At 40.7% G+C, this 283910-nt stretch overlaps 5 protein-coding genes and 1 long non-coding RNA gene across 14 annotated transcripts; 5 read left to right on the forward strand and 1 right to left on the reverse strand.

Moving 5' to 3' along the window:
* Window positions 1–2921: 2921 nt before the first annotated feature.
* Window positions 2922–61737, reverse strand: LOC122231890. Of its 3 annotated transcripts, XR_006209173.1 has the most exons (4): window positions 61676–61737; window positions 60902–61178; window positions 6196–6393; window positions 2922–3004 (listed from the first exon to the last, which is right to left on the reverse strand). It is a non-coding gene; the product is annotated as an uncharacterized LOC122231890 (long non-coding RNA). The 3 variants fall into 3 exon arrangements; XR_006209174.1 differs by lacking the exons at window positions 2922–3004; window positions 6196–6393 and adding an exon at window positions 30689–31048; XR_006209175.1 differs by lacking the exons at window positions 2922–3004; window positions 6196–6393 and adding an exon at window positions 35909–36126.
* CCDC172 (coiled-coil domain containing 172) lies at window positions 15709–126599 on the forward strand. 5 transcript variants are annotated; one of them, XR_006209172.1, is made up of 11 exons: window positions 15709–15767; window positions 16175–16313; window positions 16492–16577; window positions 39791–39907; window positions 41074–41239; window positions 57599–57700; window positions 58059–58161; window positions 72230–72317; window positions 73152–73217; window positions 87624–87671; window positions 114939–115692. XR_006209172.1 is itself a non-coding variant. In XM_042960674.1 (10 exons), exons 1-9 carry the CDS (start codon window positions 15765–15767, stop codon window positions 73185–73187), a joined length of 840 nt encoding a protein of 279 aa, XP_042816608.1. In that variant the 5' UTR covers window positions 15709–15764; the 3' UTR covers window positions 73188–73217; window positions 126574–126599. The 5 variants fall into 5 exon arrangements, 3 of the variants coding, with proteins under 3 accessions (XP_042816608.1, XP_042816607.1, XP_007084907.2); XM_042960674.1 differs by lacking the exons at window positions 87624–87671; window positions 114939–115692 and adding an exon at window positions 126574–126599; XM_042960673.1 differs by lacking the exons at window positions 87624–87671; window positions 114939–115692 and adding an exon at window positions 85314–85397.
* Window positions 86035–151734, forward strand: PNLIPRP3 (pancreatic lipase related protein 3). 2 transcript variants are annotated; one of them, XM_042960672.1, is made up of 14 exons: window positions 86035–86124; window positions 87624–87671; window positions 126574–126728; window positions 131456–131575; window positions 132230–132361; window positions 134647–134755; window positions 138699–138818; window positions 138902–139024; window positions 142131–142249; window positions 145278–145410; window positions 147214–147325; window positions 149674–149841; window positions 150097–150226; window positions 151056–151734. In XM_042960672.1, exons 1-13 carry the CDS (start codon window positions 86085–86087, stop codon window positions 150176–150178), a joined length of 1461 nt encoding a protein of 486 aa, XP_042816606.1. In that variant the 5' UTR covers window positions 86035–86084; the 3' UTR covers window positions 150179–150226; window positions 151056–151734. The 2 variants fall into 2 exon arrangements, with proteins under 2 accessions (XP_042816606.1, XP_042816605.1); XM_042960671.1 differs by lacking the exon at window positions 151056–151734 and having other exon boundaries at window positions 150097–151044.
* Window positions 151735–200545: 48811 nt separating this feature from the next.
* Window positions 200546–219350, forward strand: LOC102958085 (pancreatic lipase). Of its 2 annotated transcripts, none has more exons than XM_015538763.2 (12): window positions 200546–200591; window positions 201754–201923; window positions 206861–206983; window positions 209518–209652; window positions 210400–210511; window positions 212091–212210; window positions 212327–212446; window positions 212942–213060; window positions 215915–216044; window positions 217313–217421; window positions 217896–218060; window positions 219263–219350. In XM_015538763.2, the coding sequence occupies exons 1-12, from the start codon at window positions 200546–200548 to the stop codon at window positions 219324–219326; spliced, it is 1413 nt and encodes a 470-aa protein (XP_015394249.1). In that variant the 3' UTR covers window positions 219327–219350. The 2 variants fall into 2 exon arrangements, with proteins under 2 accessions (XP_015394249.1, XP_007084908.1); XM_007084846.2 differs by having other exon boundaries at window positions 201754–201908.
* Window positions 219351–229805: 10455 nt separating this feature from the next.
* On the forward strand, window positions 229806–244022 carry PNLIPRP1 (pancreatic lipase related protein 1). The gene is made up of 12 exons (XM_007084847.1): window positions 229806–229854; window positions 230459–230613; window positions 231134–231259; window positions 232854–232988; window positions 234386–234494; window positions 236007–236126; window positions 236230–236349; window positions 237576–237694; window positions 238434–238563; window positions 240757–240865; window positions 241462–241629; window positions 243959–244022. Exons 1-12 carry the CDS (start codon window positions 229806–229808, stop codon window positions 244020–244022), a joined length of 1404 nt encoding a protein of 467 aa, XP_007084909.1.
* Window positions 244023–252605: 8583 nt separating this feature from the next.
* On the forward strand, window positions 252606–275406 carry LOC102969671 (pancreatic lipase-related protein 2). Its single transcript, XM_042960503.1, has 12 exons — window positions 252606–252654; window positions 255075–255229; window positions 257161–257286; window positions 259991–260125; window positions 260812–260923; window positions 262386–262505; window positions 263691–263810; window positions 266557–266675; window positions 268562–268691; window positions 271135–271246; window positions 272134–272301; window positions 275312–275406. Exons 1-12 carry the CDS (start codon window positions 252606–252608, stop codon window positions 275373–275375), a joined length of 1410 nt encoding a protein of 469 aa, XP_042816437.1. The 3' UTR covers window positions 275376–275406.
* The last annotated feature ends 8504 nt before the right edge of the window (window positions 275407–283910 follow it).

A 283910-nucleotide genomic window follows, 5' to 3' on the forward strand; every position in this document is an offset into this window, starting at 1 on the left:
TATATAGGTATGTTCCTACAGATTAAATGAGTTCACACCCAAAGTACTGAGAATCGTGTCTCTACATGTTGCAAGGGCCTAATACATGTTCATTATTTTTATCATCAGGAGGACCTGTGTTTTAAGCAAAATTATCAGTGGCGATTTACTTTGTTCAAAACACACATTCATGTCCTATCTCCCTGGTGACCAATACGTTAGCAGAATACTACTAGCATAGAGCAGGATAGTAACTTTTGGAATTCCTTGGAGAAAGAAAGCTGAGTGGCCTGTGGACAAGTCCTGGTAGCTACCTAAACAGAAATCCATACCAGGCTCTGAACTACCAACTGTATTTTGTAGAACATTATTGGCCCTAACATGGTGAGATATGCTTCATGAAAAAAGGGTTATGGCCAAATATGTTTGGGAAGCTGTGTTCAACTCTACAAATCAGGTCTCTTCATTGTGGGATGTCTCATAAACCTTAATAAACTAATGTGCATTCTGAGTCTCCAGGGGACTACTTATTTTCATACAGAATCATTGTTTTTGTCCCTTCTTTTTTTTTTTTTAAAGGAAAGCCTATAAAATCACGAGGAATATTAAAAATTCCTTAAAACACAGCTTGGAAAATATTTCTTTAAATAATTTTTCTCAAATTCAGATATTTTCGTCCAGTAAGAGTACTCAACAAAATACTCCATTGTTGGGGGTGGGTAGTGCTTTGTGGAATCTTCCACTGAAAGGTCTTGGGGTTGTCATTGTTGATAATGAGTTAATAATGGCTTGTCAGTGATTTAAAAAGAACATCTCCCAAACCTGAGAGCTTGCTGTGGAACGTAGAACCACATGCACCATGAACACCAGACTTAAGTGTGATCTTTTGGGAACCCATTTGTACAATTGAGAGATGATGAGAATTTCTTTTTTATGGATTAAAACAAAATTGTTAACTGTAGAGCAGAAGTCGGGTCAGACAGATATACTGCTCTCAAGAATGTGCTGATGATGATTTGTATTTTATGGTAGCTGAAGGGTATGAGCTGCTTGTTAATGAGATCAAGCACCATTACATATATTACCGGCATCCTCAGAAGCCGAGGATCTATTTTGAAATATCTTTATGCTACATTTGTTCAAAGCATTGTCTTTCTGTTAAAAGAATTCACCTGCACGTTAAATTTTCTCTATAGTGTACTACTGATAGCTTAAAGAAATATTTCTGTGTATCTCTTTGTCTGAATTTGGAAGCTATGTATTTTCTCTGAGTTCCATTTCTTCTGAAAACTAGTTGTTGACAAATACGACTGTCACAGTGATTGTAGGACTGAATTACCCTGTTGATTTCCTAATTCGTTGCTTGAATTGTAATGACTCAAAATAAAAGCAGTCTCTCTAAAATATTTTGTCATCTTACACCGTTTGCAAGATAAATGGTCTTAAACAAAATAGTTGCGGAAATTCTTTGCCAGAATGGAAGTTTTAGCATCAAGGTCTATATCCAAGAGAATGTAGGTGGCAGGGATTGCCCTTTTGGGGGGCAGGTTTTTCTAATCCAAGCAGCGGAATTCTGTAGAGTCAAGTCTAAAGTAAAGGAAAGAAGATGAAAGGGGTTTCCAATTCAAAAGGAGAGCCGGAATGTGTATTAAAAAGAGTACAGGGTTTAGGTGTAGACCTGAAATGAAGCCTTGGGTAAATCAGGCCGTAGTCCAGGTGTCAATTTCCATATTTATGAAATGAAAGGAAAGGGCATCAGTAATCCGGAAGATGGAACATGTTTCCTTAGAAAGTTGGTATGGAAGGAGAGGAAAACAAGGAAAAATATGGAGTGTAGCAACTAACTATAGGATTCTTTCCACGTGTTAAGCATGGGGGGCGGGGTGGGAAGTCATACTGTTAGGCCTCATGATTACATATTCCTTGGTTTCCATTTCACATGTAGATTAGTAATAGTTTTGCTTTGGGGGTTACAGCATTTCCAAACTTGACTCAATTTTCTGCCTAGAATGTTGTATGTTGCTGTTGTATGCCTCGAATGTTTTCCCCCCATTTCTCATTTCAAAGGCTTTCACTTACTATGCCTATAAGCTATGATATTAAGGTTCAATGCCAGTAAAGTTTCAGGGAAGAGAGTGAGAAAATTATTTAAAAGGACTACTTTTTGATAATGGCAGTGTTTTGACAGTTTTTGACAGGCAATTTGGAATAATGCAACCTCCTGGATTACAGCCAACCTCTGAAATGGGCTGTAATTTAGAATGATGGCAGCTTCTATGACCTCTATATTGGAGAGTCACTAAAATTAAAAAAAAAAAATCTCTAAACAGTTTAGGTTTATATTTGAAAATCTGGCTTAAATGTTCTGACACATAGCCATTTTATTTAATGAAAAGATTTTCCTGTCCAATGCATAGCTCCAAATACTTATCCCAAAGCTGGGGAAGATTTGCTGCCTTTTTGTGTGTGGTAAAACTCTTCTTCTCAGATTCCACTCTCAACCAGATCGTGAACATTCTAAAGGGCTGCTTGTGGGCCCTTCTCTCCACTGGATGAAATCAGACCCACTCAGGCGCGGGGAACTATATTATGCTGTCATCCTGTAGGGAAGGCAAGTCCTGGGCTATTACAGCCTCCAACTTTCGTCCTTAACAAAGATGTGTTGTCTCAGGTTCTAAGTCTGGTCCTCAAGGCCCCTTTGAAAAATAGATTCTGTTACTTCCTTCATTCTGAGAGTTAAATGCTTTATAAAGAGTTGTGTAAGTTAAATATGAGCTGGGTGTGCAGTGTTGGATTTGTAACTGAACTGCAATTCTCCAAACATACCAATATATTCCAAAATTGCCAGTTGCAGGCCATAAAATATTTACATTACAGAGTAAATAATGTATGTTTAGTAAGAAATGATGAAATATTTACCGTTTTTCTAAAGACACTGTATCGGTTTTTTCCTCTACCACAGCCGTTTTTCTTGAAGCAGGCAAAATAGGCAACTGTAAGAGCTCTGAGAACAACATGGAACCATCTATGAAGGAAGAGAATGTTCTGAGGCACTAAGTGCAAAAGTCTCCACAAGGAGAAGAAACAGCAGCTAATCCCAGATACCAAGATACATATTTCATATGGTTAAAGGTCTAGGGAGGCATTGGCAAACAATTTGGTATATTTACCATTAAACTGAAGACATTTTAGGCCCAGTTCACGTGACACAATCTTTCGCTGGAGCCATTCTGTGGGAGTATTCTGAACCTCAGAGGATAGTATGACCTTCCAAGCTTTCAAACAAATACATTTTTAAAAACTTTCCCATACACTCATTGACCCTGAACACGATCCAGAAAACCTAATCACAGTGTTATAATTCTTACTGCATGTGTCTGAGAAAGAGCCTGAAGAAGCCCTTAACAGAAGTCTTCCAGAGAATCACCTGAGAGAGTCTCACAAAGAGATTTTCAGGCCTTTGCCCAGAAATTCTAGTAGAATCACTCTAGTGCAGGGCCTGGAAATCTTTATTTTTGAAAAGTTTCCCAGGTAATTCTGATGATCACTTGGAAGCAGAAAGAATATTGCCCCCCCCCCACGCAAATATCCACATCCTCATCCCTGAAACCTGTGGGTGTTACCTTATGTAGCAAAAAGGAGATTACAGGTGTAATTAAATTAAGATTCTTGAGATGGGGTGGGGGGACTATCCTAGGTTATCTAATGGGCTGTAAATGTAATGAGAAGTTTCTTTTTAAGAGGGAGATAGAGGGAGATTTGGTTATGGATGAAGGCAAAGTGAGGATAGAAACAAGATGGTGGCCTGCTGGTTTTGAAGATGGAGGGAAGGGCCAGGAGCCAAGGAAGGTAGGTAGGTTTTGGAAGCGAGAAAAGAAGAAGCCTCTCCTAGAGCCTCCAGAAGGAGCCAGCCCTGCTGATGTCTTGTTAGCCCGGTGAAACAGATTTTGGACATTTGACCTTCAGAACTGTAAAATAATAAATATGTGTTGTTTTTTAAGCCATTATTTTCCAGCAGCATTAGGAAACTGTGCAAGAATGACTGCCCTCAGCCACCTTAGTTCTAGTAGTCCTCTGTTGCTAAACACAGCCTTTTAAGCCAGACCTTCAAGGCTCTAGGATTTAACCCATTTCCCAGCACAAATGCAGCCCTGCCTCCAGAAAACACTGCCACTCCCCTTCCCATCTGTGGTGGGCACTTTCTTCACAGTCATGTGCCCTTGAGGATGCCATAACTGCCCGAAAGAGAAAAGGCAGCGATGTGGGACTGTGGCCAATAACTGCATCCCTCAAATTTGGACATCAAGCCACAGGAATTCATCATTCCCCGCCTGTGTACTCAGCATTCTGTAGCTACTGTGGGGAATTCAGAGAACCAGGAGAAGTCACTCCCTATTCTCGTGCTGAATACACACATTTCAGAGTGATTATGAACACTTAGGTTGCATTTTCCAGGAACGTCAACATTGAGGCTCCCTGGCTACAAGGGATATCATCTCATTTGGGGATAAGACAAATGCATCATTTCAGTTTAGGGGAAGAAGATGATATCAAAGCATGGGCTTCCCAGTTATATATACTCCGATTAGAAGACCGGGAAATCAAGTCATTTTTCCATAGGTTTAGGCTCTCCATAAACTGAGGGACACATTCACGAATTGTCCAGGCAGTACTTGAAATGTAGCTCTATTTTCCAAGGGCGGGGGGGGGGTGGGTATCTCTATATTTTATCAGTATGGGCTCCTATCAGAACTGCTCACAGTGAAAGGGAAAAAAAAAAAAAAAAAGATGGCAGCTGCATAGAGCCGGGATAGCATCTTGTTTCTATGACAACAGTGTCTGCTCTGCTCCCCAGCTCCATCTGGTATTTTCAGGCCTAACAGCCAGGTAGCATCTAAATGCTTAGTGGGGGGGAAAAAAAGTATTGATAGAGATTCTCCAGATCAGACACAAATGAACATAGCAATACCACGTCCTTTCTGAGAAAAACTGATTGCTTCATCAGCTACAGGACGCATGAAAGACAAACCACTTAGCACGTGGAACATGTTCACCTTTATATCGTGAACTAAGCAAGCACAACATTCGTATAAAATGAGAGTGCTATTGGGGCAGACGGGGGCTTTTTCCTAAAGGCGGTCGAAGGAGGCTCGCGTGGGATGATTCTCTCCTCCCTCTCACGCTCTGTACCCTGTCCCGCTTTGTGGAGCTGCGTGTGCTTTAGGTAAGACGGATGCAGCAGCTCTTACCTGCCTCGCTGACCTTCCCTTCAGATTTTATCCTTGTTGATTACTGTTCCCTGGTAGCTCTGAAGAATTTACGAGAAGCTGAGTTTTAGTCCTCCTCCATGGGCCCTCGCTCACAGAAAAGCATGCTTTTATAGGGTAACATGACACAGCCAGTTTTCACTCTCCCCTACCCTCATATTCAACATAATCTAGGGCAGCATCTCCTGTTTCTTCCTGAACAGTGCCATCATTAAACACACAGCATTTTGACCAAGTCAGAATTTAGCCGAAAGATGATACGATATGATCTAGAGCTAGGTTGTCCTGCAATATTTGGGATGCACTTACACTAAAAAATTACTCATTGTTTACCTGACATTCAGATACTGGGCACCCAGTATTTTTATTTGCTGAATCTGGCAACTATGTGTAGGCAGGAATATAGGCCTTTTCAGTTCACCTGGTCACTTCAGCTTTGATGCAGCAGATCAAAGTGTTGTTCATTGGAGTATTGGTTTCCAGCATTTTCTGGTTATTAAAACAAACATTTAACGTTCGTTGTTCGTGCCAAAAACCTTACTGACACCAAAGCTTTGCATACGTTCATTTTTCCCTTATGTATTCAATGCAGAGTTCCTGGGCACCTGCTATTGGCCTGGCACTATTCTGGAAGCTTGGAATTGATGGTGCACAAAACAAATGGGTGCTTCCTCAGGAGGCCAACATTCTATTGTGGCTCCCGGATTTCATCTCAGGACTGTTACTTTCATTGCATACAGGGAACTGTTACACACAAGGACCCAAAGCAGATATGGTCCTGCCCCCAAAAGCAGATTTAACTCATGTTAAAATTTTCCCAAACCCCAAGTCGTTCTTCAGTTACAGAAGAAATTTAAATCGCCTTTTTTCACTCTCTTTGTCCCTCGGTACCCCAGATTAAGAGACAACTGACCCTAGAAGAGTGGGACATTGACTAGTCCCACCTTACCATCATTTTCTAAAGTCCTCCCTTGTCCTTGCTGGGATCCATCCGCTTAAGAGTCCTTTTCCTCTGCCGAGCCCTCACAGGAGATTCAGACAGACAAGTGACCTTTGCATTCTTTCTCCGTCTTCTTCAATCCTTCTCTCTGTACTCCCCAACTCTTTTCTCCTTTTAAGTATTTCATCTATTTGATGCTGATAACGACTAAACAAGAGAGGAAAATTAAAGGTCTGCAGTGTTCCAGAAAGTTCTTGAGATACAGACCTACTTACTTAAAATTTTTTTTCTATAGGCTCAGATTCTTGTATCTCATATTTTGACTGTGACACACTCAGTTTTATTTTATGAGAATTCTAGGTAGCGTATTATATACACTCAGGTATGTTACTTGAAATGTATAACCACCATGGTAGACAAAATGATGGCCCCCAAGGGTATTTTCATCCTAATCCCTGAAACCTGGGAGTATGTCACCTTACGTGGCAAAAAGGACTTTCAAGATGTGATCCAGTTAAGGATCTTGAAATGGTGAGAGCATCTTGACTTATCCAGGTAGGCCCAACAGAAATACAAGCATCCTTGAAAGAGAATGGCAGAGAAGGAAAGAGATTTTAGGGTGCTATGTTGCTGGCTCGAAGACGGAAGAAGGAGCAGGAGCCAAGGGATGCAGGCAACTTCTACAAGCTAGAAAAGGTAAGGAAACGAGTTAGCCTCGAGAGCTTCCAGAAGGACTGCGGATCCTTTGATTTTAGCCCAGTAAGATCCATTTTAGGTTTGTAACCTCCAGAACTGTAAGACAACAAATTCGCATTGTTTTAAACCACTAAAGTTGTGATCTGTTGTAGCATCCATCAATAAGACAGTACACAGGCCCAGGCACTGAGAAATCAGAACTGAACCTGAGCAGGCTCCTTGAGGCTCTTTGCTAAGCTGGATGTTACCTCTTAGTTGCCAGGTTATGGGAGATCTGCATGGTCATGGAGTTGGGACAGCCTGGTAGTGGTTATTTACCAACGACTGTGGCAGTATTTCAATATCTTTATAGTCAGAATGGGTGTACTGGTGGATTTCTGCTAGGCACACACTCATGCACAACTAAATCTGATGGATGTAGAGTGGATTCTGGCATGAGTCTTGAATTTTTCTTCCCTAAGGCCCCGATATGAACTCTTAATCAGAGTGGTCGAGGGGCGCCTGGGTGGCTCAGTCGGCTAAGCGTCTGACTTCAGCTCAGGTCACAATCTCGCAGTTCGTGGGTTCGAGCCCCACGTCGGGCTCTGAGCTGTCAGCACAGAGCCTGGAGCCTGTTTCAGATTCTGTGTCTCCCTCTCTCTCTGACCCTCCCCCATTCATGCTCTATCTCTCGCTGTCTCAAAAATAAATAAACCTTAAAAAAAATTTTTTTTAAGAAAATAAAAAAAAAATCAGAGTGGTCAAGGCAATGATTCTAATAGAATTCTATATTCATTTCTATGTGTCCTACACTGGGATTTTACAGGGTGTGGACTGGAATGACTCCTTTTTGCTCAGGAACTTGTAAAAAATGAAATTCTTGGGGCACCTGGGTGGTTCAATCGGTTAGGCATCCAACTTCAGCTCAGGTCATGGACTTCAGCTCAGGTCATGAACTCGCAGTTCATGAGTGTGAGCCCCACATCACACTCTGTGTAGACAGCTCAGAGCCTGGATCCTGCTTCGGGTTCTGTGTCTCCTTCTCTCTTGGTTCCTCCCCTGCTCACACAATGTCTCTCTTTCTCAAAAATAAAGATTAAAAAAAAATTAAACCCTTTTTTTTTCTTTTTCAAATTTTTATTTAAATTCTAGTTAATCAACATACAGTGCAATATTGGTTTCAGGAGGAGAATTCAGTGATTCGTAACTTGCAGACAACGCCCAGTGCTCACCACAAGTGCCCTCCTTAATACCCATCACCCAGCTAGCCCATCTCCCACCTCCCTCCCTCCATCAACCCTCAGTTTGTTCTGTATCTTTAAGAGTCTCTCATGCTTTGTTTCCCTCTCTCTAAAAATGAAATTCTTGTTCGTTTGTTTTTCCAACTTACTATCTGAACATTCCATCTCTAAGTATTGAGGATGTTCTCTCCTTTTCATCTTTCCTATTTCCTCCTTTCTTTAACCCTGCCTCTCCTCTTCTCATTTGCAAACAAGTGAAATAAGGGGAAAAGAGACTTGCTCAAAGTCCCCAACCTACTTGCCAGCCACACTGAGGGCAGGACCTGGGTCAACACCCCATTCAGGGATGTGAAATCACACCTCCACCAAGGGAATGATGCTTAGCGGTCATCTTCTCATTCTTAAATTGGGTTCAGTCTCCTACAGATCCATCTATGGCCTTCCGCTGCACTCTGAATAAAATCTGAACTGTTTCCACTGCTCTCGGGCACCTGCATGGTCCGGCCCTGACCGCTTCATCAACCCCATTTGTACCATGATCCCACTGGTCCCTCCCTTCTCAGACACCAGTTCTGTCCTGCCCTCGGGGCTTTGTGGGAGCATAAATGTGTTGTCTGCACTGGCCACAGCAGGTCCTTGCCTCACGCTGATAGATTTTACACTTTCACTTACTCTGTGCGTGTTGAATTAATGAATGGCTGTACTCTGTTTTTTGTTCCCCCAGAGGCTCCATGCATTCAGAGAGCTTATTCATCTTGTTCACTGTTGTGTGTGCGCAATAGTGCTTTAATGAACACTTTGTGAATGATGTTCATGGTCATTCCTCAAGGCCTCACCCTAAAGTCATCTTAGCACTCTCAAGGCACAGAATTCCTAGGCCATCTCGTCAGCCACCGACACAGGCTGCCAACCAGATGCGGGGGCTGAATAAAGGAAAGACAAGGTGCCTGGTCATTTGTGTAAAATATCATAGCTGTACTTAAAGGAAGTGGAAACTAGCTTTCTGACCTCTGCAGTAATCAGCTTACACCGTGAAGCAGGAGATTTGAATCCCCTTATCTACTTCCAGATGAGAATATTATGTCTCGTTTATAGTTACAGCCTTCTGGACTGAAATATCATATTTTATGAGTAATAGCATCTGTAAGTAAGATAAAAGACATCACAAAAGAAAATGAAAGCATTTAAAATACAACAATTACTGAAATAAAATCATCTTTAGGACATTCTTCTGACAAGTTCTCTTAGGTTTTATTAATTTCTTCTAAGAATATCACCATGAATCTTTTTTACGAGTGTTTGGATCCCGTGTGCACAATCTTTGCATTTATTCACTTGAGGCTAAGGCACAGTGGAGTGCAAGATCTCAGCTCTTTCCTGCTTTACTCTGTGTTAACATCTTGAAAAACGAAATGGTAAAGGTAGATCATCAAACAGTTTAAGAAAACTATTCATGTACGTGTTTTATAAGTGGAATAACGAGATATAGCAAGCACGGAATTACAAGGCCGTCAAATTCCAAATGATGATGTATATACAACTTCAGTAATTCTAATATTTGTAATATTTCCTTATTAGTTTTCAGATATTTAAATTCCTTTCACTCTGTATGCATCCCTTTCAATTCTATTCCAGAACTGCATACTATTACCTATAAAATAATCAGTTTATTCTCTGTTTAAAATGTTTCTTACTGAGCTCTTTTATTTAAATGCTAATTAATTGTTTCCTTTAACCATCTTACAGAGTTTCCATATTCTATTATCAACACACCTGCAATGTCAAATAAAAGATAAGGTTTATGAGCCATGTAAACTATGATGAAACATTTTGAACTGTCTATGGCATCGTGAAGGGAAAATAATGGCAATGTCTGGCTTTTATAATGCAATACTATTGTACTAAGGCCAGTAAGTCATTTTAAGCATTGGAAGCATAAAGTAATTCTATCCTGATAAATGAGCAATTTAGCAAATTGTTTTAAGAAGAAATAGGATTTATGGTTCACTCTGCCTATATGTATATATGGACATCACATTTTTTTCAAACTTTACAAAGAGCCACTGTGAATAATAGAAGTATTAAAATTTATCCCAAATTTCCAAATAGTCACTATGACCAATTTCCTGAAATTAATAGAAATCTGCATGGAGATTGTAATAAGAGTAGGACATGTTAATTGTTGGTTTAAATTTGAAAGTATTCAATAGCTAAAGTCATTTATTTACTAAGCAACCACGTCTTATAAGGTAGTCAGAGACTATGTTAATGATGAAAACAACCCGTGAGAAAAAAAAAAGGCTTAAATTTCTCTTTTAATTTTTTTCTGTGCAATCCCAAACCACTTAAATTTATTGTCATGGGAACTACAATTTGACACAACCAGATTTCAAGGCAACTCGTTCATTTGATTCACCTTTGTAATAGAAAATTCTTACCTGCCTTATATAGTGTCCACGCAATAAATATTTATCAACTAAACAAATTAATTATACAAGGTGGAAGAGAATGGCTTCCCAGGTCTGTTTTGTTTTTGTTCTGGGTGGGGGGCTGATGGGCTAATCTCGGGTAGGTGCACCTGGGGCAGCCTTCCTGGTTCCTGTGCTGGGCTCCTGACTCTGACAGCGTGAAGATCCAAGTTCAGCACCTTCACTATGGCTTCCTAATTCCAAAGTTTGCTATCCCCTGACTCTTTTTTTTTTTTTTAATCCCATGATTCTGAATGGGCTATTGGAATTTCTTCATGCAATGTATTTCACAACCAAAACAAGTCTGCTTTTCTCAATCAATAATTAAGAATTGACAGTTTACTTTCACTCTTATTGTGGAATTGCAAGACCAAAAATAAAATTGGCACCTTTAAGTATTTATATTTATATATATGACTTTACCATATATCTCAATATGCACCTATATTTTCTTTCTCTCTTTATCTATCTATCTAATCTCCTTAATGAAGAAGGGCTCCTACAGTAGGTGAATTGCCCCAGGCCAGCTCTGAACCCTAGCTGTATACCCTTTCTTCAAACTCTTACTAGAAAGTTCAATATAGAAAAAAGATAAAAGAGGAATTGTTTTAACTAAAGTAGTTGAGAGCCACTGGTGAACAAAAAAGATCTTTCATTGGAGCAGAAGGAATTAGGAAGGAGTTCTAGACTAGTTCTGACATTAATTGCCTGTGCAATGTGGGGGAAATCCATCAACCTCCGTGGGCTCAGTGCTAACACGTATAAAATAAAAGGATTGTGCAAGATGTTTTCTAAAGCCTAAAATAAACACTAAACACTACAATGCTTTAAACACTAAAAATGCTTTGGTTGTAATAGAAATAAATCAGTCACTTAGATTTTTTGTAACTATTTTTTTGCAGCTTGAGTTTTAATGTCTGTTTTATGCATTGAATTGTATCCCCAAAAAGATACTTTGAAGTCCTAAACCCTCAGTAGCTCAGAATGTGACCTTATTTGGAAATAAGGTTATTACAGATGTGATTATTTAAGATTAGGTCATACTGGTGTATGGTAAGCCTTTTATCCAAAATGAGCTGTATCCTTACAAGAAGAGGAAAGAGACAAAGAGGCAGAGACAGATTAAGAGAACTCCAGGGGACAATGGAGGTAGAGATTGGAGTGTTGCATCTATGAATCAAGGAATGCCAAAAATTCCTACTAAGGATCAGCACGTAGGAAGAGGCAAAGACCAGTTTCTCCCTTAGGGGGCCCAGAAGGATCCAACCCTGCTGACATCTTGATTTCAGACTTCTGGCTTCCATTGTGTGAGAGAATATATTTCTGTTGTTCTGAAGCACCGAGATGTGATACTTTTGTTTTAGCAGTTCTAGAAAACTAATATAAATATTAGGAAGTGAATACAATACTTTGTATACAATTTTCATTTTTAGTTTTTCATGTTAGATATATTGCTGGTTAAATAAACATTTACAAAGCATGATCCATTCTCAATTATTTTTCTTTAAATCACTTTTGATTTTAATTTGTTATACATGGATTGCATTACTAATCTAAATTCCATAAATCCAAAAAGCTTTTGAAAAGATATTAATTTGTTGGTGATGAGCTTTTTTTTTCTTTAAACGTATCTGCTTTGAAATGAAACACAGCTGCTGAAATAGTCTTATTTTCTCCAGCCTCTAGTTTTTGGAGGTGGCAAATGAAGTGGTTAAGGATCTGCCTTAAGATACTATCAGGGTTTAAATCCTGATTCTGCTACTGTATGTGATTTGAACAGGTTAGTTCTCTCTGCCTCAGTTCTCCAACTGTAATGTGGAACAAATAAACGCATTGATCTTATAAGGTTATTGGGTTGATAAGGAGAATTAAGGCATGTCAAGGTCTCAGATGGTGGTTGGCACGTACTAAGTTATTAATACATTTTTAGCTGTTGTTCTCTTCCTTTCTAGTACTTCTAACTCACTGCCACAGATTGATTACCTAGAGCACCTCAGACAGGCCCACTCACCTGCTAGAAAACATTACATGATTTCCCATTATATAGTTTATGAAAATGTTAAACACCATCTCAATGTTGACTTCATCTAACTTTCTGCTTTTTTTCTCCCTTACTCGCTATCTGTTGAAGTTGCACCCTCACTGAAATGTAGCTCAGAGTCTATCCCCAAGTGATAAGTCTCCCAGGTCACCCACATCACACTTATTCTTTCTCCCTCTGCCAGATTCTCGTAACACGGGGGTGAAGGTCTCATACACAGCCTGCTTAGGAGTTATTTGTGCATGCTATATCTCATTTGATAGCTGATGACCTCTAGGAGGGCAGGGCTTGTACCTTTCAATTTTGTATCCCCATGGTACCTGGCAGAGACTTTTTTATACTTAGTAGATACTCAATAAATGGTTGTTAAACTTGGTTGAACCTACGTTTTGTTTTTCTTTTTGGCAGATGCCCTAAGAAAAACATAAAATAAATGAATTACTTTTCTTCTTTTCATTGCAATATATACGCCCTGGGCTAGTGGGTATTTGCAAGCCTGGTTTAGAACCTAGGGAAGTCATCAATCTAAGAAAGGAGAGGAAATGCATTTTAAATCACAAGAGCAATCTAGCCTTATGTAAGGCCTTCTAGCAAAGCAATTATCAATGGCTCAATAACCCAGGTGCTAGAGTTTTTATGAACACAAGTCTGAGGTTGAGAGACAATGAGTGATCTTAACTTTTATATTTCATAGGTATGCAATTCAATGAAACATGTACAGATGGAAAGTTTAGATCTGAGAATCATATGTGGGTATCATAATGCAAATAATTGGCTTTCTTTCTACAGAACATCTGTTGAAACATCTGAGAGCAGTTGTTTATACTGATGCCAAAATGCTGAAAAATATAATAATTCTCCAATGAGGTTAGAAATATCCGGGGGAAGAAAAATAGTTTTTATGTAGTTCTGTTTTTATTAAATCCTGTTGTTGTTTCTCTAATATGGCACATAGGAGATGCTCAATAATATTTGTTGAGTGAATGTTGATTGAATAGCAGACTCATTAAACAGTTGTGGAATGAATCACTTTTTTTATACATATAAGATAACATTTTCAGAAAACGGTATGCCCTAGTTTTACCATGCCATATACCATTTTTATTTGGCATCAATTTAACTAATGCTACCCTTGCTCTGAATATTATAGAATGTAATTAGCATGTATATCTATAAGAATATATTACTGAATACAATATATGAATAAAGCTAGTATATGACAAATGAATAAAGCTAGTACACGATAACAATATTTTAATATCGTAACATGGTACTTTTACTCATTATTAAAAAACACTTAGAATTTGATTGTGGGCTTGTATAGTCATGTTTGTTTGAACAACTAAAAGAAAATGCCTAGAGGTACCTATAGTTTGGTACCTCTAAGAATTGACCTTGGGATTTAAGAGCACCAAAATACTCTGTTACATACTGCAGAAGACGAAGAAGACATTTCTTCCCCCTTACCCCATTCCAGAATTTCCAACAGTTCTCTCTTGGATACGCCTGCGTGAGTGAGGCGACCAGGCTCCCCAAAGGCTGCCCAAATTCCACTCTGCCAAGTTTCAGTACAGAAAGAACATGTTAAATAATAAATGTGAGTTTGAGTGTAACTAATAAAATTGGGATGTTAAAGAGCAGCGTGCTTTTGAAAAGCAGCCTCCTTGTGAGGCTGCTCCCTGTGCAAGTCCACGGGAAATAATTCTGAAGGGAGTGATATTAATTAGTGATATAATTTATCTTCTGGAAGCCCTTTCCTTTGACGGTGCTGTGGCACAGTTCGTAAGCCTCCAAACGAGCGCTCAAAGAAAATGGTTCAAACCACAATTTCAGTTTTGTTTTCCATCCTTGAACAGATAAAAGAGTCAAATTTATTTCAGTACATCTAAATTTTACACATGCATCACATGATGGGGGATTATGAAGATAGAAAAATGTACTTATGAAGAGTTTTCAACGAAATGGTAAACTGCTTACGATGTAATCAAAGGAAAACAGAGTCGAAGCCAAAATTAAATTCATGGTCTTTGATCTCAGATTTCTTGGTTTCAGCTCTAGGTCTGCCATATACTAGGTTTGCCACCTTGGCAAGATACTTAACTCTTCCGTGTCTCAGTTTTCTATACCAATACTGTGAAGGTAATAGTAAAAATCGTTGTGTTCAGAGTAGTACCCAGCAAACATTCAATAAATAGTATTAGTTGTAATTATTACTTATTCCTAATATTTTCAAGCTTGGGAAAGAACAATTCAAGGTGAGGAGGATTACTCGGAAGGCAGTAGCCAAAGTGTTATTAATATTTGCTTCTGAACGGTATGTTTATGGGCAATTCTTTTCTATATCATTCACTTTTCTGTATATATTCTTTTATAATAAAGTTTAAAAATTAACTTATAATCATACATGGCGTGATGGAAATTGAGGTGGAAATTTGGAATAGGTTAAAACTTATAACCAAATATGCTACAGCGTTAATGAAGTATTAATTAAGTCTCTTATACAGATGATGTGACCGATGATGTTGCCGTCTTTCAATTCTAATACAATCTAACTAAAAATTACTTTTTTAAGTTTAGCCAATGTCAATGCTACATTCAGAAATCAAGACAAATGTTTATTATAGTATTACAATTTTGACCTACTAAAACTAAAAAAATACTTTATGTTTTAATTTAAAAATCCCATGCAAAAGTCCCAAAGGTGCCTTTCATGTTTAAGCTTTAATTAGCAACCACTTTGGTCTCTGACACATATTGTGCAGATATCGAAGTGTTAACATTACTGAAGCTTGATTACAAAAGGCAATGATTAATTTTAAAGCAGACTAAAAAGATATGCCCTGATTACAAAGGAATGATTAAGGCGGAATGTCAGACATTGCACATTTATAGCAGTCTTTGCCACAGTCAAAGGATAAGCTGTTGCGGTTTATATTTAGAATCATGAGTACTTAGTTCTTTATGATACGGGGTGTCTGTGCCTTGGAGATAGATCCCCCAAAGCCCAAGCGAGGTCTTAAGACCTTTGGGGCCACATGGGCAAAGCAAAACATTTGAAGGCAGATGGACCCAACGAGACGCCGTAGTTTACGTCCACAGCAGGCGAGGCCAAGGCTAGGCGCTGGCGGCCGCCTGCGGGAAGGTCTCCAGGCCATGGTATTGTGAGCAAGTACACGTTTTGCTGAGGGAGGGAGCACTATGTGGCCCTTCTCCATAAAAGAGAGGAGGGGACGGAGAGGAAAAGGCCGGCCACAAAGGGCTGCTGCCCCGGCAGGCTCCAAAGCCTCGGCTCTCGGAGCCTCCATTTTTATCTGCCACCAGCACAGAAAAGAAACTCCGAGAAGGGCCGCGGCCTTGAAGGAAAGGGAGCTGCGTTCAGCCAGGGAAGGAGCGCAGAGTTGCTGTCCCGGGCAGAGCGTGGGGGAAAAACGGTTGTCAGTCCTTAGTGAACAGGGGAAACAAAGGCCTGGAGCCGGGCTCGCGTCCCGCTTCGGGCGGCCCGGGCTGAGGCCGATGCAGGAAGAACAGCCCTGAACGAGCCTTGTCCCTGTTGTGCTTTCCAGGACCCGCGGCTACCAAATACTGAAGGGCCCAGGAAGGATCCGTGGCAGCCCGGGCCTGAGATGAGTTTAGAGTCCTTGTTTCAGCACATCATCTTCTCGGAGCATCAGGCGGAGGAGAGTCGCCGCTTGATCCGAGAAGGTGGGTGTTTTCTGTCTCCTGCTGGGGTCTCTGGCTCCTCGAGGTGGGGGCTTGGAGCTCAAGGCAGCCCCGCAGGCGAAGTCAGAGCGGGTGGGGGGGGGGGGGTCTGCTGTCTACATCAAGAGACACGGGGGCTTGAGAAAGGTGGAGGTGTTTAAGGATTTGATTTGTGTTACAGTAAGGTCGGAAATTAACAGATGTCGTGAAGACATTAAGAAAGCAACTGAGATGCTGAATGAAGAGAAAATCAAGTTGGAATCCAAGGTAGATTGACCGGTGGAGCATGCTCATTGTCACTTGGGATACAAAAAATCTGTTTTAACTTGGGTTCTCGAGGATATTTTACCCTGTAACTAGTTGTCCTTCCAGTAGGAGGCACATTACTAGGCTGGTTAGTGGAGTTGCATGTTGCCGGGTAGTATTTCAAGCACTGAGTCCCGTGAGGCTCATTCTAATATGAACTTGCCCTAAAGAAACCAGTTTAAAAGTAATGAAGAATTGATTGCCCCTGTTGTAGGATGGTTAACTTCTCAAAGAGCCCGATGTCACTGGGAAAAAAAAAAGTTGTTCAATAAGTAGTTGGTGCAGTGTATAAATTTTGAATAGTAAATAATTTAGGAAATGGGCTGTGTTGATATAACAATTGAATGTAGCTTTCGAACCAGCCTCTGCCATTTGTTGTGCAGTTCCCTACCACATGTTGGACATTTCTTTCATCCAGAAGTGTAATTTTTTCACTAGCATCTCTCTGTTTTCTGCGTCATTTGAAAAGTTCTGTTGTTTTAAATAGAAGCAAGGAAATCTGACGGCTTCTTGAAGGAGGATTTTGAAGGGTGGGTAGGATTTTGGAAAGGCAGAAATAATAAGAGAAAAGCATTTGGGGCAGAGAGAGGATGTGAACAAAAGGGAATCATGCCCAAGGCATATTGGGAGAGAAATCTAGTCAAAGCAGAGAGCTGCTATCTGGGAATAGGAGGAAACCATTCCAGGCTTTCGAGCAGGGAGTGGTGTGATAAAAGTGGTTTTAGGGAGATTTCTCTGAGCTCTGGGAGGAAGGGAGCTACGAACATCATCCAAGTATGCCCTAACGAAGGCCTTGCTATGGGGGACGTGGGGGAGAGAGACATTCATTCAAAAATATTTGTTCAACACCTAGAGATAAACTAAACAAGCTGTGTGCAATGGCAAATCTGTTTGAGGAAGTCTGTTTGCTTAAAATATGTCTATTTTAACCAGTGCGAGGGATTTCCAGTTATCTTTCTCAACAAAGTAATCCTAGATCCGTTATTTACCTGGTGACCTGCGAAGCCTGCCCTTGGACAGCTTAGAACATTTCTTTATTATAGCATTCATTGTACCACGTTACAATTAAACAACGGTACATACTTGTATTTGTGTTTGTATCCCTCACTGTTTGGGGAACGACACATCTGGCATTTTTTTCTTACCCGTCTTTTGTTCCCACAACTTGTATCCAGTGCCCAACACATAGTTTGTTTTGGCGTTTGAATGAATTGATGAGAACTAATAGTAGGATAATAGAGTGCTGTCTTTTAAAGTGGAATTTCGAACTGTTATTCACTGAGACCCTAGGTCCTGCTTTGCTTGTGAGTAGCGGACGAAGTAGCTACTAACAACAATATTGTAAACTGATGCAGCGGGTAGAGCATTAAGACTGCCATAATGTAGCTTTCTTTTTCTTTAAAAAGAATTAAGATACTTTCAAGATTGGTAACTGGAAGCTAATAAAAGTAATAGGCAAAACATGCAATTAGGTAATGCTTAGCTAACACTTACTGAGCACTTACTGTGTGCTGGGCAGTGTTCTAAATGCTTTACCTACATTAACTCCTTTACCCCTCCCAGGAATCCTGTGATGAGGCACCGTAACGAATCCCCCTCTATGGGTGAGGAAACACAGAGGTTAAATGACTTGTTCATGATATAGAATTAAAGGCAATTAAGCTACCGCAATGAAAGTAACAATTGAGTAATGATAGCATCTTTTGTTAAAACAGATTTCTTGGGGCGCCTGGGTGGCTCAGTCGGTTAAGTGTGCGACTTCGGCTCAGGTCATGATCTCATGGTTGGTGAGTTTGAGCCCCGCGTCAGGCTGTCTACTGACAGCTCAGAGCCTGGAGCCTGCTTTGGATTCTGTGTCTCCCACTTGTGCGTGCACTCTCTCTCTGTCTCTCTGTCAAAAATAAATAAACATTAAAAAAAAATTTTGAAATACAAAAAAGAAAGAAACAGATTTCTTGAGCTCATCTTAAGTTTTATTCTTCATGAAATCCACATATAATAATGTATCTGAAGCTTTTTCATTTAGTTTAGGACAAATTTTTAAAAGGTCACTTATGTAAGTTTTTATACAAAATGTATTTTTCCTGGATTGGTGAAGATATTGACCTGACAGATAACAAATGTTAAAAAAAATTGCTCTTTGTATATCTTCTTTGAAAAAAAAAATAGGTTTGCTCTTTGTACTATTTTCTTTTTTAGCAGCCTATTTTGTTGAAATGGAAATGTAATTTGTGGCTAAATACACATTCTTAAAAAATGTTGGCTCAAATATTTATACTTGAGAAAAGACAGAGCAAATCCTTAACATTGTTTAGAAACATCTGCTGAAATTACTAATTAATATAGGCTCTTAAATGTGCATTGTTTCTTAATCCGCTCATATACGTGGGTAATAGTACAATTGTATCTTACTAATAAAATTAACATAGAGGTTCACAGTTCATACAATACTAATTTGTAATTGAAATAATTTGATTTATAATATAGTCAAAGTGGTGTGTGTGTATATGTGTATGGATAAAGATTTTAAAAGTGGAACCACAATTATAATGTAAATGACTAATGGGAACAACTGAAGAAGTAATCATAAATTGATTTCTTGTATCTTTTATTCTCAGAGTTAATTATATGTCTGCCAATAACAATGAAAATATATTTACTTGAATATTTGACTTGGCATTTATTGACCAATTTATCAAGTGGAAGCAGCATAGGGAGAAACTAGAACATAATTTGAATAGACCAGTGCTTGAGCTATTTGTACAGTGATACATTCAGAAAATATTTGGGGCATTTATTTTGGAAGTGGCTTGTGGTCAAAAATGTATTTAGGAAGTACAGTACTCATTTTTTTTTTTTTTTCTGTTCTGTAAAACCCAGGTAGCATGTAATTAGAACTTGAATGATAGCATTTGCCTTTCAGGGCTCGATGAGTCCTTTAAAATATATGGTTGCAAAAGTCTCAAGATTATATAGTATGAGTACTTTGTGAATTGGAGGGCTACAGTATGGCTGGTTAGGTTTGGTAATATGAAAACAGAAAGACAAGAACATGCCCTGGATTTGCATTAATGCTTACCAATATACCTAAAGCTTCTGATAGTCAAGGAAAGGTTTTATAGTATTGAGGACAGAGCAAATCAAAGACTGAGCAAATCAAAATAAAGGACTCACAGAACATTTGTAGTTTCTTCTAAGCATTTGAAAGGTATCTTGTTTGTTTGTTTGTTTCAAAAATGGTATATAGTTAAAATTTGGACATTTAATCTTTATACACATACTACATAAAACCTAACATAATGCCATACTGCCTCAAGATAAAATCACTGGAGGAAAGTCTGAGGCTATTTTGCTTAATTTTTCTTCTCCCAATTTTAACTTACTGTATAAGCATTATAACAATAATAAGATAATATTTAATGAATTTTTAAAAGAAAATTATATTTAAATAAACAAGTCACTTAAGGGGGCTTCTTTTACTTTTCTTCAAAATGTACATATTCTTTTTTTTTAAGTTGAGAAAAACCCTTCCCGCCAGGGACCCACCCAAAACAGTAGGTAAAAGTCATGTCTGTTAGTACTCTATTACCTAACTATGAAAAGAACAAAATCACAAATTGTTCTTTATGATATTGAAAGGGAGTTTTGTTACTAAGATTTTTTCATTTTGTAAAAGTTGAACAATGAAAAATTCATATCCTTCTTAATTTTATTGTTGATTAAAATTTACTTAAAAACATAAATAAAAGAAGGGCATTATTTCTTCCCTCTAATCAACAGTGTTTTAAAAAGCAGTACATGAGAATTGTTTAATCTCAATTTTAGGGAGTAACATGGAAATTCTGCTTATCACAATTTAATATATTCCTATAGTTTCATTAATTGTGACCAAGACACTTTTGGGGGTAGTTACACTTAGTTGCTTACAGTCTCTCTGACTTCTTTACATGCAAGTCCTTTAAGCAAAATCCCTCCTGTCCTGAACATGCACAGCTGATTTTCTAAAATTGTAGTATAAAACTTTAAGTACATTATGTCTTTTGCATTCACCTTGGTCGTGTGTATAATTCCATAGCCAGTCAATATATTTTTGAGTCTGGAATCTATTCTACAGAGTATTTTTCTTTCACACTGAAGATACCTCATAGAGGTTTGGCAGAAGTTTTCTTCACTCCCCCATGCTACTGCCAGAATATTTCTCCACCCTCTTTTGGTGGCTCATACTGTGTTCTACCATATTTTCCCCTCTTTCTTTTCTGTTACCCTACTCACTCACTTGTTCTTTAGAATTTGGTACCTGGTCCCAGGCTTCCACTCTGTCTCCACTCTCCCCATCATTATGAATGTCATTGTCCATATGGACTATTCAGCTACCACCCTGGCCTGTTAGTTCTTTGGTTGCCACATTTTCAGTGACCTTTTTCCTCACTCCACCTCAGCCACCTATTTCCATAATCATACTCTGGACTTTGCCATGACCTTAAAACCACTTCACTTTCAAAATCAATAAAATATTTCATTTTTTTCCATTATATTTTTCAATTTCATCTGAACCTTGAATCCATTTCTGTCTTTCTCCACTAGTACTTGTCTGTTCATTCATTTCCCTCTTTATTCTTAGATTTCATGGTTGGTCACTCCACTCTTCCTCCTGACTCCTCTCTCTCCTCTTCTTTCACACCCCGCCCCCTTGCAAGACTCCCGACTCTAAGTGAACCAATTAGCTGCTACTGTGTCAGCACTTGGACAATTCCAGGGGAGATTGGATCCAGTATTCGTGAATGTTAGCCTCAGCTTCAACTGAGACCTCCACGCTGCCTGGAAATACTACTACATGTCTTTCTCACCCTCTGTAGTGGCTACTTAAACCTTCACTATTTTTATACATTTTATTGTCTCTTCTGAACTGTTTAACACTTAGGCGATAGATAACTTTGCCTTTTGTTTCAGAGAAAATAGAAACCATCCAACGGGATTTTTTTATTTTCCCACCTACAGTTCTCCAAACCTGCCTATGTGAAGACCCGTTTTCTCCCCTTTTCTTCCTGTTATGAAGGAGTGCCCTTCCTTCTGACAAAGGACAATTCTTCTATCTTTAGATCCTATCATCTCCTGTTTCATCATTATCCTTACCGTCATCATTGTTATGCATATTCTTGGGAAGGGCGCTACAGAGAGAGATTAAAGATAAAGACTAGAGAGGGGCCCCTGGGTGGCTCAGTCAGTTAAACACCCTACTCTTGATTTTGGCTTGGATCACGATCTCATGGTTTGTGGGTTTGAGCTGGTGTAGCCTGCTTGGGATTCTCCCTGTCTCTCTGCCCTTCTCCCACTCAAGTTTTTTTTTTTTTTTTTTTTCTCTCTCTCTCTCTTTCTTTCTCTTTCTCAAAAATAAACTTAAAAAAAAAAAGACTAGAGAGTAAAGATAATCAATAGTTAAAAGTCTCTGAGGAAGTCAAAGGAGGATGGGACCCAGAGCATAAGGTAAGAATTAGCCTTAGACAAAAGGAGGGATACCTCCTCTGTTGTACAAACTAAAAATAAGAGGTAATATTGAGCAAACTGTTACTGTATATCACGCCTTATGGTAAGCATTTTACAAACACTATCTCAATTAATTCTCACAAGAACTCGGCGAGGTTGGTAGAATTATTCCACCCTTATTCATTTGAGACGGTTGAGACTCAGAAATGAAGTAACTAACACGAGGTCACGTAAGAGGTAATAGATAAAAGATTTGAATCTGTGTGGGGTTAACTAGAGAGGTCTTGCTCTTAACCACTGTAGTACAGTATAAAGAAAGGAATAAGGACAGGATGAGGATGTAGAAAAGTTTGGAGACATAAAGCAAACCAAAGGCATGATTCATTAAAAGCCTCCTTGCTTTGGTATTTCAGCAATTTTGATGAATATGTGTCCTATGTGTCTAATGAAATGATTAATAAGAATGTTTCATTTCTTTGTTCCTCTGCTTTTCCAGTTGGGTGGCCTTATGCAAGCAAGGTAATACTGTGAGTTTACAAAGGTTTCCCTGTAATCATATGGGCTACTCATTAGCAGAGATCCATTTCAGTCAGGCAGCAGGGTAGGATGAGTAATATACAGCCTTTGTCCTTGAGAGTTTAGAGTCAAGTCAGAGGTACTACTCCTTCCTTAGAGGGCTCCATCAGTTTAGGGTGCTCTTGGTGGCAAAAAACAGAATCCAACTCAAAAGAGCTTAAACAATTTTGAGAAACTACTTTCTTACGTATTTGAAAACCAAACATTGGATTCAGAAGTTATGCCGGTTGGAATCGCATCAGCTTCCCTATAGCAAAGATCTAACCATGGTGGCTTTACCAAATAAAGGTTTATTTTTTTTCCATGTAATGGGAAGTGTGGAGGTAGGAAATCCAAAGCCATTTATTAAGGTGCTCAAGGAAATCCTGGAAGATTTAAGGATTAAAACATTCTTTCTGTTGCACTATCCTTAGCATGTGGCTTTCATCCTTACAGTCAAAGTACTTTTCCATACCCAGGCATTATATCTGAATTCCAGCTGGAAGAAGAGGAGAACATGAAAATCAAAAGACTTCTCCTCATGTGGCTTTATCATTGCTTTGGTGGAAGGGAAGACCTCTCTAAGGACTTAGACCTGCATCTCAAGGATTAGATGGTCACATGGTCAAGCCTGGAAAAGGGAGCCTGGGAATGTAGATACTTTTAAGGGGATGCATTCCTCCTCTGAATAAAATTGTAATTTTGTTAATAAAGAAGAATGGTAGAATGCTGGTTGTCCTTGTGTTCCCGGAAAAGTAACTAACAATTCCTAGAGTCGCATGGTTTCTCGTTTTGAATCGGGGAGAGAGAAGGAAGTTTGCAGAAGCTTTCTCTGAAAAGCAAGTAAATTAGCCTCATCAGATGCCTCCTTTCCTGTCATTTCTACAAATTGTGACATGTGACTATCCCTAACTCAATAATTGTAGTCAAGAGTAGAAAATTCTCCCAAATTCAGTGGACAGTTTAGGAATGGTACAAGTTTCTGAGAAGTAATGCTTAACCGAGGAAAGAAAGAATGTATATTTGAGGCACCTGCAGTTTCTACAACAAATATTTCAGTGGTTGAAGCCAGAAGGCCCATGTAGAGAGTCCCTGTAGTTGGCTGAAATATGTAAGGCTAATTGATTGTTTTTCATTTAATCTTGGTATTATTTATCATATATGAAAGTATATAATGCCGGGTTTTCTTCTGTAAGTTATCCCTCTGTCCAGTAAGACTTGTTTTATGTTGGGGTCCTTATAAAGCCTTTATGTTATTAACATGGCCTTAAAATTCCTTTATTTTGGACAAGAACTCAATGATGGTTTGAGATGCTTGAAGAAATCACCTGATTGAATTGATTTAAAAAAAAATTAGGCAAAGACATAACAGATTTAGTTATTATTCCAGGGAGTATGACCTCAGAATTCTAAGTACTAAATGTCATTGTGAAAAAGCCACTTAATAATGACCCCCCCCCACCCAATTCAACAAAGCTCTAAAACATAATACTGTGATAAAAAAAAAAGCAACCTATAGAAGTACATAAGTATGATACCATTTAAAACCACACAAAACAATAATAGATCTTATGAGGGATTATAAATATATAGTGAAAGTATAATGACATGCGTGGAATGATAAGTAGCAACATCAAGATAGTGATTATCTCTGACGGGGGTAGAAGATAAATGTAATCAGGGAAGGGTATACAGGGCATTTTAGCTGTACACATAATGTTTACTTTCTTAAGCTGGGGGTGGGGACATAGCTGTTATGTTACTTTTAAAAATAAAGATACATTTTAAAAGTTACAAAACAGTGTTTTTAAGCCTATTCAGAAAGTTGTGCAACCGTGACTAATTGCAAACCATTTTCATCACCCCCCCCAAAGAAACCCTATACCTTTAGCATCCCCTCCATCCCCCCCATACCCCACCAACCCTAGGTCACCACTAATCTACTTTCTGTCTCCAGATATTGCATGTAAGTGGATTTATATGATAGGTGGCCTTTGCTGACTGGCTTCTTTCACTTAGCATGTGTTCAAGGTTCATCCATATGGTAGCATGTATCACCACTTTGTTCCTTTACCACATTTGTTTATCCATTCATCAGACCTGGGTAAAAGGTTGGGTTGTTTCCACTTTTAGCTGTTAAGAATAATACCGCTCTGAATGTTTGTCCACAAGTTTTTGTATGAACACACATTTTCAGTTCTCCTGAGTAGTCCATCCAGGAGTGGAATTTCTGGGTCATATGGTAAGTATAGGTTTAACTTTTTGAGGAAATGCCACACTATTTCCATAGCAACAGCACCATTTTACTTTACCACCAGCAGTATAGCAGGGTTCCAATTTCTCTATATCCTCACCAACACTTGATGTTTCCTGGGTTTTTAATTTGTTTTGTTTTTGTTTTATAGCCATCTCAGTGGGTGTGGGATGGTATCTGGTTTATACTTTGGTTTGTATTTCAAGTTTCTTAATGGCATTAATGCTGAACATCTTTTCAGGTGCTTATTGGCCATTTGGCACATCTATTCTTAAGATGAGCTGCTTGATTAATGGTCATTTGCACGGTTCCAATTCTTGTAAGGTGTGGAGAGCTGGTCTCTGAGAAGCAGTGATCTCTCTTCATATTGATAGAACTGGAATGATTGCATTTATAAATGAAATGAAAAATATTACATATAGCATTTATTGAACTCCTTTTTCTCAACTTTGTTTTCACGATCTTAAAATCCAAAGAATATTTCATGATAATAGCAGTGTAGAGCGAACTCTATAACAGTACGCCAGATAGCCTTTCTATTTGCAAGTGCTTATAAATCACAAAAGTTGCACACTTCCTGGCTTGGATTCACAAAGTGGAAAATCTACTGCACTGTTTCTAATTGTAAAATTTACCACGTGTGCCTCTATTTCTTTCTCTTCTTTTCTTTTTCTTTCTTTCTTTCTTTCAAGAGCTACTCTAAGTGAATTGTTTAGCTTGAAATGTGAGAAATGTTCTCAACAGGAAAAAAAAAAAAGTTTCCTTTCCAGGAACTGAGAGAATGATTCTGTAATTAAAGAATAGTAAGTTTGTGGCTCAGTATGCAAAAAGCGTGAGGTTAAATTTAGTTTGCTGACCTCCTTATACAGCACAAAAGAATCCTTTTTCAGTAGTTTATCTTTTGATTTGTGATTTCTTAGAAAATCAGTTAACTGTGTTCCTCATTTCTAAATATCTCCAGTCACACATTGGAGAATTATTCATTCAACAAACATTCATTAAGCAACTTCTAAATCACACTATGAATAATTGGAAATCAATTACAAAATGACTCTCTGCCTTAATTTGAGAGTTGACATCAAACAGCTTCAAGTATATAAACTTAACTGTAAACTTAAAATTAAAAAAATTACTTTTATTCATTTTTGAGACACACAGAGAGAGAGAGAGAGAGAGAGAGAGAGAGAGAGACAGGGCATGAGTGGGGGAGGGTCAGAGAGAGAAGGAAACACAGAATCCGAAGTAGGCTCCAGGCTTGAGCTGTCAGCACAGAGCCTCACACGGGGCTTGAACCCACAAACTGTGAGATCATGACCTGAGCTGAAGTCGGACGCTTAACCAACTGAGCCACCCAGGTGTCCTAAAACTTAAAATTCTTGATGTTTTCTAAAAAAAAAGTATGTAATTACTTTTAATTTTTTTCTGTGGAGTTCTATAAAGAAAAACTTTTCATATTTGTCATGAGTAATTATCTAAAACATGAAAATGCATGAGGACACTGGATGTCCTTTGAGTATTTGAGTACTGGGCATTTTCTAGTAGCCTACCTGCCTGAGGATAATCTAATTTTCTGCCGTTCTTTGACTTCAGGGCTTTTGCACTTGGTGTCTCCTCTTCCCGAAATGCATCTTCCCTCAGCTAGTGGTATTTTGTGTACACTCACTTCTTTAGGTCTCTTTCTGGAGGGTGGCCAACCATTCCACTGGAATGTGAGACTTTTCAAAAGGACAGTCCCATGAAAATCTTAGGGTGCAGTTGCCACTTTAGAGCTCTGATTTTCAAAATGTGATCTGTAGCCAAAGGCCTCCCCAAGACTCTTTCAGGAGGTCTTGTGATGTCAAACTATTTTCTTAATAACGCAAAGACATTATTTGCCATTTTCACCAGGCTTGCATGCACATTGATGGTGGGTAAAGGCAGTGAGTAAAAGTGTTGGTGCCTTAGCACAAATCAAGGCAGTGACACCAAACTGTGCTAGCAGTCATTGTATTTTTCACTGTCATAAACTCGCAGTAAAAAATAAAACCCACCAGTTTCACTATATGCCATGACTGTTTTGAAGTTGACCACTGTGTATATGAGTTTTCAATACTGTGTGTGATGAGTTGCGGTATGAAATAGCTCTCTTTTTTTTCTGGAACACCATTTTTACTTGAATAACTGACAGGCTGTAGTTATTTGAACTTGAGTACTTGGCAAATTTTTTTCAAAAATGAAGTAACCCTGACATTTCAAGGCAAACAACGAATAGTTAAGTAGTGGTAGTAGTAGTATTAGTAATATTTTGCCATTGATAATATTCAACCTTCCAAACAAAAATTAGAATTTTGGAAGACTCTTACCTGTCCCTATAAGTTTGACAGTTTCCCAATACTTAAAGATTTTTCTGAGGAGTTTGGTGATGATATTAACGAATGTTATTTCTTAGTATCATATTTTGAAATGTATCCACATCTGGAGGATTTGAATAGTTGAGCGAAACGGTATTTTCCAAATGACCAGCACATAATGTTAGGAAACCATGCATGGATAAAAGATCCTCTCAAAGCACAAGATAGACCAATAAATTTTATTGTAACAGAAGAGGAATTTTCTCTTATTGTAAGAGAAAAGGAAAACTATTCTTTGGAATAGTTTCAGATTCCACATTGCAACTAACCTTTACGGACTACCAGCAGTTTAGTTTGGGTGCAGTATAAAGCGTACCCGCAATCGTTTGAAAAGGGTATTAAAATATACTGTGTGAGGCCACATTTTCTTCATTTATTTCAACAACAACAACAAAAAACATATTGCAAAAGATTGAATAAACAGGTAGATGTGAGAATCCAGTTGTCTTCTTTAGGCCAGACATTAAAGAGATTTGCAAAAAATGTAAATGCAACTCTTCTTACTATTTTTTCGGAAATACTGTCTTTTCATAAATACATATTTTTAAACACGCAATGAGTTTACTATTGTTATTCTTAATAAATGTTTCTTAACATTCCTCAGTTTTAATATTTGATACAGAAAATATTTATAGGTCTAGCTTGCAAAAAAAAACAAACCAAAATGTTTATAATAATTTTTTAAGACTATAAGAAAAGTCATGCGACTAAAAAGTTTGGTAATGGTTGCTGTAGAGGACCCACCCTGACCTCCAGTATATAAAATGGCATCCCCCCATTCCCCCCCTCTCTATTCATTATCCTTTATTTTGTAACACTTACTGCCTCTTGACATATTTTATATAGATCTGTGTATTATTTGTTTTCCCACAATGGGATGTAAGCTCCACAAAGAATACAAATTCATCTAGTTTGTCTGTTACTGTTATTCCCAGTATAGAACAGTGCCTGAATTGTAGTGAGTGTTAAATAAATATTATTGAGTAAGTTAAAGTTTTTCTCATAAGGGTGCCTAGGTGGCTCAGTTGGTTGAGCATCCAACCCTTGATTTCACCTCAGTTTATGATCCCAGGGTCATGGGATGGAGCCCCACATTGAGTGTGGAGGCTGCTTAAGATCCTCTCTCTCTCTCTCTCTCCCTCTCTCTCTCTCTCTCTCTGTGTGTGTCTCTCTCTCTGCCCTTCTCCCCTGCTCTTGCACTCTCTCTCTCTAAAAAAAAATAAAAATAAAAAATAAACCTTTTCTCATAGAATTCCGTTCTCTTCTGTGAATTCTGTTTGTTTCATCTCACGACTTTCTTATGTAATATATTTTCTTACGAGCTTCAAAGTTTTCTATTGTGAACTTACCTTTAGCAGAGCCTATCATTCCTGGGAGTACCAAATATTCCCTTCATAAGGAAGGTCTCCCTATGAAGCAGTTTCATAGCCTTACATATTTCACCTGTTCAGGACCAGTTTTGATGTTAATTTCTGAACTTAGGGTTTCTGCACTACATGAATCTCATATTTATGAAGAGTTCACGCTTGGGGTTGGGCTTCTCAGGGATGACTCCTTCCACTCATGGCTCAATGGCGGCAGCTCATTTATCTGCTGTGTCTCTACGACGAAGGGGGCTTTGTTACTCCACCTGCATAGCTGGCAAAGGCACTTCTCAATTCCTGACTTTATCCAGTGATCCCAGTTCCAGCTCTCTGTGGTCCTGACGTTTGGTCTTATGTGGGCATTGGAAACATTAGTCCCTAATACCTGTAACCCAGTCTCAAAGATATCTATTGGGCTTAAATTCTACCACACCATTTTACCCTGAGTCTCCTCTTTGTTTCTGGCATGACGATTTCCCATTCTTGATTCCGGGTTGACTATGTAAACAATGTCTATTTTAAATGTAGTTCTATTTTATATAGCATTTCTCTGTATTTGAGGAGAAAGTGGGTCCTGCTCACATTTGCTTAGACTGCCATATTAACCAGAATTTTTCACTTTACAATATCTTAATGCCTCAACTTCCTCATTCTTGAATTCTTATTTCTTACCTATCTTTTGGTCAATCTGTATAACTGTTCAAGTAATTTTTCAGGAAAAATGGATTTTCTAAGCCCCTAAGGTCCTAAATTTCTTTCTGTTGTTTTCACACTTGAATGAGTATTAGTTTGCATACAAAATTCTTGGCTCACACCTATTTTTAGAAAATTATGTAGCTCTAGCACCACTGATTTTGTGAAGTTTTTATCTATATTCCAGTTAACATACAGTGTAATATTAGTTTCACGTGCACATTTTAGTGATTCAGTACTTACATACAACACCTTTGTTCACAGATGCATCTGTTTGTTTTGTCTAAACCATGGGTGAGCCTCCCATTTGAACCTCAACTATTACTTGTGATTTCTTTTTCAAGTACCCCTATTCCCGATGAGCTTAGATCTTTGTTCTCTGTTCTCTGAACCCATGATCTTCTGTTATTTGCTACTTCTCAGCAGCCTTGGAGAACTCTTTATACTTTATATTACTGATTCCATCTTTGGCAGTGTTGTTTCTGTTATTGAATACTCTGCAAATTTAAATCCTGTTATGTTCTTACTTTTTTATTTCTTTAACTATCTGTCTTCCTTTTAATCTCAGCTTGTATTTGTATATTACTCTCTTATGTACTTACTTGCTCTTGTTTTTTTTTAAGGGAACATACCTTTGTATCCTTTTGAGGACATCACAGACTTGATTAACAGAATGTATCTTTTTGTACCCTGTACTACTATATTACAGAGATTTACAGTACTTTTGCTCTGTAAGCTTTTGGGTAATTCTCTTATCTTCCATTACAGTATTTTTTGGGGGGTGGGATTCATGCTGTCATTATGTGAGAACTGTTCAGATTTACAGTTTGCCAACAGATCCAGTGTATGCATTGTTCTTAATCCCATTCTTGTTTTCTCGAATTCTTAAAGTATGAACTGTCTTCTTAAAGCTAAAGCTGATGGTTGACAAGTTGATGGGAATATCCCCAACCCACTTTCTTGTAGTATACTTGACTGAGGTATGATCTTTTCTTGCTCATGTGCCAAATTTTCTTATTATGAGGAGGAAAATGTATGTTTTAAAGCACCTGTGACATTTTATAGTTCTTCCATTAAAAGCAGTACATGAAAAATCACTGCCTTCAGCATTCCATTGTTTTATATCCTGACAGAATAGGAAGATGTAGCGATAGGTAAGATAAGGTACTGCCTCCTGAATTGTCAAATAGCATAGAAATCACCTTATTTCAGAGTATCTCCCCCATGAGCCTTTCAGATTAAGAAGTATCGTTACAAGGTGTTCTTGGCCTATCAGTATTTGTGCATTACTGCTCTTTCCCTAATCAGATTAATACCTAGCTGAATCAGCAGTTCTTTGGAAATGGGAGTTTTATTTGAGGAAAAGGGGAAGAATAATTTTGGAGTATGGGGGTTATTTTGAGAAGATTAGATTTAGGTTGGACTTTGTAATACCAGATGGGTTCAAAAAAAGGTGAATGGAAGAGGTCAAGAGCAAACTGGCTATTGCGGCTGTGCCTGTGATCTTGATATTTCTGGGGAGAATTTCTCATGTAGCCATTGGTACCCATGTGGCCTTAGGAGTGGTTATTGCCTGAATTAATATCTCAGGATGAGTTGAAAGGTTGCCTCCCTCAGCTTCTTTGATTCAGTCTAGTTCCATGGCTTTAACTGCAGCCCAGTTTGTCCTGGTTAAAATTCTGTTAATTCCTCCTAAGAGAAGACAGAAAAGAGGAAGGAATGGGAGATATGTGACTGCCACAGTAGGAAAATGGATTTGATTATTACTCTACAATGGTCTTTTTCTCTTTATTATGAGATCCTGTTCCTCTCCATCTTTATTAGGAGCCCTTGCTTATGTTGCCACTGGAAGAGTGGGTTATAGTCTCAGGAGGTAGGCTACCTCGTGCCATGATATTTGGTGAACATGCAGTAGACATTTTGTTTTTCCTGAATCAAACTGGCTTTAATTGTTTGAGTTCTTCATAAAAGTAACATGTGTTAATTGCAGTTTATTCCACAAATAGAGATAAGCCAAAAGCAGACTGAAAACTACCACATAGTTCCAATATATAGTTAATATTTTCATAGGTTTTCTTTCAGAATTATTTAAGTGCATATATTTTTTCTTAAACGATTTGGTTTTTTTTCAGTTTGATGTATCCTGCATATGTCAGTAAATATATATCTAGATAAGCAGTTTTTAGTAACTGCATAGTATTCCATTCAATGGCTATACCGTATCTTAGTTAACTACTTTCCTACTGACAAACATTTATTATTACTGTTAATAAATTACCATTATTAATATCACTGTGATGATAATTTTGGACATACATCTTTGTGCACTTTTTTTTTAGGATAAAATTCTAGAAACCAAATTGCTCTATCAGCGGGTATATACTTTTTAAATTTTTTTTAAGTTTATTTATTTTGAGAGAGAGAGAGAGAGCATGCACACAAGCGGGGGAGGGGCAGAGAGGAGAGGCAGAATCCCAAGCAGGCTCTGTGCCATCAGCATAGAGCCCGATGTGGGGCTCAAACTCATGAACCGTGAGATTATGACTTGAGCTGAGATCAAGAGTCAGACGCTTAACCGACTACACCAATTGGTTATATACTTTTAAGGCTTTTGATAATTTCCAAATTGTCCTCCAGAAAAGTTGTTCCAGTTTATTTTCCTGATAATTTCACTACTCATATAATTGAAATTATCTATTCTTTTGGCAAATATAAGACAAATGTCTTTTTATACTTTTAATTTGAATTTCCTGTTTAATTATATTTATTACTTTGTTCATAGATTGCTCATATTTACTATGTGTTTTACCTATTCATATCCTTTCCTTGTCTTTTTCTTACTGATATGTAGCTTTTTAAATGCTATAGATCTTTTATATTCCTCAGTAGAATTTTTTTTCATATAGCTTTCAGATATTTTTAAAGCTTATTTGTGTTTTCTTTATTTGGTTTTTGCTGTTATAAATGAGATTGTTTCCATGCTTTTTTTTCTGTTTATTGTTGGTAATTAGAAAAGATACTTAGTTTTGGTATTTATTTGTTACTAATCTCTTTCCTGAATTCTTGTTATTTCCAACAGTTTCTCAGTAGATTTTCTTGGACTTATTAGGTATATATTAATGGCATTTGCCTAAACAAATGAAAGAGAATTTTGTGCCGGCTTTTTGGATAATTATATCTCTTATTCCTTTTTCTTGCCACATTGCATAAGAACTTCCAGAAGAAACTTAAATTGCAGTGGTTTTCTCTGGCATCCTAATAACCTTCAGTGAAAAGATGAGAGATGAGCAAAGGCTTGATTGAGGTAAAGGAACGAACCAGGAGGAATCTGGGGAAAGAGATTTTCAGGCATAGAGAAGAGCCTGTACAAAGGCCGTAAGGAAGGAGTGTGCCTGGTATGTCAGAGGAATATCAAGGAGGCCAGTGTGGCTGGAGAGAGCGACTGAAGTGGAGAATGGTAGAAGATAAGGTTGGAAAGGGAATAAGGGAGCGTAGATCATGAAAAGCCTTATAAGCCATTGTAAGAACTAATATTTCCTAACATTGAAACTAGGATTACTGTGTCATGGAGAGTTTCTCTTTAAGTACTGCATCGTGGTTAAGAAATGCATTTATAAAAAATAGATTTTTTTATAAAACCTTAATATCTGCTGTTGATACAATATTCATTGATGTACTCTAACATTTAAAATGTCTTTGCCGTAATAGTCATAACACATTCTTTCCCCCAATTGCTATGATGTTACAAATGTGAAATGTACATTAACTATGTTTTCTTATGTAGAGTTGCCTATTACACTATTGGGCAGACCATTTAATCAGCAAAACGTCAGTTCCTAAAATCTGAGAATATTTTAAGCGATAGCAATCACAACAGAGTAGCTTTGTACTTGCTTACGTGGACCTAAACATTAATTTAGAATTCTTAGTCATTTTCAGTTTTCAAGTTCTTCTGGTAGAAAAATACCTTAACGCACCCAGGCAGCAAGAATAGTGAAGAGTCACAAATCACGGCTATGCTGAAAACTGACCTAGTTGACCAGATAAGTCAGCTCACTGGGAAAACTATAAGCTCTGTTGAAAAATCAAATATCCCAAGAGGAATAAAACAGGGAAAGAGAGAAAGACCTTTATTGCTGAGGGAAGCAGAATTAACCAGAGTGTTGGCAGTGCTATAAATTAAAAATTTCCAAAACAGCAATATTTTCTCACAAAGCTTGGCTATTTGATTCTAGAATGTAACTTTAAGGCGGCATGCAAATCTTTTCTCTTCGTTTGTAGTCAGAGGAAGAAGAGAGATGAGAAAGAGAAATTTGTATTACTGCTGCTAGGAACCTTCTACCCTTTTTATTGTTGTGGCCTCTTGATATTCTTGGGTAACTCAGGAGATAGAATCAGTAGCATCTTAAGTGTTTATCGTAAGATGTTCAAGCTACCGTGGATATAAGGTGGTGCTTCAATTCAAACCTGCCCCCATAAGACATGTTCAAAACTATTTTGGGAGGTGGCTCAAGATGGCCATATAGGAATATCTGAACTCACTTCCCACATACACACCAAATCCACAGCCACATACGGAAAAATTCTCTCTGAAAAAGACCTGAAAACTAGCTGAAAAATGCCTCCACAGCAAAGGATACTAGACAGGGCCACACCGGGAGGGTGGGAGAGGCAGAGACATAGTCTCACCAGAAACCCCACCCTGGCACAGCAACCCCTGATCAGGAGGAAGCTCACAAATACGAGCTTCTCCCTGAGGAGCACGTCAGCGTCAGACACACCAACCCTCGGGACCTGCACAGGAGAGATGAATCTGCAAAACGTCTGCCTTTGAAGACCAATGGTGCTTACATCCAAGAGATCCAAAGGGCTGTAGGGAACTGGGATTCTGTTCTTAAAGGGCTCATCCACACAATCATTTGCCCCGGAACCCAATGCAAAACAGCAGTTTGAAAAGAACCTAGACTATAGATATGCGAAGGAGAAATTTAGTTGCTAATTATAAAGCATCTGCCAGAGGGACAGGGGCCTGTTGGGACTCTCTCCAGAGATGGAGGCGGAGGTGGTGCCATTTTTGCACTCTTCCTCTACCTTGTGCCATTTTGCTGCCTTGCTAGCACCAGTGCTGGCGGGAGCCACTTTTGCACTCTCCCTCTACCTTGCTAGCACTGGTGGGTGCACAGAGTCACGGCAGTCTCCAACTGGCCTTCTAATGCCAGTGGGCATGCCCACCTCTGCAGTCTCCTGCTGCTTTGCTAAAGCTGGTAGACATGCACACACACACACACACACACACACACACACACAACAATCTGATTAAAAAATGGACAGAGGAGGGGCTCCTGGGTGGCTCAGTCAGTTAAGTGTCTGACTTCGGCCCAGGTCATGATCTCATGGTCCGTGAGTTCAAGCACTGTGTACGGCTCTGTGCTGACAGCTCAGAGCCTGGAGCCTGCTTTAGATTTTGTGTACCCCCCTCTCTCTGCCCCTCCCCCACTCTGCTCTGTCTCTGTCTCTCAAAAATAAATGTTAAAAAAAGTTTTTTTTAAATGGACAGAGGCTCTGAATAAATATTTTTCCAAAGAAGACATACAGATGGCCAACAGGCATATGAAAATATGCTCAACATTACTAATTATCAGGGAAATGCATATCAAATACCACAATGAGATATCAACTCATACCTGTTAGAATGGTTATAATAAAAAAGACAAGAAATAACAAGTGTTGACAAGGATGTGGTGAAAAGGGAACCCTCATGCACTGTTGGTAGGCATGTAAACTGGTGCAACTATATGGAAGACAGTATGGTGGTTCCTCAAAAAATTAAAAATAGAACTACCATATGATCCCACAATTCTACTTCTGGGCATTTACCCAAAGAAAATGGGAACACTAATTCCAAAAGATAGGGGCACCCCTGTGTTCCTTGCAGCACTATTTACAATAGCCAAGATAGGGAAACAACCTTAGTGTCCATCAGTGGATGAATGGATAAAGAAGATGTGGTGTGTATGTGTGTGTGTGTGTGTGTGTGTGTGTATGTGTGTATGTATATATGTGTGTGTGTGTATGCATATATACACGTGTGTATGTATATATATATGCATATATATACACATATGTGTGTATGTATATGCATATATATACATATATATGCATATATATATATGTGTGAATGTGTGTGTATATATATATGTATATATATATCTATGTATTTCATTCCAAAAACATAACTTGTAATCTAAAGCATTTGTATATCAAAGTGAATGTCCCCATAAGAATTAATGGAAATTCAGATGATTTGTTCCACAACCCAACAGTATTCATATAAGAATGATCACATTACTGTAATATAATACAAAATAATAAAGAAAATAAAAGACATACAGAAAAATAAACATAAATCTGCACTTACCTTTGAAAACCTTCGTGGCTGGTGTGAGGGAGACAAGAGAGAGGGGGGTTGTTGTATAGGATGACTTTCACTATCACTGATGAAATCCCTGCTATCTGTTGGCTCAATGGAATCTTTTTCTTTTTGTGCAACTTTAACGAGGAGCCTATCCAATGACACTTGCTTTTGACTCCTTTTGAGGATTTCGTAGAAATGTGACATTGCATTGTCCTGAAACGGATTCATTGCTCACACCGCTACAGCCTTATTCAGGTGGTGCTTTTCTACAAGATTTTGCACTTTCCCGCATTTTACACATATCCCTAATCTCATCTGAAGTGAGGATACTCCTCTGCCTTTTTCTCCTCCTCCTCTGCAGCAAGAGAGAGAGAGAAGAACCATTGGTTCCGTTGTGATCATGTGACGTTTGGCATCACGTATTACTTATACTGCAAGACATGGCTCGTTTATCAAGTTAAAATTTATTAGAAATGTTTGCTCATCTTGCAGAACACTTGCAGAACAAGTTACTCTCAGTCCAAGGTTTTACTCTGTGTGTGTGAGTGAATATATATCTATAATGGAATACTATTCAGCCATTAGAAAGAATGAAATGTTTCCATTTGCAACAACATGGATGGACCTTGAAGAGTATTATGCTAAGTGAAATAAATCAGACAAAGAAAGACAAATACCATATGCTTTCACTTATATGCTAAACACAAAACAAACTAACAAATAAAGCAAAAACAAACTAAGGGATACAGAGAATAGATTGGTAGTTACCAGCTGGGAGGAGTTTGCGGGGTGGGCAAAATGGGTAAAGAGGGTCAAGAGGTACAAACTTCCCGTTATAAAATAAATAGGTCATCGGGTCATAATGTACAGCGAGGTGACTATACTCAGTGATATTGTATTGCATATTTGACAGTTGCTAAGAGAATAAATCTTAAAAAGTTCTCCTCATAAGAAAAAAAAATAAGATTTTATAACTTTGGTGACAAATGGTAACTAGGCTTTCTCTGATGATCATTTGGCAATGTATATAAATATCAAATCATTTTGTTGTACATTCAAAACTAATATAATATGTCAGTTATACCTTAGTTAAAATTATTTTTAAGTCACAGTTTCACATTTCTTCCAGCATCTTTCAAGTTTTGATCTCCACCCATCACTTTTATAATGAAAGAGATGTTTCTGATGATGGTTTATTCTGTGAAATGACCTTGTCTTGTGATCATAGCAATATGTGTGGGGTTATATTTGGATTTATTTACCTAAATTTTACACCTCAGTAAGTCTGGCTTTCAAACACAAGAATGTGAAAAATAGTTTAAGAGATTGGTTGTGATAACAGAAAGAACAAAAGGAATAATGAGAAATGCATTCTGCAAATAGGTGGCCTTGAAAAGCTATTTCAGCTTTTAAGAGTAACAACATACTTGGCCAAGAGGAACTGGGAAGATCCAAAAGTCTTTGTCCTTTTGGTTTCGTTAAAGTATGAAGAACTCTATTATTAATAAACCTGTGTAGCTTCTGCAACCTTAACTTATGGCTGTCTTCACCATTTGAATCAGCATATTGTGGGCATCTCCTCTTTAACCTTACCGACTTGAGCTTTCTCAGACTCTTTGCCTCTTTTTCTATTAGGCTCTTTCCTCTACCTGCCAATTCCTTTTTGTATTAAATGTTTTAATCACAGACCCTAGTAAATTTAAAAATTAGTGTTACTGTAATTTTTCTGTAGTTATTGATTCTAGGACTTTTTAAGGTTAATTTAAGGAGGAAAATGTGGAAGTACAAGATAAAGACAGAGTGTAAGACAGAAAAGGGGAATGATGAGGAGAAGCAGGCCAATAATTTAAAAAAATATATATCAAAGAAGCTGAAAAGACCTCAAAATGATAATTCCCATGGGAGTTTAGGGGAAGAGGAAATGTATAGATACATCTTTCTTACAAAGCTTTTGAATAGCTGTTTACTTTTCATTTGGGGTACATAGGTTTCATTTTTCAGATTGTGGTAAAATATTACAATTAAATGCCAACTTATCTAATAGCCCACTTTAATATATTAATTTCTTAGTTCTCAACATAAGGCTTTTCTGAACTTGAATAATAAATTTGGTTATGTCATATTTAAAAAACTTTTTAACCTTGTAAGTAATATTTTCTTCATCTTTGGGTTTTACCATAAGTCTTTCACAACAGATCAGTGGCAGAAACAACCCGAATTCAGGAATTTTGATTCTGAAGGGCATAATACCTGACACACCTTATTGGCTTAAGCCAAAATTTATCCAGCCCAGTATTTGGTCCTAGCAGTTTTTCAGGCATTCATGGTTACTGTCCAAAATAGCAACTCTGGGAGGTAGGTGTAGACTGCAAGCCATCTTCTTTCATTAGGGTCTGATAATTTTTCTCTTTCTCAAACTTCCATACTTTGAACTTCTGCTATTGTCAGAGACTGAAGTCCCTTTTAGTTCCAGAAGTATCTCTATTACTTTGAAATAGTTCTAGTCATTAGTTAGAAGAAAGGAAGTAAAAAGATCTGGATTTTCAATCCTGAGTTTGCCCATAATATATATATTGCCTTTATTAAAGAATTTCACTTTTCTGGAACTCATTTTATTCTCATTTACTAATAAATAGTAAGTGGCTCTGAAGTATTTTCTTATTCTAAATAAATGTAATAGAATTCATGATCGTATTCTTGCTTGCTATTATGACCAATTTCTAGATGATTTTATGGATCTGGCCTTACGTTTTCTAATTTCTGTCTTTCTAGACAGTAAAATAACTAACTGCCCCATTCTTCCTGCCCCCAGTTTTAAAACAATTTTTTCTGAGTTTCTTTGGTCATGAAAATTACATCTCTTTCATCATTTTTGGTTGATGTCTTTCTTAAGATAGAGCTGACGAGAACGATACCAAGTACTGAAGGTGTGAGCAGACGTGCCGTGATATTATATATATGCGACATCATATTTTCTGTTTTATTCCTGTTACTTTTTTTCTGCTACTTTTTTAATGCCAATATTTCCAGGACATTTTAGCCGTATCATTTCAAAATATCTTTCAGGCCAACCCTTTGCCTCTGGACTAGACTATTCCTAAGCTCTTTACTATTCAATATCTTCTGGGACAGAGATTTCACACCCTGTCTCTCACCTTCAGGAAATTCTTATGGCTACCGTAAATCTTGCTTTCTGCAATTTAAATTGAATTTATTTCCTTTTTCTTTTCACTGTGGAGATGGGAACAGCCCCAAACTAAAAGTGACGCTTTCTTATGAAGGCCAGTACTGAATATAGAGGAAAGATTATTTCCAGTCTGGCATCATTTTTAGCTTTTATATATTAAAACTTCCTGACTTTCACTTCAATATTCATGGTCTCAGGAGATGCTATTCTTTATGGCTCAAATGAAATAATAGTTACATATCTAATATTAATGTTATTATGTCTTTTGCTAACTAGAACCAAATGAGGTACTAAAATAAAAAAAATGATTTCACAAAAGCATTTGAAGGCTTTAGCAGATTTGTGTTTTTTTAGTATAACTGTAGTCATGGGACTAGGTTTTTGCCTGTGGTTTGTAGATTTTATCTCATTTTATTAGTCATACTGTATACATGTTTAATTCATCCATATCTTCCTTATAAATGATGAGAATAGAAACTTGTTCTTTAACACAAGCTGTCTTGCAACAGATTTCAGTGTGTGTAGTCAAAAAACCTTGGTACCTAAGCTAAGAAATGTGCTAGGTATTGGAAAGAAAAAAGAAAACACGTTCTCTGCCCTTGAGGGGCCTATAGTCTAACTGGGGGGAAATATTATAAAACTTGTAATTATAGAACACTTATAAAAAATATGTGAGAGTACCTATAAAATACGATGTTTAATGTGAATTTTATTTTGTATTTAAGTTTAATACAGAAAATATCTTACGCTATACAGATCTGTTCTATTAACTAAGGCACCTAAAATGTCTGACTAATTGTTTCATTCTGATTTCTGTTTTTTCATTTTAAAGGTTCAGGAATTTTCTGAAAAAACTTTCCTCTTACAGCTTTGGAAGATTCATGAAAATGCCTTAGAAAGACAGTGTAGTGAAATTACAAACCAGAGGAATATGCTTCTCCAAACCTTTGTAAGCCTTCAGCCGCTTAGAAATGTCTATTTCACTAACTGTATTGAAAAGTATTTAAATATACTTAGGTGTACTTTTAGAAAATTATCTGTACGCATATTGGCAGATAGTCCTGTTCAGATATGGAAAGTATTAAGTGCTATTTAAAACCAGTTGGTAGAGTAATACAGTTTGAAAGAGTTCTATTGGCAGGGATGCAATATAGATATTATTTGCAATTATAATAAGCATTTAAAAAACAGTGAAACTGATTTGAATTGCTCAGGCTTTGAGACCTTGGTTTTAATGCTTCTGAAAGACAGAGAGGTTCACACTTTAGTCATATTATGGATGTTGGTGAAAAGATAGTTTTTATCTTTTTATCTTAAGTCAGAACCAATAGACTGAGTAGTTTTAAATGACAGGGCCAGTTTAGGAATGTGACTTATAGTTAATTGACATTTCAAAAGAAAATATATTTAGAAATACTAAAAATATTTATCTGATTTCAGAATCAACAGACTTGGTGGTTACATATGATATGGCCAGTTTCTCAATGCAGTTCACAATCAGTGGACATTTCTTTGAAAAAATAGAAAAATACAGTAATATTTAGGTTCTAGCATTGCCCAGAGTTCTTGGAAATTCTTACTTCTTCTTCATGTTATGTCTCATAGAATGTAAGCTATTTCATAGAACTGAATTGGAAATAAATATAGAATTTTACCTTCTTTACCTATATTTTAAAAGGGTTCTTTGGATTTCCTTGTTTGTTTATTTGTCTTTTTTCTTTAGCGGTTATTCCTTTGAGTATAGATTTTTATTTTCAAGTTTGGACATTTAGTTATTTTCCCCAGTTTCACATTGCAGTGACAGAATGGCACATACGGCTCTAAGCTTAATACACAAACACAGATACAGAGATAAATAGTAGAATTTCTACATCAGTAATACTCCCAAAACATTAAGGATAAAACTTCCACATGGGAATAGTTGGTTGTCATTATGTAATAGCTTCAGCTCTTTTATTAGTATTGCTAGAGGAGTAAAGCACTTTGTAATAATACCAGGATATACAATTATATATTTTTGTTGTTAATAATTCCAAATGACTGCACTGTAAATCACTAAAGAAAATATTGTTACAAATTAACATCTATATTTGGTCTTTTGTTTTCGTTTTTTAGGAGGCTACAAAGAAAAAAGTGATAGAAGAGGAGGAAAAATTTATTAAGGAAATTGCAGACTTCAATAATGAGTATGAAGTAACAAAGAAAAGAGAGCTGTTGATAAAAGAAAATGTCCAGATTGAAATATCTGACTTAGAAAACCAGGCAAACATTTTGAAAAGAGGTATGAGTACAAAGTACCACCTCATTTATCTATCTGCCACTAACGAAACTAACTTATTTTGAATCAATGGATTTTCTAGAAATTTAACTTTTTCACAAGCAATTTGGGTTATTTCATAGCTATTCCTTTACCTTTTTCTTAATTATCCTAATGAAAGTGTATCTTTTATTGCTCAGTCCCACGTTCTTTAGAAGTAAGTGTGACAAGAGCATTTAGTCATTCATTCAAGAAGCAAATATCTATTTACTCTCTGTTGCGTGATAGGCACTGTTCTAGGTCATCAGGATATAAAACTAAAAAGTGGAACAATCAAATATGGAAGCAGATATTTATAGTACAATGTGATAGACGCTATAATAGGGATAGGACTGGTGCAGTGATCCTCATTTACCATCAGTACAATTTAAACTAGGAAACAAGGTTACACAGTGGAGTGGGGAGAATTTCATTTCAGGAACATTATATGGTTATTGCAATCTGTGATAAGATTCTGAGCTAAAGTCATTGCCAAGGAGAAGAGAGTGTGAATTAAAGAGATGTGTAGGAATAATGACAGGACTTTATCACTGATAAATGTGAATAGAAATAGAGGAAGTCAGGGATGAATCATAGTTTTCAAACTTCAGAGATTGGGTAGCATATGGTACCAGGAGGAAGAGCAGAGGTAGAGAAAGAAGGCTTTTGGAATGATAGCCTTTTCTGGACAAAAAGATTGAGTTTTGTCTCAGGCATTTTTAGCTGGAGATATCGATGAAATATACAGGGGGAGATGCCCAAGTGGCAAGGGAAAATTTGGTTGTGAAGCTAGTAAAAGATCAGAGCTAGAGTATTAGGCTTGGGACTGAATCCAGAGGAGTTTGTGACGTCATTCAGAGAAAGTATGTAGAGAGAACATAGATGAGGAGTGAAGACCAAAGCCAGAAACTGGGAAAGCATAACATTTAGGAAAAGAAAGAAGAATGAGACAGAGTAGTCAAAGACGGCAAGAGGAGAACCAGCAGAGAGTAATATTTTGGAAACCAAAAGCAAAAAATGTTCTCCTCAAATTAGTGGAAATCAAAATAGGAGGTTAATCTGACGGTCAGATGTCAAGAGCAGTATCGTGGAGTAGAGCAGTAGAGGAAGACTGGTAGTAATAGGTTGGAGTCAATGGGAATTGAGGAAATAGAGAATGAAAATATAAATGATATTAAATGGAAAATTAGTTTTTAATGGAAGCCTTTCTAAAATGTACTCTTACTTTGGTGGCTTTAGTAGGTGGAGAATAATAAACACATTTAACTTTTTTATTGACTTGGAGCTATCAGTATGAATAATTTATTATTTTCTTTGCATTTGACAACTATTATTTTAATTACTATTTATTGGGCTTATACTATATAACAATCATCATCATCCTAAAGATTATAAATGCTAATGTCATGTTGATTTAATTTAAATCTTAATTTCACCATTTAATAATTGTGTGATTTGGGGCAACATATTTAACATTTCTTTGGCTCAGCCTCCCCATCTGTAAAGATGGGGGTTAGTAGTAATGACCTTAACAAAGATTGTTGTGAGAATTCAATGAAATAATACTGAAGCACATAGAATGCTGCCTCGCACATAGTTAAGCCCTCAGAAAATGGGGTGATTATACTTTTTAATCTCATTTTATAGATGAAGGAAATAAGGTTCTCAGAGATGAATTACTTTGGGTAGAGAATATAGGACAGAGGCACACATCTGGGAAGCTTTAAAAAATATTAAATGTTTGAATCTCATCCCAGACCTATTGAACCAGAATCTTTGTGGGAGAGGATAGGGAACGTAACTTTTTTATAAGTCCCTTAGGTGATATTGATGTGTACTATTCAATAACTACTAGTGTAGAATATAAAGTTAAATAGATACATACTCTAACTTTCTGTGAGAAGTAATGGATATCGCCAGTTCTATTCAACATAATATTGGAAATTTTAGCCGAATCAACTAGGCAAGAAAAGGAAATGAAAGGCATCCAAATTGGAAAGCAAGAAGTAAAATGTTGTCTGTGCCCAGATGATATGCTCTTATATATAGAACAACTAGGGATACCACAAAAAAAACCTGCTAGAGCTAATAAATAAATACAGCAAAGTTGAAGTATGCAAAATCAACACACAAAAGTAAGTTGCATTTCTATGTATGAGCAATAAATGATCCAAAAAGGAAAATTTTTTTAAATTCCATTTATAATAAATCCAAAAGAATAAATACTTAGGAGGTGAAATTTAACCAAAGAGGTGAAAGACTTGTGCGCTGAAAACCATATAAAACTTTGCTCAAAGGAATTAAAGAAGTCCTAAGTAAATGGAAAGACATCCCGTATCATGGATTGGAAAACTTAACATTGTTAAATGCCATTATTACCCAAACTGATCTATAGATTCAATGTAATCCCTAGCAAAATTCCAACAGCATTATTTTCATGAATAGAAAAACCCACTGTAAAATTCATATAGAATCCAAAAGAATCCCAAAAAGCCAAAACTATCTTGAAAAAGAAAAATGAAGAATAAAGGATTCATGCTTTCTGATTTCAAAACTTACTAAAGTGCTGCAGTAATCAAAACGGTGGTACTAGAATAAGGACAGACATATAGAAAAACAGGATAGAATAGAGAACTCAAATATAAACCCTCATGTATGTGGTGAACTTACTTTTAATAAGAGTGCCGAGACTATTCAATGGGAAAGGACAGTCTTTTCAAGAAATGGTACAGGGAAAACTAGATACCACATGCAAAAGATGAAGTTAGGCCCTTCCCTTACACAATATACAAAAATTAGCTAAAATGGACCAAAGTCTTAAGCTTATGAAGTAAAACAATAAACCTTTGAGAAGAAATCATATAGGAAACACTTCGTCATATTGGAATTGGAGATGATTTCTTGGATACCAAAAATACAGGCAACAAAAGAAAAAAATACATAGGTTGTATTTCATTAAAATAAAGATCTTTTGTATATCAGAAGACACTATCAAGAGAATAAAAACAAAACTCTCAGAAATAATGGGTCGTGTTTTCTTATGGAAGAAAATATTTGCAAATCCTATCTTTGATAAGGGATTAATATCCAGAGTATTTTTAAGTAGTCTCTGCACCCGATGTGGGGCTCAAACTCCTGACCCCGAGATCAAGAGTCACATGCTGTATCAACTGAGTCTGCCAGGTGCCCCTAGTGTCCAGAATATATGAAGAACTACAGCTCAACACTATGAAAATAACTCAATTAAAAAATGGGCAAAGGACTTGAATAAACATTTCTCCAAAGATATGGCCAATACGCACATGAAAACACGCTCAACATGACTAGTCGTTAGAGAAATGGAAATCAAAACCATAATGAGGTACCACTTCACGCCTATTAGGATGGCTATTATCAAAACAAATCAGAAGTCTCCACAATATGATATTCACAATGTTCAGGATGCAATCCAAAATCACTCAACCTCTGAAGAATCAGTGAAATGTGACCTAGTATCAGAAGAAAACCATGAGATGCCAAACTCACAGTGATCTAGATATTGGAATTATCAAATATTTTATAGCAGCTATTATTGAGCTATGCTCAATGAATAAAGGAAAATGCACTTGCAAGAGATGAAAAGACAGGTGATCTCAGTGGAGAAATAGAAAATGTAAAAAAAAGAACATTTTAGAATGCCACAATACATTATCTGAAATAAAAATGTCACTGATAAATGAGGAGTTAAGATGGTGGAGAAGTAGGGGGACCCTGGACTTTCCTAGTCCCTGAAATTCAGCTGTGTTGAGGTCAGATCACTTAGAACACCCAGGAAGTCGATCTGCAGACTGGCAGAAGGATTTCCAAGGTTGGAGGGAGACAGTGTGGTAGTTGCGAGGTACACAGAAGTGAATTGGGGGGAGAGGAAAACAGCAGTCCTGAACCCTTTTCATGGAGAGACAAAAGGGAGACTAAGAGGGGTTAAGAGAGTGCGGCATCAGTTTGCACAAGAGGAAAACCTCTGTGGACAACAGACTGGGGAGTGAGAAGTACTGAGTGTTGCAGGGCTCTTTTTGCAAACGGTCTTCAGAGCTCAAAATCTGAGGCTTTGGAAGTGCCTTTCTCCAGATTGGAGCTGTGGTGCAAGCTCCTGCAGGGAGGGAGCTGGCCCCAGACTGCAAAGCATGGTGTAGAGATCTCTGGGGTGCATTAAGAGAGAACTTTCCCTTCCTGGAGTACTTTTGGAAGAGGGTATATTGCCTCCCCGAGGACAAAAGACCCTGAAGGTGCCAGCAAAAGCCCTTTCAACAGTAGGGGACAGAGGTGCACCCAGAGGGAATACAACCTTTGCTGCTTTTAGCAGTGCTATACCATAGATTCCACAGATTGCACAGGTGTGGGCCTGATTTTCAGGGGCAAAGAACTTCACAGTGTGGAGAAACTCTATTCTAGAGAAGGGGGCTGGGTCTGAAGAGCCAGGGACTTTAAGACTTGAGTTTTGAATCCCAGCCTCACACCAAAGAAAAAATGCAGGAGAGTTGTGGTGCAGGGTGAGTCGACTGCCCTCACAATTCTGTGAGGGCTGCCTGAACAGTAGGGGGTATGACATCCCCAGCCAAGGGATGAGAGATTGAGGTGGTGCCATTTCCCCCCCCCCCCATTATCAACAAGATGGGACTTCAGAGTGCAACACAGTGGCCCCCAGTGGAGGTGGGACCCACTTACACCAAACCCTATCCCCCTATGCCTGGCAACCAGTTAGTCACTGAGGTAAGACTGATGCTGAGCCAATGCAGCAGGCTTCTCTTCCAGAAGACCAGAGCAGCCAGCACCCTGCGTGAACCAGGTATACTGAAAATCGAATGCTTCAAAACAGCATCTGCAGTTCTGGTGGAAACAGGATCAGACTTACTTTTATTCTTTCTTCTTTTTTTTCATTTGGAATCAGGTTCATTGTCTTGTTTGTTTTTTAAATTTCCTTTTCTTTTTTTAGGATCAAGCTTCTTTTTTTTCTTTCTTTTTTCTTTTCTTCTTTTCTTACCCCCCCCCCTTTTTCTTTGGAATCAGCCTTATAGTTTGTTGTTGTTGTTGTTGTTACGTTTTGTTTTTGTTGTTGTTGTTCCCTTTCCTTTTATCTTTTTTGGGGATCAGGGTTTTCTTTCTGTTTTTTTTCCAAATGAATTAAAGCACATTTTAATGACCAAATCAAAGCTCACCTAAAGGTCCAAACACCCCACACAGCAAGTAAGGAAGAACTCTGTGGAGTACTGGCCAGTGGGAAAAAGCAGGCAAAACACAACAGCAGAGTGCACACAGCTTACATCAGAAACACTTCCTGAAGTGCCAGGTTCTGAAGTGTATGAGCCCTTTTGAATATAGCATTACTCTCAGGTTCAGGAAATATAACAAGCATTTAAAACATGTAGAAGACAGAAACTTAGCCAAATGACAAGACAGAAGAAGTCTCCCCAAAAGAAAGGTCAAGAAGAAATTACAGCCAGAGACTTGCTCAGAACAGACATAAGCAATATCTGAACACGAATTTAGAACAATAGTCATAACTACTAGCTGGGCTTGAAAAAAAAAACATAGAAGACACCAGAGAAACCCTTGCTGCAGAGATCACAGACCTAAAAATTAGCTGAAATCAGAAATGCTATAACTGAGATGCAAAACCAACTGGATACAGTCACAATGAGGGTTGAAGAAACAGCAGAGAATAAGTGATACAGAAGATAAAATTGTGGAAAATAATGGAGCTAAAAAGAAAAGGGAAAGGAAACTATTACCATGAGGGGTGATTTAGAGAACTTAGTGATTCCATAAAATTAAACAATATCCATATCATAGGAATCCCAAAGAGGAATGGTGGTAAAAGGAGGCAGAAGGTTTATTTGAACAAATTATAGCTGAGAACTTTCCTAATCTGGGGGAGGAAACAGGTATTCAGGTCCAAGAGGCACAGAGAACTACCCCCAAAACCAACAAAAACAAGTCAACACCATGATATATCATAGTGAAACTTGCAAAATACAAAGATAAAGAGAGAAGTCTGAAAGCAGCTAAGGACAAAAGGTCCTTAACCTACAAGGGTAGACCCATAAGGTTAGCAGACCACTGAAACTTGTCAGGCCAGAAGGGAGTGGCAGGAAACATTAAATGTGCTAAATTAGGAAAATACGCAGCCAAGAATTCTTAATTCAGCAAGGCTGTCAGAATAGAAGGAGAGGTAAAGAGTTTCCCAAACAAACAAAAACTAAAGGAGTTCATGACCACTAAACCAGCCCTACAAGAAATTTTGGGGGGACTCTTTGAGTGGAGAAAAAAAAGAAGACCAAAGCAACAGATACTTCAAAGGACCAGAGAACATCACCAGAAACACCAACTCTACAGGTAACACAATGGCACTAAATTCTTATCTTTCATTATCACTCTGAATATAAATAGACTAAATGCTGCAGTGAAAAGACATAGGATATCAGAATGTAAAAAAACAAAAACAAACAAACAATAAATAAGATCCATCTATATGCTGCCTACAAGAGATTCATTTTAGACCTAAAGACATGTGCAGATAGAAAGTGAAGGGATGGAAAAACATCTACCAGTCAACTATATATTAAAACAAAGACTGTAACAAGAGATGAAGAGGGGCATTATATAATTAAGGCATCTATCCATCAAGAAGATCTCACAATTTTAAGTATTTATGCCTCCAACTTAGAGAACCCAAATACATAAATCAGTTAACAACAAACATAAGGGCATTGATAATAATACCATAATAGTAGGAGACTTTAATGTCCCATTTACAACAATGGACCGATCATCCAAACAAAACAATGACTTTGAATGACACACCAGACCAGATTGACTTAACAGGTATTCAAACCATTTCATCCTAAAGCAGCAGAATACACATTCTTCTTGAGTGCCCATGGAACATTCTCCAAAATAGATCACATACTGGATCACAAATCAGCCCTCAACAGATACAAAAAGATTGAGATCACACTATGCATATTTTCAGATCACAACACTATGAAACTTGAAATCAACCACAAGAAATAATTTAGAAAGCCCTCAAATACACAGAGGTTAAAGAACATCCTACTAAAGAATGAAGGTGTTAACCAGGAAATTAAAGAAATTAAAAAAAAATACCTGGAAGCAAAATGAAAAATGACAGTTTAAACACTTTGGGATGCAGCAAAGACAGTCCTCAGAGGAAAGTATATTGCAGTTCAGGCCTATCTCAAGAAGCAAGAAATGTCCCAAATACACAATCTAACCTTACACCTACAGGAGCTCAGAAAGGAACAGCAAATAAAGCCTAAAGACAGCAAAAAAAAAAAAAAAAAAAAAAAAAGGGGGGGGGGAATAATAAAGATTAGAGCAGAAATAAATGATAGAAACAAACAAACAAAAACAACTAGCAAAATAGGTCATGAAACTATGAGCTAGTTCTTTGAAAAATAAACAAAATTGATAAACCCCTAGCCAAACTTATCAAAAAGCAAGGACCTAAATAGATAAAATCATGACTGAAAGAGGAGAGATCACAACCAACACCACAGAAACACAATTTTAAGAGAATACTGTGAAAAATTATATGCAAACAAACTGGGCAATCTGGAAGAAATGGACACATTCCTAGAAACATACAAACTACTAAAACAAACAGGAAGAAATGGAAAATTTGAACAGACCCATACCCAACAAAGAAATTCAATCAAAATTCAAAAATCTGCCAACAAACAAGAGTCCTGGGCCAGATGGCTTCCCAGGGGAATTTTACCGGACATTTAAAGAAGAGTTAATACCTATTCTTCTCAAAGTGTTCCAAAAAAAAAAAAAAAAAAAAAAAAGAAAAGAAAAAATAAATGGAAAGAAAGTTTTCAAACTGATTCTATGAAGCCAGCTTTTCCTCGATTCCAAAACTAGATAAAGACTCCACTAAAAAGAGAATTACAGGCCAATATCCCTGATGAATCTGTATGAAAAAATTCTCAACAAGATACCAGCAAATCAAATTCCACAGTGCATTAAAAGAATTATTCACTGTGATCAAGTGGGATTCATTCCTGGGCTGCAGAGCTCATTCAATATTCACAAATCAATCAACATGATGTACTACGTTAATAAGAAAGGATAAGAACCATGGGAACCCCTCAATAGATGCAGAAAAAAACATTTGACAAAATACAGCATCCTTTCTTGATAAAAAACTTCAAGAAAGGATAGAAGAAACATGTATCCACATCATAAAGGCCATATATGAAAGACCCACAGCTAATATCATCCTCAGTGGAGAAGACTGAGAGCTTTCCCCCTAAGGTCAGGAACACAACAAGGATGTCCACTCTCACCAGTCTTTTTCAACATAGTACTGGCAGTCCTAGCCTCAGCAGTCAGACCACAAAAAGAAATAAAAGACATACAAATTGGCAAAGAAGAAGTCAAACTTTCACTTTTTGCAGATGACATGATACTCTACATGGGAAACCCAAAAGACTCCACCAAAAAACTGCTAGAACTGATACATGAATTCACCAAAGTCTCAGGATACAAAATTAATGGACAGAAATTGGTTGCATTTCTATACACCAATAATGAAGCAGCAGAAACAGAAATTAAGGAATCGATCCCATTTACAATTGCACTAAAACCATAAGATAACTAGGAATAAACCTAATCAAAGAGGTAAAAGATTTGTATGCTGAAAACTATAGAAAGCTTATGAAAGAAATTGAAGAAGACACAAAGAAGTAGAAAAACATTACATACTCCTGGATTGGAAGAACAAGTATTGTTAAAATGTCTATACTACCCAAAGTAATCTATACATTCAGTGCAATCCCTATCAAAATAACACCAGAATTCTTCACAGAACTAGAACAAACAATTCTAAAATTTGTATGGAACCAGAAAAGACCTGAATAGTCAGAGTATTGTTGAAAAAGAAAACCAAAGCTGGACGCATCACAATTCCAGACGTCAAGCTGTATTACAAAGCTGTTATCATCAAGATAGTATGGTACTGGCACAAGAACAGACAAATAAATCAATAGAACAGAAGATAGAACCCAGGAATAGACCCATAAAAAGACCCAACTAATCTTTGACAAAGCAGGAAAGATAGCCAATGGAAAAAAGATGGTCTCTTCAGCAAATTATGCTGGGAAAACTGGACAGTGACATGCAGAATAATGAAACTAGACAACTGTTTTACACCATACACAAAAATAAATTAAAAATGGATAAAAGACCTAACTGTAAGACAGGAAATCATCAAAATCATGCAGGAGAAAACAGGCAGCAACCTCTCTGACCTTGGCACAGTAACTTCTTACTAGTCATGTCTCAAGAAGCAAAACTGAGTTATTGGGACCTCCTCAAGATTAAAAGCTTATGCACAGTGAAGAAAACAATCAACAAAACTAACATGCAACTGACAGAATGGGAGGAGATATTTGCAAATGACATATTGGGTAAAGGTTAGTATCCAAAATCTATAAAGAACGTATCAAACTCAACACCCAAAGAACAAATAATCCAGTAAAGAAATAGACAGACGACATGAATAGACCCTTTCCCAAAGAAGACATCCAGATAGCTAACAGAGTCATGAAAAGGGGCTCAACATCACTCATCATCAGGGAAATACAAATCAAAATCACAATGAGATACCACCTCACACCTGTCAGAATGGCTCAAATCAGGAACTCAGGAAACAACAGACGTTGGCGAGGATGCAGAGAAAGGGGAACATTTTTGCACTGTTGGTGGGAATGCAAAGTGGTGCAGCCACTCTGGAAAACATTATGAATGTTCCTCAAAAAGTTAAAAATAGAAGTACCCTATGACACAGCAATTGCACTACGAGGTATACAGTGGATACAAAAGTGCTGATTCGAAAGGACACATGTACCCCAATATTTATAGCAGCAGTATCAACAATAGCCAAATTATGTGAAGAGCCCAAATATACATTGACTGATGAATCAATAAAGAAGACATGGTATATATGTACAATGGAATATTACTCATATCTAAAAAAAATGAAATCTTGCCATTTTCAACAGCATGGATGGAACTAGAACGAATTACGCTAAGTGAAATTAAGTCAGAGAAAGACAAACATCATATGATTGCACTCATATGTGGAATTTAAGAAACAAAACAGGTGAACATAGGAGAGAGAAAAGAAAAATAAGATAAAAATAGTGAGGAAGGGCGTGCCTGGGAGACTCAGTTGGTTAAGCATCTGACTCTTGATTTTGGCTCAGTTCATGATCTCAGGGTTTGTGATTCGAGCCCTGTGCTGGGCTCTGTGCTGGCAGTGCAAAGCCTGCCTAGGATTCTCTCTCTCTCCCTTTCTGTCTCTGCCTCTCCCCCCTCAGGATAAATAAATAAACTTGAAAAAAAAAAAAAGAAAAAGAAAGAGGGAGGCAAACCATACCAGAGTCTTAAATACACAGAACAAACTGAGGGTTGCTGGAGGGAGGTGGGTGGGTGGATGAGCTAAATGGGTGATGGGCATGAAGGAGGGCACTTGTTGGGATGAGCACTGGGTATTAAATGTAAATGATGAATCACAGGTTCTACCCCTGAAACCAATACTACATGGCATGTTAGCTAACTTGAATTTCAATAAATTAATTTAAAAAATAAAAATAGAAAATAAAAATGATAAAATGAGGATAATATTACCTAAAAAATTGTCTCTAAATGAGCTTAATAGCAGAATGGAGCTTATAGAAGAGCCAGTGAACATGAAGATAGATTGATAGAAATTGTCCCATCTGGAAAAGCAAAGAAAAATTAAAATGAAACAAAAAAAATAGAAACTTAGGGACTTGTGGGACAGTTTTAAAAGGTCTAACGTTCATGTAATTGGAGTCTCTGAAGGAGAAGAGAGAGAATTAGCAGAAAATATATTTGAAGAAATCATGGCAGAAAATTTCTTAAATTTTCTAACAGACAGTAATTTACATATTCGAGAAATTAGCAAACCCAAACTGGATAAATTCAAAGAAATCCAGGCCTAGTCACATAATAATAGTCAAAGAGTTGAAAAGCCAAAGATAAAGAGAAAATCTTGAAAACAGAGAACAATAAATCTAATGACTATGTACCTGTCAGTAGAAATGATGAAGTCAAGCAGACGGTGGAATAACATCTTGAAAATATTGAAAGAAAATTTTCTCTATCCAGTGAAAATATCCTTCAAAAGTGAAGTTACAATAAAGACATTTTCAGATAAATAAAAATTAAGGGAATCCAATGCCATCATGATTCAACAAGATATGCTAAAGGAAGTCCTCTAAGTAGAAGCAAAAATGACACTAGAGAGAAACTCAGATCATAATGAATTAAAATAATCAGAAATTGCAAATATAAAGATAAATATAAATACCTATTTTTTCTCTTGATTTTAAAAAATGCATATGATTGCTTAAAGCAAATAATATATCATCTTGTGGAATTTATAATGTATGTAGAGACGATTTGTATACATGTGTGTCACTTGCTATAACAAAGGACTGGAAAGGGGGACTGGTAAATGGATCATTACAGTCCTATATAACTCTAAGAAAACCAGGAATAGAAGGGAACTTTCTCAACCTAATAAAGAACCTGTATGAAAAGCCTACAGCTACTGTTATGCTTAATGATGAAATATTGAACACCAATATTATACATAATGGTGACGTATTAAATACTTTTCCACAAAGATTGAGAATAAAGTGAGGATGCCCATTCTTATCACTTCTATTCAATATGGCCCTGGATGTCCTAATAATTTTAACCATTTCAATGAGGCAAGAAGAAGGAAAGGTATAAAGATCAGAAAGTATAAAAATAAAATTGCCTCTATTTAAGGTTACATGATTATATAGAAAATTATAAGGAATTTACAAAATAATTACCAAAATTAGTAAGTTAATATAATAAGGTTATAGACTACAAGGTATATGTTTTAAAATCACTTGAATTTTTATATACTAACAGCGAACAATTGAAAAGTGGAATAAAAATACCATTTGAACAGAATCAAAAAAACAAAATAGAAACAAATTTAACAAAAGACATCAGGGATTTCTACACTGTAAACCACAGAGCACTGCTGATAGAAATTAAGGAAGACCTAAATAAATACATCTATCATGTTCATGGATTAGAAAACTCAATTTTGTTAATAGAACAGTTCTCTTCAAATTGATCATAGGTTCAAGAGAATCTCGGTAAAAATCCCATCAAATTTTATTATGCCTTGAATGCTGATTCTAATATTTATAGGGAAATGCAAATTACTTAGGATAGCCAAAACAATTTTTTAAAAGAACAAAATTTAGGGATCTATACCCCCTGATTTCAAATTTTGCTAAAAAGGTATAGTAATCAAGATAATGTGTCATTGGCTTAAAAATAGGCACATATGTACCACTGGAATGAAGGAGTCCAGAAATAGCCTTCTGCATGTAGGGTCAATTGATTTTCAACAAAGGTAGCATGGGAATTCCAGGGAGAAAGGACAGTCTTTTCAGTAAATGGTGCTGAGACTATTGGACATCCGTTGTGAAACAATTATTCTTAAATCTTCACGGCATATTAAATTAACTCAGAATGAGCATACACCTAAAGATGAAAGCTAAAATTATGAAACTTCTAGAAGAAAACATAATAGGAAGTCTTTGCCATCTTGGGATAGGCAATGAGATGAGACACAGAAACGTGAACCATAAAAGAAAAAACAATTACATTGGATTTAAATTTGAAAAAACACTATTAAGAAAATCAAAAGACAAACCACAGGCTTGGATAAAATATTTGCAATACGTATATCTGCCATTGTACTGTTATCTAGAATATAATGAACCCGTACAAGTTAATAAGGTAACACAACTGATTATGAAAGAGGGAAGAGATTTGAACTTCACAAAAGGGCATACACTGATGACCAATGACATATGGAAAGATATTCAATATCTTTAGTCTTCAGGAAAATACAAATTTAAACCACAATGCAGTATCACTGTACATTCATTTAATTAAAATTAAAAAGACCGGTCATATCAAGTGTTGGCAAGAATGTGGAGCATCTGGAATTCGTATAGTAGTGATGGGAATGTGAAATAAATGGTACACACTTTGAAAAATTATTTTGCAGTTTCTTAAAACATTAAGCATACATTTACTGTATGACCCAGTCATCCTACAACTAGATACACCAACGAATTGAAACATATGTCCACACTAAGTTTTTAGTAACTTTATTCACAATAGCCAAAAACTTAACATAACTTAAATGTCCATTAGGAGGTAAATGGATAAACAAAATTGGTATATCCATGCCATAGGAATACCCAGTGATGTAAAAAATAACAAATCTGCTCATAGACATCATGGATGCATCTCAAAATGATATTGTTAGTGAAAGAAGCTAGATACGGAAGAACACACACTACGTACAATGCAAACTGTGTGTGACAACAAGCAGGCATGTGACAAGTCAACCAGTGGTTGCCTGGGTGAGAATGAATAAATTGCAAAGCGGCAGAGGAAGCTTTAGGAATTGATAGGAAGTGTATATACAATTTCTCGATTGTGGCGGTGGTTTCATGAGTGTATTGTGACAGCCAAAACTCATAGAATTGTATGCTGTAAATGGATGTACTTTATGTAAATTATTCGTCTATAAAAATGATGAAGAAAAAAGTCCTTGATACCACAAATACTGTAGGAGCCCTGTATTTTGTATCCTTTCTTCCAGAAATATGAATTTATTTTAATAGATTTGCCTCCATGGTACCTGGTACTGTTGGTCTTTATACTTTCACAAAGCCTGTCTCTAAATATTTTTTAACATTTTTACATGAGACTTTAAACTCTGTAATGGCAGGACTTTGTTTTATTTAATGCTCTGTCTCCCAACACTATGAAAGAGATAATTATGAATTAATGACTGCTTCAAAAGGAGAAGTACAAAATGGTGTGAGAACATATAATAAGGGAACTTAATGTGAACTAGGAGTTGAGGAAAATCTCTCTGAGCAAGTGACGTCCAGACTGAAGTCTGAGGCCGATAGAGATTAGCCAAGTGACAGATCTAAGTGTAAATGTTGAAAAGTTGTGTCTATAAGTCAAAAGTGCTGAGAGAGGTTTGGCTGGAACTGTTAACTTTGAGCGTCACCCAGGAAAAATGTATTGAAAGAAAATAATAGAACCCAGGATTTTCAAAGCAAGGAAAAGGAAATGGCAAAGAACAATGTGAGAGGTAGGCAGGAAACATTACTGTGTGACAACGAATTCACCTACAGGAGGGAGTGTTTGAGGGAGTGATCAACCCACATTACTTGCTGCCAAACTGTCACCCATAAGGACTAAGAAGCAACAAGAGCAGGTCCCTGGTGAGCTTTAGAGAAAGCAACAGATGGAGGTAGTAAGAAAGGGCAGAAACCCTGTCGGGATGAGCACTGGGTGTTGTATGGAAACCAGTTTGACAATAAATTTCATAAAAAGAAAGAAAGAGAAAGGAAGGAAGGAAGGAGAAAGAAAAAGAAAGAAAAAGAAAGAGAAAGAAAGAAGGAAAGAAAGAAAGAAAGAAAGAAAGAAAGAAAGAAAGAAAGAAAGAAAGAAAGAGAAAGAAAGAAAAGAAGGAAAGAAGGAAAGAAAGAAAAAGAAAAAGAAAGAAAAAGGAATGAACGAACCAGGTCGTAAGATGGGTTGAGCAGTGGCAGCAGAGGAAATGGCGATCATGAGCGCACACAAGTCCTTGAAGCGAAGTTTCTCTGGAGAAGACAGAGAGTCCAGTAACCCAGAGGGGTATGAGGTCAATGGAGGGTTTTTACTGGGGAAGTGTTTTTTTGAGACAGGAGATACTTGAATATATTAAATGCTGATGGATCAAAGCCCATGGAGAAGTAGAGTTGAAAATTCAAGAGAGAAGCTATATCATCGTATGATCTAGACTCAGGAATTGGGTAGCATTACTTCTACCTCATTCTGTTTATTCAAAACAGATCACTGAGGTCGGCCCACACTCAAGTGAAGGGGATTAGACTCAACTTCTTTTTTTTTCAGGTTTGTTTGTTCATTTGTTCGTTTATTGATTGATTGAGAGAGAGAGACAGAGAGTGCAGGAGGGACAGAGAGAGAAGGAGAGAGACAGAATCCCAAGCAGTCTCCGCATCGTCAGTGCGCACTTCTCAGTTCCCAGAGAAGATAGGAAAGTGCACAGGTAGAAGGACTGGTGGTGATTTCAGAAGAAAACAAAACAAAATAAAAATAAAAATCAAGAAACAACCAACATGACCATCAATAAGGGCCTCTCACTATCTGAGTATATATCTCCCTATACTTCTGTGACTATATTTGTGTGGCAAAATCTACTGAAGAAACTGCTAGATCAGAAGAAAATATTAAGGGACTCAATGCCAAATTATACTCCTTAAAGCGCTGAATTAATTAATTTTCCTACCAAGTCTATAAGTGAGTGCCTGTTTTCCTATATTATTATCCTATACCATTACCAGTCTGGGCATTATCGCTGACCTTAATCTTTGCCAGTCTGACAGGTAAAAATATTATTTTATGTGTTGGTTTAATTAGCATTTCCTTGATTTTTGCATGATGTTGAATTTCTTTCTCTGAATTTATTGACTGCTTATATTTCTTTTTATTGTCCTGTGAACAGTCTGCTCATATTCTTTGTTCATCTTTCTGCAGTTTTGTTCTTACTGATTTATATGAGCTCTTAGTACATTAAGGAAGTTGGCTACTAATTTAGTGTCATGTGCTAGAAATTTTGTGTCCTGATTTATTGTTTACCTTTTGAAAAATTAGGTGAATCTTAAAGAATGAACTGGAATTTACTGTGGGAATAAAGAGAGGAAAGGCATTCTAGGTAGAAAAAATAGTATTCCCAATACTATGGAGGTTTGTAGCCATATAGTGAGTACTGGGGAATGCTATTTTAAATATGCTTTAGTTATGAAGGGTAGAGTTTTCTCACTACCCTATTTGGAATCTTGTTTTACTTAGTGATATTACATTCTTTGGAATTATCTCTTGGTGGTCCAACCACCAACGAATTCTTTTGTACCTGGTTGTTGCTTAATGAATCCTGGTCAGTTTACTAGAAACAGTTTCTAGATGGCCAGAGGAAGCCTTTTGGGGCCTAGAATTGACCATATGATGCTTAAATTATTATTACTACACACACACACACACACACACACACACACACACACACACACACACACGTGTGTGCGCGCACACACAATGTTAATACCTGCTGACGTATTTAAGGCAAAGCCTAAATAGTTAAAATGTGATATTTATTTGTCTATTTGTTTCTAGAAATGAAGACAATGGAACACGATAGTGGCCAGTTAAGTGAACTTCAAAAACAAAAGGATGAATTAATACAAGAATTATTTACTCTGCAGAGAAAACTTAAAGGTATTATCTTTATGAGCTAGTTTATTCTGCTGATTAATACAGTTATATACACATAACAGGGTCATAATATTCTTTCAGATTGTACTAATTTATTGGGATATAGTATTATTATTGGTATAAAAAAAGAATAGGTAAAATACTGAAATGATTAGTGTTAGATCTGGTATTTTTAATGTCATAAATTTTGTTAAGATCTTTTTTGTGCCTTTAGTTGCTATGTTAAAGTAGAAAAATAAAAATCATTACTACATACATTTTATATGAAGCACCAAAAATTAGAGTATTGTTCTTATGAATGAATGAAGGTAGCTCTTCTGTTTATTTTTTAAAGATTGTAAGCATTTTCTTAACTGTTTAGTTTCTGAAGATAAAAAGAATGAAGCCATTTGTACTACCAAATACCTAGAGGCAGAAAAAGTAAAAATCAATGAAAAGCCTCAAAATGATGCTGAATGCTTAAGGTAAGAATTGCCTATTATATTTTGGTATAAAATCTAGTAATTTTTCAAGTTTTCAAAGAGATTTGAGCATAAAACTGAATGTGTAATTTAAGTTCCAAATAAAGACATTAATTCCTTCTATGTATATTATGAAACATGCTAATGAGAAAACGCTTCACTAGCTAAAAAGAACTATATGTAAGTTTCACAGGGTATCAGGTTGATAATACTGAAACCAGTTTTATCTTTCTGCCTCATGGACTCAGTGCTATTCACATGCCAATAGATTAAGACAAAGTATTGGTTCCACAACCCCCCTTTTTGTTATTTGTAACTTTTTATTTTTATTTATTTTTTAATATTTTTTATGTTCATTTCTTTTTGAGAGAGAGAGAGAGAGGTGAGCAGGGGAGGGGCAGAGAGAGAGAGCGAGACACAGAATTTGAAGCAGGCTCCAGGCTCTGAGCTGTCAGCACAGAGCCAGATGCAGGGCTCAAACCCACAAACCAGGAGATCATGACCTGAGCCGAAGTTGGACACTTAACCAGCTGAGCCACCCAGGTGCCCCTATTCATAACTTTTTTAAAAAGTATTGAAATTATTTTTTCTCTTTTTAGATCTAAGGGGGGAAAATCACAAATTCCTATTTTTCTTGAAATTTATTACTACCGGTTTGGTGCTGAAAGAACGAAATGTATTTTTTGTATGGAACGTTTAGATGCTTTTTATGCATTTGGATAATGAAAGAAAGGCTGGCGTTTGAAATAACACAGTCATACACACAAGGAGAAAAACTTAGGTTTATTAATTTTACTATTATTTATTAATAATTCAATGTTATATTTTCTTGCTTAATTTCAAAGAAGTTCATATACTTTCTAGGCTAAATATAAGGAAAGAAACCTCATTACTGAATCTATGAGAAGCAAATGAAGTCTTCTTTTATATAAATCATATAGAAATATGTCCACTAGAGCTGAACAAATGCTTCATATTAGTAGTGTATTGCTTTAGGCCATACTTTTAGTAGATTGTGAGAAAATATTTGCAATTTAATTTTATGTTAAGTTTTATAAGCATGAAATATCAATCTCTTGGGTGATATGTGTGATGCAGAATGCGTTTCTGTAATGACAATCTGCTCATTGATTTTTTTACACTTTTAAAAATGATAATGCCCACTGGTATCATTATGGTTAGTAGTGTAAGGACTTCCGATGTGAACTCCAGTTTTGTGGGTTTATCACTGAGTCATAAAAATTTGCCCTGGGTTAAAATTAAACACACAAAGTCTGTTAGAGTGTTTTTTCCTTCACAGATGGTGACAGGAAATTTGAATAGAAAGAAACATCAGTCTGTATACACTGTCCATTTTCTGCATTTTAGCAGTTATTTACCAGTTCCCACTTTAAATTGTTTGATATGTGTAGCTTATTTTGCCAACTGGTATGTTCTATAAAAGTTATTTCAAGTATAAAGAACCAAGTCAAAGTACTGAGTGTAAAGATTTTAGGAAATAGGGCCATAAGTCTCATAATTAGTATAACAAGAGTCTTATGATGGCAAGAAGTGATATGACATTTATTCAATATCATGAAGGCCAAAATTAAGTTGGTTTTATCCCTAACTTTGGAATATTCTGTTCCATTTGAACATTCTGTTCAAACGTATACTGAATTCTGTTGCCTTTTTCCTAAATTTTCAGGTTTAACTTCTGTGGGTATAGATGCTATATTTATGGCAGGGTTTCTCAAACTTCACACTGTTGACATTTTGGACCAGGTTGTTCTTTGTTGTGAGAGGGCAGCCCTATGCAATTTAAGCGTTTGATAGCATCCCTGGCCTCTGCCCACTGGATGCCAGTAGCACCTTCCACCCCCAGCCTTGCCAATTAAAAATGTCTCCAGATATTGCCAGATGCCCCCTGGGCAGAGAGGGGTGGGTAAAATTGTCCCCAGTTGAGAACCAGTTTTATTTTAAGGTTATTATAATTGTACTCCTACTTTTATTAAACTTGAACCAGTAAGAAAGCAATTATAAAAAAAATTACTGTTAGTTTATTTGTATGAGCTTATTGTTTCTACTTTTAGTAATTGGAAATTTTTATACATATTTTATTCTGTCTACATTATTGGAATTCTTTTTTAATGATTTTTTAAGTTAATCTGCCATGTTCAGGTTATTTGTTGGACACTATTGTGATGTCATCCATTATTGTAGACTCGGTACTTACATTCACAGTGGTTTGATGGTCTCTGCTTTAGGTAATCTTTTCCTGTTTGTAAATACCAAGATGCTTATTTATTTAAAAGGTTCTATTTTGAAGAGTGTGGGATCATGTTAAGTCAGCTAACTTGTAGAATATCGCTGTGATTAACACTTAAATCAAAGGTTGGGCTCATCCATAAGAAGCTCCCAGAAGGTTGTACAATAATGACTGATATAGTTGTTGTGATTTTTGTTTCTTTTGTTTTGTTTTGTTTTTTCATATAGTTCAGGGAGGATAGAAATGATAAATCTCAGGTTCTTAAGAGACAGTAACCATAGAGATTAAGATTACAAACCCCTTGGAATCTCAGCTCTGCTGTTTACTAAGTGAGTAGTCTTGGACAAACAATTTAACTTGTCTGTACTTCAGTCTCTAGATCTATAAAATGAGGTTCATAATAGCACCTACCTCACAAGGGTATAGTAAAAATTAAGAACAGTGTTTGGAACATAGAAATGCTCTATAATTAGGTATAATTATATAATTACTTACGATTACATTTTGACTTCATATTATCCATGTGGATTTCGTGACTTTCAAGCTTCTTTCTCATTTTTCCTTCCACCTGTCCTTTAAATGCAGGGGATCCCTAAAGGTTAATCATTGATTGTCTTCCTCCTTTGTATTCTTTATGGGCTGGCTCATATGTTGTAATGGTTTTAATGATCACATATGATTTCCAAATACTTGTCCTGAATCTCTCTTTCCTAAGCTCCAGTCCTGAATACCCAACAGTTTGATATAATCATAGATCTGAAGTGATGCTGCCCTGATTAAATAAGCAAAAAAGCAAGCACAAAAGTTTTATCAGAAGTTCAAAGGTTTTGTCTATGACCATACTACTCCGAACATGCCTGTTCTAGTCTGGTCTCAGAAGCTAAGCAGTGTCGGGCCTGGTTAGTACTTGGATGTGGAGTTCAAAGGTCTTCGTAATCTGTGCCCTATACTACTATTGCATCAGAATACCATTTAAGGAATTCCAAATATGCCACAGGACTTCCTCACACCTCAGTATCTTTCTTTCTTCTCTATGAGCTAAAATCTAACTTAGTCCTTAAGGCCCAGCTCACGTGTCATTTTTTATGGGTTTTGTTCAAACCTAAAATGTAGCAGGCAGTTTTGACATATTTACAAACCTCATCATTCTCACCCTACCCTAATCCATAACCAAGTTTTATTGATTTTGTCTGCAAAATATTTCTTGAATCCTTCCAATTTTCTCTCCCCATTGCTAACATCCTAGTTCTAGCCACTACCCTCTCTCACCTGGATCACAGTAAGTCTCTCCTCTTCTCTACTTCTTCTCTCCCACTCATCCACTCTTGCACAGGCTGATCCATTGTAAATTGAATCATGTCATCCCCTTATTAAAATCATTCAATGACTTCATAATGAACATAATAAAACCTAAAGTCCTTAGTGTGGCCTTGTCACAATGTAGCCTCTGACCATCTCCTTGATGTTATTTTCAGCCATGGTCCCCTCTTCACTATACTGCCTCAAGCAATCCAAGCTTTTTTTTCCATTTGAGAACCTCTGTCTCTACCTTTCCTTCTCCCCAAATTGTCTGCCAGCCCTTTTGCCTGCCTGTCTCCCGCCTAGGTGGAACATACCCTGTCCTTTAGATCTCGGTTGAAATGTTTGCTCAGAGAAGCCCTCCCTCTGTTATTTTTTTAAAATAACAACCTGTATTTTTCCTTTAGAGCACAAATTCTATTTTGTAACTACATATTTATGTGATTTATCTTGTTAGTATCTCTCTCTGCCATGTGCTCAACAAGAGGAGGGATCTTGTCTACTCAGTTTACCATTGCATACTCAGAATCCAAGACATCGGTGCAGAGCTTGGCATATAGTAGGCATTAAATAAATAAATGAATAAATGATTCTAATAAATTATGAAAACTCTCCTCTACTTTTCCTTTCTCTGTGTTCATAGAGAATTTGTTTGTAACTCTGTTATATCATTAATCATATTCTATGATAGTTATGTGTGTCAACCTATCCCACTTGACTGAGGATTCCCTCTACTTCCTGTTCATTTTTCGACCAGTCTCACATCTAGCACAATCAAGGGCACATGGTGTTCAACAAATGTTCCAGCGATTGATATAATTTTATTTTCACTACAAAGAAGATAAAGTCCTTCACCTATTTTGAATGTTATTTACAAAAGCATGGTATATTCCCACCACTGGGATAGCCCCATGGAATTCTTTTCTTCACTCCTGACTTTTACGGGTTTAATCCCTCCAGCCTTTCCCCAACACCCTCCTTTCTTTTTCGAAGGTGAGGACGAGCAACTCAGTCTGACTGGTGAGTTTGGCAAGGTAAGCTGGAGCTAGCCCCTTTCTTTGGCCTGTCTCTTTGGAAGGTGGCCTACCTCACATAGTGTATGTTCCACTCTGCTCCTCTGTCCCATAAGCTTCACGGTGATAGGACTACATAAGAGAAAGCTTATGGCATCCAGTTGTGCCTTTAATGGTGTGTGTATTACCTTAGTCTAATTCTGGGGCTCAATATTAGTCAGTCCTTTGCTTGCAGATATAAGCCACATTCTCCAGTATCTGCCATATTCGTAGTAAATGCAATATCTTCTGCTTTGCTTATTTCTCAATAGGGCAGAATTCAGCGAGGAAAGAAGAATGTTATATATTGGGCCCTTTCAAACTCCCAACAGAAAATATTTTTTTTATTATTACCCAACACCAGGGTCAACAAAATACAGCTCTTGATCATGACTTTTTATTTGCTCCAAATAGTGACATGCCAGACAACTTGAAGCATTTCAGGCATTTTTCTTACCCACAAAACATCTTTCTAGAAGGTTTTACATTTTTTTATAACCGATATTTGTGCCTGTTTAATACAACAGGAAGTTTATTTCAGAAACAGAGCTGCAGAGTCAACAGCATGGGGCTGTCCTTCTGAACATTTGAAGATAGTGAGGCTTTGTGAAGAGATATTTGCAATGGAAACTGCACAAAAGTTAATATACACCTCCTACTGAGAGACTCTAAATGCATTTATATGAAGTAGTAAATCAGTGCTGTTGCCTTTTCAGTGAAAAAGCCATCGAGTTAAGGTGAATGTAGAGGTCACATTGATGGTCCTTCGATTTATAAGAAGGCATAAATACAGGATGGTATTCAGACACTCCCAGCCTCTCTAAAAGATACACAGATAAATGTGTATATTTACACACATTTATATTTTTTATTTTACCAAATGTGTAGAGGTGTTTTTAAATTTTGAGAGTAGGTTATGTTGACTGAATCCAAAATTCAAACACTACAAAACCGTAAAACATCAAAGTCTCCTCTCTTATCACCTTACTTCAGAACCTCCCCCCCCCCCCACGTAACCATTGTTGAAAGTTTGATATGCATCCTTTCAGGGTTTATGTATCTCTGTGTGTGTGTCTGTGTGCACACACACATGTCGTGTGTGTGTGTGTGTGTGTGTGTGTGTTTAGCACTTACTGGGCTGCAATTTGCTTTATTACTTAGCAAAATATTATGGACGTTTCCCATGTTGGTTTGTACTGATCAGTGTCATTCTTTTTTACTGCTAATGCATGGAGATGCCATATTTATGTAGCCTTTCTCCCTCTGATGGATGTACAAGAGTTTTTAAAGTTTCATAGTTGAAAACATTTTTATACATGTATCCCTAAATACTTATGGGGGTGTTTCTATAGCATTATTTAGGATAAGCATTATTGGGGCACCTGGATGGCTTAGTTGATGAAGTGACTGGCTCTTGATTTCAGCTCAGGTCATGATCTCACAGTTTATGAGTTCAAGCCCCCCTCATTGGGCTCTATGCTGACAAGCACAGAGCCTGCTTGGGATCTGTTCCTGTCTCTCTCTCTCTCTCTCTGCTGCTCCCTGCTCATTCTCTCTCTCTCTCAAAAATAAACATTAAAAAAAAACAGAATAAGCATTATTTAGTAGAGTAACAGGAATTGTTATTCAGGTGACACTGAGAAAATAATGCACATGTATTTTGCAGTACTCTGTGTTATCAATAAAAATGAGCTCTATGTGGGTAAGTATAACAAGATCTCAACAGTAAAGTTTCTGGAAAATACTAGTCAAATAATTATATATCTATAGCCAACCCATACCATCTCTCTCTCTCTCTCTCTCTCTCTTTAGCATTTATAAAAAAATGAAAATCTCCATTTAATTCCAGGATTATTCTTAGCTATGTTGAATATTTCTGTTGACTCTGCATCTTTTCTAGTAAAACTTCATCATTTATTCACTAACAGAAGTGTCTCTACAGCATTGATTATGTAGCCTTCAAGCTAATAGAAATCTCCTGTTTTGTGAACTCTTGGCACATTCTATGGTTATTAAAGCTTCTAAGTAAATACAAGGGAAACTTTGATGACAGAGTCAATTGATTATTTTAAACATTATATTCTGATATAAATGTGACTATTTGTAAATGTTCCTAAACTTTGAAATAATTTTGCCTATTTATTGTACAAGCCATGTATAATGTTACAATAATCATTTTCAAAAATCATTGGTGTCTTTGAAGGAAAACAGATTTTTTTTTTCCATTTTCACATGTTACTTTTACGAATAACCCCTTTTGGCATGGGGGTAAGGAAGGTGATAGAAAGTATGTGGTTAAAGAAGATGCCTAATTCAGCTCGCCCAGGATTTGCAATAATAGCCGCTGGCAGGACCCCACTCTCCTTTACCTCCTCCTCAACAGATCTCTCTGGTTCAGACTGACACACCTGTGAAGGTTCGTAACTGTCTGCCTGTGGCCTGGACTGAAGAAAGGATGATTAGGACACCAAAACCCTGATTTCACACATTCAACTTTGAAGCCTAGTTGCAGAAATAAATTGTACGTGAGAGAGGATGACCTACATGTCTTAAAAAATAGTATGTGTTTAAGTGGCACTAAGATAATTGTCATATGAGTTAATATACAGAAGGAAAACTAAGACAGTCAAGCCAAGGAAACACTAGCAAAAAGTAGACAGAACTACTGTCTGTGAACTCTGGTGTCTGTGAACAGCAGAACTCTGGTGTGATCAAGGAAACCAAAAAAGTGTAAGATTAATAGACTTAGCATGTAAGATTTAAAATTTCATGTGTCAAAAAAGTCAGCATCATGGGATGATAAACTGGGAGAAATTTATAGTCATTATGACAAACAACAGATAACAGCTTACCAAATAATCAGCTGATGAAAAATCAGTCAGAAAACACTAAAGTCGATAGTTTTATTCATGTATTTATCCAACAAACATGCATAGAATGCATACTTTGTATCATACACTATACAAGTTAGTAGGGATAACAGGGCAAATAAGTCAAATAGTAATGCAGTTATACTGCTTACCAATTAAATGCAAATTGAAACCAGTAAATACAATTTTCCTATCAAATTTTGAAAGCCATTCTTAAATGACCATACCAAAATTGACAAGAGTATGGTATGGAGATAATACATTGCTGTGGCAGTATTCATTGCATATGTTTGCAATGCAATTTTATGTACATAAAATCGATCATTGTAAGCACTTAAAAATATCTATGCCATTTAATCTAAGAGTCCACCTCTGAGCTCTGTCTTAAGGAAAACAATTCTAAGTACAGAAGAAACTTTATGTACAAAGGTGTGCATAGAAATGTTATTTATAGTAGAAAAACGTAGAAAACAACTTATAAATGAATGATTAAGTTAACTCTGATGTAGCCACTTGGATCGCTACATATTTTTCTTATATGGTATGAACTGGCATGTGTAATTAACTGGGGGAAATGTAAGTAATAACATTGAGCAAAAGAAAAAACTAGGAAGTAAGTGTACATAGTCCCTATTATAGGGAAACAAAAGACCGTGACGAATATACCTAAATTTTAGTGTCGTTTGAGTTTGTGTACTAGGACTTTGGGTGAAGTTTTTCCTTCTTTCCACTTAAATAGTACTTGTGTACAGTCCTATAGCTTAAAAGAGTGTTCTTCCAGTAAAGGCTTTTCTTTAGCACTCAGAAGTAACAAATAAATTGGAATGGCGCAGGAAATCATAAAAATACATGGAACATAAGTTTTGCAAAGCTAACTAGCAATATTGGCCCATCCTTGTCATTATTTGATGATTCAGAGAAAGCTGACAATAACCAAAGCAAACTGCCCTTAGTTATTGTGCAGCAGGTGAAGGAAGTCCTTCTTGACTCCTATAGGCAATCAGTCTATGCACTGAAGCATGAGATCTGCTTACCATTATATGGCTTTGGCTAGCTGCAAATGTATTAATATTCATACCATTATTATCTAGCCTCTTTTAAAGCTAGCAACAGCAATTTTTTCTTCAAGTACAGATCTAAATTCTACAGCTTGATTATATGCTGAATAGTGAAATACTTCTATAATTTGCTCTAACTGCCCTCCTTAATTTCAGTAGTCTCTCATTTTTATTGTTAGCTAACTGAAAGGGAAAGTGGTCACTGCCCAGTGCTGATGGGCATAAACAGTCTTAGGCAACCTGCGGTCCGTTTGAACTGAAAAGAGGGAGGAGCAGGTATGGATGGTATGATGGGAAGAAAGATCTCTACTATTTTAGTTGAAAAGATAAATATATTCAAATGAGGTCTGAAGTACATTTTAGAGCAGCCTCCACAGTACATTGTAACTCTCCATTCAGTTTTCCACTTTTTAAAAATATTCATTATAAGGCTTTTATGCTTGTGTAAACATCTAATGCTCAAAAATTAATAACTTGCTCTATCTTTCCTATGTAAGCATTCCTTCAGGATTCCTATTTACTATTAAATTCATAGAAGTTCACAGAACACATTGAACTTCACATATATAGGGTATTGTTTCCTTTCCCATCCCTACAATTATGTTTTTCTTCCCTAACTATGTGTAAGTTCTGAAGTGTAATAATATAATAGGCGCCTGTGAACTAAACTAGACCTTGCATTTAGCCATGGTTCCTCCTTTATTCCATACCCTTCCTTACTCCACATGTAATTGCTGTCCTACACTGTGTTTCATTTCCTTGTGTGTGTGTGTGTGTGTGTGTGTGTGTGTGTGTGTGTGCGTGTGATATGGCATTTAGTCCATTTTCTTATATATAATTTTCTTTGTTACCTTATGATTTATTTAAATGTATGCCATACATTTATATATATGTCTGCATATTGTTTATTTTTGTTTAATTTGAGTTATGTAAAAATGGTATGATACTGTTTTTATTCAACTTAGTTTCTAAAACTCACCTATGTTGTTGAGTGTAGATATGTGAGTATATCACAACTTTCTTTTCTCTTTTTTTTTGTTTTTTAATATTTTGTTTATTTTTGGTAGAGAGAGACAGAGCACAAGTGGGGGAGGGGCAGAGAGAGAAGGAGACACAGAATCCGAAGCAGGCTCCAGGCTCCGAGCTGTCAACACAGAGCCTGAGGCGGGGCTCAGACTCACAAACTCAAGACCATGACAGCCGAAGTCAGACGCTTAACCGACTGAGCCACCCAGGCGCCACTCTTTTCTCTTTTCAGTGCACATTTGGGTTGCTTCCAGTTTTTGTTTTCACTGGCAGTGCTCAGGTGATCATCCTGGTGTACACGCATAAGAGTTAAAGTTTTACTCCTGGCAGAACTGCTGCATATAAGGCACACGAATGGTGAACTTTACATGATAACAACAAACTATTTTTCCAAAGTGATTAAACTCGTTTATATTTCCATTAGCACATGATAAAATTTCCCACTGATCTCCAACTTCTTCAATATTTTCAGACTTACTAACTTTTGCCAATCTCAGGGGACGTAAGATGGTATTTTGTGGTCTTGATCTGCATTGCCCTACCATCTATGTGATTGAGCTTCTTTTCATGTTAATAGACCATGTGTTTTCTTTTCTGTAAAATGTTCCATACTTATTTTGCTACTGGGTTTTTGAGTATTTGTCTTTTACTGGTTTCTAGAAGTTTTTTATTTTTATATTTTTTAATAGTTTTGGATTTTGTCTATTACACATTGAAGATATCTTCTCCCAACTTATGAAGCTTTTTGTTTTTGCTTTGTGTTTTGGAGTTCTTTATATTGTTGTGCTTTACTGGAGTTCCTACTTTTGCTGTGGTTTAAATTATCAGTCATTTTTTGTTGCAGTTAGCATTTTTGTGTCTTGTTCTAGAACTCTTCCCCCATCTAAGATCGCAAGGATGTTGTCCTATATTTTTTCTAACAATTTGTAAGGTTTGCCTTTCACATTTAAGTGTTTAGTTTATATGAAATTGATTTTATGTGTATAACAAGATCCATTTTTATTTTTTTTGCACACAGATAACCACTTGTCCCAGCAACATTTATTGAATGGTTTCTTCTTCCTCTAGTGATCTACAGTGTCACATCTTTTATTAAAAATAATAAAATAACGTGGATATATTTCATATTATACTTTCTCTTCTGTTTCATTGGTCACTTTGTTGATTTCTGCGTAAGACTGTGTTAATTACTACTAAATGCATACTATTCCATTTTAACTATTTAATTACTTGATAAGGAGTCATGATACAAGGTATGACACCCCCTTTGTCTCTTTTGGTCTTCATCAGGAGCATGTTGGCTATACTTGGCTGTTTACTTTTTATGTACATTTCTTTTTTTTAATGTTTTTATTTTATTATTTATTTTGAGAGAGTGTGCATGTGTGAGCGGGAGAGGGGTAAAGAGAGAGAAAGACAAAGAATTCCAACCAGGCTCTGTGCTGAGAGTGTGGGGCCTGACATAGGGCTTCTCCCCAGGAACCTTGAGATCATGACCTGAGCTGAAATCAAGAGTAGGATGCAACGGGGCTCCTAGGTGGTTCATTCGATTAAGTGTCCCATTGGCTCGGGTCATGATGATCGCAGTTCCTGAGATCAAGCCTTGCCTTGTGTGGGATTTCCTCTCTCTCTCTCTCTCTCTCTCTCCCTCCCTCCCTCCCTCCCTCCCTCCCTCCTCCTCCCCTGCTTGCCCATTTTCTCTCAAAATAAATAAAAAACTTAAAAAAAAAAGAGTAGGACATTTAACAGACTGAGCCACCCAGCCCAGGTGTCCTTATATACAGTTCTCAATCAACTTATCATATCCATGAAAATCTGTGGTGATTTTGGCTACAGTTGTACTTACTATCATAGTTACTTTTGAGAGACTTTATGTCTTTATTAAACTGAGACTTCCTGTCTATGAACTTAGGATACCTCAATTTGTTTTTCTAATATATTTTAATAAAACTTTAGAATTTTCTGTTTGTCGATCTTGCACATCATTGGTAAGTTTTAATTTTAGGTACCTTGCAGTGTTGGACGCTGTTGAAAATGGTGGTTTTAATTTAAGTGACATGTTCTAATTGTTTATTGCTGGTGCACGGAAATATAACAGATTTTTGTATTTTGACTTTATGACTGCTATCTTTGCTAAGCTCTGTTTCTTAAGAGAATTATTTTAGAAGATTTAAAGCACCTACAAAGGTAAAAAAGAAAAATATAATGAATCTTATGCACTGATCACTCAACTTTAACAGTTATCAATTTATGGCCAGTCATGTTTCATCTATGTCTCCACTTGTTTTTCTTCTGTATTACTTGAAGCAAATCATATACATCATATCATTATTATATATTTATCTTAGTATGTCTCTTAAGAAATAACTTTTAAAAACCATGGAGTCCATTATTACACATAAAATAATTAATAGCAATTGAACAAATAATAATTAACTGATATCAAATATCTAGTCAGTATTCACACTTAACAATTTATAGGTGTCAGTTTTTTGTTTGTCTGTATTATGTTCCAGATAAGGTCTACATATGGCAGTGACCTGATGTCTTTTAAATCTCTTTTAATCTTGAAGCTCCCCTATTTTCTTTTATTTTTTAAACTTGTAATTTATTTGTTGAGGAAATTAAGATTTAAACACATTTTTCAACATTTATTTATTTTTGAGAGATAGAGACAGAGCATGGGTGGGGGAGGGTCAGAGAGAGAGGCAGACACAGAATCTGAAGCAGGCTCCAGGCTCTGAGATGTCAGAGCCTGATGTGGGGCTTGAACCCATGAGCTGTGAGATCATGACCTGAGCTGAAGTCAGATGCTTATCCGACTGAGCCACCCAGGCACCCTAAGGAAATTACATTTTTTATCCTGTAGAGTTTCCCACAATTTGGATGTAGTTGATTATGTTCCCATTGTATGGTTAAATATATTTGTTTGACCTAATATATTTTTTGGAAATTGGTAATTGGATCTAAAAGCTTGAGCAAATTTAGGTTGAAATTTTTTGGCAAAGCTATAGCATAGATGGAATGTTTTTCCATCAGAAGGCCTTGTGCCTCTTGTTTTTTGAGTGTTAGTGGCCATCAATGTTCAGTTTCTCCAGACTTTCTAATTCTGCCCCCCACCCCACCCCCAACGGCCTAGACTAAATTATGCTTCAGAAGCAAACAACCCTTAAATCTCAGTGATGTGCAGTGAGTGTTTATTTCTCAATCACACTACATGTTCATTGGGAGTTAGCCACACTTCTCCTCATCTTCATTCTGCAACCAAATATGAAGAAGCAGCCCCTATGGCATATGGTCATAATCTTTGTCAATACTTGTTGCTTGTTTTACATTTTAGCTATTCTGATGTGTGTCGAGCATTTCATTGTGTTTTTCTTTTCTGTTTCTTTGATAACTAACAAAGTTGAGCACATTTTGTGGATAATCTGGTAGAGGTGTGTGTATGGGTGTGTGTGTGTGTGTGCACGCGCGCGCTTGTATGCCCATTTTCCATTGTGTTGTCTTTTTCTTATTGACTTGTACTTCTTCATATATTATGGATATACTCTATTATTTATTGTGTCTTCTAACTTTTACTTGCCTTCTTGGACGCTGGGTGATCTCTGATTTTGAGCTCATGGTTTCCTCTTAATCTGTGGGAGGCCTATAGGTCTAAATATGTTCAACTTTCCTTCCAAGAGGATTTTCTTTTGCTTCTCCTAGCGTACAGGGAATGCCACTGGCCTAGGACCCCTTCAGACTTTCCTTAAGGGTTGGAGCTCAGCAGAGGTTCGAGTTGATCTATTCTCTGCACCTTGGGGCTGGCCCAACTGGCTTAGGTTTGTGAGATCAGGATTGCTCTTGGTATCCGCCCTTAGGTTGGCCTCACCTGCCCGGCTGCCCTTGCTCTCTACCTCTCCAACTGCCATTCATGGCTTTTGCTTATGTTTTTCTTTTTGGAAGTCTGTAATGCTAGAAATAGAAGACTTTTCACTATTTTTTACATGAAATACAGACATAAAATATTTTTTTAATTTCAGAATATTCTAAGGATTAAAGACTTAACTGGAAGAAAGAAGTATTGCTTTCTTACTCTAAAATTAAAATATATTCTAATTACATATGTGTACTATAAAGTTAATGTTTAATTTTAGTGCAAGAAGAAATCTCAGAGGTCAATTTTTTCTGTAATTAAAATTTTTCAGGTTAGGTTCGGAGAGGCGAAATGAGTTAGCCAAGTTATTCAGCTTGTTAGTGGCCAGGACTAATACAGAGCTCTTCAGACAGTACTATATTTTTCCCACTAAACTGTGATGCTCTTTTAACTAACTAAAATTGCCTATTATGCATTTAGTCTGCCTTTTTCTTTATGGAAGCTTTTTTTTTCTTCTGCAAATTTTATATAGTCTTTAGAGAATTAAAATTTCTTTCCAAACTCTTTAGTGTTAAACTCAAATATGCCACTATCCATATAACCAAAACTTGCTGTAAAAGTTTATTGCTGAACTCATAGAGTGAATTTTTCCTTTAAAACAGACTTAAGAAAGAATTAGAACTTTGTAAGGAAGACGACATGCAAAGTGCTTATGAAGCTCTCCAAACAGAAATAGAATTTCTGGAGTTGGTAAGCCACCAAGTGATTCTTTAACGTCTGTCCAGTATTATTGTACCCATTGGCGAGAATGGGCTTGCCGGGAGACATACCGTCAATCTAGTGGTTTGCCCTTCACATGGATTTTCACTAGATACAAAAATTAAAACTGCACCAACGAACCAGGCTAAAGTCAGGATCTAAGTCAGTGAAGTCTTTTGAGTTCCTGGAGAGTTAGGTGCTACATAAAGCAAGTTCTCTTCAAAGCGAATACATACAATTTCAAACTAAGTTTCAAAAAAATTCAAACCTGACCTCACAACATTCCCTTGACTGAAACAGTTGTTAGAGGATTAATGCACTGAAGGATTTTAACTATCATAATGCTTAAAAGCTTTTTGTTTTTGATAGGCACAAATTATACTTTTATTATATTTGATCTTAAAACTTTTTTATTACAGATTTTTATGATCTCAAGAACTTTGGATTCAATTATTGGAAACTTATTTTCGGATTGTGTGGGAGCACTTTAAATTGCTTTTAACCTCTTTGGTTGTTTATAAAATGAATGCAGTATTTGCCATGCTCTATTTTAATGGAAGACATATATAGCTAGCTTTAGAATATGTTAAAATGTCATTTTAATTTATTACATTACATTTTGTTTCATATTTATTTTCTGTAAACATTTCTTTTAAAAGTGTTCCAATAGCTTATGTTAAGATTTAAATTTTTTATGAAAATTTTCAAAAATAAAATTGAGAAAAGCCCATTTATTGTTGTGCTAAATTTACATGAACTTTATGGAATTCCTTCAATAAGAATTTCATTTTTCCTCATGAAAAATTATCATATTTTTCTTTTCAGACATTGGCACAGAAAGATCTTCGGGAAAACAAATAACTTGTGGAGAATTGACCAAAGCTATCCAAGGTTTGATCAAAGCACCTTAAAATCAAATCCTGTGACGGATACACAAACAGTGCCCATTATAACAGATTTTTGTGGAAAACGTGAGGTTCTGAATGTTCAAAGTTGTTGATATCTAGAATTGGCATATTAACGTTTTTAAAATGTAATGTCTTGTTACTTGCTGGAACTTTAAAGCTTCTTATGGGATTTGATTTTGTTTCTAAAGGAAGAAAAAGGGACAGGTGGATATTGTGCTCTCCGCTTCTTATCTCTCCTGACCCTTAAGCTGATCTGTACTTTGTGATGTTCATTCTTTATTGCAGTTTACCTCGGGCCTGGTCAAACACCGGTGGGGAGAAACGATCAGATTATTGATCCCATTTTGTCGGTGCCATTTCCCCTAACAAAGATGCTCACTTTCATTTTAATCCTTCTCTAATCTTTAAAATGTCTGTTGACAGAGTCTTCTGAGGCCTTTCATCTGCAAAAGCCAGTTTTCTCCCCTTTTCTCTAGATATTTTTGTAGAGTTAAGTCTGGGGCTCCCTCGGCCATTTCCCAGCGTTTTGTGCCTGCTGTCCTCTTCCCAGTGCCGGTGTTGGTTAGAATGAAGTAAGTCATCCACCTGGGGAGGTGCATGATCTCCTTATGGCCATCAGGATTCATTTCGCTGGTGGACTGAAACATCGCAACTAAAACTCACGTTTGGATCAAACGTGGTATTTCCACCAAATTTGCAGCAACACATAGCTTCCTACAGTTAGCAATCCTGCCTAGGAAGGTGTATTTTTCACTAGTTTCTAAAAAAAAGTGGATGGAAATTGCCCAACGATGCCCTAAACTGTGGTGAATCAGGGAGGGGAACAAAACCTATTTGGGGATATATTGCAAAGTTCGGAGTGCAAATGTTAGAATCATGTTTTCTTTTGCGGCTGTAGTTGAATTAGTTTAACATCAAATATGAGATGTTTACAGATGTCTTCTGTCTACCGACAGTGAGGTGGGCTAGTTTCAGGGCAAGTCCTATTTTGGTATAGTTTTCTGTGTATGTTGTTTTGTACTCTTATTTTTTTTAATTAGTAAAGTTAAAATTCTCCTTTGAGATGTGTAGCAGTTGCCATCTGTTTAAGTAATTTGCATTTTCAGAAGTGATTTCTTATTTTGATTCCTTAAATAGTTGATAGTAAATTATTTTTGCTTAAGAAGAAAAAAATTAATGGTACCAGGGAGTTGCTTCCTATTTTATATGCAAATATAAAGCGGAAAATGGTTATTGGGATTAGTCGTGACTTCAGTTTTGTCTTATTTTAGTCCATTTATCTATCTAAATTCTAAGTCTCATGAATATCTACTTATTAAATGTGTATTCTATTATTAATATGCAGATTGAGCTTACACATAAAGCCTCTTACACTTACCAATAATTTTTGTTCGTTATTGGTTTTGTAGCTAAATATTAATGTAAACTACAGATATGCCACTTATTTGCATAACTAACATGCAATGACATATACGCAGAATAAACTCTTACTGATACAACTATCTTTTCATATGTGTATCATCCAGAATGTCAAGATTAAATATTCACTAATGGAATCAGGATTCATATGAACTGAATCTGAGAAAAAATGGAAGATGCAGTATTTTCATTATTTCAGAATGCTTAAAATGTATATTTTAAGATTTAAGGTAATTTTCAAACAATCAAATGAATATTTTAGTGTTACATGTTAGAGTAATTCAAAGTACTACCCATGTGATTCCAGACAAAATAACTGGGACTTCTAGAATCAATGTAATCAAAGGAAGAGTTTTACCAAACAAAGGAAATACAACAATCAATAGAAATCACAGTGTACTAAACTGAACTGTACTGTCAAAGTAAAATATCAGTAGTAGATTTGGTCAGTTTTTAGTTTTTTTAAGAGTTAGTATTCATAAACCTCGTAAGTAGGATAAATAACTGAAATTTCTGGGTAAACATGTGTCTCAGACTGACTTTAATTATTCTGGAAGCAAGACTTTGGCTATACAGAAAGGCAGTTTTTAAATGAATGCTCATTCATTAAGTGAATTCACTAAATTTTCCTTGTACTGATGTATAACCAAAGCTCAAATTAACCCAGAGTAACAGTGATCCTGCTCCAAGGTTCTGGGCACGCCACCATAGTTCTTTACTGTGACAGAAGTTCTTCCAGAAGCAACTTTTTCATTCTCAGCTCTCTGTTGGGGATAATACGAGGATGTATAGATACTTTGCTGCATATTTTTCCTGCTGATTAATGGCACTATTTGGCTAGGGGAAAAACGGCAACAAAATTATAGTATGTGGAGCGTGACCACTAGACTAGAAATTCCTTTCTTCCTTCCCTGGCCTAATTATTGAAACGGAAGGAAAAAAATCAAAGAAAAGGAAAAGCTTTAAGGTATGGAGAGTCAAGAAGATTTCTATACTACTCATTGTTTTATCAATAGCAGTGTTTTCTCTTATAAGAGAAACAAAAATTGAGGAGTACTTTGTCTGCTTGTCTTTTTCTCCTTGAACCTTGAAAAACTATGATGAGATGGTTAAAAGTCCTAAATAAGGTTCAAGTCATAGAATTATGATGAACTGCAATCTAGAAATGTCTTAAAACAGAGGCAATTGGGATTGGTAATTTATTGTAGAGTGGATATTATACTGTGAGAAAATCTACTGAGTCTCTTACCAGAAGGGTAATTCAGCTGGCTGGTTGCAGATGGACGGATAGCGGGCACTGAACAGGCCCTGTTCTAAGCTTACACGGAGGACAAAGTCCCTTTCTATTTCATACCAATCAATCATACATAACTGTGTCACATTATTATGAATAAGTCATTTATTTGCAGCCCAGAAAACAGTAGCAGTGCGGTGACATGATTAGAAATAAATATGATATGATTTTTAATCCTGGGTGTACAAGGGTAAGGTGTTCTGTCATTCAAATATTTATTTCTAGCATAACATTTGAAATTTGGAGTTGTCCAACGTTCTAAAAAATATATTAATATTTGAAACAGATTTTGTTGAGGTCAACTTCTGTGTTTCTTCATGACTCTTCTCTCCTTTGTCATCCTGAAAAACTGAAATGAAGCAATGCATTTGCCTTTCGGAGTCTAGTTCAGAGCATTTTCTATCAAGGGAATTTTTTTCAGGATGTGAACTAAAAAAATGAAAAATTTTTTTTGTCATTAGCCTGAAGCAGGGATTAAGTCTTGGAGTTTTGTGGCCCTTTTATCTTAAGACAACAGATTTTTTTTTTTTTGATGGAAGAAAGGGGAAGATGAAGTTGTATTTGAAAATGTCAGAGGTAGGAGTGTATAGTTACTTGCATTTGTGCTTTCTAAACATTATATTTTCAAGTTAAGTAAATTTCTGCTTGGCCAACTAATGATCTAATTATCCTGCCGGCAAAGAAACTTTTTTTTTTAAGTTCATTTACTGACATTTGACCAAATAATATGGAGATGACACTGACTGATGTATGAAGGAAATAATGTAATAATTCTCCCTGTTCTATAAGGGAGTCTCGGGATTTCATTTGTTTATTTGTTGTTGTTCATTATACTGAGGGTCATGTTCATTCAACATGAGGAAACATTTTGCAGGGTAATGCTAGTTGTAAGGACATACTTACTTTGATTGGAGGAAGAAAAGGGAAGCATTACAAAGAAAGCCATGACTGACGGTAAAATGCTCTCTCCTTGCTGCTGCTGTGAAAAGTATCAAGAGCAAAGCTGTCAGAACTGAAAGCTTATTTAAATAACTGCTTTTGATACATAGCACATTTATCTTTAAAAGACCTTTATGAAATTGACAGCACCAGAATTCAAATGTCTAGGAAAATAAAGAGTAAGTAAAAATGTGAAATTAATAACAATGACTGGTATAAGTAGCTGTGCAAAACAAGGCCCACAGAGTGGGAGAGAAATGATTTTATTCCTCTCTTACAACCAGAAAAGCTATACTACTCTATTAATTCTAAGTTAATTATTTTCATACTTGTAATAAATTGTCATTTTAATTAGTTGGTAAATAAAATCTTGTTAAAATAAAATCCTCTTAATCTACATTTAATAGATGCAAATATAATTACTAATGAATATTTCTGGATATGGCTTTGTGATTGCTGAGAGAAAGTATTTGCAAATTCAAACCACCATTACATGGTGTGGTTGTTGACAGTTTTTGTGGACTTTACACAAGAAAGCTTCTGGTTGGGAATGGGTGACATGGGAGTAATCCTGAGGTCAGTGCAATGTCAGCTCTAGAATCTATTGCCAATTAAAATTTGTAAAATATCAATGTTATATTTATAGAGATAATTTTATCCAATAAAATCAAATCTCTTTATTGAGATTCTAGTTGGAAACTAAACATATATCCCAGTTTTTGCAGGAGGAACTGAGATTTTGATTGATAATCTGATTTGTGTGAGGTCACAGAGGGCAGTGGGCCTCTTTATTTACTTTTTAATTGCTTGGGCTTCAGTACCAACAGCCTTAAAAATACACTGCTTTTGAAAATTTGCTTATAATAAAATCTTACACAACAGGTAAATATTAGAATATAAGAGAAATTTGAGAATCCCTTAAAACACCTTTTTGGACCAGAAAACATCGATCAGAATCTGTGAATCTAAATCATTAGCTAAGAATATCTTTTACACTCCATGAATAGAAAAGGGCAAATCAGTATAAAACAGACTCAATTCAAGTATTACTGAAAATTTACCTCCCGGATATCGCTTGAAATTAATACCTATTCATCCCACTTTATTATACTTTCTACAGATGTATTTTTTTCAGTGCTACCCTGTGGTCATTGATAATTTAAGGTGATAACCTAAGGGATGGCATCTTCTTAAAATATCAAATAATAAGTGTTATATTCATGTTTCAGTACTTGCTAAGGCAGGATTGTGAACTGACAGAAAAACTTCCAAAAAGAGCAACATATTAAAGAATCTCTGATTAGCCTGAAATTAGCGCTCTTGTTCATTTCTTTCTGTTCCCCTTCTATTCTCCCATCCAGCCATCCCAACTCCTGGCAACCTCTCAGAACTCGTATCACGCCACTCTCCTCCTTGAACATTCCTCTCCAGACACACTGGGTTTTTTGCTTCCCAGATAGGCCAGGCTCACTCTGGCCTTGGGATCATTTCAGGAACTGTTTCTCTTGCCTGGGATGCTCCTCCTCCTGATCTCTTTATGGTTTTCTGCTCTGTCATTCTGGTGTCAACTAAAATGTCACCTCCTCAAAGAAGCCCTCCTTTAAACAGTCCATCTAAAGTAGTCACATGTTCACATTCGAGTTTAATGCTCTTCATACTACTTGTCATTTCTGATATCTTTCTTGTCTTTTTTTTTCTTTCCTGTTTCTAACCACTGAAACACAAGTTCCATGAGGGCAGGGGTATTACTTATACGTCATTTTTTCTTCTCAAAGCCTGGAACAGTGTTGGCATTTAGGAAGTGTTCAATAAATGTATGTGAAAATATGGCTCCTTAATTAACGTGTTCGTGTAACCCATATTTATTAATTGAGAATTTGAACATAAATTATTGATTCTCTAGTTAAAGAAATTAGATTCATTTATTGTTGATTCTTTCCTGGCTGATAGATTCTTACTCTATGCTCTCATTTTTTACTCTTTCTGAGCTTATGTTTACTTAGCTAAAAATTGGCAGTAATAATGTTTGCTAATTTCAGAACCTATCTTTGTAGAACAACCAATAAAAGCGTTGAAAAGAAACTCGAAGAAAATAATGATTCCATATCCCATCATGGAAAAAGTTTGTAGGTCTCTAAGTGTTTACTTACAGCTTTCTATTATCAAGCTGTTGATTGGCAAGTAATGGCTTTGAATGCCTACTTTCCACCAGCTACTAGAATAGGAAGTGAAAATTGTAAGTTGCTTGCAAGCTATGAATGTGCATTAGAATAGCTTAAAAGCATTATTTCTCCATGGTAATAGAAAATTTTGAAATGCACTTGCTTCTGACTGTGATTTACTCGCTCTTTCTGATCTGAAATACAATGTTTAAGCAATCTTGGTTTTATGCAGCACCATATTTAGAAAAATGTATGAGTGCCATCTGCTGGATTTCTTTGGTACTGCCTTGAACAAGATGAGCTAAAAATGGAGGAAATTTGGGAATGACAAATCCTTATAAACAAGTGATTCTTCCTTTCTCCTTTCTTTCCTTCCTTTATTCCCTCCTTCCCCCATTTATGTAGATATAGATTTTAAATCTCTATCTATAATTTTCATTTGTTCCATATATAATTTTCAAATACGTATTTGATACTAATTTTCAAACCAGTATGACATGTATCCTACAGAAAATATAAAGTTTAAGGGCTGTAATAGTGAAATTTTAGTAATACTACTATTTCTACTTTTGCTAACATTAAAAGAACCTAACTTATTTAATCAAGACATCTTCTTTATTTTTGAATTAAAAAATATAAAACTTGTGCTGTGACACCGCATGAAAAGTTAGTGTAAAATTAAATTGATTGTTTATATAACTTCTGAGTTTGTTAACGTTTGTTATTTAGTGTTGATCTTTAATCTTCAAAGATTCACTCATGAATTGGTGGACCACCAAATGAAGTGCAGTCATTCTGTTTAAGATCTTTGGCAATTGACCTGCCCATCACCTTTAACACCAGATATGTGTTTTCTTTCAAGCTTTACTTTAAAATTCCTGTCTTCTTGTCATTGAACATCTACAGAATTCATGTTGTTTCAGGAGTTAAGTGATTGAAATCGTTTGTAGCACAGTTCTGTTGACGAAAGGAAATTGGGGTGAATCTCTGTTGACTCCAAGAATGTCCTAGTTGTTGAATATTTGACAACATTTCATATGACCAGTCCACCAGCAGGCCTGTTGTTTCTGTCTTCAAAATATTTATAGAATCTGGGGAGCTCTTGCCATCACAACATGGCTACCACCCTGACGTAGTCTCCCCAATAACCTGCCATTCCTTTCTGCTTTTTCTCTTAGTGCTTATCCTATTATTCTTATTAGTTATAAATTCTGTCATATTCAGTCTTCCAGACTAGAATACATATGCTTCATTAAGTTAGAGATTTTTGTGTCTTTCACTGCTGTCTCCCCAGTGCCCAGAACAGTGCCTGACACATAGTATGTACTCAAATAGCTTATTTCTTAAATAAATGGATTTAGTGTGAGTGATTTTCCTCGTCTCACATTATAAATCATTTAGTAGAGATACATTCTTGGCGCTGCTGTTAGCTCAAAATTACAATGTCCAAGAAAGTATAATCTCTATCGTTTACATGCATGCAGACTATCACTACATTTTAAGGTGAAAAATTAGCACCTACTACACAAGAGATCATGATAATTGTAGTATGGGACCAAAGGTGACGAAGATGCGGTCTTTTTGCTTACAGAACTTACACTTCTTCCTGAGAATTGTTGTTGTCAAGTGACAAAACAACTCAGACTCAGAGCTGCTAGATTTACTCTTCAGTTAAATAGGAGATGGATTTAGTTGTGTTGCATTTTGCTGTATTTTCTGAGGGGCCTGGGTTAAACTTGGCAGAGATTCTTGAAGAGTTCGGTGAATTTCCTGATCCGTGAACACTTGACTTGTGTGTGGATTGGCGTTAGAATCCGAATTCAGAATTCCATTTTTGATCTCTCATGCTAGGTGGTTTATATAAACCATCTCTGCTCTTCACCACTATCTTGGAAGATGGTGATGTCGGTGATTGCTTTATAGCCAAGAAACCAGAGGTTGAAAGCCTGAGAAAATTACCAAGATAATGCAGTGACAGTTTCCAGGCACATTTGAACCCAGGACTACCTAAATTCAATGCTCTCTAATAAGTGCTATCTTTCCCAATTCATAAAACGTAGCCTGGGTTTAGAAATGCAACAAAGAGATGTTTTGTTTTGTTTTGTTTTGTTTTGTTTTGTTTTGTTTTGTTTTCGTAGATGCAGGGAGAAGTTAACCAGGTACCAGGGCTGTTTAAACTGCCTCTTCTCCAATGGTGGCCACTGCTTCCTCCTTCCCAGCAAGTGGAGGTAATTGGAATAAGAATATTCATTCCTTTCAGATATTGCCCAAGTGTTTCTTTCTCTGCCACGTGTCTCCTTATACCATCAGGCAAATCAAGCATGCCCTCTCTGCCCCACTGAACCTTTGCTAAATGCACATTATAGTACTATCTAGCAGTGGTATAATTATTAGTCTCCTCTGGATTGTGAACTATATGAGGGCAAGAATTTTCATTTATCTTTGCATTTCGAATTCATATCAAAGTGCCTTGCACATTGCAGGTACCCAGTAGGTGTGGAAGACTTCATGCATATGATTAATTTGCACTTCACATACTTAACGGGTTGATTAAGTTTTATAGATTGGCTTGAAACCTAATCATCTTCAGTACTCTTGGTGAAAGGAGGTGAATGCGAAGATTTGAACAACGCACTTCTCCTGAAACTAATGTTACACTGTATGTTGACTAACTGGAATTGAAATACAAACTTGAAACAAAATAAAAAACAACCTACTTAATATTAACTTTTGAATAGGTACCTACAATTCTTTCTTTCTCAAATTCTTGTTCTGGTGATTTCCCTCACCCCCAATTCAAATTTGCTCTCAGTACAACCAATTACCATTGGCCATTCCCATTCACAGCTTGATATTGTTAAAAGGGAAGTTGGGAATACTCACCAGTATGGGAACACTTTAGAAGGAATGGAGGAAGAATCTAGAAAAACATAGCTGATGACAGACGACTAGAATTAAAGAATTAAGAACTGCATATAAACCAGTGGAGGAAGTTCTTCTTAGGGAAGGGTGTTTGGTTACTCCATTCTGCAAGTGAAGAAAGAAGCAGATTTGGCTACGCTACAGCGATATTATGCAATGATGATGATGTACTAAACAGGCTACAAATACATGTTTAATTCAGTTCTGATTTCTGTTTTCATAAAACCTCATTAATTGAGTTTAACTGGGAATACATTTATTTGAAACTGAAAAATAGAGTCAATTTTTGTTGTAACAAAAAAGTGATCGTTTTATTTTTGCTGTGCAAAACTTGAGGGTCTACTGGCTTGCTTTAAAGAATAAGGGAAGACTCACAATGAGTTTACATGCATTGGCTGATCAGATGTATTAGTTTCCCACTGCTGCTGTGACAATTACCACAAATTTAGTGGCTTAAAACAACACACATTTGTTATCTTACAGTTCTGGAGGTCAGAAGTGTGACGTGGGCCTCACTGGACTGAAAGCGAGATGTCAACGCTGCGTTCCTTCGGAGGCTCTAGGGTAGGACGTATAGAACGCTTGCCTTTTCTAGCTTCTGGGGGCCACTTACATTCTGTGGCACATGACCCCTTCCTGCACCTTACTCCAGCCAGCCCAGTAAGCCACGTCCTTCTCACGTTGAGTCTCCCTGGTTTCCCTCTTCTGCCCTTCTCTTCAACTTACAAGGACCCTTGTGATTACGAGGCCCACTTGGACAGTCCGGGCTTGTCTCCCCATCTCGAGGTCAGCCAGTTTCTCTTTGCCACGTAACTCATCATATTCATAGATTTTGGAGGTCAGGATGTGCACGTCTTTGGAAGGGGGCATTACTCTGCCTAGCACATCGATGAAATGTTTGTGCTCTCTAAAACAGGCTAAGCTGCCTTCTTACCTGTGTGGCACATTTTGTGTTCAGTTTCTTAGCAAGTCCTTTTAAATTGAATGAAAAATTCAATATTAGTTAATGGCATTTTACTTTTTATGATTCTGTGGCCCATCTTCTGGCCTGCAATAAAGTGAAAACATAATGTAGTTGAGTGATTTCCCCCCCTCCCAGGCAAGTGGGTCCTGTAGTTCAATAACAAAGACATTTCATGGGCAGTTCTAAGTTAGAATTTTTTCCTTCATCTCCTTTTGTCCCAATTGTTAACATCTCTGTCTTTCTGAGTTTCTGCCAAATACATTTTAATAAATTTTTTTCTCTTATTTTTCACTTCCCTTGTTGCCCACTCTTATCTTGTTTATCTGTTTTACTGGATTACTTTCACAGATAATAAAAGAAGTTTGGTCCCCTTTTTAGATTGGAAAATGTGATCATTACCCCCAGTTTAATCTCTCTTCTCTGGTAAAAATCTTCATTTGGAGGACTCCCCAAAGAACATAAAACTTTGGAGTGACCTTTATATACTAAAGCAAAATTATCCACCCTCAGAGTACCCTTTGGAAAAACCACCTTGTTGGTTCAAATGTTTGGAATCTTTTTATTTAGAAAGACAGAAGATATTGCAAAGTAATGGTAAGTAAGTACTGGTAAATAATAAAAGTAATATTACTTTTATTACTTCTGTGTATTACTTCTCTGAGGGGTTATCTGTCCTTTTGATTTCCCTTGGCAGAAGTCTGTCTAGTGACTTGCCAGACATAACTATAATAATCTTGAATGAACCTGTTCTTGTGTATTATGCATAGAGCTATTAAATATATTATAACCGTCTTCAATTCAATTTAATGAGTATTTCTTGAAGTTTTGCTCCGATGGTGTATAGGTCACACCTACACAAAATAAGATGTGTTCCAAATCTGTAAAAAACTTAAATTCAAGTACACTGTGTTGCCTTACGAAATTCACTTGGGTTTTGTGTCCAAAGTAAATATTTGTATTTGCTTTTAACTCACTCAATTTCAAAATGGTCATGTGGTAGCTTTTGAATTAGACAGGCCTGCATTCCTCTTCTGGCTCTGCCCTGTCCTATGTGGCCTTGGGTTAGTTACGTAACCCTTTTGGAATTCAGTTACCTAACTGGTAATAAAAGAGTAAAATAATACCTATTGTGTGGGGTTGTTGTAAAGATTCTATGAGACAGAGCGTATAAAGGAGCTAGCATAATTCTGACCTTAGGAGCTAGCATAATTACGCTCAGTGAGTCATTTTAATTGTTCTTGGGCAGAAGACCATGTGGAACAGAGAGAGTACCTTAGCATGGTATTAATGTTTTTAGTGTTGTTCTTTGTATGCAAAGATGAACCTTCTAGTCCAATCACGTTGATGTCTTGCTTTGAGACACCAGGATTTCTATGTGTGGCTTGTATCCCAGACCCATGACACATTTGGCTGTGGGAGAGGTGCAGTCTGAAGCTGTGAAGCAGATTTTCCCATGCAAACATAGTTTATAGCTTTTGCCAAGTCGGCAACAACTGAACTGACCAGCCTGGCAGAACTTTAGGGGATGGTTCAATCTGCTTTTGTTACGTCTATGTTCTGAAATACAATTAGTCTGGGAATATCCTTTATTGGATACTAAAGAGTTATCTAACTTCCAGTTAAAGGCAGCAGATTAAACACAAACTTTAACCTAATGATTTTCTTTTAAAAGCATAAAAGGGCAAAGAGAAAATGATGGAGAAGAGCTGGTAGTGACACAATTTGGAAGCTGGAAGTAGATGGATGAGTGGGAAATGACTTAGCCAATGACTTAGCAAACTTGAGAAAGTAGATCCAGTTTCCAACACTGGCGAGAGAAAGGTGAAAACCGTCTTGATTTTCCCCTCAAGAATTCTCAAAACACTTGGAAATTGGCAATCTTATGTACCTTTATAAGGGGAGGGAGGTAAAGGTAGAACTGAAAAGAAAAGGGATTGGTTGGTTGAATGTGTATTTAAGAAACACTGAGACCCTTAGATCCTCTTCGCCATTCCAGCTAGGAACAGCCCCTCCCCAACTCTGGCAAAAGATCTTAGGCTTATTTTCTGGAAACTGTAAAACAGAAGGCCTCTGGACAGAGAGTACCAGGCGCTGTTGAGGATGGAGTATAATTACCGAAAACAGAGAGATTAAGAAAAGCTTACATGCTAAATGTTGTAAGTCCAACTCTTTAACTTAGGTCTTGTTTTGGACAATCAAATTTATATCCTTTAAAAGGGCCAGCCAATATTCTCCAAGGATGGTCCCAGGACTAGCAGCATCAGTATTATCTAGGAACGTGTTAGAAATGCAAATTTTAGGGCTCTCAGAAAAGCTATAGGTGGGGCCCAGCATTCTGTGTTTTAACAAGCCACCTATGTGATTCTGATATACATTCAGGTTTGAGAACCACACCACTCCAAGCAAAAGACTGGAATATCCTTCTCTGAGGAAGCTCAACAGAAAAGACTTACGGAAAGAAAGTTTTCAATGAAACAGTCCAGCCAGATCACTCTAGAGTGAAATTCACAGCTGACAAGTACCACCCATGTGTCCAGAAATTTTAAAACATTTTACAGCCTCATTCTTAAATGGAATCAATCAATATCCACAAGACGTGCCTTTAACAAGAAGAGGACGTATCCAAACAAATAGGGGGAAAAGCAACTTGGAAGACAGTATGCGGGGAAGTGAAAACTTCAAAAATCCTTGATATCCTGAGATATGAGAAGATATTTGCCATTATAAGATGCAAATAAATGAAATTTAAAATGTTAGCAGAAGATTTTTAAAATAAAAGAGCTAAAAGGTAAAGTTGAGGAGATGTCCCAGAAAGTAGAGCATAAAAACAAAAAAGAGGAAAACTAGGAGAGAAAGGTAAATTTTGAGAATCAGTTCATTTTGTTCAATATCTAAATAATAGGAGTTTGGAAAGAGAACAGAAAAAGCAGAGAAATTTTTCAAGAATTAAAGGACCTGAGTTTTTAGATTGAAAGAACCCATTAAGAGCCTAATGGAATCAATGCATAGACCTGCTGTCCAAATGGCATCATCACAAGATTTTAGAATATGAAAGACAAAAGTAAGATCCTGTGAACTTACAAAGTGAAAACTAGGTCACCTCTAAGGGATCAGGAGTCAGAATGCTTTGAACTTCTCAACAAGATTAGGATGACTGATCCAACAATTGGTTTACCAATTCACAAGAGAGGTAATGAGAATCTTATAGATAAGGAGACGATAACTCCCAGGATCAAAGCTGTGCATCAGGCTGGAGAGCAACCGACCTGAATGAGAATAGCCTCTAGAGAAGTGTTTCCAAAGTGGAATTTCTACGATACTTACATGTTGGAAATATTGAGAGGAACTTTAAACAACTGGAGTAGAGTTTTGGTCGGTGCTAAGTATATAGAAAACTCAGTAAATAAAATAAATCACAAGAATATTACTAACTCCAGAGAAAACAAAAAGGTGTGCAAGGAAGGATGAGTAATACCAATCATAATCCTACACAGCTTGTCTGTACATATTTTCATAATCATATCAGTGTAAACATTGACTATTGATCTAACTAAAGTATAACACAATGTTGAAAGGCTAGAGGTGGGAAGAAATGTGTTTGTGATGATGGTAGATGTTTTGTGGGAAAAAAGACTAAATTCGTACCCTCCATGTAGAAAATCAGCAGATAATGCCAAAACTGGAAAAAAAAAAAAGCATGTTATTTAGTGACATGAAAGCAAATTCAAAAATTAATAGCCACAGGGCCGCCTGGGTCACTTTGGCTCAGGTCACGATCTCAAGGTTCGTGGGTTCGAGCCCCACGTTGGGCTCTGTGCTGACAGCTCAGAGCCTGGAGCCTGTTTCAGATTCTGTGTCTCCCTCTCTCTCGCTGCTCCTCCTCTACTCATGCTCTCTCTCTCTGTGTCTCAAAAATAAATAAACATAAAAAAAATTAACAGCCAAAAAAGTTGAAGTTACTGCCTGGCAGCAGTAAAGGGGAGCAGGCAAGGAGAGATTGATAGTCTATGTTAATACAAATAATCTTTATAAAACTATTTTTTGGGAAGTTTGCTTGTTTATGGACCATAACTCTAAACATGACATGCAAAGTAGATCTTTATTTTAATATAAATCAAATACGGTGACGTGCTAGTAAACCAGCTCTCTGAGAAGATGGGGGTGGGAGGAGCCCTGATTTGTAATGTGTTGTAAAGGCTACCACCATGGCCAATTTCAAGATAACAATAGCTTCACAGCTGGCTCACAAAGTTCCTAAAATACAACAATGGGCTCATGCAAGGCAGTATAAATCAGCTTATAATGACTTCAGTAAAAGTACATGTTTTTGTTTTTGTTTTTAAAGGAAAAAAGTCCTTTCTGGCTTACGTGAAAAGCACACTGCTGCTGTGTGAAACAAGGCTCTCTCTATTTTTTTGCAGTTGTTTTTTCTTTAAATTTAAGTCACCGTTTGAGATGTAATTCATATACAATAAAATGCACAGATTTTGAGTGGAGTTTGATAAGTGTTTACCGATGGAAGCACCCATGTAATCTCTACACAAAGCAAGGGATAGAACAATTTCATTTATAGTTATTGACTGGATGTAATCAGTAATTTTAAGAATATTGGATATTGGGGATAGAGCTTTAATGGATAACTTACAGTCTATAGTAATCCACCACAGAATGTGCTTTATTTTTTTCCAGGTAAAAATGTAAAAACAGGCAAAAATTGGACTATTAAATGGAGAAGCGGTGAGATGATCAATCCTTTATTAATTAGGCTTTATATAATAAGTTTCTATCTTTGAAAGTTTTGTTTTAACATACGCTGGAACAAATTAAATATTTTAACTGGGAATCCATGAGGTCTCGTTTATCAAGCTAATTTGTAAATGCCAAAAACTTTCTTAGTTTTAATTTATTATTCACTATTATACATATATATATACATATATGTATATATATGTATATATATATATCTCACTATATAATATATAGATGTTAGAACATCTATTCCCAGTATGGGATATTTTAGGCCATAGGGTACTATGACTAGAGGAAGTTTAGGCAAGGCTACAGTTAAAGTAAGGCATATCTATTTTTCCTTTATATTACATTTAGTTTCCTTCTTAAGATTATAGAGATCATGATGTTTAAAGTTAGTGGGATCTCCAGGTATAATTTTCAGCACCAGTATTAAGCCTATGAACTTCTGTCTACTAGAGCATTTTAGCAAATGCTGAAGTTAATTTAGAACCTGAGTTGCAGAGATACAAAAGCCAACCGGGCCCTTTTAATATTTTTTGTTACATAAATTCTTTAGTATATAAATTTTGGATTTCCAATTAAGAAAAAGAAAGGTGTGCCAGGCATAAGACTGTCTAAAACAGAACCATGTTTGAACTATGTTAGGAAAGAGAAATGAGGTTTTGTGTATATAGAAAAGTTACGATATTAAAGTTACACAAGACAAGTTGAGAAGATCTACTTCAGTAGATGTGTAATTTGATCATATAGGAAAGGTAGTGAAACTACGTCATCATAAGCTGGCAATGCTCTAGTCATAATATATGCTGTTTGAATATAGTACAGATTATGTGAATCTTTTGGTTATAAATTAAGAATAGGAATTGTTTCCTGGTGCGTGTCAAGAGGAATGACATCATAATGGTTGGTTTAAGGATTGATTGTAATAGCTGAAAATAGAGATAATAAATGAGCTCTGTAACACTGCCTTCAATCTTTTTGTTCAGAACATGAACAAAATACATAGCCTTCTTTGAACAAAACTGGACAATTTCTTTATAATGTATCATTATTATGTATGACAATTTGACAGGGGAAAAGGAACCTTCAGATAGGTGCCTTAAGAGGCATGAAATACCCTGCATCTATGGGCTGCTGAGAACAGGAATATATATACGTTCCCCCATTTTTAAGAGAAGTTAAATTAAGCTGTTTAAAACTTAATTTCCTCCTTCACTTAATGCCATTTATTCCTTTGACCTGAAACCTTGTTTTGTGTTTTCTGCCTGTTACTTTTGTACACGTTCAAGTAGTTCATTACTGAATGTTGCGTAAGTCGGGACACTCTTACTTGTAAAAGATCAGATATCCAACCCAAACTAGCTTAAAAAAACAAAGAAGGAATGTGCTGTCTCATGCTTAAGTAGTTAAGTCCTGGAATACATACTAGCCTTCGGCACAGCTAGGTCCAAGGGCTTAAACAAAGGAATTAGACCACACTCTCTCTCCATCGCTAGATCCCCTTTTCCACTCTTGCAGCTTCATCTGCCGGTGAACTCTGCCAATATGGTGGCAAAGATGGCTACTAGCAGCTTCAGGGTTTTATCAGCAGTCTAGCTATCCCCATGGAAAGAGTGCTCCTTCTCTACTAGTCCTGGCAAGTCTCTGAACTGGTTCTCGTTGGCCCGCATGGACTAGGTGCCTGAACCTGAACCACTCTCTACGATTCTGATTGGCCAGGCCACTCTGGGGTGGCTGGTGGGGGGGGGGGGCGTTCCAAGGAATGAGATCAGCCCACTGAGGAAAGAGAAAGCTAGTTCTCCAAAAGAAAATGGCAGTGCTGTTACAACGAGGAGGTGGAATTAATGTTGGGCATTACCTGCAAAAGTACTCTTCTGTATCCCAAGCACTGTGAATGTCTACTTATTCTTCAAGGTTTGCTTCAGGTGTCACTTTCTCAATAAAGCCTTTCTGGGTCCTTCTCAATACAGGCAAAAATAATCAGCCCTTCACCTCTCGTTTAACTTTTACACATATCTATGTCATGACACATAATTTTGGCTCAATTATAATTAATCGTTTTGCCTCTCTGTTTCCTCCAACCTCTTTGAGGGCAGAGACTGTATTTTATTTTTGTTTGAATGCCATTTTTTTCATTCATTTAGTCAACAGATATTTATTGAGTGGCTACGATGTACTGGACATGACTGATGCTAACGCCAGCAAGATGGTGGATTTCAATAAACATACTGTCCCTGCGCTAACAAAGCTTATTTTAACGGGGAAGAAAAAAATTGCAGATTATGTGTTAACTTGTGTGACACAAGTTGTAAGAGCACTGTGGTAATAGGCACGGAGGGAATGAATGAGTTAGCACGATAAAGGGTGTTGTGGAGATGGGAGGTGACTGTTTCAGGAAGACGGAAGGACCTGGGTGAGAGCTCTGAGGTAAGAAATGATACCATGAGTTTTCAAGGAACTGAACCTCATATAGTACGGAAACAGCATAGGCCAGATCTTGGAATGCATTATTAAGCTGTTTCAGCTGTTTGCATTTACTTAGAGGTCAACGGACCAGGAGTTTCAAGAAGGAGAAGAATATGACCATATTTACATCGAATCATTCTTTCCTACTACAGTATGGGTAAGAAATTGAAGAGGCACGAGACTGAAGGCAGAGAGATTGGACCCTATTGTAGTAGGAGGAGGTCAACATTGAGAGCAATTTGGACCAAAATCATTGTAAAGAAGATTGGGGAAGAGGAGACAGATTTGGGGGAAATTTAAGCCCTAGAATTAAGAAGACTTCATGATTGGTTGCATAGAACGAAGTAGAAAGAAGTAAAGAAGACCGAGGACTCACACATGACTCCCAGTTTTCTAGCTTGAACACTAGGTTGCATGGGACTGCTGTTGTGGGGTAGAAGCATGTTGAAGCAAGGTGAAGAGGAAAGGATAAGCTCCAGCTTGATGCAGATGAATATGAGGTGCCTGTAAGATCAAAGGGGAGAAACCCAGAGACAATTCGATCTATGATCTGTCACTCAAGAGAGAGACAGATTGGAAATAAAGATTTGTTGTCCACATAGAAGCAGTAATTGAAGACTTGGAGGTGAATAAAATGACCGGGGGAGAGGGAGTAGACTTAGTAGAAGGCTTATGACAGACTCTGAAGGAACTCCCAAAAGTTAATGGGCAAGTAGAGGAGGAGTCGGGGAAGAACAGTGAGGAAGAACAGTGAGGATTTCCCCAAGAGGTAGGAGCAGAAACAGGTGAGTGTGACATAGAGTGTGCCTAGAAACAGAACTTTAAGGAAGAAAGGGATGGGCAACTGTTTCAAATGCTGTCAACAAAGGTAGGGATGAAAACATACCCATCCTGCCTAGCACAGCACCTGATTTCATTTATTGTTTTATTTGTCAAATAAATGATTATTAAACAACGATTATGCCAGGGCCAGTGCTAGGTACTAAAAATACAAGAGTGGAAAAAATATTTTAGTGAGTGGTTAAAAGACGTTTGTTGAATAAATGAGTCACTGAATGAACTGTTTTTGTTAAAAATTTAGATGAGGTCGGGCGCCTGGGTGGCTCAGTCGGTTGAGCGTCCGACTTCGGCTCAGGTCATGATCTCACAGTTCCTGGGTTCGAGCCCCGCATTGGGCTCTGTGCTGACCGCTTGCTCAGAGCCTGGAGCCTGCTTCAGATTCTGTGTCTCCTTCCCTCTCTGCCCCTTCCCCCTCTCATGCTTTGTCTGTGTTTCTCAAAAACAAATTCATGTAAGAAACTTTAATAAAAATGTAGATGAGGTTGCTTGAAGATGGGATAAAATATGTAAGGACACACATCATTGTGAAGCTAATATTCACCCAGCTTTCAACATTTCCTAGTAGCTGAACCATCTCAATGACAGAAAATTGGTTTGGGCTTAATCAATCTGGGCCAAAGGAAGGTATCAGTCTTAGGTAAAGGATTTACTGGTAGAGCATACAGGAGTAATTAGAGTCTCTCATTTGAAAAGTCTTGTTTCCAAGTGTAGTTAAGTGTCAGCTCTCGCACTCTCTTGATTCCTCATGGAAACCACCACTCTCTTCACCTGGGCTCACATGCGTCCTGTGATTCTTTTTTTTAAATGCCCATCTTATCTAATAACAGCTGCACAAACAGTTTATGTCATTGAGACCTGTCAGATCAAGCTGAGCAAGATAGTCCACTAAAATATTTTCCTGTGGCAGAAGGTACACGGGGAATACAGCAAATTACGTCAACATTTCTTCATTCCTTATCCAGAGTACGTTCTGATTTCTCATCTGGGGAGCATGAGACAGAGACTGCAGGGCTGACCGACACCTGTTACACCTGTGTTCCACTGTCTGAGGACATTTTGTTCTCAAGGATGAGTCATAAGAATTTAAATTGTTTTCTGATGCTTGTCATGAAAAATGGTATCAGTGTTTTAGTGTGAGTTGGGTTATATTAATTAAAACTCAGTTTCCTGTAGAAGATTTATAGTTAGCTGGTTAGCAGAATGTGGAAGTAAGAAAGCAGTCGTTCTCTGTGACTGGTGTGGGGGGAGGAGTCTGATATAAGTCAGAAGTGTGTAGAAAATGAAGCATTTAGCTTCCTAACAGACTTCAGTAGGACAAGCAACGGGGTAAGCTCCTGGCATCAACCTTTCACATGACGGGATTAGTAACAGTAGTTCTATCACTGGATGCCTGCGATTCACCATGCCAGGTGCTTTATAAGCATTCATCTATTTCTGATACTTGTAACAAAAAACATCCAACACACACACAAACACACAGACACATGAACACACAAAACCAGGACGATGAATTTGCAACAGGTAATAAGTGGGGGGTTAACATGAATAATGCAGAGAGAACCTAGAAAATTTAATAAAAAAAAGAAATGGGCCAGGAATATCAATAATTAATAGAAAAAGATACAAAGGCTGGTACTCATATAAAAAGATGCTTAAACTCATTTATAATTAAAGAAACGCAAATAAAAACAAGATAAATTCACTCAGGAAGTTGGCAAAATTTTTTTTAAAAAGGATTATAGCAGTATTGGTGAAATTAGGAAGAAAAAAGCATCCTCTTACGATATTTTCAGGGAACCTCAACATTTTAATTTGTGGTTCATAACCTAGCAGGTACTACCAGTTATAAGCATGGGTTGTGTGAACGTTTGTAAATGAGAATTCAGCAACATTTATAGTTTTGAAAAATTTGGAAATGACTTAAATTTGGAATCAAGGGCATATTATACAACTATTAAAAATTGAGGAATATTTATATTACCAGTTTGGAAAATGTCCATGATACATTTTTAAGCAAAAAAAAAAAAAAAGCAAATTAGAAAATACCATACAATAATATTTTACAAACCTGTAAAGTGATACTTTGAAAGACGAATAGAATTGATGCACTGCAGCAAATATAATCAAGAAAAAGAGGAAACACAAGTTACCAATGTTTGGAATGATGAGACACCACTACAGATTTTGTATACAGTATGAGAATAATGTGAATGTTACAGACTTCTTTATGCCAATCAATTTTGCGACAGAAAATAGACACATTTCTTTAAAACTAAATTACCAAAACATATACGTCTTGAACATCTAAATAGCCTGTATCTATTAAAGAAATTGAATTTGTAATCATAAACCTTCCTACCAAGAAAACAAGCACCCCAGATATCTTCATTTATGAGGTCTACCAAGCATTGGAGGAAGAAATAAAACCAATCTACACAAACTTTCATAAAGTATAATAGGGGAGAATATTTCATACTTTCTTTCATGAGGCTGGAATAACCCAGATACCTAACAGTAATATTACAAGAAAAGTAAAGTATAGATCAATAACTCTCACGAACATAACACAAAATTGTTAACAAGCTGGTAATATACACAAAGGATAATTTATCATGGTGAAGTGGGGTTTATTCCACAAATACAAGGTTGATTTAACACTTGAACACCAAGTGAATGGAGTACACCCCTTAATAGAATAAAGGGAAAAACTCATAACGCATGCAGAGAAACACTTGGCAAAGTTCAATACTCCATCATGATGAAACCTCTTGACACACTACGAATAGACAACAGCCTCCTCAGTTTGGTAAAAGGCATTACAAAAGAGCCTACAGGTCACATCATACTTAAAGGTGAAATGCTAACTCCTTTCTCCTGAGACTGGAAACAGGGTGTGGAAGTTTGCTTTCACCATTTGCATTCAACAGTCTACTAGAGGTTCTTGATAGTGCATTAAGGCAAGAAGAAGAAACAAAAGACATCTAATTTTTCTATATTTATTTATTTTGGGAGAGAGAGAGAGAGAGAGAGAGAGAGAGAGAGAGAGAGAGCACAAGTGTGTGAGCAGAGGAGGGGCAGAAAGACAGGGAGAGAGAGATTCCCAAGCAGGCTCCGTCCGCACTGCCAGCACAGAGCCCCAGGCGGGGCTTGAACACACAAACTGTGAGATCACGACCTGAGCCAAAATCAAGAGTTGGATGCTCAACCAACTGAGTCACCCACTCACCCCAAAAGACATCTAAATTTGAAAAAAGTTGTAAAATCCTCATTCAAAGACAACATCAGTGAGTATTTTAAAAATTCTATGGAATCATCCAAAAGTATAGTAGAACTAACCAGTGAATTTAGCATGAAGACAAGATTCACAGGCAGTATTCAAAAATTAATTGTATTCTGTATAAGAGCAGTGAGCAATTTAAAATTAAATTGTAGGGAAGGCTGGGTGGCTCAGTCAGTTAAGCGTCCAACTCTTGGTTTCTGCTCAGGTCATGATTTCGCAGTTCATGAGTTCGAGCTTCATATCGAGCTCCCTGCTGATGGTGCAGAGCCTGCTTCAGATTTTCTGTCTCTCCCTCTCTCTTTGCCCCTCCCCTGTTCATAGTCTCTCTCTTTCAAAATAAATAAGCTTTAAAAAATTAAATTTTAAACAATACTAAATACAATGGCATCAAAAAACATCAAATACTTTGGAAAATACAGATATATTACAAAAGATGTACACAACTTCTACATTGAAAAGTGTGCAATGTTATTTTGAGAAATTATAGAATGCCTAAAGAAGTGTAGAGATATATGGATACTGTACTGTGTGTTTCAAAGTTGGATTCCTCAATATCCATGGTGGAAAACAACCCTGGTAACTCCACAGTTCTCTACAAAACCCACTATTATAAAATGACTGAAAAGTAGGTACAACAGGTAGAACAGCCTTTAGGATTGTGTTGTGAATTCTCAAGAGTTTACTCAGAGACCGCTGAAGCCAGGTGAGGCACCATCCCCTTGTCTTCACTGGATAGACTCTGATTTTTAATTTAATTTAATTTTATTTTATTTTTTAGTGTTTATTTTTGACAGAAAGAGGGGGAGGGAGGAGCGGAGAAAGAGGGGGACAGAGGATCTGAAACAAGCACTGTTACTGACAAGAGTGTGCATGATGTGGGCAGGGCTCGAACTCACAAACCCTGAGATCATGACCTGAGCTGAAGTTGGATGCTTAACCTACTGAGCCACCCAGGCGGCCCTGGACAGACTCTGATTTTTAATGTGGGACACATGAGCCTGGAGTAATGCAAAACCCATGAGTCTTAACAGCAGTCTTCTTCATTGTGATAATCTTTGTTATCTACAGCATCCTTTCTGCCTGACCATTTGCTGGAGGTAACCATGAAGGCAGTTCAAATAACCCCTTAGTTCACAGCCTGTCTAATACCAACACAGACCAACTGATTCATTCACTCAGATTCTGAGTCAGAAACTGTCCTATCTAGTCATCTGTCAGTTGCAAGTCACTATAATTGAGGCATCAAGGTATGTTTTGTTGCCGGTGGCTCAGAGCCAAAGATCATTCTTTTTTCCACCTTTGGGTTGCCCTCCTCTGTAGGCTGTTGTGGAAATTGGGGAAGTATGGGTGACACTGATGTACCTCTGTCAGGTGGGTTCTTCCCCCCTTGTAAATCTCTAGTATTTGGTTCTGATGCAGCCTGCTGGTCTCCTTTCTATTTGGGAAAACACACACACACACACACAATCACTGGACACTGTCCTGGCCACTAAAGGACATATTCCTGAGCCTGATGATTCTCTTCTGGATCTCTCCTCCTACCGAGGCACTGACACTTGACTCCATGGGAATAAGGCTGAGATTCTCCTTGCGATTCCTGTCAGAAAGTTCAAGTCCTATTTATCCAACCACCCGTTTCCTACTCCCACCAGGCTTCCTCCTTGCAGCCCAGAAAACAGCTTGTAATCAATGTAAATTATATAGACATAATTGCAGACATAATTCTGGAACTTCTTGACTCTGAGATAGTATCAAGGGCTTCCTTTATTTGGAGGGCATTGTCCCTTAAGAATACACATTTTCTCCCTCAGCACCGTCTGATTTCTTAATGTGAAGCCGAAGAAATTGTGGTTTGTGTTTGTAATGTTCTGGCACAAATTCAGAACTCAGTACCTGCTTGATATTCCAAACAGCATCTCTGTGCTGGTAAATTTAATATCATGGAACAACATTTTTCTTGTGGGCTGTAAAATAATTCTGCAGTAATTCATGTTTATTGAATGAAAATATGGTAAAAACTGAGTACCTTGTAAGCACTGAATATGGGTGCTTAGATTCTTATTTGATGGATCATTGATGGCCTCTCAAAATGTTCTGTGGCTTTAGGTTTGAAACCTTTCTGTAGGGCCTTGGGTAGAGCCTACGGGGTTGTTTCACTAGTCTGATACCCCCCCTTTTTTTATTAATTTAATTGGTTTTCAGTCCCCCCCCCAAAAAAAAACAAAAGATACACATTTTTAAGTAAACTGGCTTAATATCTGAATCTAGATAGAATTACAGTTTGTAAGTGCCCATTTCCCCAGATTATATTTTGGGATATTGTTCAACAACTGAGGCCATACTATCGTTTTATTGTACCTGGATTTTTAATGAACCATGTCTTTCCCAAGACATTTTTGTAAGTTGTCCCCCTGTAAGCTGTGTCTCCCGTTGCAGCTCTCTGCACTGTCTCTAGCCATGTCAGGTATGATGTTCATCAGTGCAAAAGACCATGTGAGGAAGTACTCACTGTCAATTGACTCCAAGAACTGCAGTGGACATCGCCAAGTCATGGCCATTTCTCCCATCCAAGTACTAACCAGGCCCGACCCTGCTTAGCTTCCGAGATCAGACGAGATCGGGCGCGTTCAGGGTGGTATGGCCGTAGACAAGTCATGGCCATTTCTAAGGGCTACTGCTAACCTATGCCATAGGTCCTGAAACCTATGCCCTAGTGGAGGACCTCTGAGTAAGAACCGTTTATAGTTCACATGAATATTCACATCCAGTTATAGACTTTGTTATCATATTGGTAAGTCTTCATCCTAAGGACAGGTTTACTCAAAGTGGCACGTCCTGAGAAGATGGACACATTGTATCCTTGAATTAGTCAGATAAAGCTTTAGGTCCTGCATAATCAAAGCCAGATTTGGCTTGTCTCCTTGCATTCTGACACATGAATTTCCTACATTCTGTTGACTCTGTGGGCAACAGATTTCTGCCTGTGTAATATGGACAACATTAGTGTCAGGATATGTTGTGTTTTTTTGTTTTGTTTTTTTTTATTTATTGTGGTGGTTGGTTCTGGGGTCTCATTGGCTGGCGAACTTAACTGGGCTGAGTTCAGTCAGACATTAACTTGGGAGGATTTTATTGGTAACTCCACATTCGATTTTTGTCCTGTGTTGTCAAAGAGATCCAACAATGTTAAATGGTGAAATAGATATACCAGCCTTTACCATAAGCAGCATAGTTTTTGGTTCTATTTTTGAAGGTATAATCTCTGAGCAATGTATGATGTTGTGGCTGTAATAATCAATGGTAGTATTCTAAGTAAAGCAATAACGATGGGAGGCGTCATTCAAATACACGAGCAGATTCCATAAACTGCCCAGGGACATCTATTTCTCTCGTGCAAAGGAAATCTTAGGACATATACCAATCAATGTCAAACTCATCAGTGTGTCCCAAAGTGCTCATTTTAAAACAAAAGATCTACTTGAATACCAGGATGGAGACCAGGAATACTGAGAATGAGTTAGTTATTTATGCCTTTTCCTGTATTGTTTCTTTTCAATAGAATCTCACCTTTGTCTCCAGAAAGTATATAGAAGATAAACCAGTTTTTCCTAGCAGCTCTTTACTTGGTGAAAAAGTGATTCCAACCCTGCCTCATTCTAAAATATTGTCATAAGCAACACAGGAATTCAAAAGGAACGAAAATTCTAACAATTGATTAAAATGGTCTTGGACATGCAAAATTTTTGTTAGTTTCTAATCCAATGACGTTTCTCTCATCCCTACTCTCCTGTGATCAATCATAAACCAACCCAACCTTTCAGATCTCAGTAGATGAATGCAAAGTTTTGAGGGGCTTCCACTAATTATTTCCTATATCAATAACAATAACTATTATTCTTTGGGGGGGCTTACCCTACAGTCCTAGCTAATGAGACACTGTCTTTATTTACCTTTTAAAGGGACATATGGCCGTGGCTACCCATTAGAATCTTAACCATTGGCCTTTTGCCCATTCATTAATTCTTGCAACACTCTTGCTAAACTCTTCCTACTTCTCTTGCATCATGTGTGCTAGGCACTGGGGGTAAAAAAAAGATGAGTAAAACAGGGTCCTGTCCTTGAAGAACTCACAGTGTAACGGGGAAGTTAGACTTGTGAACAACTTTGGTTTTCACCAGTTAGGAGCTACAACTGAGAGGTTCTGAGAACACATTATCTTTTTTGGAAAATCAGCTGGACTTGGTTTCGTTTCCTTCCTTCCTCTGTTGCTCTTTTCCCCATGCCACCCCCTCAAGGGAAAAAACAGAAGATGAGAGTAAAATCTCTTTTGAAAAGTTCCTCCATGTCAGCTATGAAAAATGATATTACTTACTACAGTAATAGAGGAGGAGAAATAATATTCATCCTAGGTCCACACGTGATTTTGTAGAGCCAAACAGAGATAACCAGTGAGAGCTACTATAATTCTATTTAGTATTAAAGCAACCAGTTATTTTCATCTTATTCTTAAATAATGGAACCACATTTGTTTAGAATTAGTTATTTTATATTTTAGCTTCATACTTCGTAAACAGACAAGTGCAAAAATGGACAGATTAACTGAGGGTTTGGACTAGAAACCCAAACTCTACATTTGTGAGAATTTATGGTTTGGACAATAATGCAAATACTGAAAGCAATTTAAAATCTAACCACTTCCATGTGTCATTCTTTATTTTAAACAAAGATATGTCTGTGTAGATTTTTAGTTTTATGTACTTATGATAGCAGAAGTTAAGATCAGATAAGAGGGCCCCATAGGCTACATAACATAATATTCTTTTTCAAGAAAAAGAAACAAGAATCTTAGCAACAGTAGCTATGCAAAACATTAAAGGTGATTTTGAAAAGAGATTTGTTCATTATTGTATGAAAGACTAAAACTTTAAAAAAATTTTTTTAACATTTTTTAATTTATTTTTGAGAGACAGAGACAGAGCGTGAGCAGGGGAGTGGGGGAGAGAGAGAGGGAGACACAGAATCCGAGGCAGTTTAATCCTAAGTTTATCCTCTAGCTTAATGAAAGAGAAAAAGATTCCACTAGAATCAAATGTCATTTTAAAAGATGTTTAGAAATATGCACATTTTTCTACGGCATAACATTCTAAAAGTGTAAATTTTCATATTTTTGAGATTAGACTGGCTGAGTTTTTAATTTTTTTTTTACACAATTAAAATTTAGATGTTGTCATTTTTTATTTTCATGCATTAATAGTTCGAAATTTGTTGAATACAAGATTTTCAGTTAAGAAAAAATATAGTATGAAAATTATCCTGGTTGTAGTTGATTTTTTTTTCTTAGAAAGCCTGTGAAGTCCAGTTTGTTTTTCTTTTAGGACAAGAAATTCCATTACGATGACCACCCCTTTGTAACAGATTCGATCTATTTTGTTAAGCAGGCAGGATCACATTCCTTATAAACACTGATCATCGTGAAAACTACTAAAATCTACTCATGTGTTAATTTTTTTTTGAGAATTAAAAAAAAACCCCTATGAATCCTATATGTTCACTAGTTCATGTGAAACTTTTAAGAGAATGTATGGAGTTCAGGGGTGCCTGGGTGGCCCAGTAGGTTAAGGTCTGATTCTTGATCTCGGCTCAGGTCATGATCTCATGGTTCGTGAGTTCGAGCCCCACCTCAGGCTCTGCGTTGACAGCACGGAGCCTGCTTGAAATTCTGTCTCCCTTTCTCTGTCCCCCTACCCCTTTCATGCTCTCTCTCTCTCTGTCTCTCTCTCTCAAAAATAAATGAGTAAATAAACTTAAAAACAAACAACCAAAAAAGAAAACGTATGGAGTTGGTTCAATAGGTGATACCATCTCCACTTTATGTGTGAAAAAAAAGTACGTTTTTAAGCGTGTTGCCTGAGACCAATGACCTGTTGAGGATGTCACTAATAGAACTGGAAGGTTAGTCATGTATTGTAGAGTAGATCCCTCTGTTCAGCCGAATACTTTGGTTTCAATATGCAAGCTGAGGGGTAAAAGTTATAAAGAGAAAAAAATGGACCTGCATAACAGAAGAAGAAAAAGTCGAGGTTCCTGGGAAATTCAGGAGGGAGATTGTAAAGAGATTTGAGAAGGGGAGAGGAGGGACCTGACAACTGGGTAGAAGTGATGACCTTCCTTTGGGTTCCTTAAATCTTTTTTTTTTTAGTTTTTTTTTTTTTAGTTTTTAATTTTTAACATTTATTCATCTTTGAGAGACAGAGAGAGAGAGAGCGTGAGCAGAGGAGGAGCAGAGAGAGGGAGACACAGAATCTGAAGCAGGCTGCAGGCTCTGAGCTGTCAGCATAGAGCCCAATGCGGGACCTGAACTCACTGACTGCGAGACCATGACCTGAGCCGAAGTCGGACGGTTAACTGACTGAGCCACCCAGGCGCCCCTGGCTTCCTTAAATCTTTAATGATTTCTAGCGTGTAACTATTTTTTTGTGTGTGAAAACTGAATTTTCTACAATCTTGATCTTCCTTGAGTTTTAATTTACCCATTCAATATTTAGTGATAGGCTGCTCTATGCAAGCACTGTCTCTTACTGCTGGGGACACGATGATGATGGGACTCTCTCCTCACCTTAGGAAGGTTATAATCTATGACAAGGTCAGCAGTCCATAGCCTGCAGGCCACATATGGCTCACAAGTGAAGAATGATTTTTTTAAGTGGTTGGAAAGAATCAACAGAAGAGTAATGTTTCATGACATGTGAAATTATATGAAATTCACATTTCAGTGCCATTAATAAAGTTTTATTGTAACCTAACCAGGTTCATTTGTTTGTGGATTATTTATGGATGATTTTGCACTAACAGACAGAGTTGACTTAGTTGTGGCAGAGTACCTCTGGCCCAAAATGACTAAAATATTGACAATCTGGTTCTTTACAGATAAAATTTTCCAAATCTAGTACATAAAATTGATGTTAAATAGAGATTGTAATTAAGTATAGTATATTGTAATAGAGAAAATTTAGGACTATATGGATCATATAGCTTGCCAAACAACTCAGACATAATGGGTAATACTAGTTATCCACGCTAGTCAGACGGAGTAAAGACTCCGCTCGTTACAGAACCCACACTAAATCAGCCTATGACAAGAAGTTTAGGTAACTAGGAAGACCAAGGAAAATTCTGGTTTTAGAGATGGTGTGCTTCAACAGTTCAAATGATATTATGATCAACTTATTTATCTCTCTTCTTCAGATTTTAGGCTCTGATAGGTTTCTCCATATTGGCATAATTTTGAATTACACTCTTTTTTTGTGTTGTGCCAAAAATGACCTTAAGTAATTCTAGATGTCATGGCACTTTCTGGTAGTGAGCCCCAAGAAAAATGAGTATATCAACGTTTAAACAAAAACCCAAGGAGGATTCTGACTGGCCTGGCTTGGGTCATGTGCCCATTCATAAATCTCAGAACTATGGCTAGACCGTATCACATGACATTCTCTAAATGACGGTGGATGCGGAGAATGCAGGTCCATGCGCTCGACATCCCTACCAGTAGAGAGAACCTGTTGGGATGATGAAAATAAGAGATTCACACTATGAACTGATATCTATAAATTATTTTGCAAAGGTTTGAGATGTTGGGGAATATATAATATCCTAATCACAGTGATTGATATAGTCTCCGAAAAGTAAAATTCTATGAAAATATCTAACACTTCAATGCAGAGTTTGTATACTGATTGCCTATGGGACTGATTCCACTTGCTGATCTATTCTGTCTGGCCTATTGGCTTGTAGTTTTCTTTTCTTTTCTTTTCTTTTCTTTTCTTTTCTTTTCTTTTCTTTTCTTTCTTTTCTTTTCTTTTCTTTTCTTTTCTTTTCTTTCCTTTCCTTTCCTTTCCTTTCCTTTCCTTTCCTTTCCTTTTTTAATTTAGTCAATCATTGTGAGCTTCTCCTTTAAAAAATAAATGTTGGCATTACTAGATCTGCCCTCCTGCATGAAAATAATTAGCCACCTTTTTTATATGGAACAGCAGCAGCTCTTACCTTAGATGGAGCATTGGATCTTCTGTTAGCCACAATCACCATCACCCTCTATTGCTTCTCTAATGTTGAAGCCCTTTTCAGTTGCCACTTGTGCTTGTTTCTTCTAGAAGAGAATTGCTTCTCTATATGCCTACCTCCACCAAATATGGGAGAAGATGTTTGATTCAGGCATAGTGGAAGATATCATCTTTCTTTGATTAACTTAAGAATATTATTCCATATATAACATGCAAACAAAAGATATCTGTATTGAAAGAACCACAACTTAAGAGGCTGTGACATATGAAATAAACCATCTGAAACCATTATGAAACAAATCATAATAAGATTTAGGACTGGTGCATGGAGAAGATGAGAAATGAAAAACTTAACCTGAGAATAGGATTGAAATGTCAATGATTGTTTTTGATTATGAATAAAATATCTGATACTCCTATAAATGAGGTTATATATTAAGTGAAAAAATTACCCAGACAACAAAAGCTTTTATGGATGGCAAGTTTATGAAAGAGCATCATAGAATACAGCAGAAATTGTGGGTTCTGCACCGAGACAAGCATTTGTAAATTGAAAGCTTACTGGAAGTACTGTTGACCTGAATATTGAAGTTATGTCTTAGCAGTTACAGAAAAGTTGTACCAAAAAAAAAAGTTAAATCGGTTGCAGCATTTTCTATTGAAGATGATGAGAGCACAGATTTGAATAATATCACATCGTCAGCTATATTGAATTGGTGATATTGACAAGAATGCTTATGTGTCAGAAGATGACAGGCTGTGATTGGACTCAGCAAATGACTGATCTTTGTCTAGGGAAATTTGCAAAAGGCAACGCACTTGGTCAAAGTCAGTCAGTGTGATTCAGCCCTTGCAACGGACAGTGTTAATGTGAAAACTTAAATTTAAGAAAGGATCATTCCCCAGGAAACCTAGGATTGAGGTCTCCTGATTACATCATTTTCCGGGAATTGCTTTGTGCCAAAGAATTTAAAATGTAATATACCATGAATGTGCTTGTAATTAACACCATGAACTGGATAATGCCCCGTAGCATGAAATACAGATATTCCAGGGCTTCTTTTTATAAGTTAGATGTATACGGTTGTAGCCCGTTGCAGTACATGGACTTATGTGGCTGAGGGCTAAAGGAAATTTTTGGATAATTTTATGTCATTCAAGAGAAAATCTCTACTCACTCTCTAACAATGAAAAGTGGATTAAAGTCTTGGCCTTTCGGGTGGATGTTAGAACCTATCAATTTTGAATAGTTCTCTACAAAGGCATTCACAAACAGCTACACAAACGTATGATTCAATTTGCTCACTTGAAGTGAAACTGTGTCTTTAAGAAACTAATTTGGCAAAGAATAATCTGGCCCATTATCCTGCACTGAAATCACTTTCCTAAAATGAAAGTCATGGCTAGAACTACATTACCAAAGCTAGGGGCTTGAAAATGGAATTCCGAAAAGGTTTTGGGGTTTTAAACTTTAGGAAAATAAAGTAACAGTTAAACATTAGAAAGTTTACCTTTATAATTTGAGACTGACTGATAATATGAAAACAAGAGCTACCCACTAACACTATTGAACTGAATATCATAACTGAAAGTTAAATACAATGGAATTGGAATGCCAGAACTGAACAAACACATTTCCAGACCCAAAGCGTTGTGTAAAGAGAGTCTATACATGCTAAGTAGCACCAATGTGTGTAATCTCCATTTTTCAAAAAATTTTTAAAGTTTATTTATTTAAAAAAATTTTTTTAGTGTTTATTTTTGAGACAGAGAGAGAGAGACAGAGTGCAAGCAGGGGAGGGGCAGAGAGAGAGGGAGACCCAGAATCTGAAGCAGGCTCCGGGCTCTGAGCTGTCAGTCCAGAGCCCGACGCGGGGCTCGAACTCACGGACCGTGAGATCATGAGTTGAGCCGAAGTCGGACGCTTAACCAGCTGAGCCACCCAGGCGCGCCTAAAGTTTATTTATTGAGAGAAAGTACAAGCAGGGGAGGCCAGAGAGAGAGAGAGAGAGAGAGAGAGAGAGAATCCCAAGTAGGCTTTGCACTGACACGCGGAGCCCGATGTCACAAACTGTGAGATCGTGACCTGAGCCGCGACCGAGGGGTCAGACGCTTAACCAACTGAGCCACCCAGGAGCCCCTGTAAACTCCATTTTTGCATATGACACTGAGTACATTTTGCATATGACACTGAGTACACCTAGTCGACGGACTTGTGGTGTAGGTTGACATGATCTGATGGTAATTATCTTATGTCTCCATGATAAGTCCAGAAGTAACAAATGAGAAAGAACTCAAGTAATGAAACATTTCTATTTCTGTGATTTTTTTTTTTTGTATTTTAAAATTTCAAATATCTCTAAGAATATCATACATACCAGTTCGCACTATATTCAAGAAAAATAAAGTAAGTTTGGTTATTTTCCAACACTTGACTTCTCTCACATCTCGTTTACCTCACTTCTTTCTGTGACTAGCTGGTCCCTGTGGGCATTTGAATGAGTACTCTGGCTTTGACCTATGCCTCTCGATGATGCTCAATCAGCCTTTGATGGAAGACCGTATTAAAGAAAACAACCTTTATGGTATCTATAAGCAGAGATTCCAAATAGCAAGAATTTGTCAGAGTGTCTCCAGCACTATCTAGGGGAAAAATGTCCCAACCAGGGGCCTCAAGGATATTGTTACTGTGGAGATAGTTGTGCTGGTCTTTTTCTAGATGGATAACAGTAGCCACAAATATCATTCAGCTAGCTATCCTTGATCAGATGCTGTGCTCACCAAGCAACGGCAACATTATTGATCTGGCCTGGGGGACAGACTAGGCACCAGAGTATCTTTTGTCCTCAAAAGTGAATTTTTCTCCTACACATTAATAAATTTGCTTTCCGGTTAACATAGCATCCTCTTGTCAGTTTGGGTAGCTAAATTAGTTGCTAAAGCCTTATCACCCTCGGGCATAAGAACAGAGTATGCATCTTGACCTATAAGCAACGCACCATATCCTGCTACTTATTTATTTATATAACTCAGTGCCATTCAACGGAATTCACGTCTGAATATTTAGGAACAGCAGTGAGAGTCTTCCTTACCGCAATAATTTAGAAACCAAATTGCCCTTTTACTAGTATTTTTTTTTAAGTTTCATCTAATCCAGATCCAGTGGCTTTACATTCTGAAAAATTTAAGCTGCTAGCACTTGACTATGGAAGGCAAAGACAAGGTGGTTAATGGCCCTAATAGGTTTTTCCACAATAAATTCATTAGTGGAGGTTTACATTCTTCTCAGAGGCAAATCAGCATTCTCTGCCATGCACCCATTAATATAAGTTATGAGACAAAGTATTTTAATTATATATCACGCCACATAAGGCTTTATAACTTGTACCAAGTCTGTCAATATCGAAGTCAATAAAAGTTGAGTGGCTGTGAAATAAGATTCTGAACAATTAATCTTAAAGCTAAAATAGTATGAAGAGTGAATGGAAAGTATAAATGTATGTCAGATTATTATATCAGTCCTGTTTTTCTGGCTTGTATTATATAAAATAATTAAGTTTTCCTTTAAAAAAATCCATCGTGACGATATTGGGAAAAAATGTTTATATTAGCCTTTTAGAAATAGTTTTAAATATCTCTGTTGACTTTTTCTGATTGAATTCTCAGACATACTTTAAGTAAATTAATTAAGAATGTTTGTTCTAAAAACTAATGTTGGAAAAAGATACCAAATAATAGAGATACATTTGTACGAGGAAAACGTCTAACTGAGATGTGACTAGAACAGAAAATCAGACAATCTTGTGTTTTAAAAAACCCTTACTATAGTGACAGTCTTAATAAAACCACAAAGCATTTGTTGGAAAGGATCTTGAAGGTCATGTAGTTTAACTTCCTACCGGATGTATAAATCTCTCTTACGTCACCCCAAACAGTCATGCAGCCTCTCCTTGAACATTGTCACTGACATTGGATTTATTACCTTTCTACTCAGTTCATAAATTTTACCTTCTGTCTGGTTTTGGAGTTTTTACTGTATGTGGCAGATGATTTCTACTAAACTATAGTCTCCTTGAGGGCAGATTCAATATTTAAATCCCTAATATCCTATTTATAACAAGTGCTTTCCCTGCAATAAGGTTCTCAAAGATACTATTGAAGTGATTAATGAACAAGTTTGGGCACATTCTTTTTAGAAAATTCCCCCTGAAATCTTCTGTTAACTGGTCCCATTCTTTTCTTAGAAGACTCCCAGCCCAAGAATGGGGCTTCATCCTTAAAGTGGAGCTTAAAGGTATTTAGTTTCTTGTTACTGCCTCCTTGTTATCCCCTTCCACAATGGGAAGGGAAAAAGCTGATCTCAATTCCTGTTCCTTTGAAATAACAGTGGTTTCAACTTTCCTTATGCCACTGCAAGGTCTCAGGTTTGACTGAACCTAAATCAGTCCCTTTACTCATCAAGACATACTGATTCTTTGTTTTGTTTTTGTTTCTCCTTTTTTTTTTTTTAGTTGAAATTCAAGTCTTTCATTCTTCACTTTTTTTAAGTGTTTATTTGCTTATTTTTGAGAGATAGAGACAGAGTGTGAATGGGGTGAAGGGCAGAGGGAGAGGGAGAAAGAACCCCAAGCAGGCTCCACACCATCAGCACAGAGCCCAGTGCAGGGCTCGAACCCACAAACCCTGAGATCATGACCTGAGCTGAAATCAAGAGTCGGATGCTTAGCTGACTGAGCCACCCATTTCTTAAAATTATTTAACGATATCCTGCCCCAACAGAGGAGCTCCTGTCTGGGTGGTGGCAAGAGTCACACTACCTAATTGGTATAAACACTGCGTCAGCATAGACAGCAAGAAATAATCCTACTTTAGGTTGGTCTTATGGTTAAAGCACAAGCATTACTGTGAGAGAGGAAGACAAATTTGTCGATTTTTTCCTTCTCTCACAAGATGACATTATTCAAGTATCTAAGAATGTGATCCTTAGAATTTAAAGCTTAGACTGCTTGAGAGCTACAAAGGAGCTTAGATCACAAAATTTAACTTCTTCATTTTATAGAGAAGAAAATTAAACTCAGAAAGTATGGCAAAAAAAAAAAATGTCTATTGACCTAGTGTCTATTTTCCTAGGCCATAGCTAGCTAGAGGCTGTATCAGAAATAGAAACCAAGACCTTTTATTTCTATGTATCCCTCTGTATCCAGAGAATTTTCTCACATAACTCTCTTCAGATGTCAAATTGAGTTGTCTTTTCTATATCATGTACTGTCGTGTAAAATTTAAATATACAATCTGCTAGAGGGAAATAAGCACTTGGTTAAAATGTCTTTTGTGATTTATCACATAAGGAGCTTAAGGATATATGTATTCAATAAACCTCAAATAGCAGCATTCCATTCTCCCTATAACAGCCCAAATACTGCGTCTCTTGTGAAAAGAGAAAGCCCAATTGTCTTCAAGTTACCCGTAGGTCATCTTTTTCTCAGAAAATTTAAATTCATTAGGATGGCAACTAATATGTGGAATTTAAGAAACACAACAGATGAACACAGGGGCAGGGAATTAAAAATAAGATAAAAAGAGAGAGCGAGGAAAACCATAAAAGACTCTTAAATACAGAGAACAAATTGAGGGTTGCTGCAGGGGTATCGGCTGGTGAGATGGCCTAAACAGGTGTGGGTATTAAGGAGGGCTCTTGTTGGGGCAAGCACTAGGTGTTATATGTAAGTGATGAATCACTAAATTCTACTCCTAAAATCATTATTACACTATATGTTAACTAACTTGGATTTAAATAAAACTTAAAAGTTAAAAAAAAAAAAAGATGGCAACTAGACAGTGTGGAAATATGGAAACATAAATAAATAATATTCATCAAATTAATGAAATAATCAGTATGTAGCCTGATTAGAGACAAATGATCATCAATACCAAAGTTGAATTCTTGGAATTATTTTTTGTGGAAATATATACATTTGTTATATTGGGATACACATACCTATTTAGTGTATCAAGGAGAGCAATACATAACAGTGATCCTTGAGAATGGAAACCAGGCCTGCAGTTGATTTTTTTTTTTAAGAACCTCATGTACTAGAAACATGAAGAATGGAATGAATAAACTCATAGAGTTGCTTCCTTTCCCAAAAGTTGTTGAAGACTAATAGAAATTTGGACCATTGGCAAGAATTCTATTTTTTTGATATGTTTAGCAAAATCAGGATGAGCCATTCAATATTTATTTAGACCTTTCGTTCCTTCCTTCCTTTGTTTATTCTTTCACTCATGTATTTATTCAAGTATCTGTTCTAGAAGTTTTGAGTGCCCACCAAGTGACAGGCCCCTTACATGGTAGTGAGAAACACAAAGACAACTATGAGGCATTGATTTCCTTAATTTCAAGGAGGGGTCAGGTGGGACAGTCCAACATGTCACCAATTATAATGTAATAGTGTCAGAGTTAAAGATGTCTCTAAAGTATGGGGGAGCACATAGTAAGTGATGATATGCAACTTGAAGGTTGAATATGATTTCAGAGAGTAGGTAATATCTGAAGTGGATTTGGATGAAAGATTAAGATTTTACCCAGTAGAGGAGGGAAGGAAATAGTGTTGCAAAAATGGCTGAAATGAAGGCAGAGCTAGCTTGTTGCAGTGCTCTAAGTGGTTCCGTTTGAAGGGCACGTAAAGTGAGGCATGGTGGAAGAAGCCCAAGGGGGTGGTGTAAGAAAGGCCATGCACCATATGCTGGTGAATTTGGACTAAGACAAAGTAGAGGAATAAAGTAATCAAACGTGGAGGGGCCTGGGTGGTTCAGTTGGTTAAGCTTCTGACTCTTGATTTTGGTTGAGGTCATGATCTTGCTGTTCGTGAGATCGAGCCCTGCATTGGGCTCTGTGCTGACAGTTCAGAGCCTGCTTGGGATTCTCTCTCTCTCTGCCTCTCTCCCTGCCCTTCCCCCCTCCCCCAAATAAATAAGTAAACTTAAAAAAAAAAAGATCATTGTTGTAAAAAAAAAAAAAAACTGTACTCATCAGGTATCATAATAAGCATACAAATATATATCCCTGGCCTTGAATTTACTACATTACAATGTAGTTCATTACAATTGAATAGTGAAGATGAAAAAATAAATAATTTGAGACTTTTTTAAGTTATAAGAAGGATAAAAATAATTATTTGCATTTTGTTTTGCAATAGCCAAGATATAGAAACAGCCCAAGTATCCATCAGTGGATAAATGAATGAATAAAGAATTTGTGGTATACACATATGCACGCACATACACACACACACACACACACACACACACACAATGGCATAATATTCAGCAATAAAAAAGGAATGAAATCTTGTCATTTACAACAATATGGATGGACTTAGAGGGCATTATGCTTAAGTGAAATAAGTCAGTCGGAGAAGGACAAATACCTATGGTCTCTTATATGTGGAATAAAGAAAAAAAAAGAAAATCAAGTTCATGGATACTGATAACAGACTGGTGGTTGCCAGAGATTGAGAGTGAAGGAGGGGAGAAATGGGTGAAGGGGGGGGGGGGGGGGGGTCAAAGGTAAACAGAAAAAAGAAAAAAAAAAGAAAACACAATGGAATGGTACAATATTAAAATTATGAATAACAATGAAAAGTTATAAGAATAAAAATAACACAAGTTACAGTGAGTATTCAGAAATTGAAGAAATCTTATATGACTGGAGGGAATCAGGAGAAATATTCAGGAAATATACTGTCACACTTGAACTGGGCCTTGAATTATGAGGAGGATTCAGCATATAGAGAAGGGTGGGGAAGGGCCATCAAGGTGCAAGAACCAGCAGGAACAAAAACCTCAGCAAGTCAACAGGAGCAATGGGTGTGGAGGGGTGTGGACTTGAAGGCTCAAAAGCTAAACTGAGTGGAGGACAAGGAGATCTTTTATCCAAGTTAAATAGTTTCAGCTTCGTTCAACAGAGACATTGAGGAGAATGTGATGGGAGATGTGATTCAAGATGGTGCGTCTGTAAATAACACCTAGAATTCATGACTGCAGAGAGAAGAGCAAAATTTCAGGCAAGAGATGAAGTCCTGACCGGGGATTGTGATGGTGAGTCTCACAGGAAATGAAGGAGGGAGACCCCACAGAGGAAGAACCGATAGGACCCTCGAGAGCATCAGAGATGCTTTGGATGTTTCCAGCTCATGACTCAAAGAATAACAGTTCCTACAATAGAAACAGGGAAGGTGTGAGGAAGAGTTCCTTGGAGAGAAAAGAGTTTTTTGCTTAATGGGATGACTCTCTGATTCATTCAAAACACCCAGTTGGAAAGGTCCTGAAGACAGTTGGCCTTGCTGGGCCAGAAGCTTCGGAAAGAGGATGGAGGCAAGTTTCTCACATAGAGACAAAATGTGAAATCCTAGGAGGGGACGCTCTTGCCCCTGATGGAAACATCTAGGAATCTACCATGTCGGGAAAGGAGAAAATTTGGGGGAAATATTGTATTTGAAGAATAAGAACAAAAAATTGAAAAAGCCACCAGCAATGGAACCAGAGAATCCATAGAAAAAATAGGTAGGAAAACAGAAAATAAGGAGGTGTGTTTCAAGAGCCAGAAAAAATACAGCAGAGAGGGCAGGGGGTACTGACCATTTGAGCAAAGTTTGGAGGCTTTACTGGGTTCAATTCCTAGCTCAGTTTTCATAATTACCTTGGGGTTTACTTGTTTAACTTCTGTAACTTCACCTTTCTTATCTGAAAGAAAAACTGCAATACAATGGCAACCTTGTGGGGACTCGTGAGAACAAAATGAGCTAATACTGCTTACCTTATGCATCACTGGAGAGAACGAGGGTGGCACCCATGCTGGTCTAAAAATCACCAGAAAAAGGAGACTGGCTTGGAGGTTTTACGGTGCTTAGGAAGTGGGGCTGAGGCAAGGGCTCCCACACACATGTATGTGCGGGGGATTCCACGTTTGGACTTCTCACTCATGCCACAAAGGGGGAGCATCCTTATCTTTCTTATGGGGTTACCAGATGCGGGGCAGAAAGGAAGGAGGTTAGGGTGAGGCTTAAAAGCTGTCAGCAACCAAGCATCAAACCGTAGAGTCAGATACTTAGAAAATGTTTCCCTAAATCTCCCTTAATTGGGCCCCAGAAATGCCCAAGTCACTCCAGCACCACCCACGCAAGAGGAAGTGCGATAGAAGGGGAGCCAGAGTAGAAAGAGACTTACGCAAATGGGGTCTAGATCCCTTAGCAAAAAGGTTAAATGCTGTGAATCCCCCGGCAGGGGCCCTGAGAGCACGTATACCAGTAGGGAGCCCTGAAAATCATGGTGAGTCCTTTGATAGGTGAGCAATGGAGTTGTTTTAGAATGTGTTGGGCTGGGTTTACGCCGATCTACTTAAGCTCTGGTTTTCCTTGTGATGAGTATAAGTATATGACGGAACAACGAGTCAAGGTTAGGAATGCTGTTGATCATGGAACAAGTGTCTCACAGGAACACGTTCAATTTCTGCTGAAGCCAATCATGTCTCCTCCCTCTGCTCTAAACCTATAAGTCACCTTCTTCTTCCCTGTCCTTGGGCATAGTTGCTCTTCTTCCTGATGTCCTCACCCGGCAATCATCCCTCACTTCACCGTATCTAACTACTACATCATGCTTCCCAATGAGCCTGTTTTCCGTGACTCTCTCTCCCTGTGGTTTGTTTCTATTGGGCCCACAATTCCTACGTAATTACACAAGCTGTCCACATACAGACTTCCCTATTGTCACTCTGCTCCCACGGAATACTTACCCATGGATGACCCTCCCTTCCAGTCCTGCCTTTCTCCTGGGCTCATTTGAACAAGTAGCCCAGCCTCTCTCAATAACATTCATGGCGTAGCACCCCACACATAACAGGAGACTGGGTTGGACCTACGACAATAGTAATTATTGTTACAGCTTCCCTTTATCGTTTACTGCGTGCCTCGTGTGGGCACGAGGAGCATTTGAGTTGAGGCACGTGTGCCTCTTTGTGAACATGTGCTCAGTTCATCTTCCCAAGAACACCCCGACATCCCTTGATGATGGTAGTTATTCCACAATGCATGTATGGCAAACCATCACATTGTGCACTTTATATACAATTTAATTTGTCACTTGCACCTTGATAAACCTGGGCAGGGAGGGAAGGACAGAAACAAAGAGTTGGATAGAGGAGAAAAGGCAAATTTGCAAACATTCAAAACACAATCAGTGCCTGGAAGATAAGGGCACTTACCTATTTAACCAATGTGCACAGGGGATCTGAGGCTCAGGGAGGCTCAACGACCGCACAGCTAAAGAGGTCCTGCCAGGCCGTGAACCCAGATCCAGCTCAGAAGTCCAGGCTCCAAATCCCCATGCTATATTGCTTCAGTGAGAGCCTGCTTCTAGAATTTACATCTTCTCACACTGTGTTGCAGTCTCACGCATCATCTGTCACTATGAATCCTCCTAACCTCTCCTTCCCTTGCAATTGCCTCTTTGCCACTGATGTTTTTCTAGATGTTCCCAATTCTTTGCTGAATGTGGGAAAGTTGAAATTAATTTTTCAAGGTGTAATTTTAATACACATTCCGATATAGTAAATTACTATTATGAAAAGTGTACTACTTGGAAACTTCAAGAAGCCCTCTAGAGTAACTTGTAATTATAATGAGTCGTGTTGATGCAGTATACGTTTTTACTCTGTATAATTTAACAAGTGTGTGATGACTATCTAATTATAGCCTATAGTTCACAAAGTAATAGTTTACAATCATATTTCCTTGGTAGAGGTTATACTTCCACATGAGATTCTTGCTTTATGTCTGCCTACAAGAGGCGTATTACTACCAAATGTGCATACAAATAAAGCCTTATCACAAAGATTGACTTTAGAAGCATAATCTGCTTCAGAAGTACATTTCTAAAAATTTGCACAACACTTACATTCCTTAAACCAACCAAGCCAAACAAATTCATCAAAATACTCTTGTCCTTTCAAACGTCGTAAGAACTGTTCTGACAATACTCATGAGCGAAAATCTGTTATTCAAGAATGAAACAGGAAAAAAAAAGTGAGTAGATTTTTCTACCTCTGCAAAACACACTGAGGACTTTCTTGTATCATTGCATCCTTCAAGAGCTGAGTTGAAGAACAGAGATAGAAAGGAAACCTAATGGCCCTACCTTCAAACTATATCCTGAGTCAGTCCGCTTCCCTCCACCTCTACGGGCAACCTCTTAGTCCAAACCACCATCATCTCTCACCTGGATTACTGAAATAGCCTCCTAGCTGGCCTTCCTGCTTCTGCCCTTGCCCCACTTCTGTCTCTTGGCAACAGACAGCCGAACGACCGTTACAGCCACAGTCGCCCAGGTCTCCTCTGCTCAGAGCCCTCCAACAGCTAGCTCTCTTTTCCCTGAGAAGAAAAGCTGAAGTTGCCACAAATGACCAATAAAGCCTTACCCACTCTGGCCCCAAGTGCCTCTGTGACTCATCCCCTACTCCTCTTCCTCTGCTCCTGCCAGATTGGCCTTTTGCACTTTCTCAAAGACAGGAAGCACACTCCTGTCTCAGGGCCTGGGACCACCTGCCCCTCTCCCTGGAGAATCACGTAGTTACCTCCCTCACCTCCTCCAAGTTCTTTGCTCATACATCACCTTCTCAAGGAGGCCTTCCTGGACCATCCAAACTTAATTGCAACCCTCTCCTCCAGTCAAATCCCAAATTCTCCAACCTGCTTCCCTCGTTTTATTTTTTTGCCAATTATTTGAACCACCTTTCCCTGTCCTCTAGGGTTTTACTTGTTTCTTGTGTTTATTGGCTGCCTCCCCCATTGTAGAATTCAAGGGGGAAGGGTCCTTATTGTCTTTTATTCATTGATGTATCACTAGAAACTAGAATTGTACCGAGCATGAGGTAGCCAGTCAAATATTTGGTGAATGAATGAATGAGTGCTAAAATTACCCAGGTTTTTGTCACTGTATTTCACTCTTTTAAAAAAAATTTTTTTTAATGTTTATTTATTTTTGAGAGAGACAGAGACAGAATGCGAGTGGGTTAGGGGCAGAGAGAGAGAGGGAGACACAGAATCCGAAGCAGAGTCCAGGCTCTGAGCTGTCAGCACAGAGCCTGATGCGAGGCTCGAACCCATGAGCTGTGAGATCATGACCTGAGCCAAAGTCAGACGCTCAACCGACTGAGCCACCCAGGCGTCCCTGTATGTCACTCTTTCTCTGCTTCACCAAAATGGCCACGATGCCAGCTTCCTTGAAATCTTGGATAATTTAAAATGCCATGCATTAAGAAATAGCCTAAAAAGTGCTTTTTAAAATTACAGCCATATTCTTCAGGGTTCTGACATTAATATTGAAATATTCATCATGACATCTTTAAAGGTTCTCTGCCTTACTAAATCCTAAACATAATTTATCATATCAGGGACAAAATTAATTGAATTATTCTCTATTCTTGAATCAAGAATACAACTGATTTGCTGTTTTTCCTCATTTTGACGTGCTGTCATATATAAGCAGAGCTTTGATTTTGTGATGAACTTTTAAAAGCTATTGTTAAACTGCTCTGTGTGACATTTTTTTCAGGCAGAACTACCATGAATTCAGCAAGCAGCCATGTCGTCATCAGTATCTGATCCTCGTTAAATATAATTGTTAAAGTATAATGAGTCTTCCACTCTCAGAATGATAATCTGTCTAGAGTAAGAATTTCCTCAAATGATATGAGATCAATGAAAATTAAGGCTACTGTTTTTTTTTTTCTATCAACAAATATTGACCATGTGTCTGCTGTGATAGATCTATTGCTAGACCCTGGGGGCCCAGAGATGAACAAAAACTAGTCCTTGTCTCAGAACAGTTCAGTCTAGGGGAGGAAACTAACAGATAAATGCCCAGCAATTCCATGACATGCTAAGAGCTATAGCAGACTCATTGAAAAGTGCTATGAAAACATGGAAGAGAGCGTGGCTTGAAAAAAATTCCTGTATTATCACTGTAGATCTTTGTAGTTTTTTTTCATGTAAAAATGTTCATTAAGCACCTGCTAGATTCCAGGCATTGTGCTTGTCCCTGGGGATGGAGACGCAAATAAGAGGCTGTCTTCTGAGAGGTGCTATTGATGATGATGCTATTTATGCTGATCCTGCGTGCGTGGCTAAAAACATTGATTCCTGGAAAAATGACCAGTGGCAACTGGCGAAGCTTTTAGAGCATGTCTTTTGTAGTCGCTGGACATTCAGCACCCCAGACACCAAGCTCAGAGCTGCTGAATAGCCCTTTCTCTAATTACTGCGTGTCTGAATGCCGTGGTGGACTGGCTGCTACCAGTTCCAGGAAATAGTTCAACCAAATAAAGCACCCAAGACTTGTAACTACTCTTGGTCTTAACCTCTTCTTTGTCTGATCCTTGCACAATGTAACAAGGTTTGTATGAAAGGGCTGAATGCTTCGTAAATGCTTCAATATCGTCATGTTATTATGGTAAGAGGGAAAAAGTAAAGAAACACCAAGAAATATTTTCAGCCATCTTCTATGAGCATTTAGAAATTGAGAATTCAACTGAGGGTATCTGTGAACTGCATCACTTTAAGTCAGTGTAGCAGCCAAAAAGGCAGGTTCGCATCACATTAGAGTTGGTTACGCGGCCCAGGTGCCATGATGTAACGCTGTATTTTATGTGGACATAAATTTGTTCTTATAACCATTAACATAGTTGAAAAATCGCTAATAAAATTAACTCCACTACAGTACTATACACGAGATACTATTTATATAATAAGTAATTCCATCGCTAAATGACCCTGTGGGTTGGGAGCCATGATTATCCCCATTTTACAAGTGAAGAAAGGTGCAGTGAGGCTTGCTAGTGTGAGGTCACTGCTAATAAGTGGCAGAGCCAGAATTTGCTTCCAGGTGGTTGGGCTCCAGATGATGGCAGCTGCAACGTTGTATTGCCACACAAGATGTGCAGATTAGCCATTATTAGCCACGTTCATTATTTACCTCCTAACACGTTTCAGGAGGGTCTGCTTGTTTGCCCTTCGACATGTGTGAGGGGAAGAATACTCCAAGTTATGGTCCTGGTTTGGAAAAACTGTGCCTTTTCGATGTTTGTTATCTACCCTCCCAAAGCCTTAAAATAACTTTCAAGAGTGACTCAGATTGTGTGTAATCAAAATCTTGCTAATGATGAAACAACAAAGCCTCAGAAGTTTTAACTACCAATCACCTAATGGAAGGCACACCTTGCTAATTATATCCCTTAATGTGGAGCCAGTAGTCTAGGCTAGGGCACATTACTTTGCAGGGCATCGGGATTCAAGGTCGTGTGAACGCCACACTCGTCTGGACCTAGAACTTAAATGTTGGGTGATAACGTTTTGAAGAAAATTGCTTAATATTTTATAGTGAGGGGACTTTGTGAGTAAAAATCTTCAAGAAGGGTTGATGTGATTTTCAAAAGCAACTTCGATGTTTGGAATTTGGATTGCTGCTCTCTTATTCTTTGGCACATCAACGGGTAAGACTTAATTTATTAGTTCCTTCAAAATAAGGAGTACAGTCACATCCAGAATGTGATTGATACGGGTTTCGGAATATTGGCTCTGTTTATATTTTTATTTATTTGTCCTAAAAATATCTAAGGGAAATGAATCAATTTAGTAATACTAAATCTGATAAGTATATAGGAAGTATCTATTTCCAATAATATAAAAGTTTCTGGATGGCTTGTACTGGGCTCCCAGCTCTATACTTACTAGCCTATGGCCTTGGTGAAGCAACTTATCTGTTAAAGTCTTGATTTCTTCACTTCTAAGATAAGTGTGTAGCAATAAATGATAAAATACATTCATATTTCTGGTTTCAGTATCTGAATCACTGTAGATGCTCAATGAATGTACAAATGAATGAATGAATGAATGAATCAATGAATGACTAATGGTGATTGGAACTTCCATGTTGATTTTTTATATTTGGGTCATGCTTTTGTGAAGAGATTTTGGTCTGTGAACATTTCTTACACATTAACTCAATATTCATGGACTTGTGCTCTTTATATTGTGGACTCTTCAGGCATCTCCTGTGTAGTAGCTGTTGTTTATCTCTGTTTTTACCTCCCTGGTTCAGTGTTCTTCCTATAAGCACAACAAAAGTTAGTTGATATGTTTTAACCAAAAGAGAATCAAAGAATTTCAGTGTTTTTACTCCCTGCCCTCCAGATCTTTTCTGTGGGAGAAAAGTGGATGGATCTATTGTTGGTTTTAGTATATTCCTGGAACTGTACTCTATTTTCTGTAATGTTCCTGCCCCCGACAGTCCTTACTGAATACTGAAAGCAGCTAGACTGATCAGTTCCAGAACAGAATCGAGTGAAGTCTTGCCTGGTCTATTGTTCTTATACCGTCACCTTTTTTTCCTCAGGTGGTCTCTCCTCCTTCCAGACTTCAGGCCTCTTTGCTATCTCTACTCACAGCCCACCCTCAAAGTCCTCTCTGAACAAGGATGCTAATATGTTTTATTTTAATCAACAAATACAATCACCTACTATGTGCCAGGCACTGTGTTGAACCCTGGAGACACAGTTGTGATTAATAAGACTTCCCTATACCCATCGGAAATATTTACTTTTCAGTAGGGAGTGATTTCTGTTTGAAGGTTTATTGAATTAAACACAAATTGTAAAATGGCAGGTACCAGAGAACTAAATGCAAATGGACCCTGTTACAAATTTAATAGATGCCAAGGCAGGTAATAATACAAATGTGATGGAGACTCACATTTTTAATGATAGCGGCTCTATAATGAATATAAGTGTGCAGTAGAAATATATATATATATATATATATATATATATACACACACACATATATACTACTCCACATATATATATATAACTATGCATAACTATTATATATATAATCTAATTTTAATATAACTATGATTTTATTTTTTTAAGTTTTTTGGCAGCCAGCCAACTCTCTCCTCAGTTTAATGCCATGGCCAATCATAATCACTCCTTGGTATACACATTGGACTTCTTTGCTGCTTTTGCTTCACTTGGCTTAACCACAACACTGGTTAAGTCCAACACATCATCTCTGTGCAGCTGACTGTGCCTGGAGAAAAACACACACCATGCTGACTGTCTCACTGCAAAGTCATGGTTATCAGGCAGAAGGTGACCCTAAGGCTGCCAAGCCATCCTACTGTTCTCCCCTCATCCATTCATTTGCCTGGGCTCCTGGGTTCTTTCATTTTTCTCCCCTCTTCTCAAATCTCCAACACCTCCCTGCTTACCAGCACTCAGCTGATGGCCTGGTTTCCCATTTCAATAAGAAAATGGAAACAAAGAGAAGAGACCTTTGCGGAACTCCCAGTACCACATTTATCCAACTTAGCTGCATACACCTGCCTGTACGTTCTGCCTTCTCTCTTTCACAAGAGATGAGCTGTTCTTGCTGCAACAAAGGCCAACCCTTCCTCCTGTATATTAGCCACTCTCTCCTCTCACCTGCCCAAGGAGTGCACTCAACCACACTCTCTTCTATTTCTCCTGCTTTACCAATTTTCTTCCTGTCTTCTGGAACATTCCCAGCAGCACAAACATGTGTTATTTCATCCATCTTTTTGTTTTTTTAATTAAAATGTATTTTTAAATGTTTATTCAATTTTGAGAGAGAGAGAGAGAGACAGAGACAGAGCGCAAGCAAGGGAGGAGCAGAGAGAGAGGGAGACACAGAATCTGAAGCAGGTTCCAGGCTCTGAGCTGTCAGCACAGAGCCTGATGCAGGGCTTGAACCCATAAACTGTGAGATCATGACCTGGGCCAAAGTCAGACACTTAACCAACTGAGCCACCCAGTTACCCCATCCATCTTTAAAACTCCACTTCTGAGTTGTGTGTATGGGGTTTCTTTTTCTCCTCCCCTTCTTTCTTGAATTCAGTCCAATCAGGCTTTCACCCCAGAAACTACCCTTGTCACTGTCACCAGTTACTCCTTTGTTGACAAGCCAGTGGTCAATTCTCTATCCTCATCTACTTAGACTTTGCAGTATTTGGTACTCTTGATTCCTCTCTCCCCTGGAAGTACATTTTTAAGTTGGCATCTAGGATTCCACGTTCTTCTGGGTTTCCTCCTACTTCTTGTAGGCCTTTTTGTCAGTGTCCTGTGCTTATCCCCACTCGTCTTCCTGATGTTTCAATGATGGAGTGTCCTAGGACTCTGTCCTTAGGTCATCCCTCTTCTTTACCTACCATCACTCCCTTGGTGATCTCCTCCATATTCGTGACGTCAAACACCAACTTTATGTTTATGACTGCCAAGTTCCTATGTGCAACTGAACTTCTCCCTGGAATTGCAGTCTCATATATCTACCTACTTCTGTGGTACTTCTACTCCACTTATGTATCTAATTCATATAAAAGCTGCATATCCAGAGCTGAGCTCTTTTTTTTTTAAGTTTTTTTACATTCATTTATTTATTTTGAGAAAGAGAGAGAAAGGCAGAGGGAGAGAGAGAATCCCAACCAGGCCCTGCACTTCAGGGCAGAGCCTGACATGGGGCTCAAACTCCTGAACCGTGAGATTATGACCTGAGCCGAAATCAAGAGTAGGCCACTGAACCTACTGAGCCACCCAGGTGTCCCCAGAGCTGAGCTCTTGATTCTACTCCCAAATCTGCCTAGAATTCTAGCGTCTCCCCAAGTAATGGCAACTCCAGCCTTCCAGGAACTTCGCCAAAAACCTTGACATCATCCTCTACTTTTCGATTACACCTTCCTGCCAATTAATCAGTAAATTGATCCTCCTTCACAATTTATCCAAAACCTGACAACTTCTCACCACTTCCCCTGCTGCCACCTTGACTTTGGACACCACTGTCTCTTGTCTAATTTACTACAGTCGCCTCCCAGATGATCTCTGTGCCTCCCCCCTTGTCCCGCTTCAGTATATTTCTCAAACAAAATAAACCTCAGTCAGTCTGCATCACTTTTCCGCTCATGGCCCTCCAATGGCTATCCCCCTCACCTTGGAGTAAATGCCAGAGTCCTTCCAACGATCTGCCAAGGGCTGCATGCTTTAGCCCTCTGTTACCTTCCTAATACCATCCCTTGTCCATCATCCCTTGTTCAACTCCCTGGGGCCAGTTATGTCCCAGAACTCAGACTTTTTTTTTTTTCTAATTTTAAGTATACTGTAAAATACAAAACCCTGAGAGGAATCTTGGGTAGCACAACCACACGGATATTTTTGTAGTGAAATCTATGAACATTCATATTAATTAGGACGACGAATATATATAGCCTCAGGTCAGTTTTTGCTACCAAATGAGTTTTCTGCAAACTGAAAAACGAATGAAAAAAATCAAAATCCCACTTCTTTCCCCCAGAGGATTTTGGATTTTGCAATTGCAGAGTAAGGTGTTACGGACCTGTCACTCCCCACTCTTCCGTCAGCTCTGATCAGGGTGGCCGTGTCATAAGTCCTCTGTCACACTAAGCCATGCTCCTTCCCCCAGAGGCTTGTGTGTTCTCTTCCCTCAGCCCTCTTCCAGAAATCCCCACAGTTTGCTCCTCACCCCCTTCAGCTGTAGATTCAAATGCCACCTATTTTAGTGAGATCCTCCCTGGCCACCCTATTTGAATAGCAACCCCTTCCTCACCTGAACACATACACATCTTCATTTTATTTACTTATTCTTATTCAGTATCCCCACACCCCCACTGGGCTATACTCCACCAGGGCTAGGCTTATTTTTTCCACGGTTGATTCCCTAATGCTGAGAACAATATCTGGCACATAATAGACACTCAAATAAATATTTCTTGGATAAATTAGTGAGTCCATTTTCAAGATATTTTTTTGTCATTGGGAAAGGCGGCTCACAGTATGAAAAATTACTCATTTAGAGAGTGGAAGTTAAGAAAACATGAGCTAATATACCAACTTATATGATTTCTTAACCAATTAAACCTAATGTGCTATAGTAAAGAACGTTGAAGTCGAAGGGTAAATAAAACACTTCAGTTGCAGAATATATCAAAATACAATGACCCAAGAACTGAAGGCACTAGAAAAAGAACAAGTAACATTGAAGGAAGAATTTCATGAATAAAAATGAAAGTAAAGGTTAACACATTAGAAGAACAGGAGTAAAGCAATACAATTGATAAATGTATATTGTGATTGCCTAATAAAAGTAAAAAATAGAAAACTGTGATGACAGATTTAAATGAAGAGAAATAACCACAGATGTGGAAGACATTGAAATGATTATACTTTGTATAAATTCAGGCCAAGAGAATTGAACTTCTAGATGAAAAACTTCTCTTTACACCAGAATAAACCCCAGATCAATGAACATTTAAAGTAAGAGAGTGAAACAAGAAAAATAGAAACGAAAACAAAGTGAAATTGTTAATGATCTTGAAGTAAGGAAGGCTTTTCTAAACAAGATGAAACCCCAAAGCCATAAAGAACCAGACTGATTATTTTGTTGAGTAAAATGTGAAATTTCTATAAAACAAAAACAAAAACAGCAAACTAGAATATTTTTTCTCAATGTCTGATTGAAAAGGACCAAATCTCTCTACTATTTGAAGAGTTTTTACAAATGAATAAGAAAAAAGCAAACTTTAGAAAAATGTACATCAGACACAAAGATGTCACCCACAGAACAAGTGCAAAGGGCCAGAAATGCACAAGATATTCAGGTATTTAGGTAATTCAAGGAATACAAATGAAAATGACAAAAGGTTTTCCTTCCGGTGGCACCTATAAAAATGTAAACCCGCATACCCTTCTGTTGCAGATGGTAGTGTTGTTCCCCACTCTTTACTCCCCCTCCCCGGAAGAGGATGCTACAGCCCCACCTTTGGCTACATGACCTGCAGAGAGCAGTGCCAAGCTCGAATGCCTGTATGAAGAGCATTTGCATGGTTCAACCATGGTTCTGCCCTTTCCCTCTGCCCCAAGAGCAACATGTTCCAGACAGGGTCTCTTTTGGCTTAGATCCTGGAAGGAAGAAGACTGGTAAATCAGAGCCACAGCCAACCGGAAACTACTGCAGCCAAAATAGAACATGAACGAGAACTAAACCTTCATGTTGGGAAGCCGAGGAGATTTGGAGGCTATTTGTTACAACATAACCTAACAAAAGCTAATTAATGCACCTCCCAATTCTACTTAGTGATAGAATGAGCTGCATCATGGTTCTCCCCACCCCCCCCCCCCCCCGCACCAACTTAATAACAATGACGCATTGGGCAGGGTGGTCACTTTTTGTAAGTCTTCATTTCCTCACATATGTGACACTTAGGGCTCAGTCTGTTTTTGCCCTTTTAATTATTATTAATTAAATTATTATTAACTAAACATAATTTGGAGAAGTAGTCTTCTTTTTTCTTTTGTGACTTAGAGTTACCATTATTAATTATTAAAAATTTAAGACCATAGATAAGGGTAAACAAGAAAATAAAAACCACGCATCCTCAGGGCGCCTGGGTGGCTCAGTCAGTTAAGTGTCCGACTCACGTATCTCATGGTACGTGAGTTCAAGCCCTGCGTTGGGCTCTGTGGTGACAGTTCAGAGCCTGGAGCCTGTTTTGGATTCTGTGTCTCCCTCTCCTTCTGCCCCTCACCCACTGGCGCTGTCTCTCTCTCTCTCCCTCTCTCTCAAAAAATAAATAAAACCCATGCTTTCTCACCATTATTAATATTTTGATGCACTTCCTTTAAATTTTCTTTTTCCCCATGCATTTTAAATAAAACCATGCATAGTTCTGCAGCCTGCCTTTTCACCACAACACACTAACATAATCACTGTCATTACAAATTTCATTACAAATCTCTGTAAGCATTTTCAATGGCTGCGTAATACCGTTAACGCTACCATTCTAAAACTATATTCTTTGTCATATGGGCCATTTAAGTTATTGGCCCAGTATCAACTTACTGATTTTGTAGCAAACATGTTATTTTTAAAGAACTATTAATCTTTCAATTTTTTTCCCTAAATGGCTTTGATACTTTATAATCTTGATCAGTCTCCTTCATCATATCTAGTCTCTTCTAACTTTATATTCTTTTTATGGGTATTTCCTTATGGAAAAAGGCATAGTGACCAATAACCCGGGTAAGTTACAAACATAAGAAACATACAGTTTTTACAAGTCTTTATTTCAAAATCCAAACTCCTTTCCATAGACTGAATAATGTAGTTGAGAATTTGGGTGTATGGGGGAGGGGGAGACATGGCGTGCAAAAAGCAAGGGCAGCTGGACATTCTAGAAAAAAACAGAAGGCTGTATTAGAAAGGCACGATCCAAATGTGAACTCATTGATCCAAATTAGAACTGGACATATGTGTGCTTCAACAGAAAAAAAAACCAGAATGGATTCCAGGCATGAGAAATATTGATTGAGGAGCTATAGTAGAGATATATTGAAGAAGGCACATGTTTACACTTACAACAAGAGAAAACAAAGGCAACCAGAGAATCCAGGAAAATGAAAATGCTACAAGAAAAGCATGATCCAAATATGAAGCAAACCAAAATGACACTGATCTCGAGCAATTCATGTCTAAGAAAAGATAATTCATGTGAATATTCCCCTTTTGAAGCGAATGGTACAACAAAGTGCAGATAAGCAAATGTAATTATAGCACGCTAGCTGGCTCTGAAAGGAAAAATATTTATCTAGTCATAATCGTATAAATTCTGTTTATTGGCTTTCAATTTTTTGGAGCCAGCCTACCCACAAAACATAAAAGACTTAATTATGATCATAGAACAAAGTCTGACTGTTATCAACTTTGACAATATGAAGTCAAAGTGCTGCTGGTGGACCTTGGAAGATGAAAGGGAAGAGAGGTAACATGGCTTAAAACTTCGTCTTGCAAAGGTAGAGAGTCAGGTTATAAGGAGTATGAGGTATCGATCAAGAAATAGAAGATTACTGGGGCACCTGGGTGGCTCAGTCAGTTAAGCTTCCAACTCTTAATTTCGGCTCAGGTCATGATCTCACTCTTCGTGAGTTCAAGTCCACGTTGGGCTCTGCACTGACAGCAGACTGTCCGTGCCTGAGTGACAGCAGACTGAGACTGCCTGAGATTCTCTGTCTCCCTCTCTCTCTGCTCCTCCCCCACTCGTTCGCTCTGTCTCGCAAAAATAAACATTAAAAAAAAGAAATAGATTATTACTATTTCAGTTCACGGTGGAAGCCAGTTAATGAGCTAAAAACCGTGTTATTGACTATAGAGGAGGAGGAGTTGAGACAGCGTGGAGAGCAGGACTTGTAGGAGCTGTTGTCCCCCAGCAGTTTCAGGCCAGCCCTTGCTTGGCCAGCGCTGGGACGTGCAACCACAGTTCAGCCTGTCTGGCCACTCCCAGAGAAGCTCTGTCAATAGAGACACTAGAGGGACACTGAGGTCCCAGGAGGGAGGAAGATGGCATTCCTTCTTCTCTGCTCCTGGTTCCTATCTTTCCAGAAATGACCAATAATCATCCGGTAGCAGCAGGTGGCTCCAGCTGGCAGTTGTTCGGAAACACCCAGAAGCAGGCACACGGTGCCTACTCAAAGATGCCAGTGCTAGCCAGCCAGCACCCCTCTTCACGGGCCAAACCCCAGCTCTGGAGACAGCACCCCTCCCCGCCAGGGTCTAGCAGCCCTTCCTTCAAGTTTCTACATCTGAATGACTTTTTGGTTTGGTTCTTTTGGTTTGGTTCTTTTTGATTCTTCCACCAGCCTTCCACCAGCAGCTGCTCTCTGCAATGGCCACCTGTGAGCAGCTACATGGGCCCCTTTGTGCCTTCAGTTCTCCAACACTTGATTGATAGCACTTCATTGTATTAAACTCTCACAGTTAAGATAACCGGTGTGATTTGTTTCTTGCCCTGATCCTGACTGATCCCAAGAATAGGTGGGTTAAATCCTCATTTATTATTGCAGCAAGTTAATAGATCACGTGTGACTAATGTTAATAAATCAAACCTTGGCAGCGTTAGCACATTATATAGAGATGTGGGGGTAACCACGAGAATAACGGCAGACATGTTTAAAAGTAGCCACCTCTAGGGAGAGGGCTGTGTCTGGGAGTGAGCACGGATGTTGCTCATCTGTACAATTTCTTCTTAATGTATAAACATTTGTTTGATTAAAAAAAATTTAATTCCTTATCCTCTCTCTTCATGTTTAGCGGGTAATCTCATTGTTAGGGAATGGAGAAAATGCAAAATCTCCTAAGATTTTAAAGTAAAATCTGGTGGACTTAAGAGTGAAAGAATTATTCAGCATTTTTTGGTAAGTGAGAAAAGGAAATGCTCAAATTCAAGACTTCAAACAGTTGTAGCCAATACTAATGAATAAGCATATATTGAATAAATGCCAACCAATTTGATAAATCATAATAACACATTGAATACATAATTCAGTGCTACATTGAATAAATAATTATTGTTATAATTGAACAAGTTAAACTATGCCTCCATAAAACAGTATGAAATAAAGTTATTTGCTTTTGGCTGTTAAAAGAAAATGAAAAAGAAAGGCCATGGTGAAAAGATCAATCAGAGTCGGTGGATGACAGAAACATTAAGACTCAGTTTGCCCAAAGCGTCTCATTTTAGACATGAGTGAGGCGAGCTCCAGAAAAGACTTGGTTAAAACTGAATGAAACTTTGCTGTTATCTACACTCCCAGAAGACCGACGTTGGACTCCTACAGTGTGTCAGGCATAGTGCTAGGTCCTGGGGACTCCAGGGTCCATTTCATCCCAAACTTTCAGTCTGATAAGAAAAGACAGAAATTCAGGGAACACACAGTATCCCTCTTATGTCCAGGCCCATTGACAAGGGCTGTGCCGTGTAATAGTTCGTTTAGGCTTCCCAACAAGGCTGTAAGGTAAGTGGTATTATCTCCACATCACAGAGGAGGAAACTGAGACTCTAAAAGAGGCAAAATAATTGCCCAAAGCCAGGAACGTCTGATCCCACAGCCCCTGTGCTCTCATCCGCAACATTGTGATCTACAAGGTCATGGTCATGATATTGGGAGGGTGGTGGGGGAAGGAGAGAGGAGAGCATTTTTTGAAGAGAATCTCCCCCTAAGTCAGACTTGTGTAACTTAAAGACCAGTTTCAATTAAGCCTCGTGGTAGGAAACAACCTCTCTCTGGGCCTGGTTCCTACAATACTGACCCTCAATCTTTCTGCCGCAGGAAAAGAAGTTTGCTATGAAAGGGTGGGGTGCTTTAAAGATGGTTTCCCATGGACTGGGACTTTGTCAAGACAGTTGGCAGGTCTACCCTGGTCTCCTGAAGAGATAAACACTCGCTTTCTGCTCTACACGAGACATAATCCCAAAGCTTATCAGGTAAGACAACTCGCTGCCTTCACACATAGGTTATTCCAAAATATAAGATGTAGCTATAGGTTCAGTAACCTACTCTGGGATAAACTGTTGACTTAAAGGCAAATATTTCTTTTTAATATTGTAAGCTAGATTTTTTTTTTCTCATCATCAAATACTTGCCCTAGTATTTAAGTATAAAGATTGGTCTGAGTATGTCGTTTCATAGGAGGTAAATTTGATATTTCATTTGATTCATATATTAATTGGGAGCTTTCCACATGTAAGACTGTAAATAGGCAACAGGCTCCTCATGTATTAAATGGAATAAATAAGACAGTGTCCTAAATTTATTATATTAGGGGAAAGGGGGTATATAAATAATTACCTCTGTTGCAGCACAAATTATGATCTGTTACATAAGATACAAACAAAAGAATCCGGGAGCAGTGAGGAAAGGCTTACCTTCCCCTTGAGGGTGGGACAAGAGCCAGAAAGGCTTTGAGGAAGACGTGTTTTGAGGTGTGTCCTGAGAGGTGGGAAGGGTTTGCATAAGCAGAGGCAGACAGAGAAATGACAAAAAAAAAAAAAAAAAAAGGCATGGACAAATACATAAAGGAGAGAACATCTGATGAATGACAATATGTTGAGTTAGACTGAAAGGAAGTCCTCAAAATATGGAGTTAGTTAGAAAAGTAGTTTAGAGACAAATTGTGTAACTCCTTCCTGGGTATTTTGGATTTCATCCTGTGAGTCAGGGGGTCCCACTGGTAGTTTCTGAAGAGTCATTAGGCTGTTTACTCTGGCTGCAGTGCACCGTCTTGACTGGAGCCGGGCAAGCCTGCAGGTGATTTCCTGACTGTTTCGTACTATGCCACCCAACATGGTAGCCGTGAGCCACGTGTGGCATTAAAATGGAATAAAATTAAAAATTCAGTTTTTCAGTTGCACCAGCCACATATCAAGTGCTAATAGTCCCATGTGGCTAGTGGCTACCATTTTGGACAGTGCAAACACGGGATATTTCCACCATCACAGAAAGTGCTATTCGCGATTAACTAGAAAACTACGGCGCGGTTCGGAATGGACTCGGGGAACTAGCCTGAGCCATGGAATGAACATGAGTATGATGATAGAAAATTGACATGATAAACATCACAAACTGCCTGGAGATTTTACACATGAGTTATGGGAAGAATAATGACCCTTTTAACAAGAAAACTTGATTGGGGATGCCAGAGAATGAGTTACATGTTGGACGAGTGAGGTTCGTGTAGGCTATTGGAGATTTTCGTCTTGCAACTCTGTGGGAGTCTAGACCTGAAAAAATAGGATCCAAAGTCTTTTACCCAGTGGTGAGAGTTGAAACCCAAGAATGATGTTATCTTAGGGGCAGAGAAAAACAAAAGCATGATACTAGACCCAGGTGGAGCGCGAGCCAGAGAAAGAGCACTCCCCAGTGCAATGACATTTCCAGTTTTTACCTTCATCTATAAAACCTTGAGGCTTACTTTCCATCAGACCCAGCCAAGACAGACTTCTGCTCTGCCTTCTTACAAACAGGATCTGATTTGTAGCTGTCTACGTACCAGACACATACACAGGGACACACGACTCTTCACTGACATGTGCCATTTGCGCTGTAGATGACGGCTCTATCTAAAACAAAGAAGAAAAATTCTTATTTTGGGTATGGAGAAACTTACAAAGCAACTGTACCTAAAAATTTGATTTTTATAACTATCAAGAAGCGAAGAGAGGAATATCGTTCAGCCTTTAAAAGAAATGAAATTATGGTAGATGCTACAACATGGATGAACCTTAGAAACATTTTGCTAAGTTAAATCCGCTAGACAGGAAAGGAAAAACATGGTATAATTCCAGTTATATGAAACACCTATTTGAATAGTCACATTCATAGAGATGGAATGCAGAATAATAGTTACCGGGGGCTAGGGGAGGTGATAATGGAGAGGTACAGTTTAATGGGTGCCAGATTTCAGTTTAGGATGATAGACAATTCCTCGAGAGGGATGGTGTTGATGGTTGCACAACAGTGTGAGTGACTTCACGTCACTGAATTGTATACTTGAAAATGGGTAAAATGGTAATTTTTACATTACATATACTTTACCACAATTTTTTTAAGGTAAAGAGAATCTATGTTGAATAAAAATGTTTTGGAGCACCTTCACTGTTTGTTTAGGACTTCCAGGGTGTATGTGTGCATTCAGGACGAACTATACCCCTAGTCTTGACTCTCAGTCCTCATAGGACTCATGGGTCCTTTCACTTTCTGCACAGTGGCCATGCACCTGAGCTTTTGTAGAGAACGGGCACTAAAACAGGCGATGAAGGTCAGTCTTTAGGACAGTCTGGGCCCTGAAGGCAATGAAGAGAATATCAGACACTGAGCACTTTCCTAATAAAGGGACCATAAAAACAATGTTACTCATATCTTTACCACTCCCTTCCATTTGGAAAAACCCATGTGACAAACCAGATCTGTACTTGAATTTTGCAATGGATGGAAGCCTAAGGGTTTGTTGTTAGAGTGTTTTATAACAACAGTGAGGATATAGGATGAGTCAGGATGCAGTACTAAAAACCAGAATTGACCCATATGCTACACTGTGCAAATCTGACTTCGTTTATGAGGAAGCAGAGGTAAACTGCGCAATGGTTTAATGTACTCTTTTCTCAGATAGAGGAATTGTTAAAGCTGAACATGGTGCAATAAACTTGACTCTTCTGAGAGTCATAGGTCTTCACAGCTACATTTCTGCAAGAATAAAACCAACTTACTGTCCCCCAGAGTGGCTCATGCAGTCGCTGCTGGTGATGGTAGTTTCTCCAGGCTAGAACATATCTAACCAGTGACTACTTTTGACGTACTAGAAACGAGATCATCCAGTCATGCTTTGTAGGATGGGTTGATCTCATTCCAGTTAGGTTCTAACTCCTCAAAGATAAGAACATTCCAAGTAAAGGCCTGAGCACCCAGCTGAACACTGAGACTTTAACTAGCCCTTTCTCTGGATGACCTGTTCTGTCCCAACACCCTTTTAAGGTTCTGTCCTTGTGATGGCAGAACCTGAGTTGTCTTCTTTGAGTTGGTTCCATGATGTTGTTTCAAGTTTCACATTTTCTAAGTTAGTATGCCACTTCATAGGGGTGTGCCAGATGGCATACAAAGTGAAAAATAGTGTTTTTTTCTACCTTTTCTATTTTATTAAATTCTTCCAGGGCTTTTGTGACAGTGGAGGATGGTCGGACCTCACAATCCTTGTCAGATTGCTACCTTGAAGCTATCACAAGGTCCCGCTTCCCGCGAGTCTCGTGATGGGGAAAGATGAAACAAACTTTCTCTACCAAATTCCTTTTCCCAAATAAGACTCTTTTGAGGGGGAGCATAGAAGTAGAAACACAGTTGGTGTTTAAGGGACTTCAGCTGGAATTGGAATGAGCATTTGGATTCTTTTAGGTATATAGATGGACAAAGGTTTCTGCACTAGAATTCCATTATTTAGCAGAACAGTGTTTCTGGGAAGGCCCAGGTACACCTGATTTTATTATCTGCCTCAGCAAATCCCACATCTGCCCTGGGCCCTATCAGTAAAGAACAGTAGGATCAGATCCTGACTGGAGAGCTCAGTGGTGAAGCACATGAATACAGAGAAAGACCATGAGGGTTTCAGCCCCCACTCCAGGACTCAGCCCCCACTCCAGGTGCTTCGGGACAAGTGACTTCTCATCATGTTCTTTCCTAATCTGTAAAGTTAGTGCCTACCTCACAGTGTTGTGAAAGTTAAATGAGCTACTCTACAAAGTACTTAGAACAATTCCCAGCATGTAGGCACATCTAAGTGTAGCTCTATTACAATTGCCATGTAAACTAATTTAGGATTCTCATAATTGTTTGCTCACCATCTTGGGAGATACTTTAGCCGGCAAGTTATATGATTAATTGCACGTTACTATTAATCACAGGTAGCTGGTAATAGGCTCTTTGTTTGAATTTCATAGGTATCTAAATGTGTTGCTTTCCAGCGTTAGGATTCACCATTGTCAAATTTGCAGTTTGCTGATTAGACTATTCACTTTTTCTCAAGATAGAATTTTGCGCGTTTCTTCTATTGTGCCTTTTCATTTTTCTCTTAATAATGAAATTACTTAAATTCATCATATCACTTAAATTGAGTTTGGTTATAAAAAGAATCCAACAAAACACAAGAAGTACAAAAGAGCATTTAATGTAATTACATAAAATTATCGTTAGCTGTTGTATTGCACATGGTGAGATCCTAACCTCTATTCCTCATTCTTAAAGTGGGTGAACAATCTGTTTTTGCCACCTTTGTAGCATGCTTTTAAGCCTCAAGTAACACGCTACTCATGAATCACGTCGGCAACAGAGAAGTGCTATACAAAAGTAAGGCTGACAGAAGTCCTGACTGAAACTGACCCAACACAGTCCTAAAGCCCTGACCCAAACAGTGCCTTAAAACCACACACTTGCCCTTCCTGGTGATTAAGTTTGTATTTTGTATTTTATAACACATTAATAACTTCTTAGTATTTTGCAGTGTGTCAAGGTAACTATTTCTTTGGTTAAAATGCTTTCGATAAGGTTGTTAACAATCCAATTTAGTGGAAGACTTTTGAGCAGACAGAATAATTCTACTGAATATCAAATAATTTTAAATTCTTTTTTTTTTTTTTTAACCTTCATCTCTTTTCGCTTGAAATAGGAGATCAGTGCAGTTAATTATCGAACTATCCAAGCCTCACACTTCGGGACAGACAAGATGACCCATATCAACATACCCGGATGGAAATCAGATGGAAAATGGCAGCAAGACATGTGCAATGTATGATGTGAATAAACTCTTCCCTCTACTAGATAAAAGCTCTATGTTTAATGGGAATGTACTTCACATACATTAATGCCCATTCGTGGAAATCCCTCCATTCGGTTACTCACATTGTCCTTGTCCCAAAGGCCCCAAGTGAATTATCCATTTCCCATTTATGCTCACTTATTATGAATCGCATAGATTATAAGGGGAGCATATTTTTTTAATAATTATTCTTTGATAAATTCTCACTTTTGACAAAAGATTAAATGATGCGATAAATTTCTCACTTAAGGGCGAAATTTTCCAGGTTCACTCCAAGAAATTAATTTTCCTCTCTGATACTCAAGATTAATAGAGTGCTAACATAGTAAGCAATTATTTATAAGGCCATATAGTATAGTAGAGTCAGGCCGCCTGAATTCATACCATGGTTCTACTTACTATGATCCTGGGCAAGTTTAATTAATCTATTTGTGCTTCCGATTCCGTACCTGTAACTGGGGATGAAATCAGTTCATATATGTAAAAGGGTTAGGACAGGACCTAGCATGTAATAGGTTTTCAGTACCTGGTAGTGTTATTTCTTATTATGGAATCCCCTGTTCGGTCACTTTGGTTTTCTTCAATTCTTATCTCTCCGAGACTTATAATAAATCTTTGCCCCAGGTGCTACTCAAAGTAGAAGATGTGAACTGCATTAACGTAGACTGGATTAACGGTTCACTGGAGTATATCCATGCGGTAAACAACCTCCGCGTTGTCGGTGCCGAGGTGGCATATCTTACTGATGTTCTCATGGTAAGAAAAGTTGAGTGTTAAATTTTTTTTTTAATATTTGTTTGTTTTTGAGAGAGAGAGAGAGAGAGTCAGAGCGTGAGTGGGGGAGGGGCAGAGAGAGTGGGGGAGACACAGAACCCGAAGCAGGCTCCAGGCTCTGAGCACAGAGCCCGATGCGGGACCCAGACGCACGTTAAGATCATGACCTGAGCCAAAGTTGGACGTTTAACCAACCGAGACACCCAGGTGCCCCAAAAGTTGATTTTTTCAAAAATTATGTGTAATTGGTTTTGCATCATAACACCAAGAATTTGGGTCAGTTGTATGGCTTTTATATCAGCTTACACAAATTCTGAACAGGTGGGATACTATAAGCATTCCTGTATGGTGACTGGAAAAGGGAAATTACTTCTTGGGAAAGAAGCGCCTGTGGTTCTACAAAGCGCCACTTGGTGGCAGTGTCCCTTCACAGGCTCCTCACCAAATGCTTCTCCACCCCCACCCCCAAGGTCGCCTCCTGGGTCAACTTGCAGGACCCTCTCATGCTGGGTAGTTTTCGTTGCATTGTAAACCTATCTTTGATGATTAGAAACTGTTCGCCTCTTATGAATGTTATTTGTTTAGAATGTGAAATACATTTTCCTACAGAAATTGGGTTCTACGGCAGTGAATTAGTTAGGTCTGTAGTCCAGTCCAGGCACAATGACCTATACGTTTTCTAAAAGAATCAAATAGATGTTGCTATTTATGAGGGATATACCCTGAGACATTTATAAATCTCCGAATGCCCTACCATAATGGAAAGTAATTTCCCACCATAAAATGCAGTGAAGGAAAATCTAAAGATTTATGACCCTTTCAGACTCTTAAGGAGGGTTCATTCATTCACTCAACAAAGATTTTTCTCTGCACTTGCGTGGGCTGGGCACTGTTCTAGTCCCCGAAGGTACACGGCAAGCGAGACTGTGTTCCTGCTCTGACAAAGCATGGGGACGGTGCTGCGAATGAGTCCAAGGCAACGGGGTGGAGAGAGACTGGAGCCACAGCTAACCTAGATGGGAGGCCATGGGAGGTGATATTGGGACCCCGAGCGCAGTGAGGGGTCAGGGAGCCAAGTACTCACCTGCGCCCCCACACTGCTCGGCAGCTCTTCCTGCTGTCAAAGGAGACCAGGGCACAAGGAGGTACTTAGAATGGGTCCTTGTACCCAAAGGATGAAGTCAGATTCATCTCCTCTTTGAGAAAAAGTCGTCCTAAACTTTCGTGAATTGTTTGGTTGACCCTGAGGCCTGAGCTGTGAACTTTTCTAGGGCCTGGACAAAAAGTAGGAGTGGCTCGTAGGAGAGGAAATGTTTGTTGGACTGAAGGGGAAAGCATTTGCTGAGCTAAATGTGCAGGAAATTGATGGAGACAGAGGAGGGGAAGACTGAGGGCGAGGAGGGCTGATCTCAGATACCAGGGCTGGAGAGGAACCCAGGAAAGAAAGCAGAGATTTCAAAGGACGGCAGCAGTGGAGGGTAGGCTGCCTAAGGACCAGGCGACATCCTGGGCAGCCATTCACGTGTGAACCAGAGAGAAAATACTCTTTATAAAGCAGCACAGACTATTGTCATTACTGTCATTATTTTCCATCAATGCAAAAATAAAAAGTGGAACATTTGATCAAATGACACATTTATCCAAGTGAAGGCGATTGCGTGATATTCACTATTATCATGAAGAGAACTTGAAGCTTAGATAAAACTTAAAATGCGTGCTCCTTTGTTCCCCTTTAAGTTGAGTGTGTGTGTGTGTGTGTGTGTGTGTGTGTGTGTGTAACGCTTAGGGACATAGCCATTTTGTGAACATTCTTAAAAACTCCTCTTTGAAGACCAAAGTCATCCCAGACATTTGCTCAAGTCGCCTTGAACTGGAGGAGACAGACACAGGTAGGGTAGGTAACAGCCTGGGTCTCACTGCATTTGGCCTGTATTGGGAGGATGCTGGAAGGGTTGGGTCTCAGGAAGAATGGACATGGGCTGAGAGCCACAGATGCCATTTCTGGGCTGTTCTTTTCCGGAGGGCCTTGAGGCTGCTTAGCACAGCGGGAAGAACCTGACAGAAGCCATTCCTGCAGGCCTGCCTGGTGCTTGCTCCTGCAGCCAGACGAGGAAGTGGGTGGATGTGGGGGTCACGTTGTCACCTGACTGGTCCCCAGGCTGTGTGTGAGAAGGACAATTATGCCAAGCATATGTCAAGAACATGTAAGCCGCTCCACGTGGTCTTTTAAAAATACTTGTTCTGTTTTCCTTTAAAATCCCTACCAGAAAAAGTTTGGATATTCTCCTTCAAAAGTGCACTTGATTGGCCACAGCGTGGGAGCACATCTGGCTGGGGAAGCTGGGTCAAGGGTACCAGGCCTTGGAAGAATAACTGGTAAGCTTGCGCTGGAGTTGGGCCTTGAATTTGTTGACACACAAAATCAAGTATCTGACGCACCGAGTGAAGTAGCAGAAGCGAATGTAAGGTAGGAGAAAATGGGACTCAACTGAAGCAAAACATAAAAGTGCTTTCAAAGTATGAGCGTGCAGATCCACGTTCAGGAGTGTTCGCTCAGCATTATCTGGGGCAGCAAAGTCATGGCAACTGTGACCGCCCAGCTGTGGAGGGTGGCTGGCGCATTCTGACACACACACCATGCTTTGCAACGCTGCACCACTAGCTGATACAGAGGATGAGTTAGAGCCCGGCTGATGGTCCTGGAATGGCGTCTGTGACGCATCTGGGTCGCCGCTCACAATGGGTGCTGCCTCTGTGGGACTCGTTGAAGGCCTGTGCCCAGGCTGTTCCGGTTGCTAAAATGGTGGGTGTTCCTCCTGGATACACCGTTAAGTCTAAAAACAAATCGCAGAGGCAAGTGTGGACGATGAATTAGTATGAATTAGTTTATACTGTGGATTCGGTTTTTTGAGGATGATAATTAATCATATCCGTTCCCTGCACTCTGACTTCCAAGATGGATGGAGATGGAAATATCAGCTCCAACATCAACGGGTTGGGCTGGCCTCTGTCTCCTCTGCCTTCCCAGCCAACAACGCTCTGTGGGCACGCGCCACGTCTCCCTGTCTGCTTTTCACCTCTCCGTGCCCTGGCCCTGGACCCGGTTCAGGCTCTCTTCGTCTCTTGCCTGGATTTGGCCGCTCACGGCTGGTCCCCCAGCCCAGTCCCCCACAAGTGCTGCCGAGTCATCATGTTTCCAAATACAGGCCGTGTCACTCACTGCTGGAACTTTCCATTGCCCAAAGCCTCTTAGCTGGTGATAGAAATAGTTCATGTTTCATTGGGGCCTTTCATAGTTCTGTGCCCTAGCGCATGCTATTGCCTAAACAGCCACTATTCATCCTTCAAGATTCATTTCAAAAGCACCTTCCTCAGGCTGAGCTAATTCTCTGTGCTTACCATCCCCTTTGAAATATGTCTCTATTATATCTGGAAATGCAACCATTGTATTGCATGGTCTTACAATTATTCATGCACCTGTCGTTTTTGATAGACTCTGAACTACCTAGAAAGTCTCCCTCACCCCCACCCTACCCGGGCACATACGAGGCACACATTTCCTGTCGGTTAAAACAATATACATACATACATACATACACACACATACATACATATGCTTTAAATTCAAATTTGAACATTATGTATTTTTTCCTAAAACTAGTTAAGAACTCCAAATTGGGTACAAAGGGTTTTGCCTCTGCAGCTCTTAGTACAGCAGGTTTTTTCCCACTGAACGCTTCCTCTTTCTCCTAGTTCCCAAATCCCAGCCCTAGCGCCAGCCCACTGCCACCCTTCTTTCTGGGGATAATAAACTGTATTTTTATTCTGAAGTCATTGGGTAGCAAAAATCCCCCTTCGCTCTAAGTTTTCAGGCCAGGGGAAAGAAGAAATGGGCACAGTGTGTGAAGTCAGAAGTTCATGGGGCCTACCCAACCTTGGGCATGTCAGCCATAAATGAAAGGGAAGAATATTGCTGTTCATGTATTGAAAATCACACTGGGTTACAATAAATTTATGAAGATTTTGCCTTTCTCAATTTTGATTCCAAAAATCAAAAACTGTCTAACTCCAATTTTTTTCCTGCCAAGTGAATTACCCTGTTGAGTAAATAGAAAACACTACATTTTTTTAAATCTTTATTTCTTTGGGGGAGAGAGAGCACAAGTGGGGGAGGGCCAGAGAGAGGGGTGCACAGAGGATCAGGCTCCTTGCTGACAACAGCAAGCCTGATGTGGGGCTCAAACTCACAAACCGTGAGATCATGACCTGAGCTAAAGTTGGACACGCAACCAACTGAGCCCCCCAGGCACCCCAGGAAACGATGCATTTTTAAATGTCTCTAAAGTCCAAAGATTGCTATAATTTGGATATTCTCATCTATATTCCTTCCGAGTGGTTAATTTTTGAACAATCATGTTCCTTGAGTGACCAAAGAACTGAACTTCAAGAAAGATACTAGCTTTATAATAAAACCAGTTAAAAGCAAAATTAAACGATAGATTTTTTTAAGTTTATTTACAGAAAGAGAGAGTAAGCATGAGCAGGGGAGGGGCAGAGAGGGAGAGAGAGAACCTCAAGCAGGCTCCATGCTGTCAGCGCAGAGCCCGAAGCAGGGCTTGATCCCATGAACCGAGAGATCATGACCTGAGCCAAAATCAAGAGTCTGACGCGTAACCTACCGAGCCACCCGCGTGACCCTAAATGATAGATTTCAAGACACCCGTAAGTTGAACCTTCTGTTGCCTTTCCTCCAGAGACACGCTAGAACCAAAAATCCAGGATCCTCTCTTCCCTGCTATTTGCCTGTCCTCTGATCGATAGAGTCTGAAGTGTGTCTGCTATATTTGGATACATCTCTACAGGGCTCTTGACTCCATCAGAAGTTTGTAACTAACCAGTGATTGTACACTAAACACACAGACAGCCAGACAGACTTCCTAAAGTTGAAGGTTGATTATGAGGCAGGTAAATGCTGCTGTGTCCCAGGAGTGTGGTGTGCAAACATCCACTTCCCACGCGTGCCACATGTCCACAGGGGGCTGTGCTCTGGGGTCCTCTCCAATCTAGGATCCAGTCTCCACTTCACAGCAAAAAGATTTTGCCAAAATATAGATAGATCTCTCCTGTCGCAAACTTGTGAGAGCTTCCCATTGCCAACCAGATCACGTCCAAACCCTTGCCCGTGGTTCCGGTTACATCCGGCTCCTGTTTATAGTGCTGTCTTCATCTTTCACCCAGTTCTAAAGCTCTGCACACCAGCCTCAAAATCCGGTTCACTATATAGTTTCCCAGATGTGCTTAACTGCCTCACCTGGAGGCCATGGAGAGTCTCTTTCTTACCCCCGGAGGCCTGCTGACCCCTCTTTGCCCTGGCAGACTCTTCCGGGCCCTCAGACCTCTGCTTGTATTTCCCATCTCCAGCAGAAGAAGCATGCCCCAATTTCCCAAGACTGGTTTACATGTCACTTCCCTGTGCTTGCAAAAGACCAATGCTCATCTCTGTCTCTGCACTGAGCGGATTGGGGTGCCTTCCTCACCAGATGGAAAAATCCTTGAGGACAAGGCTAGGCCTCATTCCTTGCATCCAAGTGCTAAACCTGGCACATATTAAGTGCTCGATAAATAATTGTCAGATGTGTAAATGTGTAAATGAGTATGTGAATGGTCATAACATCTTAGGGACCTCTAGATATCTTTCCTTTATCTTTATTAGACATTTGAACAGGAGACGGTGGGCTGAGGGCATAGACACCTGGGCTCTTAGTCTATTTTGCCTCCAATGTATGGTGACCTTGTCAAGTCACTGCACTTTCCTGGACGTCAAGCTTTTCATTTGTGATATAATGAAGTGAAACTAAGTGAGCCATAGCTGAAAACTAGGATTCTGTTACTTTAAGTGTGTGGCTTTGTAGATTCACGTTTACGCATTGAAGAGCTCTTATCTTTTATTTTTGTTTTTACGTACAGATGTTGCTTTTGAGATCATCCGCAATCCATAAGTTTAATTATGAATATGGTAGTCTCTGTACAGACCCAGAATAGCCTCTTTGATTTTTCTGACTTTATTGGCTATGTTGCCATTGACTAGATACAGCCCTTCTTGTATATAGGAATCTGGTATTGTAATATATAGACACCTGCATTTATATACTCAATTTGTATATCTATACTTTGCCTTGGGTGGTGTTTGACCTATTCATTCCTATTCCTTATAGGAATGAATATCTTGCCTTTATCATCTGTACTTCCAAAAGAACACTATCAGTATCCTCTTGTATAGAACATGTTTTGGCTTAAAAGACATTATGCTTTCTCCCAGGGTTGGACCCAGCTGGGCCATATTTCCACAACACTCTGAATGAAGTTAGGCTGGACCCTTCAGATGCCAACTTTGTTGATGTTATTCATACAAATGCAGTTCGCTTACTCTTTGAGTTTGGTAAGTTTTTAACACAAACAGAAACTACACTGAAGCGTGGAAGAGAATTTTAGAAGCACTTATCCTGCTTTTAACGATTTCAGGTGCTGGGACTATTAATGCTTGTGGTCACCTTGACTTTTACCCAAATGGAGGGAAGCACATGCCAGGATGTGAAGACTTAATTACACCTTTGTTTAGCTTTGATTTCAATGCTTATAAGGAAGGTAAATACTTTCTAAACTATGAAGCTGGCTATTATATATTCAGCTCCCTCGTTGGACAGGATCCACACCCTTTTGCACATAATATACTATAAAAGCACACTTTCGTGCAAAACACAGTCACATGTATGAAGCTCCCACCGGTTGTGAGATCTGCAAGATCGGTGTCTGTGTCTTAGTTATCTTCGCATCCCCAGGTCCTATCAGAATATCGCACATATTGTAGGCACTCAGTATAAACAGGGAGGATGTGCTCATTCATTTAACAAATATGTATTGAGAGTGCCTACTATGTGCCAGGCATTATTCCAGGAGCAGCAGATGTAGGAGTGAATACAAAACACAAAAACCCCTCCCTGATGGAGCTAATATTCTAATTTGCTAGAAAAACAAATAACAGAGTAAGGAGACAAAGCAAAGCATAGAATAGAATATGAGGTGTGGGTGATAGTAGAGGTTGAGTGGGGAGAGGAGATTCTTGATAGGGTGGCCAGGGAGTCCTTACTGACAAGATGGCCTAAAGGAGTTAGCCATGTGGATACCCGGGAGAAAGGCATTCGAGGCCAATGGGTAGGAGGCAGCAAGTGCAAAGGGCCTGCGGTAGGGGCCTGCCTGGGAAGTTCATGGCAGTGAGGAGCCTACTGTGGTTGGCGTAAATTGAAAGAGGAGAATAGTAGGCATGAGGTTGGAAAAGGAACAGGGGCAGAGGGAGATAATGCAGGGCTTTATAAACCATAGTAAAGGTTTCAGCTTTTACTCAATTGAGTTGGGAGCCATGGGAGGATTTTGAGCAGAGGAGAGATACGGTTTGACTTACTTTTTAACAGAATCACTATCGATCCACAATTTAAATTAATCACAAATTAAACAAATAGTATTTAGCCCTTTATAGTAGTTTCCAGTAACAATAATACCTATAGAGCTCTTGGTAATAAGGCACCAAAAATTATTATTTGGGGATTTCATTTTTCTCTAGATCTACATACTACCATCATGTAAATAATGAAACATATCACACAATAATATATAAAATACACGATAGTAGAATGTATGATGATGTGATAATAAATGGATTACCCTAAATCTCACTATCTGATTCCATGTGGTCAGAATATCTAGATGATTTAATTATTTCAACTTCCAGTTGGCTGGTGTAGTGGAAAGAGACACAGATATGACACTGAGAGTAGCTTGAATTTCCTCTTCTCTAGAGACAACTTTCAAAGTTTTAATATCTGTTCAGAAAAATAAACGTGATTAGAAGTCTGTTTGCAATGCCTTCTGAAGGAAAGAAACAAGTAGTGAATTACAGATACTCAAAATGAGAAAGCCAATTCCATCTAGAAGAGAGAAGCAAAATTCATTGAAATAAGGCCTATTATAAAAATTATTTGTCTTCTTATTTTCCATATTATGACTTAAAACCCTTTCTGTTAGGATAAAATATAGATCATAATATTTCTTTATGTAAGTATATACATACACAGGACATTTGAAATTCTGTAAAGAATTAATTCAAGTAAAATACATTGATCACAAGCTATCATTTTAAGACATCATAAAATTCCCTACAACTTTATTTAAGTATGTGTATCATTCATGTTATGATTTAGAAGAGTTTGAAGATATTAAGATATTCTATTTTACATTTGTTACTAAGAAACCATTTACTTTTAAAATTTGTATTTTCCTATATGCTAGTGAACCATCTGGTCTAAATCACAATTATAAACATAAATCTGAACACAAAAAGGCCTGATGTAAGAGAAGTCCTTGTTAAAATATATATATATAATGCCAATTATTGATCTCTGCTTTCTGAAATTACCCTGTCTCAATTATCTATTGCATGATAAACCATAATGGCTTCAAAGAACAATGGTTTTATTGCCCATTGTTCTGAGGGTCAAGATTCAGGCAGAGCTCTGCAGAGACTTTGCTTTGTGATGCGAGTCATGTGATTGCATCCAGTTGGGGGCTGCACTAGGTGGGAAGGTCCAACATGGTCTTCCATTATCTGGGGTCTTGGTACTGGTTTGTCTCAAGCGGTCTCTTATCCTTCAGGGCCTTTCTTCCCAGCCAATTAACCAGGATTGCTTAAGATAAAAACTGGGTTCTAAGAAAGCAAAAGTGGATTCTAGAAAGCCTCTTAAGACTGAGAACCTGAACTTGCACAGGTCAATTTCTCCATGTTTCTGTTGGTCCAAGCAAATCACAAGATTAGCTAGCAATCCAGGGTGGGGAGAGTGTGTGAAAAAAAAAAACGGCTCCTTGTTCTTGAAAGGAAGGATGGTAACCTGATACTGCAAAGGGGTGAGGACCTAAAAAAAGAGTGACTCATTGGAGGCCTCTATTGTAGTATAATGATCTACCACACATACTAAAACAAAATCTAACTTCTCAAAGGTCAGCCAAGCTGTGTAGAAGAATGGTCCATGCCAGACATGTTGCTGTACAAGATAAAGAGCATAAATGACTAGAATACTATGATAACTTCAGAATGCACAAATGTATTTAGGTATGCCTCATTATTGCAACAATCTTAACTATTAGTGGCGATAATGTCATGCCTGACAATGACAAAACTAATTTGTCCTTAGCATTCTTTATAATACCTCTTACCTATCACACCTGGAAGGTCAGCTGAAGCTGTGCACCGGTTAATGTTGCTGTTGCTGGCTGTTTTGTGATTGAACAGGAGGGAGTTCAGCCGTCCTGCAGAAACAGAGAGAGAGAGGCAGAGAAGTAATGGGTCTAAGGTAGAGACGCTGTGTGCACAAGAATACTTAAAGCTCTAAGTCAAAGATCCGGGAGGCATTGAAGATATTAGTATCCAAACACAGAGTCATCTGTGGTTGCATGTGTTTATTTACCCTGCTTGAATGTCCCTTGAGATTCACACAAATAATTCTTTGATACAAAGAAAATGATACGTAACATTGATAAATATTGTGCAATATACAAGCCTGCATACAAGATCTGGCTCTCTAGACTTCCCAAGTCAATAATCTGTTTTTTTTTTAAGTTACTTTTCTAAGAAATGGTTCACACGATCAGCTATCAGTTCATCAGTTTACTGCTATCTATTAATTGGAAATTGTCTTCACAGAAGTGGCTTCCTTCTTTGATTGCAACCATGCCCGAAGTCATCGCTTTTATATTGAAAGCATCCTCAATCCTGATGCATTTATTGCTTATCCTTGTAGATCCTACAGATCTTTTAAAGCGGTAAGTAAAGCATTTTGTAGTGCAACTTAATTAGCAAGTCGGTTTTTGAAGCACGATCAGCCAACTAAAAATTAGTGCTTTGAGTATGTGGCAAAAAATGCATCTGCCATTTGGGGAAATAATAGGTTCTTTCTCTGTGCAGAGTACTGAACAGTAGCTGGGTTGCTAAAGGGCTTAAATAACTAAACCAACCATTTGTATTCTGGTTGTTTCAGCTCTTTTGAAGATTATATCCAGTTTTGCGTTTGGGGCCATTTGTTATGCGGTAATTAGATGCTACTGCGTAACAGACGTAAGTTCAGGGCAAAAATTTTTCTGTGTCTATATTTTAAATGTCATCTTCAAAGATGCCCTGAGAAGGCTGAACCAATCAATAGCTACAACGAAATATGTTACTATTTACTTGGAACGTGAAAATTATTTTATTAAAATTTAATTATTTATACAGAGCAGAACTAAGGCACAGATAGCTCACAGGAGCTCCACACAGATCAATAAGGGGACAAAATACCAAATCTGATTTTGCTCGAGTCATAAAGTGCACAGTGCCAGATCTGAGCTCAATGTATTTTTCATTTGGTTATCACTATGAGAAGGAGAAAGAAAATCTATTTTGTAGTGAAAAGTGGAAAAGATTTTCCTTCTGATGCTTTAGAGACCTAAACTCCCTGTTTTATCACGGTAGAAAAATGTGGGGTTTCCAGCTGAAGTTTATGGTAAGTAATAGCACTTTGTGAATAAGTGCAGTGTTTAGACAGGAATAAGCCTTTCCCTGCTCTTACAGAGCGAGGTGACTGGATGCCCTCAGGCCACCTTCTCTGTCTCCCCAGCCGGTTCTTGCTCATGGCATGCCCAAGAACTGCCATGCTCAGGAAGCTTGCCAGCCAAACACTGGCGTTTCCCCAGGAACCTCGTTCTACCCCACCTCCTCAACCTTCCGGCCCCAGATGCTGCTCTGAGTGGCTGAAGGGATCTTGGCATTTACTATACGAAGGCAGGTGGAAGAGGCCCTCGGCGTCACAGTATATTCAGAGATAATGGGGTGCAATCTGTGAGATTAGAGAAATTGAGGCTCTTGTGCCACATGGTTGCTAATTATGGCTACAAACTAGAGAACAGGGAGTCAATGTCCTTGACCCGTTTTATTGTGCTTCTAACCAGTCATAAAAAGGAAGTGAAATGAAATGAAATAAAATAAATAGAACAGAATAAAATAGAGCAAAATAAAATAGAATAAAACAAAAGAAATTAAAATAAAATTGAATAGAATAGAATAGAATAGAATAGAATAGAATAGAATAGAATAAACAGGAATTCTAGTACGAGGCTATGTGGTTCACAGTCTTGCTCCATCACTTATTAGACACACGACATTGGATGAATTAAATTTAACTTCTGTGCACTTCAGTTTCTTCATCTGTTAAACAGGGAGACTAAAAGCACCATAACAACAAAGGGAACTTGTAAGGATTAATTGAGTTAAATGCACATAAAGTGCTTAAAAAGTGCCTGACACGTGGTAAGCTCTTAATAAATAGGAGCTCATTTATTATTGTTAGAATGTTTCTTCATTAAAATAGAGTTTTACATGGGATATTTTACGATCATCTTAACCTAAATGTCCATGGTTTATAAATCTGAACGTTCGAATCCTAAAATAACGAATAAAAAACTTGAAACACCGCTATGCAGATTTTTTCAAGTTAACATTTTGTCAGTTTTGCTTTAGATTTCAAAATGTACAGATAAAATTGAACTACCTAACATTCCCTTCACGCCGTGTTTGAAGTGTTTGAAGTGAATCCGATATTCTATCAAATAAATAGTATTATACTGTATCTTTCTGGATTTGCTTTTTTTGTTAAATTTTATAAATTTGAGATCGAGGGGCACCTGGGTGGCTCAGTCGATTGGGCACCTGGCTTCGGATCAGGCCGTGATCTCATGGTTCATGAGTTGGAGCCCTGCACTGGGCTCACCGTTGTCAGCACAGAGCCCGCCTAGGATCCTCTGTCCCCTTGTCTCTCTGCCCCTCACCCGTGTGTACATGATGCCTGTGCTCTCGCTCTCTCTCTCTCTCTCTCTCTCAAAAATAAATAAACATTAAAAATTGTTTAAAATAAAATAAAATAAATTTGAGATCTCCACTGATATATGTAGATCTAATGTATTTATTTCAGAGAAATCAACCACAATTTGTTTATTCATTCCCCTACTAATGGGCATTTTGGTTGTTTCCAGTTTTTGTTATTAAAAGCAACTTGTAGTAAGCACTTCTGTATGTCTGCTAGTGTGTGTGTGTAGAAGTCTCTTTATGGAAGGTAATACAAGCGAAATCGTCAAAGAGTATGTGCATTCCTGTCTTTATTAGACATTATCAGTCAATTTATATTCCCCACAGGAGCAAATGAGAATCCCACACTCCATGTCTTCACCACTACTTGATATCGCCAATTTTTTTTAATTTTTGCAAATCTGCTGAGTATGAGATTGTATGTTGATTTCATTAGCACGTCCCTGACACCTAGTGAGACTGAGCATAGTTATTGACTATTTGACTTCCCTCTTCTATGGCTTGTCTGTTCATATCACTTATTTATGTTTCTAATAGGCCATTTTTTTTCCCTCTGTTACTTTTGTTTTCCTTGGTTTTGTTTTTGCAAACGGGATGGCCTATTAGGCAACTTAGTCATTTTTTTTCAGATGTTTATTTTTGAGAGAGAAAGGGCATGTGCGTGAGGGGGAGGAGCAGAGAGAGGGGGACAGAGGATCTGAAGCAGGTTCCGTGCTGACAGCAGAGAGCCCCATGCCGGGCTCGAACTCACAAACTGGGAGATCATGACTTAAGCTGAAGTTTGACACTTAATCGACTGAGCCACCCTGGCATCCCAACAGCTTAGTCATTTTGAAATGCATATGCTTTAGTTAAATTTCAAAGATTTATCATAGTTTAATAATATATTAGGAGTTTATTGAAGGTCAACATTGCTAATTACATTTCTAACTACCTCTTATTTTCTGTCACCAGGGAAATTGCTTCCATTGTCCCAAAGAAGGCTGCCCAACAATGGGTCATTTTGCTGATAGATTTCACCTCAAAAGTATGCAGCCTAATAGATCGTATTATTTTTTAAACACAGGCACTCTTTCCCCATTTGCCCGTAAGTATTGTAGCTCAGTTTTATTGTAATGCTTCAAGGTACTTATCTTTAAAAATTCAACAGTTTTTACTGAGTGTCTACTAAATAACTGGGCGCTGGGCCAGACTCCGAGGATGCAGTGAGGAGACTAGTGGGGAGTTTCAATCCCGAATAATAAACGCGGTGGGAGACACGCAAGGGAGGAACTTCCACAACCACGTCAAGGGAGCTTTCTGAGGGAAGGTGATTTCTAAGCTGACTCCTGAAAGATGAGTAAGAGAGAGAAGGAAATGGGAGCGTTCCAGTAGGAAGGAAGTACACATTTCAGTGCCATGAGGTGAGAGAGAACTAAATCAGAAAGAAGATTCCCCCAACAGGACTGGAGAGACCAGGAGGACAGTAATATGAGATGAGGCAAGAGAAATAAATTAAGTCAGGTAATGAAATCGTGTGCCATGTGGGGAGTTTGGACTTCATCTACAAACTAATGGAAAGCCACCGAAGGTGTTAAGATGATCGGATTGGTTTCTTAAAAGATGATTCTCGTTGCTGCATGGATTAGAGGGACACAAGATGGAAGCAGAATGACCTGTTAGAACGAGTGTTGCCTCACCACCATGTGAAGGGATGGATGTGTTCACTAACCGGAGAGTGGTGATCATTTCACAAGATATGTATATCATTCTATGTATATCACACTGGACACTTACACAGTGCTATATGTCAGTTACGTCTCAGTAAAGCTGGACAGAAAGGTAGGAGAAGCGGAGAGAGTACAGAGATGGTTGGGAGGCAGAAGCAAAAATGGAACTTGGTGAATGGATTTGAGGGATGCAGAAAGTCAAGAAGTCAAGGATGATTCTGACTAGCTGGATGAAGGTTTTGAGAGGCCCTGGGATGTGGGAGCGTGTGCGCCCGGGAGGCAGTCAGAGGTATGGGACACGGAAGATGCATCACCAAAAACGCTAAAAGGTCAGATGAGAGGGCGGCCCAAAGGGCTCACGGGGTGAAGCCCCACTGCTGTCACTGGGAACATGGGGCGAGCGGTCTCAGGGGAGACGTGACAGTGAGATGGGCTGAGGAGGGAAGGACAACTCTGGCAACCGTGAACGCAGGAACTGAAAGTTCTCTCTTGTAGGTTTTTTTCCCCTTTCAGACATTTTCAAACAATTTTTGGAAGAATTACATTTTTTTCAACGTGTTGTTAAACATACAACCATTTCAGGATTCACAATGAAAGATCTGTTTCGTTCTAGATTTTTTAAAAAGTCACCCTTGGCCACTTGCAAGGGATTTATTCTGCTGGCAGGCTTTGTACTGCCCCAGACCTGCGTTAACCCGGCATTCTGAGCGCAGAGGCCTGCGGGAGAGGAAGGAAGGCTCACTTTGCTTCTCAATATAAAAGCACAGACCCTCTTGCCCAATAGGCATTCTAGATTTGTTCTGGAGCAGTTGCCAGACCATGGCCAATAAAAACCTGGCTGTGCAAAGCATACATGCTGCAGAATACAAATGTAATAGACGAAAGGAAATACCCATATCCGTTTTAAAAAGACATAAAAATGCCTCGAAAATTAAAGAATTTTCTTGAAAGAATGTCATTCCACTATTTACTTTTGTAAAATGAAAATATGCACATTTATATGTATTGTAAAGGCAGTGTTTCACCCAATTCACTCAAGTTATATAAAGTTGTCTTTTTTCGTGAACATGAACAGCCTCATTCAAGGCTGAGAGTTGAGTTCACATCCATGTGCTCTGAAGGTCATGCTTTTCTCATGTTTTCACCTCTCCATTTTCTCTCTCTTTTTTTTAAATTTCCAGGTTGGAGTCACAAATTATCTGTCAGACTCGACGGAAACAATGTCACCCAAGGGAGCATGTTTCTCCGTGTAGGTGGAACCACTGGGAAAACAGGGGCATTTGTGATAGCCAGGTAGGCCAGGGCCAAGGGCAAGGAAGCGGCAGGTGGCACAGCACTGAGCATTTGGTCAGACTGGCTCGTTTGGCAGCTCGGTCTTTTCCTAGAGCAGAACACCACATGGCTGGCAGGCCACATTTGCCTTTTTCTTTCCACTTCATGTTTTCCAGGCATAAAATAGAAATCATGGTATCTGTGGCTCCAACTACAAACAGAAAAATGTTAGAAAATGATGGCAGATGCAGACAATAAAGCAAGTGGACTATAAACAAGATATATTGTTAATTCAGTCCATTAATATCATATAGATTTGAGCATATGTTTTTGCTTGTGTAGATTCAACTTACTTTTGGAATAAGACATTTATATATAAATTGCCAGATTGCTAAGAAGCTGAGTAGTACCCACAGATATAGGACATGTGTTGGAATAGTCAAAGGCGGGAATAATTCGGTAGAGACGTTCACTGTGTACCTTTGGCTGAAGTCCCCTTTTATCCGGAGTTTTCCTAAATATTTCCTTTGGTGAACCTTAGCATTTTTGCGTAACATATTTCACTTTTGTCGTTTAATTCTGTAATCCATTTCTGAATTAACATTATGCACGCCAATTAGATGCTACCTTTTGGTAAACCAATCAATGGATTCGATTTTTGCCTCTACGCTTTCCATCATCTTCAAATAGTGGGCAGAGGTATGAAAAACACAGATTTTATGGTTACTTGTCAGTCGAAGGATGCAACAGATTAATCGCTCTGGCAATCTGTGCACATCATCTTGCCTCAGTGCTGTTGCTTGTACATATGGGTTCAGTTGGTGGTCATCTGGATCCTGGCCAATGCACAGGCTCCAGCCCACCCTTCGAACCCTGTCTCCCACCATTTGACTTTGTTCATCTTCAGCTCAGCCACATTACCCTGACTGCACTCCCCAGCATTGACTAGATCCCACCCTTTCCTCCCTTCCTGACTTCACCCATGCTGTTCCTTTCTTCCAAATACCCTTCCCTGTCTTAGCATATCTCATTTCTGCCTGTTCTTCATGTCTGCATTAAGCAGTCCTCTGAGAGCAGTTCAATACAATCATGTGCCTGTGGCTCTGAGGCCCAACGAATATTGCCTAACACTGGACAGTTTGAGCTCTGCAGAGAGGCACCTGACCCGGGGCAGGTAGGGACAGATAGGTGTTCTTGCCCCCTTAAAAACGCATAAGAATATTTGGACATCTCTGCGTTTCTTCTGCAAAAATCTAAAGAAGCTACTTGTCATCTTGTGGCATAGGCACCCGATCCTCTTTTAAGGATAATTCAGCATTTCTGGTTCACAGTAGATGTCTCACCTTGAAACGCAATCAGTTAAATGCATTTGCATGGTACCTATTCCTATGTTTCAGTCAAGTGCCAAGAGTCTGGCCCCTCCCTGTGGATTATATTTTAGTCATCGGGGCTTCTAATGACGCTGTTATGAAGGAACGGATGGTAGGTTCACACTGAGTGAAGGCAGTTCAGGGGCAACAGGAAGATTATCCTTAAGAATTCGGAAGAAAAGCTGCCTCCTGATAATTAAAGCAATTAATTCGACATGAAATGGAGTAAGACAGGCCCTAGGAATAGCACCATTCATTCATTTACTCAACAAACAAACCTTTGAATGCCCACTGTGTGCCAGGAATTGTTCTGATGGCTAAGGATACAGCCATAGGTCCTATTCTTGTGGAACCTATCTTCCAGTTAGAGGAGATAGGCATTACAATGAAATTAACAAAGGAAGAGGGAAACAACAGGAATGAGGAAATCTCATCTGGTCTAATTTGGGCTTGGATTAGGTATGCCCTATGCCTCAAAATAATCCACCTCTCTCTCTTCTATGGCCGTGTTCAGCAAAACATCTTTTGATGACTAGTTTGGTTACCTGATTCTTTTTATCCAGATAAAGAAGTTACCAGGGAAAGAGTTGGAATACTAGTAAAGAGAAAGCACTTCCCCACTGTGAACTGGATAGATCAGATTTCTGTGAATTTAGCTCCTCCTTGACAGTTTGATCATTTCCTGGGGTCAATAAAATCTGGTTCCTGATACTATAAAGCCAAGACCAGACCTTTCATTGTAGAAACCCCATCAAGATAATGCCTCTCCAGGCATCCCCCAACATGAACTAGTCAAGCCTCCCTTTTACCTCACCCTTGTTTCAAGCTTCATAACCATGCTATTCTACGATGCTTATCAATATGAACGAAAAGAATAAATCTCCTACAAGCAAATGCCAGCAAATGCAACTTTCTCTTTCATGGTACCACAGATGTTCTTTGACTACACCGTCAAGAATACCCAAGGCAAGCTTTTGAGTCTAATTTTTCTGTTTACAGTGGAACACTTAAGCCAGGCATGACTTATACAAAATTAATTGACGCAGACGTTAATGTTGGAAATGTTACCAATATCGAGTTCTTTTGGAAGGAACTTTTGTTTGGACACTCTCAGAATAAGTTGGGAGCAGAAATGGTGATAGATATATCTGGAAAATATGGATACGAGTAAGTATTACTTTTTCCTTTTTTAAAAATTTTAGTGGTATCGAAAACCTACATATAATTTGAAATTTGCAACCAGCCTACAAATTTGTATATCTTGAAATTTTATAATTAAAAAAAGTAAATTATTTAAGAAACCAATATTATATTTGCAAAAGTGTTTACAAAATAATAATTGCTCATTAAATTAGATCTCCCATGTCTCTCTTTCCCACTATACTATATTAATATCCTTTTTTTTCTCGTAAAATTTTTCAGATCTACCTTCTGTAGCCAGGACATTATGGGACCCAATATTGCTCAGATCCTGAAGCCATGCCAATCTCAGATACAGTCTTGATGGATTTATTTAATGGGAGCAGTGAAAGAAAGAATCTCCTTCTAGCTGGTATCCGAACCAAACTTGGCCTTTGTGAATGACATAGACAAGTACAGTTGTTGTTGCTTTTTATATAGAATTTTTTTCTCACTGATAAACTTTGTAAGTGCCTTAAAAACAGACTGAGTCCTAGGACAGGGTATGGTATGGTAATCTGAAGGAATCTGAGTATCAGTGACAAAATAAAGCTGTGTGGGAATTTCCCTGAATGAGAAGAGGAGAGGCCCAAGTGTGCTGGAATAAATTCACTGGGCAAAAGCGAGACTCTGGTTGAGTATTTGAAGTATGTTTTGAGTATTTCCAGGTCAAATAATCATTGTTCTAAAATGATTTAAAGAATATTTATTCTGTTGTTAAATCTTGCTAAGACAAATTATGACTATAGTTCATGATATATAGTGATGATAACCCTGTGGGTTAATATGCTTATGTATTAATAATGAAAACCGATGAGAGTACATTAGTATTTCCAAGTTGTTCCTTGGTCTTCAGGTGTATGTAAAGTAAACGAGATTTGGGGGGCCTATCTGTGATGTGTACACCAGTTAGCAATAGGCCCTGAGGATCATCAGCCCCTTCTCTAGAAGCTTCCCTGCCAGGGGAGAATTACTCCTCTCTGGGCCTTGTAAGTTCCATAGCAAAATTGCATTTAACCTAAAGGCAGCATTTCACTTGTAAAGCACTTGACTATCCCTTTGTGTTTGCAATAAAGTACTGTAATATTTAAATGTACCAATTTTTTAAAAAAATTCCTTCCATCTTTTGTAATTCAGTTGTCCTTATCCATGGCAAATGACAGATGAACGTTTTTATTTGCTCTGTTTTCTAATGGGTTCAGTGGTTAGCCCGCAGCACTCTACTGTAAATGTTGTTAAAAAGAAATGATGACAGATCCTCTGCAGAAGTTTTCTTGATTCTCCTTGATGCCTTAATGCCAAGTCAACCTCAAGAAGAGGCCCCCGGATGTACTTAAACTTGTGTTGGGGCAGACAGTAGAGAACAAAATGGGGTGGCTCTTTCCCACGGTGCAAATAGGAGCTAGCCGACTGATGGGAGCCCAAGACTCGCTGGAAGGAGGGAAGGAGCTGCAGACACATTTGGCAGGGTCTGGGGTCTGGTCGATCAACTGCTCTCTGGTGGGCGTGTCAGCCCCAGGCCTTGACCGGTGCAGGAGCAGGACGGCCATGAGCAGCCCCATGGGAGAGTCCGAGCCCTCCTAACACTGTGGCAGACCCAGCACACCTTGGCAACCTGGCGGTAGAGTCTGCCCCCTGGCTCTGGGGACAAGAAACCTTCCTGTGAAAGCAGCTGTCCTGAGCCTGCGCTGTTCCCCGCTCAGCCTTTCTTTCTTTCAAAAACGGCTTGGCCACCAGCAGGAAGAGTTCTGGATCAAGTCACAGCATGAGGCTCCGTGAGTCCTGGCCTGCCTCCTTGCCCAAGAGGCTTCTTGGCTGCTTCTTTCTAAGCTTGAAAAGACGAATGGGAACCAATTAACTTCTGGAAACCCTATTTTAATAAAGTGCAAACTTTCCATTCCATAGATCTTACTATCTGTCCTTTTTTGTCCCCCCTGCATATTAGAATGTTGTGAGGATGAAAAACTGTGCATGAGCTATGTAGGCAAAGGGATTCTGAAAGTTTAGAGTGACAGCATTATTTTCTGTGTGTATCGTTCCCTAGGAAAACACAAAAAAAATGACTCCCTTTCTCTCTGAGTGCCCTGCGTTACGGTAACTTAGCATTTTGAGCCAGCAGATGTTGGCGCAAGGAGTTTTAAGAAATTCTTCTGCTCCTTGGATGACCTACCGTTAATGCTGAAGACTGATTTCCAATCCAGTGAGCCATTTACTTCCTCCACACTCATTGTCATTGACTCACTCAGACCTTGTCATCATGTCACCCCAAATGCCCACTTCCAAAATTGTTAATGTGAGCGTCCCCCTCTCTGACCACAACTGTGTCCCTTCAGGCTCACTGACATTCTCAGACCTCCTGGTGACTTCTGATCCATTTCCATTACCCATCTACTTTCTCGAAATCCACCAACCAAACCTTTTCCTTTCCATCCCAGCTTAAAGTGCATGATAATTTAGTTCAGTAATAATACCTATAATGCCCTAAACCCCATCTCTTTTTTTCTGTATCCTGTTAAGCAAAACTTCTACCTAAATGCACCAGGGTTCCCTTTCTGTAGGCAGCACCCGGACCGTTGAGTGCTACAGAGACAGTCACATCACGGGAGGGCTGATATAACTATAAATCAGCCATCAACACTGTCTTAAATTCTACCTATTTTTGTTGTTGTTGTTTAATGTCCACGTTATACCTCCTACCCTGAATTCTCCCCCTACTTTGTACAGAAAACAGAGGTCATCAGAGAATAAATCTCCCCTCTTTATTTACTTATTTAATTAATTGATGTATTTATTTACTTGTTTGTTTTTTAGAGAGAGGACGAGTGGGAGAAAGGGGCAAAGGGAGAGACAAAATCCCAAGCAGGCTCCGTGCTCAGCACTGAGCCTGATGCAGGGCTGAATCCCATGACCCTGGGATCATCACTTGAGCCAAAATCAAGAGTCAGATGCTCCCCTGAGCCACCCAGGCGCCCCTCCCTTCTTTTGATCCAAATCTATCAACTACGTACATCGGCCATCCATCCCATCCTTTTTCACTCTAGTAAGGAAGAGCTCCCCCTTCTCCCATCCAAGGTCAATGTCTGCCCCATGCATTGACTCTCACCCTCCCCTGCTTTCTTGGGTATTGATTACATCTCCTTCTTTTGTATACGCAACCTCTCATTGCATCAGATTTTTAAAAGCCTAGGTCTCTCCCAAGGGGGAAAAATTGTGTTCAACCCTAAATTGCCCTCTACTCCCATCTGACCTCAGAACGACTCTCCCCAACATTCCCGGCAACCGCCAATCACTAAGTTGAATAGGAAATCTTGCTCATTTATTCTATCCTTCAGCAGAATTCAGCCCTGTTGTCAACTACCCCCTGCTCTCTTGCTTCTCAAAATTAAAAAAAAATTATTTTTGATTTTTACTTTTCATTGTAGAAATTTTCAGATATTCATAGCAACAGAGAAGTCGGTTAAATAGAACCCCCAGGTTCTTGTCAAATAGTTTAACGATTTTCAAATTTTGCCAATTTATGAGTGTGTGCACAAACACACACTCCCTGTTTTTGTTGTGTTTGTTTTTTGTTGGAATAATTTAAACCAAATTCTAGGCATAATACTATTTCTTCCATTTATACTTCAAATCGCTTAACATGGCTGCAATATCCGTTTTATAAAGATTTAACAATAATCATTTTTAAATGAACTTCAGATTAACTGGAAAAAAAATGAACAGTAATTCCTTAATATCATCTTAGACTGAGATTGTTTTTAAATTTCCAAGATTTCCTGAAAAAATGTCTTTGGGCAGTGAGTTTGTTTAAACTGGGAACCAAGCAAAATCCAAACACTGCCTCCGATTGACTTGTCCCAAGTCTCTTTTTTTTTTCCTATAACAATTCCTCCTTCCCCTTCCTGCACACTAGTTATTAAATAAACCAGGTCACTCGTCCTGTACATTTTCTCACATTTAACCGATGGAACCCTCTTGGTATCGTTTCCCACATTTTTCTCCTGTAAATTAATTCTTAGGCTGAGAGATGTGACGAGGTTCAGGTTCTTCCATGCTGGGCAGTGGGGACTGAGCACCTGCCTACCGGCCTGTGAGACGGGCAGTTTCTGCACCTGACCTGCAGCTCTGTCTTGCTCGCTCATGCTTTCTCTCTTTCTCTTTTTATTTCAAGGATAATGTATATGGTAGCACTTTATATATTGGAAAGGGCGATACCAATTAGAGTCATGGGTAGAATAGAATATCGGATGGCAGGGAACCTGGTTGCTAAAACATCAAGCTAAGAGGAGAAAGTGCGTGGAAGAAGGTCCGCAAGAGTTTGTGCTCCGGGAAGAGTGGAGGAAAGGACATATGGCCTTGTGAAGATCCAGTGACCGCAAGAGGCACTGAACTCTGCCCTCTGGCCGGGGCTGGAGGAAGCAGATACTAAAGGGTCCTGCAGAAGCTGAGGAAAATTCAGATATCCAGTGGCGTTGTGTGACTATGTCCCCCGGGGTTCCTCAGATCAGAGTGAACAATAGGAATTTCCCTGCTGAATAGAGCCCTCCGGTTTTGTTGACTCTGCAACTCTCCAGAACGAGTCCAGGGCATCAGGAACAGGGATGTCTGCCGAGTTATTGTTTCCCAGCCTCTTAAAACCTCGGCTCTTGCTAGATAAACAGAAAAATCCCCTGTCCCTCCTGGGGTCTTTACTCCTCCACTTGGGAAAAATCAATCTTTTTTCATATACCTTCTGACTAAATAGATTTTGTAAATCTTCACTTTCTGTAACTCGTGTAATAAAAATGATAGGTATGCCTTGCCTGTGTTACGTTTTTTGTTCCCCAAATACATACTTATAACACAAGATGGGCTTCTTTATTTTACGCACGCTTCTCTAAAAGTTCTGCTGTACGTGATTTAAGTCTCAGACTCAGGAGAGTGGAGCTTCTATTAGATTTCATTCCAATAGGAGAGAGGCTAAATGTCCACGTAGACTGAGCCAAAGATGTGGGGCAAATGTTTACTTCTTTGCGAAGCCTATTTGTTTATGTTTGTGTGTTGCAAACATTTAGCCTTTACATAGTCACATATTTTTCCTTTCTGTCCATAGGCTTTTTTTTTTTTTATTCATTTAACAAACATTTACTGAGTTCTCCTTCTGTTGTCTTCACGTGCCTGGCACTGTGCTCAGTAGCAAGTTATATGTGAAACAAGAGCTGGGCCCTGCTCTCATGGTGTGCGCAGCACCAACAGGGGCACAGGAAAGGAGATCCTTGATTAGAATTCATCATGACAAGCTCTTGTGATAGAAGCGGGCACAGAAGTGAGAGAAGCAAAGAAAAGACTGCTCTTCTCATCTTCATCCTCTGCTCCATGATCTCTTGTGGAAGCCAAAACAGACAGAAATCAGTAGGGTTTCACCTCTGAATTCTGTGGTTACCACATATATTATTCCACGTGATTCCAGTTCGGACTTCGGTGTACTTTATTTTTGCAATAGCTAAGATCCCGGAGAAATAGAACCGGAATTTCGCTGACCCATACACATGCACACACGCACACACACGCACGCACACACACACATCCGGGTCTGTTGACTGTGAACTGTGGCCAGAGAAGCAATCATTTCCTTGAGGGTCTCAGGCACAGGAAGCAGAGGCCACGCTCAGTAGATTCAGGATGACACCACCCAGAGTAGGACAACATACTCCAGCAAACTCCCCTCAGGCTCACTTCTGACAGTTCAGGGACCCCAACTGAGTCAACGGCCGAATGATGCCCACGGATCATGAAAACAGATGGTATTACCAAGCTTCTGTCCGCCATTTTGCCACGACTACAGGAAACCTCACGCTGAAAAGAAATGAAGAAACGTGTGATTATGTGGCGGCAGAGAATGCTACTTGAACACTCTTAGCTCAAAGAGGAGTAGGCTACCCTTCTGGACACCGTTCATCGATGTAAGACTCTCTTCGTTAATTAAGAGCTCCCACCAAGTCATTATTCCACATGCCAGTGTGAGAAAAGGAAAGGTTAGTGCTTCCCTTCTGGCTTAAAAATGAACATGAAGGGGCGCCTGGGTGGCGCAGTCGGTTAGGCGTCCGACTTCAGCCAGGTCACGATCTCGCGGTCCGTGAGTTCGAGCCCCGCGTCAGGCTCTGGGCTGATGGCTCGGAGCCTGGAGCCTGTTTCCGATTCTGTGTCTCCCTCTCTCTCTGCCCCTCCCCCGTTCATGCTCTGTCTCTCTCTGTCCCAAAAATAAATAAAAAACGTTGAAAAAAAAAATTAAAAAAAAAAAAAGAAAAAAAAATGAACATGAAAAGGCACGCGTATGTAGAGCCTCTGGAGAACAGGATGAAATTGAAATTTTATTTCCACAACAAAACGTATTTAAGTCAACAGATCAGAATTAAACCTTTAACAGGACAAGGATATAGCACCATTACCTAACTCTAGGTGTTTTATTAAAGCTTTTATTACCCACAATGCCGTTCGCTTTTTCTCTGAGGCTGAAGGGGAAAATGCAACATTACCACTTGTCTTATTTACAGAGTTTTCTCTCACCAGCACAGACAGAGGCCCACAGGTTTTCAAAACCAGAAACTGTAATTTTATTGGTTATCACAAAAGAAGGAGACAGGCCCAAGGCGTCCAAAACACACAATTCGGAAGAAGGAAAATGCAGAAGACACATGAAACACAGGACACATACTACTTTGTACCAACAGTGTGGGTGATGTTTTCTGAAACCTCAGGAAGTGTATTCCTTTCTGAACTTGCACAATACTGCAAAATTTCATGTAGAGGAAAGAGCATAAAATTGTGACTTAGAGGGTCTCAAGTCTTGTCCTGACCACAGAGTCAGTTAATGAAGAGGACTGAAGCAAATGCTATTTTTCTTTGGGCCTCGGGGTGCGTATCTGCAAAACAAAGATAATATTTATGATTTCTGCGGTTGCTTTCTCATTCTGAAACTCTTTGGTTAATTAGGTGATAGTTTGCCTACATAAATGAATGGATAAAAATAAATAAATAAATAAATAAATGGGTAGATGGGTGAGTCAATCAATAAAAAATAACATTTGGGTTTTCATGTGTGGTCATAATTCTTCCCAACCATATAAAGCTCTTAGGTATTTATACATTTTTATGATGTATACTTATTGTACCCAATAAATTCATGTCTTCCCGATGTTTGATTTGTCTTTTTTATTGTGGAAAGCCTTGCTTGCTTGGCTTAATATATTTGTTAAGGCGCCCTCTAGTGGAAAAATGAGCATATTGTGTCATCCAGTGTCAGTAATCCACAAACCACAGCATTATAGGCATTTTTTAAATGTTTATTGATTTTTGAGAGAGACAGAGACAGTGTGAGCGGGGGAGGGTCAGAGAGAGGGGGACAGAAGATCTGAAGCAGGCTCTGTGTTGACAGCAGAGAGCCCGATGCGGGGCTCGAACTCACAAACCGTGAGATCATGACATCATCTGGAAGTCGGACGCTCGACCGACTGAGCCACCCAGGCGCCCCACATTATATGCATTTTTAATTAATCAAAAACCTCTCTGCGATGTGCAGCGAAACGTTCAGTGCTCTAGATCTTAATATCTTACTCTGCTTAAAATTCTGGTTTGGAACCAATCTTGAAATTTAAGAATAACAGCATGTAGAATAGGCTGAATATCCTTTAAAAAACAAAACAAAGCACTTTCAATCATCGATTGCTGCTCTGTGAGTAATAACAGTGCGTATTGAGCTATAGAAACACGGAGCCCATTTCGTGTGTTCACCAAATGCACGAATCACAACCAGGAAAGAAAGTGAAGCTCGAGGTCTTGTACTCGGCTGGTTTTCTGGGAATTTTCCCCAGCACGTGTTTCAGGGAAGACAAAGGCTGTACCTGTGGAGCAGGGTGAACAGTAACTATAATCAAGATATATTAGAGATATATTAGGTATACTATAGATATAATAGAGATGGAGTATAATGGGTGAACCCTAACGATAATAGCGATACCCGGACTTGGACTTCACAGAATGCCTAGGGTATGGCAGCAGAAAGGGCACAAGCTGTGGTGGTTCTTCCCCATCTGTCATGAGGTTAAATAAGAACTTACGGGTCTTACTCACTAGCCTCTGTTTCGATAATAATTGCTGTTGGTGCAGTAATCAATAAAGTATTTCTCTCCAGAGACTGAACTTTCCCCTTGATTGAACAGCAACCAACAGAGTGTGAGAATAGCATTTAAGCTATGTCGACAAACCAATTTAACACAATTAACTGGTGGGCTTTGTTTTTTAAAAAGTGACAAGAGCATTTCAGTCAAGCGACAAAGTTTGCTTTTTTAGCAGAATTCCACCAGTTACGGATTTCAACGTAATACTGTATCAATACACCAATGCATCCAAAATATCACATTTGGTATGGATATAGTGTCATGGAGTAAGTAAGAAAGTAGAAAAAGATAGAAAAAGATATGGCAACTTGAATTTCACATGGTTAAATAAATACCTCGATTAGTATTTTATAAGGCAACATTTGCTGGAAGCTTCTGTAACTATTCTTCAGATTAAATTGAGGTCATTCCTCATAGCAAAAGGACAATCGGTAGCCCCATGGCAGCTGACTTAACGTTAGGCACATTTCCATTTTTTTGTAACTACGGAAAAATTCTATGACTAACGAATCTTTGGGGTTCTTGCACTGAATGGGGCAAAAGCCTGCCATTTCTTCGTAGCTCTCGTGATCTGAGCAACTCATGTTTACAGAGTTACGGCCTTAATTCTGACACCCATGTCCTCTCCTTCAGTTGTTTGCTCCATTGACAATGGGCTGAGCTCCCACACAGCTGAGGAGGTTTAGGGGGGTAAATGGGGCCAGTGGTGAATTCCAAGTGTGTAAAGAGGGCTAACGCTAGAAACCGATCCTAAATATACAAGGTGTAGCTCAGGCCTCCAGATAGGAAGGAAGCCCCTAGGACAGGACTGCACATTTTGCTTTCATTTAAAGTTCTTTTTATTGAAGTAACAATGTATACAAGAAAGCACATAAATCATAAAGGTGCAGCTCAATGTATTTTTTCAAAATAAACACCCATGTAACTTCCTTTTAAAAGAATGCTAATGGCCATCATAGAAGTCTCCTTTGTCACCCCTCCCAATCAATACTCACCCAAATGAACCACTGTTCTGATTTCTATTACCATAAGTTGTTTTTGCTTATTGTTTAAAGTTGACACAAATACAGTGTTTATTCATTCCTGGCTTGTCCAACATTATGTCTATAAAATTGTTGCAAATAACGCTCGTTTGATCTTTTTCGGTGCTGTATAGAACACTTGTGTGTCAATTTATTTATGCATTTTAGAGCTGATGGGCCCTTAAGTTGTTTCTGGTTTGAGGCTATTACAAATAACGCTTCTATGAATATTTTGGTGTGTATGAATATTTTTGAACATATCGTTTGTATGCATTTATTTTGCATATAAACCGAGGAGTGGAATTACAGATTGATAGTGTATGCACATATTCAGTTTTAATGAATGCGGATTTCCAGGGTACTGACTTTGGTTCCTTTGGATATCTACGCAGATTATATGCTCGACTGTATGCTAGCTCTATTTTTAGTTTTTTGAGGAACCTGCATCCTGTTTACCATAGCAGCTGCATCAATTTATATTCCCAATGACAGCACACGAGTGTTCTCTTTTCTCCACATCCTCCACTAGCATGTGTTCTCTCTTATCCCTTTGATAACAGCCATTCTAACAGGTGTGAGGTATCTCATTGTAGTTTCATTTTGTATTTCCATGGAGATTAATGACGTTGAACACCATCGTCATACACCTATTGGCTCTTTGTTAGCCTTTGAAAATGTTCAGGTCCTTTGCCCACCTTTTAATCAGACTATTTGGGGGTGCGGGGAGGTGGGTTGCTTTGTTTTGTTTTGTTTTGGTTTTGTTATTGAGTTGTATGAGCTCCTTACATATGTTGGATATTAACCCCTTATAAGAAATAAGACTTGGGGTGGCCTGGGTGGCTCAGTTAGCATCTGACTCATGAGTTTGGCTCAGGTCAAGATCTCATGGTCTGTGAGATCGACCCCTGTGTCGGGCTCCATGCTGACAGTGTGGAGCCTGCTTGGGATTCTCTCTCACCTCTCTCTTTCTGCCCCTCCCCCCCCACCTGTGCACTCTCTCTCTCTCTCTCTCTCACTTGCTCTCTCTCAAAATAAATAAACATTAAAAAAAAGAAATAAGATTTGCAAATATCTTCCTCTAATGCGTAGGTTGCCTTTTCATTGTGTTGATAGCTTCCTTTGCTATGCAAAATCTCGTTGGTTTGATGTGGTCCCATTTATTCTGCTTTGCTTTCCTGAGTTTTCTGTGTCATATCCAAATACTCATCACCAAGACCAAAGCCGAGGCACTCACTGCCTATATTTTCTTCTAGGAGTTTTATAGTTTTGTGTCTTTCAGTCTTTCATCCATTTTGAGTTGATTTTTGCATATGGCATAACCTAAGAGTCCAGCTTCATTTTTTTGCATGTGGATATCCAGTTTTCCCAATATCATCTATTGAAAAGACCGTCCTTGCCCCTCATATATTCTTGGCACCCTTGTCAAAATTCATCGGTCATTTATGCATACGCTTATTTCTGGGCTCTCTGTTCTGTTCGTTGATCTATATGTCTGTTTTTATGCCACTGCCATACTGTTTTGATTGCTATCTTTTATAATTTGAGACCAGGAAGGGTGATGACTCTTCTCTCTCAAGATTGCTTTGGCCATTTAGGGTCTTTTTTGGCTTTATCGGTTTTGAAAAATTGTCAGCCAGTACCTTTTCTGAGGTTGTTTTTTCCCCATTCTTTCTTTCCTCCCCACTGGGAAATCATGCACACATGCATTAGATTTTGTCTTTGTGTAGTGTATGCTATTTATGCCCTTCCTATATTTATCAGGATTTTCCCTGTCCTTTCACCTGGATACTTTTTACTGGCCTATCTTCCACTATGCTAATTTTCTCTTCTATGGTTTTTGATATACTAGCAAACCCATCTATTAGACTCAATTTGAATTATTGCATCTTTCATTCTACATGTTTCTACATGGTTCCTCTTTATAATTTCCAGATTTCTGGTGAAATAGTCCATCTCCAGGAAATTTTAAACATAACTACTATAAACTCTTATCTAGTCACCCAATGTGCTCAAAATGTGTTGTTATATGACTAGAATTAGCCTATTTTAGGCAAACTTCTCTTTTAAACTAAAGTAACCTGGGGAGCCTGGGTGTTTCAATGGGTTAAGCATCCAACTTCAGCTCAGGTCATGATCTCATGGCTTGTGAGTTCAAGCCCCACATCAGGCTCTGTGCTGACAGATCAGAGCCTGGAGCCTGATTCAGATTCTGTCTCTGTCTCTCTCTGCCTGCCCTCCCCCCCTCCCACTCATGTGCACTCACTCTCTCTCTCTCTCACTCTCTCTCTCTCTCTCTCAAATATAAAATAAACAGGAGCACCTGGGTGGATCAGTCGGTTGAGTGCCCATCTTCGGCTCAGGTCATGATCTCGCGGTCCATGAGTTCGAGCCCCATGTCGGGCTCTGTGCTGACAGTTTGGAGCCTGGAGCCTGCTTCAGATCCTGTGTCTCCCTCTCTGTCTGCCCCTCCCACACTCATGTTCTCTCTCTCTGTCAACATAAACATTAAAAAAAATTTTAATTATTTTTAGATAAATAAAGTAACCTGAAAAAAGTTTTATCTAAAGTTTCTATAAACCTGCATGACTGGAGACATAATTGTAGTAACTGTATAAATAAAAACATATAATCAGTTCATATCTAGAATAGAATCCTGAAATTTAATATTTAAAAGAAAATATTAATCACTTATTTTTCAGTATCTTTTAAACTCAAGCTTGACAATATAGTCATATCAGAAACAATTACTGGGTTATTTAAGTAGGAGATATTGATCAGATCATCTGCATTGTGGAAGGGAAAATTATTAGGCCTAATTAGTAGAAGTAAAATAAATAAATTTAGAGAATTTAAGGAAAATTAAACAGGTTGACATGACCTTATACAGAAACAATCTAAATCCTGAAGTGGTCAGCAGAATAATAAAAACTAAAATCCACAGAGCACCCGCTGTATGCCGGCTATCATCCCAAGGGCTTTGCATATTTTCTGATTCAGTTTTCAGAACAACCCTATAAGATAGGTACTTAGGCAGCTGATGCATACAGGCACAGAGAGGTTAAGTAACTGGGCAAAGATCACACAGCCAGTCAATGGCAGAGACAGGAGCTGGACTCGGGAAGTCTGACTCCAAAGTCAGTCAGCAGCATTGTAAAAAAGGTCAATGCTTTACAGATTTTGGACCTCAGGAGTGACAGGAACCAAAATGACATTGGGAACATAGCCAAACAGGGCATATACTCCCACTGAACCTGAAATGAGGGCTCACCACTTGTAGTCGCCTTCGCAACGAACCCCTTTGGCGGCTACGAGAGCAACATGAGAAAAGAAAATGAAATTTTGTTTCATAATTTTGCAAATTACTTAATTACTTAATAGTCGAAGCGGCAGAGAAACAGGGGAAGCGGCCATCTCTACTGGGGAAGAAGATGTACGGAGGCATTTGGCCCGGCTTATAGGAAAGAATGTGGGCTCCAAAAACTGGGGCTCAATAAACTGTTATGCTCCAAAGCATACAGGCATATCTGTCGTTTCTCTCACTGATCTGATCAACAAAGAGCCAGTAAATGAAAAAGTCAAAATCTAGTGTCTCCTTTTTTACCACGTGTCATCATTGCTGAAGGAGAAGGTTGCAAAACTCATCCTCCAGGCCGTCCGTGCAAACTGACCGGAGATTGGAGCCTCGAGCATGCTGTTCGGGTGACTCTCGCCGCATGGTGCTGTGTGCCTTCTGCCAATGGCAAAGTACCGGGGGGGGGGGAAAAAGCGCTTATTCATTATATACAGACTTTGCCTAAAGAAATGCCTTTTACATTTCAATGTATGGGTTAACATATCTAAAACATTATTTTTCCAAAGAGGGCTACATATATACAGCTACTCGGCTGCATGCAAACAAATAGAGGGACCAGCTTTTAAACAAAATTAAATCGTGACCAGTGGCAAGGAGGGAAGTAGAGTGACAACAGAGACAAAACTTGACTTTTCTGAAGGAACTTTGTTTTGTAGATTTGACTTTGGAATCATGTGAGTGTTTTTCCATGCTTACATAAAAAAATAAACTAATAGAAAAGCAATCTCTAAATATTGAATGCAAAAACGAAATAAATGAGCCTTAGAGTGCACCCAGCTGATCTTCATAATCACACAAATAAAAACTACTCCGAGTGATTTTACACCAGTGATTTCATTTATATCCCAGTGGAATAACCCTAAGGACAAACAAGAACTTAAAAAAACAAACATGTAGACTGTTTTCAGTGATCATACTGTTATCTGTAATGTTGTTATTTTGAGGCAAATGTGTGACTACTGTGGGGTAAAATGAAGGAAAAATTAGGTTGGTGTCATTGAGAACAAGTCGTTTGGGCATGGGGCAGAAATATATACAGATGCAAGATGAATGAGATTGAGTAAAATCCTAAAGTACTGAATTTAAATAGGAAGCTCCCTGGTAAACTCACAGTCTAGTCTATCTTTAAAAAGCCTTTTTCGGGGTGCCCGTATGGCTCAGTTGGTTAAGCATCGGACTTTGGCTCAGGTCACCATCTCACAGTTCACAAGTTCAAGCCCCGCGTCAGGCTCTGTGCTGACAGGTCGGAACCTGGAGCCTGCTTCGGATTCTGTGTGTCCCTCTCTCTCTGCCCCTCCCCTGCTCATGCTCTGTCTCTCTCTGTCTCTCAAAAATAAAGAAACGCTAGGAAAAAAGGCAGAAATTCCATTGATCACCTTTGGAGGCTGCTAAACTCATTACTTTGAAAACTGACAAGTAAGTGGAAAATCAATCATTTATCTTACCTTTCCTATGAACTATAACTCGGAGTAATTAAATGGTTACTAAAGAGGCAAGTAACAGAAACAAAGAAATAAAGATGTCTTTACAGAAATATTCCAGCTAAAATATGAAAAAGGAATGATATAATTAGAACACTATTATTTTCAGATCCTAATAAATGAAAGGATCTAAGCAGTGATTTTCAATGGCTGCTAACATCACAAAAAAAGAGACCACCAGATACCTAGACATCAAGGTCTAGAAATACACCACCTCTCCTCGTGTTGCTACGTGAAATCTCCAAGCGGCAGCTTTGGCAAATAGCTTCGTAGGCATCGTGCTGGGAAGAAGTCAGATTTCAGTTCCGCCTAGCAGATTTTAACACTGTTTCCCAAACTTGTGTGCTTCTGAGTCATCAGAGGATGTTAGTTTTTAAATACTGAACGCTGAGAACATAATCCAGTAGTCCTCAGTTGAGAGATTAATTTCATAAAGTTCCACAGGTATTTCTGGTGTTCAGGCAAGTATGGGAACCATTGATTTGCATCACTTATTGTCCCCAACACCTCACCTACAACCTGCATGGAGCAGGTTGCAGGCAGGTGAAGCATTGGGATTTTTGGAGAATTCATCGAAAGGCTAATATCCTCAATCCCTCCTTCAGCTCATGGCTGGCACCTTAAATTCCGCCATCAGCACCCAACGCATTTAAGTTGCCTGCTGTCAAAATAAGGGCTAGACGTTCCAAGAAAACGATCAAGATCCCAGCGAGGAATCTTGGTAACCCTGTCATTCAAGCTAGGTTCAAAGCACTCTGATGTCTTCCCTGATACAACATTCTTGATTTCTGGAAGTGGGATTCCTAGGGCGATCTTTGCAGCAATGAAGGCCAATGGGTAGCTACAAAGGAGATTTTATTTATTTATTTATTTATTTCAGCAATAAGTGTTAAAGACAGCCCCAAACACAAATTGGCCTTTCTTAGAAATTCGGGAAGTAAAGAAGGGAATGGAAAATACATGGCCAATGTGATGTCATTTTTCACTCCCAGCCCATTAGCCCACTACTAATTGATCACCATCCCCTTTCCCACCGAAATCAGATGTGACTCCAGAATCCTTTCTACTCCAGTGTTCCAGGCAGTCACTACCCGTTAACTCTTTGCTGACAGACACATCAGAAACAATGTGTCATCCTCGGCTTCATGTGTGACGGGGGTCCCTTGTGCACTTTAAGTAGACAGAAAAATAGAATCTGTTTGCAGCTACGTCTTACCACGCATGAGGATCTAAGAGTAGAGACGCTGAAGAGAGAGAGATCATGAACACTTCACGAGGCTGGGGCTGGTAGCGGAGGATATGCCCACTCCTTCAGCGAGTATCTGCAGAACTGACCGGGCCCAGGTCCCAGGCTGGGCAGCAGGGCTTGAAAGGGGGACACCCAGCCTCGGTGGCATCCCCATGGACCTTCCTCTCCCACACTTCTCAGAGTTCTTTTCAAGAGAACTTCTCAAGGTTCTTGTCAAGGAGGGAGCACTCGGCCTGGCAGTTTCAGAGAAAGAAGGAGTTGGAACAATTTTGTTCACGTAACCTGACGAACAGGATACGGAACGTGGGCTATTATTTCCACAAAATCTTGCTCTCTTCCTGACAGCTGTCTCATGTGCTGTGAGGACAGAGCCTGTCCTTTGGCCTCAGCGAGCAATTCACATACAGGAACGATCTCCTCATATTCTCCCAGCATCTGTGGGTTTACTCTTCAACTGAACGTGTTAATTCGCATAATTTGTTGTTGCTCCTGTGTTTGTGATGACCAGGTTCACTATAAAGGATCAATGGCTCGAAGGTTGTTCATCAAGATGGAAAATTAGAGATGACAACGGTCTCAAACACCATAGCACAGAAGAATATAATAAACTTAAAAACCAGCTCCGGGTCAAATGACTCTGGAAGGATGAGAGGAATACAAGGAACAACACAACGTTTTCCATTTTCCTTCTGGTCCCTGATATACAAATAATCCTCCAAAAGTGGCATCCATTTTTGACATTCTCATGACATTTTTTTTTAGCAAAAGAAAGCGGCCTCTTTGTTAAGAGTATTCCTTAAAACAAGCAGAAAATAATACTGTCCTCAGTACGGGGTTTATTAATAGCGGGATGAGCTCAGGAGCAGGAAGGTGGCCTTCAGTGTTGTGTTCCTTGGGGCAAAAACGGGTGCAAGTGACAGCTTCACAGAGGAGCTTATAAAACCAGCCTCAAAGACAGTGACAAGTATTTTTGAGAGGTCACAGAATAAGCTATTGGCGCAATCGCTTCATCGGATGAAATTGTTGGACGTGCAGAGGAGAAACGATATCTTTTTCTTTACCCCTTCAAGTTCTCAAGTGGGACCTCCAAAACTAAAGACAGGTTAACAAGAGAAACATGTACAGATTTGTTGAATATAAAGTTTATGTGATGCTGGAGTCTTCATAAGGAGAAGACCTAAGGAAACAGTTAAACCTGAGTGCTTCATGCTGGGTTTGATGAAGAATTGCAAGCTGTGGAAAGATCCGGAAGGGCAGACTATGTAGCGAGTGTCGTAAACTGGGGGAAATTGATCAAGACCTGCTCTTTCAGATTCTCCTCTGAGTCCCTTCATCTTCAGGGGTAAAGATGCCCCTTCCCTCAGACCCCTCACACGAAGTTCTTAATACCTGCTTTAGGGGAAGATCAGAGAGTCCTTCCTGTGTCTGCCATTTCTCAAATTCCCTCAGCTTAAAAGAGTCAGTATGGGGCGCCTGGGTGGCTCAGTTGCTGAAGCGTCCGACTTCGGCTCAGGTCATGATCTCACGACTTGAAGACCCATGAGTTCGAGCCCCACTTCGGGCTCTGTGCTGACAGCTCAGAGCCTGGAGCTTGCTTCCAATTCTGTGTCTCCCTCTCTCTCTCTGCCCCTCCCCTGCTCGCGCTCTGTCTCTCCCTCTCTCTCTCAAAAATAAATAAACATTAAAAGAGTCAGTATGCCACAAGGTGCCATATTTTGGGAATAGCATGTCCTGAACCGATGGGATTGCTATGACTTGTGTGATAGCAATTCAACAGGGAATGCAGTGCGAGGGAAGCATTTGATGACCTGTGGTCCTCTTTATGGCTGAAAGCCCATGCGGCAGGAGGAACGACTTCCATCCAGCTAAACGATTGGTGTGTGAGCCATCAGATGAGCTGGAGGAGGTGGACTGGGACCACCACAGACAGCACCAGCTCTGTTCGCAGCAGGGAGGCTGCGACCACACAACTGGAAAACGTGGCACCAGAATGACAGTTGCCGCATGGCTGAGTTTGCAAAGAACGGTTGGTCAGCTTTCAAGTGCCCTCTGATCCTGACACAGTGCTGAAAAAATGGTGGCATTTTGACTCTGACAGTGTCGAGACCATGGAATATTCCGAGTGTGCTACATGAAGAAGAGAGCATAAGTTCTGGGGGGAAGTGTGTTCACTTGAAGGAGACAAAAGCCTTTTCTTTTTTAACGTTTATTTATTTTTGAGACAAAGAGGGAGACAGAGCATGAACGGGGGAGGGTCAGAGAGAGAGGGAGACACAGAATCCGAAACAGGCTCCAGGCTCTGAGCCATCAGCACAGAGCCTGACGCGGGGCTTGAACTCACGGACTGCGAAATCATGACCTGAGCCGAAGTCAGACGCTTAACCGACTGAGCCACCCAGGCGCCCCAACAAAAGCCTTTTCGATACCTGCCTCCAATACCCCTGATGGTATCTATTCCATGGTTTCAAGGGGTGGGGGGCGTCTTGGTAGTACATTCATTTTCTGCAATAGCCTGAACCTCTCACTTCTTGGACGAAGTACAAATTTTAATGCTGACAATAAAATTGTAGAATTTTTGAGAAGAGCAAATTGTGGTGGGTGAAAAGCTGCTTGCTCTCCCAGATTTTATTCTTTCCCATCACTTGCTAACCCCCTCCACCTCCTATGCCTTTACTCCTGCCACCAAATAGGCACATTTCCGAAAATAAAGAAGGATCTTCTTTTTAATATCTTCTACTTAACAATATTAAGAATGGCTGGATTCTCAGATACTCTTCATTCTCTGTGTAAAACATACCAAGTGATGTCTACAGCATAGTGACCCAATACGTCCCTGTAGTTCTGTGTGATCTCGAAAATATTTGCCAATTGTATTTGTTAGTAGAGGTAAGCTTTTTCATTAAACATTATGCCAAAGTCATTATAAATGATTATAACATATCGTTTTAATTGCTGATATCAAAGTACACACCAGAATCTCAATGGGGAGCTTTAAAAATCCCAACATCCAGGCCACCCTCCAGCCCAATTATATCAGCATCATTGGGGGTGGCCCTCAGGCATCTGTATTTTCTTTAAGGATCTCCAAGTGATTCCAACATGTGGCGAAAGTTGGGAAACAAAGATTGATCACAAAGCTATCTTAGGTGGGGAACAAAATAAACAGTTTGGCACAAATTATTACCTAGTTTAGATTTCTCCTTTCTCCTTTCCTCCTCCTCCTCCTCCTCCCCCTCTTCTTTTTCTTCTTCCTCTTTCTTCTCCTTTTTCTCCTTCTCCTTCTTCTCCTTCTTCTTCCCTCTTCCGTCTCTTTCTCCTTCTTCTTCTCCTTCTTCCTCTCCCACCCCCCTCCCTTTCTCCGTCTTCTTCTTTTAAGCACAGCTCATAACAACCGCTACCTTCACTGGATCTGCGGAATGTTGCCTCTTTCCTTTTGGATCCTTTTTACTACCTTGTGGCATTTGGAAAGTCTCATGACCACCATTTTCAGGTGCTAGGACATAGCCTAGCTTCATGTAACTGCAGCTGATTTTTGAGATATTGTGAAAGATGACCCTTTCCCCTTGCCCACTGCCTGCCCCCCCCCACCCCCGCCACCAGCCCCATTGAGTACTGAATGTGTCAGGATATTAGCCAGCTAAACAGTCAGAGGATACTTTAAAGAGGTTTGAGGGGAAAAGTAGCATAGGTGGGGGTGGGGTGGGGAGGCTGGGCTATAGGAGCATCTGAGCAAGATTTTGTGCCCAGAATAATTTACTGTACAGACACTGGCTTCCTGCCCCATGAAGCACTGGGGCAGGAGCCTCCGGGGTGCTACCAGGCCCGTGGGGGGCAGGAGGCGATGCCTCTGCTGGAGCAATGTGGAGGTGAGAGGAGAGCTGTGTCCCCAGGAAAGCCAGTCCCGTGTCCCCAGGGCCGTAGGAAGATTCCATGGCGCAGCTGAGCACATTCTGGAAACATCCTCACCTCACCTCCCTATGGGCCACAGGGGAAGACACAGGAATGGCTGTTGGTTTTTCTTCAAGACCTTGTTTGTTAGATTTTTAAACTCATGCTCGTTTATTCATTCAACAAATATTTGCCTGAGGTAGGGGCCTGTATGGCCTGTTTAAAGAACAGTAAAGGGCCCAGTGTGGTCAGCGCCAGAGAGGAGGCAGAAGGTAACAGGAAATGACGTTAGGGGGCAAAGAGATCTGTCTTGTAAGACATGGTAAGGAACTTGGAATTCATTCCAAGGAGGTCGGGAAACCAGTGGAAGATTCTGAGCATCTCCCATAAGTTAGTTCCCTAACAGAATAACTTAAGCCTTCACGTTTGCAGAGCTGTTGGCTAAGATGTCCCAATTTTTTGTGAATAAGGTCGCCACTAACAGACTGATGTGAGTTTTGGTAATCGTGTGTGTTTTCTTTTTCCTTTAAATTCCTATAGGGTATCTTATTTATTCTTCTTCTGATGAATGACTTCCTGCAACTTCTTTACGAGTAAACATCTTCTTTTCTTTCCTAAATGCTTTGCTTCTGACTCATTCTTTCACGCCACCCACAGGCCTTAGCAGGATCCCTGTGATCAGAAAAGAGAACAGATTCATGAGAATTGCATCCCCCACTGTCAGCAGTTGTGACTTGGGGGCACCTGAGCTAGGCAAGGGTGACCGTGGTTGGGCCCTCCCCAGATGTGATGTGCCACTGGAGGACAGGTTTTGGTGACAAGTCCAAACAGCCCCTCTGTGGTGTTTGAGTGACTGTGTAAGTGGCCCACTGGGCAGCTTAAGTCTCACAGAAATGGTGTCTGGGGATACACAGCACAGGGCAAATCTGCACTAGGGTTTCACTTGACCTCAGGCTGCCTGGGAATCAGAATTCCCTTAAGCGTGATAAATAACAACAGTTGTATTGGAGTGCTGTACCAAATCGTGAATTTCAGGTGAGTTAGGGACAGCAAATGGAAAGGAATATTTTTTCTGATATAGAATAGCTCCTTTCAAGATACTAGGGTTATGTACAAATATTATTTCTTCAAAACTATTCTTAACTATTGCCCGAAACATTCAGAATGTTTGTACCCCATAGGAGATTTTTTTTTTTACTTGAACTTTTAATGGACTTTAAGGGGAAATCAGTGAATAATGAAATACAGAAACACTCTAAACTACTTTTCTACTGGGAAATAAATGGCACTCTAGAGACCTGAATAAATCATTACAGCTAATAAAATTTCCTGATATTGCCTCGAGTGGATTTGCACCAGGAATATTGAATTTGTACAGATTTACACAGTCAAATAAGGTCAGTCTATATAAAAGAGTGCTGTTTATCCAGCATTTGGGCAACATAAATTTAGACTATTCATTATGTAACCACACCTATGGTGAGTGCCCTCTGTAGCTTTCCGATGAGATCGGAAGATAGAAAACTTACATTGCAAGTAATGCTTATCACTGCCAGTAAGAGGGGGCACACTACACAATTCATTCCCTGGCAATGTGACTCAAAATCCTGCCTTCAGTCACGGCAGACTTTTGTATTTTTTCTTGTCGAAATGATATCTCATTTGAATTTGCATTTTCCATGACTATATTCTCTTATTACATTTTATATATTTTACATTTATAAATAATTTTCATTGTAATTATATTTTATATATATTCTTTAATGTTTATTTATTTTTGAGAGATATAGATAGACATATTGCAAGCAGGGGAGGGGCAGAGAGAGAAGGAGACACAGAACCTGAAGCAGGCTCCAGGATCGGAGCTGTCAGCACGGAGCCTGACGCGGGGCTTGAACTTGTGAACTGTGAGATCATGACCTGAGCCAAAGTCTGATGCTTAACCGACTGAGCCACTCAGGCACCCCAATTTTATGTATATTCTTAATTTCTGAATACCCTGTTTGTGTACTTTGCCTATTTTATCTATATGGTTGGTCTTTTCCTTATTGATTTATAAAAACTCTTTGTATATCAGGAGTATTCATTTTTTTCCCGAAGAGATGTAGTGCAAATATTTTCCCCAGGCTGTGGGTTGTATTTTGTTTTTTTTTTTTTAAATATGTATATATACTGTGGAGATGTTTTTCATGTTTATGCATGATCAGATTTGGGGTAAGAAATGAGGTTAGGATGAGCTTTACCTTTTTTTCTCATATGGTTCATTAATTACCTAAAATCCTCATTTTCCACTGATTTACTGACACCTTTTTATTAGATTATATTTCAATAGATGCTCAGATCTAATGTTACATTCTCTACTCTGTTCTATTCATTGGTCTATTTTAGTTTCTCAGACTTGGGACTTTGACATTTTGGGGCCAGATTATTGTCATAAGTGGGAGTGAGAGAGTGTCCTGTACATTATAGGATATTTAACAGCATCCCTGAACTCTATCCACCAGACGCACATCATCCCTCAGTTGTGGCAATCAAAAATGTCTCCAGATATTGCCAAATATCTTTGAGAAGCAAAACTGCCCCAGGTAGAGATCCTTGGTCAATTTCTGTCCCAGTACCTCATTATCTTAATGACTAGAGTTTATAGTTATAGCACATTATAGAATCAGCTAGGGTACGTTCCCCTCTTTTTTTCAGAATTTCCACATTTAGACTCCAGAACTTAGCATCCCTTAGTACATTAACAGAAAAATCCTGCTATGAATAATTAATTGTATATCAATAAATTTGTTGCATAAAAACAAAATTCTGTCAGGACTTTATTGGGTTTGATTTTAACTCAAATGTAATCTGATCAGAATGGACATCCTTCATGATACGCAGCCCTCCTCTGCAAAACTTACCTCCACTGAGTTGGGTGTTTTATGATCCCTTAGAACTGAGTTCCATGGTTTTCTCTGTAAAGGTAGGATCTTGCCTAATGGTGAATATCTTGATTCTGCTGTGTTCTGCCCATGACCTTGGGAAGGTACTGAACCTTTCTGAAGCTCGGGTTTTTCAATTACAAGATGCTGATAACAATAACAATGCCTACCCATATTTTGCTTTGAGGATTAAGTGATAATGTAAAAAGACCCTCCCCCTCAGCTGGTATTTACTCTTAATTACCATTGGGATGCCTAGATATTTTGTGTCTCATTGGTTTTGTGAATAGAATCTCTTTTTTCACAATATTAATTGTTCCTATAAAAGAGAATCTATTGATTTTGCATATAAATTGTATACCTGACCACCTTACAGAATTCTCTTACTGTTTTCAATGATTTTTTCATAAATATAGTGATAGCATCTGGAAATAAAGGAATATTGCCCCCCTGCTTCCCAGGTGGTATACTGCTTGTTATTGCATTTTTTTTTTGCATTATTTAGCACTTTCAGAACAATATAAATCATAATAAATAATGAACATACGTGTCCCATCTAGTGCAAATGAAAATGCTTGTAGCCTTCACCATTAAGCATTGGCTCCTAAGACGTATCACTGTTCTGTTGAGAAAGTAGCTTTTTCTTTCAATTTTTAATTAATTTTTAAAATTTAAATCCAGGTTAGTTATCATATAGAGTAATAATGATTTCAGGAAAAGAATCTAGTGATTCATCACTTACATAGAACACCCAGTGCTCATACTAACAAGTGCCCTCCTTAATGCCCATCACCCCTTTATCCCTTACCCCCACCCAACACTCCATCAGCAACCCTCAGTGGGTTCTCTGTATTTAACAGTCTCTTATGGTTTGTCTCCCTCTCTGTTTTGACATTTTTGCTTCCCTTCCCTTATATTCATCTGTTCTGTATCTTAAATTTCACATAAGTGAAATCATATATTTGTCATTCTCTGACTGACTTATTTCGCTTAGCATAATACACTCTAGTTCCATCCACATTGTTGCAAATGGCAAGACTTCATTCTTTTTGATCACTGAGTAATACCCCATTGTATGTGTGTGTGTGTGTGTGTGTGTGTGTATATATACATATATATATATATATATATATATATATATATGTATACCACATCTTCTTTATCCATTCATCCATCGATGGACATTTGCACTCTTTCCATACTTTGGCTATTGTCAATAGCGTTGCTATAAACATTGGGGTGCATGTGCCCCTTCAAGTCAATACTCCTGTATCCTTTGGATAAATACCTAGTAGTGCAATTGTTGGGTTGTAGGGTAGTTCTATTTTTAATTTTTTGAGGAAACTCCATACTGTTTTCCAGAGTGGCTGCACCCGTTTGCTTTCTCACCAAGAGGGCAGAAGGGTTCCTTTCTCTCTCCATCCTCACCAACATCTGTAGTTGCCTGAGTTGTTAATTTTAGTCATTCTGATAGGTGTGAAGTGGTATCTCATTGTGATTCTGATTTGTATTTCCCTGATGATGAGTGATGTTGAGCATTTTTTCATGTGTCAGTTGGCCATCTGGATATCTTCTTTGGAAAATTGTCTATTCATGTCTTTTGCCCATTTCTTCACTGGATTATTTGTTTTTGGGGTATTGAGTCTGATTAAGTTCTTTATAGATTTTGGATATTAACCCTTTATCTGATATGTCACTTGCAAATATCTTCTCCCATTCTGTCGGTTGCCTTTTAGTTTTGCTGATTGTTTACTTTGCTGTGCAGAAGCGTTTTATCTTTAAGAGGTCCCAGTAGTTCATTTTTGCTTTTGTCTCCCTTGCCTCCGGAGATATGTCAAGTAAGAAGTTGCTGTGGCTGAGGTCAAAGAGGTTGTTGCTTGTTTTCTCTTCTAGGATATTGATGGTTTCCTGTCTTACGTCTTGAGTTTATTTTTTGTGTATGGTATAGGAAAGTGGTCCAGGTTCAATGTTCTGCATGTCGCTGTCCAGTTTTCCCAACACCATTTGCTGAAAAGACTGTCTTTATTTCATTGGATATTCTTTCTTCTTTGTCAAAGATTACTTGGTCATACATTTGTGGGTCCATTTCTGGGTTCTCTATTCTGTTCCATTGATCTATGCATCTGTTTTTGTGCCAATACCATATTGTCTTGATGATTACGGCTTTGTAATACAGCTTGAAGTCCAGTACTGTGATACCTCCAGGTTTCATTTTTTTTTTTTTTCCAGTATTGCTTTGGCTATTTGGTGTCTTTTCTGGTTCCACACAAATTTCAGGATTACTTTTCTAGCTATGCTGGGAAAATGCTAGGATATCTTGATGGGGATTAGATTGAATATGTAGTTTGCTTTGCATAGTTCCACATTTTAACAATATTTGTTCTTCTAATTCATGAGCATGTAATGGCTTTTTTTTCCATTTTTTATGTCTTCTTCAATTTTTTTCATACACTTTCTATAGTTTTCATTGTATAGATATTCCATCTCTTTGGTTAGGTTTATGCATAGGTATTTTATGGTTTTTGGTGCCATTGTAAAAGGGATTGAATCTTTTATTTCTTTCTGCTGCTTCATTATTGGTGTATAGAAATGAGACCAATTTCTGTACGTTGATTTTATATCCTGTGACTTTGCTGAATTCATGTATCAGTTCAGGAAGTTTTTTGGTGTAGTCTTTTGGTTTTTCCATATATAGTGTCATGTTGTCTCTGAAAAATGAAAGCTTGGCTTCCTCCTTGCTAATTTGTATGCCTTTCATTTCTTTTTGTTGTCTGATTTTAAGGCTAGGACTTCCAACACTATGGTGAAAAACTGTGATGAGAGTGGACATCCTTGTCATGTTCCTGACCCTAGGGAGAAAGCTCTCAGTTTTTCCCCATTGAAGATGTTAGTGGTGGGTCTTTAATATACGGTCCTTATGATCTTGAGGTATGACCCTTCTATCCCTAATTTCTTGAGGGTTTTTATCAAAAAAGGATGCTTTATTTTGCCAAATCCTTTTCCAGCATCTATTGAGAGGATCATGTGGTTCTTATCCTTTCTTTCATTAACGTGATGTATCACATTGATTGCTTTGTGGATATTGAACCAGCCCTGCATCCCAGGAATAAATCCCACTTGATAGCGGCAGAGGTTCAGAGATTATGGCAAATCACAACACACAGCCAGCATCAGGTTTCACCATACTCTGGAGTCTTTGTCCCAATACCAGCAAACTTGGCTGCTCTCTGGGGTCCACTGGGACCTTTGCCTCTGAGGAGGCTGCATGGCCTCTACCAAATGCTCTCTAAGCGGGGGAACCACTTCTCCCTGTGTGGCACATGGACCCCTCAGACGCCGATGCCTGCTCCTGGGGATTCGCCCTAGTTCCTTACCAGAGCACCGCCAGGCACTGAGCTCCAGAACTGCAGACTCTGTGCTCCATTGTTTATAGAATCCTGGTGGTATAGAAACCCTCTCCTTTCTTCTGGTCGATGGTTTTGGGAAACAGATTTCCTGTTCAGTTCCCTGTGAGTCTTTTCACTCTTTCTCCCTCTTTCTCTGCAGCTACCTTCAGGGGAATGCTTTTCTTGCACTCCAGATGCACTGCACTCTCCCCCTTTCTCTGTCCTCTCTCCGCAAAAACAGCTCCCTACCCTCCACGGCTTTTCTCTCTCCTCTAGTTCACCTCTCCGCACCGTGTGCCTGCCGAGTTCTGTGGCTCACGTTATGCAGACTGTTGTGTTGATCCTCAGATCATTTTCCTAGGTGTTCAGAACAGTTTGGTGCTGATCTAGCTTCATTTCAGGGATGAGACAAGCTCAGGGTCTCCATGCTGCCCCATCATCTTCCCAAATCCCCCAAGAAAGTAGCTTTCTATTCTTGCTTTCTAAAACATTTTTAACCAGGTGTTGTGAATCAAAAGGTATAACGTTTCACTTACGCAAAATGAGTAAGTTCTAGAGATCTGCTGTGTAATATTATGCCTGTAACCATCTGCGTTGTAAACTTAGATCTCACGTAAAGTGCTCTTACCACAATAAAATAAAAATAAAGTTAAAGCGTAAATATTGAATAAAAGGACAGACAAACCAGTGGAACAACACAGACCCATACAAATATTAAAATGATACATGTTGGAACTGCAGATGCAGACCCGTGGGAACAGATTGGATTTTTCAACAAATAGGACACAAGTGACACACCCGAAGTTAGACCCCCTGCGTCATACTACACTTAGAAAAATCAATTCTAGGTAGGTTGAACATTTAAATGTAGAAGAAGAACTATAAAACAATTAGAAGACAGTATTGGATATCTTTATCACTTCTGAGTTTAAAAAGATTTCTTCGAGAAAATATAAAAATAGGTGTGTCATAAAGGAAAAAACATATATATTCAATTACACTAACATAAAGAATTACCTGTTCATGAAAAGAAAACGTAAAGAAAATAAAAGTCCCACAATCCCATGACTGGGAGGGTATACTGCTACGTAAATAACTGACAACTGACAAGTGATTTATATCCAGAGTATGTAAGGGGTGCTTACAAATAAGAAAGAGAGAAATAACCCAATAAAAACAGTCAAGAGGCACTTTGAGGAGGAAGAAACCCAAATACTGAAAAGAAAAGAAGCTCAACGTCATTGATAATTGAGATAATGCTCATTGAAACCACTAGGCTGTTTTACTGCCAACAGATTGGCAAAATGCAAGTCTGATGGCATCAAATTATAGAAGAATGTGGAGCGACCAGAACAGTTATATAGCGCTGATGGAAACGGACATTGCGGCCATCTCTTTGCAAATGATTGACACCATCTAATAAAGAAGAAAAGACCTTACAACCTGTCAAGTCCACTCCTAGATACATAATCTAAAAAAAAATAAATAAAACTTAGATAATTAACTATATAGGATGCATACGCTCATAGCCACGATTTTCATCCCACCAAAACTAGATACAATCCAGTTATCAGTAGAGAGCAAGATGGATAAATTAAGTGCGGTGAACTCCTATCATAGAATATCATACGGTGGCAAGACTGAGTCAAACATCCACACGACACGGACAAACTTCCGAAACACAGTGTCGACTGAAAATCCCAAATCGCAGAAGAATGCACACAGTCTGACTGCTTTTATAGAAAGTCAAAACTACGCAACACGAAACAGTACACTTTTAGGGATACAAACACACAAAGTATAAATTTGAAAAAAGCCGGGAAGGGATACATTTAGATGTGCGGCCACCTGTGATGGGGCAGGGAAGAGGCTGGGATGGGGGAGAGTCGTGCGGGGCATTTGTCCTATTCCTTCAATCGCATGGTAGATACAAGGGTGTTTGCTCATGCAGGCATTCAGCAGATATTTATTCGGGCCCCTCTGTGCATCGGGGAGATGGCAGTGAACAAAACAGACATTTTGTCCTTTGGAGCTGACTTCCGGTGCTTGGAGATAGACAACGAATATACTTAATAAACAATATGTGTTACATAGTGATAGGTACTAAAGGATTTTTTTTAAATAAAGCACAGAAGGAGAGGAGGTATTGACTAGGGTGGGTGTTGGAATTTCACGGCCAGGGAAGGGCTCCCTGTGGAGGTGGCACTCTGGTGAAGCATGAAGGAAGTTGGGCCCAGCCCTGTGGGTATGTGGAGGCGAGCGGCAGGCAGAGGAGGGACAGTCAGCCTTGCTGGAGCGGTCAGCAAGAAGTCGGGTGGCTGGAGCCCAGCCGGCAGGAAGTAGGAGGCACGGTCGAGTTGGACTGGGGGAGGGTCGTGGAGAACACTTTGGTTTCACCGCGAGCGACACAGGTAGTAAATATGCTTGGAACACGATTATAAATAGCAAAGCCCGCCGTTGGGATTCGATGCGCCATTTTCTCAGTAGCAGGCCAAGAGATGCTGTGCAGACTCACCTTCATGACAAGCCCACACTTAGTCTCCGGCTGTGACTGAAAGGCTGACTAGAGGCTCACATGACCAAACGCCCTTGAAGAATTAGGACTTCGATTCTTAGAAGTTTCTGTCCTCTGATGTTGTAACCCAGTTTTGAGATAACAAGAGCTCATTAAAATCCCAGTGCAAGATTTTACAGGCAGCTGGTGTGACTAATCCCATTGTACAAGTTAACTGACTCCCTCTATCCATAAAATCAGATTTTATCAGAACAAGTTCTTGCTTCCACTTTGTCATTATAAGCAGTCACTCCCCAAGCCTCTTGATCGCTCGTTACACACAATGCTCTCTGCCCTCCTTTTCCTCTTGCTTTCTTGTTCCCACACCCGATGTCCCATCTAGGCACCGAAGCATCTTTCCCGGTGACACATCTTCAGGACTCAATGGCACTGACTCTGTTACGTACAACGAGGCCCTCCCTGCTCCTGGCCTCAGGGAGCTTCTGAGCTGGTAGATACTGTACCCATGACCTCCGATTCTCCTCCAGAGATTCTTCCTGACTCTTTTTCCTCTGGATGGAATTTTCCAAATTAAATCTCAGCTTTCTCTCTCCTAAGTTCATCCGGTAACCTGTGACTTGCGTTTCCCTTAGACTTTAACCACAACGCCTTCGGTTAGCTCACTTTTTTTTCTTCTGCCTTATTGTTGAGCGGTCAGTTGGCCAGGCATGCTTTATTCTAACACCCATTTTTCTAGGATGACTGAATTATCTTGTTGGGTGCAGGAGTATCTTTAATTTTCTGTTTCTGAATTGGCTGTGGGTTAGACAAGCTGTTCACAGAAAAATATGTGGGCAGGTAACTTTTAGCGTTTGGCAGGCTCCCCTAACAGGCTCTATGGTAACAAAGCTTGTTCAACCACAAGCACGTATATACTCAGAATTGTGGAGTAAGAAAGAACCATATTGAAAGAGTGACTTCTTTAAGCATTATTACCCACATTTAAAGATAAATTTTATGTGTACATTTATGACCTTCCCTCAGATGTTATTAATATAAGCTTTTAAAATGGTGAAAATTGAAAACGTATCCTTAGAACCTTCTCTCTTTTCTTGTTCTTTTTCTATGAAACTATAAGAAAAAGGAAACATTTACTTAATATATGGCATTTATATTCTAACATGATATGTAGAATTTCCTGGAACTTCCTACTGAGTTTGGGAAATGTGCCCTATTTAATGAGATATCACAAATGGGTTTTTAAACATATAAAATTTATTTCATACCTATCTATATTTAAATCAAATTTAAATATATCATGGCTCTCAGTTTGCTGAGTCATTATCTACTTAAAAATATCACTGTTAAGCATCTTTGAGGGTTTTTAGGTATAATTTACACATAGTAAAATGCACGTATATTAAATGTTTGGTTTATGCATTTTTATGTATACTATGTAACTTCTATCCAGATCAAGATATACAATGTTCCCATCACCCTAGATTCTTTCCTCCTGGCCCTTTCACTCAGCCCTCCCCACTCAGAGATAATCACTTCTCCGACTTTATCACCATAACATAGTTTTCCCTGTTCTTGACCTTCCTATAATAAGAATCATACGGTAGTATTACAAATGTTTTTAAAGGTTTTAAAATTGAATTGTTAAATAGAATTGCCAGCAATTCCACTTCTGGGTATATACCTAAAGAAACTGAAAGGAGGGACTTGAATGGAGATGTGTACCCCTGTGCTCAGAGCAGCAATATCCATGACAAATAAGAGGTGGAAACACCGATGAATGAATGGATAAACCAAGTGTGGCATAGACACACAATGGAATCTTACTCAGCCTTAAAAGAGAAGGAAATCCTAACACATGCTACAACACAGATAAAACTTGAGAACACTATGCTAAGTGAAATTGGCCAGTCACCAAAGAACAAGTATTGCGTGATTCCACTTTTACGAGATACCCAGAGTAGTCAGACTCACAGAGATGGGATTGGATGGTGGTTGCCACAGACTGTGGGAGGGGAAACTGTGGAGTTTTTGGTAAATGGACACAGTTTCAGTTTAGCAACGTGAGAAAAGTTCTGTGGACGGATGGCGGTAATGGCCGCACAACAGTGTCAATGTTACTGAACTGTGCACTTAACAATGGTTAAGATGGGAAATTTTAGGTGATGGCTGTTGTACCACAATTTTTAAACTGAATTATTTCAGTTATTTTTCCATTCTTTTAAAGCTAGATCTAACCCTTTTCGGGGGAACTTGTAGAAGCTGCTGTTGGGCGTAATGGCAGATAAACACCAATAAGGTGTTAAAAGAGAGGCCCTACGAAAGCTTTTGTAGAGTGATAAAATCATATGCTTTGAAATTATTCACTGGGTAAAACTTTGGCTAGGCCAAATGTTATTCCCTTGAGATGTGTATTCATAAAATAGCTTTAGAATCTTGAAATTCACACGTTGTTTTGTTCAAGAGCGCACTCCCATCCCCCTTGAACCCCCAGTACAAGCCATCAGGGGGAAAAAAACTCAGCTCTGCATAAAATGAAAGATTTTTGGCCCTGACAGGAACCTTTAGGTCTCCGTGTAGCGTTTAAACCAAGAGAAACTGAAACCAATATCACTCCTCCCTCTGCATTTACGGTCCCAGCCACCAGCCTTGAGGAGGGGGAAAAAAAGTTCTGAAAGTATGACTGACCTGGGAAATGGCAAGGCTAAGATACTTTTTTTACCTAGAAAAGAGCATTTTTGCCATTGATATTGAAGTTAATTTTGACAATTTTGTTTGGATGTTTGGATGTGAATTGCTGGGAGGGAAAATAAACGCCTGCCACTTAAAAAATTTTTCTTTTATTTCATTGTCGTAAGAACCCTTAACATGAGATCTACCCTCTTAACAAAATTTTAACTTCACACAACGGCTAACGCCTGGCGCAATGTTGTACAGCAGATCCCTGGAGCCTATTTATCTTGCTTAACTGAAACTTTATGCCTGCTGATTAATAACTCCCCACGTCCCCTCCCCTGAGTGCTGCTGGCAACCACCATTCTACTCTGTTTCTGTGAACTTGACTATCTTAGACACCTCATAATAAGTGGATTCATGCATTATTTGTCCTTCTGTGACCGGCTAAATGTTCTCAAGCTTCATCCACGTTGTTGCATTTTATAGAATCTCCTTCTTTTTAAAGGCTGAATAACATTCCATTCTATGTATAGGTCACATTTTCTTTATTCATTCATCTGACGATGGACATTCAACTCAACGGCATGAAAACCAATAACCAGATTTTAAAATGGGCTAAGGACTTGAATAGACATTTCTCCAAAGAAGACATACCAATGACCAACAGGTACATTAAAAACCTAAATAGCTTCAGATAGTGAAATTTGTGTGTTTGGTGATATTCAGAATCAGTAAGCCCAAATATAATTTAATTTTAATTGGTATATTACATTGGTATTATTATTTAATAATGGAATAAATATATTCTATTATTAATTGCTTTTTTATATGAAATGGGCATTTTAGTAGCATTTGCCTCATAGGGCTATTTTAAAAACCAACTTTGGTATAAATTTTATTATTTAAAATAAACTGCACCCATTTAAAGTGCACAGTTGATGAGTTCTGACAATTATATAAGCTGCTGAATCCACCACCATAATTAAGATCTACCCGCAAAAGTTTCTTCTTGCCCCTTTGCAATCCATTTTTCCCTCCACCCTGGCTTCAGGCAACCCCTAATTTTCTTTTTGTGCAAAAAGATTCATTTCCATTTTCTAGAATTTTAGATAAATGAAATAAGATAGCATATATGCTTTTTTGTCTGGCTTCTTCCACTCAGCACGATGATTTTGAGATTCATGCATGTTATTGTTTATATCAGTTGGCCACTCCTTTATATTGTTGCATATCGTTCCATTGTATGGATATGCCCCATTTGTTAATCTATTTACCTGTTGATGGATATTTGGGTTTTTCCAAGTTTGGTTATTGAAAAGAGAGAAGCCATGAACATTCATGTACAAGGTTTTATGTGGACACACCTTTTCATTTTTCTTGGGTAAATGCCTATGAATAGAATGACTGCATCAGGCAGGTATATGTTGAACTTTAAGAAGCTGATAAATATTGGACCACCTGGGTGGCTCAGTTGGTGAAGCATCTGACCGGCTCAGGTCATAATCTCGCAGTTCATGGGTTCAAGCCCCACATCAGGCTTTGTGCTGACAGCTCAGAGCCTGGAGCCTGCTTCAGATTCTGTGTTTCCCTCGCTCTGCCCCAACCCCACTCACACTCTGTTTCTCAAAAATAAATGAACGTTAAAAAAATGTTTTCAAAAGGGAACTGATAAATATTTTTCCTAAGTGGTGATATCTTATTACATTCCTACCAGCAGTGTATTTTCCAGTTTCTCCATATTCTTACCAACACTTGGTATTGTCAGTCTTTTGAATTTTAGCCAGTCTAAAGGGTGCAGTGGTATCTTATTCTTATCTGAATTTGCATTATACTAACATGTTTAAGAATATGAAGACTATTATGTCATAATGAATGAACACAGAAGAAATCTTAACACAGAACTAATAACTATAAAAAGGAAACAGGTGGGAATTCCAGCATGAAAACATAAAATATGTGAAATTAAAAATTCCACGGATGGGCATAATAGAAGATTGATGATGGCAGGTGTGAAGGCAGATCAATAGAAATGGTCCAATCTTAAGAACAGAGAAAAAGACTGAAAAAAATTATAAAGAACAGAGTTTCAGGGACCTGTGGAACAATATCAAAAGTCTAACATATTTATTAAAATTGGAGTTTTAAAAGAAAAGGAGAGACAGATGGCACAGAACAAAAATTTGAAGACCTAATGACTGCAAAATTCCCACATTTGGTAAAAGATGTAAATGAACAGATTCAACATGCTCAGCAAAGTCCAGGAAGGATAAATATAAAAACAAAAACAAAAACAAGAAACCCACACCCGGACACCATATACTCAACCTGCTAAAAACCAAAGATAAAGAGAACTCTTGAAAGCAGCGAAAGGAAAACAACATATCACACAGGATTTAAATGGCTGCTCACTTCTTAGCAGAAACCATAAAAGCCAGAAAAAAATAAAGTGTCTAAAGTGGTAAAGGAAAAAAGCCGTCAAACCAGATATCTATATCCAGCAAAACATCCTTCGAGAATGAAGTGAAATAGGGGCGCCTGGGTGGCTCAGTGGGTTAAGCGTCCGACTTCAGCTCAGGTCACAATCTCATGGTTCGTGGGTTCGAGCCCCGCGTCGGGCTCTGTGCTGACGGCTCAGAGCCTGGAGCCTGCTTAGGATTCTGTGTCTCCCTCTCTCTCTGCTCCTCCCCTGCTCGCTCTCTCTCTCTCTCTCTCAAAGATAAATAAATATTTTAAAAGGTGAAATAAAGTCGTTTGCAGATCAAAAAGCAGACTCCCTGCTCTACAAGACATGCCAAAGAAGTTCATCAGGCTGTGGAAAATGATCCCAAAGAGAAACTTGGAATGAAGCACTTCAGAAATCGTAAATGTGCAGGCAAATGCAAAAGACGCCTTTTTACTCTTCACTTTTTGAAACTCTGTGACTGGAACAATAGAGAAATTATAGTGAGTTAAGAAACAATAGAGAAATTTAAATGAGTGAAGAAACAATAGAAATTAAAAAACAGAGAAATTGAAATGGGATGGTAACAATTACCATCAATGAATTTACACAATTAGAAATAGCCACAGCAAAACCCGAGGGAGAGCCTGAGACACCATTTAAGGCCAGAGGCATAGGGCAGCAGGAGCCCATTTCCACCTTTAGTGGAAAGCCACAGTATTTATTACCTGATGCTCAGCTCAAAAGTCATGGGATGTTGGGACCTTTCCCAGGACTTGAGAATCAGAAGGACAATTATTTATCTGGACAGATACAGATACATGTGAATGCAGATGGAATATGGGGCCGGAGTCTGGCATCTCTCAGACTCTGCAGTTTGGACAAATTATTTCCCCTCTTTGAGCCTTGATTTCTCCAATTTCGGTAAAATGGAGAATGTTAAAGATTATTTATAAGATTGTTTCCTTTAAAAAAAAATATTTGTAATGATGTTAGAGTATTTCTAAAATAACTATTTTGTTAGGTTTTTAAAAGTTTCCATCCAGCACTAACATCGTAAAATTCTGTTATTAATTTTGCTTATGACAGTCTCCTCTGACCATAGACTCCCAACTTATAAAGCCCTAATTGAGTATCTGTATGTTTTCATGTGAAATGACTTTCCACTGATATACAGTAATAGGAGAGATTCAAAAGCCTTTTGATTTTTTGTAATAGTCTTTTCATCCTGAAAAAGAATCCTTTCTCACCTCCCTTCAATATATTTAGTTGAGGGGCCCTCTAGTGGAAGAATTTGCATACAGCACTACAACAGTTACTGCTTACAGATTTAACAGCCCAGGATACTGCATTTTGCATATTAAAAAATAAAATATCCGTGCCTATGTTACAACAAAATTCTCAAAATTCAAGTTACCACCCAGGCTAAACTTCTAGCTTGGACTTAAATTTATTTTTTATTCTTTTTAACGTGTATTCATTTTTGAGAGACGGAGAGACAGAGCGTGAGCAGTGGAGGGGGCAGAGAGAGAGGGAGACACAGAATCTGAAGCAGGCTCCAGGCTCCGAGCTGTCAGCTCAGAGCCCGACACGGAGCTCGAACTCACAAACCGCGAGATCATGACCTGAACCCAAGTTGGACGCTTAACTGACTGAGCCACCCAGATGGTATATATATATGTAAAATATATAAGAGAGTACATACACATGATTATAATATTAAATTTTCTTCCATGCCAATTAGTATTTTTGCCATAAGATGAACAGCGTGCATGAGAATGTAAAACATACAGAAATCTTTATTTTATGCCCCAAATGTATTAAAAGAAAAGGTACCTGGGTCCTGAATGATTTCCCTCTTTCCTAGAACTCCTGCACTTTTCAGGTGAAGTTGAACACATCTACATAGACCACAGGGAAAGCACACTAAGGAAATAAAGTCAGGTCCCACACAGTAGCAGAAGCTGATATGAATCTTCTCTGGGTGTTGATCAGGTAATGGTCTTCAGATTCAAAGGCTGCCACACGCCCTGCTCTCCAGAATTTTGTTAAAAACATCTTTAATGTTTTTAATTTACTTTTGAGAGAGAGAGAGAAAGAGCGTCAGTGGAGGAGGGGCAGAGAGAGGGAGAGAGAGAATCCCAAGCAGGTGATCGTGCTCACGAACTGGGAGATCCTGACCTGAGCCGAAATCAATAGTCGGATACTTAATGGACTGAGCCACCCAGGCGCCCCTCTCCAGAACTTGTCTAAAGCAATTGCGTCAGCATGATAACGGATATAGATGCTTCTCCCCTTCACTAAACAGAAAAGTACTGTAAAGGACAAATATTTTAAATTTCATTCAGAAGCCAGTTTGGCTTCATTTACTAGTCAGTTCTGCTTTTAAAAACATAAATATATGTGAAGCAATTTAATCAAGCAATTACTCTGGTCTTTAAAGTGAATTTCATCAGTTATTGATTTAGATTTTAAGAAATTGATATAATTCATCCAAAACATCAGATTGGTTGTTCAACAGGCAACCTCATGGAGCAAATGAACAGCTAAACTTACTTAGATATGAAAATCCTCTTGGATTTAAATCCTCTTGGATTTGGGTTAAATAATTACTTTCATTATTAATTTTTAATGTATTTTTTTCTAGTAGCAAGTTCCTAAAATGACTCATCGTTAAATTTAGTTCCTTTTCATAGAGGGGCAAGACAATGACTCATGGTAATCACCTTAAGGGGTAGATGTGCTCTTATTTTCTTATGTAACTATGAAAAATTCGCAGCTAATGAGTATTTGGAATGCTTTCATATATTCCCTAAGTGAGGCCCAAATTGCACTGTTTCTCTTTAGCTGTTATTGTCAAGTTATCTTGGCAAATCAAGGTACCAGAGTCCCATTATAGACATATTTTATTGCTGACTCATTCCAGAACATTCTGAAGTTTACTGTCCCAAAGTGGGCACTCCTCTCCTGAGATTCATATAACCCTGGAAACTCCTGGGCTCCTACTCTCCTGGGGAGGCTGTAAAGAGGGCAGATGGGGCCATAAGGCAAATCACAGCCTGTCTATCCTGCAGCCCTGGTAGGACAGGCAACACTTTTAAGAGAACATCAGATAGTTACAGATAAGCCTGGAAGAGCAATTCCCAAGGCTTGTCAGTCCTGAACCACATGATTAGAAATTTTGTGTTGAGAGGTTAGTGGTAAGCATGATTTTCTTTTTTCTTTTAATTGTTTTTTTTTTTTAACATTTATTTATTTTTGAGACACAGAGTGTGAGTGGGGAAGGGGCAGAGAGAGAGGGAGACACAGAATCCAAAACAGGCTCCAGGCTCTGAGCTGTCAGCACAGAGCCCAACGCGGGGCTCGAACTCACGAACCCCAAGATCATGACTTGAGGCGAAGTTGGACGCTTAACCGACTGAGCCACCCAGGTGCCCCTGATTTCCGTTTTTTATTGATATAATCTTGGAGTTGGAAGAGCATGTCCCACATATAAGTATTGGCCTGAGACTCAAAAGTCAGTCATCAGGTGGTTTTGTGACCTCATTCAGGAGGTTCAGTTCAAGATGGTGGCATAGGAGACTCCTGAACTCACCTCCCCTTACGGACACTCCAAATACACATATACGTATGGAGTGATTCCCTCTGAAAGAAATCCAGGAACTGGCTGAGCGACTTCTACACATGGGGTGAATAAGAAAAAAACCACGTCAAAACAAGTCTTGGCATACCCTCAAGATTGGGAACCACTAAGAACAAAGCCTGGATCATCACAAAGTGCGAGGGACAACCAAGAGCTAAGGCCCAGCTGAGTGAGAAAGCTCATCTCCATTCTCGTGAAGACTAGAGAGGTTCTTACAGAAACCAACACAGAGAGTCAAAGAATATGAAACAAAACAACAACAACAAAAACAAACAAACAAAACAGAAGAATACGTTTCAAACAAAAGAACAAGATAAAATTCCAGAAATAGACCTTCATGAAGCAGAGATAAGTGGTTTCCCTGATAGAGAGACCTCATTCACATATCCATGTCCATTCAGTTGGCCATTCCCAATCTCCCAGTTTCACGATGCAAAGTAAGTGGAACTAACTTTGTGTAGCTCAAAATTGTGTAACTGAGGACAGCCAGGTTCAATTGCAGTCACTCACTGATGTCTGACCTGCCCCCAGATAGTGTCCATTTTTCGACAGCAGTCACGGAAGGAGGTCAGAGTCTCCAGGTCATGTTTGCTGAATAATCAGTTAAACCTCAGGTGGGCTACATCTCAAGGCCTGGGATGGTCCTGTTACCTTGACGCGCAATGTCAAGTCTGTAGATTGAAATCACACGGGTGCTACTTGCACAATCCCCACAAGGATGAAGGGCACCTCAGGAAACACCTACCACCTCCCTGTAACTTCTTCTCTGTGTGGCTTTCATCAATATGGAGGAAATCTGGTTGCATTCAAATGTCCTAGAAGAGATATTTGGTATTTGGAATTTCCAGCAGGTTCATTTGCCGGAGAGAAGTCCTTCATCACAGCTGAGCTGTTTCATGGTGCCAGAATCTCCTACCATTTGGCAGAATCTTAGCAATTCCCTAGGAAGCAGATGGTCCTCAGAGCCAGGCTTCCTTGGGTATTTGCAGCCACTGGCATTTCTTAAGCTTACTCTGTGCCAGAGACTGTGCAAAGCCCTCACGTGCATTGTTTTGTATATTCCCCACAATAACTCTGCAATGGAGTTACCGTTACTGTTTCCGTTTTACGGAGAGAAAAAGACAAGTTTAAAGAGGTTGAAGCATATTCTGTAGATTTCTTCTGAACACAAATGGCAACTAGGAAATTTCACTTCAGAAAACGAGAGGAGAGATGGGGTTTTTCTTCTCCCGTACATAGACCCATTATGAAGCTGGTGCTTACGTGCATTTTCATTTTCTGAAAGATAACAACGCACCTGCGCAATTACACCTTGGCATTAAGATGATGTGTAAATATTTGTTTAAGGGTTGGATCTGCCACGGCTGAGAAAGTATGAAGATGCCATTGATGCTGTATCTGTAGATGCAGTTTCCATCATCTCCAAATGGTTGAAACTTGACCCCAGTTTCCCAAAGTGGTCAGCTATTATTTGTTGGTTGGCAGCTTATTAAGTTCACCTTCTCTCTTTTAAAATACATCAGGTTTGGGGATGAGCTAAATTAGAGCCATCCAGATGATCATTTCTCAAACTTGAATGTGCACACAAGCCTCCTGCAGATCCTGTTACACTGTAGATCCTGATTGAGCAGGTACAGGTGGCTTTTGCATTCCTAACTAGGTAGATTCCAGAAGATTCTGATGCTGCGGGTCCATGGACCACACTTTGAATAGGAGGAATCTAGATTTCTTACAAATGGAGGAACAGAAATACCATGTGTAAAAAGAATTCTCTCCTACCCTCTGTAGACAGTGTATGGGAACATAAACCCATTATGTGTATAGAGAGATTTCCCCAGGAACATGTTATGTTTTGCCAAACCTGCCAAGGATTTTATATTATCTAGTTCTTTTTTGAATGCAATAGAGCTGCAAATAGAGATTTCCAGTGTTTGGTGAGGATGCTAAGGTGAGGGAAGGTAAGAAAACCATTGGAGAAATTATGTTTGTTATAAACATTGAGTTAATCCAGCTTACCCATTAATGAGTTAGGTTCATCAAAAAGAATCTTTTTTCCTACATCCTTCACAACTTTTTCTATGATCTAACTATTCAAAACGGCTTTTGGGAACAGAAAAAATGAATCGTAAGGCACAGATTATCCTTCGTGACTATAATACGCGTCTCAAAGTGATTCAGATCCAACTGAGTAATCTATCCTATTGTTATATCCTGATCAGGATACTAACCGGAAAAAAGAGAACTGTCATTAATGTGTAATCAAGTCTGATTTCATAAGAGAAGTTACGGTGTGCAAACACTTAAGAAGTGGTTATTCTGGTAGTAGTCTCAACCCAAATAGTTTTGTAGGATATTTTTGCCCTTCCTGTAATATTTGAGAAAAGTATTTGCCATGACACGGCAGTGACTAGGGAATGATATCACCCGTAAAAAATTGGATAATATTTCCAGTAATTCTTATGACTCATACAATTTTCTCATACATTTAAGAACTACTTTACATAACTGCTTATCCCGGAAAGGATATTTTAGAGAAAATGTAATTTAATTTAACTTTAAACTATATTTAATTTAACTTCAGTTATTCGAATGACCGCCTCACCTAAAATGTTTTCATCTACGTGTTTAGCACTCTCTAGACAAAGTTACAGTCATCATATAAACGAAAAAATGTAATTGCCTTAATTATCTGGTGTTGTATTAACTGTGATTTTCCTTGTGTACTGTTAATTATTTGCCAATTATTTCTCATAATCAAGTTTTAAAATGTATATTTATCAAACTCAGATTTGATGATACATATCATTCACAATTAAAATGTCAAATTGTGTGTTAAGCATGTGGTATTAATCAGAGGTGAGATCTGACTTAGAGGAAGGAAAGATACTGAGTTCATGAGAAGAAATAAAATAGATAGTAAATTCTGCAAAGCCTTATAGAAACACAAAGAAAACGGGAACAGGTCATCAGGATAACAACAATAATATCTATTAAGTGCCTACTATGTGCCAAGTCTACATGCTTTACCTGTCTCATCTCATTTATTCCTCACAGGAACCCAATGAGGTAGGTTCTAGAACATTCCTACTTCACAGATGAAGAAACTAAGATACAAAGAAATAGACACCAAGTCTAAGATTACGTCAGCACACAGTGGTGTTGGGATCCACACCTAAGAAATCTGGTTTCTGAGCCCACATACTTCACCACAGAAGTGTAAGAGGTTTTGTGTTTGGACCAGAAGTCTGCAAATTGTGGCCCATGGGCCAAATCTGTCCTGCCACCTTCAGCTTGCAAACTGGGAATGGTTTTTGCATTTAAAAAAATGTTTTTTGAAAGAAAACTAATATTTTGGTGACACATGAAAATTATATGAAATTAAAATTTTATCATTTATAAATAAAGTTTTATTAGAACACAAACACATTCATTTGTTTCCATATTGTCTATGGTGGTTTTCATGTTTTAACAGCCAAGTTAAGTAATAGCAGTGGACACTATATGACCTACAAAGCCTAAGGTATTTACTACCTGGCCCTTTATATAAAAAATTCACCAACCTTTGCTGTGAACCACAAGAGTGAAGAAAACTAAGAGCAGAGAATTTGAGCAAATGCACAGAGGATCCCTCCAAATGGAGTGAGTATGAGTCACTCAAGTTTACCTGGCAATGGGGCCTCATCTTACGAACATGAGAGTTAATGAGAGAAACCACATGCATCAAGTAAATAGCAATCAGAGGCAAAGAAATAGGTGTCTAGCCTGCTCTTTCTGGAGCAGAGTTGTGGGAAGGAGTTTGGGAAAGGTCTGGGCAACAGGAAAGGATAAGATCAAGAAGGGCAGAACAGTGTCTCCAATCTTCTAGATACAGAGCAACATACCTGCTGTTTCTCCCACTGATTTGCTCAAAATCTGAGCCACTAGATCAAGGAAAGACAAAAATCTCATCCATCTATCACCATCATTACCTGGAAGGAACTTTGGACTGGAGGCCTGCAGAGATCTTCCTGGGGGCTGGGTTAGGGGTGACGGAATTATAAATGGACTTGGTAGAGCCGGGGTGCAGCATGCCCAGGCTCGGTGGGAAGAGGGCAGAGAGGCCCTCTTGTGTGTCAGAGGAGCTGTAAACCCATGTGCCCTTGCTATAAAATGGCAGTGTTGCTGAAAAACTATGTGTCTTGACTGGGAAATGGTCTTTCAATAGGCTGTATTTTCCAACATCCTTAAGATCTCCCAAACAGAGATTACTTGAAGATATTCCAATGCCTGGAGAAGATCAGATACCACAAATTTATTTATTTTCATTGGCTCGGATGGGCTGCCATGCTGATATATTTGTACTAAGACCTGTGAAGTGGGTCAGGCTAATGATTACAATGCCAGAGATGCCAGTCATGTTGATCATGATTTCCAAAATACTTTCTCAAATGATTAGGTTCTCTGTAAGGATGAATGATATCCTCTGTGATATCATGTACATACACAAAAGCACATCCGTCAAAAGTAGGAAAATGATCAGTGTGTGTATCATCAGTTTGGAGAACGTAACGGGATTAGGGGTCTAAACTACTAGAATGATACACAAGTGAATGTCTTTCTATTAAAGTTAGGTTTGATCAGTTTCTAGGCCTTTCTTTGCAGCACAGATTGTGAAATACCCAGAAGTTTCGCTGGGAAAATTCAGATGTCTGTGCCAGCAGTGTTGGTGTCAGCCAGGGAAATGCAGTTTAGCACAAAGCAGGCATCCCTCTGGAGGAGAGTCTACGCCCCCCGGCCCAGGATATTACACCCGTGTTTCCCAAACTTGTGTGTATCAGAGTGACCAGAAGCAGTTCTTAAAAGTACAGATCCCTTAGTACCATCCCTGAAAAGTCTAATCTGGTGGGTTTAAGTTGCATCCCAGAAATCCAAACTATTGTAATGTTCCTGGGGATTTGGAGCCACTGGCTTATGCCTCTGTTGTTTTTCCAAGTACCTTACTGGATGATCTTCATATAACCATGTGTGGGTCAGATTTTTTCCTAACTTTTTGGAGAAATCTGTTATAATAGCCTCAAAAAAGTAATTATTGCCAATAAATCCCAATACCATCAAAGAGAAACTCCTTGACCGCTAGTCTGAGAGGACTAAGATTCCAGCTTCAATGAGGCCTGTAATTGGCAGAATAATGCCTCCCCAACCCCCCAAAGATACCCACACCCTAATCCCCAGAATCTGTGAATATGTTATGTTATGGCAAAGGAGAATCAAGGTGACAGATCGAATGAAGGTTGCTAATCAGATGACTTCAAAATAGATTATTCTGGATTATGCAAGTGGACCCCATGGAATCACAGGAGTCCTTGAAGTGGAAAAGGAAGGTAGGAGAGGGAGAACCAGAGAGATGACATCTTGGGAAGGACTTGGCTCCACATGGCTAACTTTGAAGATGGAAGGGGGCCACACACCAAGGAATGCGGGTGCCCTAGAAGTTGGAAAAGATAAGGAAACGGATTCTTCCCTAGAATCTCCAGAAGGAACACAGCCCTGCCAACATCTTGATTTTAATCCTGTAAAGCACTTTTGAATTTCAGAACCGTAAGGTAATAAATTTGTGCTGTTTTAAACAACAACAATTTGTGGCAACAGAAACTAATGCTTTACCCTTTAGTGTTGCAGTTCTCAGCTTAATGTGGGATGGGCAAATACAAAACAGACCAATGTCTTTCACCCACCCAACCCAGACCCCTCATTGCTCATTTACTTCAATTCTTTTTCCATTGTACTCAAATGTGACTCTAGAATCTTCCTCACCCCAGGGCTCCAGATAGTCACTACCAGCTGATTATAGCAGACACACACATTAAAACCTATGGCTATCCTTGGCTTAATACCCGTTGTAACTATGATCTCTAAGGCAGTTTATGTTATCAGAGTAACAATGTAAGTTGTATGCATCTCTCTCAATTTGTGTAACAATCCAGCATAGATGCTACTGATGTTCATAAGCACACAAAGGCACAGTGTTCTTGGAGCTAATGTTAGGAAGTTGATCAATTCGCTAATTCAATAAGTACTTACAAAATGTTAACCACGTACCAGGTCCTAGTGTAGGTATTGGGAAGCTGAAGTTGAAAATACAGCTTTGATCCCTACCCGTTAATGGAAAAGTGTAGCCCATCAGCTAGATGATGAATCAGTTAGCTAGTACTGTGTAACAAACCACCCCCAAACTCAGTGACTTAAAACAAAAGGCATTTATTATAGCCCCATGGGTCAGATGGACATTTCTGGTGATCTGGACCAGTTTGCCTGTCCTTGCTTGGTCTCACACATGTGTCTGCAGTCACTGGCAGGTCAGCAGAGGGCTGTCGGGTTTGGGAAGCCTCATCTGCTTTGGTTGCCCTCCACATGATCTCTCATCCTTCTGTAGGCTAACCTGGCCTTACTGATCTGGGACTCCCAGGGGTTCAAGTAAATGAAAGCAAGAAGGGCCTCTTGAGACCTAGACTCAGAGCTGGAAAACTGTCATTTTCACCATTTCTATTGGCCAAAGCAAGTCACAAGACAAGCCTAAATTCAAAGGTGGATAGACTCTATCTCTTGATGGAAGGAGCTAAAAAGTCATTTCAAGAGTCTTGGATAGAAAGAGGGACACAGGACACCAGAACCATTTTTGTAATCAATCTAAGTGGTTTGTCAGTTTCAGTAGAGAATGTGATTAAACAATTTATTTGCCTACATTTGACAAATGTGAAGTGCAAAACTTATTAGAATTCCGCATAAAGTCCTTTCCATTGTAATAACTGTGACTAAATGTGAGGCAGGTGGCCCCTGCATTTTGCCTCAACACCATTTCCTTCCCAGAGAACAATTCTTCTAGAGTAATGTATTTTCACATCATTTGTGTGAAATTTGCATTGTATGTCATTCCTATTCTGTTGAGTTATAGTCTTATTTTCACACACACACACCAAAAAAAAAAAAAAAAAAAGGATCAACAGCTTTGAAGTGGCTCACTTAAGTGAAAAAGGCAGTGATGAAAACACTGACACAAGTACTGTAGTTCAGAACAAACTCAAATGTAAATAGTGACAAGGCTCCAGTGAGAATCTGATATATGAATCTCGAGCTCTTGGAACAACTGTGAAAATGTGATGGTGCCATTAGGGTATACAATGATGATCAAAACTTGGATTTTACAGGGCAGCTGGGTGGCTCAGTCAGTTAAGCGTTCAACTCTTGATTTTGGCTCAGGTCATGATCTCAAGGCTCATGAGATCAAGCCCTGCATTGGGTTCTGCACTGACAGCATGGATCCTGCTTGGGATTCTCTCTCTCTCCCTCTCCCCGTGCCCATCCCCCACTTCCATATGTGTTTTCCTCTTTCCCTCTCTCTTTCTCAAAATAAATAGATTAATTGAAACAACAACAACTTGGATTTTACTAGACCAGCATTGATTTGTCCTGAACACCCTGACCTCCAGTCTGCAGTGGGATTAGCATGAATATTTTGTCCAAAGGGGAATTCGTGGTGCTGCTTTTTTCATATTTTCAGATAATACATGGGTATGCACAATAAACTGTTTTTTCTCCCCCAGAACAAGTAAAAATTAATGTTTTCTGGGATGAAATCAATTAATTTCACCACAAAAGGCAGAAATCAACTCAAGACTATTCAGGAATTATTTCAAATTGCATTTCTTAAGCAAAAACAGTTTCAAATCACACTGTCACCTGAGGAGACTGTAAAACCAGCCACAAGCCACAATAATAATGATACATATCATTTTTGGACAGAAAACAAAGAATGAGCTATCATTTTCTCTGTATAGGATGTGTCTTTTCTCCCCCCTCTGCCTTTAAGAATTTCTTTTCTTAATCATTGGGTTTCAACAATTTTCCTACAGTGTGCCTTTGTACACATTGATTTATCCTGCTTGGGACTGTAACTACCATTTTTTAAGTCACTATTGGACATTTTCAGCCATTATTTCTTTAAATACTTTACTTGACACCTGCTCTAGGAATCCAATTATGCGTCCATTCAATTGCTTATTTTTCCACACTATGCAATTTTTCAGCCCTTTCTTCTCTCTTCACTTCAACTGGGATAGTTTTGATTGCCATGTCTTCAATATACTGATCTTTTCTTCAGCAGTGTATAATCTGCTATTAAATCCATGCTTCATAATTTCTATTCTTCAACTCATTGTGCCCATGTTTTCCTTTGAATCTTAAATATGTTTCTACTTGCTGTAATCGCTATTTTAACGTTCTTGTCGGCTAATTTTATCATCTCGATGAGCTCTGGATCTCTTTCTCTTAACTGATGAGTCGTGTTTTTCTGCTTCTTTGCATGCTAATAATTTGAGTTTAGATGCTGGGCATTTATCATTTTACATTAGTGAGCTCATCATTGTCTTCTATTAAAGAGAATTGTAGGTATTTATTTATTTATTTACTTATACATTTTTTTATTCGTTTTTAGTCATATGGGGCAGGCAGTGAACTTACTTGCAGATCAGTTTGATCTTTTTCAAGTTTGTTCTTATGGTTTTTTAAACTAGGTAGGGATTAGCTTTTGATCTTGGTCTATGTTAACCCCCACCCTCCCCTTCTAAGGCATGCCCTTTGGGGCGTGTCTGCTGATTTTCTTGACTGTTCAATGAAATCTCTTACTGCATTGGGCTGAGGAGTGTCTCCCCATTGTGTGTGAGCTCCAGGAGGTGTTCAGATTATAAATTCTCTCAACGGTTGGTTGTTCCCAAAGAGTTGTTATTTGATCAGCCTCGTGGAATTTTACTATTTACCTGCACAGCTTAGCATTCAGCCAAAGACTCAGGTGGACCCCATACCAATTTCTGAAACTCTTTATCTCTGTAGCCTCCTTTCATCACATCTGCCAGTATCCAAGTTAGGATCTCTGGGTCTGTGGAATTTTGCATTTCTATTTGTTCTCTTCCTGCTCAGCGACATCGGGAAAATCATGCTGTTCTGTTCTAAGTAACCTATAGTTGGATCCCATTCAAACTTCTTGAGAATTTATATCATAAAGGGAGTTTAGAGTGGCTGGAAAATTGGCCAAATATGTATGCAACAAGGTTATAAACCTCAGAGAAGCTGACCAGATCTTTAAAGGCTTATTTGTGATATTACAAAGAATAAATATAATCTAGAATTGTATTATACAATATGATAGGTACTAACCACAGGTGGTCATTGAGCACTTGAAATGTGACTTGTGCCACATATTGGAACGATCATATTTTGGGTATATTAGATTAAATAAATTATTAAGATATATTTCACCTATTTTTTTTTTTACTTTTTAAAATGTGGCTTACAGTATATTCCTTATGGACAGTGCTGATCTAGAAGGCACAGAGCAAGAAGGGAACTGGAGTTTTAAGGACAATAATATAGGCAGTCTGCATTTTAAACCTGACTGTCGAGCAGTGTGTAGAAGACAAACAAAAGATGGGACATTCTGAGGGCAAAGGAAACAACTCAAAGACTACTGTGATGACCCACGAAAGAAACGATTATCAGATTCAATGTCACAAAAGTTGTATCTCTATTTGATAAAGTTGCCATTTGTTGCATTAGTTGTAGGAAAACAAAGTGCAAATAAAATAAGTTATCCAGGGGCGCCTGGGTGGCTGTCAGTTGAGCGACCGACTTCGGCTTAGGTCGTGAGCTCACGGTTCGTGGGTTCAAACCCCGTGTCGGGTTCTGTGCTGACAGCTCAGAGCCTGGAGCCTGCTTCTGATTCTGTGTGTGTGTGTCTCTCTCTCTCTGCCCCTCCCCCACTCACGCTCTGTCTCTCTCTATCTCAGAAATAAATAAACATTAAAAAAAATTTAAATAAGTTATCCAAAATATGTGTGTGTGACTTCATTTTGGAAAGCAGATACTCAGTCTTACACGTGTATATACACACACATATTAATACCTCCTGCTGTACCCATTCTTGACCATTTTCTAGATCAACTCTAGACAAACACAGCCTGGGAGAAACTGGCCTTCTGTGGATCCACACCAACAAGTATTCTGGAGTTGGTGGAAAGAATTTGTCCCTCCAGACGTGGGGCTGCTCATTACCAACCATGTGACCCTGGGCAGTTTGCTTAAACTCTCTTGAGTCTCACTATTTGCATGAGAAAAACAGCTAAAACTTCCACAGGTTCTGTGGGAGATTAAAATCAAAAACTTTAAAAGTATGCCAAACTAAATAATTAATGCTATAAAATTATAGGTATGCTTGCTATTCTATTCCACCAAGGAAACCACCTTCATGCATAATGGAGGAGGGTTGACTGTAATTTCACTCCCTTGGGTCTGTGTGAAATAAACCCCCTCGCATTTGGCAAGGTGGTTGGTTGCTCTGGACCATGCGAGGAAAAACACCCCCCAGATCAGCATTCTTCTGCTCAGAGCAGCTTGGCATGGTCAGGTGAGCATGTTCTGCCTCCCATTGGTGGCCCCGGCAGTACGCTGAACAAGGAAGGACAGGACTGGATCTCTGAAGGCTAAATAAACCAGACCCCATTTGGCTAACATGCTGGTTATCTGGCCACCCAGGTGTCCCAGGGCTTTTCTTTCCCTCACTTGAGTTTGATATCACAAGGCTTCCAGAATCAGAACCTAAGCATGTGTCAATATTTAACTCCTCTGCAAACATTGCCACTGAATTAGAAACTTCCCAGTTTGACATTTTTATTTTTAAATGTCCAAGGTTTTAGAGTCAGAGTTGAGTCAATATTATGTAATGCTCTGCTGATTTCAGGAGACAGGAGATTATTTTTGTATGAGAGTCTGTTTTCAATGCCATGAGATGCCTGGGGGAGGAATGTCCTTTACAGGGCTCTCCTCCTAGCCCACAATCCTGAGATGTACAGAGTAACAAAGGCTAGTGGAGAGCAGAGTTTGGGTGATAGCTCCCACCCACCCACCTGTAGTATTCGAGAATTTTCTATGTAACCAGCACACTGATCGGCTCCAACTACACTTAAGTTGCTCTGTGAGCCCAGGCAACATTGGGTGAATTTTCACTAACCTCTCAGGTATTATGCAGCTTCCAATTGCTTGTAAAACAGTGGTGACTGTCAAGGATTAAATTGAAAAATGCCCATTAGAATTAAAATTCTACAAAAACAGAGTAAAGAATTTAGCAATTATTTTTTATAATTCAGTAACTAGCAGGAAAGGGGATTTTTCAAACCAAAAATTAGACCAAAAAAACATGTGTCCAAGTGTTAACATTATGTATGAATATCATCCAGATCTCACGGTAAAATGTACGGCCAAAGATTCAATGTTTAGTTCCTGAACCATTCTTGAAAGTAGGAGAAATCATTGTACAACAAAATAATCTCTATTGGTTGAGGTAATGCTAGTTGTTATAACCCTGCAATATCAGTGGCTTAAATCAATAGGAATTTATTTCTTGTTTACATAAATTTCAGAATGGACATTCATGATTCATGGGTGGCTATCTCCTAAGCAGGAAACCCAAGCTCCTTGCATTTTGTGCCTCTGCCAGCTTCCACACATGGCCTTCAAGATCACTATGCTTGTCTACATCAAGCCATGGAAGGCAAGGCACATGGAGAATCATGCGTGGGTTTATGCGAACAGGACTGGAACTGGTGCACATCTGTGCACTCACATCTCACTGGCGAGAAGTTGGTCATGTGACCCCCTGCCCTGCAAGAGAGATTGGGTAACAGAGTCTGGTTCCATTCCTTATAGGAAGAGGCCAACAATCTCTACCACATACTCTATCAACAGACATTCCTAGATCACATGTTAGCGATCTCAAGGAAACGATACGGTTCATAAAATTTTACAGCCCAGCTAAAGAGGTCAGCAAGATTGAATTTAAGGGAAATCATTCATCCAGATCTGACGTGGCAGACTGCTAAGATTATATACAATTCCCTTCTTAGCTTTTATAACAGTTTGGGAAATTGAATCTTCTCAAAACATTCTAAAATTTCAACCTATTTCAGTTTATAAAATAATTCCCCACGACCTCTAGTCTAACTTTCAGAATTGGGTGACTTTTAGTCCTCATTCTGCAGCTTATATTGAATTTGGTACTATCTAAAATGCTAACCTAGAAATTTGGTGTGAATTATTCGGTAATTCACACAGAATGCATTTTACTTCATAGTAAAACCCAGAGTAAACCTTGGCTCATTTTTTTTTTTTAGTTTGTTTTCTTGCTTGTTTTGAGTAAAAAAAAAAAAAAAAAAAAAAGGTTCAGAAAATTATAGTTCTTTATCATAAGCCTGCGTGGGAAGTTGTTCTGGAGCAATTACGCAAACTAAATTGCTTTTCTTTTTATTTCATTTCATTTATTTATTTATTTTAGAGAGAGCGCGCACACAAGCAGGGGAGAGGGGGTGAGGGAGAGGGAGAGAGAATCTTAAGTGGGCTCCACTCTCAGCACAGAGCCCGATGCCAGGCTAATCGCACGACCCTGGGATCATGACCTGAGCCAAAATCAAAAGAGTCAGACATTCAACTGACTAAGCCACCCATGCACCCCTAAACTGCTTTTCGTATTCATTTCCTCATTTGTTCATCCATCCAACAGAGGTGTGTTTAGAGCCAGCTTTATGCACAAAGTGGGCTAGATGCTGAGTGACGAGTGACAACAAGGCCCAGAGAATTCAATCCTTCTCAGACTTAATCACCCACAACTGATTGTGACGGGTTATCAAATGAGGGAGCTTCAAAAGGGAGGTGTTCTTAGAGGGAATGAGGAAACCAACCTAATCAGGGCTGGAGAAGGATCCCTAAGGAGGGGATTGAATGCTGAGACAAGAAGGATTCAGTGGGAATTTGGCTCAACTCCAACCCATAGAATTCCTGGTGTCTTCTGTTCCTATTTTAACATCTCTTTGCCCAACTTTTTTGAATTTTCCCTCATACAAAAATAATTTCATTGCTTTTTTCTGTACCTGTAAACTTTGCCGGTGAACTGAATTATTATTTGACCATTTCTGACCTGCAAACATGGCAATTCCATAAGATTCAGCTTATATCGGTGACGGTATCATGCTGAAGGGCTCCAATCTCTCAAAATTACGATATCCCGTTACAGTGCTTTAAAATTTATTTTAGGCAATCTATCACCAACTGAAAACATTTAAGTTCTTTTCCATCAAATGCTTCTCTTTCAGATTATTGTTCCCAGACCATTTTTTTTTCCAAGTTGGATTTTATTTTTCTGTCTTACCCGTAATTTTTTTTGATGGTGAGGTCACCAATTCCACCTCTTTGCTCTTGGAAGTACCCCCATCTCCTTTTGTCAGTTCATTTATTCTTTTCTCCATGTTATTGTTGAGAAATAAACTAGTTCTATAGACTATCGTAATGAACACTCTTGAAGAACTGCTCCTAATTTCATGCTTTTGAAGGTAAGGCAAGGTTATACAAAAACTGCTCAAGCTGTCAAGCTTTCAGTATTTGTTTTCAAGACTGCTGCTATCAAATCTGTGAAAACAATTTACTTTCACACATATCCACAGAGCAGCACAGAGAATTGGGCAGACTAGAACCTTCTCTACAATGAAATTATGGTGATGCTGAGCATTATATAATCTCATTGAGACAGAACAGTCTGTATGAACCCTTTTCTCATCTTCCCACAAGTACTGTGGAAAACTTGACCTGCTCTATCATTCTTGGTTTATTTATGATTAGAACCAGAAATGTATACTTGGAACTTCCTCTCCTTTTCCATGGAACTTCTCAAAGAGATAAGGTTTGCTTATAAAAGGACCGTTAAGGCGCTATCTGCTTGTGTGTGGAACCTGACGGAATTGCCATGGTGAGTCAGGAAAACATGTTTTCCAAGCCCTAATTTATTAGAACTTACTTATTTCCCCCAGAGGTCTAACTTAACTTGAATTGCGCCAATCTTTTTAAAAAAACCTATTTAGTCAGACTTAATCATATTTTTAACTTTATTTAGATGCTGCTAATCTGGACACTATCGCTGCTGCTGGGAGCAGTAGTAGGTAAGAAAAGATATTTATGCAGCGCTGGAAGAGATTTCTTGCTTGGCACTTTCAAAAAAGTCTGTGATGGCTGAATTCGAGCCACTAGGGGATAAGGTGTGAGTGAGAAAGGTGCCTGTTGAGAGCACAGACACCTGGAGTAAGGTTGCCAGATATAATCTAAGATATGCAGTTAAATCTGAATTTCAGATAAACGACAAGTGTTTCCGATACATGAGTATGTAGCAAAGTTATACTGAAAAGTATTCATTGTCTACCTGAAACTCAAATTTAACTTTTACTTTTATTTGCTAATCTAGCAACCCTGACTTGGGAGTCCAGTGTGGGGTTTGAAACCTTGCTCTGCCAGCCACAAGTGTATTACCCTGAGCAAAATTCTTAACCTCTGCGTGCTTCACTATCTTCATCTGTAGAATGGGAATATAATACCACCCCTAACGCAAGATACCTGTGAGACTTACGTAGTCCTGTAAATCATCTTGCCTAGTACCTGGCACATAGTAACGTTTTGCAAATGCAGCCCTCCCTCACAACGGCTACGACTCCTACCACTACTATAATCCAGACTTAATCCTCCTGGACATCCCTCCCTTTGTGCTGTTCTTTTATGGGTTAGCATTCAAGCATAGAGTTGTGCCAAACCATGGACTTTCTGTTTGATTATTCATGAGCAGCTTCTTCATCATAGGAATCCAAAATTCTCCTCAAACATAGGGGACCAAAATACTTATATTGTTATATATGTAATGTTCTGGCACTTGCATGAAGCTTAAGTTCTCTACCCAAAACCCAACACGAGAAGATGGCTGTGAGGAATTGAAAACCTCACCCCTCTCTACCAAGGCCTGGAAATACAAGGCTGCTCTTTTCTTGGGCACCAGTGGCCCAAGGAAGACATCTGCATTGAGAAGCTAGACCGAGTCCCAGCAAGGGCTGGACAGAGACACGAGGGGAGTGAGGTGGTCATACATTGTAGAAATGAAGACCAGAAGCCTGGGATGTTGAAGCTGTTTTGTGAGTGCCTAGATACGAATATGTCTGGGAATATGGAGGAGGTAAATATGTCACAAAATGTAATTTAACTCATATTTTGGCAGAGAGACCATTAAAAAGAGCATTCTGATTAAACTGACGTCCTTGAAACGCTTCTGGGTTATTACAGGAAAAGAAATCTGCTTCCCAAGACTTGGCTGCTTTAGCGATGATGCCCCATGGGCAGGAATTGCGCAAAGACCCCTCAAAATATTGCCCTGGGCTCCAAAAGATGTCAATACCCGCTTCCTCCTGTACACTAACGAGAACCCGAATAACTTTGAAGTAAGAGAACTCATTGTTTTCAGAACTAAGTTCTATCTATTTTATTTATAAAAAGTCCACTAACTTGATATTATTCTCTCTTTTGTTTTAATTTAGATTCACTTTATTTTCTATTGAAGAATAATTGACATACAATATTGTATTCATTTCAGGTGTATCACATAGTGATACATATATCATATATATATGTATATTATATATAATATATATGTTACAAAAGGGTCACCACAATAAGTCTAGCTACCATCTGTCACCGTACAAAGGTGTTACAATATTATTGACTATATTCCCTATGCTGTACATTACATCCTTCTGTCTTATTTGTTACTAGAAAATTGTACCTCTTAATCCCCTTCACCTATTTAATCCATCTCCCTCCCTCCCTCCCCTCTGGCTACCATTTTAGTTTTCTCTATGTATTTATGAGTCTTGTTTTGTTTTGTTTTATTTAATCATTTGTTTTGTATTTTAGATTCACATATAAGTTTAATCATGTGGTACTTATCCTTCTCTATCTAACTTATTTCACTTAGCATAATACTCTCCAGGTTTATCCATATTGTCATGAATGGCAAGCTTTCATTATTTTTTTTTTACAACTGAGCACTATTCCATTATACCATTCCATTATATATATATATATATCTCACATACCATTTTTGTCCATTCATCCATCAATGAACATATAAGTTGATTCCATATCTTGGCTATTATAAATAATACTGCAATGAACATAGGGATGCATATGTATACCCAAATTGGTGTTTTCATTTTTTTTTTCAGATAAAAATCTAGAAGTGGAATTGCTGGATTATATGGTAGTTCTATTTTTAATTTATTGAGGAACCTCCATACCATTCGTTATTGGCGACTGCACCAATTTACATTACTGCCAACAGAGCACGAGGGCTCCTTTTTTTCCACATGCTCACCAACAGCTGTTAATTCTTGTCTTTTTGATAATAGCCATTCTTACAGATGTAAGGTGGTATCTCTTTATGGTCTTTATTTGCATTTACCTGATAATAAGTGATGTTGAGCATCTTTTCATATGCCTATTGGCATCTATATGTCTTGTTTTGGAAAAAAAAAATGCCTATTCAGGCCTCTGCCCATTATTTAATCTGACTGGTTTTTGATATTCAGTTGTATGTGTTCTTTATATATTTTGGATGTTAACCCCTTATTAGATATATCATTGGCAAATATCTTCTCCCATTCAGTAGATTGCTTTTTCATTTTGTCAATGGTTTCCTTTGTTGTACACAGTCTTTTTAATCTGATGTAGTCCCACTTTTTTATTTTTGCTTTCACTGTTCTTGTCTGAGGAGACAGATCCAAAAAATATTGCTAAGGTTGATGTCAAAGAACTTACAGCCTATGTTTTCTTCTAGGAGTGCTATGGTTTCAGGTCATACATTTTGTCTTGAGTTTATTATTGTATATGGTGTAATAAAGTGTTCCAGTTTCATTCTTTTGCATGTGGCTGTCCCACACCATTTATTGAAGAGACTGTCTTTGCCTCACTATATATTCTTGCCTTCTTTGTTGTAGATTAATTAACCATAGAAGTGTGAGTTTATTCCTGGGCTCTCTGTTCTGTGCCATTACCTATTTTTCTGTATTTGTGCCAGAACCATAATGTTTTGATTACTCTAGCTTTGTAGTGTAGTTTGAAATCAAGAGTGTGACACAACTTTGTTCTTCTTTCTCAAGATTGCTTTGGCTATGCAGGGTCTTTTGAGGTTCCATACAAATTTTAGGATTATTTGTTCCAGTTATATGAAAAATGCCATTGATTTTTTTTGTAGAGATTGCATTGAATCTGTATATTGCTTTGGGTAGCATGAACATTTTAACAATATTACTTCTTCCAATCAATGAGCAAGGTAATCTTTCCATTTATTTATGTTGCCTTCAATTTCTTTAATCAGTGTCATTGTTCAGAGGACAGATCTTTCACTTCCTTGGTTAAATTTATTCCTAGGTATTTTATTCTTTTTGATGCAATCACAAATGAGATTGCTTTCTTAATGTCTCTTTCTGATAGTTTGTTATTAATGTGTAGAAATGTAATAGATTGGGGTATGTGGGGGGCTCAGTTGGTTGAGGAACCAACTCATGACTTTGGCTCAGGTCATGACCACAGGGTTGTGGATTGAGCTCTGCATCAGGCTCTGCATTGAGAGTGGAGTCTGCTTAAGATTCTCTCTCTTTCCCTCTGTCTCCTCCACTTGCATTCTCCCTCTCTCTCTGTCTCTCAGAATAAATTATAAAAATAAATAATAAGAAGAAATGCAACAGATTTCTGTAAATTGACTTTGTATCCTGCAACTTCACTTAATTCATTTTTTAGTTCTAACAGTTTTTTGGTGGAGGCTTTAGGGTTTTCTATATATAGTATCCTGTCATCTACAAATTGTGACAATTTTACTTCTTCCTTTCCAATCTGAATGACTTTATTTATTTATTTATTTATTTATTTACTTTTGCCTAAATGCTGTGGGTAGAACTTCCAATATTATGTTGAATAAAAATGGCAAAAGTGGGCACCTTTGTTTTGTTCCTATTTTGGGGGCAGGGGGAAGCCTTCAGCTTTTCATTGTTCAGTATGATGTTAGCTGTGGGTTTGTCATATATGTCTTTTATTCTGGTGAGACACATCTCTCTGTGTCCAATTTATTGAGGTTTTATCATAAATGGAAGTTGAATTTTGTGAAATGCTTTTTCTGCATCCATTGAGATGATCATTTGATTTTTATTCTTCGTTTTGTTAATGTGGTGTATCACATTGATTGATGTGTGGATATTGAACCATCCTTGCATCCCTGGAATAAATCCCACTTGATCATGTTACGTGATCCTTTTAATGTATTGTTGAATTCAGTTTGCTAATATTTTGTCAAGGATTTTTACATCTATGTTTATCAGGAATATTGGCTTGTAATCTTTTTGTAGTATCTGTCTGGTTTTTGTATTAGAATAATGCTGATCTCATAGAAGGAGTTCAGAGCCTCCTTTCCTCTTCAATTTTTTAATAGTCTGAGAAAGATGGGTATTAAGTCTTATTTTTAAACGTTTGGTAGAAGTCACCTGTGAAACTGTCTGGTCCTGGACTTTTGTTCGTTGAGAGTTTAATTACTAATTCAATCTCCTTATTAGTAATCAGTCTGTTCAGATTTTATATTTCTTTCTGATTTAGTCTTGAAAGATTGTATGCTTCCAAGAATTTATTCATTTATTCCAGGTTGTCCAATCTGTTGTATATAACTGTTACTAATAGTTTCCTATGATCCTTTATATTTCTATGGTATCAGTTGTAACTTCTTTTTCGTTTCTCATTTTATTTATTGGCCCTCTGTTTTTTTCTGGAAGAGAAGAGTCCAGCTAAAAGTTCATCATTTTTATTTATCTTTCAAGGAAACAGCTTTTAGTTTTATTATTTTTCTATTGTATTTTTAAGTCTCTATTGCATTTATTTCCACTCTGATCTTTATTATCTCCTTCATTCTACTAACTTTAGGCTTTGTTTGTTCTTCTTTTTCTAGGTTTTCAGTTATCTAGTGTGTGGTTAGGTTGTTTACTGAGCTTTTTTTTATTTCTTAATGTGGGCCTGTCTCACTGTAAACTTCCCTCTTAGAATTTCTTTTCTGTATCCCATAGATATTTGAACATTGCATTTACATTTTTATTTGTCTCAAGATATGTTTTTTACTACATCTTTGATTTCTTCCTTGACTGTTCCTTGACCCCTTGGTGCCACATAGTTTAGTCTCCACATGTCTGTGGTTTTTTTCACTTTTCTTCTTGTAATTGATTTCTAGTTTCATATCAATGTGGTCAGAAAATATGCTTGATATGATTTCAATCTTCTTAAATTTATCAAGGCTTGTTTTGTGGCCTAACATGTGCCTTATTCTGGAGAATGTCCATGTGCACTTGAGAAGAATGTGTATTCTGCTATTTTTGGATAGAATGTCCTATAAATATATGTTAAGTCCATCTGTTCTAATGTGTTGTTTAAGACCACTCTTTCCTTATTGATTTTCTGTTAGATGATCTATCCATTGATGTAAATAAGATGTTAAAATTCCCAGCTATTTTTGTGTTACTTTAAATTTCTTCCTTTGCATCTATTAATATTTGCTTTATATAATTAGGTGTTGCTATGTTGAGTGATTAAATATTTCCAAGTGCTATATCTTCTTATTTAATAGGTCTTTTATCTTTATGTAAAGCCCTTCTTTGTTTATTCTTACAGACTTTGTCTTAAAGTCTATTTTGTCTCATATAAGTATTGCTACTCCAGCTTTCTTTTTGTTTCCATTTACTTAAAATATCTTTTTCCATCCCTACATTTTTAGTCTGCAAGTGTCTTTAGATATGAAATGACCTAAAATGATCTAGTAGACAGCATATAGACTGGTCTTATTTTTTTAATCCATTCAGCTACTCTGTCTTGATTGGAAATTAATGTCATTCTTATCCTACCTTTATGTTGCCATTTAGTAAATATTCTAAATATTGTTATATACATGTGTATACACACACACATATATATGTATATATAAACTCTCCTAATATCATATATAATCTCCCAACATTACACACACACAGACACGCACAGGCACACACACAGACACAGACACACACACACACACACACACACACACACACACAGCAAAGCCATCCATTGCATGAAGACAAGATCCCTACATCGATGTTATAGCACATGTTTATCCTGACTAAAGCAACTGCAGAAATGTTATGATGTCTGGAAAGTAGTGACTTGATGATGGTTGCAAATAGCTTGCCTGTAATAGGAGAATCCATATTCACAAGGATCTCAAGTCTTGGCGGTCTTTTCCTACTCATCATCTCTCTCTGTGTACAAATGGTTCTATTGGACGCTATAAGAAACTTGGCATTAAACACTTTTCTTCTCAAAATAGGAAATTATTGCAAATGCATCAACTATCATGAGCTCTAATTTCAAAGCAAACAGAAAAACCCGCTTCATTATTCATGGATTCATAGACAAGGGAGAAGAAAACTGGTTGTCCAAAATATGCAAGGTAAGATATGGTAATCAATGAAGGGAAGGCTGCTTCTAGACTGATGATTAACAATGAGGAAGGCACAGCCCCCAACCAATCAGGACAAATGCTAGCCACTATGACACCAGAGGATCACCTGACTCTTCTGGGCCTGGGGATTCCAGGTAAGGTCCAGGAGGTGGTAGAGGGGTAGAAGGGACCTGGAACAGTCAGGGCAGCAAGGTTGGCAAGCATTGGTGGCTCTGTGTAGTAGCTATTTAATAACTAATACAGAGATATTTCAAAATTTTAGCAAGGAATGTTGCCATACTGATGCAATATTAGTTGTATTTTCAATAACTTTTAATTTTTTTCAAGAGGCTTTAATTTCCATTTGAAGAACTAAGATAACTTATTTTGCCCAAACTAATTGTTTTCCTTTGATTTTCACTTGCTACTCTTTGATCTCCTATGGTAGCAGTATCTAGGAAAATTCTGTATGTTTTCATTGACAGCTTCTGTTGTTTCAACAGTAGTGATCCAATTTTCTTTAATTTGTCTTTGGCTATGTTCCTCGTTATAATGAAGAATTAAAAGACAGAAAATCAAAGAGAACAATTTTTCCTAGCAACTGCTAGTGCTTGAGAAACATTATCATTGATTCATTTATTCAACAAGCTTCTGTGGCCAGCGTGGTGCACAGGTGCAGTTATTTCTTCATAGGTCTAAAAAAAAAGACACAAAGGTTTTCCTGAACACTCTTAATTTCAGACCTACCTATGACTCAAGCCAAAGGCTGGATTGAGTCAACTCTAGAGACTATCTGCTGATCCTGACGATAGCCAAAATTAATGAGCTTCATGTCACAAGTTCAAAAATAGTAAAACCTTAATTTGTCTTCTAAAATAATTTAAAGCTGATGATTACTCGGGAGAGGGTAGTAATAGATTTTTATACAACAGGGAAGGAAAAAGACTACGATTCTTAGCTCAAAGGGGATGTAAATTTTTAGATAGGGGTATACAATTTATTTCCAAAATCCCAAAAGCAGATTTATTTTTCTTGCATGCTTTGGCTCTGACAAAATGGTTGCTTTAGGATGGAGAAGTAAGTGGATTAAACTACAAAGTTGGGGCACCTGGGTGGCTGAGTCGGTTGAGCATACGACTCTTGGTTTCAGCTCAGGTCATGATCTTGCGGTTCGTGAGTTCGAGCCCCATATTGGGCTCTGCGCCAACAGTGCAGAGCCTACTTGGAATTCTCTCTCCCTCTCTCTCTGCCCCTCCCCTGCTCTCTCTCTCTCTTTCTCAAAATAAATAAATTTAAAATAAAACCTAGAAGATTAAAGGTCCTAGACTCTAGTTCTAACTCTTTACTTAGCTAACTGTGACATTAGCAAACTATTTTCCCTCTTTGGATATTTCTATCTGTAAAATAAAATAATTGGAGATGATTTATAAAATTGCTTTATTCTTCCGAAAGTGTGCTTGAAGAAAAGGTGAGGATATGTATAAACATACATACACCCAAACAGACAAAATTCCTGCCAGATCTAACATTCATGAAACTATCATTGACCCCCATCAGACAAGGCTTCCAGTAGATATCTGGTGGGTTATGCTTTTATGTGAAATAACTCTTCAGTGATGTATAATAAAATATGTTCATCCAGAAACTTTGATTAGTCTTTCCATCATGGAAAAGCTTACTCATTTTCTGTCAGTATATTTATTTAAAAGGGTCCTAACATAGGCTTTCATTTATTCATTAGTCCAATAAATATTTATTGAACACCCACTGTGTGCCAGGAACTATTTGAGGCCCTGAGGATATAGCAGTGAACAAAACAAGCAATGTCATGGGGCGCATTTTAATTAGGGACAATGTAGGCTTATGACATTTATGATGATCTAATGAGACAATCCACTGTACCACATTTTATACATTTCTTCTTGCAGCAAATGTCTATTTATGTGTTACAGTAGATATCCCAAGAATCCAGTTCCCATTATGGCCAAACCTTCAATTTGGAGCACATGTTAAACTTTTTTTTATATATTATTTATTTTTGAGAGAGAGAGAGCATGAGTGGGGGAGGGACAGAGACAGAGAGAGAGAGAGAGAGAGAGAGAGGGAATCCAAAGCAGGCTCCAGGCTCTGAGCTGTCAGCACAGATCCTGACCCTGGGCTTGAACCCATAAACCACAAGATCATGACCTGAGCCAAAGTTGGACGCTTAACCAACTAAATCACCCAGGCACCCCAGAGTACATGTTAAACTTTAAATTTCAACTTGTTGGGATGAGCACTGGGTGTTGTATGGAAACCAATTTGTCAGTAAATTATATTAATAAAAATGAAATAAAATAAAATAAATGAAAAATAAATAAACAGAAAAAAATAAAAGGAATTTCATAACCATAACAGACTAGAAGTTGTGTTTGTTGTTTTGGGGTTAAAAACAAGCTTGATCTTGTACAGGTCGAGAAGGGAATTTACCCTCATTCTCAAATGTGTTATTAATTAACAAACATCCCCAATCATTCACCCATTTATTGTGTCTGTTCCATCAGAACTTGTTTACAGTGGAAAGTGTGAACTGCATCTGTGTGGACTGGAAAAGTGGCTCCAAAACCGGTTACACTCAGGCCTCACAGAACATCCGGATTGTGGGGGCAGAATTGGCATATTTTGTTGAAGTTCTTCAGGTAACTACCTCCAAGTTATATAAAAGCCCATCCACATTGCTCTCTGGGATTCTCCTTCAAAAAAAAAGAAAAAAAATGCTGTAGGTATGATAATTATGAAAGACATTTCTCTATTGAGATTCGGCTTTCCCCATGGTTGAAAAGAAATACACAATATCCATCAATCAATCAGTCAGTCTAGATTTGGGCTTCTATCCCTATTAAAGTCAATAAACTAGTTCTTTCAGCAACCAGGTAGGCTGTTTCTATTGGATCCCACCAGCATTTCTTTGAATTTTATCAGTTATTAAAACAAGTTGGCATGATAACGTCAACCTTAAGGTTAAACTATCTTGTTTTTGTTTTTGTTTTTTTATGTTTTTAACAGAAGCACAATGACAGCAAGCTAATCTAATTTGGTAACAAAAAACCTTAAAAAATGTTAACCTGGAATTTGCTTAAGTAAATGCTTTTATTATTATTTTCTAACCTGAATACTTGCTTCAGCACCACTGGGTAACAATTCCTTATACCTGGCAAGGATTTCCTCTACATAGTAAAAGAACAGAGATTCCTACTTCCACCAGTTTAAATGTTAAACCATTGCCATATTCTGTTATAACTGGGGGGGAAAAGTCCGTGAAAATCAGTTGCTTTGAAGGGGCAGTATGTCTTCTTAAAACTCAAGTTTTGAGGGGATCTTCTTCTGTGGCCATCTTGAGTTTTGATATATTTGAAAACATTCTGAAGACGTTTTCTTTCCAACAGTCAGCATTTGGGTACTCACCTTCCGAAGTCCACATCATTGGCCACAGTCTGGGTGCCCACGCAGCTGGAGAGGCAGGAAGGAGGATCAATGGGACGGTTGGGCGAATCACAGGTTGGTCAAACAGTAAAAGCTGAAAAATCGGACTAAGTGTTGCCTACATGGGGTCTAAACGGATGGCAGTTTGGCATTTTCTGAATTGGGCCACATGATCGGGAATCAGTATGTTCTGAGGACTAGCGAATTTTTTACTAATATTCATCTTTGGTCTACAGACCCCTGGTTTTTTGTTTGTTTGTTTTGTTTTGTTTTGTTTTTTATTTTTTTGAGAGAGAAATCAGGGGAGGGGCAAAGGGAGAGGGAGAGAGAGAATCTTAAGCAGGCTTCATGCCCAGCATGGAGCCCAACTCGGGGCTCAAACTTACAAACATGAGATCATGGCCTGAGCCAAAATCAAGAGCTGGACACTTAACTAACTGAGTTACGCAAGTGCCCCCATCTGTTTAACATATGTATGTGTGTATGTATATATATATATATATATATATATATATATATACACGTATATATACATATATATATATGTGTGTGTGTGTGTGTATATATATATATGTGTGTGTGTGTGTGTATATATATGTGTGTGTGTGTGTGTGTGTGTGTGTGTATATGACTAAAATTTGAATTAAGAACATCGGGAAGTCTTATTCACATCTCTTTTCCTGTTTTCAGGCCTTCACAAAGGACAAGTCTCGTGACTAGAATAAAGAGAATAAATAACAAAATAAATAATAAATAGAATTAAATCTAAAGAGCTCAAAATATATAATGTATTATATTATGCTTTGATAGCAATTGATAATTAGCATAATCCTCACCCACCCTGAGCTAAGAGTTATAGGATACAGGTGGTTAGGACAGGCTGATCAGTCCTGCAGGCTGCTAGTTAGATAAAAAATATTCCACGAATCTCAGACTGATTGCTTCTGGCCAATGGCACCACATGTTGTATACTCAGCCCTAAAACGACCTTGTAAGTTTATAGGAAAGACTTTGCTATCCTGGATATGAGAGATGACTATTTCAGGGAGCAGTCACTTTTCTTTTCCATCTTTGCACTCTCTCTCCAACCTTCTGATTCTTTTTTTTAATACCTTGGGCAAATCGTTCATGTTTGCATTGGTGGGGGCATCCAGATGTCTATCATTAATTTGCTGGAGAGAACATTCTTTCTCGTGGTCCATGACTGTTTACAAGAGCCTACTCAGCCAGGCACTTTGTGAAGTTGTGGTCCTGGTGACCATGAATACAGAAGTCCTTGCCTTTATAGGATTTTACAGGAGAGTGGGGCAGGTGGGGAAGGGGAGACTTCTTTTAGCCTGAACAGCTTTTAGGAGTCTCATGTCTCCCAGAGTCTAGCTCTTTCCCTATAACTGTTGCTAGTGGCCTGGATTGTCCCAGTGACTAAACATCCATAAGGAGAGCCAAATTTCATGGTTTGAGAAAAATTTGCTATAATTTGAATAGTGAATTAGACACAGAAAGTGGAAGAAGATGATAAGGTAGGGAAGAACTACCTTATCTCTTTCCATAAATAAGTCATGGTTCCCACCAATGCTTGCACTTGGGTAGGTAATTAACAAAGAAAGGTGAATGCATACACTGATATTAACATGACACATCCTATCTACTTTAGGGTTGGATCCAGCTGAACCTTGCTTTGAGGGCACTCCCGACTTAGTCCGATTGGACCCCAGCGATGCCCTGTTTGTGGATGTAATTCACACAGACGCTGCCCCTATAATCCCCAACATGGGTGAGTTCTGCAATTCATCCTCCATGAGTGTTTACTAACTCTATACAGTAGAGTGTTTTAGAGCATTTTGACTCTATACAGTAACATGAACTTTCTCATATTTTAAAATTCCTCAGGGTTTGGAATGAGCCAAACTGTAGGCCATCTAGATTTCTTTCCAAATGGAGGAAAAGAAATGCCCGGATGTCGGAAGAACATTCTCTCTCAGATCGTTGACATAGATGGGATCTGGGAAGGTAAAAACCATTATGGACATGAAGAGATTTTCCTAGGGGAACATTTGTATTTCATTTTACTAAATTTGCTAAATATTTTGGTACAGGTCTCACATTTTCTGTAATGAAGGACTTTTAACACAAAATATGGTCTTTTCACTGAGGAAAGTTGGGCATGAGGAGACTCTAGGAAAGAAAACGTAATTGTAGTCAACTTTCCAAGGATCTAATTCAGGGAATGCATTACTAAGTTGTACTTATATCTATATGGACCAGTCTTTTCCTTCTAAAGTTATTTTTCCATTTCATTTAGCTATGGCATTACTATTAAATTTTTCAATAGTACTTAACTTCTGATCACATCACAAATCATAAATACACTGTATCCATGATTTTGTTCTGTGACCACCATGAGTTCACACTAATTAGAAAAATCTACTCAACAACAGTGTTCTAATCATGACATTGGAAAAATAAAATCTGTTGCTGATGTGTAAATCATTTCTGATTTCCAAGGGACTCGTGACTTTGTGGCCTGTAATCACTTAAGAAGCTACAAGTATTACTCTGACAGCATCCTTAACCCCGATGGCTTTGCTGGATTCCCTTGTGCCTCTTACAGTGTTTTCTCTGCAGTAAGTAGATTCTACTTTGTACCCGAAGAATTTTGTAACCATCACATCTTCATGACGTATGGTTCACTGGACACGACGTGCATTCAGTGAATGTCACTATATTATTGCCACATTATTTATACCTTTAATCATACATATTTTTAATTGAAGTACATTGACATTATTGTAATAGTGATAAGACATTGGAGAACTTTAGAGGAATAGGCTTATATGCTGAAATGTCCACTTTGTTCTCTATCACTCCAGTATGTATCAGGTAAATGTTCAAACTTGTCTTAGAAATATTGTAAGCAAAAAAAAAAAAAAAAAAAAAAAAAGTAGTCTAAGGAAATCTGAGCTATGGCTCCAGGATGCCGATACATATGGAAAACTTGTCTTAAATGCTGATCCTATAAAACTATATCATTATGGGCATGTGGATATTTCTTTGCAACCTTATAATTGTCAAGTTTTTTGTTTCTTTGCTTGATTTTGAGTTTTCATCTTGTTTGGTATTCGCTAGACATCTGGGTTAAAAACCTTAAATGTGATCTTGAAAGTGATATATCTATTGCCTGTTATTTTTTTAACACTTATTCATTTTTAAGAGACAGACAGAGAGCATGAGGGGGGGAGGGGCAGAGAGAGAGAGAGAAACACAGAATCTGAAGCCAGCTCCAGGCTCTGAGCTGTCAGCACAGAACCCGATGCAAGGCTCAAACTCACGAACTGTGAGATTATGACTTTAGCTGAAGTCAGATGCCTAACTGACTGAGCCACCCAGGTGCCCTTTGCCTGTTATTTTTTATTGCTCTTCTTTTCACTATAAATTTTTTCAAGGAAAAATATGTGATCCATGTCATTTAATAAATAAAATTTTAAGTAACATACCAGGTGAAGTCATAGTTACAAAGGATGTATAACTTCGTGATGAAGAGAAAGGGTCTGAAACCTGATTTCACTATTAAATGGTTGAATGATTTGAACAAAATTCTTAACCTAAGGCAGTTTTTTCATTTCTAAATGCAATAATAATGGGAGACTCCATAGGTTTTGTGGGAGGATTTTATGAGATGATATGTTTTAATTGCTTAGCCCAGAATCTAAAATATAATAATTAGCATTCAACAAATGTTGGCTATATGTATATGTGAGATGCATGTTTTACTTGTAGTATAGCTTATGCACGCAAGAACACCAACCCCTTCTTTGGTCTAGCTTTGTTTTTATCTTGTTCCCAAATCCCCAATCTCTAGGTAATGGTAAAACAAGCAAAGAAGCTTTAGGTTTCATTCAGTTAAAATTTAGTCTGATTCAGTAATATATTTAGACCTTTTAAGTGATGCTCATACACTTTTTTTTTTTTTTTTTTTTTTTGACGATGGCAGGGAGAGAGAGAGAATGTGTGCATGAAGTGTGCATGCTAGCAGGGAAAGGACAGGGGGAGAGGGAGAGGAAGAGAGAATTTTAAGTAGGTTCCACACCCAGCACCGAGTCCAACATGGGGCTCTCAAGACCAGGAGATCATGAGCTGAGCTGAAATTGAGAGTCAGCCACTTCACCTACTGAGCCACCCAGGCATCCCACTCAGACACTTCTGTAAGAAATTGTTATCAGTTGGAGCACCTGGGTGGCTCAGTCCATTAAAGCGTCTGACTTTGGTCATGATCTCGTGGTTCATGAGTTCAAGCCCCATGTCAGGCTCTGTGCTGACAGCTCAGAGCCTGGAGTCTGCTTCGGATTCTGTGTCTCCCTCTCTCTCTCTGCCCTCCCCTGCTTGTACTCTGTCTCTCTCTCAAAAAGAAATAAAAACATTAAAAATAAATAAATACTTTAAAAAAAGAAAAGGAAATGTTACCAGTTTTGCATATATCCCAGCCTTTGGACCCCTTCATCAGTTTCTCCCCAAGCTGGTATTGGCACAGTGATCACGGGGGTGGTGGTCATTGTGTGTGCAAGGCAGAGGGGAGAACTTGGGGGTCTGCATTTTTGATGAGCACGTGGCTGGTGTCTGCAGATAATGTCTCAGCACATACACTCTTCTGGTTTGGCCAACTTCCCCAGATAGCTCTGGCCATTTCTTCCTGACTGGCTCAGTCTCCCCTTAGTTTTTGCTGGATGCAGACCCCGACTCTGGCCCAGTCCCCATCTGGTTCATTGATCCAAGAGACTGCCCCTCGCCTCCATTGTGGAGCAGGCTTGCCCCTCCATAGCAGAAATTGTGCTGTTTGTCTCTCCCATTGTGTCTCTCCCTCTCCCTTTTTTTCCCATAATTCCTTGACCCAGAAAGAGGACATTTTTCTATGTGATATATATCTTCTCCACACCCCAACCTCACAGCTACGACTTAAAGGCCAACTGGGGCATTTTCTGTTCACATTGGGAAAACTCTTAGATCTGAATCCTTCAGACCTTAACATGCTAAGTGGAAGCTAAAAATTTTGAGAAAAACCTGACTTTTGAGCCTTTCATCCTACTAATGGGCCCGATTTTGCATATCAGAGCTCCTCATCCCCTCTGCTCTTTCTTTTGCAATCTTTCTAAAATAAATTCTAACCCCTGGAGGCAGATGGATGTCTTGGGGGCCACTTGAGCAACTTACAAAGGCAAGAGACAAGATTAAAATATATGTAGAAATACATATCTAAATTCCCTTTTCGTATGATTTCTATAATATTTTTGTTAGTATCGTGTCATTGAACAGTAAAACCACTGGTTTATCATTGTAACTAATGAAATGCTTTTTAACCTTTGCTGAGATACTATGAAAATCTTCTTTTGCCATCAGTACAGAATTGGCTTTAGAATGTTTGAATTGCAATAACACGTGGAAAAAGAGGCTGCGCTTCATTCATCATTTGTTAATTTCCCCTAGAACAAGTGCTTCCCCTGCCCCAGTGAAGGCTGCCCACAGATGGGTCATTATGCTGACAGATTTCCTGGAAAAACAAACGGAGTGGGCCAGATATTTTATCTAAACACTGGTGATGCCACCAACTTTGCCCGTAAGTCTCTACTATATTTGCCTTAAATCCTTAATGCTCTGTATTTTATCATGTTTGGTGAAAATGTGTGAAATTGCTCTTCTGCAGAAAAGTTGGAAACACTCTTCCCAAACATGGAAAAATATTCAAAAGCTGTCATGTTCAGTGTAACTCGGGCTCAACGGGGGCAACAGAACAGAGTTTTGGGGGCCTGAACTAAAAATGATACCAAGATTGATTCCTTCATATTCGATTCTGGTGCTGAATTCAGGGGGCTTCTTCTGCTCCAGACTCTTCCAAGTTTCACTAAAGAAAATTCTGAGGTTTTGTACAAGCAGAAAAGTAATCCAGGAGAGAGGTGGCAGAGATTGTGGGAATAGAAGGGAGTTGCCAGATCGAAGAGCTGTTTAGGGAGGTAGCCTCCATGGGTGATAAGAATTAGAAGGTGCAGGGATGGTAAGGCATGGGGACAGCCCCCAGGTTTCCTTCCTGGGTCACAGAGGAAGAAAACTGTTGGAGCCAGTGGGGTTGGCCACACTGTAAAAACTAAAGTTTAATCCTCTCCTCAGTTTGACCCAGGCTAGCTCTAAATGGCATAAACTGCTAGTTAAGTATGGACTGGTACCATAGCGTGGTTACCATAACTTAATACATTTCCAATGGCAATGGAAAGCTGAATTATAGAATTTTTTAAATAAGTGTAGACAACTTAGACCTGTGAAAAGGAATTGATGAAAATGTCACACTCTACTATTTTCCCGCTTTCTTTTAACATAAAGTTCTTAGAATATTCAAAAATAAATTGCTAGGTCAAGAAATTGGAAGCAAAATATATGACTTACTTACATTTACTTGAAATTTCTTGATTTTGGAATGATTCTGTACTCCTGCCCTGCCCCCACATCTGTCTTCTGAACATTTAGATAAAGGAGTATCTATCTGCTTAGAAACGGCCACTACTGAGTCACCTGGGTGGCTCAGTTGGTTAAGCATCCATCTATTGATTTCGGCTCAGGTCATGATCTCAAGGTTGGTGAGATCTGCCCTGTGTCAGGCTCAGTGCTGACAGTGTGGAGCCTGCTTGGGATTCTCTCTCCCTTCCTCTCTATCTGTCCCCCCCCCCACCCATGCTTTCTCTCTCTCTCAAAGTAAATGAATAAATAATTTAAAAAAAACCAATGCTATATATAAATTACTCAAAATTCAGCAGCAGTGGCATCCAATTAAGCCTGTTTTCAGAATATCTTCTGCACAAGCTGACATTTTGCAAATATTTTCACCCTGTGCAGGTTGGAGGTATAAGGTAGCTGTCACGCTGTCTGGAAGGAAGGTTACAGGACACGTGCTAGTGACTTTGTTTGGAAATAAAGGGAATTCTAAACAGTATGAAATTTTCAAGTGAGTGAAATATTACTCTAAGCTGTTTGTTTTACCTTGCACCTTAATGCATTTCAGAATACATTTCTGTTTCGGAATTTTTTTTTTCTCTGCTGTTTCCTGAGAAAACCACTGATGTCCGTTTTGATGAGTGGCATCTGGTTTATAATCAGTAAATAAGTATCCTGCCCACAAAACAACCAGGAAAAGGCGATATGATGATGTCATCACTTATTAAATTGTGGGAGAATTGTGACCAAAACATATTTGAAATTTTATTAAAGTAAGGATGACATTAAAGCAATACGAGCTATTGCTGGCAAATGACCTGCCGCTGAGTTACCATACCTGTCTGCATCACTTAACACATTCGGATGCAAACGTCACCTTACTAGAAATGCGTTGTTAGCTGGTTTTAGAACCCTATATGTATATATTGATGTGTATATTTTTGTATGTTCACGTAACGTTTCCATTAACTTCTCAACTCCCAAGGGGCACTCTCCGCCCCGACAGCACTCACTCCAACGAATTTGACTCTGATGTGGATGTTGGAGATTTGCAGAAGGTTAAATTTATTTGGTACAACCGGGTGATCAACCCAACCCTACCCAGAGTGGGAGCGTCCAATATCATGGTGGAAAGAAACGACGGAAAAGTGTAAGTAATAAAAATCCAAAGAGATTTGCCGTGCTGCGTCATTTTTGTAATCCTATTCCCACTGGAAGTCTACTTTAAGTTAAATCTATAGTTGTTCTCCCACATCATGGTCACAATTGCTTTCTCAATTGCTTCTGTTTCTTTGCTAAAAAGAGCAGAATTTCAAGGGAATAATTTTGAGAGATTTGTAGATGGGTATGTGTTATTTGATACATGTGTTAAAATGAGAATCCGGCTTCATGACCCTAAGTTAAAAAGAATGATTTCATTTAGCAACTGTGTGTGACAGCAGATCACTGGTTGCCTGGGGAGAGGAGAGATAGGAGGGGATGAGAAGGAGAGATTACAAAGGGACAGGAGAGTAGTTGGGGACAATGAATATGTTTACTCTCTTGATGGTGGGGATGGGATGGGGGGACTACTCTCATCCCCTTAGAAGATAATTCAGTGAAGGCCCAATGCCATAATTCGTGGGCAGGAAATTTGACTTCAGCAAGTTGCTAACTGCCACCAAAAAAATTCAGCTCACTTTTATTTATATATAGTGTGTGTGCCCTTCATCTCTTGTGTCCTTCATCAAGATTAGTGTTTAACCTTTAATGTGCTATTTGAGAACCTTCCAGCCATCAGACCACAGGGAAGGAAATGAAGATGACGAGAAAAGGCATCTTCTCAGAACCTTGTCTGTGCCAGGCACTTGACATATGCTTCTATACGTTATTAAAGAAAATTAGCTTCCAAGCAAACTGAGCATTGTTTAGTCTCATGGGTAATGCTCATCAGTTTCAATTCAATTATTGAATTGAAATAAGAATGCCTAGTGAATGTAACACCAGGACCTCAGAAATATCCCTCTGGCTGATTTCTCATCATACCGCTGACCCTACTTTTCTTCAGTTGCATCGATTGACGACGTGCCAAGTGCTTAGTAGGTGTTTTTAGGATATGACAAATGAACACTCTCTGTTTTTAGGGGCATCCAATGACACCGCCTCCCTCTGCTATTGCACAGCCATGAGAGCACTGGAAAGGAGAATTCAGTCCTCTCTACAGAAGAGGCCTGTCTTCCCTTGGCCAATGTCTGCTCTCGGGCACATGGAGTGGCTCTCGCTCAGACTCGGGAGAATAGAGGCTGTCTTTATGCTCCAACACACCAGCCGGGTAGCAGGAAAAGCTGACTTTCTGTTATTTTGTCTCTGCAGGTTCAATTTCTGTAGTAAAGAAACTGTGAGGGAAGATATTCTGCTCACTCTTGCCCCGTGTTAGGAGCAGCTGACATGTGACCACTGCACCTTACTGCTAATAAAATCTACTGGTGAAGCAATCCATTCCTTTGCCACCATGTCCATTTTTTCCAATATAACTTTTGTATAATGTGATTAAAATCCAAATTCTGGAGTTGGTCTGAAGAACCATAAATGACTGTTGAAGCTGGTTACACACCTATTATGTGGCATTTGAGCTTTGAGAGTATTGTTTACTTGGCACTGACATCATGCCCATTGCTAATATTACTGATGTCATTCTGATCACGTAAGGCAGACTTCCAGATCCAAGATGATCCCCTCCCAGTGTGCACATGGCCAAGTACCAACCTTTATCATTTTCCCATCTTTACATTTGTTGGGGGTAATCAGACATCTCAGAAAAGATGACACATAAGGATAAAAGGACATCGCAGATCCAATGCTTCCTAACCAGTCCCCCTGCTCCCAGTGGGGTCCCCCCAGGCTCCTTTCCTGTCTGCAGCCTTTTTAATCTTTCTAAAAAGCACAAATCAAAAATCTTCCCAGTGTTCTCCAGGAACCAAAGACTCTAGCATTCTCTCTCACCATATTCCTTCTAGAAATCTGTTTTCTGGTCTCCAAAAGGACCTTGATCTTGGATGGTGCTGGACCTTTGCACAAACCCTTCCACTCCCTAGGATGTGTTTTCCGTTGTCTTTCTGTCTGTTTAACTCCTACTGGTTCTTAAATCTGTGTGTAGACATCATTTCCTCCAGGAAAGCTTTCTTCACATCCATTACCATATCCCCTAAGACTGGATTAGAGGCTGTCCCACTGCCTTACTGCTGCACCCAGAGCTCCCCCCATCTCAGCACTTACTCCTCTATATCATAAGTGCTTGTTTACTTGTCTGCATATCTCTCATTAAGGGGGTTACATGTTGTGTGTATCTGGCAAAGGCCTGGCATGTAGTAGGATATCAAATAAATATTTTCTGAATGACCAACTCACTAATGAAAAGAATGAATGACTCCACTAGAGTCAGGTATTTAAAATTAGGTCATGTCCAATCACTCATATCCTAAAAGAGAAAGGTCTTAAAAGGTGAGTGGGGATTTGCCAAGAGGACATGACAGGTAGGGCACTCCAGAAAGAGGGAACAATACAGCCAAAGCCACAGAGATGTGAACATGCTTTTCATTCTATGTTTCACCAAAGTATAGGCAAGTTGATCAACACATGAAGACTTGTTCTGAGAATTATTAATCTGTATTGATCAGGATGCTTTCACTTGCAGGAATATAAAGCTCTAATTCAAACTGGCATAAACCATAGGGAACTGCATTCGTTCACATGATTGGGAAGCCCAGGGGTAGGGAAGCTTCAGGTTTGGTTGATCTAACAACTTAATGACCTTTTCAAGAGCCACTTCTTTTCTGTTCCTGTGCTCTCTTGTCTATGGTGCCTAATGGTTTTATACCAAGGCAAGCTCCTGTCCCAGTTGAAGAAGGGCCACTTACCGCAACTGGGGCCATACAGACCTTCTCTTTCACATCCACTAAGAGACACAAAGTGCATCTTCCTCCCCATCTTCCCAAACAAAATCTCTGAGGTTCACTCTGATTGGCCAGTGGCCTGAGAAATGGAATGTGCCGATTGGCTTATACCAGTCAGGGTGCACTCCTGGACAAGGTGTGAAGCCAGCCTCTGCAACATACGTGGAGTGGACCGTGTGGGCGGGGAATGAATATCTGAATGGAAGGAAAAATTCTTGGGGCTTTGACAAGAGCACCTGGAAGGATGGAGATGCCATTGACTGAAATGGGGAATGCACTGGGAGGAACAGATTTGAGGAGGGAGGACAGGGTTTAGCCATGTCAGATTTCAGATACTCATCAGACATCCAACTTGGATGTCAGGTGAGCTGCTAAATACATGAGCACAGAGTTGAGGGTGGATGTCATGGTTACAATGTAAACTTTGGTGTCTTCATTGTATGCATGGATTTTTTTTAAACCCTGCATTTCCAGTAAAGAGATTAACACCGTGCTTAAATTGTGTTGAGTGCTTAATAAGTGTTTTTAATTATAATTACTATGGATGCCTCCTGGACTTTTTCTATAACACACTGATAATGATGAATAATGAATAATAAAAGAAATGAATGAAAACATTGTCTGCAAATTTGCTCAAGTAACAAGATGGAACAAAGGATTTTAAAAGAATTTAATCTTAAAAAATACATCTGTTAAAAACCCTCTTATTAAGAAGGATATCCATTTTCATCATAATGAAACAGTTTGCAAGTCACTTTAATTGTTTTAAAAGAAGCATTTACTCAAATCATTTACCTATTTCTGGTCTCAGTAAATTTTTAGGAAATATTCCTATTTCTAGAGCCCCAAATCAAATTTTTTTCTTCCCTTTAGGTAGGAGTTCTATAACCATTTGAAAGGATGAGCCAGCCCATGTATAAATGGTTCACTTTGAGCATGTGATTTTTAATCTGTTTCTTGCTGGACTTTATTTCTTGGATGTTAAGAGCTAACTGCATCAACTCTGGTTCTGCTTGCTCCTCTGAAATGTTCTTCCAGAAGACAACGGACTGCCCTTTCCATTTCTTTTTTGTTTTTCCTAACACATGCATTATACTTACAGTGTGTCAGGCACTATTCCAAGTGCTTTATGCATATTTACTCATTTAATTCTGACCATACACTATAAGGTGGGTGCTTTTATCCCCATTTTCAGGAGAAGCAGCTGAAGCACAGAGAGTTTATCATACACCTTGCCTGAGGTAGCAAGCTATTTACTAGTGGATTTAGGTTTTCTCAAGGTCATTGTGATGTAAAATTTTTCATGTGTCTCTCTTGGTCTGCTGGACTATTGGTGGCCTTTGGCCAGCTCATTATTCCTGCTCCAGGATGCCAGGATTTGTCGCTGTTTTGTGTAACAGCTGCTGAGATTCAAGACTCTGCAAAGGTATTTCTTCTTGTCCCAAATCCCTCTAACACTCTTGTGTACATATGCACGTGTATGCACACACACACACACACACACACACAAACACACTACAGCCAAAGGAAAGGTGGAAGAAATATAAAAAGTAGATTCCCTAAATCTAGCAAGTAAAAAATTAATATGTTTTTGCCTACTATCTATGTAGCTGTAAGTATCCACTGCCTTGAACTTCCCAAATACCTTGAAGCTAATATATGGTACCATGATAAGGGTTTATAGGAACATTCAGTGCAAATAATAGGATGAATGTTTGCCTAAATGGCGACAGACTATGGGAGGGTGCTGCATGGTGAGGAAATTATCTGGTACTTCCTGAACAGGTATAGTCACCCCAAATAAAAATTTATTTTCTAACCCTTGGGCAGATCCAACTCGTCCCCCCGTCCATAGTGGTGCTATCTCAAGAGCTCTGAGAATTCAGTTTCTGACTTCATGGCAACTGCAGATTTGACCTCTCGCTCCTCTGGGACCCTCACAGGGGCTCATCTCCTAAGGCTGTTACATGGTCTCTGCTCTCGCCTTGATTTTTCTCTCCCCTAATTTATACAAGCCACTTGTATAAATGGTGGTAAGTTCTGGAAGTCTGGGGGACATACAGGAGTGTTGTTTTTGAAGCAACATGAACGACCTGCCCCTGGGAACCCCTCACTAGTCACTTTTCCTCAGGCTCCAGAACCACTGCGCCACCTAAAAATACCCCCTCAACTTCTCTAGACCCCTCTTTGACTTTTATCCCTCTCCCAAACTCCTGATCCTATCTTGTGCAGAGGGACTTACCAGGGTTTTCAAGTATTGGAGACCATGCCTTTGGAACCTCATCTTTTCCAGCCAAAGTGGATCATGGAATATTTTCTAAATAAAGGCCATCCTACCCTAAAAGGAACTTGGACTCCAACTGTTAAAATAATTATTTCCTGCCTCTACTATTTAGACATCATTTGAATCCAAGCTAATTCATGCATCCCTCTTCAAAGACTCAAAATGATTCTTTTTATCTTGAGCCACAAAGATAGCAGCAATAAAAATTAGCTGAGAAGAAGGGAATCCACATGAATTACATAAATTTACACCCAACAAAACAGTTCACTTCAGCACATATGCACACACATACGTGCACACACACGTGTCACATACACAACTCTAAGTAATAAATCATATTCAAGCCTTGTGTAAGTTACATATGAGGTTTATTACCAACTTCTCTGCTCTAAGGTACAGATGAGACTTTAGCCAGAGGTGGATGAACATTGTCTCTGATTCTAGCCTGAACTTTTCTCTTTCAACTGCTTTTCCTGATCTGTTTCTATGCTTATGTCAGTGGGGTCTTCTTTTTCTTTTTAATGTTTTTATTTATTTTTGAGAGAGAGAGAGAGAAAAAGTGGGGAAGAGGAAGATAGAGGAAAAGAGAGGATCTAAAGTGGGTTCTGCGCTGACAGCAGTGAGCCCAACATGGGGCTTGAACTCACAAATCATAAGATCAGGACCTAAGCCAAAGTCAGATGCTTAACAAACTGAGTCACCCAGGTGACCCCCCCCCATCAGTGGGGTCTTCTGAGAAGCAGACCCCAAGATGGGATCAGAGATACAAAAGATTTATTCAGGGAAATGTCTATGAAGAAGAAAAAAGGACAAAATGAGAGCAGGCAGGGAGAACCGTCATATTGCAATGCAGGTCTGACACCCATGAGAGGAGAGAGGGAAGGAAAGATTGGGTTGAAAGAGTCTCAGTCCTCAGCAAAGTTCTGAGAAAATCTTGGCCAGGTTCATGGAGAGTCCCCAAATGAAGGCGGCCCTTTGTAGGAATTGTACTTCAGGTAGGAGTGGATGGTCTCTGGTACCTGTGTCATAGTCATTGGCTGGGGACAGTTGGCAGAGCGTAGCCTCTGTTTCTGTGCCACGGTGGGTCCAATGGGTGGCATCTGGGCTCCTGCAGCAGATTCTCCTAAAAGGATCTGAGTGGCACACTCTGTGGCTACCACAGCATCCCACCTTGTTCCTTTTCAGGTTTCTCTGGAAGTGATGCCAGCTTGGTCATTTCCTCATTAGAACTAAAATTAAGTACATTATTTAATTTAACAAACAGTCATGGAATCTCCATTACCATATTTCAGACATTGGTCTTGGCACTAAGGATGTGAAATAAATAACACATTCCTCACCTTGCCAGGAGCTTATAGTCTGGTGAAGGAACTGGACAGGGAAAGAGTTATAAAGCAGTGTCAGAAAGTATGAAGTGCTTTGGGAAGACAGAGAAGTTGGGGAGAGAGGCTGAGGGAAGGGGTAGGAAGGAGAAAGCCTTCATAAAGTAGGTAAGACAGGGGGTTCAGACTTTGGGGCATAATGCTCTCCAAGGGACACCAGGATCTGTGTGGCCTCAGACTTTTTCTTGTTAGCCCACATGAACTGATGGGACCTACCGATGGGTTTGGGAAGGACTGGGGAAGTCTGGGCTACACTCAGCAGCTGAGTTCACATCCCACAGACAGGGAATCCCTGATTTAAAAAAAAAAAAAAAAAGTCAACAGTTGACTGATGATAAGGCAAAACCTTACATCCAGTTCCATTACAACAACACACAAGGACAAATTCTTCCAGTACAAGGAATGTTTAGCAATGTGGTTCAGTTGATGTGTGTGAGTGTCCAGACTATAGAAAAGACTTAGAAAACAGCTTTCTCAGGACCAAAACCTCTTTGGACTTAAAGGGTTCTGAAAACCCAGTTTGAGCCAACCCTTCTCTTCAGAAGATTATTCCCTTACAAGATGACAAGGTATCAGTACATTCTGAATTTGAGATTGAAGGAGAAAATAAGGACAGAGCTTAGTGGCTGGAGAAAAACAGCTATTTGGCTCCACCTGGACATGTGGACATGGCAGATGATAGCTGGCAACTTCAGTCTTTACTTTGTGACTTTCAAAGACCATACACAATGAAGACAAGAAAACTGTCTGGTAAAAATGAAGTCATAGTTTCCAAAGATATCTCTAGATTTGTGCACGTATGAACCCTGCCTAATTCCCTCAAGATCTAAGTTCATTCAGTATACATGATTTCAGTTGTCAATGTTGTTTAAAGAAATCTTTCTATCACTTCAGAATGGATGAATTAGTCAAAGAGACTTTAAAGGCTTAGACCTCCATCTTGCCAGGGGATTAGTCCAATTTAATCCACCAGGGCATTTAATAGGAGCCAGTGCATTAGGAAAGCAAAGTGCTCCAATGTAGTATGCCTCACCTTAAACAACCAATGCTGATGAACACAGGGTTGCTTCTCCTTATCTCTAAAACAAGACAACAGCCCTGATACGATTTTCTGCTCGGCCCTGATACGATGATGACTCCACAGTCATCATTCACTCTCGGTAGTTCATAAAGATCATGACTTCAAGCTGGACAAATACAAAAAATACTTTTAAAGACATCTCCCAGCTACCTTCACTGAGCCACGGACTGCACTTCTGTACGCACTGAATAGAGTCAGCTGATTCAGGATGGATATTTTATTACTGTGGAACCACACACCTCTTGCAGCGGCTGCCCAGCTCACAACCACGCCTCCATGTCTGGGAGCACAGGGATGGGTCCCCTTGGCCAGGAACACCCAACAGGATCCAGTTCCCATTGCTAATTAATTGAGAGACAGCGGCTGACCTAACCAGGCCAATTGTCTGGTAATAAAAATTCTTGGCTGAGACACACACAGCCTGAAGCTCTATCAGGTCCAAAGCAGAAGGGATCTGAGAACAACCGGCTGAGGTCTCTAGGGTGGTCCCATTTGGGGGACTTCCTTAGGTCTCATGGTTTAACAACTTCATGGATTCCATGAGATGCCCCCAATATTTTTCCAATAAATCCCTCCTTTAAAAATTTTTTTGGCTAGCCAGAATTGATTTCTGTTGCTTGCAACCAAAAGAATAACTAGCATACCCCTAAAAGTTGCCTGTTGAAATAGCTCATGGTCTGTACTTCACTATTGTTTCAGGATTGGGGTGGGGAGAGTAGCCAATACACACAGGGATTCCGGATAACAGGGCTATCAGAGCATAGAAACCTGGGGCAGCAACCTCTAGCAAGCAACATGTGAAATGCATGTATCTTTTAACCCTTAAATTCCACTTGTAGGAATTGATCCCACAACTACACCATCCATCCAGGTGACTAATGTATAAGAATACTCACTGAGGCATTGTGCTCAGTAGTTAAAGACTGAAAACAACCAAATGTTCATCAGAAGAGGACTGATTAAGGAGATATCCAAATATTAGAATACTGTGCAGCTGGAAAAAAGATTGGAGTACATCTAGATGCACTGATAAGGAATGATTTTTAAGACTACAGAAAATTTTTCAGAATCAGGTTGCAAAATAGTGTGTAGTATTATATTAACCATTTATATATATTTTTTTAACTTTTTAATGTTTATTTTTGAGGAAGAGAGAGAGAGATAGAGCATGAGCAGGGTAGGGGCAGAGAGAGAGAGGGAGGCACAGAATCCAAAGCAGGCTCCAGGCTCCGAGCTGTCAGCACAGAGCCCAATGCAGGGCTCAAACCCACAAACCGCGACATCATGACCTGAGCCAAAGTCAGACGCTTAACCGACTCAGCCACCCAGGTGCCCCAATCATTTATATTTTTAAAAAATATATAATATGTATATACATAATACATGGAATATCTCTGGAATGACACAAAGATCTGGTAAAGGAAACATTTTTAACTTTGTACCATATCAGATGTGTAGAAGCATATATTACCTGTATACAAACAGGAGTGAAATAAAGTTTTTTTAAGAAGGAAACCCCCTTGTCCCCGAATGCCCGTGCCCCTATCCTCCAGTGCTGGAGAGCCCGCACTCACTGCCACCACCAGACTCGCGTGGCTGCCGCAGATGAAACCCTCCAGTCCTGCCTGGAGGACTCCTAAGTCAACCCTGATCACCCTGAGGCGGTCTCAACCATCGAACTCTGAAGCAGGGGCCTTTCCCTTGGGGTGAGCATGGCACCCACAGGGGAACTGCCAGTGAGGTAAGCTCAGGGGGAATGGGCTTGGGGGCCCGACCCCCAGGGAAATCGTGGCAGATCATGTGATGGCTATTGTTCCCAAATCTAAGCAGATACATCTTTTCTCCCTGCTTCTCTGAAGACCAACATGTCTGTCTTTCCGCCTCCTTTAAGCAGGGCCCTATCACCTTTCTCCAGCCCTGAAATTCACTCTCAGAATAAGATAAAATGCCAACCAAGTCCATTCATATGTATATTGGTTCTTTCGTTAATGCATAACCACTTCAGTGGCAGGCCTGGTTTTAGAGGCTAGAGGGATAGCAGTGGCCAAAACCGATGAGGTCTCTGTCCTCACAGAATTGCATTCCACGGTGGGAAAAGTATGATTGCAAAAATAAATAAATAGATAGATAAATAAACAAACAGATAAATAAGATGATTATAACTTGTGATAAGTGATCTAAAGGAAAACACATAAGGTGCTAGGGAACTGGGGTCTGGGGTTGGGTAGGAGGCTGGCAGTGGAGGGGCTCAGGGCTGTTCAACAGTGGCCTCACTGATGAGGTGACATTTAAACTAATTGTTGGTTGACAAGAAGAAGCCAGCCCAGTGGAGGTCTAGGGAGGAGAGTTTCAGGGCATGGGAAAAGTAAGTGTAAAGACCTTAAGGTAGGAGAGGCTTTGGCATGTTCAATGGAGGCCAGTGTGGCCACGTGTGGAGGTTAAAGTGAACAGCTGCAAGAGAAGAGGTCCAGGAAGCAGACAAGGTCACCTGACATCCACCAACTAATGTACCTATGCATCCACCATTAGATTATCACAAATCTTTTCACCACAGTGTCAAAGAAAAGCATAAATGCCTTTGACTTCACCACAGTCTGTAAATCGCATCTTTCCAGACCATATGAGCAGACTTCCAAAGTTTAAACATCTCATCACTCACTTAGGCCAGTAGTACAACTCAAGTCTGACATTTTGGGGGACAGTTTATTTTCTATTTCAACTTATTCTCTGTAAGTGTTTCCCTTAGTCTATGTGGATGGTGCTCAACAGATTGGCAGACAACTTGCTCAGATTCACCAAATATTCAACAACTCCTTATTTTGCTTTGTAGGGTCTGAATCCGAATCCCGTCTCATCACTCATTTCCTGTGTGGCTTTATCAGAATGAAGCAATTCATTTATCGCTCCATGCCTCAGTTTCCACACTCATAAAGGGGGGGGGGGGCAAAGAATGGTTCCCACTTCATGAGGTTGTTGTAAGGCTTAAATGAGGTAATACACGTAAAAGGCTCTGACTACACGTAGCAAGCCTCAGTAACTATTGGCTCCTATTCTTTATGACCCCAGAGAAAGTCTTTTACATTTCAACACAGGAAGGCCCTTCAACCTGTCTTCCAGCATTTTGGCTATTCACAAAGAGCATGAATTTTGACATTGAGGCATATTCGACTTGGGAGTAGAGTAGGGCACCAGTGGTGTTTGCGCTGTGAAGGCTTATCTGCCTGTTGTGTGAACTGGCGGGGCTGTTCACAGATGCACGGGTCTGTGGGTCATTCATGATGGCCTCACGGGGGCCTAGTCTCATAGGACAGGTGTGCAAACTTCGGAGAGTCTGGGGAAACTCTGTAGACGTGACACGGTCTGATGACGTGGGCTTTTAGAGGCTCCTGAACCTGGCTCTTCAAAATTTTGTAATAAACTTCTGTTGTTTGAAACCATTATATTTTGCATTGATTCATTGCCTAGGACGTGATAACCGGAACAGGCGGTTAATGCGGGACTGTGTTCATAGGCTGCTGTGGAGGGTGCTGAATCTGTCTCCAAAACTCATGCACTCGGGTATTAGACTGCCAGAGACAGAGAGATCAGTAGAGAGAGACAAAGAGACAGGGAGACAGAAAGAGAGTTCTTGATCAGAATTTCCCTTTATTTCAGCTATATGAGGGCGGGAGCGGGGGGAGCATTTCCACTTATTCTAATTGACGAATACTACCCTCCATTATTAGAGTTTGCTGCTGTGTCCTTCCTGGGACTTGTAAACTACTTGGTGATAAAATAGAAAATCGGAAAGTGGGGCCCACTAGGCTCATGATTACATGCACAGGTACGCGGGTACAAAGTGAGGGGAATTTTCACCCCCTTGTAATCAAGCATTCCTTCATCTTCCCAGACTTGTAGGAAGGTTTGACTACTATAATTAATCTTGTTTTGTGTATTTGTGCAGATTAAAATATTAAGTGCACACAGCATGTTCTATTATCACCTGCCGTTTCCTTGAAGCAGGGTCCAAATGATAAGGCTCCGGTATAAAAAAAAAAAAAAAAAGCAGCCTGGGTACTAGATGGAGAGGGAGGGACGCCTGGAACATCCCACAGGGTAAGTTACCTTGGCCTTCCTCCCGCCGGCTGTTGAAGCAGCCAGACCTGACTTCCTCAAAGTCTGTGCTCGTTGCTCTGGTTAGTTTCGGTGAGGCTGAGAATGTCTGGATTTATTGTAGATGGTGAACATGTGGACAATCGCACTCTTTCTGCTGGGAGCAGTCACAGGTAGGAAACCATCACACCTGCCCCACGGGAAGGGCTTAAATGCAGCATCTCAGCACCGGCCAGAGAAAGCCTTACCCACGGCAGTGAGTGGTTCCAGACAGCTCTGAGGGTCCAGAGAGCCGTGGGGCCGGGGGTGGGGGCGGGGTGGGGGCGGAGGTGGTCAACACTCTGCCTGGGAGACAAGGCAGTGTGAGGGGACCCCACTTCAGAGCATCTCTCCACCGGCCTGTCTTCACGTCCAGGTACTTTAGACTAGACTCTCGTAGGTAAAGCATTAAACACCTGCCTGGGCTAACAGATTGACTTAGTGCGTGTTATCACGTTAGTCGAATAAGTATATCTGAAGAGCTGGGGATGGGACACAGAACTTCTAAGTTTTGATGGTGGTTCTAAGCGGCGGCACAGCTGGTGTCTCTATGGCAGACCAGAAGGTGGCACTGGGGGTAAGAAGAGAGTGGGTGGGGAGAGGCAGGGTGTCTCCACTCTTCAGACTGTCTCCGGGCAGAGCAGTGAGGACCTGAGAAGCTGAAACACCCCCCACCCTCCCACCCCGGAGCCCAGCCTGGGGAGCTAAGCCGTGAGCACATTCGTCCTTTGTCTACAGCAAAGGAAGTTTGCTATGAACATATCGGGTGCTTCTCCGACTCGGAGCCCTGGGCCGGGACTGCAGCCAGGCCCCTGAAAGTTCTCCCCTGGAGCCCCGAGAAAATCGGCACCCGCTTCCTGCTCTACACCAATGAGAACCCAAACAACTTTCAGGTGAGACTTTGTCGTTTCAACATCATTGTGACTGGGAGAGGGGTTGTGCCCACCCCGCAGACTAGAAGGTTCTTGTGTCTGTCCCCTCCTCCTCCACCATGCTCTGTCCCACTTTATCCCTCCAGCTGCCCCCGCCCTCCAGGCCTAGCCAGACCCACACAGAGTAGGTTTTCTGTAAAATGTTGGCTCCAATGAATGAATGGTTCACATTTGCCGGAACCTCTAACTGGTTATGTGATTCTGGTCTGGGGCAAAGCTTCCCATCTACCAAGAACCCTGTGGAGGTAAGACTGTGGGCTACGATTCAGCCCCAGTGGAGACAGTAATTCCTGACTGGCCGGGGTCGGAGTGATCAGTGCAGGCAGGAAAATGAGAGTCAGGGTGGGCTTCCTGGAAGAGGTGGCTTTTGTGCTAAGGTTTGAAAGATTAAGGCATCAGAACAAGCAGAAATGGAGAAGGAGAGGCAGGCCCGAATGGCCAGGCTACAAAAACATGCAACCCTTTTCTGCTTTTGTCACAGACTCTCCTTCCCTCTGACCCATCAACAATTGAAGCATCAAATTTTCAAACAAACAGGAAGACCCGGTTCATCATCCACGGCTTCATAGACAAGGGAGAAGAGAGCTGGCTTCTGGAGATGTGCAAGGTAGGGCCGGCTCCCAGCCCCATGGTCTGCCCTGTCCCCGGCAGCAAGCCTTTCAGAAAGCACAGCAGATAAGCTTGGAGACAGGAAATCCCTACACACAAGTTAACTTCAGGCAATTAAAATGATTCTCTTTACGATAGTAAGAATTCACGTCCACGTTTCTGGACGCCATCTGTAGCCTGAAGCAGTGGCCTTGGCTATGTGGGCAAACACCTGCACCATCTTTTTTCTGGTTAAATCAAAGCCAGAGGTCTGCTTCCGTTTTTAGTGAGGGCACTTTGTGTTCCTGCGCATGAGGGATTGTGTTCTTTTTGTCCAAGTCTCTCCCACGTCCCTGCGATGATGTGTTGCTACAACCATTTATTTGGGAAATGGAGAACTAAGGTGCACCAGGAGACCGAATTACAGAATAGAAAGTGTCAAAACTGTATGTAACATAGCGTCTATTGGCTAGAAGGACAGACAACAGAAGAACACGCACGTGCACACACATGCACACACACGTGCACAGGCAAACACACACAAACACATAATGATATACCGTCACCCTTTCTTTTTACATAGACACTGATTCCATCTATTTTTCTGATGCCTAAGAGTTTACCCGAGCAGCCTGTCCTCCACACACACATTAATAATTCTGACCTATCATGTCAATGGGAGAAGTTACAAACCTAGAAAATTAAAGTCATTCTGCATTTGGCCTTGATTTGCCAGGCATTTAACTCTTCTGTCCCATCAGAACAACTATAAACTGTATCTTACAGTGTAAGATATAGTTTATACTCCAAATTCCTCGGGGCTGTAAGAGATTCCTCAGGGTTGTTTTAAAAATAAAGGTCCTGAGGAAAAAACTCTTGGTATCTCTGTGTGCGTGATCACACATATTAGTATCATAGATGTGACAAATTTGAAGTGGGCTTTAAATTTATAGAACCGTTTTCAACTCAAGCTGGCCTGTGTACTACCTGGAAGAATGTCTAAGGCTCCATCCATTTCCTTGACCTCCTAGAAGTTTTCAGAATTCTTCAATCTCTTTTTAAGTCAGTTGCAGTTTTATTTTTCAAATATCTGCGGTGTGTGTTTCCTCCATGAAATACTGTGCTATCCCGACTGTAGACGCTTAGTAAATGCCCAGCAGGCAGGGGGGAAGGCAAGTCCGGTTATTGGCAGGGATGTCAAGAGGCCAAGAGGAGGGCTGGAGGTCAAATCCACAAGGTCATTTGGACACTGGCCATCAGAGACGGCACTGGAGACCTTTCCTCTTCAAAACAGGGCTCTTCTTGGGATGCAGTTGTTCCCCCACATACCTAATCAACTTTACCGAATTTGGTCAGAGAAAACCAGAGAGTGGCCAGCTTTTAATTAACCTGCAAGCTAGAGAGGGAATAGGTTTGCCTTGCCCGTCGCCTTTACCCTGAGGGATGACTCCTAATTGACAACAAGGTTCCTAACAAAGCCCAGTTTGTCGCGGCGCCCCAGTGAGGAAAAGACAGAACGACCAGTAGTAACTGTGAGTCACCATTGCGGAGCCCTGGTTAGATGAGGTTTTGCGCGCCCCTATGATAACATCCTGGTGTCTTTCCAACACCAGAACATGTTCGCGGTGGAGGAGGTGAACTGCATCTGCGTGGACTGGAAGAAAGGTTCCCAGACCACGTACACACAGGCCGCCAACAACGTGCGGGTGGTGGGTGCCCAGGTGGCCCAGATGATCAGCATGCTCTCGGTGAGTCCGCCGGCCGGGCTGCTGGGGAGGCAGGCGGCGCCCCCAGGTCTCTGTCGTCTAAAGATGCAGCTGAGAGTTATAGATTTTGACAAGAAATAGAAAGAATTGTATTTGTCTCAGAATCTTACTTCTAAAACGCTGAAATTTGCCTTAATAAGGACACAGCAGTGGAAGAAAAATCAGTAATAGCTAACACTTAGGAGGCATCTTCCGTTGACAGATGTGAAAGCTAAGGATGTTTATGAACATCTTCCATTGACAGATGTGAAAACTAAGGCCCAGAGAGGTCAAAGAGTTTGCCCCCCAAAATCATAGCACAGGGGAATACAAGAGCTGTCTAGTGCCAGGGGCCCCCCACGACACCGGGTGGTCTCTGTGTGGGGCAAACAAGGCGTTCCCAAGGAGCACCAAATGGAACCCGAGGGCAGCAGGTGCGATTGGCAGGTACCAACGCCACGGCCCTGTTGGTGGCCCTGTTGATGGCAGAGAATTTCGTTTGCCACCGTCAATTCAGCTGTTTCTTCCTACCCGGGTCTTTCATTCTGGCTAACTTGGAGTCTTGAATTCTTTCTGTGAAGTCGTTAACTCTTCATGACTCTATATTCTATCCCAGATAAAGGCCCAAGCTGTTTCTGTCTTATAGTGAAAGGGTCCACAAAAGAACCGATCAGTTCTAACTACTTCTGCACCCCTGCAGAAATCAAAACCTGTGATGTTTGTCCTAGAGGTTCTGAAGATCAACGAGTATACATGGGCGAACGTCTCTGAGACCTACACGTGCAAACACTCATAGCTGTATGCTATTTGTTCATCCAATATTTGGGGGGCACAGTGTCAGGAACTCTGCTAAGAGGTCAAGAGGACGGTGAGGTCCCAGGCCCTGGAGGAGTTCATGGTGAAGACTTGAAACGAGAGGAGAGGATGGTCAGGGTTCTAATGGGGGGACTATAGGGCTTAATTGGGAGCACATGCGGGGGCACCGTTTAATCCGGGCTGGGGGACTGGGGCCGTGATGAAGGATGTCTCCCAGGGAGAGACATCTAAGTTGAGAGCTGATGGCTCGGCTGTGTCATGTGAGCTGGACAAGTGGTTGGGGAGTGGACAGCAACATCATCAGACCCGCAGATGAGGGAATATGATGTATCCGAGGGCCCGGAAATCCTGCATAGGGTTTGGCTAGAGAAGAATCTAGAAAAATGGGTGTTGAGTCAGGAAAGTTCTGAAACCCTCGTAATGAATTTGGGCTTGATCCTGAGGGCAGTGGGAGCCATAGAAGGTTTTCAACAGAGGGGTAACGACATTAGGTTTGCGTGTTACAAAAACCACACATGTAAACAAAACAAAACAAAACACCACAGCACAAAAATGTTCTGAAAAATGCACTCTTCCCTCTCCAGACAAACTATAGCTACTCTCCTTCCCAAGTCCACCTCATCGGCCACAGCCTGGGAGCCCACGCGGCGGGAGAGGCTGGGAGCAGGACTCCAGGCCTGGGCAGAATTACAGGTAAGGCCCAACGTGCAGGGCCCCGGGTTTTGTCCCCAGTGACCCCAGAACGTGGTGCAAGCTTGTCGACCAGCCAGAAGCTGGCCCGAAGTAGTCTGTCCCCAAAATGCTCTGCACAGAACATTTTAGGAAGCCCCCAGGAAGCCCCTAGGAAACCCCCAGGAAGCCCATCTTTCTGGAAGGGGAGGTGGTGCTTTTGTTCACCCCCCCTTTGCTTCCCCTTGCTTCTCCTGTCTGTCTCCATCCCTCCTCCTTAGATCCACGTTTCTTGGCAGTGTGGGTCGTTCAGCAGGACTGGGCAGCCAGGAAAATGGAGACGAAGGCCCATGTGAGCGTGTGCAAATGTAATTAAGAATGCACACTGTTCTTCCCTTCCCCCTTCTCTTTGAACTCAAAGGCAGAGTGGAACATGAAAATCACGCTTCCAGAGCCTCTACTGGTAGGAGAAACCCAGCCACCAGTGGTGCAGATCACTCTTGCAAGCCAAGCAGAACCTTCACTTTGTAACAACAACAACGACAACAACATACATTATATAATAGAATCATAATAATGTAATGCTATGATTATTATTATAGTAAGCATAGATTAAGTGTTTGCTTAGCCCAGATACTATGTAAAGTGCCTTACATTTCCTCACTGAATCCCCAGAACTGAAGAAACAGGCTCAGGAAACTGGATAACTTGCCCTAAATCACGCAATAAATGAGTGGTGGGGCTGAGATTCTAACCCAGTTCGACTGCCGCGTGGCTCGAGAAAGCCTCTGCTGTCTAAGAGCTCTCCCTTTCATTTTCAACAGACAGTTATGCCCGGGCCTTTTCTGGCCAGCTGCTCTGCCCAAACCTTCAAAGAACTATTGACAAATTCAGGAGCCCTGCCAGGAAGGAAGTATAATCAGGAGGAAATAATAGTAATCAATATTTTACTGATACACTCATGATGGTATGCCAGCCACTGTGCTAAAAGCTATGTACATTATCTCATTTCATCTTATTGTAACCATATCATTACCCGGATTTTATAAACGGGGGAACTGAGACACAAGAAATAGGTTGAGCAACTCGCCCAAGGTCATGCAACTTGCCCAAGAAGTAGCTGAGTAGGGATTTAGAGTCAGGCTGCCTAGTTCCAGAATCTGTGTTCATAAATATGATATCATGCTACTTTATCCCTTTTTTCTTCAAACTTGAGAAGAGGAAAAAGAATGTTAAAGAAGAAAGATCTGCCAAGTAAATAGGAGAAAATAATGTGAAAAAAAATCCTTGGTCAGACAAATTTAAATCTCTTAGCTTATCTACCCTTCTTTATCCATGCCACTGGATCCCTTCTCTAATGAGCAAAGTTGAAACTCTAGGTCCCCATATTCAATATGCAGGGCCATGGCACTGCATGACTTCAGAGTATGGCACCCCTCGAGTTGAGCAATGCACAGCCTGAGCAACTGTACGCCTTGGTCCTGCTGGCACCTACAGCCAGGCCTACTATTCTGCAGCACTGATCATCTCTTTTAGGGTTGGATCCTGTAGAAGCAAGCTTCCAGGGTACTCCTGAAGAGGTTCGGCTCGATCCCTCTGATGCTGACTTTGTTGATGTGATCCATACAGATGCAGCACCCCTGATCCCATTCCTGGGTGAGCCCAATGACGCTTTAGCTGCAAGCATGAGCAATTGTGTTTTAACCAAGATGCATAACCTTGCATTATGAAAAACTCATTGCTATTCCAAACGTTTCAGGTTTTGGAACAAAACAGCTGTTAGGTCACCTTGACTTCTTCCCCAACGGAGGGGAGGAAATGCCAGGATGCAAGAAGAATGCCCTGTCACAGATCGTGGACCTCGATGGCATCTGGGAAGGTAAAGCCAGAGCAGAGCGAGGCATCACTTCCCTGGGGTGAGCAGTATCTTCCCAGAGCAAATCTCAAAAATGAAACTGCTCTTTAAAACAATTGAGCCAGTCCCCCCTTGGGAGTCAATGATACGGCTCCAGTTCACGTACAGTATTGTTCAATACTGTAGCCAAAATGGCAATGCTCCCCGATCATTTCCACGGCAGAGCCATTTGCCCAATGAGAGTCACCACCCCTGTATGTTGGGTCAGGATGAGAAACAGTCACTTGTAGGAAAGGTGAAGCAGAGAGAGTGCTATCTGGGGTTCTTCTTCACCATTGATGGAGCACACCTGGGCTGAAGGTCATCCTTCAGCGACAGATTTTGGATCTGATGAGGTGAAAAGGACAACGTAGAAGTGAATTTTTCAGCCCAGCTCATCACTGGGAACCACACAGGTTTAAACTGTTAGTGGTCTGACCAAATCTAACGAGTAAAGATTCTTACTGAATTCGATCAAAATGGCAGGTATGTATGACATCGAAGCAAATATTAAGAATGCAGATGTATGTGTTTGTCTCTTATGAGAGTTTCCATGGATAGGGTAGCCCAAACTCTCTCTCAGTAATAGCCAAGCAAGTTTGGGTCATATCTAGAAGGTATACTGTGACCTCTGTCACCTGGCAGGAGCTGTGGGGGCCAAGGAAAGTTATTAAGAAAGAAAAAAAAAGAGCCAACTCAAGCGACCCGAGCCTCCTTGTTATTTGCCTAAACACAGCATGAAAATGTCCGTGCTCTGGTTTCATCATGTCTAGGAGGTCACCTCACATCTGGCTGTGTCTTCAAGGACCTCTAGCCTAGTGCCTGGGACACAGGAAGGCACAATGGTTAGCAGCATAGGCTCAAGCACCAGACGGGCTTGGGTTTAATTGCCAGTTCTTCCACTTATTGGCTGCAATCCGTACATCTGAGGCTGTAATCTGTGTATCGCCCGTACTTAGAAATGGTCTGGTACCTACCGCCTAGAAAGGCATTGTTCATAGGAACAACGCATGTAAAGGACTCGGAACACTGCCTCGCTCACAGAAAGCAGCCTCTCTATGTTCACTGGCATTTATTTTGGACTTACCTGAAGCTGACCCGATCTTACGTTTCTCCAACTATGGCCCCACTTTGGAATCTCTCCCCTTGGAGCGACAGAAGCCGTCAGCTCCCCAGACCACGTATGTAGACGTCCTCATTTGTTTCCCCAGGGACTCGGGATTTTGTGGCTTGCAATCACCTGAGGAGTTACAAGTATTACTCGGAGAGCATCCTCAACCCTGATGGGTTCGCGTCCTACCCCTGCGCTTCCTACAAGGCCTTTGAGTCTGTAAGCTATTATCCCTTGAGTCCCTCTGTGGGACGGTTGTCCGCTATGTTTGGGATTTGCAGCACCCTCTCACCGGTTTCTGACCATCTCTTACTTGTTTTACATGGGCCCTCAGAGTTTACGATCCTGTGAAGCAGAGGGGGGGGAAAGGTTAGGCAGGAGGTGACTAAAATTCTAGATGAGTCATGTGGGTGAGGAAGACGCTGGGAAATCAGAACAATCCTTTCAATGATCTAGAAAACGTTCCTGCAGAAGGTGTTGTTTGAATCTGCATAGCATTTAGGAGGAAGAACAGGGCAGAGCAAGGGCGGCAGAACGTAGGAGAGAAGACGTCCTATGCCAGAGAGAAGGAAAGGCGCACGCTGGAGTTCTAGATGCCAGGCTGGGGGGTTGGGCCTCTGGAATTGGCCACAGCCAGATTTATACCACAGGCAGTGGCAAATGCTACATACAGTCAGGGCTCTTTGTCCCAGAGTTTGGCTGTTAACCACGTAGCAGCACATCACGTGATGGAAGGTGTAATTGACCTAACCTGGAGCCCAGGAATCAGTATTTTCCATCGTGATGTGCAAGAGGCTTGGGAGTCCCAGCCTTGGTGAAGGAAATTTGGAAATCCTCTCTCCCAATCTCCTTCCTGTTACAAGCGAGGAAACTCAGACGGTAGGAGAAGTGCTCCCCCAGATGTGTGGGTCATAAAAAGGCAAATTCACACCTTATGGCTTGATCTGTCTCTTCTTAGAACAAGTGCTTCCCCTGCCCGGATGAAGGCTGCCCACAGATGGGCCACTATGCTGATAAATTTGCTGGCAGGACGAGCGGCGAGCCACAGAAATTCTTCCTGAACACAGGAGACTCCAGCAATTTTGCTCGTGAGTTGTAATTTGACCCTTCTCACCCACGTCGAGAAAGTTTAGCTTCCATTATACAAGAAAGACTTCTCTCTCCCCTGGAGTATTTGTGAGCACATCCTGACCATCTTAGCAGAGGGACACATCTACCAAACTCTCCCATTTAAGACTCAGCTGAGGATTTACAAAGAGTCTGCGTTTCTTCCTTTCTGCGTCTATGCCGTGAAATGAGTGGAATGAATGGGAGCACAATTCATGAGAAATCGTGACTCGCACATCTCTGTGGCAATTTTTACCACTGAATTCTTTCCACTCCACAGTGCACTGTTCTTTTCTTTTTTTAAGGCTGTGTCATGCACACGACTTCTTCTATTCCTTTATCAAACATTGATTTGGTACCAGCTCTTTGCTGGTCTGGGCCCTTTAAGAAGTCCAGTTCTTATCTTCCTACTTCTCCTTCTCTGTGCCTGTGTCCCCGAAACCCCATGTAGGGGGTCCCTCTCTGGTGGAGGGTGGACGGGAATCAGGAAAGAGTGATTTCTTACAAAAATCTGCTGACTCGTCTAGGTCATAGGGTAGAGATAGGGCACATTTGGGCCACTCTGTGCCAACCTTCCCTGTGATTGTTCCCTAAGAAGTTGCACTTTAAAAAAAGGCACTGTGTTGGGGCATCTGGGGGGCCCAGTCAGTTGGGCGTTCGACTTCGGCTCAGGTCACAATCTCACGGTCTGTGGGTTCGAGTCCCGCGTCAGGCTCTGTGCTGACAGCTCAGAGCCTGGAGCCTGTTTCAGATTCTGTGTCTCCCTCTCTCTCTGCCCCTCGCCTGCTCATGTTCTGCCTCTCTCTCCCTCTCAAAAATAAGTAAACATTAAAAAAATTTTTTTTTTAAAGTCACTGCTTTTATATAAAGACATAAATACAATATGTGCCTTATCTAGTTTTTAAAGTCAGGTTTATTGAGGTACAATTTATAGACAGCAAAATCCACCCTTTGTAGTATATAGTTCTATGAGTTTTGATAGATGAATAGTCATGTAACCATCTCCACAATCCAGATATAGAACACCTTCATCACTATATATATATATATATATATATATATATATATATCTCACCAGATATATATATATATATATATATATACACTCACATACATATTTTAAGACAATGGTTAATCAAGCCTTCCAGTGTTGTGATGCATGAAATGCTGGCCCATATTTTAAAATGACAAATTAAACATTTGAAAGCCACATACTCACTCCTCAACCGACACTTCTGTAGGAACCACAGACTATGCGGACACTAGGGATGCAGGGATGAGCAAGACGCTCTGTGCATGAAATGCATCACCCAGCGGAGAAGGCGGAAACCAAGCGCGCAGCCCCAGTGTGCTGGGCGTGGCGACTTGCTGCTTGGCAACCTGGGACCCAGGACCTGGCCCTGCCCAGAGGAAGGAACAGGGACAGCATCCCTGGGGATGTGAAGGACAAGTGGGAGCTAGGCAAATGATGTGTGTGTGTTTCAGTACATGCGTGTGTACATGTGTGTGTGCGTGTGGGTGTAGATGTGGATCTCTGCATGCGTGTGTGTTCGTGTGCGCGTGTGTGGTTATAGGTGTGCAGGACGTCCTCACGGGCACTGACACAGCACTGCAGGTATAGATCTGGGTAACAGCTGAGCCCCGCTCTATGACGGACACGGCCTGGGGCGCTGGGGATGTGCAGATACGGCACAGTCCCTGCTCTTGAGGTTCTCGCAGGACTACTTTCTTGAGCTACTTTTCCTACCATGGGAACAAGCCCTTGTCCCTTCTCTTTTCACCTTATCTCATAGTGAGGTCCCTCTCAAGCGGAGTTATACAACACAACTTTCTGCAATGATGGAAATGCTCTCTGTTGCCCAAAACGGTAGCCAGTGGCCACGTGTGGCAATTTAACACTAGAAATGTGGCTAGGAAGACTCAGGAATAAATTTTTGATCTTCTTTAGTGTGAACTTAAAGCAGCCCCTATGGGTAATGTCCCTTTACTGGGCAGTGTAGCTCTGGAGAGGGAATACCACTAGGTACGTACCCCTCTTTATAGCTTATTTGAGTTGTAGATTAGTAGGATTTCTTATACTTTGATGCCTCGGTGTAAGGGATGACAGGATTCTGAAATTTGGGTCAACTATTTTGCGCATGAATAAATTGAAATCTTTTCTATCCCCTGTGCAGGCTGGAGATACGGAGTTTCTATAACACTGTCTGGAAAAATAGCCACTGGTCAGGTCAAAGTTGCTCTGTTTGGAAATCAGGGAAACACTCACCAATTCGATGTCTTCAGGTAAGTTTCCTTTTTTAGCACCGCATCTCACTCGATGATATACACGGACTGCAAATCCACACACTGAAATGTGTATCTTCTCTTTATCAAGTAATTTTAAATTATTTGCTGTATATATTAAAGTGACTTTCAGACTTCTGCTGACAATTTTCTTTTCTCAATTATAAATCCAGGCAATAGTTTTTTTCTCTTTTGATAGGTCTGTTTTAAAAAATAGATTATATATATATATATATATATATATATAATATTACCCCCAGGTGCATGTTTCCTTATTAGCATAGTAACACATGCATGTTGTGTTAAACTAAGTGGATAACTTATTACTGTACCAATAACTCTTCCAGGAAAAAATATGAAGGAATTATATAGTTTTCTATAAGAACATCGTGAGTAGAAACGAACTTGAGTTTGAGAAAACAACATTCAAGCAATAGTTTGAGGCTGCTGGCTTCTCCATTTCTCCATCCTTTATTTGAGAACTAATTTAGAAAAAAATAATTTCATTAATCTCGAGTAGAAAAGAGTGGCATGGTCTTATCTGGTGATTAGAACTTGTTTCTGTGCATGGAATGTTTCTATTTCTTTATTTCAAGGGGGATTCTCACACCAGGCTCTACCCATTCTAATCAGTTTGATGCAAAGCTTGATATTGGAACCATTGAGAAAGTCAAGTTTCTTTGGAACAACAACGTGATAAACCCAACCTTCCCCAAAGTGGGTGCAGCCAAGATCACCGTCCAAAAGGGAGAGGAGAAAACAGTGTATGTATATCTTTGCTGGCTTGTGCCTCAGGGTGTTGGTAGAGATTGGTGTTCGTAATGGAAACTCACTCCAGAAAGTCAGTCACGGTTCAGCCAGAAAAGCCAAGATAATCTACCCACCTGAGGCCTTTTCTTTGTAGGCAAACAACTGACAGACGAGGTAAAGCATTTCTGTTGGGTGTTCTCAGCCCTATCTGAGAAGAAGAACACAGATGCAGGTCACTGCCTTCAAGAAAAACTAAGGGGGCAAAATGAGAAAGAGAAGAAAGAAATAGTTTTTGAAAGTATCAGGTTATAAGTATGGGCTAGAGAGTAGCTACATTATAAAGAAGGGAAGATCATTGAATTCCAGGATAATAAACAAAAACTAAAGTAGTTTCAGCAAAAGATATAAAATCTGAGTAAGACAAGAGAGAGCTGGGCTAACAATACTTGCAGAATCTTTATCCTGACTTTCGGCGTCACTTGCTGTGGCGGCCAGAGGATGGGGGGTAGTGACCTGAGTGGGGCAGAGCTAAGGCCAGGACCCTAATTCCGGTCAGCAGAACCCTCCTGCAGTGGTTTTGTGAAGGGGATCCTGGGAGCTTGGTCACTGATGGTGTTGAGGCTTGGGAGGTTAAGTGAGGTTGCTAAACTCGGGCCTCAGGGAATGTGACTCCCCCAGGCCGGGAGGGCGGGTTGGCAGAGTTCACAGCTGCATCTCAGGCTGGCTGACCCCTGTGAGGTCCTCCATATCCCTGTGAGGGGCTGGCCCAGCCAGGCGGTCAGCAGATTAAGACAGATCTGTCAGCGAGAGCACAGCACTGAGGAAGCCGGGGGGGAGAACCTTCTGCAGGCCACAAGAGCGGCCAGCACTTCCCTGCCCACCTCCTTCGGAGGACAGTGAGCCTCTAAAGTCAGTTCCCAGAGGGGCACCTGGATGGCCCAGTCGGTTAAGCTTCCCACTTTGGCTCAGGTCATTATGTCACAGTCCGTGAGTTCGAGCTCCACGTCAGGCTCTGTGCTGATAGCTCGGAGCCTGAAGCCTGCTTTGGATTCTGTCTCCCTCTCTCTCTGCCCCTCCCCTGCTCACGCTCTGTCTCTGTCTCAAAAATAATTAAAAACATTAAAAAAAATTTAAAGTCAGTTCCCAGGGCCCCGTCAGGAAACGGACCTGTGGCCTGGCTCCTGGGACCGTGTGGTTAAAAATGTGTCAGAAGAAGATGCTATTGCTAGAACCTTAAAAATGCGGAGTGGTCCCGGGAGACGACACACTCACAGGTAGATTTGAAGAAGGAAAGCACACACAAGACCGAATCAGCCAGAACATTGTGCCTTCCAGGTTTTCTGAGGAAAGGCTGTGACTTTCTGCACTTTCTAGAAATGGAACAGATTGTATTCAAGGCCACCCCTGAGGACCTGAGTCCATTAGCTGCCTTCTGAACCCTCCAGTGGCCTGCGTGTCCCTTCTTCCCCTGCGTGTCCCTTCTTCCCCTGTCTGTTGACCCCAGAGGAAATCCATCTTAAGAGAAGCGAGATGTTGGGACATCAGATTTTTAAAAATACAAGAAGATCAAAACCAGCATGGGCGATGGGCTTGGTGTGTGAGGGGCAGGTGATCCCAGACTGCAGGTGGCAGGCAGGGCTCGAGGTGCAGAGAACAGGAAATATGATTGCAGATAGAGCTAGGGCAGCAAGACAGGTGAAATACAAGAGACCACAGTGAAGACGACAGGTAAAACCAGGCAAAGCCTCAGAGCTCAAAGGCAGTGAGATCCAAGAAGCACTTGGTTCTTGGAACAACAGTGATGATAGTCACTTATATCTACAATGTTTTTTTTTATCAATTATAAAGCTTTTTCACATTTATGGTCATAAGATGTTGCATTATTAACATGGGATTCTCAGCGATCATGGGAGGGAACTGTGCCTTCTTCAACAAATGAAGATCCCAACACTCAGAGACTCAAGTAACGAGCCCCGTGTCCCCCCCTAGAAAGGAGGGAGTGGGGAGCCCAAAGGGAAAGATCCACTGACCGACTTCAGGTGCAGAAGGCAAGTCAAGGGCCAGTTAGAGTTCTAGCTGCTGCCTCAATGCCCCACCGTCCTGTCGGACTGAGGACCCCAGAGACCAGCGCCACTCTGAGCAACAGCTGACAGGGGACCTTGTCACAGACACCAGCCACCTGTCTCTTAGGAAACCCAAGTTCTCCAGTAACTGGTTGAAGCTACAACCCTAGTGTTTTCCTCACTCCTTGTGAATCCTAAATCGGCAATCATCTTTTCTTAACAACTTAAAACTTCATGTAAAGCTACCCGATGCTTACAAAGCTTTCATTTCTGTCGGCAGGCACAACTTCTGCAGCGAAAGCACTGTGAGAGAAGACGTTCTCCTCACCCTCACGCCCTGTTAAAGTCCAGGCACAATCCGGTCACTGCGTTAACACCAATAAAAACCACTGATGCATCTATCTGCTCAGAACGTCTGTCACTGATGTCAGCTGGCCCCGCTGGGGACACTTGGGAATAGACCATTTAAATAAGCAGCCCTGAGCATTTCCATACATTTGGGTTTCTTGCCACTGACTTCTGACCACACCCCCCCCTGTTTCCCAGCTTCCTTGGTCCTCACATTCATTCTTTTCTCCTCACCTAAGGGGACGGCATACAACAGCTTGAGTAAGTATGAGTGTACAGGGGTCTCAGCAGAGCCTTTAGCTCTGCCCCTCGTCTTACAGATGAGGAAACTGAGGCCTAGAGAGGGGAGGTAGCTGTTTAAGCAAGGAGTGAATCCTTTTAGGGACTGGGGGGTCCATTCCCCTGATTTTGGTTCCAGAGCTCATCCCTGACTCCGTCATCACCTTGAAGGAGCGTGGAAAGACCATGCTATGACGTGGCCTCTTTGTGGTAATAGGTAATAGAGCCTTGTCTCCTGGTGAGGTGCCCCACCAGCCAGAGATGCTGGTGGCATATTTACTGGGCACTGACAGGCTTCCAGCCCCCACTCCTCCTGGACCTCAGCAGGCATCATCTCAGGGCAGAGCTCAGCACTGAGGAGGCATGGCTCCTGAGAGGAGCGCCTGGTGCAGGCCCCCACTGAGGAAGGACTTTTCGGTCATCCAATCAGCAGGGCCACCAAGGAGCCCTCAGCCAATCAGACCTTACCTCAAATCCCACCCACATCGGTGTTCATCACCTGAAAGGACAGGGTGTCCTACTCCAATATCATTCCCTGAGGACTTTGCAGGACCAGGAAAGCCACCACCTCCCCTGAGTGGCTCTCCTCTTGGCCACCAGGCCTCACATTCCACCATGACAGTTTCTGTGCCTTGGCCTCTGTTCCTAATCATTGGCAGCACGTCAAGCTGTGACTGAGCTTCAAACTTGAATGTGACTGGACCGCAGATTGTTCCTTGAGAGTAGATGTTGGAGTGACTGTAGTCAGGGTCTCACAGGGGAGGGCACAAGGTGAGCGGTCAAGCCACGGTGGTAATGAGGGGGGTGTTAAAGATGACTACAGTGGTAGAAGGACCCCCAGGACCTTGGGTGGGGGCACCGAGCACGAGAGAACGAAGCCTGGGGCTGAGACCCCTTCGTCACAGTTCTGCCCAGCACTGGCCACAAACCCACGCCCTGAGCAAGGCAGCACCATGTTGGTGGAAGAGTTCAATCTGTGGGATGCAGACTCTACAAATACTCCCAAACGCCAGCTCTGCACCAGGTTCTAGAGCCACAGGAAGCGGAAGACTTTGATTCAGCCTTGGAGGGGTGCACAGTAGCAGGGAGCCCGGCACCTAAATAAACACCACCATGCCACCTGATAGTGTAAAAAGCCGGCACGTCCCAGGACAGGGTGGTCGAGGAGACAGAGGACCAAGATAGGGAGGGCTCCAGAGAGTTGTTGGTTCTAGGCCCAGGCTTGTAGGAAGACGACCCCCTGAGACTGCAGGCTGGGAGGCCAACTAGGAGGAGGCAGTCCTGCAGCCATGCAACAAGAGGTGATGAGGACTTTAGGAGGGTGGCGAGTGGACCTGAGGTATAACCGAGTGGGTGGGCCTTGTGGTTGGCCACCAAAGCCCTGCTCCCTGGTCAAGGACAGCCTGCTTCACCTGCTCCCCAGACGGACAGAAATGGCCAAAGACTTGGAGCAAGTAATTTTAAAAACAAAGAGGAAACAGAGGAGTTTGCAGTACAGAGGGAGGAAGCCAGCTCGGGAGAATCCCCAAGGCTGTGGGCCACATGGTGAGCTCTCAGCCCAGGCACTGCCCTGAGCCACAGGTGTCCCAGGGTGACCTGGGGTAACCTGGATCCCAACTGCAGGTGCAGTGGCGGCCATATGCTCCAGGGGCCGGGGAGCAGCTAATGGAGACCTGGGCTGGCGTGGGGCGGGGTCCCTGCTCTCTCCTCAATGTCCCTTTGTCGTCAGATACACAGCTGGAGAAAACTCCCAGGAAGGCAGAGAACAGCGGGTCCCAAGATCACTGCTGTGTATTTTGGCCTCTTCATCAGTGTGGCTATGGAGCATCCACTGCCTGACACCATGGGAGAGGCCAAGGTCAGCCCCATAGATCCACAACCCAAACGCTCCACCCTGGGAAGATGAGGAGTTTGGGGCTCTCTGTGGTTACCCGGGGGGTACACCTGCAGGGTCCACGTGGCCCGGCCAAATCCGGTCCACTCCCCAGATGTCAGGGACTACATGGAACCAGTTTGATGGGGGTTTATTTTTGTTTTATTTTTTAAATAACAAAGGTGGTGCACTGGGGCAATGAAAACATGCCATATTCACAGTCAGCTTATTAGCATAAAGCTCGGAGGGACAATCAGTCTGGTTGGAAGCAAGGGAAAAGGCCCCGAGCTAGCACTCGGGATCCCAGTCAAGCCAGGCGACCTTGTAAAAGCGGTTTCCGGTTTCCGTAGAGACCCCTTTTAGGCAACAGGCTTCAGCAATGGAAATTAAATCAAGGCAAAAGGGCCCACGGTGACAGCCAAGCTGAATGCAAACAGGCTCAAGTGACCCACCCGGAAACAGCCACAGGCCCTCGCTGACCAGTTACAAGCAGACATAGTTCCTGAGATCACCAGAGAAGGGAAAATTCCATAGATCCCCATAATCCCTCACTCTACCCTATAACCACGGCCCCTCCCCACCACCTCGTGGCAGACAGTCTCTCCCTTGCAATGTATTCAATAAACTTCTCTTTTGTTCTGCCTTGGGTGAATTCTTTCACCGCCTGTGACACCCGACGGGGATGCCCCACATTTGGTGCCTCCCCCCAACCGACCAGAGCACCCCACAGTTTCTACCTCTCTGGGTCTCAGCTTCCTCATCTGTAAAATGGAGGCCACAGCCCAGCCCTGCCTTCCTCGGATTGTTGTCTTAGGGATCTAACGAGAGAACCCACTGCACCTCAGGGATGAAGGCTCTGACCTGAAGTCAGTGCGCTGCAAAGTGAGCCAGGCAACCTGCGGAATGTCTGGCCCCGGACTCAGAGCTACCAGAAGGCTGCAGGCACACAGCACTGTCCATTACGCCGGCTCTGTGCCCACACACCGGGCCCTGCGTGCACACGCCAAGGTGGGAAGGCTGGCTCTGTCCCCTGGAGCCTCTGAGGACTCCAGGGGTGCCAAGGCCCCCGCCCTCCTGGCTGCAAACCAGACTCACTGGCTTACTTGGGAGCTTAAAAAAAAGGAGGGTATGGGGCGCCTGGGTGGCTCGGTCGGTTAAGCATCCGACTTCGGCTCAGGTCATGATCTCACAGTGCGTGGGTTCGAGCCCCGCGTCGGGCTCTGTGCTGACAGCTCAGAGCCTGGAGCCTGTTTCAAATTCTGTGTCTCCCTCTCTCTCTGCCCCTCCCCTGCTCCTGCTCAAGCTCTGTCTCTCTCAAGAATAAACATTAAAAAGATATAAAAAAGGAGCAGGGAGGGTAGTGATCCCAGGCCCTGCCCTAACCAAGAATAATCTCAGGTACAAACCTGTTTTTCAAGCCCTCGGGTGATCCCGGTGCAACTCCACCCCAGGAGCCCCAGGATAAACAGGAGTCTTTGGCTCCCAAGCCTCTAGGTATACACTCTTCCCTGAGAATTGATTCATTTTGTATTTTCATTTTGATGACATTCTAGTTTTTAAAGCAGTTACGGAAACAAAGTTGTCTCTTCGTTGTGGTATTTTGCAGCAAGACCTTGGTTTCCTGAGTTGACGTGCAGTAAAATGAGGTTAAGGGACTATTCCGGGGGTGTGTGAGGATTTCTAGAGAGGATGGCACCCGTGTATTTATCGACTCCGGTCTGAGAAACGCTGCAGGGTGGTATGATTTGGGTCTGAAAATGTGGGCGAGACATCCAGCTTTGTCCTCAGGCTTCGAGGGCAGAGTTTGTTCTGGTACCTGAGGTGGTACAGCATCTGAGCCTTGAGAGGAGGAGGGAGGGATGGAGGGGGACGGCCCGGGGAGGGGTGCAGAGGGTCTCAGGGAGCCGGGGATGTAGAGCCGTCCCTGACAGGGGTATGGTGGGTGCAGAAGGTCAGAAGAGGAAACAAGCGGGTCCGTTCCAGAACTGTGAGGGTGGGAAGGCTCTGGGGGAGCGGCCGAGGCCAAGCTGGGCAGAGGCCGCGTGGCGGCCGTATTAGCTCAGGTTGCCCTCACAAAGTGCCGCATGGATACACGACAGAAGCGTCCTCTCTCACGGTTCTGGAGGCTACAGGTCCATCCAAGGTGTTGCAGGGTCGGTTCCTGCCAAGAGCTGTGAGGGGAGATTTTCTCTCCTACTGCTGGTCGCTGGCGGTCTTTGTGTTTCTTGGCTTGCCAAAGCTTCACCCCTATCTCTTCATGTTCACGCGGTGTGCTTCCCAGGTGTCCGTGTCTTTTTGTCCTAACTTCCCCTTTTTTATAAGGACAGCAGTCATATTGGATTAGGACTCACCCTAATGACCTCATTTATCTCTATAAAGATTCTGTTTCCAAATAAGATCGTATTCCAAGGTCCCGGGGGTTAGGACCCTAACATATCTTTTGGTGGGAGACACAGTTCAACCCATAACAGTGGCCAACCTTGTATACCAGGCTTTGGAGTCTAGACTCTGCTAAATTCTGACCCCTGTGCACCAAATACCCTCAAGTTATTCTCTTTACATGAAGCCCAAATTACATAACCCGCATACAAGCTCTCCTCAATGTGCTCGTTCTTCTAGGAGTGCCTTTGATCATTTGTAATTATGTATTTATTTGTAGGCGACCGTCAGTCCCATGAGGGCAGGGAAGGAGCTTGTTCTGTTCACCCTGTTGTACCCTCAAGGCTGGATGAGCATTCAGCATCTCATAGCCACATAAACATGAGTGTGAGCCAGAGAGAGAACACGTGAAGCATGCACCGCCGGCAACAAGGAGCCACCCACAGAATCAGAGCTGGGAGGCAGCTGGGGGAGGTGACCTGCAGGGGAGAGGCACTGGCCTAGAGGGAGGCAAGGTCAGGTGCGGCAGGCAGCAGGGGGAATGGAGGGCAGGGACCAGATAAAAGTGGTGTTGAAGGAGAGGAACAAATGAGTTTTAACAGACCTCAGGGTGTAGGAGAAAGAGGACCCAAGCCATCCCCTTCCCTGGGCAGTCACTGTGCCAGCTGGAGGGCTCCCCGCCCCCCACCCGACCCTGCTGCCCACAACCATGTGGCCGGTAAATGTCTTTTCCCACAGGTGCTGGCCTTCTCTTCCTTCCCAGGACACACAGCTGGCAGAACTTCAGAGCCTCAGAACCTCAGGCCCCCCAGAGAGGAGAGGGGTGGCTGAGCTGGCCCTGCCATGTGGACGCAGATGGGAGACAGCCTGGGGCTACGCGTCCCTGCCTTGGGCCACCCTCCCGAAGAGACCAGGCTCTTCAATGCTTGGGAGCACCCACTAAGTTCTGCCCTCAGCCCCTGGTGACTGTGGCAGGGCTGCCTACCCTCCTTCGGGGGCAGCCTGGTGCAGGGACAGTGTCCCTAAATTAAGAGATAAGTGCAGATATTGTCCAACAAGGAGCCTGGGAAGAAATACTCGAACCTCTGTCTCCCCTACCCTCCCATCTCCCAGTGGTGCCTCCCATTGGCTCAACCCAACCAGGAGGCCATGGGCATGAGCCTAGGGAAGCAGTCCATGGAGCAGGGCACAGAGCAGGGAGGAGATGGCAGGAGAGATCTGGAAATTATCCAGCTCAACAACCCAATGAGTCATTAGCCTTCAGTGTCCCATTCTTTCAACAAAGCAATTGTTTATTCATTACCTAGTATCTCCCAGGTAATGTGCTAGACTCTGGAGACAGAAATGACTGTTCAGAACTTGACCCTGCCATCAAGGCAAGATCCAAACAAATAATCATGGAAATATAATTACCAACAGAGATACGTTCTATGAAAGAAAAAGTAAGGACAGCGATAGGTATAAAGAATGGTCTGGTTCTGCTTTGAACACTGAAGAGGGCATCTTTAAGGATGTGACATTGAGGTGGAGCCCTGAGGGATAACTTTGACTTAGGCAGGGAAAGGGTGAGGGTCATATGTTGCAGGAAGAGGAAACAGAATATGCAAAGACTCCAAGATGGGCACTTTCAAGAGACAACACACGACCGGTGTGCCTGGAGTTCAGTGAGCAGGACTCAAGGTCTTGTCTTGAAGAAGGGGAGGGGAGAAACATCCACATACTCTAAGGGTAAGGAGTTTGAGTTTTGCCAGGAGCAATGGGCAGGCACTGGCCCCATATCATGGGTCTAGGGTTTCCATTCCGCCTAATGTCATTTCAGGCTCCTCAGTGGGGTCCTTTATGAGCCTTTGACCTGAACTCCTCTCTCAGCTACTGGGCACCTCCAGGGGCAACACTAGGCTTTGGGGTCACTCAGGCACAGGCAACACCTTCAGGCTTCATCACCACTTTACTTGTTCCAAAAAGTTTGACTTTTCTTAAGCCCACTCGAGACTAAGCCCACTCGAGACAGGGAAGTTTATTCCTCGGCTCCCCTCAGCTGGGCACTGCCCACCTCCCATCTCAAGTGTTCTCAGAAGGGGGTGTCACCAAAAAACAAGAAGCCATTTTTCTACACTCGAAACCGTCAGGAAACTGCTGGCAACATCATTGCCTCTGGGATTGGTCCAAGGGCAGGAGTAGAATGTGGAGTAATTAGAAGTCTCACCCAATGCCAGTGGGACTTTACAGGTGCAGTCACTTTGGGAGAGCATCTCCTAGAGCTAAGTATTCATGCGTGGCAGGACCCGGCAGTTCTATTCCTGGATGTAAACCTTAGAGAAATGAGTGTATGTGTCCACCTAAGAACTTGTACCAAACTAGAACGTTCCTAGCAGCATAATATTTCATAATCGTCCCAAACTAGAAAGAACCCACACGTCCACCAATGCAGAAAGGATAAACCAACGCGGTGATATATTCACACAGAGATAAATTAATATGACACAGTAATAAAAAGCGAATAAAAAATAATAAAGTGAGCAATTATTACCTATGTAACAATTGTGGGAAAGAAGCAAGACCTTAAGGTGCACATACTGTATTAATCTATTTATATGCAATTCTAGAACAGCCCAAACGAATCCATGGTGATAGAAATCAAAGCATTGCTTGGGCGGGATGGTAAAAGATCATGAGAGAAACTTCTGGCTGCTGGAAATGTCTTATATGTTGATCTGGGGCACACACATTTGTCAAAACTCATTACACTGTACTTGAAACCTAAGATTTACGCACTTTGGCATATCTAAGTTATACATCAATTTCAAAATCGGCAGGGTGGCACCTGGCTGTTCACCCAGGTCCTCCTCTCAGCAGTGAAAGGAAGAAAACACCTTCGCCTTCTTATCTCCAGGACAAGGTACAGGTGATATAGTTCAGAAATGCTCTTAAAATAGACTATGTGGATCCTACCCCCCCCCCCAAACAAAGCTATAGTTGAACAGTGTTCATTTTATTCTTTTGAGCTCCTTGGTCAGCAGAATTGCCTGCATTTTTATTCTCTATCCAGGTTCTCTGGAGGGCTGCTCCCCGCCTACCCTAGCCCTGAGTAGATGAGACTGTGTCTTCATAAACAGGCATTTCCACTGAACAGCAGGGGTTCAGTCCGCCCGTCCACACCGCTCTGCAAGAACTTCAGAGCCACAAGATGGGCTTGGGGTTTGCGGTTGCAAGCTTGGTGTTTCTCTGTGGCTTGGGAACACGGGTGTTGGCAACGGAATCTGTCAAGTGAGATCACAGAGTCCTTTCCTGTCCCCAGTTCTGGTCTTCCTTTCCTCAAATCCCACGTCATTATTTTTTTTTAATGTTTTCTTTTTGAGAGAGAGAGAGAGAGAGAGAGAGAGAGAGAGAGAGCACGCACAGCTTAGAAAGGGCAGAGAGAGCCAGGAGAACAGAGGATCTGACGTGGGCTCCAGGCTGACAGCAGAGAGCCTGATGCGGGGCTCGAACTCACAGATCATGAGATCGTGACTGGAGCTGAAGTCGGACACTTAACTGACTGAGCCACCCGGGTGCCTCCCTCCTTGAATCCCACTTTATAAACAGGCCTGTGCTCTGGGCAGGGCGGCGGTATGTGTTTACGATAACCTGAGTTCCAAGCACGCATGTGCAGAGCACTATCTCGCCTCCCCCATTCTCTCCTCTAAGGAGTCCAAAGGATACAACCTGGGTATAAAAGCCACCGGCCGACCTGTTGGGCTGTAAGAGGAAGCTCTGGTTGCCGCATAGTAAGTCACGGCCCCTGCGTGGGCAGGGGGTTCGGGGGGCTGGGGCTGCCAGAGGGACATGGCCCAGAAGGGGGGACAGCCGCTGCGGTGGGAACACCCTGAGACGCGGACTTAGAGCATTGCTGCCCAACGCCCTGGGTGCAGGGAGGCGTCAGCCTCAGGGTGAGAGTCATGGGCCCTGGCTGTGCCCCAGGCTTCCTCCCCTGTCCGGGCTCTGGGACTGCCAGCCTCATCCCTGGGCGCAGGGGTGTCTCTGCGTGTCTATGTTTTTGTCTACCTAGATGCTGCCTTCTTGGACCATCGGACTTCTCCTGCTGGCCACAGTCAGAGGTGAGGATGCTGTCACCGTCCCTTTGGGGAGAAAGCGACTGTGCCTGGGTTGGTCTCTGGGGTGAGGCTGCTGGAGACATTGCCATCATTGTTACCATTGCTGTAAATAATAGCATTATCATTATTGCAAGACAAGCAACACGGCCATCATTCGGGGAGTGTTGACTCTGTGGCCACGTGCCTGACACAGATGACCCCGGGCAGTCAGGCCGCTTGGTCCTGTTCCCTGCAAAGGCTCCAGTGGCTGAGAGGTGTGCGGCAGAGGGAGGAGGGGAGGGTGAGACGATATCGGCTGGCCTCTCACACCCTCGGTTCCTCGAGTGGACAAGTGCATGTCTGCAGACTAAAGCTACATGGATGTGTCCCCCTGAGAGCTTCTGTGCTGGCAGGCCTACCCCGATGAGCCAGTCTTCTTGCCCGGGGCCCCCACGTTCTCTCCTTACTGGGTCTCTGTCGCCCCAGCTCCGATCAGCCCCTCTCCTGTGGCCTCTGTCCAGATTCAGATACGGATTCCAGGATCTACGCCTCCTAAAACAGAAACAACCTCCCTGGCCACCAGAGCCCCGGGGACCTCCAGCCTGCTTACTGCCCATCACCCCCATTTCCTCACAGGTGTGCCTCACAGGTGCACTCGGGGCCTCCCTCTCTGCCTCACTTCCTCCCATCAGGCAGAACCCCTCACTGCCTGGCATGGCCCCCCCCAAGCCCAGCTGGAGCATGCTTCCCGCAAGAGCCGTCTCCTGGCATCCCTGCTGAGGTTTTCTTCTGCATCCAGACTCCTTCCCCTTGCCCCCAGCCCCCCACTCTGGGACTTCCCTTCCATCCTGGCCTTGGAGTGAGACCGGGCTCCCGACAACAGAGTCTGGGGTCGGTGGGGCTGCTCCTCTGATCTCCTTTGCTGATCTGCTGCCTCCTCCTGCCCCAGACTTGGGCATCCCCCCAAAGTCACTCCCAGGCACCCCCCTTTGTTCTTGGCCTCGGAGCTTCCCCTTTGCCCAGCCTCTGGTTCCCCACCCTCCTGAGTTCCAGGGCCTCCCACCATGCCTCAAACTCACTTGTCCCAAACCAGGCTCAGACACGACCTCCTACTCCCATCTTCCCACCTTTGCCTTAATTTCCACCCCTCCCTCAGGCTCTCCCTCCTCAGAGCCGCCTACACTACTCCCCGCCAAACACCTTCATGAAACAGAGCCCCCAAGCCACTCACCAGCTCAGTGCCCCCCAGCACTTCCCCACCCTCCCCCTAACAGCCCCAGTGTCCTAACCTGGCCCCCACATTCGTGCATTTACCACCTGCGGCCAGGCCAGCGTTAGTCTCCTGCCACCCTTCCTCCAGGGCTGTTTCGGCTTCCCAGAGTGAACTCCACTCCATCATTAATTACTCCTTCTCCGTTAGATTTCCTCTCTCTCAGGGCAGGGTTTGAACCTGATCTGTCTCTGTCTCCTCAGCACCTAGCTTTATTCCCAATTAAACTTCGCAGGTTCAAACCCTGGCTCCACCACCGGCTGTGACCTTGGGCAGCTTACTCTGTCTCTCTGTGCTCTGGTTTCCTCATCTGTAAAACGGATGTAATAATACAAATTCCTTAACTCACGGAGCTATCTTGAGTCTTAAATGGGATAATACTGGTAAAGTGCTAGTGTGGTCTCTGGCACCCAAGAGGGACACCCACTGCAGTCCTCTGGGTTTCATTAGGTCACCCTCAGTGACAATTTCTTGGGGAAGTGTTTGTGTTGTGGGCTGGAGAATGGACCCTCAGATTTTGATGTGGTTATCTGGGTCATCAGTTGCATGTATTAAGCCCCTACTGTGTACACGATGATGCAAAAAGCTACCTTTTCAAGGAACAATAGGGAAAATCTGAAATGGCAGAGAATAATTTGGGGCAAAGGTGTGTGTAAAAGGATAGCATGAAGTCATGTGAATTGGACAAGTACCCACAAATGTCTACCATATGCACGGGCTGGTGCTGGATGTAATGGAGACGTCCAGGTGAATTAAGAAGCATTAACAGCTTCACACTTGAGAAATAGCTGATGCTTGATGCATGCATGTCAAGGGCCATCTGGGAGTTTCCTGGAAGAAGTAGTTTTAAGGCAGAAGGTTCCCGGGAATTCTCAGTGATTCCCCAACTGGCCTAATGATAAGGGTTAAATAGCATTAAACATGTTGTTTCCAGCAGCCCACCCCAGACCCTCTAAATCAGAATTTCTGAGGGAGGGGCCTGGGATTGTGTATATGTGACACACGTAGTCACTCCCGGTTCCCCGGTGATTCTCATCACCACAAAAGTTTGGGCAACAATGACTGGCAAAGATAAAGACCAACACTGGCCATAACCAGGCCTGGGTTCTCCCTGAAGAGTCCTCTTGTGTAGCTGAGATGACATTGCTACTGTTCACTGCTCTTCCTGCCCCAGGAAAAGAGATCTGTTATGGACATCTTGGCTGCTTTTCTGATGGAAAACCATGGACGGGGATCCTTCAGAGGCCTTTAAAGTTATTTCCCTGGGCTCCCAAGGACATTGACACCCGCTTTCTTCTGTACACAAATGAAAATCCGAACAACTTCCAAGTAAGAGTGGGCGTGGAAACACTGCCCGGTGGGTGAATTTGGGTGCCCACAGTGGAGCCTTCACATGGTGGTCTAAGGAAAAATGCACCGCCTTGGAATTTTCCGGATGATGTTTCCGCACCAATGTTTGACCTAGAGCCATCTCAGCTCTCAGGATCATAACCCCCTATGCATATCTAATGACATCTACGGACACCCAGTCTGGAAACTAACATATTCACAAACATTTGTGCATAGGGCTTGAGGGGCTTCCTGGCATCAGCAGCTTGTCCCTGGGAGGGAATGAACGGCATTTGTAGAGAAGCCCAGGCCTGGTGTACCCGTGGGAGAGTCTGTCTTCCTCCTGCACCAGGCAGTGGAGGCAGAGAGGCCCCTCAATGGGGTACAAGTAGGGAAGTATAAATCTTTCCTGAGGAGCTGGAAGACCGATGGGGAAAAAGGGATACTTAACCACAAAGGACAAAAGGTGGGGACCCTCAGAGCACCTGTTAGTTCCCAGGAGGCCTGCCAGGTGGAAGCAGGACAGGCTTCTTTCAGGTGATTACCAGTGATCAGGAAGAACCTGCTGACAATCCAAGCAGCTGACAGCCCCAGTCCCTGGCAGAGTTTAAAGAGCCAGGTGGGGGCGCCTGGGTGGCGCAGTCGGTTAAGCGTCCGACTTCAGCCAGGTCACGATCTCGCGGTCCGTGAGTTCGAGCCCCGCGTCAGGCTCTGGGCTGATGGCTCGGAGCCTGGAGCCTGTTTCCGATTCTGTGTCTCCCTCTCTCTCTGCCCCTCCCCCGTTCATGCTCTGTCTCTCTCTGTCCCAAAAATAAATAAAAAACGTTGAAAAAAAAAATTTTTAAAAAAATAAAAAAAAATAAAGAGCCAGGTGTCTATCTATAGGTCCCTGAGGTCACCCACTGTGGGAATCTAGGGGACTCAGCACTCCCAGCTGGGAGTCTGCTTGCACGTGGCTATTGTGCTGTGTTTATTTCGGGATCCTTCTTCAGGCATCTTGCCTATGGGGTCCGGTAGAAAGGGGCTTGAGGGCATTTGGAAATCTGTTCTTAAGTCTCAGGACCTTGAGATGCCCCCCGAAGGCTCCATTTGAGCTGAATCTCCCCCTTTAAGCCTGGTATTTCTGGCCCACGAGTTTTTCATCTTTTCCAGGCCAGAGATCTCTTCCGTATCCGGGGAAGCCTAAGGGCCCCTTCTCAGGATGATGGTTTTAAATGCATAAAGTGAAATGCATTGGATTACAAAAGACACCAACTCCATTGAAAAACAGTTACCAGAACATGCTCGATAAATATGTGCTGCTTTATTATCTCACTAAATAACAAGATCTAGCAGCTCATCTAATAACTACTGTAATTTAAAATAGTAATGAGTCTAGGGGTGCCTGGGTGGCTCAATCAAGTGTCTGACTTTGGCTCTGGTCACGATCTCACAGTTTGTGGGTTCGAGCCCCACATCAGGCTCTGACAGCTCAGAGCCTGGAGCCTGCTTTAGATTCTGTGTCCCTCTCTCTCTCCGGTCCTCCCCTACTTGCACTCTGGCTCTCAAAGGTGAATAAATAATAAATAAAAAGTAAAAAAAATAGCAATGAGGATAAATTATTTTAAGGTACCTGTAACGATTGTAAATGTGACATGAAAATATCTGTGACTTCTACTGGTGACAGAGTACGTTAATACTACTACAGTTTGTTGCCTGACTTCATAATGAACAGAAATGCTAGATGTCAATTAGGGGTTAATGAAAACAGAAAGTCCATGAACTTGGACTTTCTGAATTCTGTACTCCAACCCCGGTCAGGAAGGCCTGTTCTAGCCTGACCCAATCTCATGGGAGTGGAACCCATGACCTCAGTCTTATTGGAACTGACTCTAACAGCTCCGTGGGTTGGAAAGGCCAACATTCAAACTCCTCTTTTGTAATTAAACCAGCTGATCACGGCCACTGATCTAGACACTGTCGAGGCTTCAAACTTCCAACTGGAACGCAAGACACGCTTCATCATCCATGGCTTCATAGACAAGGGGGAAGAGAGCTGGCTGCTGGACATGTGCAAGGTAGGTGCCCACCCTCCTCACCTGGCCACTCCATAAGGAGATGAGCACCCAGCAGCTAGGTTCAAACACTGCAGCTCCAACATCCCTGAGACTGGGAAAGGAAATACGCAGGGAGAGAATTGTCCTTTCTAAAACCACCAAGGAAAATCTGGGTTCTCAGGACATCCATTGCCAAGTTCTCCCAACTCAACAACTTCTAGACAACCAGCTCCTCTTGAGGCTGAAAAGAGCCACAGTCTAATCAGAAAGTACCAGAGGTGGAGACTACAGCAAATTACCTGACATTTGTCTTTGATGGTTTATAGAAAATCCCTGTGTGACATAAAGCCACTTAACTTTACCTTCTAGAGCTTTGCTATTCAATAGAACATTCTGTGCTGATGGAAATATCCAAATCAAGAGCCACTAGCTACCTGTGCTTATGGAGCATTTGAAATGTGGCTAGTAGGACCACAGAGCTGAATGTTAAAGTCATTGGATTTCAATAAATTTGGGGGGGATTTTAATGGATTTTAAATAGCCACATGTGGCTAGTGGCTATAATACTAGACAGCACAGCTCTAAAGTTATCATGAATATTAATAATGAATTATTATTCATAACATCCATTTCCCGAGCATTTACTATGAGCCTGACACTGTGCAGGTATAATCATTTCACAGTGCTTGTCCCATTTAATCCTCCCAGCAACACTGTGAGGAAGATATAGTTATTGTTCCCATTTTGTAGATGAGCAAATTAAGGCACAAAGAAGTTCAATACTTGCCCAAAGTTGAATCCAGACTTGGAAAAGCAAAACCAGATCTCCTGTCCTTAAAACACCAAAATCCTGTGTATCTAGAGATTTAGCCCGCAGAAGGTGCCCAGGGCCATGGTTCGCTGGGGCTTAGTCTACACTGAGACCAACTTCACCAGCTTCTGTCCAAGGGCTCTCTTCTTCTCTTGGAATTGGGGTGGTTCACACATGCCCCTGGAGTCCCAGAAGGAAATTGTGTAGACCTGGAGATGGAAGAGTCAGGTAGACACAATCTGTGGGGGATCAGCTTAGGAATCCCCAGGGTCTACACCAATGGGTTAACAAGGCACAAAGAAACACAAAGTCATAAAATGCTCACACCCGATTTTGGGTAACCAGATTGGCACTCTAAGAAAAGGGAGGCACAAAGGTGCCAAGAATAGTGAGGCACAAAGGTGCCAAGAATAGGGAGATGCAAAGGTGTCAAGAATAGGGAGGTGCAAAGGCACCCCCATATAGGGAGGGGGTGCTGAACCCCCAAAAATATATAGAGAGAGGCAAAGGCCTGAAATAGAATCGGCGCAAAGGCGCCCGATACATAGGAATGACAAGATTAGATATTCAGGGTGAAAGCACCCCAAGTTTAGTACTACAACAGAAAGCCGCTTTCAGAGGAGAATAGGGCCAGGGCAGGTAAATTGGTGAACTGGACTTTGGATGGCTGCGCTTCAGGCAAAGCAGCCCAGAGCGGAGATGGTTAACAAAGGAAAAGGTGCCTTGTTAACCCTGAGGTTATTCCCCCTGTCTGTCTCATCCCCTAGGCTGGCAAAGATTAAACAGGCAGGGTGCCTCCTGTCTGCTGTTAACAACCATCTACCCATCTGCCCGGCGCCTGCAATTTGTTTTATATTGACCCAAACCCCAAACACTGTATATCTGCAAAATCCCCTTTTCCCCCTCACATCCTCAAATTAATGTTCACAGTTTCTTTGTCTCGTTGTGCAGGCCCATCACGTTTGTAAGCCTTCTGATCTGAATAAATATGAGGCAAGGACCCTTATTCGTGGCTCTTGTCTTTTTCCCGGACATTAGCCTTCTCTCTTTTTAATCCTGTGTCCGCTCTTTTGCTAAGACAAAAGAGAACATTAGACGTAGAGTCTACGACAGCAATCCACCATGATGCCCCAGTCTCCAGCCAACTCCTCCCCACCTCAAACCAAGTTCCAGTCCAGGGCACCCCAAAATGAACAAAGTATATGGAGTGGCCCTTTCTGACATTTATTTTCCCCCCTCAAGGGACCAGTATCCGTGCTTGGGCAAATAGACTATGGTCATAGCACATGATATAAAAGATGCATATATCCGAGAGAGCTGTATCCTACCTCAGTCTAAATTTTCTTATTAAACTTGTCCTTCAGTACCTTAGATCTCCCATCAAAGCATTGTCGGGAACATACAAGCATCACACCCATGGCTTCAACTCTCTGGTGTAGGGGTCCACAAACTTCCCGTGGAGAACTAGGGAGCAATTACTTTTGCATTTGTGTTCAATTTGGGTCATATGGTTTCAACTCACCTCTTTTAGCTCAGAAGCAGAGATAAACAATAAGTAAACAAAGTATGTGGCTGTGTTCCAATAAAACTTTATTTATAAAAGCAGGTGAATTTGGCCCTGGGGTAATAGTTCACTAATCCCTGATCTAGTAAGTGATCTTTTTGATCTGGCTGTGTCACTAAGTATCTATGAGACCTTATAAGTCATTTAATCCATTCCAGGCCTCAGTTTCCACATCTGTTAAAGTGGGGATAAGTATACCCATTCGATAGCGATGTGGTGAAAAGACAAGTGTCAGGAATATTAAGGCTCTGGCACAAGTAGGTACTTGACGGGTGTAAATTCCTGTCTCTGGAGTGTACAACTGGTGGCTGTTAATAAACTGGTTTCTCCTTCTTACTTGTCTTCCCCAGAAAATGTTTCAAGTGGAGAAGGTGAACTGCATCTGCGTGGACTGGAGACGTGGGGCAAAGACACAATATACCCAAGCGGTGCACAACATTCGGGTTGTGGGAGCAGAGATAGCTTTCTTAATACAACGGCTGTCGGTAAAACCCTGCCTGGGCCACATCCCGTGGGTGGCGGGCAGAGAGGGGACAGGCTAGCACCGCCTTGACCTAAGAGGCAGCCTAAGGACCCTGGGCCGGGGGCAGGCCTGGAAGCCCAAAAAGGGCATTTTCTAAGGTGAAGCTACAGCTTTCCTCTCTCCTGGATTGTCCTGAAGACTCCTACTTATGGGGCCCGAGGCAAACTAACCTCTCTGAGCCTCAGTTTCCCCTCTGGAAATAAAGCCTGTTTATTTCACGCAGGCTGTTCTGGGAATTCCCAGCGCACACTGGGTCGCTCAGCGACTCTCAGCTTAGATGTGTCTTCAAAATCACCCCAGGAGGGAAGGCCTCTTACAGCCTCTTGGAATGTGTATTCCGGAGAATCCCAGAGCCAGGCCCACCAGCCACGCTCTCCCAGACAGGCCGATCTCCTACAGGAGACCAGGGGAGGGCGCCCAGCGGTGGGGCGTGGGTGGGAGCAGCCCCCCCCCCCCCCCTCCGGTCCCCGCCTGCAGTTAACGCGGTGGCCGCTGGTCAGCACTGTTGCACCGCTGGGGCCCGAGTCGCGCGGGGGTGGCTCCTCCGGAGTTTCCAGCCCGGGTCCTGCTCCACCCCCCGGTCCCGGTGCCGGGCGCCGGCGCGCATCCCCACCCGCCGGCGGGACGTGACTCGGCATCCGTCCGCAGACCGAGCTGGGGTACGGCCCCGAGGACGTGCACCTGATCGGCCACAGCCTGGGCGCGCACGCGGCGGCCGAAGCGGGCAGGAGGCTCGGCGGCTGCGTGGGCAGGATCACAGGTGCGCAGCGCGCGGCCCCGACGGGGTGCGGGCGGCGGGGGCGAGACCAGAGCGCGTTCACGCACGGCCCCGCGCGCCCCGACTGGCCGAACCCGAACGGACTGTCGGTGGAGCCCCGACTTGAATCAAAAAATAACTGACCATGTTTTCACGTGTATTAGAAAACACCCGATTGTAAATAAAAATACACTTATATTTTTTAAAAAGAAAAAGGAATTAGCATATTGAACCCATGACTTCAAGGTTATTATTGCTAGAGTAATATAATAATAATAAGTGATTTTTTAAACGTTGCTTCAGCAGTTCCACAAGTATGTATGCTGTGCCATGCACCGGCAAAAAATGAAAGGGGCTATCTGAAACTTGCCATGTTGGAGGTGCTCAGTAAATAATGAATGAATGAATGAATGAATGAATCATTTAGCAAAAGTAATGCACACAAGACAGACACAGCCGGCTATTTATTTTGTGCGAGCAAATCAGTGTGTGACTTTGGCAAACAGTTGCATTCAACATTTAACGAATGGCTCCTTTGCTCAGGACGCTGCTGGCATCGGATAAGAAATAAGGGGATTATATAGTTTGTGTTTCTGTAGAATTTTTCAGTTTGCAAAGTCCTTTCTCTTACATCATTTCAAGGGGTTTTCACAATAACCCTGTAAGAGAGGTTGTTGTGATTCCTGCTTTCCAGATGAGGAAACTGAAGGTCAGAGAGGACAGGTATTTGCCCTTGAGCAGAACCAGGGCTAAAGACGGGTCACTGAGTCCTGAGTGCCCAGCAGCTTCCACCCTGCCTCTCTTCAAAGATGAACTGGGCACAGCCCACTTCAGGAAACCCACAGTCTGGTCCGAGAGGCAGACGATTCAGTAGGCAAGTAAAATTCAGAGCAGAATTAAAGAACACAAAATAATCCTGCACAATGTGGATGGTATGTGCTGAGAAACGAGGGGCTAAGTTTTCAGAGCGGAGGTGGTATTTGAGCCCCGTCTTGGAGAGAACAGATTTTTCAGGGGAGAATGGGGCGGGGGGAGGGTGAGCAGTAGGCTGGGGCTAGCGTAGGCAGCCACAGAGGACTAGACAGTGTGGGGCTGGGGGACCCAGGCCTGGGTGGAGGTGGGCAAGGCCAGGAGCTTGCAGTTTTGGAAAGCAGGGACCAAACAGTAACAAGTGAGGGTAAAAAGGGTAAAGGCGATGAGGGAACAAGGGGGCCACCTAGATCCTGCTTGGAGCCGGGCACCAGAGACTTCTGGATGTTCTTTGATGGTCAGTGACCCCACTGTTAGCCTTTCTGTCTCAACTTCTCTCTCCTAAGCAGACCAAGAGCTACAGACCCAATTGCCCACATCATGGCTACTGAGGTCTGGGACTCTGCCCAGGAATCCCCATGGATTTTGTGGGTACAGGATTTAGATCTTGGTTTGTCCTAGAGTGTGGCCTCACTGCCCACCTCCCCCATTTCAGGACTGGATCCAGCAGAGCCATGCTTCCAGGGCACGCCTGAGGAGGTTCGGCTGGACCCATCGGATGCCATGTTTGTGGATGTGATTCACACGGATTCTGCTCCCATGATCCCTTTCCTAGGTGAGTTCCTCATTGAACCTCTTGGTGACCAGCCATCCCTGATGAGAGTAAGTCCAGGCGCCCCCGCATACACATACCGCAGGGGTGGCATTCAAAATGGTTAACTGCAGGAATGTCTCGGGCACGAGCTGTCGAAATGGGTGCCAGCCATGAATAAACAGCCAGTATATTGCCAGTGGATTCAGCTTGCCACCCCAGGTCAAACAAAAGATACTTCCGCAGCCTAGAAGGCTATCACTTAGCCTTCATACCTTGTGTCCTTTCCGATCTGCCACTATCCAGCGTGACAGATGTATTTCCTATTGACGTTGGACCTGTACCTGCAACATGCAAAGGTTGTGTTTTTTTTTTCACTTCTTTTGTCAAAGCTTTGGTTGCAGTGTGTTTTGTTAGAGATTAAATATATCCTTTTATCTAATCCTTCACAAGTCCTTGTTCTTTTTTCATTACTTTCGTATATAACCACTTAGGAAACGTGCCAATAGAAGTATGTTTTCAAGGATAGCTATATCGCTTACTGAGTACCATATACTGCATTGAACATTTTATACACATTATCTCATTAATCATAACAACCCTAAAAAGTGAGTATTACTATTTACAATTTCATTGCTGTGGAAACTGAGGCTCAACACGGTCAGGTAATTGCCCAACATTACGGAGTCTAGAAGTACAATCAGGCTGTGATCGCAGGTCTGCGTGCTTCAAAAACCAAAACTCCTAGCCATTGGGCTGGGCTCTCAAGATGGCAATATAATGTCATGTGGTCTCAATAGAACAATATAACATAGAAGTCAAAAGTTTTAAATGAATATAGTAATAAAAATGCACCAGTCTTGATATGTATCTGCTGGTACATGTCAGGGCATGTCAGTATTGTTCAGGGTCTCCCCAAGACAGACAGACAGACAGACACACACACACACACACACACATGTGAGCACGCTCACCCAGAGCCTAGCTTCCCTCTCATCTCTCTTCCCATGTGCTCTCCTCCCTTCTTGTCTTACCAAGTGCCCATCTCTGAGCACTTTCTGGAGAGCCACAGACAGGATGGCTACACCCGGGAGAGAATTTTCCAAGAAGGTTCTGGCTGCAGTTGGAAGGAATTGAACACTGTCTGTGTCCACAGCCTAACATTGGGGCCACTTACCTCCCTGGTCACCTCTGCTTCCAACATTTCAGGTTTTGGAATGAGCCAAAAGGTGGGCCATCTGGATTTCTATCCAAATGGAGGAAAGCAAATGCCTGGATGTCAGAAAAATGCCCTTTCAACCATCGTTGACATAAACGGACTATGGGAAGGTACGTGAGTGAGGAAAGCAAGACAGCAGCTGTTCCTGGTGGGGAGAAACGGTGAGTGGTCTGGGCCAGGCATTTCCACAACCATGTCATGAGGTCTTTACTCTGATTAGCCCCATTTTACAGACAAGTAAACTGAGTCAGTAAAGTTATAAAGCTTACCCAAGACCACCCTGGATTTAAGCCCAATTTCTGGCTGCAAAGCCCGGACCTCCTGCCCCGTCCTGGACCATCTCCCCCTTGTCAGGATGCTGAGACTTGGAGGGACCCACATGCTGCCTAATACCCAGCTCGGGCTCTGGCCTCCGTGCCTGTTCCTTGAAGAATGCTGGGTGTACGCAAAGGTCTGAAGGGCTTAGGCTTCCTTGCCATGTGCTGTGGTCAGGTTCTAGGCCCAGAAAAGAGCTAGGAGGAAGACAAAGCAGGGGCGTGCTCTGAGGGTTCGGGCAGCAGGTGCTTGTAGCGTGAGGCCCAGGGCCTGGGGGAAGAGCCTTGCGTGGGTTTCCATTCATCTGAGAGGACAGGCTCAGGACCCTTAACATTAGGTGGCCTAAGGCATCATCTGTGTTAGCTGCCCTTGTTCTGGCCTTTGGCTATTCCTGTCACCCACCCCTGAGACCAGGCTTTACTGGCCTCCTGAGAGTGGAGGCTCTTTGTCTGTGGTCATTTCATTTTAGTATCTGTTTGTCTGAGCTGGGAGTTCCTGGCGCCAGGACGCCAGGGACTGTGTCAGGGGCATCCCAGACCCACCAGGATGTAGCCGAAAGCAAGCACCCAGCGCTGTCTGTTCTGCTGAGCTCAGTGACCTTCAGTGGCGTTTTTATAATCCTCGACCTGATTGCTGAAGCCACAGCCAGCATCCACTGACAGTAAACGGTGCTTTCACTCCCTCTCGGCTCTGCACCGGCCAACTCCAGGGACAGCCTCCCAACTCCAGGGACAGCCTCCCGGAGAGTCACAGTAAGGGCTGCCCCCTCCCAGAAATGACTAAGGGCTGCTCGCTCCCAGAAGTGACCAGCAGGCCACACATAATAGGAGCCCAGGCTTAACGAAAGAGGCAATTTCGAGTGAATAAGGCCAGGAACACTGGAGCGTGTGTCTATTGTATGGAACCCTGAGTCCCCCAGGCGCAGGGCGGAGGAACAGTTAAGTCTGCTTGTTCCCCTCTGATGGGATCCTGGGGCAACAGTTTGGGGTGAAAGAAACAATGAAGTCTGAAACAGGTTCTGTTGTCTGGTAATGAGTGTTGGTGTGGGCCACACTGAACCAGCTTCTGCAGAAAGTTCCTGGGCATGGAGAGCCCAGAGCTATTGGGGGGCTAACCCCGTCACTGCTTCCCAGACACAAAGGGGAGATGTGCCTTTCTCCAGGAGCGGTGGGGGAAGCCCCACCAGACCCCCCCCACAAAGTGACCCCCAGCTATGTCTGGTGTCTCTGTTCATCAAAAGTTTTGTACCGAGAGCTGGAGAAGTGAAAAAACGATTTTCCAAACAAGAAGATTTTGGTTGAAAGAAAAAGATGATAAATAAAATGCAGTGAGGGGCACCAGTTAAGCATCTGACTCTTGATTTCAGCTCAGGTCATGATCTTAGGGTCATGAGAGTGAGCCCCACGTTGGGCCTGCTTAAAATATTCTCTCTCTCTCTCTCTCTCTCTCTCTCTCTCCCTCTACTGCTTGTTCTCTCTCTAATAAATAAAGTAAAATAAAGTAAAATAAAATAGGTATGAGTGGCCAGAGGCCCCAACAATCTTACTGTCCACTGCTTTTACCTTGTGCCTGGAATTGTAAGAAAGAAGAATTTCTCAACCTGGGACCAAAGGCACAAATAAGCTTGCTTCACACGAGAGGCCTGCCAAGGGTGTCCAGAGTTCAAAAGTTGCAGCCTGGCCAGAGGGCAGAATGCAACCCACAGCAGTATGTGATTGGTCCTCACAGTGACTATTTAAAATTTTTGTTAATGTTTGTCTATTTTTGAGAGAGACAGAGTGCGAGCAGGGGAGAGGCAGAGAGAGAGGGAGACACAGAATCCGAAGCAGGCTCCAGGCCCTGAGCTGTCAGCCCAGGGCCCAACGCAGGGCTCGAACTCCCCGACTATGAGATCATGACCTGAGCTGAAGTCGGACACTTAACCCACCACTGAGCCACCCAGGCGCCCCCACAGTGACTATTTTAAAACTGGGAATATACTGCTATCATTTAAACATAGAAAGGTTTCCATGTAAAAGTCAAGATGCTGGCTTCTCATGAAAGATCGGAACAAGTAGTCTGGGCCTTTACCATACAACTGGCTGGGCTGTGTAGGATCCCTTTAAAGACCGTTGCTATTCTCTCTGTCTCTGTCTCTGTCTCTGTCTCTGCATATACATTTCTCACTGCCCCCTGCAGGACCCCCAGCCCTCATCATTTCTTTATGTTCCCTGCCCGGGCCCCCAGAAGATTTGACAAATGTGCTCATTAGCACCTGTCACTCCCCAACACTTGCTGGCCGTTGAGTAGGACCTTCTTGGCAAATGGACACAGGGGTGAGGAGAGGAAAGCCACTCTGGCCAACCACCATTCCTAAACAAGTCCCCAGATTTCCTACTTGCCCCTAAGTATGGCAAAGTCAGTGATAAAAACTTCACAAAGCCAGGGCGCTCTGACACCCATCTGTGAAATGTGGAAGGAGGGGTTTCTGCTCAGTCAGAACAGTTCAGGCTTCAAAAGTGAAATGTCTCCTGTGGGTTCCCATGGCCTTTGCTTCCTCAGGAACCCGAGACTTTGTGGCGTGCAATCACCTAAGAAGCTATAAGTATTACTCAAGCAGCATCGCCAGCCCCGACGGCTTCCTGGGCTACCCATGTGCCTCCTACAATGACTTTCAGGAGGTAGGTCACCCCCGGGGCTGGGGGAGGAGAGGTTTTGTCCCTGTGTCTTGGAACAGAGCGGAACTGTAACCTCATGACTAATGGAATGCTGAACCTCACAGAATCTTCCTCTCCCGGGGACAGGGTGGGCAGGAGGGGACCTGCCTGCTGGGTCTTCCCTAGATCCCAGCTTTTCATTCTGGAAAATTCCCAATCTACACAGAAGTCAAAAGAAGAGTACATGCATACCTGTACACCCATCACCTACATGCACCGATTGTTAACTCTTTCTATGTATGTATACGTATAGTTTTTTGTCTAAATTACATAAGAGCAAACTCAAGACATTAGGACTCTGCTCAGAAATACTTCAACATCCATCTCCAGAGAACAAGATCATTCTCCTACAGAACAACATTCAAGAAATTGTTAAATTGATACACTAATATTTTCTAAAATATGGCCCATATTCGAATTCCAAATATCCAAATCATGTCCTCCAGAGCTGTCTTTTTCTTTCTTTCATTCTCCCCCCTTCCCTGCCTCCCTCACTTTCTTCTCCTCCCTGCCCCTCTCCTTCCCTTCCTTTCTTCCCTTCTTTTTCTTCCATTGCATTTATTTATTTATTTTTGAGTCTCCTTTAATCCAGAAAAGCTCTACATCTTTCACTGGCCTTTCAAGACACTGACCGTCATGAAGATTCCAGGCTGAGTGTTCGGCAGAATATCCCACAATCTCGACTCGTCTGGTTGTCTCTTCGTGATTCACTGAGTGCTCTCGACTCCTCAGTGTGTCACAAGCGGGGGCCCTGGCATTTATTTAGTGGCACTTCGTCTCATTATTTGAGGACGGACAGTTTGATTACTTGTTTAAGGTTTAAAAAAAAAAAAATCTGCCAGATTTCCCCATTATAGAGGTACCGTGTCCCCAAGTGCTCTGTGAGGTGATATTAATTCTGCAACAGCAAGCCGGCGTGAAGGCGTGCGCTGCTTCCCTGAATCAGCTAGTGTTCTGCGGTTGCAAAAGTTTGACGTTTCAAAATGCTTTCTTCTCCAAAGTAAATGTAAAAATATATTTACACTCACATGCGTTCCTGCCAAAGTTAATTTTGAAAAATTAACCGTCTTGGGTTGAACTAACGTCAGAAGGACTGTGTGAGGACCTGCTATGCAGCTCTGGCTGTGCTGGTTCTCGTCAGGGCATGGGTGATAGTATCCAGCCCCCCCAGCCCTTGTCTTAATGCTTCCCAAAGTGCGGGATAGCTCTGCACGCCATGGACGATGGATGTGGCGAGGGCAAAGAACGAGGACCGGCGACACTGTCGCAGAAAACGTTAGTCTGATCTGAACAGAGCAAACCGCCTCCTCCAGGCCCAACTGATGAGCTACCATGTGGGGAACGCCAAACGGGGATCAGTTATGTAACGCGCGTTCGAAGGAAGACGGTCACAGATCTTCTCTTCCTCTGCTCTTTTGAATAACTTATTTGTCCCATTTACTCCTCCTGGAAGATGTCTTGCCGTTCCCGTCCATATTTTAACATTATTGCTTCATGGATATGACTTGTCTTCCCAACTCTACTCCGGGTTTTCTGGGTACTTCTTTGGGTGCACAGCAGGGCGTCACCCAGTTCTGTGCGTGACTCAGAGGACGGATGCGTGCGTGTTGGTGGAGGAGTGGAAGAATGGGCGGATGGATAGGTGAATGGGTGGGTAGATGAGAGGATGGAGGGGAAATGAATGGGTAGATGGATGGTTGGATGGGCAGGTGAGAGGATGGATGGGGGATGGATGTGCGCATGTAGATAAATACAAGGACGGATTGGAACATGGGTTACTTGCTTGCTAGAGTGAGGGAGTGAGTGAGTCAAAGCCCGGCACGAACAAACAAATTATGTTTTTTCACTAGGGTAACTGTTTCCCTTGTCCACCTGAAGGATGCCCCCAAATGGGGCACTATGCTGACCGATTTCAGGGGAAAACCAGAGCTGTGGGACAGACTTTTTTCCTGAACACAGGAGACAGTGGTAACTTTACGCGTAAGTGTCCATTTTACTCTTTTAAAACTCTCGCAAATAATTTGGAAAGGTGGAGCGGCCTAATTAGTCAGGACCCCTGCTAGCAACGGCCAGAAACTCAACTCCAGCCAGCTTAGCTGTAACAGAAGGACAGTAGAATGGCATTGTCTCTCCTCATGTTTACCCCCATGGCCAATAATTCTGATCAATGGAATGAAGTACAATGATTGGCACAGGCTGGTCATGTGCTCACCCACCCTGGTGGCAAAAAGCATGAATCAATTAACAGAAGATGATCGTGTGGGGCAAAATCACTGTAAGTCAAGAGGTCACGCCAGTGATGATCTGTCATAGGAGTACCCTACACAATCATGCACGCATAGGCACACACACATGTATGCACACACACACACACACACACACACACACACGCTGTGTTTGTGTTGTAAAATAACAAAATAGGCCAGCTTCTCACCAAAAAGAAAGTACAAGACAGTGAAATCATCAAGATTCATTTGTTATAAGTAATAACACAGGGGGGCTGAATAGCAGTTGCTTTCCAAGGGAGTTATAAATTAAAAAATAATTATACAGCACTTTACAAAACACTTTCCACATGTAGCATCTCATGTAATCCTCACCAAACTTAGGAAAGATAACAGCTTGGCAGTATCTATAAAGTCTCATGTGTATATTCCTTCAACCCAGTCATTCTCCTTCTCAGGCGTACCTTAGGAAAACGCTTGCATAAGAAGGTGTGCTCAGAGATGTTCACTGCGGCATTGTATTTAATGCTAAAAGTTTAGTGATAAGAAACCTAGATGCCCACCAACTGGTAAACAACCAAGTACTATATTTAACCATGAAAAGCAAAAAGAGGGGCGCCTGAGTAGATCAGTCGGTTGAGCGTCCAACTCTTGATATCCGCTCAGGTCATGGTCTCATGGTTCATGAGATGGAACCCCAAGTTGGGTTCTCTGCGCTGACCGCATAGAGCCCGCTTGAGATTCTTCTGTCTTTCTTTCTGCTCTTCCCCTGCCCATGCTCTCTCTCTCTCTCTCTGTCTCTCAAAATGAATTAAAAATAAACATTTAAAATAAATAAATAAATAAAAGCAAGGAGAGAGCTCTATGTACCGAAGAGAGAGATCCTCTAAAGCATAGTAAGTGAAAAATGTGAGTGGCAAACGACACGTATCAATACAACAAATGCAATACAACATGAATCAGCCAGGGTCCTGACAGGAGAGAGAACTCATTGAAGTGGTTCAGATGAAGAGACTTGTTTGAAGGATCCACTCTGAGAGGTGTGGGCGGGGTTAAAGGAACAAACAAGGGGTGCTGAGGCGCCCAGAATCTGGTGGCTGTGAGGTCCTGGAATCGGGCTATCACAGAGACAGGGAGTTACCACCGGACATCTGGTATACAGTAGGAGGCCGCAGGGGAGCATGAGAGACGGTTCCACCCTTTCCTCCTGCTTCGTGATCTCCTGAACAAGTCTCTTATTGGCTGAACTCAATAGAAAGCCAGTAGCAGAGATCCCTGGTGGCGGTGGCCTTCCAGAACACAGAGCAGGACAGAAGAGGGTGGTAAATCTGTGTGGGGGTGGAGACAGGTGGGGACAATAGAGAATAACTGGGCATCCTATTTGTGGAAGGGGAAACAAGCCTAGATATTCTTTTGTAAACTTACCCCTGTATGTATGAATGCTCAGGGAAAGCTCCGGATTAGGGTTTCTCTACCTCAGCAGTACTGACATTTTGGGCTGGATCATTTGTCGGTGTGGGGGTGGGGGCTGTAATGCATTACAAGATATTTAGCAGATCCTTGGCCGCTAGATGCCATCAGCAGCCCCCTCTCCTGGTGTGACAACTCACAGTGTGTCCAGACATTGCCAAACGTCCCCAGAGGTGCAAAATCACCCCTGATTGAGAACCCCTGGACTTGATTAAGTATAGACATCAAAATGGTTACCTCAAGGACAAACTTGAGATGGAGGGCAGGTAGATGGGGTCCTGATGAAGATTTGGGGATTTTTGTAAAATTTTCAAAAAATTAAAATAGTTCATTGCATGTGAAAATAGTGAATAACGAGAGGAGAGGAGCCGGTGGTTTATCCCAATGGTGCAAACATCTCCCTGTCCGGATGGCCTTTCTGTGTAATGATGTGAACTTCGGGCACACACGTGCAGTAAGAAGCTGTCTGTCATCCATCAGGGCGTGTGCTTTGCTGTATTGGCAGGAGATTGTGCTGAACAATAGTATTTTCTTCCCCCTGCATTGCTCACCTCCACCTAGAATCTGAGTGTCTGGGACTCCAACTTCAATGAAAGAAACCACTGTCACCTTCCCCCCTTACCTCACATCGTGGGGGAGATTCAGAGCTTGGAGCAAGAAGGCTTCCATGGGGTGATTTTTTTCCTAACAAGATGAATTCATTGAACTGATTGTATGTCTTTGGACAGGTTGGAGACATAGGGTGTCGGTCACACTGGCTGGAAAACGGAAAACAAGCGGGTACTTCAGGATTGCTTTGTATGGAAGTAACGGGAACTCAAAACAATATGAAATTTTTAAGTAAGTTCGACAGTAGAGTGAAGTGGTCCTACTTTTCATAAAAGACTATTCCTAAGATATTGGGTATCAACTTTGTAAATCTGGCCATCTATTATACAGAACCAGTGAATCTTGGAGTGTCGTTGCTGGGGGAAAATATTAGCATCTAATCCAATCATCCCATTTTACAGATGAGAAAAGTGAGGCCCAGAGAGAGGGAATTCACTCTTTAAAAGGAGATATGTGCTAACTGCTTTTGCAATGTCAGTCATTGCTTTCTGACTTAGGTTTAACAGATATCAAATTCTTCAAAGGCCCTTTTATGTGGTGACTCCTCCCAACACATACCCTCTCCACCCCCCACACATACATACATATCAAGCTTCTTGTTGCTATGGTAACCTCAGCACCTAGCTTCTGCTGGGCATAGGAGGTGCTTGGTAACGAGGTGTTGTATGAATGCGTAACTGTGCTACAAAATCACGTTCTGGTTTTTGTACTAACTTTTACATAACACTTTTCATGTTAAGTGAAAGTTCTTCGACACCTTTCTCTGCTCCATACGAAATCCTAACAGAAGACCTCTGTGGAACCACATACATCTTTAAACATATGACATCGGATTAGTTAGTCCTGTAGTGTAATCATAGGGTAAATATGCTTCCCCAAATACTTGATTTCCCCTAAGGACAAATTAAGACGGTACAAATCTCTGGTCCTGTATTTTTTGAAGATGTGTTCGTCACAAATACAGTTGTGTTTTAGCAGCCGCTGGATGTACACGAAGTCATTCAAGGTATTTGCAGAAAACCAACAATAACAGCCATCGTTTGGAGAAATGATAGATTGCCATCATCCTATGTATTCATATATCCAGCTGATACAACATTTTATGTCTGTGCTTTCAGAGGATCCCTCCAACCACATGCAAGTCACATGCGTGACATTGACGTGGACATCAATGTTGGAAAAATCCAGAAGGTTAAGTTCCTCTGGAACAACCATGTGATCAATCTGTTCCGGCCCAAGCTGGGGGCTTCGCAAATCACGGTGCAAAGCGGTGAAAATGGGACTGAGTGCGTATCTCTTATTCCACATACGTTGTATTATCTATATTTACTTGTCAATCTATCCATCCGTCCATCCAGTGACCCACCTACCCATCTAAATAACCATCTACCTATCTGTTCATCCCTTTCTGTCCATCTGCTTAACCATTCACCCATCCATTTATCCAATGGCCATCTATCTAGTCATCTGTTTCTTTATCCTTCTGACCAGCCATCCAGCCATCCATCCATTATCTACCCAACTATTCATCTCAACTCCCCCATCTATCCATCTGATTCACTTTGAAAAATCAAATATCATTTTCCTCAGGCCAAATTCAACTTGGCAGGAGCAAGGCATCAGCTAGTTATAAGGCATAGATTTGAGAAACAGGCCAATATGAAACTGTTTTATCTCAAACAATGAGAAAAACGCCTGGGCAGAACTTGTAAGAAATCACTAAGTTAATTCCAGTTGGAGTGCTGTTCACAACGTGAATTGGTTTGCTTGGAGACTGTGGCATGAAAAGGATAGGGAGTGGGTTAGGATCTAGATCACAGTAGCAATCTCTCCTTATTCAAGGGAACAGAATCTTATTTGGTATGGGGTGCTGGGAGAGGACCTAACTGTGTTTAAAATATGGAAAGGGGCGCCTGAGTAGCTCAGTCGGTTAAGCGATGTACTCTTGATTTCAGCTCGGGTCATGATCTCACAATCGAGCCATGCATTGGGCTCCACACGGACAGTCCACACAGAGCCTAATTTAGATTCTCTCTCTCCCTCTCTCTCTGCCCCTCCCCCACTCATGCTCACTCTCAAAATAAATAAACTTAAAAATATTTAAAAAAAATTCTATGTTTATTTATTTTTGAGAGAGAGAGAGAGAGAGAGCAAGACAGAGACAGAGAATCTGAACAGGCTCCAGGCTCTGAGCTGTCAGCACAGAGCCCGACACGGGGCTCAAACTCACAAACCGTGAGATCATGACTCGAGCCAAAGTCGGATGCTCTACCGACTGAGCCACCCAGGCGCCCCTAAAAAACATTTAAATACAGAATGAAAGAAAGCCATCTTCAAAGAAGAGCATCATAAAATAGTAGGATGTTAGAGTCTGAAGGAAGCTTAGATACCACCTCTCAACTGCTCTCATTTGGAGATGAGGAGAGTAGATACAGAGATTCACAGAACTCGTTTGAGACCATATAGGGAAGCTGGAGGGAAGAATACCGGACCACAAAATGTTTCCAAAAACACACACCAAGACCTTACTCAGCTGCACCACTTAACTGTGCTAGCCGTAAAAACCTTAGTATTCTAGATTCCTCCACGTGTTGTTGGAAGGACCAGATGTCACCGTGGCTGTGCCAGTGTTTTCTATGCTCCAGAGCAGGGCAAGACCATCAAGCACAGCACAGACTTAGACCCAGGTCTTTTGACAGCGGGTCCCGTCCGGCTCACACAGCCAGACGTGGCACTGAGGATCTGTCAGGCCAGGTGTTACAATGCATGGTGGAACTGTCTGGATTTCACCGTGGTGAGGTGGGGGGTGGGTGGAGTTACTGTTGTCAGGTACGCTACAGCCCACACACTGTATATTGCAAGTACCGAAGTCACCACCTCACACAAGGGATCCCTTGTCGAAGAGCTACATTCTGAAGGTGAGCCGAGGGAAGGCTGGTGTGGTCAACCATTCTACGTTAGCCAGGGACACCTCAAGGGCCAGAGGACCCAGGAAGTGCCCTGCATCTCATGGCTGCGTGGCTGCCCCAACCTGACCAGGCTTCACCCCTCAGGAGTGACAATCCTTCACGATCATTTTTTTTAATATCTTTATTGAGATATCATTCCCATACCGTACAATTCACCCTTGAGAAGTATATAATTTAATGACTTTAAAAAAATTTTTTTTTAATGTTTATTTATTTTTGAGACAGAGAGAGACAGAGCATGAGCAGGGAAGGGGCAGAGAGAGAGGAAGACACAGAATCTGAAGCAGGCTCCAGGCTCTGAGCTGTCAGCACAGAGCCAGACGGGGGGCTTGAACTCACGAACTGTGAGATCATGACCTGAGCCAAAGTCGGATGCTTCACCGATGGAGCCACCCAGGCGCCCCTTTAATGACTTTTTTGACATATTCACAGAGTTGTACAATCATCATGTGATCAATTTTAGAATATTTCATTACCCCAAAAGGAAACCCCATACCCATTAGCCGTCACCCGCTAATCTCCCTGTCCCTTTGCCTAGCCCTAGGCAGCCACCAGTCTCCTTTCTTTCTCTATTGATTTTCCTGCTCTGGACATTTCGTAGAAATGGAATCATAATACGTAGTCCTTTGTGACTGGCTTTTTTCACTCAGCATCATGTTTTCAAGACCCATCTATGTTGTCACATGTGTCTGTACTTCATTCCTTTTTATTTCTAAATAATATTATATCACCACATTTTCTTTATCCATTAATCAGTTGATGGACATTTGGGTTATTTCCACCTTGGGGCTATTATGAATAATGCTGCTTGTATACAAGTTTTCATGTGGACACACGCTTTCATTTCTCTTGGGTATATAGGAGCGGAATTGCTAGGTCATGTGATAACTTTAGGTTTAACTTTTAGAGAAACTACCAGACCCTTTTTCTGGAGAGGCTGCCACATTTTATATTCCCAGAAGCCGCATATGAAGAACGTCCATGATCTTGACTCTACAGGGAAAGTCTTCTCTGGGAAGGCTAGGGTGCCCCTGGGAATGCATTGCCAGGCCCATCAGAGACTCTCTTGGTTTCGACAAAAAAAGAAAAAAAAAATCCTGGGTCTGACGCAGCTGATTCACTCTCAGCTCATTAAGAAGCCAGAGGGGTGGAGGATGTTCTCTGAGTGGTTTTGCTTAGAAAGAATCCCCTGAACTCACCTTGGTAGAGCAGACCCTTCCAGTCAAGGGATCTGAATTTCAGGGGGCTGGCTAGCTGCTGTTTACTCATCTGGGGTCACGTTTCCACCAGCAAATGACCCTCATGCTGAAAATGTTTTCCTCCACAGGTATAATTTTTGTAGCAACGACACAGTGTCAGAAGACGTTTTACAGTCTCTTTACGCTTGTTAAAAACGTGGTACTCTCTTATATCTTTGCGGAAATAAATTCTTTAACGCCCGCGGTTTGGTGTTGAGGTGTTCATTTGACACCCGCCGTATTCCGGGGTCATATTCCAGAAATGATTTGTGGGACGGGAGGGAACGCCTGAAAAGTCCCCCCTGGCCCCCCTCTGCTACCATCTCTGTCTTTCAGGGCACTTTGTGTGGCCTGTTCTAATGTATTTCCTTTGCTTCGACAATGAATTTCTGTCCCATTTGATGAGGTCATCATTGTTCCCATGTGGTGCCCACCCAGCTTTTAACATCCCAGGGTAGGAAGCAGACCCCAGGCAGGAGCGGCCTATAGCAGGAGTAACTCAGGGCAATTATTATCTAGATTAAAGCCTGCCTGTGGTCTGGTGGGAAAGGGGCTTAAAATAAATTAATATGTAACATGGTACAAAATGCAAAACACCTAGAAGAGTATTCTTACACAAGCTATGTCTCTGTCCACCCTCACCCTCCAAGTCTCTGGTTCCCCTTCCCAGAGACAAGCACAGTCTTTTTCCAGAAATATTCTACATGTACCCACGTGTGCCTCCCCTCACATAGGCAGCCCCAGCCCCACCCCCACCCTTTGTGTTTCAAACAACTGGTTGGATACAATAGACACCATTCTAACTTTGCTTTTTGCATTATCAATAAATTAGATATTATTCTCTAATGATGCAGAAAGAACCTCTTCATTCTTACAGCTTCCTAGATTCCACTGAGGGGTGCATGTGGTGTGATTGTCTCTGCTAATGGACATAGGAGTGTTTTCCAAAAATTTCCCAGGATGGATATTCATGCAATCACTATCCTCTGTGGTTGTTTTACATTACAAAAATCTGTCCAGCAAATATTTAGTATGGATTTCTTTTGGTCAGGATTTCGGCTGAACCATATGAAATTGCCACCCTTCTGGGCCAAGAAGGTCAAATATTGGTCATTTCATTCGGTTCCTTCTAACGGGAGGGCGCTTCGCACCCTTACCAACATGGTGAATCGTCCAACCTTTTCTGAATTCGGTAGGTTGAGGTGCTTTTCCTTAAATTCCAACTGGTGTTTGTTTTATTATGAACCAGGGTGAACATCTGGTTCCTGTTGAATGGCCCTTTGCGTTTCTTTCTCTGTAAACTGTCCAAGGTGTTTGCCAATTCTAGGCATCTTTTTCATATCATGTTTACTTTGAATTTTTTTAATGTTTATTTATTTTTGAGAGAGAAAGAGAGAGAGAGCGTGCGCGCAAGTCGGGGAGGGGCAGAGAGAGGAAGACACAGAATCTGAAGCAGGCTCCAGGCTCTGAGCTGTCAGCCCAGAGCCTGATGTGGGGCTTGAACTCATGGACCACAGGATCTTGACCTGAGCCGAAGGCAGACGCTTGACTGACTGAGCCACCCAGGCGACCCCGTGTCATTTTTACTTTAAAGAGCACTTTAAAATGAAGAAAATTGGAATATTCTGTGAAATGCAAATATTTCCCCCAAGTTATCTTTCTCCCTGGGAGGAAAGGGTAAGTCAGCTGAAGGGCCTGGGCGTCTCCTCACAGGGCTGGCACCCAGCCAGCCGGGACGCAGCTCCTACACGGAAGGTTCTGCAGGTGCCGTAATCCAAGGGGCTGCCCATTGAGCAGGCAGAGCCTGTGCCTAGATCTTGGGGGACTCAATGTCACCCCAGGCACAGCACTGGGGGCCTTTGTGGAGTGAGGCCCTTCCAGCCTGGCCTTCTGCCCACACATGGCCTCCCACACCCCCCGGCCAGCCTGCCCACTTGTTCCTGGGACCCCAGTGAGCGGAACGCCGGTGACACATAGTGGATGTTACTTTTGAGGCATAGGATGCGGTGCTATGGGGTGCACCAGCTGGGCCAGAGTTGGGGTATTTCCTGTTCAATTCTTAGAATCCAGAAACAGCTTCATTTAGCAATTCTGGGAAGGGCATCGTGACAGAGTATTTCAGGTGATTCATCCCGAGATTCCGAGAACAAGAGCCTAGGAGCTCCCGTGCCCCTTCACAGGGATGCCTGGGATTTGTAGCAGAGCAGAAGTGCTTGAGCTCAACACCCTGGGGTTTTTCTTTTTATTAGCCTTGTTCTCTTTGTATTTTCTATATTATTTTCTTGAAACCCAATAGAGCATTTAAAATCTGGGCCTGGTGCAGTGAAATCGGTCCATATCTGAGACCTACGAGACTCCCCAGATCTCAGTAAAGCTACAAATGATAGAACAGAGGTTCTCAGCCCTGGCCACACATCAGAATCAACTGGGTAGCTTTATTTATTTTTTTAAGTTAATTTATTTTGAGGGAGAGGGAGAGAGAGAGAACATGTGCATGCGTGGGGGAGAGGCAAAGAGGGAAGGAGAGAGAATCTCAAGCAGGCTCCGTTCTGTCAGCACAAGCCCGACATGGGGGTCTCGATCCCATGAACCATGCATGACCTGAGCTGAAATCAAGAGCCTGACATCCAACCGACTGAGCCACTCAGGTGCCTCTAAATTGGGTAGCTTTAAAAGAAAATTCCATGTCCCAACCACACCCTGGCCCAGTCAGAATTTCTGGGTTGGAGCCCAGCACCAGTGTTGTTAAAGTTCCCTGTCAGGGTTGAGAACTACGTATGTTTCCTTCTAAGAGTTTGTAAGGACACTCGCTAATCTTTTACCTCTTCTCACCCTGTGAGATTTGGTTCTCCAGGAGGGCGGAGCTGGCTTTGAATCTCAGCATCCTTTCTGCCTGAACTACCTGGGCTGGTTATGTCACATCTCCAACCTCAACGCCTTCCCGGGAATGACAGTAATCCTCCCCCACAGGGTGGCTCTGACAAGAAAAAAACATGCAGGGCACCTAGGTGGCTCAGTTAAGTGTCCAACTTCGGCTCAGGTCATGATCTCACAGTTTCATGAGATCCCCGTGTTGGGTTCTGTGCACTCACCATGGGGAGCCTGCTTAGGACTCTCTCTTTCTTTCTCTTTCTCTCTCTCTCTCTCTCTCTCTTTCTCACTCTCTCTCTCTGCCCCTCCCCTGCTCGCATTCTCTTTGTCTCCCTCAAATAAATAATTTTTTAAAACGTTAAAAAAAAACGATAAAAGATGCAAAGGACTTAGTGCAATACCTGACACATGATAAACAGCCAATAAATGAAGCAGGAAAAGCAGGCAGGCCCGAGTTATTCTTTAAGAGTCACCATGACCAAGATTAAAGACAAGTGTAGCCTCAGGGAAAGTATTTGAAGTGGGCACAACAGAGAATTAGTATCCAGCAAACATAATGGAAAGCACAGTCCGATAGAAAAGTGGACAAAGGGACGTGAGCAGACAATGCACAAAGAGGGGTCTGAATAATAAATGTTTGAGAGTTACCTTCGCCAGAAAGGAGTGGCATATAAGTGAAATTAACAACATGACATTTACAACCGTCAGAATGTCCAAAATACAACGTTAGCAACAAAAAGTAATGAAGGGTCCATTTATGTCCACGTGGATAGATCCCCCAAATGTCCTCTTGAGGGCAAAAACAAGGGTTAGTAAGATACCATTTAGATACAGAAATTACCATTGACATACATTTTTTTTTAATTTAAATTTTTTAAATTTATTTTTGAGAGAGGGAGAAACAGAGCACAATCAGGGGAGGGGCAGACAGAGAGAGACACAGAATCTGAAGGAGGCTCCCGGATCTGAGCTGTCAGCACACAGCCTGACGTGGGGCTCGAACCCACAAACCGTGAGGTCACGACCTGAGCCTAAGTCAGACCTGAGCTTAACAAACTAAGCCACCCAGGCATCCCTTATGTACATTTTTATTCACAAAACACTGCAGCCCACTGTACATGTGGTACAAAATATCAAAACGTGAACAAATTAGAATCCTTCCTTATCAGTAATGTCATTTATCTTTCGTTACAATAGGACATCAAGCAAACATGACAAAAAGTTCATCTTTGCTAATTCCACATGGTGGTTATAGTGGTGTGTTTGTCCATGCTATTTTTTTTTTTTTGTAGTTTTCATTTTGGATCCAATTTTAAAAGAAAAAAATACAAAATCAGAGGTTTACAATATTTTGGAGTTCAGAACATGTGGCTGGTAGGAGGGGCTGCTGGTGAATGCTGACTGAGTAGTTTCTGTGACCCCAGTCCCTCGTCTGTATTTGTGTTCAGATCCTGGTTCATCTGTCACTATCCCCAAGAGACACAACAAGAGGCTCCCTCCTCTTTATGTTGGGAGCCTGCACCTGTCACATCAAAACCCTCCATCTTCAGGCTCTGACAGTCTTGCCACTTGTCCCCAGTGTTATGCTGTCACGCTTATGGCACATAGCACTACAGATGAGGACAAAACCCAGGACCTGGGCAGAGCCAGCAGACCACGGTTGTAAAGACAGCTTTATTTCTTAGCATTTACCTGCCCAGGCACAAACCACATAATTCCCGCAAAGATGTCACTGAATCAGGATTTAATGGTAACAGAGGGGCACCTGGGCAGTTAGTCGGTTAAGCGTCCGACTTGAGCTCAGGTCATGATCTCGCGGTCCGTGAGTTCGAGCCCCGCGTTGGGCTCTGTGCTGACAGCTCGGAGCCTGGAGCTGCTTCAGATTCTGTGTCTCCCTCTCTCTCTCTCTCTGCCACTCCCCCGCTCTCACTCTGTCTCTCTCTCTCTCAAAAATAAATAATAAACATTTAAAAAAAAATGGTAACCGAGGTGTGATACAAAGCCTTCCATTAAGAACCAGGTGTCTTCCTCTTGTCTCCTCAGCTTCCATAAGGGAAAAATAATGAGCACTTTACAAAGCTGTTTCGTAAAATGTTATGTTAAATGAACAACAGATGACTTTTTCTTTTACTAGCTTTTAATGCTAATAGTGCCATTTATTCCTGACCTTCAGAAATACGAGATATTTTAAATGACAACATAAAAAGAGTTCTTGTTTGAAAACGCAAGCTGCTTTAGACTGCATATTATTACTTGTAAGTACAGCAGGTGCCAGCATCATGCATTTCAGCATCCCATTTATATCCAACTGGTATATATTTCAGCTGACATTTATTGTTCTTTGGCTTATGTGTCAAATTTCTTAATGATGACTCTGACAAAAGCATAGAGCTCGGTATATATAAATTACATTCACTACCATATAATCAGCCTTATCTATTAGGACGCTATTTGAGACAAATCATGTTCAAAATAAAAATTGATTTTTCTGTTATTTTAATATTGTGCCGCTCACAGCAAACCTTTGATTGAATCTTAAACACTTTAATGTTCTATTTTTGTTTCAGGCAGATCAGAAATGGGGTCTGAACTATTTACAGAGCTAAAACAATTTGTGAAACCACAAAATCAAATTTCAAAAAACATCTTTATTTTCCAGCCACAGGAGTAAATTTGGTGAAGCTATCATTACAGGGCACACAAGTTAGCGACGAAAACCTCACACGCACATTTAATTTCTGTGCATCTATTTTCATCTAAATTAGATTTTAACTGTAATGCAGGGTATGAAAAGCCTCTGGCAGGCCTTTGTCTCTATCTTTTGACCAGTCGCAGGCTTTCTTCCAGCTGATCTGAGCTCCACATCACCCTGTCCTGCTCCCTTTTGGAGGTGGGTTTGGACTATGTTCTGTGTTCTGGATGCATGGAGGTTCTGTTTCCCAAAGGGGTCTCTCTTAAGAGGGCACCTGCTTCAGTGCCTGGGTGGCTCAGTCAGGTAAGCATCCGACCGTTGATTTCGGCTCAGGTCATGATCTCATGAGCCTGGAGCCTGCTTAAGATTCTCTCTGCCCTTCCCTTGCTTTCTCTCTCTCGCGCACGCGTGCGCACAAAAAAAATAAATAAATAAAAGAGGGCACCTGCATGACCCAAATTACTTACAAAACGCATCACTTATGATTAGATCCTGGCTAGCATCATAGCATCATACCCTTGGGTTAAAGTGTTGTTGAGGGCAGGGGTCGGCAAATGAGGGTCCGCGGGCCGCCTGTGTATGTATGGCCCTCCAGCTAAGAATAGTTTTCACGTTTTTAAATAATTTTTCACAAAACTCAAAAGAAGACTACTATTTCGTGATAAATGAAAATGATATGAAATTAAAATTTCAGTGTCTATAAATAAAGTTTTATGGGAACACAGCCACACTTGTTCATTTACATATTATCTAAAGCTGCTTTCCTGCTAAAACTGCAGAATTGAGTATTTGCAACAGGGACCAGATGGCCCATGAAGCATTAAAAAAAAAAAAAAAAAAAGACTATCTGGCCTTTAGAGAGAAAGTTTTCAAACCTTGCTTTAGAAGGAAAGGCCTCAGTGATTTATGTCTTATTAAAAGGATTGGCACCTTCAGGGCAGGGAGCTGAGGTAGCATTCAAATAAAATGCCACTTTTGTGACAATAAGTTTCACAGAAAGCTTTATGGACACATTGGCTAAAAGGTCCTCAAAGTGTTCATAAGTAGAAAAAATGAGGAGAAAAGACAACTAAGGGAAATAAAACCTCAACTTTCACAAAGCTGCACATGTGATTAATGTGTATGCCAATTATAAAATGAGTCGAAAATGCCATTTAGACAAATGGGTTGAAAAATAAGCGATCGCCAAAATTGTGTTGAGCTTAAGCCAACGGAAGCGGCTTTAGGTAAAATGGCATTGAGCCGGAGGTCTGTTAGCAGCTGCCGGCCCCCAAACCCTGAAGCGGGGGTCTGGGACTGTGGGAGGCGGGGCGGGGGGGGGGGTGCCTCAGCAGCCTGATGGAGAGGCCTGGCCACAGTTGCCCTTGGCGTGACCTTCGGGAGAAAACATACCAGAAATGAGGCCTAAAAGATCTTGAGGCTGGCTGTTCAGCTCCTTCAGGCCATGGAATGCCTGGTGGCCCTTCCTGATGGTACCCCAGGCTGGTCGGGAAAGGTAGGGGTACATGTTCCCCCTCAGCCTTTGGAGAATCCAAACAAATCTGGTTTGAATCCAAATATGAATGTGGATTGTTGTTGGGGACACATTAGCCTCCTTTGTGGGGCCTACTTTTGGAAGACTGATGGAGGCTGGTAGACCCCACTCTCCCCATCAAGTCCCCCCCCCTCAGCTGAAAAACAGAGGCTTTCAAGGAGGGGGTAGTTAGGGACTCTCCCTGCTGGGTCGTCTCACCTGATGATGGCTCACGCTTGTGGAGCACTGGTTCTGGGCTGAGCACCAGGGGAAACTTCAGGGAATGAGGAGGCCAGGGGGCGGTGGGGTGGGGGGTAATAAGCTTGAGGAACTCAGGGGCCTTCTGGGAAATGAGCCAAGACCCCGGCTCTTGAAACTCTTGGGGTGGGAGAGGGGCTGATGAACAAGGCCTAGGAGCAGGGCAGGGAGATCAGGGCCTCCAGTCTCTGGCCTTAAATAAACCTTTTAACTTCTGCCTTTTTGTTTTTCCTATTTTTTTTTTTTTTGGAAAGTTTATTTATTTATTTTGAGAGAGAGAAAGAGTGGGGGAGGGGCAGAGAGGGGGGGGTGGGGAGAGAGAGAGAGAGAGAGAGAGAGAGAGAGAGAGAGAATCCCAAGCAGGCTCTGCACTGTCAGCTCAGAGCCTGAGGCGGGGCCCGATCTCACGAACCGTGAGATGAGGACCTGCGCTGAAATCGTCAGGTGCTTAACGGACTGAGCCACCCAGGGGCCCTGATTTGTCGCTTTTCTTTTCTAGAGCCTCCAGCTTGGTCAAGGTTAGCCCGTGAGTCTTGTGCCTGCAAAACGCCCTGCCATGCCCTTTGTGTGCCTGATTCCATTTCAGCCTCTCAACCTCACGAAGAAGGAAGCATCACTTTATAACAGAACACTGAGGCTGGGAGTGGTCGAGTTTCTCACTCCAGATCACCCAGTAGTCACATGGCACAAACCCGCGTGAAGTCCCCCAACCCCCCCCAATCCCCGCCCAGAGCCTGGCCCACAACATCCTGAGCCCCATTATACTGGCTCTATCACATTCTTACACTTCCGCGTTTCTCGTTTATCCTCTCATCTCATTTCTTTCTGGATCGATTCGATGGTGAAACCACGGCTCATTTAGCAGTGGTTCACGTTACTGTGACAGTGGCCACGGAGGACATGCCAATGTGACATGAAGGTTAGGTGGGCAGACTCTGGCCTCAGACGGCCTGGGTTCAAGTTCTGGCTCTGCCGTTTACTGTCTGTGTGCTTCTGAGCAAATTGCCTCAGTTTATTCATCTGCGAGAGCAAAAGGGTTATAATATTCCTTAAATAAGCTATTCCCGGCAAATGACTTAGGCCAGAGCCTGACATAAGTAAGGACATTAGCAGCCGCTTCTGTTTCTATTATTGGCCAATCATGCGTGTCCTGCCTCCCTCCTGGGGTAGAGTCCCTGGAAGAAATGTACAGCAGGGAAGAGAGCATTTTATTAGTGGCCAGGAGCCCGGGTTCTGAACCGTTTTCTGTTAATAATTCTCTGGGTGGGCTCAAAGACAGAACAACCCCATCCCCCACCTATGTCCGCAATGTTCCCGGGTCCCTTTACCTTAATGGTAATTGACAATAACAATA

Source organism: Panthera tigris, chromosome D2 (assembly GCF_018350195.1).
Source record: "Panthera tigris isolate Pti1 chromosome D2, P.tigris_Pti1_mat1.1, whole genome shotgun sequence".
Classification (NCBI taxonomy): domain Eukaryota; kingdom Metazoa; phylum Chordata; class Mammalia; order Carnivora; family Felidae; genus Panthera; species Panthera tigris.

Bases quoted from the DNA above. Each gene is read 5' to 3' on its own strand.
- CCDC172 (XM_042960674.1), top strand. The intron at 16,578-39,790 runs GTAGATTGACCG...TTCATTTTAAAG, and splicing joins AAATCAAGTTGGAATCCAAG to GTTCAGGAATTTTCTGAAAA. The intron at 72,318-73,151 runs GTAAGCCACCAA...TTTTCTTTTCAG, and splicing joins AAATAGAATTTCTGGAGTTG to ACATTGGCACAGAAAGATCT.
- PNLIPRP3 (XM_042960672.1), top strand. From the start codon at position 86,085: ATGACTGATCCAACAATTGGTTTACCAATTCACAAGAGAG. The intron at 132,362-134,646 runs GTAAGAAAAGTT...AATCCCTACCAG, and splicing joins ATCTTACTGATGTTCTCATG to AAAAAGTTTGGATATTCTCC. The intron at 147,326-149,673 runs GTAGGCCAGGGC...TTCTGTTTACAG, and splicing joins GGGGCATTTGTGATAGCCAG to TGGAACACTTAAGCCAGGCA.
- LOC102958085 (XM_015538763.2), top strand. From the start codon at position 200,546: ATGCTGCTAATCTGGACACTATCGCTGCTGCTGGGAGCAGTAGTAG. The intron at 209,653-210,399 runs GTAACTACCTCC...TCTTTCCAACAG, and splicing joins ATTTTGTTGAAGTTCTTCAG to TCAGCATTTGGGTACTCACC. The intron at 213,061-215,914 runs GTAAGTAGATTC...AATTTCCCCTAG, and splicing joins CTTACAGTGTTTTCTCTGCA to AACAAGTGCTTCCCCTGCCC.
- PNLIPRP1 (XM_007084847.1), top strand. From the start codon at position 229,806: ATGGTGAACATGTGGACAATCGCACTCTTTCTGCTGGGAGCAGTCACA. The intron at 236,350-237,575 runs GTAAAGCCAGAG...TTGTTTCCCCAG, and splicing joins CCTCGATGGCATCTGGGAAG to GGACTCGGGATTTTGTGGCT. The intron at 237,695-238,433 runs GTAAGCTATTAT...GTCTCTTCTTAG, and splicing joins CCTACAAGGCCTTTGAGTCT to AACAAGTGCTTCCCCTGCCC.
- LOC102969671 (XM_042960503.1), top strand. From the start codon at position 252,606: ATGCTGCCTTCTTGGACCATCGGACTTCTCCTGCTGGCCACAGTCAGA. The intron at 260,924-262,385 runs GTGCGCAGCGCG...CCCCCATTTCAG, and splicing joins CTGCGTGGGCAGGATCACAG to GACTGGATCCAGCAGAGCCA. The intron at 272,302-275,311 runs GTGCGTATCTCT...TTTCCTCCACAG, and splicing joins AGCGGTGAAAATGGGACTGA to GTATAATTTTTGTAGCAACG.